The 288,358-nt window shown below is 42.2% G+C and overlaps 1 protein-coding gene across 1 annotated transcript; it reads right to left on the reverse strand.

The window, feature by feature from the left end:
* Positions 1-6,722: 6,722 nt before the first annotated feature.
* On the reverse strand, positions 6,723-216,825 carry NR3C2 (nuclear receptor subfamily 3 group C member 2). The gene is made up of 9 exons (XM_059826712.1): positions 216,794-216,825; positions 210,064-211,825; positions 98,584-98,723; positions 62,342-62,458; positions 41,351-41,689; positions 40,785-40,929; positions 21,800-21,930; positions 17,330-17,487; positions 6,723-6,908 (listed from the first exon to the last, which is right to left on the reverse strand). Exons 2-9 carry the CDS (start codon positions 211,821-211,823, stop codon positions 6,753-6,755), a joined length of 2,946 nt encoding a protein of 981 aa, XP_059682695.1. The 5' UTR covers positions 211,824-211,825; positions 216,794-216,825; the 3' UTR covers positions 6,723-6,752.
* Between the last annotated feature and the right edge of the window lie 71,533 nt (positions 216,826-288,358).

A 288,358-nucleotide genomic window follows, 5' to 3' on the forward strand; every position in this document is an offset into this window, starting at 1 on the left:
AAGATGACTTTTGGACTTCTGTGAAGGAGATCAAGTTCTTTAATTTGTGTTGAGGAAATGGTTGCAGCAGTACATACACCACCAGATTGCAGGTTGCCTTACTCAGATTTGTTCCCGTGGAAAAGCACCGTTCTGGGTGGATATCGTGTGGCCTGGGCCCCCGGCTCTATCGCCTCATTTGTGGCCTTAAGGAGTTCTTCTGGAGGCAGGATGGTGTTTGTGTGGCCAGATTCAGTTTTCATGGCTACCGGTTGGTGGAAAAAGTTGAAAGAAGAGGCAGAATGTAAATGTTTGGCAGTAGGTGTGGCAGCTAGGTACGCTGGCTGGCTGTGATAACTTGAAGATTACAAGCTTTTTAAGTCAATTCCATTTGTTTGGTGGTTGTTTTAAATGTGCACTGCATGTTTGCTCTTGTTCTGGCTGCTCTCTTCCAAAATTCTCAATGTGTCTCAGCTCTAGCTCTTTGGTTGGGTTTGGATTTTTGTGTCCCCCCCCGCCCCTTTTAACTGAGGTGGTTTAAAAAGGCAGATATATAGAGAAGGAATAAAAGACTTAGTGTCTCTTCCATCCAGTTCTGTGACCCTATTTGCCTTTAGGCGAGATGTTTTGAGACTCCTGTTACTTCTGGAACCATGCAGAACCCAAACAAGAAGAAAACTTTTCTACTGAGAAATGACACACTAAGCAGAGGTAACACTAACCCAAACTTTCTCACGTCCTAGAGGTTGTTTAAAGGCAGTGCTGTGAGCTGAGCCAGATCAGCTCTGGCTTTCAGGCTAACCCTGCTGCCTCTTACGAATTTAGCTGTGGTAGCTGCTACCCACCATATGGGTTTCCACATCAGCCCGGTCATACTAAGGCCATGTACAGACTTGTACAGCCGCGTAGCCATGGCACATCTCGTTCTTCATCCTCGCTGCTGAACAGCGCTGTAAATGATGCCCTAGTACTGACTGTTTGGAAGTAGAGCTTAAAGGGTGCTAAAATGCCTCGTCTGTTTTTTCCAGAGCGTGGTAGACTTGGGAAGAGCAGAGTAACACACTGGTCATGTGCAGCAGGAAGGAGGACAGGGAATCTGCTATGGAGACAGCCAGTGGAAGGGCTCTTCTCTTTCGGCCTGGCACCAGGAGCGGTCGTTCTCTGTGGGTCTGGCCTGACTCGGTCCTCTCACGGGCAAGAGCTCTCGTGCCACAGCTGTGGGTACAGGTTCAGCTTAATCCTCGGGCTGGCTTCCCCCTCCCTAGCTATGTGCTGGTTACGGTGCGCCAGGGTACGTACTTGTCAATTTTCAAAAGCTGAGGCTCCTGGTAGTGAATGTGTGACACAAACTGAAAATTAGAGAGGGTGAATTAAGAACACCCCATTTTGTGTTTTTTAGGCAAAATGATGTTTGCCTTGCCCATCACTGTGGGGCCAGAGCTTGAGTCCCTCAGCCTCCGGATTAAGGTTGAATGTGTGTTTGCTGAATAATTAATGGCAAAGCTGAGACTCCTGATTAGCTGGGTGGGATCAGTAGGAACTTACAGTCTGTGTTAGTCACTGGACAGGGTGCAGCTCTGTGCCTTGGCCGGGCAGCACTTTCACTCTGCTGGGTGAAAAACCCCGCCGTTTTTGGACCACTGAATGTTGTGAATCGTTGTCCCAGCTGATCTTCACAGCAGGTTTCCTTCTGATGCCCAGTCTTTCATCAGGAGCAAAAGAAAAATCTCATGGGCTAATTTATCTGCTCTGTGATGAAAAGTAAGTGTTTCTGCTACATTGCTTACAGCTTAACTTGCTGTGCCTCTGTAATTGTATCACAGAAAAGACTCGGGGAGAAGCTTGCCTTTCTCAATGCTCTGTTCCTTGTTCTCTTTCTCTTAAACCATTTTGCAATTCTTACCTGGTTTGCAATTTAAAGAGAGAAGTTGCTGACGGAGGGCTTGTGTGGGCTGTAAATGTACCACTGCTAAACAGGGTTTGACTGGAAGTCTTCACTGGCGTTTCACCTTTTAAGCTGAATGTGCCTTGGACATCGTTTTCTACATCAGAGTTCAGCAGCGTGCCCTCATCTGTGCTTGCAGTAACCACAGGTAAGCACCAAATAAACTTCATCCTATTGACATCTACAATTAAAGTGTTCTTTTAAAAGCCTTCTGGCATGGCATGTTTTACCTAGCATAATTTTTGAAATGAAAGAGCGTTTTTTTCACTCCTTTCTCTCTTAGTAATATTGTACTCATCAGAAACTCCGAGTCTCTGTAGATACCTGAAAGCAAGCAGTGTCCCAGCTCCGTGTCCCAGCTTGAGGTCAGATTAAAAGTTTTGTTATGTTTTTAAGTGGTGATAGCATTTTCTTATTTCTAGAACAGCATATGATAGATACATCTGCTTGTAAACATACAGGAAATTTTCCTTAACACTGCTGATCCTCTACTCTTCTTCCCTTCTGACAACTCAGCAAACAGAAGGCAGGTGCAAGGGTTTTTGGTAGGAAAAGGTTTGTGTAACTTGGTGTTATTAAAAACCCAAAATGCAATTAAATGGTGGTCTCACACCACAGACCTAGCTTCGTGCAGGAGTTGGTGGTGAATTTTTGAGAGAGTGTGCACAGAACAAACCAGGATAGCAAATTTTATTTCCATTTGTAACTATCTCTCTCTTATAATCGGCAAAGACCTGACCCTGAGAAGGCAGTTTGATTTAGTCACTGGGGAAACCTTGTGTATATAAAATAGTGAATCCTGATTTCCCTGAGAGAAATTCTAACTTTGGTCAGTAGGTACAGCGGCTCTAGGGTAAGTGAGACTGGCACCCAGAGAAGGTTGCTGGCCTGGATTCTTCGCGTGGGAGGCAGCTTGTGTGTGTAACAGCGTCAGCGCGCTGTTCGGCAGGCACGGTTACCTGGGTTAAGTGAACCACCTTCCTCACAGTCAGGCACTCCTTATTCTACAGCGTGAGTAGCTGCTCTCTGGCCGATGCCATCATATGTGCTGCGTCATCCGAATTAATAGCGCTGGGTGAAACCAAACTTCTAGATGTGTGAAGACAGATGTTCTATTACAGTGGTAGTTGCTTTACATTACTTAATAGCGTTTCTAGATGAGCAGAAGCTTGTCTCTAAGGATATCACTGCACCAGCACCTATCTGAGATTAAAATGCAAGAAATACTTGCAATCAAACCAGTTTAATTCATGTATATTTGTACAATTTGTATAAAAAAAGAAAAAAAAAATAGGTACTTGCAGACATTAACATAAAGACCAAACAATATTTTCTATTTATTTAAAAAGCTTTAAACATACAGAAGCAAACCCCTAATTATAAATGCATCATTATGCATAGATTTTACTGTTTACACCATACTGCTGGCTGCTTTGATTTTTCATCCAGGAATCTATTTAAACTCCAAGAATTCTTAAACATTCCTCTGAGCTTCCTGGCCTCAGAACTGCTGTCTATCTTATCAAGTCCTTGACCTCCAGCTGAAAACATTGCTCTAAAAAAAGAAAAAGTCAAATCTTTAATAAACAATTAAAAGTGCATTAACTGTAGAATTGTTTAATTTCATAAATGTTTAAACAAGTCAGTGAAAAACACCACCCTGTGAATTAGCTTTTTGCATTATTGATTGTAAAGTATCTCTTTTTAATAAGATTTTGATATTGCAAACTTCAGTCTTTTCTATTTTATCTTGCGCAACTGTTCAGTCGCACGATGTGTAGTATTCCTGAAATACCCACTGCAGTACATTAACACTATTTTACATTTTTAACTGTGTATACAATGCTCTTGCTGTATATCCCCGTTCCTTCTTATGACAAAATAATTTAGCTCAGTGAACAGAAGCCCACTTCTAAAAGGTGTTTTAGTTTGTCTTGTATTTTGCAGGAGACAAATGCCTATTTCATTCTAAACAAAGTCAAAAGAATGTAACTTCCCGGTAGCTAAAAACTAGGGTTGTTTGTTTTTTTTTCTTTGCTGTACACAGGTTTAGATAAAAAAAGTGATGGCTATTCTGCTTAAGTGTCCTCGATAAGAGAATACTGCCTCTTACAACATCTATATCCAATTGTATCTATTACTTCAATGATCTCTAGCAAAAAAAAAATAATCAATGAATGGTTTCATAAACAACAGGTGATTAAAGTAAAGGATTTATTATAATCTGCTTACAGTTGTTTGCAAAGACAGACATACGTTTTTGCATAAAGATATAAATTGCTTTTTAAAACTAATTTAGTGTGTTTAATTATATGAAGTTTCTGTGAATTATGAATTGTACCAAACCAAGATTAAAAGTAATAAGGTACAAAAATAGGAGCAAACAGACAACAATTTGGACTGGGACAGGCATTTAACAGTGAAGTGTAGAATATGGCTTTGCTATTTTAGTCAAGCAAAGTTACTCTGAGACAGAAAAGGAGGCAGTAACTTTGTTAATATAAAAAGCTGCTGCAGACTGTATTACCCAGAACCTGGCTTTGAAATTTTCTATTTTAGACTTTAAAAAAAATGTAAATGAGAAGATGGATGTATGACTGTGTCTTTACTGTAAACAACCAGTCTGCATGCTGTGTGTCTCACCTTGGAAGTTTGGCTTTCATATTGCTGTGCAGGTCAGTAGTTAAAGATCTGCCTATGAATTAGACTTCCAAAATGCAAGTAATATATGTATGTATATATTTATATATAAAAAAACCTCTCTGAGTACAGTCTTTACAGATTACCCATTGCGTAAGGCAGGTGTCATTTAAAAAGACAAGTAGCACTGACTGTCTTCAGTGCACCTCAAAATTTGGACTCGGAAAGGGTGTAGAATTCTTAATTCGACCACCATTTAAAAGAAATGCTACATTCTGACCGGCCAAGGGAGAAGCTAGAGCTCAGAAATACCAGTGGCACCCAGAGAGAACACTATAGATTAGAACTCTGAAAAACTACTCTATTTAAACATGAGCATATATGGTAGCAACAGTTGAGCCTCAGAAAAGTTCACCTGTCCTCTATTCTACTCCAAAATTTTGTATTTGCTTATAAATTGTGAAATAGTGAAAATCACCTCAAAATTTTTTTTTCTTTGCAGTCTTATTCTAGAGAAGACATTTTTGAGACAAAATCAGACCGAGTTGAACTTGTAGCGTGACCGTTAGTCTTCTCAGATGTATTCCGATTATTACAAAAATGCTTACAAAATTACATATGGTTTTAGTTTATCACTAAAAATTCTACTCAGCTATTCTGCCCTTATCAGTACCTCGCCCTCCCTCTCACCAGTACAAATCTGTTCAGCGTACTTACTGTAATGATCTGCATGTTCCCCTCATCATAATCAGAAATTGCTCTCCCCCATCTGAAATAATCATCTGACCTTTTAAGATGTTTTATGTATCCAGTATTCAAAGGAAAAACAAACAATCTGGGAAACCTTAATCAAAAAAGAAAAAATCATGCACCATCTTACTCACCCCCGTTCCCCTGAGAGAGAGGGGGAACAGAGGGCAAGAACTCGCTAGATCATTAAGCTGGCAAAAACTTTGGAGAGACTGTAATTTGTCTTGTTAAATGAAACCTCCGTAAAGTGGCAAACACAACACGGTGTAGTTTCCGACAGAAATATGAAGCGGGATTTCTAAGATGTGCTCAAGTCACATATGCTTGCAAGCGAGACAAAAGGGAGAGAAATACAGAGGAAAACGGAGAGGCTTAAATACAACTGAAAAGGTTAGGTGTGGTTATTTACAACAGATACTGTAGGATGGTAAATTAGATATGATGCTAAAAAAGGCACAGCTTTCCCTTTCTTAAATACACTGTAAACGGTTCATTATGCATGCAGAACATTTCACTTTACAAAAAAATTACCTTGTTTGTTTAGACAAAGATAGTACTTAAATAGTCTCCAGCAAAATAGAGTTCTTTCAAAAATACTTTCCCATTCATCCTATTAACCATTAAAGATTTTTTTTTTGTCTCATTTACAAAAGTTCCTTACACCTTATTTCAGGTCCTTCACAATTTATACATACAGCAATGTACAGTACAGCAAAAGACTGCAAAAAATTATTTGTAAAGCCAGCACAATAGATACTATAAATTGATACCAGGGCATTTGTTTTCACATCTTATCCTTTTTAATTAAATAGTAAATGGACACTTAACACAGTGTATATCATCTATGAGGGGATAACATGGGATAACAAATGCCACAGGTGGGGATAACAGAGTATTCCACACCAAATGTTCTGTTATTACTTTACACGTTAGGGTTTGTGTGTCTGTGTGTATATATGTGTGTGTATATATATAGTTTTCGTTTGTTTTTTTTTTTACAAGAAAAGAATATTAATGCCCCATATTGACTTTACGTTTTATGTGCAAACCAAGGGTAAGCTTTAAAAAGTTCTCATTAGTTCTCGAACCCTTTTAAAACAAGCAAACAATACCAGAAACTACATGGCATATTTAAAACTCCATCTGTTAAAATATCAAAATCAAAGAGTTATTGACTAGATATGGCTTTTCATCCAGAGGAACAGGAACATTTTCTAAGTGGTTTAGGGTTATGGGGTAATTCCCAAACATCTAGGTCTTGCCAAATCCGAGTCAACTGCTTTCCATTCCCCAAACCCTTCATATGATTTTAGACTATTCCGAGACTGCTGAACAAGTGTAAATAGCATGTTTAAAATATGGTTTCTTGGGTCCTTCATGGGTGTGGAATAACACAGGGAAACTTAAGGCAAAGTTCTTCCGTTTAAGACATTTTCTATCACTTCCTGTGAAAGTACAGGGGCTTGGCATTCCCAGATTCCACCTTTGGTAGCTGGTCACTGATGATTTCCACCAGCATGGCTGGAAACTCTACTTTCAGTGCCTGAGACTCTCGGAAGGTGTAGAAACAGAATTCCAATAAGTCACTAACAAGCTGAAATACAGAAAGAAACACTTCTTAGGAAAAACACAGAGAATTTCACATGCAACAACAGCTTATTGATAACGTGTTATTGCCAAGAAATGGCATCTTACTCTGACTTAGCAGTCCATTTGCAGGGGTTAAAAAGCAAACAAAAGAACTCAAATTCCAAAGTGCTACTTAACTCGTTAAAAATCAGCTAACTAGGAAAACCCAAAATACCACAGATCTGACTTTTCAGCATAACGGCACTTTTCATTTCACCAACAGGCAACTGCCCACCATGAAAACTATCGGTACTCAACATCTAAGAAAATAAAGCCGCCTGCCCAGAGGGAAGAGATCAGCCATGAACTATTGTATCTCTACGGTTCAGCTGGACACACGGTCATTAAATCAGATTATTTGGTTAACTTCAGTGCACTCTCCAGGGGCCGCAACCTGCAACTGCCAGAGCAGCTGATGTTTTTTAGCTCAACAACACAAATGCTGTGTCACACTGTAGCATTTCAGGTTTTATAGCATCACAGTCCATATGAAATTGTTCATCTGGTAAAGCATTTCTATTTATAGATAAAAGCATTTTTTAATACACATCCCACACACCCCCGCCCCCCCCAGCTTTTTTTCTGCTTACTACTCATTGAACACTAGAGAGGCAATATTTAGGGAAGTATTTCTTTTTGGAACAAAACCCCTAAGTTCTCTATTTGTGTAGTGGTGGCTAACAGCACGCTTCTGCTTTCTCTCAGTGGATTAAGCATAACACTGACAATTTTAAAGACAAAAATTGCCAGTTAGCTCTTCAATGACAGGGAAGGAAGCTTTCTTCTGCAACACCACAAGTACCGAGTTACCTGTTAGGGCAGAACAAAACCGCACCTTACGCTGTGCCACGGCACCGAACCCTGCCACAGCTCTCCCAGCTGACAGCCATTTTGTAACCCCAGTAAAGGCACTCTCCAGCTGTAGCAGGAGTGCGAGCTGAAGGACTAAATGGCGTATGGGTACCATGAACTTTTTGGCGCGTGGGAAATACCGTGGGTCTTCAAAGCACCAATAAATTTAGTCTGACCACTTCTACCTTGTCTCAAGTTGTGCTGTTCTCATTTGTCAGTCACAGAGCTTCATTTTGCTCTACATGTTATGGGAAACTTAATCACACTACAAGAACGAACATTAATTTTGGCTTTTCAGCATTTTAATTTGTTTTGTCTCTTGTTTTCTGCTATTTTCTCCACACAAAATTGCAAACTGCAACTTATCTTTACTATAAAACAAGACACTGTTAGAGCGAGAGAACTGCAAAGACAAGACCACCTCTTCCAGCATCACTGCTTGGAAAATTACTTCTATTTTAATGATAAAAACACAGCAAAGCAATCTCACGGCCCAACCTACATGCATGCGGGCTTCTGCTGGGTTAGTTTTACATAGCACTTTGATACAACTGAGGAATACTTGTTCGTGACCTTTAGTAGCAAGAGAATGTTATTTCAAAACTAGTTTTTTTGATTGCTGTGATCTAAATGAATCTCCTAAAGCCTTACAGTATGTTGGACCCCCTGCAATCCTGAAGAAAACACAACGCAAGTCAGTCAAGAGGCAGAGGCAGGTCAGCTTCCGAGGCACCCGTGAGTGAAGTGCACCTAGGTTTCAGTTAGCATATTAAGTGCCATTGCAGTTCACCAAATCACCGCCTTGTACGACTGAAGAAAAAATAGAGCCTTGGCTGTTTAAAAGTTCAAAAGTTATGCACAGCTTAATTTTGGTGCCTTCTGTCCTTGCAAAGGACTTCTTAAAACTACACAAGCAGAAGTGCTTTATCAAACATAAGTTTGTCATTTCAATTCTTAACATCTAGAGTGGCACCCTGCAGTAAAGCCCCTGTTAAAGATAGCGTAAATAAAAGCAAACTTCTGGAAGGCAGAAAATGAAATTAAAATAAATACAGGCAGTAACAGACTACTGTCCTGTAGCACCATACCTTATTACTTATTTTCAGGACTTTCACAGCTGTTCTTGCAAACATATAAGCAATTTATGAACAACACAGGGAAGTGCTGAGATCACTCGAACACATGACTTTCTGCTATTGAGCACTACCCGAGTCTGTCTGCTGTTGCTTAGTTCGTTCCCGATGATCTGGCATGTCATGAGGCAATGCTAATTAATTAAACAGATGCATGCTAAATAAGTAGCATAGACATAATTTGGTTTTCAAGGGGGAGAAAATGCTGATGTTAAAAGTTTACTTTACCCATTAGGAGGAGGCTGTTTTTGCATACACCGTGTGCCAAAAATATTCCAAACACAACACAAAACCAAACAAAGTGAAGGAAACCGTCTCTTGGTATAATCACTGTTACCTCCTCCCTGCCTGTGTCATCGAACACCAGCACCTACGCAAACTCAGCCTTGCACCCCAACACCTCCTTGATAACGAACCGCTTTTCCTAAACTTGAACACGAGTAGTTCCACATCACCCAGTGGAAGTGAGGGGGTTGGGGTCATCTCTGTCACCCTGCCAACCATCCTCGCTGAGCTGACAGCTCACCTTCTGCGCCACTCAAGCTAATTCCCGCCTCACCACACTCCTGTGAAGCCTCTGAGATAGGTATCACAGAAAAGCCTATGTGGAAACTATTCATTCTGCCTTCTTAGCAAGCTTGTAGTAGTATCAAGTACATCCGTATGGCTGGTGAATAGGCGGACAAAAGGGGAAATGAAAAATAGTAACGTTCACGAAGAGAGCATAATCTATTCTATACAATAAATCACTTAGCAGTCTGGGGGGTTGGAAACAGGACGAGATCATGGATACTATGATAACATAACGCATTGAGTCTCACCACAGAGGAGAAAGATTAAGTTTACACAGCGATTTAAAAGAAAATACCTAGAATCCCCTATCACGCAATACTTTGGTTTGGAGCCTTACACATAATATATATTCTATACCTATTCAGTCTACTAAAACTTTTGTTCCTCTCTTTCTTAAGCAAAGTTATCAACTTTAACATACTTGACAAGAATCAATCACTTTAAGAAAACGGGAGTATTAGGAAGCACGCCACGTGTGTCACAAGGAACACGGGACTGCGGTCCGGATCTTTTTAACCGCAACCTTAAAAGCGGTGTGGCTTTTGGGGCTGGGGCAGTGTTCCTAGCCCTAATTTAAACCAAAGAGGAATGGATGTGGGAGAATCGAAGGCCAACTCAGAGGTACTGAAATGTAAACAATACGGTAAGGTCAGCTAGAGAGAAAGCTACAAGACCGAGCACTGAGCCGTGAGCAGTGCTCTCTTCTGCAGCGTGCTCGCATACATTTTCAAAGGTACCAGCCCCCCGCCAGCCCAGCAGCCTTGGCATGAAGACGCACTGAAGGGATGAAAAATTCAGGTTCTGCAGGCAATGTTAATTCTGAAATTTGAGTACCTGCCTCTGCATCCCAAGCAACATTTGTCTGATATAGTTTTGATTTATAGCAGGTAAATAATTTAGCTGGTCTTTTGCTTTAAAAGAGAAGTTCCCTCTTCAGTAAGGAAATGATAAAGTTTCCTTTCTTCTGCAACAGACAAGCTCTGTCATTGCAGTGACAGTGACCGATACACCACAGGTTACCAGTGAGGTAACGCAAGCTATCCAGCACCTCTACATTTGGCTTACGAATTTTCTAGATCAAATACACTTCTGATTGTTCCTCAAAGGCTTGTAAAACCCCTGTGGTCTAAGAACTCCCGACTACACTTTACCTGACCGCTTTTACCCTCTGCTTCTGGTAGCTTATACTGGAAACACTGCCACCTCCTCCAGTACAGCAGCGTGAAAGGCAACTAATTAAACAGTGGGAATGAAAGCACCGCTGTTTTCACACGCAGCGCAACAGTGACAAGAAACGTATTTACTTTTACAATCTCCAATTATTTCATCTACTGAAGCTTGCTTCTGAGGAGTTACAGCTTAGCAGAGCGCAGACAGTGCAGTTAAGGCCACAACTAAAATAACTCCCATTTCCTTGGGATGCAAGCAGGACATCATTCTCACCTCTTTAGTAGGTAGTTGTTCAACTCTCTTCGGAGCTGGCAATAAAACATGGCTCAGCAGCCTTGACGGCATTGCAAGCCTCCTCCTGCACGCGGGGGAATTGGGCCAGCGCCAGGGGACGGGTGCTCGGGTACCTGCTCCCGGCAGGTAGTGCCGGGCTTTGCCCGGCTGGGTCCTGCGTATCTCCCAGGATGGAGACTGCAGCCTCTCCAGGCAGGCAAATACCACAAAATAAATTAATATGAGCTGGGTTGCGGCGATGCAGACAGACAGGTCAGAATTATCACGTCCACGTCACCCAGACCGCTGTAAGACATGACGGCTCTTCCGCCGGCAAGTGCATCAGCTGTTAGCTATACCCCTTCACCACTTCAGTCATGAATTACGAAGGTTTCTCTCATCGCTACCCTACAGAGAGTGTGCTACGTTTAAACATTGTCACGGCTACAGCAGTCTTAGTAATTCTGAGATTTTTACTTCATCAATCTTCACATTTGTGTGCTGTATTAAGCACCTCTGAGAAATAGGAGTATTAATCAAACATCATTTTCTGTTATCAGGGTGGGGTTTCCATAAAATGGACTTTTTCACCCATACTGTTCTTCATAATTAAAAAAGTGAATCCTTTAATGAAGTCCCTGAAGTTAATACAGTTACAGTGACCTTCGAGGACCTGCAGAATTTTTACAGCAAAAAGAATTGATTTTAATTTGGCAATCTCACCATGCCCTTGTATTTCCAGAAACGGCAAGAACTGTCTGATTTGCACGGGTGCACATTTTTGTGCTCCGTTAGTTTTCTGACTTCAAAATCCCTCCCCACCTCCCAGTGTGGTACGAAAGCCCACAGTCGCTTCTCTATCAGGAGCACCTTCGCAATTAAGCCTACTGATACAGCAATTAAGACAGCAGTAGGGTAACAACACAATGCTGAGTAATTTCTTCCTATTATTAGCTACAGCTATTACTGTCAGAAACCTCAGTGTTCTCACATAAAAACGACACTCCAAAAACTCCCTGTCCCTTTCAGGAATGGGTCTCTGCCCGTTTCCTATGGAGCGGGGGGGTGTCGGGAGGAGGCAACCTTACAGCTCTACACGATGCAACTGCGCAGTGCAGCCTCGGTGACTACCTGCACGGAGCCAGGCTCCCCGAAAGGATAAGCTGCTGCCCATCAGCTGAGCAGCAGGATCTTCCTTCTTGCTTTCAAAACCTGTGTGTTCCAAACTGTGCCGGAGTCCCGAGCCTGCTGCCCCGCTCAGATGAGAGGCAGCGGCGGAGGCCAGCCAGGCTCCTCGCCCCGGGGCAGCGAAGAGCCCGGGGTGAGTCTGGGACTATTGCAGCCTCCTGCTTTTCCCCCTCACGCAGTGGATACAAAGCTCCTGCTTCACAACTGGTTAGGTTAAGGAAAACCATTGCCAGCCAGGTCTTGATTATTCCATTACCACTATATTCCCTCTTGCTCCCAGTCCTATGAAAATCCCATGATGTAAATTAATTATTACTCTGATGGCTCAGAAAGTAAATTATTCCCCCCAGGATGGCTCGCAGGCTGATTCTCAGAGATACAGATGTCCTTCGGTGCCACAGTAACTAATTCCTAGCTGCTTATGGAATCTTGAACTCTAACCCGAAGAGTAAAACCTCCCACAAACACAGGGAAAATGAGGTAAGACCAAGGGATGAAGCCTATGCAGTGTATTCACCTCACACTAGCAAGGAGTAAAAGGTGGATAAAACACATATGGATTAGGCACTAACAGTATCTGACAAGAGCAAATGCGGAACCTAATTCTGCCTGGCCAGGTGCATTTATCTGATTTAGGAACTGCACTCATCTCTTCGTGTTTTCTTCATAAACACATGCACACCAAAACCACAGCTCCTGACATCTGGACATGACATGGAGGAACCTGAGCTGAACTCCTTTTGCATGCTAGGAGGATGCATGCAGCCCCACAGTATCACACACCAATGAAGCATCCTCAGCCCCTGGCCAGGGCAAATTCTGAGCCAAGTCTCCTTCGCTCTGCTGTCGACAGTAGGGGGGTTCTGCCCTCCTCCAACAAACACCTATTAACATGAAGGAGAAGAAAGCCAACCATCACAAACTGAGCAAGACGACCCTCAAAGTAGCCCCTGTCTACATTAGGGAGCTGGGAATCAATTTCTCACTTGACAGAGGCGTATTAACTGCTGCAACACACAGCCATGCATGCTCTTACATGGCTGCTGCTTTTGTAGGGGCCACACCGGGAGCAGGGACTGGATCTAGCCCCTGAGCAGACAGAGAAAACGCCTACTCCGAGAATTCAGGCACTGGGACTAAAACAAGGCTCCAAACAGCTCATCAGCTGCGGGACACAACTTTGGCAGATCAGCAGCAGGAGTCAGTGCACCCAAAGGTGTTGGCAGCAGCTGAGGGGGTCATCTGCGGATTTGTATTTGTGGGATGCAGCACCTGCAGAGGCACATTCGCATCCACCGCAGCGTGCCTTGCAAACCTGCCCCTCGAGGATCTTTGCCCTTCTTCCCACTGTCAGCTTTTTCAGCAAGCGTAATCCTGGCGCTCTCAGCCTATGGAAAGATCCACCTCAGCTATAAAGTATTCCCTTCAGGAACCATAAAAAATTAATTATTCAGCAGCATGAGCCTTAAAGAATTTATTTTTGTTTGGCAGAAAATATCAACAAGCAAATGACAGTGCAGCGCTCTGCCTTGCCAAGACAAGGGGAAGGTTCACATTAGGGTTTAATGTCATGGCATCGAAACAAAAGCCCTCTTAACTCAAAGTCTGTTTAGTATCAGCCAGATTGAAACCAAATTCAGCTTTTGTTCTGCAAACCTCCTAACCATACACTACACTCTCTATATGAAATGAGGCTTGCCATGCAAGATACAACCCTTCCTGCCAAAGCCAACAGGAGACCTTGAGGAGGATCCAAATGAAGTTTTTGATACCATGTGTAGTACATCTGTTTCTAATGTTCCTGCATGCCATTTGTCTGATCGCATAACGCAGTTCACCTACGTCCAAGCACTGCATACGCATCTCTCCCTGAAATGCCCATGGCCATTCGTGGGCACAGGACCGAAACCTTTACGTCCTGGGTAGAGAGGTCGGTTGTCCTTGCTATGCTACGGTTCTCAACACATAACGCTGCTTCGTGAAATGATGCACGCAGGCCAGCCGCAACAGTAGAAATACAATCCCAACAAGAAGGAAACACGGTGATTACGTTGCTGCCCTCAACGCTCCCAGAAGATACCCACTCCTGGGTCCATCTGCACAAGCAAGGCTGAGCCACAGCACAACAGCAAATAAACGGCAACAACCCACTCCTCTCTATTGTCTTGTGCCGAGGGAGAGGAAGGGCGCACTGTGTAACCAGACTGACGCTGTCAGCCAGCGCCTGCTCTACCAACAACCACCGCGTCCACACCGCGTCACGCAAATGAAGGCGCTTCGGCGCACGGCAGCAGTGACACAAACTGCACGGCAGCCTGCAGGCACGCTCCTAAGGCCGAGCGCAGGCGTGCGCACGCACGTGCACAGAACCGCGTTTATCTTGTCTGCTCGGGATAGGTTTCGATCGCTTATTTTTCGGTTGTGCTTTTGGTGCTTTGAGGCTTTACGGATCATTAAATAAAGTTGCTGATTTTTTCAAACACTTAAGTGCCTACCTGGCCTTCTTGAAAATTTCTTTTTTCCTCACCTCGGCACTTTTCTACCTGCACATATGTTCACTGTGTGGATGAATGATTTAGTACATTGAGCAATGTAAAACCACCTTGTTTGGGTTTTTTTTCTTCCTCATATTATATAAGCCAAGCAGACTGTAATTTGATATTCCCATGTGCTTTATTTCACATAGTCCTCAGAAAGACTACTTAAAAACGAGGTCGATGAAAGCAAGTGTGAAGGTGCAAAGGAGCAGTATTTTTTTTATCGTTTATCGCTACACTCAGGTAAAGCAAACTCCACGAATGACAAGACGCTGCTTTGCTCTGATGGAAAAGCTGGAGGCAGCAGGAGGGCTGAATAAGCATGAATTCTGCACCAGTCCCTTCGGGCTTGCGCTGCAAATGCCAATGCTGTGGCTACAGCAGCATGTAAACATGGGGCCTCGGCTCCAGTTAGACTGCTCAACACCAAATATATTCTGAGCTTCTAAAATTATAATGGAGTAAGTTAAAAATACATACATGACAGCTGAAAAAGTGTCCTCCTATACTAAGGAATCGAGCAGAAAATTTGCATTTACATTGATAGAACGGAGAAATTCTGCACTAACAGGCAGTGGGGGGGAAGAGTAATTCGCACTTCTCATTAATATTATCACCACTCTAAATTTATTCTGATGGATTTCAAAAACCAAACAGCAAAACCTCAATTTTAAAGAGAAAAAATAAACAAGTGCCTTTGTTGAACAAGTCTCCAATATCACCTCTGAAAGGAAGCACTGTTGTGCGGACAACTGTCCTTTTTAACGGAGAATGCTGACAATGGGACTTTCTTTAAAAAGTCCTTTGTAAGAAAGCGCTCTATTAAAACAAAAGTAATGTAAAAATAGCTTAATTAAAAATTAAATAAAATGCAAGAGCAATCTGCTTCCTCTGGTTAGTTCAGCTCCCAATGGTTAATGCTGTGTTTTGGAAAATGTCTGTAGGACACGGTAGTGTTCTCAGTAAGCGCGAGTCTGTCATCCAGTCACCTTAACCACACAAACACACCCACTTCAGTAACAAATCATCAACACTGCCTATTCTGAAGATTAAAAAACTCCATAAATGCAGGGGTTTGTCATGGTGCCCTGAGGTTCAGATGTGAGTATCCTGCAAATGATTTTATCACCCATCCCCTTTTCTTTCCCCTAAAACACTACAACTTCCTTTGCTGGCAGGGAGCAAGTGAAACCCGATCTCTGAAGAATGAGCTATTACTGCAGTACTAATAATACTCTCCCTGCCTCCCACTAAGATTTGCAATGTTTTAATGAACAACAGAACAATATTTGAAAAATAATTCCATATGTACATTCTGTAAACAGACCTCAGGCTCTTATGCAGATTTGACCTGAAGTGCACTGTACTGTACTGTCTCTACAAAAATGAAATTTAAGTCGAGTACAAAGAAGTACATTCATATGCAGGCTCTGAAAGCAAGTGCTGTAGGTTCTTCATGCAGCAAAGTTGCTTCCCTGCCCACCCAGGATGGAGTAGGACAGTTTTCTCCTTTGCTGCAGTTTACCAGTTTTTACTGGGAGGTGATCAGCACGTACTGCTGGACTCCAGCCTCTGCTCACGGGACCCCTCCTCTCTTGCACCCAAACGCGACTAAAGGTCGCTCTCGCTGGCCCCACGCAGCTTCAGAGAGGAGGGGCGCCAGCCCCCCGCTCTCAGGGAGCACTGGGGAAAACCCCTCGGCTTGAGGAGACCAGTACCGCTGGGTCACTGGCTTCCTCCGTGGGGACTCCAGGCTCCGTTACGGAGAGCACGGACGGAGATACACCCCTGCTGCTGCTCAAGGCATCTGGAGAGGTCAATCTTCACACTTACCATTTCTCTGGCTAGAACCAGGCTGCTCCCAGCTCAACAGCTCAACGTTACGGATACCCCTTCTGAAACCGTGAGCTGTCCCGTGCACCCAGGCACCTACCACAACCCTTCAGAGTACCCCTGGGCTGAGGCACCAACAGCCTGGGTGTTTTGGGACTAAACTTTTAGTTTCCCCTGTCATTCATCACATCTCACACCTGACGCATGTAAAACACCACCTTGCACTGGAATGAGACAGGACGGTAGAAATAACCTAACAATAGAGTGGATCTTATACTCGAAAAGCTCAAATAAGGCTTCAAATACCCAAGATGGTTCCAAGGTCTTAATACATCTTTCAAAGTCATCATTATTACAATCCCAACTGTAAAAGATCACCACATTAATTCAACATTTATTAGCATACCAGGCGTGTTAGATGTGCGACACACTAATCCAGCACCTTTCACTGAGAACCGACTCGCGGGATACACTGCGTGCCACACTCGCACTGTGTCTAACTTAGGGTCACAGCTAACATCACTTCTCCTGCTGAAGAGCCTCTGACCCCACTAAGAGCTCTACTGACCTTAAGTGAATCACAGGAGGAACACACTACCATTTAACACAGGGGAAGGCAGCAGGACCCAGCCCTTAATGACTTGTATTTTCTTATTCTACTTGGCAGTTGTCCTTAAATTCATCCAACAATTTCTCTCAGACGTTCCTTTAAAAAGAATTTCTTTTTTTTTTCTCCCTGTTAGTCAACACAATTAAAGACTACTGATTTACCTTAATGGAGAGATTTTTGCTTAACTTGTCTGCACTCCCTGAGGAGTTATACTTACATCATGCATGGAGTCAAGAAGTTTAGTCAGTTGGTAGAATCTCTGCCAGCTTTGCCCAGAGTTACTTGGACACTTAGTTACCATCTTCTTTAGTTCTTTAATGTAATTTGCCCTCATTTCTTCAAATGCAGCTTGGCTTTTGAGACCATCCTTGGGAACTGTCATTGAAAAGACAGTCTTATATTAATATTAACTGTATTACTTATTCTTTTGATGTGCATACTTAAAAAGTTACACACTAGTTAATGGATGAAAGAATTAAACCTTTAAGCAAAGCCCATAATTTTACAGACATTGGTAAGGAATCAACAACACCATACAGATTTTCAAGTGATTCAAGCACCCTCTCCAGATCTGTGATTGCAGAAGCTGTGGCAGAGGACAAGATAACATCTCAGAAATATCACACATGCTAACCTCATGCTGAAACCGTTTCTAATACAACCCAACCACAAAAAAAAAAAAAAAAAAAGAGGCAGATGGATCAGGGATATTTTTTAGAAGTTGAAGACGCAATTTATCATTCTTGAACGATTCCCCACACTTGGCAGAGGAGGGGAAGGTACAGAATTACAGCTGTTACGTGCAGAAATGCTAGACCAAGTGACACGTTTTTATGCCATCAAGTAACATCTAAAATGTCTTTGAATGTTAGTAAGCATCTGCATAACACCTAGAACAAACAGAGCCATTATTCTGCATGAAACAGAAGACTATTTTCCAAACAGGCATCCTGACCCAGTGTTTGACCATGACATACAGTTGCAACCATTTCTAGCGTCCTATCAAAGTTCCCGTCTGCCAGAGGGATCATTTCACAAATGGGCTAAAAGTAGACTTTTCTGGTATTTTTTTACTGTGACTGATATCAGCAAGGCTAATTACAAAATACAATTACAAAAGCAAATACACTGTTTCTTTACAGACTGAAAATACCCTTGCACTCCAGCAGGTTCTGCCCCAAACAGGAATGGCTTATAGGATCAGATCTCTAGGAGAACCCCAAAGGGGTTCTTAACAACATGACACAAAATGTTCTGGTGTTTTAATACCTGGATTGGTTGAATACTGCTTAACCATCAAATATTTTTCTGCTCTGCATCTCTTAATACTAGTCCACAGAAAGAAAATAAAATACTACACTGTACAGGAGTGAGTTTATTTTCTAAGCGAGCCAGAAAAGCTATGTCAGAGTAAGCTAAATAGGAAGTTAGTTACTAAAAAAGGACAGAAAAAAAAAGGTGATCTTCCAGTTTAGCTTACCCTGACTTAACATCTTGACAGAAATTGTCTTGTTCATCCATTCCCTTCTCTTTGAAATCCTGTGAACTGCCTTCTATCCCACTGCAATCAGATTGTAAGCATGTAACAACCAACCAAATGGCTCCAGAGTAGAAGCTTTAAGAAAAAGCACCAGTATCTTCTATCACCAGTATCTACCAGAGCAATTTAGCAATGGAAAACAAGGAGGAGCTCTACCACCACATGAGCAGCAAGGACTTGCGACCATCACGTGCTGGAAGGGGGCACAAGGAGGAATCTTTAGAAAAAGCCTAGGAGGTAACACAGCAACCTGCCTACCACTCGGTAAATATTATATAAATATATTATATAAACATCATATTTAATTTTTAAATTCCAGATGCCAAATCTCTCGGTCAGTCAGCTGACAGATAGAAGAAACTGTCTGGAACAGATGTGCAAATTCAGTTCAAGCTGAATGAATAGAGAGACACCAATCAAGACGAGTAAAGCCATCAGAGCACACTGTGGCCCTTAACAAAATGCATGGGCTTTACAGTTCCTTTAATATTTACAGGCCTGTATTCCTACATGCTGCTTAAAGACTGTTAGAGCCACTCTTTCTTTGTCTACTACTATGTATTTTACTGTTCTGTCTGAAAATTATTATACCATCACCCCAGCCAGATTATTTAGAAAGAACGAAAGACCACAAATAAAGAGAACTCAAGCAAAACATGAAATTCTGGAGGTTTGCCCAGTGTTTCTGATTTTACTTATTAAATGCAGCAATGCTTTTGGCAAGCTCCCAAAATCTATGGTCTGTGGAAAGCAAGAAAACAATTGAGTTGTAATGTGTGGTTTCTTCCACATGTAAATGGAGTGAAACGTCCTTGATGTGGTCATCATGAAAGTTTCAGAATAACTTGTACTCTGCTCATCACACGATTCAATAAAAAATTTTAACTGAAAATAAACCTGGTGTTTTCTGTCATAAGGTTGTATCAAGGTGCAATCATTCGAAACCAGGTTTGCTGCCCTTCACATGACACTGTCTGGGTTTTATCACGGTTTTCATTTCCATTTCGCTCTCCTCTCTCTCTCTCTCTAACGTAAATATCCTGATTCTCCCCAAACAAACTATTTTTAGTAGGTTTTCCAGTGACCGTGGTGTGCGTTTCAAAGGGACCCAGCTAGCTGAAGTTAATTGGCCAGGCTGATCTCACCTAACAGATTCTTGCAGTAACTCAAGTCATTAGTTAACACTCTCAAGAGGGTAGAATAATAAATACCTAGCTTAAAAGAAATTTTGCTACATTTTTATAACGCCTTTAGGCTCTTTTTCTAAAGATTCCCTCCCTTTAGGGCTGATTAAAAAGTAGCAGAGCCATATCTCCAATCCAGACATTCTCTCAAGAACACTTCGGGAGCTAGACCCCCCCTGAGCACATCGACGTCAAGCACTGCTAGTTGCTTCTGGCAAGACCTCCAGCGACAACCTTCAAAAAAGCCCATTTATCCCCAGGGCTACCCTGGAGCATGTCAGCTCCCCACAGTCCCAGTTTCAACAGCAGACCATCTCCTCAAACCCTTGGTGGAGCGGGACCTGGGGGTCAGACCCCGCAGGCCGGGACTCGAAGCGCTCCCCAACTGACGGCGTCTCTACCCATCCCAGGGAGCTGGAACAGCTTCAGCGGGAGGGAGACAGCCGAGCCCAAAAAACTTACAGCCCCAGGAGGTTTCTGCTAGCGGATCCAAATCCCCTCCAGCCAGGACGCAAACTGCAGCTTCACATCCTCCTTCAAAGGCAAGTACTTTAACCACAGAGCTACCGGCTGGGTGGGACGGGCGAGGTCTGAACGAAAGGCACCGCAGACAGGGAGAAAGTGCCCGTCCCAGCACCTCGCCTGAAGGGCTTGCCACTTGGCTTTGCTGGATGCTGCAAATCCCTTTGTAGGCACCTAACTCTGCCTGCAGCCAACATACCCACGCCATGGCTGGGGACTCGGGAGACTCCTGGGTGTCTAAATCTGCCGCTGCATCAGCCCGCTCTGGCGTCCTTTAGTGGTTTCGGCGATAAGTGCCTTCCAGGGCTGCACAACTAACGCCTGCTGCTTGCCATTCGTTTCTTCTCTCAGCTTGCTGGGGCAGAAGATGGGGCGATGGGAGAAGACAGCAAGATCTCAAAGGGCGTGCTCGTCACCGAACAGGGAGACGCTTTGTGTGGCACGAGCCCGGGCAGCCCCTGACCCCGGCAGGCTCGGGTGTGTGTCCTGCTGCCGACAGCTTGCAAGTGAAAGCCGGAATAAGTGCAGCAGCCCCTCTGATCTCCCGCTCCTCCTCTCCCCGGGCAATGCCCCCACATCCAGCCTCCTTCTGCCAGGGGAATTCTTGCCCGGTGAGTTCACTGAAGTGACATCACGAGCGCCCACCAATCAGGCTGATGCGTTATCTCACCATGATGTCACTGAGTGGATCCCACAAAATGGAGCGTGATTATACAGAAGAAAGTTTGTTTACAGGTAATTGGCTTTTTCATCAAGACTGATGGAAAAGTAACGTACAAACTGCCTATGCGTTTATACAATTGTACTGGGACTGGAGTTTTTCAATATTTTCAGTAAGATAAGATCAAGAGATCTGCTAATTGCTACAAAGTGCTGTAACAAACACCAAGATGTAATTTTGTACCTTAAGAAAACTCAAAGCATGACACTCAAGAGAAAAATAAAGCGTGCACTGTCATTTATTAAACTTTCAGAGACCTGTAAAAGGGCTTACCGTTCTCAATTCACTTGGCATTGGAAAATTACCCATTTTACAGTACAGGCAATGTACGTCTTTTGATCTGAAGGTGATGTTAAGTCACCCAAACCAGTGGCTTTGTGTGTCAAGTGGGGATTTCTCCCCAGTCCCCACAGCTGTTGCACTTTCTCAGCACGCCTGGCCAGGTTTACGAGCTGTTCCTGTACAGAGGGGGGGGGCAAAGCCCCTTGCCCGGTCACTCCTGTCCTTCCAATGCACATGACACATTCAAACTGCAAAGACACTTCCCATACTAATGGAGAGTGAGATCTGCAGATAAACCCTACGACATAAAACCAGGCTTATTCCCGAGGCCCTGCTGGAAACACTTTGGCTCTTTTGTCACATTAGTTAAAATCACTGCACCTCTTTCTGAATTGGAATATTTTCAAGTATTCCCAAGTAACCACGAATCTAACTTACCTGTGCTTAACAGCAGCAAAACTTTCATTATAGTGTACTCCTCAAAGCTAAGCTGCAAGCGAACAAACTGCAGACTGATCTGGTGCATCCCCTGGCACAGTTCAAACATAGCAGACTGGCGCATCCGTTCCCTGCAAAGAGAAAGAAACAAAATCCAGAGGATAAATACGGGAGAATGCAACGTGCACGGGGCAGCCCACGCACGAGGAAAGCGAGATGCAACCTGGAAAGCAAGCACCGATGGCGCAGAGGTCAGTAAGACACACCGCAGCTGCTAAGTTCAGGTTAGGTAAGGGAGCTGGGGACTACGGAGATGAAGCTGGAGGGCTGCCTGGTCCCCGTGCTCCCAGGCTGGCAGAAAAAACCCACTGCCTGCGAGCTTTGGGGGACCCGGGCATTGCCTTGCTCAACTCCTACGTTACCCGCGATGGATGGCTGAGTTCACTTTGCTACCCAGCAGAACACAGGGCAGCATTAACATCCACCCCCCTAAGAGGAACAGAAACAAACGTAATTTGAGTTTTATACGCTGACAATGTTAATGAAGTGGCAAAAATGTTTTAAAAAGTGTTTGAATTGTCAGTGTTTGTTCAGCTCTGCCCTGGCTGACGGAAATGAGCCTGCTGAAGGAGTCAGAACTGGTGCAACAGGGGAACCTACACCCATTGCACGCAGTTTTAAATGATACATCCCCCGTCAGTTTGACGACCAGGTGGAAACATGTTTCAGAAGCATCTGGTGCAGAAATGAGCTGGGGGAAAGGATGGCCGAGGAGGATTGACAGCCTCGTGCCTGCAGCCCGCACCACTCGGGACGGTCAGCCCTGGCCCCAGCCCAACAGCCACGGACAAGAGGAAAGCCCACGGCAAAGAGCTCGGCTGCCCACCACGCACACTTGTGTCCACAAGCCAGCAGGGCCCTGGGATCAGGGATTTCCACCGTGCCAGTGGACATCTCGACTCTTCTCATCCTGAATGGCACAGTCCCCGAAAAATACGGCTGGAAAATGGGGAAGTGGTTTAACAAAAACAAAATAAACAAAATAAAATGCATGACTTTGTGTTACTGCCTTTATGTCTACTGAGGAGTCTGCAGTTAAGAAACAACTGGGATGACCACTGCCTCAAGCCAGCAGCACTTACGTATCCTTCCCAAGTAACCTCCATTTCAAAATCTCCGATTACTACTTTTCCTGAAAATGCAACAGGTCTGGCTCCAAGGACAAAAGTGTAGGAAGAACAAGGAGAAATGATCTCCCAGTCACTGAAGTTCTTTCGTGTTAATATACTACACTGGACATCCTACGGGGAATTCTTAATCAAATTGTTGCAACAGTCTCTTATTAAAACACTGAAATATTTAAAAATTCTGTATGTCTTTTCCCAAAATAATAATCTAAGATAGTCTGGAATAAAGGAGTATATAATAAGACGATCTCCTTCATTAATACAATTTTTGCCTGTTAAATCGTAAAATAATAAGGATACATGACTTCTATCCAGTTTACTCTCAAAACACACTTCAATATTTAACTTCAGACCCTACCTCTCTTCTCTGAAGCAACCCCAGGCTAACCTATCCTGCACAAGTTTCAGGCAGAATTCGTTTGGATTTTGCTATCCCAAACCACAACAGCTACAGCAAAGAGTCACTGAGAATTGCCTGTCTCATTCTGAAACTACAATATATATATGGGTATTTAGACAAGGCACTATAATTGTTCAGTGACCACTACTTTTTTTTTTTAATTGCTCAACAACAATCGTCTATATTTCTTCAAACATTTTTTCATGTAATTGGGGAACTGGATGAAGTTCAGCTAATTATTTTAACCAAGCAACTGCCTTTTCAAATATACAAATTGGCTGGTGAAAGAGAAGAATCATACTGTGTGCAAACAAAGACTGATGTAATCTTCCTGGTGTTTTATTTCACTACTGCCAGAGCAGATTTTATTTTCCTCCTTAATACTAATAAAGCGGACTCCCCATTGTTATATGGGCTCTGCACTTTTCCCCTGCTCCACCCTCTTCTTGAGACTAAGAACTTCCAGCTTCTCTTTTTTTTTTTTGGGGGGTTTAATTTAATAGTAGTAGTAATGCCATGTTTATTTATTTTTATTATGCATCATGGACTGCAGGGAAGAAAATGAATAGAAGAAAATAGTCTTTGAATGGTGACTGAAATACCACTTGGCCCTCTGTTTGAGAAGAGCAGCCTCCGCTGCTGGATGCACACAAGCCCCGTCGTGCTGCAGAGGACTTACAGACACCACTTGCACACCCAACGGCGCTCGCGTGCTATGAATGCACACAGAGTGACCCTGAGTAACTGGGATCAGGTGAAACAGGAAAGGATTTGCAGAATTAAAAGACGTCAGATGCACACAAAGGGGCATTTCTGAAGCTGCTGCGTCCGGGGTCCCGCTCTGGGTCTGCCCGAGGCTGGTGGCCGCCGTCCAAGGCTTGTGGCCAGCCCTGCACAGTAGCACCTGGATCTCTCCCGGTGTTTGGATGTGCCCTTAGCATGGATGACCGAGCATGCCAGGGATGGGGTCTCCTTCACATTTGGCCACTGCATGACTCAGCCTACCCCATTCTGGGGACATCACCCTAAACCAGCCTGAGGTCCTCCTGCCTGACGGGTTGTTACTGCCCAGAGACCAAAAGGCTGCACACACCTCTGAGCTGATCCAGAGACAGCTGGGGAAAAAGACACCCGAGAGTGATCTCCCTCCTGCTGCTCCTGCTCCCCTCCCCTCTTCCCAAAATTACCAAATCCAGGTCTAGAACACAGATACTGGCGGCTCCAAATTGACCTCTCCCAGGAGGCTCAGAGGGACACATACTGAAGTTGAAAGGCAAATGATTAATAAGGGACATTCGTATTTAAAAAAAAAAAAACCCACATTTTAAGGTATATCTCAGCCTGCTGAAGACTAGCAGGATTCAAAACAAGAACAGTCCATTATATCCATTATTACTTTTGCAGGACACCAAAGTTAGTTTCTCCAGCCTCGGAACATAAAGCAGCTGCCACCATCCCTGCCTGCATTTGACCTCCACAGACATGAGAAGTGCCAGACCTTTCATCCGATACCACAAGCCACACAGCAAATAAAACGAAACATTTTGAGGTTTTGTCTCAGGTTTCTTGTGCTTTCACTAAACAGCGTGGCAAAACACTCTCTGTGACAGCTAACCTCAAAGTACTTCAACTCAAACCCTTTTTTTTCTGATGTTGCATTGCACTTTTTGTGACATTTTACTTTTTCCTTTACATTTTTCTTTGTATTTGTTTTGCTTTTATATGATTGCCTAAACAGAAGAATTTTAGTAAAAGTCAAGGGGTTTTTGGTTGTTTTATTTTGTCTGTCTTTTCAATATTTAGTCTTTTATCTACTTACAAATATTGATCTCTAGTTTACCCTCAAAGAAAACCTGATGGCATTGTTTGTAGTGAGATGAAATTCTACACAGAACTAGTTACTAAGTAGTTTACTTAACACACAGCAAACCTGTAATTTCAAATCAATTTCCCTCCTGAAAAATCAATTCCGTTGATTTATTACTTATTTACAAATTATTGCTAACTACAAATTACGTTAGTTAATTCATGACTGTTTAATGTAAGATAAGCATTTTGTGGGAGTTCACAGTATTCAACTTTGCATTTGATTTTTAACCTACAAAGCGTAAAATAAGAGGGTTCAGAGCTTTTGGAAAATTCAGATGCTGACATCGCAGATATCCCAATACCATGAGAGTAACAACAAAATAAAGCAATAGATACGTCTCATATATTAAAAGAGATGGGGCACATGGAAATTAGGGCATGTCAACATACATGAGCAAAGTTACTTCTTCCTTACCAAACACCTCATCTAAGAATAAATACCATCAAGTCATCACAAATGCCATTATCACCATAGGGAAAAATTAAAACAAACTTCTGTGTTGCCTTCCCCCCACCTTTGTTTTTTTCACTTAAGGAAATTTAAAAAAAAAAGGCAAAAACCAGCCAACCAAAACCAGTTCTGCCTCTGACACAGCATATAAACTTCTTGACGTGGAAAATGGAGAATGTGAAGATCCGGAATGTACAGACATGTATCTTTATGGGGACATATAAGAAGGTAAGCACATTTAAGTAATAAAAGGCGTGGAGCCAAAGCTCTGAATCCACTGTGCGGATACGCATTCAAAAGTGGTGTCATTAGCTCAGTTTAGCTTAATCCTCCTTCATAATAATACGCTTTAAACTTTACACCTTAAGTTAATCCATCTTAAGTTCCCCGAGTGTCTCCTTACAGGCTTAATTTAATGCCCGGCTCACATTCTGCCTGACCTTTCCCGCAGCACGGCGGGCAGGCAGAGTGGCCACAACCAGCCCGTTCTCCCCAGCTACTCCTCTGTCCAATTTCTATCTGCTCCTGCAGAGCCTCTTTGGCCACCGGTACCTTGTGTTAACTGGTCACCAAGTTGCTCACCACATCCCCACTGGAAATGAACTGCCGCTGCTTTTCCCCCGGGAGGAAGACGAGGTGGATCCCTCCACTGGCAAAGCCCTCCAAGGCATCTCAACCTCCTCGGTGGGAAGAGGGGTTTTGTTCCTGCTGTTGGGTTTCTCTCAACGAACTGCAGCAAACACATTCCTAGTTGGGAGACTCCCCTCGTACTTTCCCCGAGTTTGTCTTCTTTTTCTCCCCACTTCATCTGGGATCTTCCCCTAACCTCATGCAATCTCTATGTCCTTGCCTCTCTCATCTCTGCCACACTTATTCCCCAAATTAACTCCAGATCTCCTAGCTTCCTTCCGCGGGCAGGCTGCATGGAGACCAGCTCTGCGGTACCGGCCCAACGCCTCAGCCTGTTTCATCCTCAACATTTACCCATGGAGAGCTGAATACGTGGATGAGAAAGTAGCAAACCAACCCAGCTCCTCCTGTTCCCCTGCTCCATGGAAGTAGCCATCCTTTTACACAGGGGCAAGTGACGAGGCAAACGACTTGAGCACCCAGCCAAAACAGGACTGATGCCCCAAATCACCAAGGGATGAGCCACCCAACTACAATGGAGGTGTAGGATTTGAGCAGTCACACCGGGGCAGGAGGGATGGTTTAACGAAACTGCTTAAGACAAGGTGTCCTAAATACCAAACCAGTCATAGATCTTAATACCCTTATGTGACCTCCACAGAAACCAAACAGCCACATCAAAAATTGTGAAACTACAGGCACGCTGTAGAGAAACAACTTGTTATGAATAAGTAACTTATAATTTATGAAGTCATCATAAAGTCTAGTATCGTAAATCTCCTTGTTGAAGATGGAAACTGCAACTCAATTGACCATAACCAAGGAAAATTCACTCATAGGCAAAACTCAGCCCCAAAACCAAACCCGATACCATGCTTTATTTACTTTCTCATGGGTACTATTCAAAGCCGCAGCACAAGGCACCTTCCTAAATTAGTCAGGGAAGCGAAGAAAGGGAAAGCTGTGGTGGGTGTTTTGAAGTTTCATCAGTACTCAAGTGGCTCGCTAATAACCCCAAGAAAAACTGGGCAAAGGCATCCCCTTTCACAGCACCTCAGACGAACAGATGTGCAGCTGACTTAGTCCCTTGGCCTCTGCAGCTCAGAAAAGACTTGGGAAAAGACCAAACAACACTTGTAGCAAAGGTTTGATGTCAAAGATATCCTTTGTGTTTCCTGATTTTACATTTTTTCCCCCCTATAAGAACTGTTTCCAGTTTTATAATCAAGAGCCTTTCCTTTGTTAGACTAAAACCTGTATCCATTTGAAGCCTGTCCATCATTTAAAATGATTTCAGGGAAATTCAGAAAGCACACTGCACTGTAACAAAACTAAAACAAATAAACAAACGCACGCATGCAACCCAACAAGAAAACCTGCCAAAGGCCTGAAGGTCAAAACCAGTCTGGAAACCTCAGAAAGCAAGGTATGCTTTCCACCACGTCAGAAGGGGTCAGTTTGAACTTGGCAGAGAGAGGAGTGAAACATCACTGGGCACCTTTAAGGCAAGGCAGGCAAGCTGTGGATAAAGAGGGAAAAAGACCAGGGACATGGGATCACAGAGCCCCTTGTTCAGCTGCTCAAACCATCTAATCAGAAAAGCCCTTGGCCTGAATTATCTTACCTGCCTTAGGAGGGGTTCACTTGCCTGGAAAAAGTTTTGATGTTCTTGGGGAAAGAAAAAACTAAACATATTTTTGTAACAACAATTTACTCCTTCTTGAGGGAGTATTCTCCTTCAACAGCTCCATCATGAAGAACGGTGGGAACAGAATGACACTACCTAGCACAAAACTGACCCTATTCTTCCGTGCAAAGGGGCAATCGCCGCACTGCTTCGTGTGCGGCGGCACTAGGAAACGCTGAGCATCATTCTGCTCAATGGACTGTACCCAGACACCTGTTTCCCATCGTGAAGCCATTATAAACGCAACCAAAGTCAGCAGTACTGGAGCAGCATCATTAAGCTACTGCAGTGATCAAAATTCAAGCCAAAATACATGCAGAATTCAGGCAAAATTCAATTATGACTTTTCATTCAGCACTTTTTTCTTCTTCAGCACTTTCTGATCTCTGCTCACTTTGCAAGCCACAGCAGAAAGAGACAAAAACATACTCCCTTCAACACACTGCCTTCAACTCTTAAAGCTTTACAGGCATCTCCTTCTAGGAAGGAAAAAATACCTGTAACCTTGCATCAATGGCAAATGCAGGTACTCAATCCTGTCGAAATTAATGGCAGTTTTGTCATCAGTTTCTACTGGAGGGAAATTTGGGTCACGCCCATTTCTCCTTCAACTTGTCAGTAAGCCAACAGACATAAATACCCCATCTTCGGCACCACCAGTGAGCTCCTCCTCCTACTGATAAGGCAGCAGATGCTCTCCCTAAGCAGTAAGGGATAGAGAATTCAACTATTACCCTGCAGTTGGTTAAACTACCATGGATAAACAGGCTGGGAATTAGGTGGTTTATCCAGGAAAGTGTTAGCCTAGAGGTAGCATAAAGGTGACAGCCTCAGATGACCACCTTGTTGCCTACACAAGCAATGGTGGATCTCAGCCAGGTTACAACATCACAGCCCCTGCCTGCCCACTCTGCTGTGCCGCTGGAAAACACTGTCCTTATACCAGGGCCAGAGAAAAAACCAACCCAAAACAAAGTGCCATTGCCTCAGCCCCCAGTGCCAGTCTGGGTTTTCAGCATATTCCTACGTTGCCAGGCCATTTTGGCTGAGAGCGCTGAACCGCCTGATGCAGCTATTGCCCAGGTACACGCTCCTTCATACAGAAGCAGGCAGGTGCCAGCAGTCATGTCTTAAAGCAAAGCTGCAAGACCTGCCATCAGATGTCACCTCAGCTCCTCCTGCTGCCCCCAAATCCCTCTGCCCTGTCCTACCTGACTTCAGCCACTACTGACAGCCAGCGTTTCTTCTCTCTACCTAGAAGGTGGGGAGAAAAAACCCCCGTGCCCTATTAGAGCAGCAGCAAGGCCTTGGCACTACCTTCTACTTTGAAAATAAGGAGGTTTTATGGCAAGATCCTCCTGCAGCAGCAGGGGACTGGCTCGAGGGTCCGGGTGATGCCTCCTGCTGCTGCGTTCCTGCAGGAATCTGACATGCAACAGGAGAAAGCTGCTCCCTGCAAGGAAGCACAGTATGCAAAAAAGACAGATTTCCTGCTCTGGAAGTTGCTGAAAGAGAAGTACTTCAGTAATGATCTCTCCCCACCAACCCTGCCACAAGAACGTGCAAACCCACCGTTACCAAAGTAAAACATTTAACCCCACAAGCTTCCTGGGATGCTGCAGACTGAGGGGTGTGTAGCTGGGAGCACTGGCACTACAGCAGTGACCTTGGCAGAAGAAGCTGCCGAACCCACGACACAACAGGTATCAGACTGAGGACCACCAATGCTGAACACTGATAATCAGACAAGGAAGGTCATTTCACATTAAAACACATCTACAGACATAGCTGGTATTTTGTGGGCTTTAGCCACCCAGGCATACAAACTTGGCAATTTTTACACTGAATTTAAAGGAGTCAGTTCTGAAAATTAGTTTTCTCCCAAGAAAGTCCTCCTGGTGATCCTAGAGGATATAATCCCAGGTAACTGAAACGAAGAAATTTAGAGCTGCTTTAAAGTTTCAGCTAAGTGTTCTCCTGTTACACGCCTATCAACAAAGAAACTGGCAAAAGCTCGTGGATAATGATTGCCAAAGGAGAGTTTTAGCTCCCAATCAGTAACAGAGAACTTGCGCTAAAATCCAACTTAATAATCACCCAGTTACGCAACCCTAAAATTCCAAGCACATCAGTAGCAAAAAACCTCAAGTATCTGCTGGAATTAGCAGTTAATTATGCAGTTCGCAGAATGCTGATACCAAATACCCTCTTTTGGTTTGCATTTGCATTCCAAAAGAGACAAATCACAGTTTAAATGAGAAAATACATAATTATGCCTTTACCAAAATGCTTTTTCAATACCACGTTCAACAATAAGTGATGATAATATACACATGACAATAAATACTCTTTTAAAGTTCATCAGAGAAAGGTATCACCAGCCAGAAAAGGTGCCCATTAGGTATCATTTTACACATCCATTATGCCAGGGCTCACTGTCACTTGCACTGGTTCATCAGCAAAATTACTGCTATATTCCACATGCAGCAGCAATTCTCCTTTTGTGCCAACAATGCCTCAGAAATCAAGACTTCGCTCACGCTGTCATGCAAAGCCTGGCATTTTCTGGAAGTCAACCGAGGCATGCCTTCCTCTCGTACCAGTTTAGAGAAGCTACTTCCTAATTTTTCTTTTAATCTGGAAGATTAATATTAAACTTTACAGGGAAGTAGTGAAAGGAAGCACTATGCATGTGAAAGGCATTTGGAGATAGCACCAAACAGCTCACTGATGTGCAGAAAGATTAAAGCAGCACCACGTTCACAGAGACACTTGAAAGGAACAAACCTCTTCTCTATCCTAACCCTGCCTGCCAAGGACCTCGAGAGAAGCTAAAAGACACCCTCCCAAAAGGCTTGTGGATGTCCCAAAGTCATACTGAGACAATACTAAGAGAGCATAATTATGCCAAGTTAAATGTAAAATCACTGGGCAAGTCTCCATGCTAAAGTCATAAAAAGTGACAGTCAAACCCCTTCAAACACATCACAAGCTGGAAACCCGCCAGAACATCCACTGGGCCAACAGATGATCAAGATGAAAAAGAAGCTTTTGAGAAAGATGAGGCCATAGCAGAGAAGTTAGATAAAATCTTTCCATCAGAGCTCTCTGTAAAGGAGTCCAGGAAGGCTCTGCACCGGAGTCTCCCTTTTCAGTAAGCAAGTGTGAGAACTAGTTTCAGATTAAAGAGTGAGTAGAAGGGGGTTTAGAAAGAAAAAAACCAACAAACCAGTAAAATGAATAGTAATAAATCACCAAGACCAGATGGCATCCATCCACGAGCTGTAAAGTAACTTAAATACGGAATTGCTGAACTACTAACTCTGCTGTGCAGCTTATTGCTTAAATTGCCCTTATAAAAGGCGTGGAAGGTGACAAACGTGACTGATTTCTTAAAATGGGTCTGGGAGTGGGGAGGAAGCACTCAAGAGACCAGAGGCTAGTAAGTCTCGCTTCTGTATCTAGCAAAACAATTGAAAAAGGAACATTAATAGATAAATAAATGCGCTATAAGGGAAGAAAGTCAGGGCAAAGAGAGGTCACGTCTCACGAATCTGTAAGAGTGCTCTGATGATAGCACAAGGATGTTCTGGTCGATACAGGCAACATCCGTACGACGGAAATGCTTTGCACACACCAGGTCTAGCTGCATCCCACAGCCATATGGGGTGAGACCTAAGCAAACACCAACCCTCTCCTCCTCCTCTCCTCTGCCCTGGTTTCCACACAAAGGAAACTGGGGCACGCAGCTTGGGCATGGGCTGAAATAACGTCTGTTGGCGTGCCAGCACGGGTAATTACTGGTCTAGGACCTCCTGCACAGTGCGCTTTGCATCAGGGGGTATGTGGGGATGCAACCACGGCAAAGCTGGATTTTAAAGCTATTAAAAAGATCTCCTGAAAGCTCTTAAAGAGAGCTTAAGGATAAGGAGGAGGGCTCTTCATGGATTATTAGCCGCTTAAAAATAGGAGACCAAGGGTAGGAATAAATGGACATCTCTCACAAGTAATGGAGGTTACCAGGGAAGTCTCACAGAGCTCTGCACTGGAGCCTGGGCTGAAAACTGTACTCATACATCATCTGAAAAAAATCAGACCTATGGAAGTGACAGACCTTGCTGATGACTCCAGATGATGAAATCAAGAGCTGCCTGTAAAAAACTGCTGAAAAATCTTGCAAAACTGTGTGGCTGGCTGACAAAATGGAAGGTGAAAATCACTAATTGCTAGACAATGTAGACAGTATAATCCTCTTCCACCACACATACAAAATAACTGGCTCTAAATTAACAAACATCACACAATAAAAAGACCTAAGTGTAACTTGGAACAGGTTTTTGGGGCTTCTGTCTTTTGAAAATGCTTGCTCAGTGTTTACTAATAGTCAAAAAAAGCAAAGGGTGAGAGAAGAAGAGTCGAGAGCAAGACAGAAATCATAACTTCGCTACTGCATAAATCCACTGCGCTCTGCACGCAGCATGTCAGTCTGGTCTCCTCCCAAAATTAATACAACAGGCTAGCAAAAGCACTGAGGGAGGAGATGAGGACGGCCAGGGGTAGCAAACAGCTCATAGACAAGGGGAGATTAAATTGACTGGCTGGTTCTTCAGCTCATAGAAAAAATGATGGGACTTGACAGAGATCTGTAAGTGATAAATGGTATACACAGGATGAAAAGGAATATATCCACTACTATTACAAACAAGAATGAAGTGGCACTCCATTAAATTATCAGCTACCTGCTTTAGAAACATCTCCAGCAAACAAATACGCATAATTAAATTGCAGAAGCAACTGCCACAGAACATTTTAGATGTCAAGATTATAAATGTATTCAAAAAGGTATTAGGCAAATTTACAGAAGAAATATACAGAAGGGTTATTAAGTACAATTGCCCGAATGCAATCCCCCGTTCAGAAAGTACCTGTATCACTGACTGCTGGAAAGGGCAAATGAAGAAGTGTCATTTTACCCTTGTCCTGATTGCAGGCTTTCTTTGCAACTGGCCGGTTTAAAGGATGAGAAACTGTGCTAGATGGACCTTTCTTCTGACAGCTTGCACATTCTTACGGATCTCCTTAGAACTACTTTATCTCCTTTTTACCTTTACAGTCTTCACAGTTTGAACTAAAACACCCTAGAAATTTAAGAATTGTTTAGAGATAAAGGCATTAAAAAGGCAGAGGCTTTAGAAATTTCTGCGAAGAAGTTGAATCTATTGCTTTGCCCAACCATTGACCTGTTTTACAAAGAAAAAGCAAAGTAAGACTTGGAAAATCTAGCTGGAGCATATTACATCTATTATGTACAGGTATGACAGTAGTTCTTCAAAATTTCCTTCTGTGTCTGCACTATTTTGCGGTGGGTATGTAACAAAATCCTTTCATGTACTTCTCTGGATGGGAACTGAGCTGCACTTTATGAAAAAGTAGAGAATAGTAACAACATATATAAAAACTACTGATAAAGCTATCCACTTCTCACTGCACTGGCAGTTTAGATTGTATGAATGCAGTACTGCTCTTCAAAATAATATATGCAAGCAAAAATCATGCAGGGAGGCACATCAAGGAGTGCTTGCTGACCTTTTAACAAGATCAGCGATCACACACGTAATTTATTAGCAAAGAATGAACACTGACAACCCTTATCAACAATCTTTGCCGCAATGCTAATTAAAAATGAGGGATTTGGAGACTGCCAGATGAAAGCGATTACAAAAATGTACCTAAATTTAGACACTACAGGATTAACAGATTGCAAAAGAAACCAAAAGGGTTAACAGCCATCATCCTGCAAAATGTAAACAGGGAAAAAGTAATCTTTTAAACAATAAAAGAACAAACTTACTGGCTTTATCACCACTCACAGATGATCTAAGTAATTGTCTTCTCCCCCCTGAGGTATGTAAGGTTAAAAAAAAATCTGCTGTTCTTAAATATTCAGCTTATTTTATTACGTTGATCGTCCTGCTGTTACTATAGAAATCAGAATACCAAAAAGACTTACAGGCTTCGGCACTGAAAGGGCACAGAGAGGCAGCTGCATCCTTGCACTGCCTCACGCAACACCAAATCCTAACAGTCCCAGCTTCCGCAAGTATATTATGAGAGGATATTAGGAACGTAATGAGAAGACAATGAACATGCTATTTACTAATAAAATAATAAAATACACATAATTAATAAATGCAGATTTAAAATAAAATCTTAGCTATTCAGCCGAGCTACATCTTAATTCTTAATTTAATTTTACGACTTTCCTCAGTGTTACAAAATCCTCTGCCCATTCCCATCCCATGACAACATTAGCACAGAAACTTCACAGAAATCCCCATGTACTAAAGCTGGTTTTCCGCCTCTATCTACCTCATTTGCTCTACGTCAACTTTCTCATTTGAAAAATGTAGTCTCTGTTTTTCCTCTATTGCTAGCATCAACCTCTGAGTGCTTTTAAATTTTAAAACTTCACACTTGGGGCAATTACCAAAGGCATAGCATGAAAAATCCTTGCAATATTATATTTTTATTTTACTGGAAGTTAAATCTTGCACTTTAAAGGAAGGATTTGTATTAATTTGTAGTAACCTTTGTTAAACTATATTACGTACATAGTATCACTGGGTTATTTAAAAATATCTGGAGTAGATGATTGAATTTTATCACGAAAAAAGCCATCCATACCGCGATGGATGACATCCAATTGTCACAATTGCCCAAAATGGCAATAATGAAAGGACAGCCACTTCTTAGTTCAAAATCTATAGCCTGAAGCTTCACCTTATCAGTCAAAAGCACCAACCAATACGTCAATCAGTATACTGCGCTCTTAATGTTTTGTACATAATAGTCAATAAACTGCAGCCTCTATTGAAACCTTTTTACTGTAAGGCTTGAGCTGCATATGATGTAATACAGTAATTTCAGAGATGGAAAAAAGACATCACTGATCCAAATGCTTGTGAAAACTAGCCCCAGTTTTTATACTCAGTTTTTCAAGTTCACTTTAATAATTTTGGGTACCTCATGCAATGCCTAGTGTTGTTTTTATCAGGCAAACCCTCAAGTCCTTGACTAAGGTAAAAATCTCTGTAAAAATCCAGTGACAGAAGAAAGTACAACAGCCAGGAAATTCAGAACCTGCACACTTATGCACCCATGATTTATTCTTTATGCTGCAGATGACAAACCAAGAAAAATCAAAGAAGCAAGAAAACACACAGCACATTAGTCATTCGGTGCATTTGCAAAATACTGTTGAAATATTGATGTTGTACTTTAATGTACTAAAGTGTCTCAACACAGTATCTCAGCATTACTGAACTCTTTCAGGATCCCACATCATTGCTATTTTACAGCTAGATAAGGCTGGAATGGTAAGTAAGATAATTTGGGTAAATTTCCTAAAAATAGCAAACTATTTTGGAATTTGAGTCTCTTCTTTCGTAAGTCCCCAAGGATTCAGAAGTCTACAAAGAGGCGACGTAAAACCTAAAATCAAAAGAAAAATCGGGACCCACAGGGGAACTCCAGCATTGGGCTGGCCCTTTCATTTCTTTATGCCAGAAGAAACCAATGCCTGCCAAAGAGGACGCATGGCTTAATTTTTAATATTTGTCAGCAATGCCATCAGCTGGGTTTTTGCCCTATGGAGAGATGAAAAGCCACCATCCTAGGGGAAGGGATGGATAAGCAGGGCCGCTTGCCATGAGGGATGCAGTTTCTGGCCTCCAGCTGGGAGGGGGATACGTGCTGGGAGCAGAAGCCGTGGCCCCAAAGCCAGCCCATGTCCCATCACTGCCGCTGGTTTCCCATGTCGGGGGAGCGAGGATCCCCGCTGCGCCATGTCTTGGCTCCTGCCAGGTTTCTGTTGGCAGTGCTGCCGTCGTAAATGCTTTTTATCCCTTCCTGAGCCTCTGAAAGGTTGCCAGCTGATGCCCTGACTTAATGTATGGGCGGAAGCAGATACCTGGGAAGTTGCCACCACTAGCCGGTGGGACAGCCACTGCCCGAGCCTGTCACAAAAACGTGAGCGAGAAGGAGCATCCCTCGCCTTCCTCTGGGATTTAGGTATCTGATTTCTGCACTGCAAACACATGAACTCCTACTACTGAAAGATTCAGATCATCAGATTTCTTCTAGGACCTAAACTGTCACGCCATCTCTTTTCAAAAATGTCAGGGACTTTTCCTTTAAACGGACACAGCCAGAGAAAGTCATTTTAGCTATTAGTTCACTGATTAATTCATCCAGTAAGGGAGAGACCAAAGGAATTTGAAACTAACTTCCCTACCTTGCAGGACCACATCTTAAAAATCAAATTTTAGCCTGTTCCCTGCAGCAAAGAGTTCATTTTGCATAGCTTCAGACAGAATGCCTGAAAATAAGCTAGCGTTCAAAAACACTGTATTTTGCTACATCCCTTGCTTTGTTCTTGCACCCATTCCAAGCAGCACCACTTACTTACCTGCTTTCATTTGTGTGTAATTTTACCAATTTAATGCTCTGGACTTAAATTGTCCATGTATATGCCTGCCTCAGGTTGAATTAGATTAGAAAATTTCAGCTAGAGTCTTTGGTTAAGTCTTAAGAGAAATTTTCTCCCTCCCTCGACTTAAATAAACAACAGACTTTTTTTTTTTGTCGGATTTCTGTTACTTTGCAGTAGGAACCTGAAATGTCTCGGAGCTTAGGTCTTAAATCAAGGATAGTCTTTTGCCATGTCTTACGAAAATCTTCCCCATGAATACCTCTCTGTTCTCCCAAATCCCTAGACCCATTCAAGGTAAGGCTTCCTCGCCGGCAACAAATGAAGAAAAAATCCGACAGTCTTTCACTACATAATCCTGTATCATCCCTACAACTCATCCAACCTGATCAATACAAAAAGGAAGGAGTCACACGGGAAAAAAAATTAGGGGATAACATAACTTAAAGGTTTGGTTATGGATACAGTCTTCAAAGCACGTACCCAAAGGGCTGAAACTACTACTTCACAGACCACCTTAATTTTAGAATTTTGCAACTTCTCGGATTTGAGCTTGCAGCCTTAATAACATTATTGCAACATCTTTTGAGTGTTACTACATATGCAACAGTCATCCTTGAAGAGTGTTTACCTGCAAGAGGAATTATGTGGTGTCACATATATGATGGTCTTGTAAAGATTTACTGTGGATTAGAACTAAAGCTACACATATAGAATATTTGCTTTGATTACAACTACTATGCTACTAAAGAAATGGATTAAAAAAAACCCCACATACTGTAACTTACACACAGACAACATAAAATACACTGGTCTATTTTATGCCCTTTTTCAGGCTGTTTTTAGCCATTTCCGTAACAGGCTGAGCAGCCATTTTCTTATCCCTCAGTTCACATCTTCGCGGTTACTTAAGCCCAATTAAAACAATGGAATATACGCATGATCCATAAAGACAAACAGTACACTTAATTAGATGTAACATGACTAAATGAAGGCGGACATTTATTTCCAGCCTTCCATAAGCCTAACAGGAGATCAAACCACGTATTAGTAGGGAGGCATTTTGCACTGTATTTATACAATCAAAGGTACATTTAACAGCTATTAATAACAGAGATCCTCGTTTGTTATTCGCCTTGTTTACAGGCCTTCAGAATAAGAAAGAAAACAAGATCATCTATCATGGCCTTCCAGAAACATTACGACTTCCTTTTATTCACAGTAGTTAAGAGTAAAGGGAAAATTCACTTAATGTAAAACAAAGCAACATAATTCTGCTAATGCCAACCTCCACTTTCACTCTTTTTTAACTGTTCATTGAAGAAAATGCTGAACCCTCTGGGGCACCGAGTCCATACTACTGCCCAGGGACCTTCCTAATTACTTCTTGCATAGATATGGGAAGTGAAGTCTCCAGACACAATATGAAGAAATACCAAGAAAATCTTGGCCAGGTGATAACAGGAACATAACTCTCTCAAGCCGGCAGAAGGAAAAGTCATTTTAAAGCATCTCCCTTTCATTCTGCATCAACTAATACATGTCCCAAAATGCCAAGCGCAGTGAAACACTCAAAAAGTTGCACCAAGTGAACCTTAGGGAGGTCAGATAAACTTTGTGGCACAGAAATGAAGGCCTGTGTTTATAACTACACACTGCATTTCCAAGTTCATGGTACTCAAAAAGTAAAAGACCAGCCTTCAGCAATTCCAGAGCAAAGCTTCAAAGCAGTGTATTTTCACAAACAGGAACATATACCATGTTCTGTGCTTATCTGAATGCTTTCTACACTGAACTGTATTAGCTGACTTGTACAATTCCAGTAATACACCTCTGACCTGTTGTCAAAATTGGGAAAAGCACTGCATCTCTTGAACTTGGAATCACAAAACAATTTAGCTTGGGAGGGACCTCTGGAGGTCTCAAGTCCAATCTGCTGCTCGCAGCAGGGCTAATATCAAAGTTGGAGAGGGCTGTTTGGGGCTTTGCCCAGTCAAGGCTTGGACATCTTCAAACACAGAGACCCCAGGGTCTCTCTGGGCACCTGCTCTCCTATTTCACTATCTCATTATTAAATTTCTTCTCCTGCTGCCCAGGAGGCAGTTTGTTGTCCTAGACTTGCGACTGCAGCCTCTCATCCTTCCACTTGCACCTCCATAAAGAGTCTGACTCCATCTTTCCTACAACTCATCAGGAAGCCAAAGGCTGCAATTAAATCCCCACTGCACCCAGCACGGTCTTCTCCTGGCTGCACGAGCCCAGCTCCCTCGCTGTCCCAGCCAGCCCCCGACCACCACGGCCAACTTCCACGGGGCTCTCTGTAGTTTCTCAACAACCTTCCTGTGCCGGGGAGCCCAAAACTCAGACTCCAAATGCAGTCTCACAACTACTATCCTGTGCGGCAATGTGAGAAACTTGGAACAAATGTCTCCCACGATTCCCACCGAGTATGAAACATGAGCAAAGTGAGAAAAATCCTCTCGTTCCAGAAATGTCTCCATTACCGTTCTGGAGTAAGCACTGAACTCCTACCCTTCTACCTCCAAGGAAATTTTTTGCCCTGATTAGCTACTTCAAAAGCCCCTGTCCCACATCTCACAGCTCACCACAGCTCCTGGTAATTTATTTTTCTTCTCTTTAGAAACACCTGCCTTCTGCTACCTTTGGTAGCTCTGCAGTGAGTACATTGTTAAATATGTAGAAGACCAGACCACTACCTTACATACCTATCTGGTTTTGGATGTTTTTACTTTGTACTCCATAACATTGCACTCCCTCTCTCGACTGCATCCCAACCTCAACCTCAGTATAATACCTTCAAGGCTTGCAGCATACAACTCACAATTGATCTCGACTTCTGGAAGCTGCTTCTAGCTGCACTATCAAGAATGCTAGCAATGCACATTCACTTTTATTTGCAAGTGGGATTGATTTCCCTGGCCAATAAATTTTGACCCCCTGACTGACTTTCCTCAGACGAGGGAAAGCTGCTTCTGTGTTTGAACTTTTAGTCTGCATTTCCCCAGGAGAACAAAACTCTTCAAAGTTCACATTTTCACTTAGCTTTAGCTACAGATACTTTTTCTGTGATGATTGTCTAATGTCCAAGTCACAGTGGAGGTGCTTTGAACAAGGAAAATGGCTCACACTACAGTTTCAACCACCTGCAGTGAATCACAAGTTCCTCCTCTTAAAAAAAAAAAAAAACCACCAAAAAAAACCCCAAACCAACAAAACAGAAAACCACCAAAACCCCAAACCAAACGATTCTCTTTTGATATTGCTGACTGCTTTGGGGCCAGTCTCATACACGTTAACTATTCAGGAATTCCTAAATCAAAGAAAGACTATTAAGATGGACAGCGACAAAGCATCTTCTCCAAGAAAAACATTTCAGAATGCTTCAGGAGACTGAGCAGTAATTTATTTTTTGGGTCATGCTTTTCCTTGTTTTTTTTGTGTTTTTTTTTTTTTTTTTTTTTTTCCTCCCCCAAGAGCACCCATATCCTATTGATTATGTCTCATTTTTACCTCTAGGAAAAAAAACAACCAAAACCCTTCTGGGTTAAGCATATGATGTGACCCCAGTTTGACTGCCTGTGTATTTGCTTAAATTTTGACTTTAATGTCTTGGAATAAACACTAGGCGAATGGAACAGAAATTAAATTATACTCATCAAAAGCAAAGCACTAAAACACAAACTTAAAATATGAAGGAACACACATACTCAGAAGGAATCGTTCCTTGGTTGATCCTTCTTTTTGTCTGCATCATAAAAGAAGTTATGTTTCATTACTGAAAAAACACTTCGGCTTCTTTCATGGTTGCAAAGAATGGTAATTAAGACTGTCAAGAAAACACATTGAACAGCTGTATATTGTTAACAAAAGCACCATTATATGACTGCTCTGAAAAAACCTGGCAATTTAAACATTCACATTTCCTAGAAGTTAGATATTTTTCCAAGCTCCAGTAGATACCAAAAAATGTTTGGGTTTGTTTTTTTTTTTAAATCTTGGGTCATGTATCAGTCATATTTCAAGCCAGCAGGATAGTCCTAGTTTGAGAACACGTCCACTTGCATAAGGAGAAGCGGATGGCAGTATCAAAGCTTAGCCAATTGAAAACTGAGTCACTGAAAAAAAATTTTAAGCTACTTTGTAAGCTGGAATAGGCTGAAATTTTCTTAGACTGCAGGTATGCCTGAAAACCAAATAAAGACAGAGTAATCCTTCCAGCCTGCACTGAAAAGGACCATTAAGGAATACTTACTCATCGAAGATCAGGTCTGGAGCAAAATAGAGGAACTGGCTGTTTGTATGTTTGTACGATCTCCAACTCAAGGCAAACGATGACAGACACATCCATGAATACTGAATTAAAGTAATTTGGTCCTCGAGAGGCAAGTTTCTAAATCCTAGAGATCAAACGAGAAAATACACATGAACGACACTGCGCTCTACAAGGGTTGGCCAAACCAGCACTGAATACATTGTTCATTAATACTAGACAAATAATGAGCAAGTGCAACACTCCCACAAAGTATACTTCTGAAAAAAACAAAACTGTAATTTTTCATTCCAGTGACAAAACATGTTTTCTTCTTAGGAGGCTATTATTCAAAATGAAAGCTTTTTAAATATCGATCACAGAGACATGAAACAAACATTACATAAATCAAAAAAAACAACAATCTTCTCTCAGATGTTCATCTCACACCCCCCCATGAACGTTTTCAACACAGCCCACAGATTAAAGATGCAAATTGTCAAGCAAATAGTTCATTAAGCTAAAAGAAACAGTGAAAAGAAATTTCACCAAATGCCTCATGGTCCTACCTGGAAGTATCTTTGCCCACTTCACCACCTGAATCATCTGCTTGCCGGCCAGGCGGTTTAAGGTGGAAAGCAGGTACTCTGCTGTGTCTGGCTTTGAGCTGTCGTATCCTGCATACACAATCTCCGGTTCAATGCTTTCAAGGATCTTAACAGGAGAGGGAGTAAGTGCTGGTGAGATAGCAGACATGTGGGGGACAAGTGCTGTGTTTACAGAGGGCTCAGTCACGGGCGCGATGTACGTCGTCCCTTCCTCGGGGCTCTGGGGTGGCGGCTGCTGCCGCTGCTGTGGCTGCTCCTCATGCATCCCTTTCAATTTCCCCAACTTTTTGGACTTCCGGGCTGTGAAGATGAGCAGCACAAGAACCAAGTCAGTACAGAAAGCCAGCATAACCCAGGCTTTATAGAAAATGGAAGCAGAAGTAGCATCTCAAAGTTCTCAAGTGAAACAGGTGCAGGACCTTAAGAAATACCTCACTGCCTGCAGCATCGTTACACGGGAAAAAGGACCAAAAGACACATAAGCTCATTTTCATTGCTTTACTGGATGGTTTTTTAAGTGCACAATGACCAGTATCTGTTTCCATACAGACATGCATAAAACATCCTAGTTACTGTGATCAGTGCCAATTAAACATTTCAGAAGTTTTTTTGTTTTGTAGCTTAAATGAATCACTTATCACCTACAAGTCTGCAATTCGTGTTCTCCATTGCATTTGGTCATCAAAAGAAATCTCCCTGGCAATGCCTAAAATTAGCAGACCCAAAGCCCTCCTAAGCTTTTGAGTCCTAGCGCCCATCCTGGGCTGCACCTCAACTTGAAATGCAGTCAATCCATTTTGAACAGCCAAAGCTAGTCAAATCCCTTTGCTTTTGCTGCTGGGGTACTTCCGTAAGAGCTTCCTCCCCTTCTCTTGAGTAGTTCTGAAATAATGCTGTATTTACCCAGTTAAAGAAAAAACACTGAGCCTCATGTAACACCTTTCTCACTGCTATCAACATTTCTCTAATGATATGCCTTCCCCCCTTTTTTTTCTTAATGCTACCCTCCCTACTTTTCTTTACTAAGTGTTCTTAGAAGACAGCAACGCTAGTGTGCTTCCACCCTTTGCAGAGATGCCAGCCATTCTCTGTGGGTTGCCTTCCCAACTTTGCCATGTGAAGCACAGATACGTAAGCAGGCAGAAAGCCCTGCTCCCGCCCCAGAAAATGATCTTGTAGCGTGATGAGAGAATGACAAATAAAAAGCAAGACAATTAAGGTAAAAAAAACTACACAAAAAAACAAACCAAAAGCCCATCACCCCCCTTTTCGCAATAAGAAAACTTAACTACAACAATCTTTAAAATCAATAAATCACGAACTAAATTTAAAAGTTCGAAGCTCTTTCAGAGTAACTTCTCTCAAATATAGTCTTTCTTATCTGTCTGTACACAGCTAAAACCCTTGTCTGGACTTTTATCTTCGTGCCTCTTGGGTATTGCAACATCCCTTTTACTGGCATCAGTAAATAAAAGTCTATCTCATTCCTACTTAGAATACACCCTGCAAACACCCTTCTTAGTCCATGCCCTGTCCCAAGTCTATCTCCTCGAGTTTTTTCCCCTGTCATCAATTCCTCTCCCTATCTTTCCTTAAATACAGTGCCTTTTCTGCAGTTTCAGGATCCTTTCTGGCCAACCTCCATCTCACCTCTCCTCTCTTCTCTATTACCGAAACGTTCACCTCCAGTCCAGCTCAGCATGCCATGCCACTGCCTCCTGGGAAGTTTTCAAAGCTTGCTCTACGTGCTTCTTCCTACTCCTCTTATTACAGTGCAGAAAACTCCCCACAAAGACCCACAGAACCTCGTCATGACTCTTCTACAAACTCCTTAAAACCCAAAGTTTTAAGAAAACCCTCTTCAACGGCAGAGCTGCTGTTGCCCTGAGACCATTGCTGGTGACAGGAGCCATTAGCATTTTACTGTTTCCTTGAAATCGGGGCTGCCTGCCCAGAGCCAGCGGCTGGGACTGAGCTTGTAGCGCTTGCGAGGCAGGATACAGACGCCCAGGGTCCAGGACAATGCACACCCAAGTGCAACAATAGCCTGTTGTTTTCAACACTTCCTTGCTGGGACAGTACCTTGAACTCTGAGGAGCTGGCCTATCCCAAGATCCAAAAGAAAAGCTTGTTTGTTAGGGTAAACATGGGACATTGCTATAGAAAGCAGTGATGTTACCACTCATACGCAAGATCTTGAAGGCCCAGTCAAACAGCCGCTCCTTGACTGTCGTCTTCAAAACCTGAATACAATTCATTACTACTGCAGCACGTATTGCACCGAGCAGTAAGGGCGAAATCTGAACATCAGTTTGGTGTCGTTTCCATCACACGATGAAAGAAGGATCTTCCCAGCTAATTTCAGCATCAGCGTCGCTCAGGAGAGCTACAGAGAACTTCAGAGATCTTTGTGTAACTTTCACCACTTTTCCTTCAGAGAGCTGGACACCATTTCATTAATTCACCTACAGCATGTATGTCTGCTTTCAACAATTTCTTAATTTCTCTATGCCTGCAAACATCCAGACCAAGCCTAGGTGAGTTGAATGTTTTAACAGAAGGATTAAATACGTAAATAAAAATGTGCCAGTCCTAATAAAATTTATTTTAAAATTCTGTTGTTCAACTATCCACATACATTTAACAAAAACTTCCTAATTACCTGAAGCATTAGCACAGATTACATAGAGAAACACAGGAATCATCGTCATTTCAGGTTATAAGGAGGAGGTCAGACAAGAATCTGTCAGGAAAGGTTTCACTGCAGGTAATTCTGTCTCAGGGACAGATGAGAAGACCCTTATAGAAGTCCCCTCCAATCCTATTTCTTACTTTTCTATTACAAAACTCTTAAAAAAGCTCATTCAAACAATGAAGCACAACTGAAGGATTTTTCATCCTCCGGTGCATCAAGTTACACGGATGCTGACATCCATCCTTCAAGATGCAGTTTCCATTCCTAGTACCCAAAAAGCCATTTTACAAAGCAGCAGCTGATCAGACATTTTGTTAAACAAGCTTTTTCCTCACTCTGCAAAATAAAACGGAGGGAGCTACAGGCAAATCAGACAACTCTGAAAAATTTAATTCTGAAAAGTAAGTGAAAATGGTGTTGTCCCCCATTTGGTGCAGTCACACCTACATGACAACGTCCTGGTGAAGTCACTGTGAGCATTATATATAGTTTGCATTTGTCTTAGAAAGGCAAAGCTGAACTTACACATTTTTCAACAAAAGAAATCCCAAAAGCAAAGCAAGGATGGCCAAGTTCAGCAGAATACCTGATAATGAGTTAACAGAGCTACTGGCCACTGAGAAGAGAGTTTAAAAATAAGCCTAAAGGAGTGGACAGAGATTAGTGTTTGCTGTTATTATTCATTAAGTTTTATCAGGCACTATTTTTTTTCTGTTATCAAAACAGGACTAAAAATAAAGAACTTTACATATCTTTCATGTTTGCAGAGGCAAAAAAAAAGCATTCTCACCATAACTACACCAGAATAAGCAATGTATTGGTTTACCAACTCAATCAAGTATCTAGCAACACAGATAACTGATTACATATTTATTGACATAATTTTCTATGTTCTATTCTCTAAGAGTTTTTCATTAAAAACAAAAAGAAATAACATTCCTCCATGTATAAAACTGGCATAAAAACGTGTTTTAGTTTTTCTTCCATTATAATGCCTTTAAAATGAAGCTGAGAAAAACATTACTGCTTGACAGTCATGTTTACAGTGAAGAAAACTGTATTTTTCATTTGGCTTCATGCCAGCGCTGTAGCTCAACTGGTTTGGTAACTCCCACAGAAACCAGCAACTAAAGATTAAATACAAACTCTGAGCAGTACGTACTCCGAGTCGGTCTTTGGAAGCTGTTTTTCACATTTGCTCTCTAACTACAATACCAACAAAGCCACCTCCGAATCTGTGGGTAAAAGCCACGCTCATCAGGACTGCCGTGTGGAAACGTTCCAAGAAGTCACAGGCTCTTCACACAGACCAGGGGATGGGGAGTGCATGGGGCATTTCACGGGGCAAAGCTGAAGTCTGAAGCCTATTGAGGTTAGGACAAGACTTTCATCCAAATGGCCGCACAGCTTGTGACTGCATATTATCTCTAATTGCAGGATTTTTTGCCCCTCCTGTTCAGCATTATTGCAGCCAGGATATCCTATTATATTTTAAAATCATCTGATATAAAGTAATATTCGAAGAAAAACAAACAATTGTGAAAGACACACCGCAGATATTCCTGAGGTTAACACCTCAAGCATCTGACACGACTTTTCTTGAATATGTATTTTAGAAGGTTTTGTACGTTGCAATAAAAATAATGAAAAATAAGGTGAAGCATCTGAAAAGTCACGTGAAGTCGGACTTAAAAAAGGCAAGTCCAACAGACCTCCTCTGTAGCTCTAACAATAAATTACAGTATAACAAGAATAAATACGGTACAAGTCTGACCACAAATAGCAGTCCCTGTTCCTCCAGAAGCAATAGGCGAAGTTTTACCTGGATTTAATATGAGCAGACCCGTGTCCAACATATTCAAAGAAAAGCCTGCAAATTCTGCAAAACCACACATTGTTCCACGTGCCTGGAAGACCTCAACGAGAGCAGCCCACGAACACCAGCTTGCTTGTTTATCACCCTCAATGCCAGCCCCACCTGCTAGAAAGGGACAACGGTATTGCTGTGGAGGCACTGAGGAAGGCTAAGATGCCATATTAAAACCAGTTTAACACAGTCTTGAGCGCTGTTAAGACTATAAAGGCAAATTAATATCTTTCACCTCTTCCTACAGCCTCAGCCTTATGATCTAGCAAAAAGACGGGACTTAATCATTTGAAAACAGCTGTTGGCAGGAGACTGGGGTGAATTCAGATTTAGACAACTGGTTCCTTAGTATTCACCCTTCCTCTGTAAGACTCCTGTCACAAAGCCGGAACAGGGAGGCCTGCGATTTCAGGATCGGGAGTTTTCGTGCCATCTGTCAAACACTGAATAGGCTTCTGGTCATCTGCAACAGTGAATGCTACTCTAGGTCAAACAACAGGACATCAACTGGATGTGACCCTATTGTAAATTGTTTTCTGAATACAAATTAATGTGAACATCAGCTACAAATCTATGGCATTCCCAATTTCTGAAGATTAAGTTTGAGGTTTTAGGGTAGTTACAAGACAGGTAAGCTACTATAAGCTCTTTTTAAAAATACCATAGTAAACTTACACATGCTATGCAAGCTGGGTCTACAGGGAGCTAATCTATTCTCCCTTTGTCCCCACGGAATATACACAAATTAAGTTATGGACTCTACACAGCCACACATCTGATAACTATTTTTCATAGGCTCAAAATTAGTAATTTTCATCTGCATTATTGTTAAAAAAATGGGATCCAAAAATGCCAAAGAACAAAATGCTATCAATAGCAGATAAAACAACCCATAAATATTATGATTTAACTCAGCAGTTTTATAACAGAGTAATATCTTGTTTGCAGAATTGTATCAGTGTTCAAATTTAGCAAATGAACAATCTAAAATGCTCTGCAAATCCATGCTGGCATCATCCAGTGCTCTAAAGCAAAATCTGAAGTTTAGAAAACTATCCATAGTTGTACATAGAGTGAATTGCAAGACTTGCAATGATAATCCCCTGGAGTCACATTTTTTAAAAAAAGATGCTATCCAGAGTTTTCCTTGCTGTCTATCAAAACCCAATTATTATTTGCATAGCTAAAGACATGATACAGACGACTAAGAGCTTTATTTATAACAGATGTAAAGCTCTGCCAGAGCCAGGACCAAACTGATCCCGACCCAACAGATCTTTATTCTCTCCATGTTGCAGAACACATTTGAATCAGTAAGCGGTATCAAAAGCACATTACAAGAACATATGCTACCTCTAGTATAAAGCAGAGAATATCAGAGGAAGGAAAGGGGAAACAGAAATGGACACAGCACAGATCAGAGAAAGCGATGGAGGTTTAAAAAAAGAGGTAAAGGAGAAGAAGGGAAAGTGGCAATTTGAGTAACTACATGTAAAAGACAAAGGGAAAAAAACCCCAACATGATACGCACTTCAAACAAGGTGTAATTTGGGATTATTTCAAAGTATGTACAGCGCTACCAGTGATCCAGGCAGTCTGAGGGTAGACAATATGCTGCGGAACAAACACACTCTGACCACTTTTAACTGTGACAGCACTGCACACCACGTCAGCATACACCTGCATTTCAAATACTCGACTCCTCCATGCAGGTCCCGACCTCACTGCTCGAGCTCTGCCCCCGAGCCACAACCACCAGCTCCTTCCCAACCTCAACAGCTGTCAGCTTTCTCCCTTCCGCCCCACGCCAAATATTTGAGGGCGTTCCCGTGCGCCCATCCACTGCCGCCTGCCTCTCCTCTCCAAAAGCAACCTACGGCACCTTGCTGCACCAGAGCCACCAAAGGATCAAGGTGCCCATTCTCCCCTTGAGGCAGCTGTAACAGCCTTTGGGTAGACTCTCCTCCGAGCCCTCACCAAGCATACACACTTTGTTGCTTACTTCCACCTTTGTGTAGATAAATGCTCCATGAAAATGCCACTTTTTCCTCCTCTGAATCTTGTCATCATGTTTGCCTGGTGCCTCTGCCTCACTTACTTCAGTGAGCTGACATCTGTTCTCATTAGCTATTTTACTGCTACCACAAATAGTGTTTCCCTTCCCCCAAATCTGTTGTATCTTGACATATATGAAAATTTTGAGCTATCTTGGTACAGACATTTTTTCACTTAAGTGTCTCGCACAATGGTTATGAGATTTTGCTGAGAAATTTCTAGATAATAATACAGACTTTTTTATATATATACACACATATGCATGCAAATGCATGGAATAAAGTGAAAAACAGTAATGCAAACAAGATCTTACAGTATCATACCATTGGCTCTACCAAGTGCATTCAGGCATGCACCCTTTATTCTTCAGAAAACAAAGGGAATAACCAAGACAGGACCTTAAAGCTTCCATAAACCAACTACCCACTTTGGGAAGCAAACCACTGCTTTTCAGGTAGAGCTGCGGTAGATGAAGAACCTCCAAATTTGACCCTACGCGTTGTCCCATGCGCAAAAGAAAGGGCCAGGTACAAATCTGGGAGACACACGGACAAGCGGATGGGTCACTGGTTTGACTGGACAGACCAAGGGGAGGAAGCAAATGAAAAGCAACTACTGAAGCAGGGGACAAGTTGTACAGGGACTTCAAAGGAGAACAGAAGATTACTTTATCACGTTAGACACACTACCAAAAGAACTTGGCTCTTGCAAAGCAGCAGCCTTTCAAGGGTGATTTCTGCAGTGGCATTTGGAGTATGCTGATGAGACCAAGTAGTTTGTCTAAATACACAAGGAAAGGAAGACTGCAGCTGGTGAGGAAGAAAATAAAGGTCCTGCCTCCACATAGAAAAATACATTTTAAAATCTGTTTCTGACAGCTGTGACCCAGAGGAGACAGAAAGTGATAGAAAATGGTATCACTTGCCATGAGCCTGAGGAATCAGTATAGTTTAATTAACAAAGCAATGAAAATTTCCTAATTTCTTATCCTTCACCAGCAGAAGCAAGCTTTTACTGGAGAATAAGCTCAAAGCCAATGATTGAATTCAGTAGAATGAAATGGTAGGCATAACTGAAATAACGATATAGTTTGGCATTGCCAACATCATTCACAACTGCTTACTAATTAGTAAGTAACACTTTAATCTGACAGGATGGGACAGCTTAAAGACAAGGAATAAATGTGCATGAAGTCTGATCTATGGGTATATCACATTTTATTTGTCTTCGGTCAGACCCAAAGGGGTGTGTAAATGCACATCCATAAATGTAATTCTTGTTCTTAGTTCACATTCAGTACACCAAAAAGGGAGGTACAGCACAGATGAAAGAAAGAGCTTCTAATGCACATTTTAATCTACATAATTGTACATTATTTTCATTGTGTTCATTTAAACATATTTTGGTTCTTTATCCCAGCTGGATTTAAACTACTAATAAAACTGACTGTAACTAGGTAAATATTTCCTGCTTACTACTTTGCTTACTTATATGAGAATTTCAGAAATGTTTGCATTTCGTTTTGTTTGGAACAGATTCTAATACACAATGCAGTGCAATGCTGCTCCAGTACAGCATTGTAAAGCACAGAAACAATATACATGAAGCAGTTTATCCTCTTGCAGTTGATCCTCAGGATCAACTATATTTTGCCCAACTCAGTATGCTATTAATCTCCAATAAAGGGAATTTTGCAATATCCCCCGTCTTCCTCTAATGTCTAACCATTCAGTTATCCTCCAACATCTCCTATGTCGCATCATTTTTTCTGCAGTAAAGTTGATTTCTCTCCATCATTCCCCCAGTGGCCATAAAGAAAAACTTATCATTCCTGTCCCCTCTTTTACACCACTTTTTGTATTGAAAGACTGGTATCATGGCCTTCTTAATATGTTTCTCTCTTCTACACTAAAATAAATTGAGTTTCTTCAACTCTTCCTTACAGATTTATGTTTTTTTCTAAGCTTCTTATTATCCTTGTTTTTCCTTGGGCAGTCTCTAGTCCGTATACACATTTCTTAAGGCACACGATATGAAATTTCAGGAAGGAAGATTCATAAGGAAACCTTCTGAAATGTGAAGGTCTGTGAAAAACTGGAATAGGTTATCAAGGGACACAGCAGAGACTCCCACACTGGAGATCTTCAAGAAGAGATGAGAGCCGTGTCCATCAGGAAGGACACAGGCACCGCTAATCCTACCAACCGACACAGGAATGTAGGTGACAATTTCATAAGGTTCCCCCATCCCCACCACCCTGACCAGCAGTGCTGAAAACCAGACACGCTCACCAGGCCCACACTTACCAGCTCTGACAAGAACAGAATGATGCCTTAGTATCAAATGAGACTTGCCCACAATTTTACATCGCTGACTCTAAATTTAACATACAATCATCATGCAACTGTGCTGCTTTCTTCACTGCAGTCTCTAAACAGCTGCTCTCAGGTATTTCATTCTTGCACTCCTCAACTTGCACTTCTCAACATAACCCTCTGCACTCTACTGAAAACGCCACTGTGTTAGTTTCAGATGCTAGAACTGAAGATGCTTTTGAATTCTGAGTCTGGCCACAGAGGAGAATTTCCAAATCTGTAGATTTACATATTTACTCTCTATTTTGTTACACAAGTAATTAGTAAAATTGTAGACCCAGAACTGACCCTCAACAGGACCCTACTTCAGATGCCCTTCCAGTATGACAGCAAACCACTCACAGCTACTTTTGACGAATGCTGTTTCAAGTAATTACGTGCCCACTTAATGAGAAATCTTATCGTATTTTAATGAGAACTCTGCATTTCCTTCTGATTACACTTATGGCTAGAGATATCGAGCGGTGAAATACAAACACCTACAGGGAGGTGGCACCTCACGACAGCACTTGCACACATCTCATGGAACAGACACAGCTCCTCTGCAGTGTGCTGGCTTTTGCACGCAGGATTCCCGACTGTGGATCCATAGCCACGGAGATCTGCTTCCAGGGATAGCCTTTGTAGCACGGATAAACGAAGCAGCCTTGCAAAGACTGCACAGAAACCATCACAGTTGCCTCACAAAAACTAAGGTGAAAGCCCAGATCAAACCTTGCGTATTTTGAGGTCTGACTCAATGGTGAAGCTCAGCTTACCTACTTGTCTGATGAGTGGGACAGTGATGTCCACAGCAATCAAGAAGGAAAGGCACTGGGGAGGGTTTGGGCAAGAGACAGGAGGGAATTAATCCCTTTTTTAGGTGTGCCGACCTTCAGGCTACGCATTCATGAAGAGATAGCGGACAAAAGTGACAAGAGAAAGCTAAGTTCCAAAGTGCATTTTACAGGAATACTTAGGTTGTCAGGGAAAATGTCTAACACATTTGCTTGTTTCTCAGCAATCCTCAAAGTGATAATTAATTGAAAAATAACAGTTTCATAGGGGTACTCCTCCCCGTGTGGGAACAACTTTTACCAAATGCCAATTAGTGGTTTCCTGTTAAAATCAAATCAAGCTGTTTTTGATAAAGCTTTTTAATGAGAAATGGCTAAAGTATGAAAATTTCCCCTGCATATATTTCATATAAAATCCCAAACTGACATAATACATTCTCGCAGCTAACATTTTTGGTATATAAAACTCCCTCTTGTACTTCTTCATTAATTTCAAAAGAAATGTATTTACTAAATATTTAAATCATCTAATAAACAAAGCCTTAAAAAAAGCTTACAAAAGAAAATTATAATGTTGGTGAAAGCCAATCTTAATCAGTCCTTTTCAGATGCTCCCAAAACTGATTATTTATTCATTCTTCAAACGTATGGCAAATTCAACGATTTTTGAGCTAAGCGTTGTCTACTAAATGCATCAGTAGTTTTGACTATTCATCAAATAGATTTAAAGACTAGCAGTAAAATACCAACAACGAACACAAAGAGTAGGTCACCTACAATTCCAATATTTGTTGCCTACAACTCTAAGACACCTGCAGCAATGAAACATCAGCAGCTTGAACTGCTAGCATTGGTAATAATTTGGTTAAAAACAAAGTTAGGGAAACTTTGGAGAACAGATTTTTAAATCTTCCACTGTACCAGACTGAATGCTCTTGGCTATGATCACTGGTTTCTGCCTTGTGCCAAATGACAACCTTCCTCCCAAGACACCCATTCCCGCCCAACCTTCTGCAGGCATTCCTCATCCAAGTCTTCTCTTTTGCTTTTATTTGGGTTGATACCCATTGCTAAGTCTGTTCCATGATTTCTGTGCCCTTCATCCTGATCATAACACTAAGCCACCTCAATTGCCCCTGATACAGTCCTGTAGACATTTACTGTGTGTGTGAAACTTCCTCTTCGTATTTACACTGGAGACACAGGTACTCAACAAACTTTTCAGAGTTTTTCAAAAGCATTGATAAGCAAACTCTGCCGCAGCACCTCTCATCATGTATCTTGAGCGCTCACGCTTCCACTCCATGCTAAAGAGTCTGCCATGCTTTAAATGCTTCATTTTTGTTCTTGCACTACTATTACTAGACCTCAGCAAGTGCTGCACTTCCCTCTGCAGTCTTTCTGGTTCCATTGTAACACACCACATACCCGCTTGTGTTTTTCCCAAGTAACGAAAATTTTGAGATACTTTGTCTCCTCACCTGTACAATTTCCATATCCCCAGTTTTTATCAACTCAGATTTCTCTCAAATGACCTTATTTCTAATACATTCAATGCTGCTGGTCTGTCCTTCATCTTCTAGAAATCATCCACCCCGCTTCCCGGAACAGCAACGCTATCTGTGAAATACAAGCTGGCCGTTTATCTTCTGCAGTCATCTCAGCCATATTTTTCACCATCCAGTTTATGATTAGTCATTAAAAAAAAGAAGAATATAACCACGTTAATCTCCTGCTTTAATAAATCACCCTGAACATTAGTGAAACACCACCTACGTGATATTAACCACCTTTCCAAGGAAAATGCAATTCTGCAATATTACCCATATGTATGATCTGAATCATGAAACTGAGCATCCCTTTGCGACTGACAGCGTGGCACATTTCTAAATTCTCCTGAAGTAGTTGTGTATTAAATGCCAGTAATGACTAAAATTGACACATGCCTCTCTAAAAGAATGCCTGAATGACATGCCTGAATGTGCTTGGCCCATGTGCAGACAGACCCAGAAGCCACACACGAGTTTCCTCAGCTCTTTCTTTCCAGTATGACAACCGCATGGTTTTGAGGGCAGGAGAGTTGCCCCACTGCAGTGTCTTCTCTACTCCCTACCGACAAATCTCCTTACTGTCCATTCAGGATAGACTGGTCTTGTGAGCTCAGGTTCTACAGTACTCCTCCTCTTGCACCTTCTGCAGGGATATTATGCAGGGAAGATGATGTCCATTCCTAAAATGTTACAGCATTGGAGGAAATGGGAAAACTGATGGCAGAGAACCACAAAAGCACACAAACCACCAGCACCAATTTGCAGGAAGATGTGTGGTACTGGGTGGCTCAGGAACACTCCAGCTGGTGCTTTCACCTTGCCTTCCTCTTCGTTAACCACCACCTTCTTGCCTGTTGTGTATTTCTAAGGCTTAAACGTGCTCAACACTTCCTTCATAACCTGCTGTGGATTGTTCTTCCTACTAACACCAAACTCCAAAGTCTGCTTTTTGAGCCAGGGATCCTTGCCACTCCTCACAGTTATTTTAGCAAAACACAGGTACTAAAAATGGAAAGGCACGTACTTGGGAATCGGTGGGGAAAAAAGCAGGAAACAAGATTCAAAACAAAATACAAATTACTAAGGTAATTCTGAAGCACTATGAGAGGATGAGGGGAAAGAACAACAGATTCACATGCTAAGGCACAATCTGTGATTGAATAAATTTTCCTTGTGACATTACTGGAGTAAACCACAGCTCTAGAGTCAATTTAAAACCTGTGAAGTGCCGAAGTAGCAGACAATCAAAAAAGCAACACAATGTCAGAAGAAAGAGCACGTGACTTGCATAGTCTTAGCATCATTGCTTCTTCAAAACATACTGTCACACAGAGAAGAGAGATACAGAATAGCTCATTCAATGAAGAACAGTGATGTCAAAATCTAAGAAGTCTTTTTGTACATGGAAACAACATTTTCACATTTTTTTGATGTGTACACAAATTATCTAGCTTAACTCCACTTACCTAATATTAATCGTAGTCTGGAAAAGACCTGGGACAGTCGCACGATCCATCCTCTTGCTCAGACCGGAGCCAACTGTACCCTTATCCCTTCTGACAAATGTTTGTCTTATCTGATCTTTAAGACGCCCAATGACAGACTGCACATCCTCCCCAGGCCATCTATTTGAGTGCCTCCCTGGCCTTATGGTAACAGGTACTTTTCCACTTCCTCACTTGTATCTTCCTTAGTGCTCATTGCTTCTTGTCCTGCTTTTCACAGACATGGAAAGCAGATCACCTCCTTTTTCTCTTTACCAACGCTTGCTCCTAAAGCAACACTTGTTGCCCCTCTCTTCAGCTTTCCCTCCAGCCTTTTTTTGGACTAAACAATACAAAGTAATTCAATCTGTCCCCACCAGTCAAGTTTTAAAAACTGCTCATCACTCTCATTGCTCTACTCCAGGCTCTTCCAGTTTGGTCCACAACTAAGGAGGGTTTTAACCAAAAACACTCTTCAGCACAGTGAGCCCACCATACTTTGGCCAAGGTTGTGACAGGCACGGCAAGTTAAATCTTCACGCCCTCTTACTCAGGTGGAAACTCTCTGAAGCAATGGCTGGGCGGAAGCTAAAAGGCCAAGTTCCTCCTGCTCCTACAGCTTTTCGCAGTGATGGGGAAGTGAGTAATGGAAACACACCACCACAGACCACAGCGGGAGGTTTCAGAAGGGCTCTGGCAATAACCAGCAGCTCTGGAAAGAGGAACGGGAGACATAGGCATGCTTTCATAGCAGGGACTACACTTTTACTATGGGGAAGAGTAAAAAGGATATGGACTTAACAGCACTATGGAAGGAAGCATGATAATTTGGTGATTCAGGAAAAAACAAAACATCACCAAGAGCTCTGTGTGACGAATTTCGGAAATGCTGAAGCACTCTGGTCTGCTTTAGCACGATGAGACAAAGCAATGAACAGAGCCGTTATGGGCTTGCTTGCTTTTATGCATCTGTATGAGCAACGAAGATAAACAGGAATTCATTTCAGGAGCCTCAGGAAAACAGGTTGTTAAATTTAAATGCCCTACAAAATAGACAAGGGGCGTACCAGGGCATAGGGGGAAAAGGAGGCTCAGCCTTGGTCCTGGGGAGTCAAGAGGCCACAAACGTCATCTACCCTGGGAGCATCCTGGAGGTGAAAGCTGGAGCCCTGACAACAGACAGAAAAGCTTAAAAGCTCATGGGCGCAGCACAGGAGGGCATCCACGCAAGCCAGCCAGCCAATGCCTGGCAGAAGGCATCCAAGCAAGAGCCACTGCTGTGCTTCAGTTGTGTCGCCTAACAAGAGCACAATGGTGGGAGATTTTCTTGCAACTCTTTTGGGAGGACCTAAACCCTCCTTTCAGAAGGCTGTGATCACCCCTCTCCATTTTGTGTTTTGAACCAAAGCAAGACACCACATATAGATTATGAACTGCTCAGGAAAGAGCAACCTCTGAGCCTGTACAGCAAGTGCTGTACACTGCTGAAATTGGATAAAACCCCACAGAGCCTGCATGCACAGTGCCTCCACGTGACACGAGGCAGGCTGGGACACGTACTCCCAGCAGGAGCCCAGAAAAGTTGCAGCTCCTTTGCGAGGCTGGCAACCAAGGGTGTTATGCCATGAATGGTACAATGGAGCGTCCAGCAGATAAAACAGGGAAGTCTGGAGTTCAGCAGACCCATGCCAAAAGCCTGAAAGGCTGTTCCTGGAGGAAAGACAAACATTGCTGGCAGCTGGGCGCTCGTCAGAAGGCAGAGCTGAAACCAGCAAAACTTGAAAAAACAAAGGAGGACTGAGAACATGAACCTGATTAGGAGTTGGATCAAGGATTGCTGGATGCGAGCTGTGTGCTTTCGGACTACTGCAGTGCGTCTTCTTCAGCTGCCTTCACATATGAAATAGAATCATCAGCAAAATGCAAAGTACAAGGACATGCTTTCAACACCGTTTTTCAATCAATGCCTGAGAGATTACTCTGACATTACCAGCCCTCTTCAAAATTCTGCATTTTTAATCATCAATCCCAAATAGTTTCTTAATAGTTGTGGCAAGTGACTGTTCTGATAGTTATCTACAATATTCTGGAGGATGGTTCAAGTTGAAAAGTTAGAGGGTCACATCGAGAGCAGGGCAAGGGCAGTATCTTGTAACAGGGAGGAAAATGACACAAGAGTAGGAAAAGTTCATTGCTGAACAAACTGGTTCCTACAAGATCCAAAACAGCAGGACTGACCTTTTTTTTTTCCTTTTTTAAAAAAATATATATTCACAAGGTGTGGGGTGGTTGTGCAGCAACAGCACCGCCTTAAGAAGAACTGACCCTTACTCAGGCAGAAGGATGTCCTCTTCTGGAGTCACCAACACGGACTCCATGCAACAACACAAATTACCCTGCTGATCCCTCTTATGAGTACACCCACAAGACAATTTGGGAGACCTAACAAAATCACAGCACAAGGTAGATGGTTGCAGGCTATGTCTTAAGCCTACATTACTCACTTGAGCTCAATACACTGTACATGCAAATAAAAGTAGGCAAATCAGTGTTTCACTTCTCTGCTAAGAGAAAGCACAGATTTTAACACAATCTCATAACTTGATGGATTTCTACCTAAAACAAATATTTTCTGAAATTGTCACACCTAAAAAAATATGAATGTTCTTTGAAACAATAGTAATGATAACCTAGACATTGGTAGGTACCAAAACTTAAGTTGTCCAGCTAAAATGCGAGAAAAATTGACAACATGAGGTTTCGCTTCACAAATAACTTTAATATACTGCTGTATATTGGTAGAAGTCCCTTGAAAGAACTGACACAAACCCAGCTGGATGTTCAAGTTAAAAAAAAAATTGACTAGATTCCCTCAGATGAAAATGCTGCATAATAAACGCAAATAAAAATGCAGTTAAAGTTAATGGGCATTTCAAAATACTTTGCAGTTAAAGTTTAAATGAAAAATAAAAGTTAACCATACACGTGCCCAAAATTGCTTTAGTTTCTTACACACAGCGGGTTTTTTCCTGTCAAATTTATGAAACCTTGGTTAGTAGAAAGTTGGTAGAAATTTTTAAAGAAAACCAAGAGAGTACATTTTTGCTCTATTTAAGTTCTTCTTAGTTTTCAGTTTTCGAATACTTGTGGGTTTTTTCTCTTCCTTTTCTCCCTATTGCTTTCTTTTTCTCAAAAAGATATGAACAATAATATAAACCACATAAGCTGCAGTAACTGAAAATAATACTGCAGTTTTAAATCCCTACTAGAAAATGGAAAGCTGGGCAGAAAGGTGAAGTACTGTATCTTATTACTGATTCTCTCATTTAATCTATTTTTCAGATTATTGAAATATTTTAATGTATAAAAAATAAGGAATCTGCAAGTGAAGACTACAAATCACAGACAGCATCTTGTGCATGAAGTGTCTTACATATGTAAATGTATGCAAACCTAAGACTCAAATTTCACAGGCAGTCTCTGCAGACAGAGCGATGAACTATGTAATTTGCAAGGTGAAATCTATTTTATTTCCCTTCGATATCCAAAGGGTACTTCAGCAAGCTGCTTCTCACTGTTGTGGGAGACCAGTAGCGGTAAGTCTCAGCAGTGTTTTAGAGGGGAGCCGAGGCAGGAAAGGATTGCAGTCCTACACGGTACAGACCTCTCGACACTTTTTTGTCCACTAAGCACGTATGGCACATCATATGGCAGAAGAGGGGTGGGATGCCTGGTCACTAGGTCACATCAGGGGGGCAACGAAAGGGGGTGGTGGTGGGTGGGTGTCTCCTCAAGTCACACCATATAAAACATTTCCCTTCTCCAGGCTTCAGCAGGGAGCGCGGCACACAGCAGGAGTGAAACCAGGAGGCTCTGCGCCACCCTGGTTGCAATGCAGCATCTCAGGCGCTGCTGCGAGTCGCAAGCTGCCTTGCTGGATGCAGCTGGTCGTGGCATAAGAAACCGTTCTGAGCACCAATGGGGCCTGGGGGGGTCTCACCGCAACACCAGCCCCCCGCAGTGCTGCCGTGGGGACAGACACGACTAAGGAACAGCAGTATGAGGTGGGAGTCATATGAAAATGTCTCGTGCGGAAGTGAGAGACTCGACAAATCTGATCACGGCGTATGCTGGAAGAAACTTCACAATTCATGAAGTCATTCTGGTCCATAATTAACTGAAAATTAATTACAGAATCTTGAAAAGAGCATAAACCAGAAATGGGCCAGCATACCTTCATAGTGCAGTTGCTCACTCTGAATCTCTTCCAATAATTAAGTCTAGCATATGGCAATGGAGTTAAAAAAAACCCAACACCAAAACAACAAACAAACTATGATTCCCAAAAAAGTTTTGGAGTCCTACTTGCTGAAGGGATACGTCTGCAGTGCACACACATACTTTCTAGAAATGAGGAGGATGAATTAACATGATATTTGGCAACTTCAGCTTTGCAGAAATTACAGGTTGCAGATGCTTCTTATAAAATCAAAACAAAAATTGAGAAAAGAACATAATTAGGTAAATTATTTGCTGACTTGATGAATAATTTTATAAAGATTATTAGAGGATATAAGAGCTTGGAAAACACTCCAATTTTTCAACAAACAAAAGGAGGAGGTAAACAATGAAACTGCCAAATTAATTTGGTTGAGCATTCATGAAAAGGTGTATTTTGTATCACTGAATTACACATATTTTTTCAAAGCTGCTTAAAGCATGCCATGCTGCCACACATCAAAATACTATTTTTTTTAGAAAAAAAATGTTAGCATGCTGAGAAGTAGAAGATATGCCATCAAAACAAACCTGTAACACTTTGATACGGTAAACAAAAGAAAGAACATTTTAAAAATATTGAGAAAGAATATAACAAAAAAAATAAAACCACAAAGAAGAAAGATCAGTAGATTAATTGAAGATTGTACAAAAATGTGCTGCAGGAAACATGGCAACTCTCTTTCTGATTTCCAGTTTTCCACTACAGAGATTAAGTATCTTCAGTAACAGCAGGAAGACAATCACAAACTTTCAAATTACTAAATTTGCTTTCTAAACCCTCTATTGCAGTAACCAGGAGGAGCTGGGTGGCAGCCTGGCATCTTTCAATCCCATCTGTAGACCAGGAGAGCTGCAAAGGAGAGTCAAGTTCTTTGCCAGCCCATGGGAGACAGGACCTTGCTCCCTAAGGCAATATTTCTTCTAGATCAACTGGAGGTTGTGGTTTGTTTTTTTTTAAAATGAGGGGATAAAACATTATAATTATGTACAAGTGGAAAAGAAATGTCCACAGCTTCAGCAACTTGCACACATTTCAGCCCTGAGCTATACTTCTGACCCTTTTGCGTATCATCTTACTCTATTTCTCATGAACCAAACACATAGGCATCTCTGATACAGTTTGTTTTTTGTGTTTACCTTCGCTTCCATTTGGAGGGTGAGAACTTAAATTAGATCTACTGCACAAAGAGCACAGAATTGTGCAGTGTGACTCCGCTACAGAGAGTACTATGCTGCAAACAGGACTTAAACTAAATTGCATTTATAAATTCATTTTCCTCCGGCTTCTTACTGATCACACTGCCTAACAAAATACTTGCACATTTTGCCTCTAAGTCCAAATCAGAAACAAGTAAAAGTCCATTTTTATTGGAGTAATGTATGTTCTTGGCAGAACTAGGCTGACCACATGAAACTATAAGCTACGATGTATCTTCATAATAATGTGAACATACTCAGTCTATTCAAGCTAATTATGAAAGAATGTTATTTCATACCAAACCTTAGAAATTTATATGAAGAGAAAATTACTGTTTGCAAATACACATTAATATCTCTTCTTGCCACTTTCACCTCCTTTTTTGTGATCTCCACCATATCAGAAACCCCCTGCAAAAGCACACAGAAGGTCCCAAAACTATGTCTGAGATGCTGTGTTGCTCCTCCATAGATGATGCCCAATGCAAAGCTCACCACCGGGGAAGAAGGATGGCCAAAGAAGCAAAGCCTTAAGCTACCCACATTTCCTGACAGACCTGCGCTGGCTCAAAGGCTGAAAGGTCTGTTAGCATAATTTGGCAGCCCTTGGGGCCCCTCTACCCAGTAAAACTGTCTCTGGGCTGCAGAGACTTTACGTCTCTCTGGCAGCCCTCCCCTCTGCCTCCGACCTGGCCTCTCTCTCCCGTACCACACTCAAGGCAGAGTACTGAATTGACATACAGAGCCACTCACCCACTCTCTCATTCACGGCAGTGATGGAAGGACCTTTTTATGCCATTTTAGCTCCTTTATGTGGCATAAAGGGAGCAAATCAGGAACAAGAATTTCACCTTAGTTTCTCTATGTGAAGAAAATCACCAAAACAGCTAAACTGCAAAGCTCAACTGCATGCCAGCTGTACGCTGCAGAGGCGGACTTGGCCTTCTAGGTCACTAAATGCAGGTCACTAATTACAATTTCCAGCAGACTACCAAGCTCCAACACAAGGGAATATTTTTCAATGCATTCCTCATTTACAGCATTCCAGCCAATATTAAAAAAAAAAAAGGCAACCCCCTCAAGCAAAGTTTACCCCCTCCCTTGTTTTTCTGGGGACAACACCGTCTGAACATGTCCTTTGAAGCACACCAGGAAATCGCAGTGATGAAGTCATGACATTGCAGACAAAGCGTCACGTGCTGCTGTTTCAAAAGGTTATCAAGTCGGATGGCAGCCCTGTATTTTGCCGGGGGTGCTAAGCACACATGCCTGCCCGGGAAGGCAGGCTTGCAGGAGCTCTGCTGGCACCGCACAACAGAGGATGCCCTGCACCAGCTGCTGGTGGGCTGCAGCAAAATTTCCAGCACTCCAGGGAGCTGGGCTTCCTGCTCCACACATGTTCTCAGCACCTTTTTTTTGGGAAGAAGCAGCTACTACCATGGACCTCCCGTTTCATCAAACCAAGGCGCTGTTCTGCTTCCCTTGCTAGATTCAATAGCGCAGCTCAAAACCAAGGTAAAACCATCAGCCCCCAATCTGGCCCCATTTTCCTTTGGGAAGCAGAAACAAGGGGCCTGGGGGCAACACAGCATCTCAAAATTGGGAAAAGGGGTTGAAGGAGGTCTTAACAGGGCTGTTCTCCCCAAAAAAGTAAGGAGCGGCTTCTCTGAGTGTTTCTGCCAGGAGACAAGACAGAAGAAGTAGTCTGGGAGGTAGAAAAAGGTACCAGGCAGCAGGCAGGAACAAGGATTTTGCATAAAACCTGTGAAAGACAAGCAGCTAAATCTGTCTGTAGAACTAAACTAAGCTACTAAGAGAACAGAAAGGAGGATAAAAAGCAAATTGTGAGATTGGAAATTATTTGGAGGACCATGTTATAATGACCATGTTATAATTTTCTGGAATGGTGAAAACAGTCTAAGGAAAGGGTCACTCTGTGCGTCAGGGAAAGGACCTGCGGCGGTATCCAAACCCCAACATAATGAACCCAAGACTGGTGGGAAAAAGTGATTTGTAATACAATTTGCTCAGGTGATGAATTGAAACAAGACGCTCACTGAAGCACAGCCAGAATTGTGTAGACATTGCAATTGAAGAATTAAAACAACGGAAAAAAACTATTCTAAGTTTTGCTATCATACTGTTTTCAAAATACTTTTGATAATTATTAAGGAAAGGTTTTGCATTTTTGTTGTTAGTATACGAATGATGGAGTAACATCATCAAAATTATTGCATATCCAAACAGTCGCAGAAATAGATCAATATAAATGTTGAATAAGCAACAAAAAAAGTTGGGAGGTTTCACTATGTGTGAATTTGCTTTCATGATTGTGTAAAATGTTTTTTTGGTATTTGAAAGAATGCTGATCACAAAAAAAAAAAAAAGCACACCAATACTTGAAACCTTAACACTTTTAGCTATATGAGACTCCACTAAAATTACTGTCATCATAAACCACCCACTTTTCTTTTTTCTGAGCCATAAAATTCGTATCTCCAAAACCTGATTTAGAATGACAATAGAGTTTATTAGCTATTAAGCACTTCTTCAGGGTAATTCCACCTTAAACTTTGGAGATTATGCAGCTGCCAGAACTATAAAAAGGCTGCACATTTCCAATGGTTTTGCCTAATCAAATTAAGAGACTAAACTATTAATATTCTGCTTACCTCCTAAATTCATTCCAGCTTGCAGACATTTCTGTAATCGACAGGCTGGGCAGTTCTTCCTCCGAATCTTATCAATTATGCAGTCATTCCTTCCCGCACACAGGTAATTGTGCTGTCCTGAATGAACCAAAACAAAAATGCATTATTAGAGGCTGTATTTACATAATTCCCATTTGTTCTTCTCTGTAGTTTTGCAGTCATTTTGAGCTTCTTGTTAATGCGGACATTCCCAATCCCATTCCTTAGCCTTCCCAATAATCTTGGTGACTTGTCATGGGCCTTACTAGAAGCATCTCTTCTGTTTAATTTGGGAAAGAGTTTCGGTGTGTCACTCGCAAGAGAGATCTCATCACTTTTTTCTAAGCAGGACTGGAATTCTTCTTTTTGCAAAAAACAGGTTTGAGCTTTTCCAAATGTTCTTACATGTGCCGTATCACAGAGCAGCCTGACAACTCTTAGTTTTGGTACAAAACCAGAGACTATTCTCATGCTAAAGAAGTTCACAATCTAAAGCAGAAATGCAAAGTAGAGGTTAACTTTCCTAATATAGTCCACTCTCTTCAACCAGTTCACCAAGTGCTTGATTTCTGATTTAATCAATTACCTTTCATACAGCAGAAGGTTTCTGAAGGGTTTACCAAAACAAGCTTAAATCACAACCGTATTATTTCCGTTCTGTAAAGCCCCACAGAAGCACTCCTGAGGAGACAGCAGGTATTTAACACACAACATTTAGCAGAAGGGAAATACATGGCAACCAGGGAAGTACGCTGGCATTTAACAACTTAGAGACTCAAAAGGCATTTTGCTTCGTGGGAGGAACACAGGTAGAGCAAACTGATGCAGTGTATCAGACGAGGGCACTACCATGTGCATTTCTTCAAAGTAAGGTGCTTGAATTTGATGTGGAAGAATAAAGGAAGCTAGGAGGGGTTGGTGCAGCGCAACAGGAGAAGTGAGAGGAGAAGATTATTTTAGCTGCCTCAATCCAGAGGTGCACACAGGGATCTGGGGCGGCCAGAACAAGCGGTTTGCAGCAGATGCAACAAAAAGCAATGGAGAGGGTTTGCAGAGGAAGGATGAAAGCAGAGGGCACAGCACATAGCAAGTACAACTGTAAGGAAAGCTGCAGGATTTGCCAGCATGCAAAGTTCAAGAAAACAGTTCTGCGTAAAATACAACAGCGTGTTGCAGGCTTACGTAGTGGGTGCTGTAAGAACTAACTGAGTCTCAGGGACAGGCATTTTAGACGTAAGCTAAGAAACTCATTACTCCATAAACTAAACACAAGTTCGTAACAAAGATGTCTGAAACACAAGGTAGAGAAAAAAAATATCTGATTGCAAATGCAGTAACACCAACCAACAACTAAGGAGAGAGACTCCTAAGCAGGTCACGAATGAAGCAGGCAAGATGTGCAGAAACCCTAGAGTTGTACAAATAACGTTGAAGTTGACGCCAATGACCAAAGCGAGCACCAGCTGTGGGTGGGGAGGGCAAGCCCAGGCAGGGCTCAGAAGCAGAGCTGCACTGAAATGCAGGCAGGCAGACATGCGCCGGGAGTGGGAGCAAAGACGCAGGTTTGATAAGGAGACAGAGCTGCTGTAGGACAAGAGGTATAAAATATGTTTGCTGAGATGTTTTCCACAATATGCACATGCTTCCTCGGGGAAAGACAAAGAGAATATTCATGGGACACAGGAGACCCGGCTTCTGTGTTGGGCTCTTATCTGAAGTTTTAAGGCAAATTCCTATAAGTCATTGTCTATCTCTGCATCTGACTCAGAATCACAGAATCACTAAGGTTGGAAAAGACCTGTAAGATCATCAAGTCCAACCTTAAAAAAAAAAACCAACAAAAAAAAACCCAACAAAAAACAACAAACCACAACACACCAAAAACCAACCCACCCAACACCACACAGCACCATGCCCATCAAGCTACATCCCACAATGCCACATCCACACGCTCCTTGAATACCTCCAGGGAGGGTGACTCTACCACCTCCCTGGGCAGCCTATTCCAATGTTTCACTACTCTCTCAGTAAAGAACTTTTTCCTAATATCTAGCCTGAACCTCCCCTGGCGCAACTTGAGGCCATTTCCTCTAGTCCTGTCACTTGTCACTTGGGAGAAGAGACCAGCACCCACCTCTCTGCAACCCCCTTCACCCTTACCCAATATTATCTATTTAGACAGTGAACTGAAGTTTGGGCTGTTTCTTGCATCTCTTCACTGAGCACCTAACACAAAGGGAGCCCATCTTATTTGAGTAAGCAAAGTGCTACTGTACTATCACAAAGGTATCATCATTTAGATAATGCTTTACATGTTTAAACAACAAGCAGATGGGCAAATAAGAGTTTTTATTAAGGGACCTTACCTAGCACTGCGACACAGATGAAAAACAATAAAACTTAGGCAAAATAATTCATGAATATGAGCTCAGGAAATTACGTCAGGCATAAAATCAAGTTGTACAATATAGTGGCGGCACCAGTACCTGTCAGCTGGTCTTTAAGTAGGCCTGCTAAACAATAAAAAGATAAAATTCTCAGCTAATCACAAAATTAAAAACTGGTTATCACACAATGTTTATTTTATGATGTGATCTATACAAAAAACAGATACACAAGAAAAAAGACAACTTAATTCCTAGTTACATTTTTGCTCTGTACTGACTTGAGCACAACTCCTAAAGAAATACCACACAGACAGCAGGAAAGTAAAATTAAAGTAGAAACCAAAAGCGTTTAAAATAATGATATACGGTATAAAGATGGTTTATATGCCCTTACAAACACTGGTATATTATCTCTACATGGGGAGAGGGGAAAAAATGGTTATTTTCTGCTAGGGATGCAAGTACGATTGCTCAGTGCTCGTACAATGTCCTTTGTACATCACAGAGTACTGCAATACCATTTTTAGGTTTCCACAGGCGGGTGCAGGCTATTAATATGACAAGTCAGCTCTAATGCTGCAAAATGAACCCCACTGCAGAATTACCCTGAAGGCAGTTTGCTCTACGAAATTGTACACTTGTTAAGTCAACATTTTTCACTACTGCTTTCAAAAGCTAATGGGTTTTATAAAAAGAGGTTAACATTTATGCACTCCAGGATAATTACTTGGATCACATTCTTAAATATTGTGGAAGTGTTTATTTGATTCAATCACTGTCACACTGTGACTTCATAAGAAATATTCCCACAGTGGCAGAATACTTCCGTAAGTCACCCTTCAAATGCTTTAGGCAGACTGCAATTATTGCTTTCTGGCCTATCTACTCTAGACCAAATGATTTCAGAAAACATAACCTAGTAAAGGTTCACCAATTTTTGAAGCGTGCATCTCTGAATAGTAATGTATGGTACAAAATCTGTAAGTAGTTTTTCTAGTAAGCAAGGCAAAAGTCTTTCCAAAAAGCAAATGTCTTCTTGTTAATTTTTTTAATTTCTAAAAAAAGTAATTAAATAATGACAGTCATCTTAAAGTTAACGAAAGTAACTTGAAAACCCTTAAAAAACAGAATGGATCAGCATTCAGGCAAACCCTCTATGTAGAGTGCAGCTATGAAATAATAATGAGCAGTTTTTCAGTTAAAAGGTTTATCATCTATGATGAAAAAAATGGCTTCAGATTTCCATGCAATCAAATATGGTACGTTTCAAATAAAACCAATTTTGTAAAATAAGTTGGTAAAGCAAAGACAGGCATAATGAATCAGTATCTTCCATTTGTGTAGCACAAGCCTCAGTCAAGCCCCTCAACTTCAGAATCAAAACAACAACCTACACATCTGAAATGGATGCAGCTCTCTCCAGACCCCCAGGGCTCTTCAGGATCTCAATGAGGTGATGGAGACTGTCCTGCAAAAAGGCTGATGGTTTTGTGGTGCTAGTTCTCCAACTCTTTCAAGACATGTATCGATCTGGTTGTATAGTTTGTGTTTAGCTTAATCCAGTTCCTTTTATCCAGTTTAATCACCCACAAGTGAGCTGGAAAGTGACAGAGTAGATATCGAATTCTCATCTCCCATGTGCTAAATGCATTAAGATGAAAGTAATTTTTACATATGCCACCATTAAGTGCACTTATACGAGCTAATTCCTGGTTCCCTCTAAAATACAGTTACAAAAGATGCCAGGAAAATTTCCTGTTCAAAATAAATAATTAATAGGTACTACACAGTTACACACTAAGAAGAAATAGAACTCTGTCCTATTCACAGTAGAGCTACAGGAATATTTGAGTTGGCATTTTCCAGGTTATTGTGTCACTCCATACCATAGAATGACACATCCAAATGTATGCACAAAAATACTTTAATGTTCCCAACTCTCTCACCTGCAAGACTCTTTAATTCCCTGGTTTTATAGGCTTACAAAAGAAAACAAAAAGGAAGTATTCATGAAATGCAGTCTTCCCTCTTACTACATCTTCCTGAACAAGCAAAATTCAGCAGTAAAGGAGGGGAGAAAAAAAAGCTGTTCTTATTTGGCCTATGAATTTCTGCCAAAATGAGGCTGCAGCAGAAGTTATGCCTTTCCTCATTTTAAAACTCCAGCACAATGACTGAGCCGCTGATCCCAAAAACTGACTTGCTGAGATGAGCTCATGTGCCTGTGCAGAGCGCTGCTGCACTCTGCAAGGGGCCGCCATACTTCCAGACATGTCAGGCTGCAACAGGAATGGGGTATAGGTATTTCTTGGCAGTAATATTTCTGTTACAGTCTAAGGCAAAATTAGAAAATTACAGAAATTTCTGAAATATTCCACATGTTTTATCTTCCTCCTAAACATTCCCCCCCCCCCCCCCCCAAGTTTTTTGAAGTCAAGTCAGGAACTGCAAATCATTAATGAGTCTTCTACATTTCTGCTCTCTTGTTAAAATAGCAACTACTATAATCAAATGTTAAATTTTGTAAGGGAAAAAAAAAAAAGTGTAGTGCTGGAAAAGGATCCAAAGACTGTTTAATTCAAGCCCACTCATGGAAGCATGATAAGACTAGCTTAACAGTTCAGGCAGGGTTTTTTTTTTTTTTCTCCCTTTCTCTAAATTTGTCTTAAAACCTTCTGAGGAAAGGTATTCTGCAACTTCCCTACAAGCCATGTGATTAGGCCAGCAATTAGCTAGCCTTAAAGCTGTGTTTTTTCCCTTTGCGTTTAACCCAAACGGGAATATTTTACAACTGAAAGAGATGTTAGCACTCCCTCCAAGACATGCAGAGTAATAGATCGCCACCTTCTTACAACAATCTCATGCCTATCAAAAGATTTATGTCCCCCATCTCTTTGCTAGACTGAACAAATCCAGTTCTCTTAATCTTTCCGCACAGGTCACGTTTCCTAAATCTGCCATCATTCCTCTTCTCCTCCAGGTTCTTTCATAAAACAGAGTGCCCAAAACCAGGTGCGTTTTTCTTGCTGAGTTTCACCATCCCTAAGCCCAACAGAACAGTTACGTCCTGCACCTTGCACACAACAGCCCTGCTAATGCGGTCCTAGGCCAGATCTGGCTTTTGGCAAAGGCATTTGGTTGTTGACTCAGGCTCACTTGTGTGCCACTAACGCCCAGCTCCTCTCCTGCGGCACCGCTGCCTTCCACGTGTTCTTTCCCGCTTTTACCTGGGCAGCTAAGGCTCTTTTTTCCTCTGCTAGAGCTACACACCCACTGCAACATCCCCGGGAAAGGTAAGGGTAAAGTCCAAAAGCCACTCCGGGTACGACGTCTGAAACCGGAGCGTGCTTTGGGTCCCAAGACAAAGACGTGATTGAGGAAGCCTCGCAAAAGGTCAGGAAAGTGAGAAAACAGGAGTGGCAGCTAAGGACCAAACAAAGCAGAAGTTGTTAGAAAAAACCCTCAACTTTTAAAATAGCGTCTCACTGAAGCACATCGAAATGCATGTAGAATGCCCAAACCTTCCTTCTTCCTCCACAATGAGTATTAATACTTTGACTCATAAAATTGCAGGCAAAGTTGTCTTCTCCCTGCAAGCTGCCAGAACAGCCAAGCCTTCTTCCAGGTTTTGAGGAGAGAGAGGAGCTGGAAGCCACCTCCAGCCCTGCCTTGCAGATCTGCACATCAGAGCTAGGATCCCTTTTGCAGCTTCTGGGCTGGAATAAGGGCTTAGATTTCTCCGTCTTTCCCAAGGAGGAAGATTATCTCCACGATAACAATGTGGAGATAATCCTTACAGCTTGGAGTACCTACCGGCACCTGCTCCAGCGGGTGTGTATAGGTGTTAAACACTATTACCTGGGCATCCTTAGTGCAGGGAACTCCTCTAAAGATCCTCCTGCTGCTCCTATCAGTATTTACTAGCATAAGCACCCATTTTACTGAAGTTACTCCCGATAACACTAGTGAATGAGGGGGCGAAAAAAACCTAGGTTGAATGGCTGTAATTCTACACTGAGTTTCCCTCAATTCCATAATGTTATTTACCATTCAAGTCTGACCCTTTCCTTTGCCCACCAGCCCGTCAGATCACACGAGCCCAGCCCCTGCAACCCTTCTGACCTGGCCTACAGACCTTCCCTGCTGAAGGAAAGACAAAGAAAATGCACTGCAGAAACTCATCAGGATTTTCTAAGGGAGGCCTCTCACCTCAAGAATATCTGGCCACCAAACAGAACTTAACAGCAGGTTTTTTCTGCTTTCTGGTATAGCCCTAATGAAGGGCTTTGCCTCCTACAGCAAGAAATCACATAATCTGCACATCTTAACCTCTCGTTTGTGCTCACTGAGCTATGTGACGTGTTCCTTTCAGCCAGCTCCAAAACCTTCACAGATTTTGTGAAATGGCTGTTATCTCTGTAATCCATATAAGCCCTTCTAATTAATAAAAACAAACGATTTCTACCTTTTAATGGCCAGTATATAAATAAAATTGCTGCTAAGACTTGTCACAATGATTTTCCACATACAGAAAAGGATTTTCTGTTTGACAGGAGTTGTATCACACTATCAAGAAACAAACTGCATATACCTGAGGTTTTTATTTCACCATCTGCAGTAGGTAGATACTCTCAAATAAATCAGCAAGTACGATGATGAATCTCTTTCCAAATTTCAGTTTTCACAGAGCCTCTATTTCTTGCAATTAAAAAAAAAAGGAAAATGCCTGCTATTCAGTGGAAATCAGAACTGCATTTTCATTTAAAAGGTCCATTTGTTACACAGTTGAGGGCTTTTTTTTTTTTTTTTTAGCAGTTGACAACTGCCCAGCAACAGCAGCCTATGTTTGCAGTCACTATTTTAGGCTACATCACATGTCAATTACATAACCTTGTTTTACTGCTCTTGAACTGGTTCGAACAACCTGGGAAAGAGATTAGGGCAGTCCCTCCCAGCCGGCCATCCGCATGCAATGATAGGACCCGTCCCCCAGCTCCAAAGGCTGCAGCCACAGCAAGTCCCTCTCTCCATAACTAGTTACTTATTGCTAGACCCACCTGAGATTGGATAATTAACTTCCTCAGCTCTGTTTAAACCAGTCCAGTCTAACCATGGTAAACTAATAAGCTCGATTCCCCACACTAAGATTTATGTGCAATGCAGAATAAGCTTATAAATGCCACAGACAAGGTACAGAACTTAGATACGAATATTGACCCTTCATTTTACACAGTGAACATTCGGGGTTTGTCCTTTCAGTATTGAATCTCAGGGTTTCCCAAAATTCAGTCTGACTTCAGGGGCTATCTCCCTTATTACTCCACAGCTTTACTCATCTGACCCTCTCATTCCCAGACAATACGCTTTTCGGCCGCAGACAAAGGCTGTATCTGCCGATCACTCAAGACGACAGTATCGATCTATTATTAGCATTATCACAGAGTGTGCTTATAGCATAGGTACAGTCTAAATCCTTCTCTGAAGCAAGAATTCAGAGCTTTGCTTCCTTTATGATAGAGACTTAATTAAAATTTGGTTTAATTGTGGCAAAATATTCACCACATCTGGGATATTTCCTGCTTGCTTCTTATTCTCAATCACCTTCTGCTACTACTAGATCCCAAGACATCTTTCAGTTTCTTTACCCTTTTATATTACTGGATTAATTTATCTACCATTTTTATTACATTTTTGTAAGTCTCCTTACTTTCTACTTCGCCCTCTTTTTTCTTTCCTTCAATAAAAGTTATTTTATAACCTTCTCCTTTACCTATTTTCATCTTCAGCCTTTTACCCCTCTCCTGCTCCACAACTCTTTCTTCCGTCTTCTAGTTTACCTTCTAAATGTATTATTTCTTCCATTCAGCCACTAACTGGTGATTTCATAGAGCACATTTACACATACAAAGGTATGGCTACGGCTCATTTCAAATACCCAAGCAAAGTATATTAGAACTACCTGGGACGCGGATAAAAACATAGTCTCAAGAGCATCATTTTCTGCAGGGTCTACGAAACACAGCGAGGGCTCTTTAAAAAGCACAGGTGCATCAGTTAGTGCTCAAACAGTGAGGATAGTCTATGAACTTCTGCAACACAGTGTTTTTCTAAATCTTCTGTGTGCTTTAAACCTTGTGGTTAACTGCTGTTTAATTATAACGTGTTGCAATTAAACAGTGTTGACAAAAACATTCTCAAATCCAGCGTGTTGGTCCATGATCACCCAGTCTTCTTCCTTTGTCCAATCTGAAATACGCTACCGATTCTTACTCAGTATCCTGGAGAAAGAGCTGCAGGTTGTCCTTAGGTGGTGATTATGTCATGAACAATGACTTAATGCTCTGTGCATTAACTACAAACTATGCCAAAGTTTGAAAGCACAGATGAACTACCATTGCTTCCTCCAACAGTGACCACATATATAAAGCTGATTCCCCTTTCTTCTGGAAGTGGAGCAGGGAGGGCTGTGTCCCCTCATGCTTTATATGTGAAAGTTGTCAAATTGCCATACCGTTATGCACTCCCTATGCAGATCTAAGAGCACAGACTCCAGTGCTCTGCCAATTTCGACACGGAGGCTGTCTCCTGCTCCTTCACCTTCCCAAGAAACTTGCTTTCACACTGGGTTGAGACCAGGTTAACAAAAACAATTGGTACGGTCTGGTGACCCTGGCAAAGGAGACGAGAAGTTATAGAAATGGTTCTCACTCACTATTTTAAGCAGACTGAAAGGGCACTGATGAGAGGGATCAAGGAGAGAGAGGAAATTTGGCAAGGGAGCACGGGACGTAGCCCAAAGGAGACTACTATTTTCTGCAGGAGAAACCATCCAGCAGGGATGGAACCTGTTAACAACAGCGAGACAAGCAAGCAAGAAAATATACTTAAATATCTCATATTTGAGGTACGTGTGCCCCGTCTTCTTCTGACATGCTTAAAACACGCTGCAGAATTTTGAAAGTCTCTCCAAGTCCGCGCCTGGTGCTCCAGCCATGCCGTTACCCAGAGGGACTGAGCCACCAACACAAGATATGCCCCAAACTGGTACTGAAACCATCCCCAGAGCTCCCGCTGTCATCTCCACAAAAGGGGCAGAGTTCGTACCAACCAGCCACGTCAACAGTCGGGCATGGAGGACAGCTGGGGCCTCCTGAAATCCAGAGAAGCTAAGAAAGCTTTCGGTTCAGCGTGTTGGAAATTTAAATGCGGCCACATGACTGACTATGCAGTAATTCCCTTTTCATGTGGTCAAAGAAATGCTGAATGATACCAGATAGCACAGAAAAGGAATAGAAAAAGTGTCAGGTCTTTGCAAAGCATTTCAGATTCAGTGGAAAAATCTGTTTAGGAGGAAAACCAAGGAAAAATATCTACAAGCACCAAAATAATCCTGTTATCGAGCTAAATAATTTTGTTTCTGTTTTGAAAGTAGTTTTCAGTTCAATTGCTTTTTATTTTAGATTATAATGGATACAGTAATACAAGGAGTGAGAACTAGAGCTTTAGAGGATGCTGTTTTGACAAAAATCACACATCTAATATTTTACAGCATTTTCTTTCACAGCAAGTTTCCAAATTTTCATTTTGGTTTAAATTTTAACTGAAGACTAATTTTGAAGTCTCTAGATGCTGTTATCTGCAGAGCGGTATATGTGATAGATATGTAAGAGATCATGTTGCATGCATGATGCCTACTTCTGCTTTCCCATGCTAAAAATCTGATAAGGCATTCTTGACATACTACAAATTTCAGTGCACTTTAGTGGAAAATTTCAATGTACAAGAAATGGTCTAGAAGGACTGGAAAGACTTTTTAAGTAAGTGTCATGCAAAAATCTTAAACTGCAATTGAAATGGCCTTCCATTTTTGCCAACAGAAGTGGTCAACTGCTCTCCTACATTTACATACACGATGTAGTCTCTTGCTCTACAATTAGCTCACTGTAAAAACTGGATTTCAGGAAGTACACAGTGTAAAATAAGATTCATGTGAAATATCAAGTTCATTTAATGGAATGTTTGAGAGGGTGTGGGGGGGTGTATTCTGGAATATAGAGCACTAATTGGTAATGAAAGGATTTCTAGCTGACGGTATGGCTCACTAAGCCATGCTCCTTCAGTGAATACTCTACTGAAAATATTCACCTCCATAAAAATATGAATATTTATAAGTGTATGTGGGGCTGAAGACTGTTACACTCCATTCACTATTTCAAACTGCTTAGTCTGCCCCACTATCCTACTGATACATTCAGACATGTATCAAACTGTCTTTGTAGTGATCATATGGAACAGGCACACTAAGAGAAAACTTCTGTTCTCATAGGACAGACAGAAAAATCAAGGTATACAGCATTAATTCTGTCTTCCATTTTATAATTTGCAATTCCTGGCCGACTCCTTCAATGAGATGCATGCTATTTATGTAAGATATCACTAGAAAAATAAGCAGTTTGTTTCACAAAGTAAAACTTTTCCCAGCTCTTCATTTCAGTGAAAATGTTCTGTTAACTCTTTTTTTTTTTTTTTAAAAGTAGCTACCCTTTGGTTCTTGCAAACATTTTGAAGTTCAAGTCTGCTGTGTTCTTGCATTTAGCATGCTCAGCAGATCATAAATTTTATTCTGTGTGAATGACACATTATCTTCAAAGCATATTTTTCTCCTGCATTTTTCATGTACAGTTTACTACAGCTCAGACTGGAAATATGCTAAATTCATAATAATGAATATTATTATGAATAATAGCGACAATTTAAAATATTGTCAGCACATATGTTGACAAATCTTCTCCTCCGGAACCCTGGTCAGTAATAATTTTCCTTTAAAGGCTGCAAGCAATACCATCACAATGGAGCCTTTCAGCAGTCTCTCTTGAGATCCCAAACACAGAAATGCTGACCAAAGTAATATTAGATGCTCACCAAAGTGAACTTAAGTTTTCTGCATTTGTTTGCTGGCTTTTAAAAAAGGAGTCTGTTCTACCCTTTGTAATATGTACATGTCTGCCTATTTATTTTCTTAATTTTTCTCTCCATTTATTTATTTTTATCAGGAACCTCAGCTCTCTGTTATTCCAGGTAAATCTGAAGAAAACAGTCAGAAGAAAGATGAGGCAATAGCAGAAGATTTGATGATCGTAACGAAATTTCACAGTACGTTTACTGTTAAAATACTGTAACAATCTAAAACAAGAAGTTCGGTGAAGTAGCAGAAAGGGTATTACACCAATTATGATTGCTATTTTCCTCCTTAAAGGGATGAGTGGGTCTTTCTGAGCACCCCCCCCCCCGAAGTGAGTGCTGAATTTCCAGGCTGCAGAGCCCCGGGTCCCAGCCCTCTCCACCCTCCAAATTCAGGCCAGGCTAAAGTCCTTGTTCACAAAGCCCTGAACAGGACAGGGCAACCCTCCCACACCCCTGAAAACAGCTACTTCACCCTTCGCTTACTCAAGAGTAACTCAAGAGGCTGAGCAAAGTATTCCATAGCAGCAAACACACCAATAAATCAAAGCTTTGTCTAATTATCCCAAATTTTATTGGAGATCATCTCACAAGTGACACCCCCGTGTAGTCTCCTTCAGCCAAGCGTGCTGGACCCGATGCCTCCGGCTGTGGCACCAGGATGACCTCAAAGCGAGAGCAAAGCTTGCCTTTCGGTGACAGCCGTCGCGCTGGGTGCAGGACCTGTGCCTTCATTACCGCACTTTTTCACTAGGAATTGCAATTTGCTTTGCCACAGAAATAAATCAAGCAGTCATCTTTCACAATGGAATTATCCTAGGTCTTGAACAACTAAAGCCACAGATGATTTGATCTGCATCCAGCATCTTCAACACTTATAAAGATACCACTGGGAGGTTTTTTTTTTTTAAAGTAATCTTTTGAAGCATACCAAATTTTTCAGACACATAATTCATATGCCAGAGTGAGATCTTGAAGGGATCAGGCCTCCCCTTCACTATTAAGGGAATGGATATTTAGGTAAAAACAAATACGTCAAATTTCGGCCCAAGTGATGGTGGCCAGTGAAAACAAAATTGAAAAAAGAGACAGAAAAAAAGTAATCTCAGGGCATAAATACAACATCAAGGCATAAATCAAATTATTCCATTCTACTTTCAATGATCATTCTGCCTAACTGATGTAACTGCTGTTCCAAAATTTGTTTTGCTCAGTGAAAACTGAAGACCAATTACTATATAATTTGTATCCAGAATTCACCGCTGGATTAGGGTAGCTGCTCCTTCATGGTATGTATCCTCACCCCTTACATTCAATGCACTTAAAAACCAAATAATAAACTCCTCAGTCTATTCGCATTTAACTTCACAAGGGGCACGTTTGAACACAGATTTTTTACAGTTCTAATTCAATTTTCGTAATTAAAATTCCGGTAGTACTAAGCAGATTGAATTAATTTTAGTTTCCTGCAAGTAGCTATTTAATACAAACTCACGTGAATTGAAATGTCATTGCTTACAAGTAATGTATGAACAGCACAAAAATCCTGTGGGTTAACCTTCATAAAATACAGCCATTTTCTCATTAAAGTGACAGAAGTTAGCCATTGCTAAAGCCCAATCTCTTCAGCAATAACTATCAGATCTAAAGCTTGCAAGAGAGGTCAGCAAAGCAAACGGATGATTCAGGGTGGGGGCCCTCGTACGAGCTTAACCTCCGTTTCACACGGCTGACAATGTATTTCTGTATTCTCTAAATGGTGGGTTTCACTACTGGCATCAAAAGCAATTGTTTTATCTTTGAGAAATAACAGTGACACTAAAGGCAAAATTTCACTCATCTGAATAATGTTTTGTAAGTAAAAGTGATAAAATTTGAATTAAGAAACCAGAAATTTTAAAAAGGTCACTAACATCAAAAACCTGATCTGCCTTCTACTTACGCCAGATTTCAGTGTGATGTAGTGCACCCCAATTTATAATTAGAGAGGATAATCCCATCCTATGCTTTTCCCAATACATCCCAAATTTCCTAGCTCTGTTTTGCCATCTTCAGAAGTAACTTTGAAACTGCCAGACACCAGCATTAAAAGCCTCCTCAAAAAGGTACACTCGTGTCTGAAAACACACAAAGAAAAGATCAAAATGAAAATTAAAAGCAGATGCACTTCATGTACTAAAAGGTTTTTCCACTTTGATAAGTGGATTATAATGAAGTGTGGCACCATGTTTCATACAATTTATTAATCCAGTCCCACTTATTTACACTCTGAAGCAGCATAATGATTTCAAAGTTGGAGCACAGCCAAAACTCACATGCAGAAAATAATTAAGAAGTTATGTGGAAAGATCGGTTGTTGTTGGGTTTCAGGGGGGGTTTCCAATGAGACGGACTGACTTTTAGTTAACCAGAAGACCAAAGTTAAAGTAGTTCTAACACAACACAAAGTGCAGAAGTGAACTAATTTTTGAAAGGGAATAGATGCTCCAAAAAGATAACCAGAGCCTGACTTCGCCTGGCATTATGGCCCCTCTAAGCCTAGAGAAGCTGGTACAGAAGACCTCTGCTACACTAGTGCTCATGCAACTGGGGAAACTTTGTTTTTCCAGATGGCACCTATGCCCTGGTCTTGAGTTTACCCATCAGCTATATAACTCAGCAAAAAATGCTAAGAGAATAAAAACTCAAACTATTGTAGAAACACGGAAGGCATGAGTTTCGGGAGGACAAAGAAAAGCTGGAAAGCAGAGTGCGTAGGTCATGGTGGGGAGAGCGTATGACCAGATGATGTCTTTACAAAGCTCGCTGGCCTCTGAAAGAAGTACACCATCGTCCCCACAGGTTTTCTTGGACTGCTTGAAGTTTCACACTTTCTCCTGCAGTAGTGTTTTTGGCAAGGCAGAGCTGAAACTAGTCCAAGAGTACAAAGCCATTTATACCTGTACAAAGCAAGCAGAAGATTCTGCAGGATAGGAATGACAGTGCTTTATCTCTATTTTACCCATGTTTAGATGTCAACACCAAGTAAAAGGGGAAATCGGGCTGCGAGTTTAAAAAAAAAATCCACTATTTCTTTGCAGAAAAAAAATTAAAAAAATCATGCTGGTCAGCAGTTCCCTCCTGGGCACAGCATACTGCTTCTGCCTCTAGGAGAGTCCTTACCCCTCATATTTGCCAGGTAATGGTCCCTGAAGATGTTGAGCCACCCATGAGATCAGGAATACTTACTTTAAAGGGTGAAGTGCACAGATATGGAAATACTGTTGGAGAGGCACTCATGCAGGAAACTTATTTATTCACTGATGCACAATGTCCAGTTCATTTTATCCACTACCCTCTCCCTCCTTCTATTCCTCACCTGAAAAAACTCTTTATACAGTAAGCAAGAAATCTAGAATCCAGTTGACTGTTATTATTTGGCAAGATTTACTTGATGAGAAGACCCTATACCAATTCTGCCATTAAGAATTTCTACAGCAAATTCCTACCGAGGATAAGCCACAGCCAAATGCAGACAGTTTATCACTCCACAGGATACATTTCCAGTGTATCAGAGGGACTACTGCTTATTTTGATCTTTTCATTGGAAGTAGGAAGAAAGGAGGAGGAGTTGTCAGCCTAAGCGTGGATAGAAAAATAATACAAAAGGGCGTAGAGAAATTAGAAGCAAAGACAGGAAACAAGCAATAAAACTGCAGTTGGAAAAATGCTACTGCATGTACCAAGGGAGTAATCCAAAATAGTTAACAAGAAGGCAAAAATTTGGAAAGTATTAACATCGAGAGACACCTAGGAATAAGAGGATAATCTGGATGTAAGAAGCAACGCAGCAGAGGAGATCGAAGTGCCACTAACATCTCTGGCTCCTTCTGTAGGAGCATCACACAGCGGAGCAGGCTGGCATGGCAGTGCTCTCTTTATGCATTTCTTTTGCAGCCACACCTGGAATATTGTATGCAGTTCAGGCACTTCATTACTGGAAGATATAAACAAACTGGAGGAAGTCCAGAGAAGTGGAACGGAAATGATTAGAAGCCGGAGGGAGTGATTTACCAAGAAAATTTAAAGTAGCCCTTTACCCGCCTGCAACTTCTCTGATAATTAGAGACGGGAAATGATAACAGCCTAGTTCACGTCTCCAGTCACGTGCCTTAAGCCCTTTCGCCTCGGGCGCTTAAGCGTGTGCCTAGTTTTAAGAATAAAGAGTACACAGAGACTTTGACCTGATGAAGAGAATAAGATTAAGTAAGGAAAAAAATTTAGGCTACATACCAGTGAAATCCTCCCAGGAATGAATTATGACTAACTGATCTACCATAAAAGATGGAGATTGCATTGCTTGGAATTTCACATTTTATTACCGATAATGGATAAAGTTTTTCACATCTAAAGTTTATTTTCCATGAGACAGCAGAACTATTCAAAATAAACAGTGTTACCCATGCACACAAGTCTTTGTAGTCTTTGCCACAAATGTATAGCACCGAGTTATCCTGCCCAGGCAAGGAGACCTGACTAAGCAAACATTTTTACCCCGGACTGCGTAAGCCAGGTGGAACAGTTCTGAAAAATGACAAATTACATCCCAGCAGGAAAGTAACTGGATTCTCCTAGCTCCTCACGCACTGACATTGCTGGGAAGTGATTTTTAGGAAGGCAGCATTTTATATAACTGTTGAGCTCTCAGCAGGGCTCTACTAAAAGACACTTTAAAAGTCATGTAGACACTACCAGAGTCTGATCTAGGGAACAGGTGATTACCATTCACACAAGTTTTGCATGCAAACAGCGGGGGGGACACAACACCAAAAAAACCCCCCCAAAAAAACCCCAACCAAAAAAAAAAAGTGAAGCCCAGCTGCAGGCAGCCTGCAAACAAGCCTGCTGGGATGCAGCTTGCTGTATAATCCCCAAACAACATTGCAGGACAATAGCCGTGTTTGGGCACGTAGGATTCCCGAGCCCCTCCACTGGATAGGCAAGACCTCCCAGAAATATGTTATCTTAAAGGTAACCATGTGCCCCCACACCAACACTCTTCACCTAGCCTGTGCTTAAAAATCACTTCCTGATGCTCCAAATAAGCAAAGTTCATAGTTCTACTCTGGAGAAATAACCTGGACAGATTTTTAGCTCATAAATGGGAGGGAAAAAAAAAACCCGCACTACAGGAGGGGAAGACGTGGAACAAGACAAAGTTCTGCTGTGTTTACTGGAAAGTCGGCATTTATTACTAAAATTGTGTTGGATACGCTTATCTGAATGGCACACTAGCCTAGGCTTTTGTTTATGCAAGTAATGCAAGCTTTATGTTACAATTTCTGCAATATTTCTGTAATTCAACATTTACCTGCAACCTACATTTAGCTTTATGAGAATGAGATAAGAACTGGCATAAAGTCAACAGGTCTCAGCTTCAGTGCATCAGAGCCTTGATTTTATACTGATTTTTTTTATGGATTTTCTGCACTACAGTTTTAATGGTTTGGCAGGAGGCAAAATGCCTGCATGGTTGATCACTGCTTTCACTACTTACAAGGTGGTATCTATAAGCCCGAGAGTCCTACTCCAGAGACTTTTTTCCCTTATCTTTGTATAGTATATGTCAAAATGAATCTGCAAATTGGATAAAATCTGTCAAAAACCAGATTATCATCAGTTGGTCTTGTAGGACTACATATAGTTAAGGTTGCCTGACACTTCTCATTTTAATACCTCATTTTCTATTGCTTATAACTTTACCACACATTAGCAGTTAGGGCTGAAATTTTCCATGCTGGATGTCTGCCTCAGGCTGAATTTTATTTTGTGAGTGTAAGAATGCATCAGCTAGAAGTACTAAGCTTAGTGCAAAAGTAAGTTTGTGAATAGGGGTAGGGAGAAACATGTTGGTTTTTTCCTGTGTTACATTTTTCACAGACATATTTGAGAAGCTCAAGAGCCTTCACACTTTAAGACAGACCCTTTGAAGCATCACTGCTCTGATACCACAGATGTGCCTTTTGCCATCTCATACATTATCACTTAAAATTATAACGGATCACAGTATAAAACATTGAAAAGTTGCAGTTTGTACGTGATATGATTTGCAAAGGTTTTGGTGGAGGTTGGCTGCCAACCTGTAAAGTTTCCTTCTGCAAAGAGCGTGGACCAGGGCAGAGGGTCTCAGCTGAGCTTGCACTCCAGCTATCTCTTCCACACATCAGGCGATGCTTTGTCACGGGGACTCCACGCAGAAAATCTCTATCACGCTCTTGGGACACAGCAAGGGAAGGGGAATGAGGCACAGGTTGCAAGAGCAAAGGAAACTGCCAGGAGCTTAATGAGGAGAGAGGACAAGAGTTTGGGGAGGTAGTAGACTTGAAAGGAAAAAGGCCCCCCAAAAAGCAAAGCCAGTGGTAGGAGGAAGGAGATGTAGGCAGCAGGAATTGGAGAAGCTGGGGAAGAAGGGAAATAGTCAGGAGAGTCTGGAAGTGTGGAAGCTGATAACTGAAGGAGAAAAGAAAAGGTTCAGAGGTGAGTGCTGGCCAGAAGCAGAAGGGGCATGGGATACGGATGGGTGGGTAACTGGATAAACAGAAGCAGCTGAGAGTAAAATTACTTGGGGGCAGAAAGTAAAGAAAATATCTCTCTCTCTACACCATTAGAGCTGAATGCAGGAAACCTGAGACTCAATTCTTCTAGAAGATAGCACAACCATCTCTACTTTACAGTTTGGAAACTGAATGCAAAAGAGAGTAAGGCCAAAAATATTAAAAGTGTCTACTAACTAATGCACTGAGCCTGACCTGTCACTCCCACAACTTGATTTTTCTGAGTGTTTAGCATTAGAGAGAGACTGCTTTCCAAGGAGGCTGACAAGCCCCTGGTTGGGGTACCAGTCTCCATGCAAGACAGTGGCTGCTTGTAAGGCAGCTGGAGCCAGGTGCCACTGCTCCCAGCTCTGCTGCACCCAACTCCAGCTCTGCCCACAAGCTTTCACAGCCCCTGGGACCTCAACTGTCGAACCAATCTCAGAGGGTGAGCTCAGAACAGGCCTGGTGCCACCTCTGCTGCTCTCTGTAGGCATGGGGAAAAGAGCTGGTGGCAGCCACAGAGACTTACGGAAGCAAGAATGAGCCCAATAAACAGTTTGGCCCCCAGGTTACTTGTACCAGACAGCTGCACCACCTGACAGCAGCCTGTCAAGCGCTGCTGTAGCAGACAAGTGCTGCACCAAGGGGTGTATGTCCCACATGAATCCTCTTTCACCTCTCCCCCTTTGGCCCGCATGCTCCTAAGAAGAAGAGCAGAAGACATTACAGCAGCTCCCACAGCACCTGATATGCCGTGCTAGTACAGGAGACTGCAAAATCTCCCTCATAACCTGGAGTTCAGCTTTAGGAGTTCAAATAAATATTTACCTTAAAAATGTTGACAACATTGGCCTTTAATTTATGTTCTTTGCTTTTCTAAAACTTTGTAGGAAGAGGAAATGGAGCTTTCAGGTCCTAACCACTGAGCAGAGCGGCTCTGGAGGAGCAGGCTCTGCGCTCCCACACCCCCGGTGCGGGCCAGCCTCCCCCCACACCTCTGGCTGGTGGGCAGAGCCAAGCACACCCTATAGCTGGCAGGGGGCAGGTGAATGATGGCTGTCCCCCCCCAGTGCACGCTGCCTGCCCAGCCTGTTCAGGTAGGGGGGCAACTTCTGCCCATCTCGGCAGGGGTGCCCACTGGCCAGCGAGGCCACCCATCACAGCAGCTAGCATGAAGTCCCACGTATGTGAAGCTTGCACAAACCAAAAACAGTAGTAAAACTAGAAACTCGAGAAAAAAAAATTTGAAAGTATCCTTCAACATGATTTTGTGAACCAGTATCATCAAAACCTGCAAATAAGGTGAACTACGGCAGTTTCTGTATCCGCACGCAGAAATTAAACTACAACGCTTGGAAGGGACATGGATTACTGAACCATCATAAAGATGTTTGGGCTGGGGAGCTCCAGTGCCACATCCACACGTTACATTGCGGCTGTAACTACACACTCCTGAAACAGACTTTGCTAAATTGAACAATGTTTTCCCACACATATGATTACATCGACTTTAATTAGGTAACTGGCTCAGTGGTTTTGATTGTTTCGATTGGGTAAACACGTGACATGGATTGATCTATAATTAAGATGAACTTTAAAGATAAGCGTTCATGCTGAAGTGGTGGAGCAGACACATTTGTCGCTGCCCGAGGATGAAGGAGTAAAAGTACAAGTCGGAAGAGATCCTCTCTTTGCTCAGTCAGTGATTGCTGACCTCTGTTTTTCATTATTACTAGGAAGTGGTCAGTTAACCCTCATCATTAAGCAATAAAGCGTGACAGAGAGTGCTGATTAATGCGCTGCTCACAAATACGGTCAGGCACGAGGAGAAACCCATGGCGGGCTTCTGGCAGTTTTAAATGGCCATTAGTTATAGTTGTGCAAAATGAAATTAACACAGCTAATCAAGTACCGAGAAGCCACGGTTCTGCTGAGGGTCAAGGGTTCCCAGCAAACAAAAGGTACAGTATGCTTACATACCATGGAAAAAAACCAAAAACAAGCCAACCCTGACCGGCTGATTAATGAAAATGAATACATACGATAAATTTGACCAAATGGTGAATAAACATAACACCTCCACTGCACGTATGAACTGAGAAAAGTCCACGTCTTAAAGAAAGAAAGAAAGGGAAGCAACAGATTGACTTCAGCCATCACCAAGTTCATAAGCAGTCTACTAAAAGGCGCTATAGAATAGCTGTTGCACTGCTGCAGATGACCCTGTTCAGACCCCTGTCCCCAAAATCCTTTTCAACTGCCCTCCTCTGCAGGCAGGTTTGCTATTTAACCCCTTTACAGACTCAGCCACATGGCCCCCTGTGTCCCTTAGGCTGAATTTTGGTAGCCCCTGGATTATCACCCGTATTCCTTACATTCTCAGATGCCTTTGCTGTTTGTAAACCCTTCTCCTATCAGACCCAGAGAGCTGAAGCAGCATGCAGAGCAAGTGGTAAAAGCACAGGAGAAATACACAAGCTAAACACACACACAAGCACGTGCCAGCTTATTCTGTGACAAAGACAGGATGGGCCTGAGCAGCAGGAGTTTTTTCTGAACAAGTATTCTTCTCTCACTTTAATCTTCCTTTATTAGTCTTGGCAACTCCCACGTTAAAATGTTACCTCCATGTCTGGAACGGGAGAAGTGTTTTTACCGTGGCCTGCTCTGTGCCCCTTTCTGGATGCCAGAAGCCTTTCTCCCCTCTCCTTCTAAACCTTTGTTTGACTCCAGCTGAAATCTTAATTTGTCCCACATCTGGATGGAAATAGTTTAATTCTAAGGATTTCCCTCACTTCAGTTGACAATCTTCATTTCAAGTGAAGCCTCCAAGAAATTCACATGCATACTGATTTTGGATTATGGATTGCATAGTTCACATAATGCACATGGCATATGGATTTTGGATTACGCCCACCTGCATTATACAGCAATACTTTAGATCTGCCTTTGCCTGCTGAATTGAAGTGAGCACCTTTGCTTGCAGAAGCACACATAGCATTTCCCACTTTTTTTTCTTGGTGGCTTATTGTTCTTACGCCGTGAACTTGTTATTGAAGGCTCAAAGGACACAAAGAATGGTGACAGTAACAAGGACTTTCTCCCATTCTTAGTGGAATGGTAACAGAAAAAATATTAAGTGTGAAAATGGCATTAGGAAGGGCTGAAACAAAAGCCAGAAAGATGATACCGTCCTTCAGTTCTCTATTTCTGGAACGTTTTCTAACTCTATGGAAAAAGGGATGCTCAAGTAAGCAAATTTACCCAAATACTGTTCAAAAAACCTCTGCTGTTCCACCCTGTTCTGTCTTACCACAGAACTCTTTGAGCACGTATTAATATATTAAGTTTTGCTTGTGCTTTTATGCCCTTCGCTTTTTCGTAAGCTTTCCATGAATGATCTTTTATTATTAAACAGTCAGTGAAAGACCTCATCCTTGTCATATTTCCTCTTTCTACTTTAAAATGAATAATTAACATGGAAGAATTGGTATTCTTTCTAAACTTCTTACATGGAAGTGGATTCCCTCACAAAATAGAAGTGAAACAAGAAAAGATGCAGCTTAGTGTGACCACTGTCTCCAAGTGCTTGCGCTATTTTCTGACATCATAATTTATTTTATAAAGCTGTATGCAATGTTGCTGTATTAAAATATACACATATCTACTGTCCTTGACAGACTGCCTGCTGCCCTACATTCAGCACAGAGTACCTGCATGATGACGCTGCAGAAGTACGAGAATATGAAATATCACTTCTAGTTCTCAGGGCTCTATAAAACACTTAAATATCTAGAATTCAACTGCCTGGCAGTGTGCACCTTGCATATGAAGTCATTAACAACTGCCCTCCCCGCAAACAAATGAAAGTACAACCTCATAGTTTCATTCACAAACATAGTGCTATCACTGTAGGATTACTGTCTTCATGTTATTACTAAAAAGACTGCAAATAAGAGACATCATTTTTAAATAGGTTAGTGTCCCTTCATTCCCTTTTTTTAATTTTATGAAGTTTAGTATGCCACTGCATAGAATCTAAGTACTTATTATTTTTTCCCCAATAGTCCATCATTATCATTCTGTTGTATCAGAGAAAATTAGCACCTATCACTTACATAATTTCAAGCAGTATTGTTAAAAGTGGAATTTGCATGCATGATACGGTGTATAGGCTAACACAAGTCCATTTGCTAAGTCCACGTGGTAAAATGGATGAATAAATAACTGAATGCTTAGCTCCAAATATATAATTATTCTTAGAAAAAAAAATTAGAGCACAAGTCTGTGAAAATACATATAATAATACTCATCACAGCTAAATACCCTAGACAAAAAATGCCCTTTCAGAAATGGAAGAATATAGTTAGATTCCTAAAATGTTTATAGAAAACTTGCATAAATGCCCAAGTTTAAGTAGTACAGGACTATTGCACTTCTTTCCCACAGGCATTAGCTTTAAATTAAAAATGTTGTCCCAGCGTAATGAAGAAAAGGCTTAGCAGAGTACTTGTGCAGAGCATGCAAAAGGTTTGTAAACCTTCAAACTGCAGTTTAAATTGTTCCTGTTAGAAAAAGTTACAGCTCAGTTGTTCTGATCTGTTCCCACACACAGTAGCATACAGTCTCTCCGTAAGAAAGTAACATTACCTTTTTTAATATCATCCATCACCCTGCTCTGGAATAAGCATCGCTGTTCTGACATTGCAAGAACTGTTAGCCATATGTCTACTTCCAATACATGAGTTGCATTAGTTATTTGTTACATGGAAAGAAATGAGGGAGCAGGCTTTGCAACAGCAAGCACGAAACATCAAGTCCAGTCCCTTCCTGTATCACAGCATGCTGCAAACCAATTTCCAGATGAAATAAAATAAATAGGCAGGTATAAATGAGAAAAATATGCTCTAGTTCTTATGCCTAGTAGTAGCCTGAATGAATGCAAATATGCCATGAACAGGAAATGAGTGGAGAAAATGCCACTGTTCTGCATACGGTTTTCAGCAAGAATCAAGAATTATTAAAGGCAAATGAGACAAGATGCAGAAATCTCATACAACTGCATTCATACTGATAGTAATGACACCTTTTCTGGAAAAGGTGTGAAACATTAAGTTACAAGAATTCAAAATATTCTGTTTATCAGAATGGTCAGTAACACTCAAATGGCAATGCCTTTTGTTGGCATCTTGCAAGAACAGTACCAAAAGTTTCAAAGAAACCCAACTGTCTCCTAAACTAATGTTATACTGTTTTTCTGTTTTATGGACATCATATTGTGTTTTAACATAATGCATCTGTCTTTCTATTGCAGAGGCTATTTCCACTTTGGTATTTTTCTCACCCTTGTGACTTGAAAAATCAGCCTATGTTCTAAATCTCTAAATTTCTAGAACATAACCTTTCCACATTTATTTTCTGAGGCATTTACTCTTTTTGAATTTCTTCAGATATTCTTTTCCAGGCAAGAGTCATTGAGTAGTTTCAATGAACATAAAAACCTACTGCCTAAACCAGTAATTCCATTACAGTTTTTTGCTATTACTGGTCATCTGGTGTACCACTGAAGAAAATCTGTAGATGGACCTTTTTTAAAATTATTATTTAATAAATAAAAAAAAAATAATCTGTTAGGAAGCATGAGAGTCAATCTTGAGAAGCGGAATATCATTCAGACTTGACAGAGCTTTTAAGTCTGTCTTTCCCATTTGCAACCACGTATTAACTAGCAGCGTGAGTCAGCAGGAGATCTTCACTAGGTCCAGGCAGAAGCCTGAGCTCCTCTAGCAGTCAGCTAGGCTCTGAGAGGGTAACCCTTGGCTGTTCTTCTCCTGCACTCACTTCCTTTGGTCCGGGTTATTTACTTTTCAACTAATAGAGTGCAAAGCCCATCAATGTAAAGCAAAGCAATTTGATAGAGCAAAGAATGTCAGGGACACTTTCTAGATGAGAATCAACTAAATCCAAAGCAGATCCTTTTGCTTTGAAAAGCAACAGTGGAGGGAAAGTCTGGAGCAAAGAAGACTTACCTTGGGAGAAGGAGGATCAGCCTAGGGAGCATGTAACAAATGGGACATCATGGGCTGCACCCATGAGTGCTGAGGAAGCTGGCTCATGTCACTGAGAGACCACCCTTCATTATCTTTGAAAGGTCAGGGCAACCAACTGAGGCTCCCAAGGACTAGAAGGATAGAGGTTGTCACTTTTGTCTTCAAGAAGAGCAAGAATACTTTTTTTTTCTTTTTTATGATGAGGATGGTCAAACAGGTTGTCCTGAGGGGCTGTGGAGTCTCTGCCCTCTGAGTACCCCTCCGAGATACTCAAAACCCACCTGGACACAACACTAAGCAACCTACTTCTGAGCAGGAGGGTTGGACTAGATAATCTCCAGAGGTCTCTTCCCACCTCAGCAATTCTGTGATTATATGATAATGCTCTCTCATCTCGACAAAGTTAATCCACACAAATCGGTGCTCTTTTCATAAACCAATGCACATTAGCACAGCCTTTGATAGTCCTAAAGGCACAAAGTGATTAAGCCATATCTTCCATATCAAAGAAATGCTATAACCAGTATTAGATGAAGTTCCACACAAGGAAGCTTGACACAAAACAACAGGAAGAAAAGTATAGCTTCTAAAAAGAAAAAATATACTGTGAAACATCTGCAGCATTTTCAGAAAAGATGGTAAATTAATCACGTCATAATAATGTGTTTCAGTAACCTGGGCAGAAAACTTATACAGTGTAAAGGTTCGAACTGGAATACTAAACATGTTGGGAGGCACTGTGTGAACAAAGGTAAGGAAAGATTAACCTGAGGAACCATAACATAAACTCCCTCTAATGCAAGTGTCAGTATGTACTAGAGATGCTGGATTACAGTCTTCCCAAATTCACTTCGGTCAATTGGTTTGGGCAGAGCTCCTAAGACCTTGAGGCACTTTGTCGCTATTTAGCTGCAAGTAGCTTTCCTAGGACGCACCACCATCATCAATGTTTCCTGCACACGACCACCACCTAGGAACCTTGCTCCGGCTGCTGTCGCTGAACAGGCGAGAAGTCTCAGGCTTCCCAACACCTCAAAACCTGAATTCTGATCCTCACAACAGATTAACAGAAGTCTCTAACTACATTATGGCTTACTTCCACACCCTCAGTCCCACCTTGCCAGACCTCTGGCTTATCCTGGGGACAATGTGGATGGTGATTTAGGATGAATCAGGATCACAAAGTCAAAAGGACTCTTGTCCTCAGAGTCCACATTCGCATACTACTGAAAACAAAGTACATAAAGGATTACAGAGATTTAAAGAAGAAAGAGAAAGAGAGAGAGGAGAAAGTCAGTGCCTGAGACAGCTGAATGGTGCCCTGGAGAACTGGACTGCATCTCCTTTGCCACGGACTTACTCTATAATAGTAAGAAAAAACACTAATTATCCTCATTTCCTGAATATCCAACTTAAAATCCAGAGTCTGATTTGCAGTAGTTTAAGCAATCATCGTTGCAAGTAAAATCAATGGGAATTGCACTTTGGATATATTAAGTGCTACAAAATGTCAAGTACTTCTGCCCCCGATGTCCTAAATATCATAAAAATCATGAACCCCAAATCACTGGGTATGTCTGAGCTTAATCTGTGTCTTAACTCCTCGACTGTAAAACAAGGGTAATAACCACTCATCGTGTATTGCAAGGATAAATTAAACAATGTTTGTGAAGCACTTAGATACTACAGTGATGAGCACCACAGAAAAGCTCTGTAAGAAATGAGTAATTATGTCTTCTGAGCAAGGGATGAATAGTAATCAGCAGTGAAGGCACAGGACCATACATTGAGCAATGAGAAGAATACAAGATATTGAATAGCTGCTCATTAATTGAACGTTATCCAATCTGTTCAATGAACGAGGAAGAGGTCTAATGAAAAAGTTGTATGTGATTGTGTAATTAAAGCTGAATTAGAAATCATTAGATGCGGTGCAGATGAACAAAGACCACACAGGCCACTAGCATTCGTTATTTTCTTATTTAGTTATGATTTTGCAAACTTGATTTTTTTTTTTTCTCCCCAACATATTTTTTAAATAGGAAACTGAAAAAACTCCAAGCAGCTCAAAACCCCTGAAACCCACCATTGCACCCAATATAAGAACCCACACAGAGGAGCAGAAAGGGGTGGGAGAAGACACAACCACCTCAGGCAGCCCTGCCACTCCAAAGTCTGAAACAGGAGGAGAAAGGCTCTGCCACACTGCCAGTGAAGAGGAGCAGGACATCCACGAGTTTTACTGTGCAGGAACCACAGCACACAAAAATCCCAAGCACATGCTCTTATCTGCTGCATGCAGAGCCTAAACACAGACTTTAGGCTTCAGCTACACCTACATCACACAACGGCAGGTGACGGACACACTACAGAGAAAGCTCACGTACCGGCCACTCGATCAGCTAGCTGCCCAAGCCGCTGCAATCAGTTCTGGAGCAAGTGTGGAACTCCCCATTACAGTATCACCAGCTCCTGGCAGCCCTTCACCTGACACCTGAGGAGACTGAACAGAAGCCTGCTTGCTCTTAGTGTGGACAAGGTGCACGCAAAAGCCCCACATCATCACCACTCTTGAAATAGGTGGGAATGGACTGACTGACCCACGCTCCCTTTCCTAGGGCCCTGGCTTTGGCAACTCGGCCGTGAGAGATGGAACCAAACAATTTTATAGGTTAAAAACAGGTAACAATTCTGTCTTACAGAATTTCCTCTCCTTAAATATTCAAGAGCTTGGGCTTCAAAATTGACAACAGGCCATTATTGTTTCTAAAAAACTTGACAAAACTGCCTCAGTCTAAGTCTAGACTTCAAACCTAACAGAGGCACTCCCAACCTTCAACAACCTAAAAAACTCTGCTGCAAAAAAAGGCTGAAATCCTGGCTTCTTTTAAGGCAATGGGAGATTTGCCATTACCTTTTCCCACTCTATTTATATCTGAGATGCTAGCAGATGCCTTGTTCCCTCTGTCTATAACAGACAGATCTGTATGTACATTTTAGCTCATTTTTTTCGTCTGGAGACTGTTTTCCCACCCTCTTACTTAAAATGGGATTAGGAGGTACAAAAAGATGTTTTGTTTCCAGCTTTATGTATTTATGTATGTATTTTGAGGTTTTATCTATTTAGAATTTCTTTCAGCCACAACAGCGCAAAATTCCGTATCTCTAACTTTGTTTCGCTGAAGGCATCTTGCAGAATTATCCCCTTTTGGCTCTTAACTACTTAATCTGAGACTGGAAGGGCCTTTTCAGGCTCTAAAAATTTTCTGAGCCTTGAGGGTTTTAGAAGAGAAGTGCTATTTGCTACTAAAAGTGAAAATTATAACATTGCTTCAATAGGCTGCCAAGGCAGGTAGATAACAGCATTTTATAGAGTAGTATCTCTTAAGCAGCAGTACCATAGGTGGTACTGCTAAGGAGCTAAAGCATCTGACTAAGGATGTTTTATGATATTTGATATGCTTTACGCTGTTTGATACAGGAGATCTTGCACATATATTTATGTCCAATTGCAAACTCCAATTTGAATGTTTGTTCGTGCTTTAGTTATCCATTTACAGTTGTACTGTACTAGACATTACAAAAAAGGCCTTGGCACCCCAAGAAGCCAGACCAATTATGCTTCAATGGCAGAGGATTTCTCAGTAGCCAGGCTCTCACTTGAGGGGATTATCAGCAAACATAACCAAGCACAAGGTCACCTGATGGGGTCTGGGGGTACCTGCAGAGGCTTAGCTGGATAGGATGGAGTTATTTCGAAAGGACTTCCCCCTCTCCTGAGCTTTTTTCCCCCCAAACTCAAAATGAGAAAAGTCATCGCAGGAGACAGACATTCACCTGCTAGTACAAATACAAAGCAATTCTGCCTTAATGCAGGATCTGAGCACGTTACATCAATTTTTAAAAATTGGAGTCCTGTATCCCTGTGAAGATCTGGGCATGCACCATCATTACAAGTGGAATATTCAACGAATGTATTAGTTGGTTCATCCTCTCTTTTATTACTCCTACTTCCTTCATTTTTGGAGTCAGACGAACTCTCCAAGCCTTACCAGGACACAGTATTAACCAAAGGAGACCTCTTTGGCTTATCCTTTACTGTCACAAATAACCAAATCATATTATACATCAGTTACTTCTCTTACACTCCATTTCAAAGCAGGTACTTAAATCCTTCTCACCCCTTTCAGGGAAGTGCCCCTAAAAGTCCCTCTTTTTGGTCGTTTGCAGCCTTCTCAAAATATTAAACTAATGTAATTTTTACCCATTTGCTCTTGTTTCAGTACAGTTCTTGGTTCAAAATAAATTCTCCTCCCTCTCAGTTGTCTATTCCTCAACTGTGAAATATTTATAGACAGCAATCATGTCCCAACTCAGACTCCTTTTGGGTAAGCTAAAAAAAGCTAAAAGCATTTAGTCACCTGACATAAGATAAATTTTTATTCCCTGGATCATTTCAGAAGCTCTCCTAATGTGTTTACTTGACTCTGAATCAAAACTGTCTTTAACACGCTGGTGGCCAGGAGGATACACGATACTCCACGTAAGCATTCCCAGCATCATTTGTACCACAATAGTGTGAATAGTTCCCTGTTTGCTTGAAACACTTGGTGCATCTGAACATACGGATTTTGCATAACTACATTACACAAGTGGCTCAATCATCTTGGAACTATTACCCAAAAGATTAATTTCCCAGGAAGCACCCTCCCTATGCAGCATACAGAAAAAATCCATTCCTTTTTAAAGAAAAGGCAGTTGAAGTATTCAAGAAAACACTAAACTAATGGCTGTGACATTTGAACTTCTGTTAGCCAAAATGTTTGTGGCTACCTTAAATCAGCATGCATTCACAGGGCTATCCTACCACTATGAAGACTCTGATCTACCGGAATGTTACCCTGTGATGTGTTAAAAAAGAAAACAACTGAAAAAAATAAATTACTGCAATTCATTTCCCTGTCACATCATAAGAAAGCCAATATTTCCCCTCTCTTATAAGAATGTAGAAGCTAAGCACATGGAAGTCTGTGTGATGCTTGAATTTGTGGCGATGGAAGGCCGTTACCCAAGACAAACCAACCTTACCACTGCATATATGTTCTGTTTACTGCATATTGTGTTTGTGCAGGCTGGCTATCACCTACTGAATATATTATTTTATAGATGAAGCAGTCTAGAAATTAGTATTCATAAAACAAAGACCAAAAGACAAGCAAAAGAGCGCAGGAGAAAAATAGTTGCACGCAGACCTCCTAACATCATGGGAGCATTTTTCAAGGCTAGACAGCAGCCCATATTTAAATTCTTGTCCTTGTACTCATCTCTCCCTCTCTACAGCAACACCCACTTACACAGTAAATAACAGTTACAATCAAAAAAATTGCAAATGTTGGAAAGTCTTGGGGGAGGGAAGAAATTATTAATGCTTTTGGAAAGGAATGAATGCAGATTTTTAGCTTCCTTGATATAAAATATTTTTTCAAATCATTTTCCTGGCCATTAACCAACTTGTGGTTCTTTGTGGCACTGCAGCTGCTAAACTCACTCATGCTTTGCTTGTTTTAAAACCAAGACACTATCGCCTAGGTGGCTCCCAAATCTACACCCTCCTTTCTGAAACACTACCACAATATGCTTGCTCTATTAGCGCTGCACTCCATGTTTAACACGCATCCAGCATTTCTTCTTGAGCATCAGTCAGGGTTTCTCATGCAAGCTACATATTCCAAGAGTCACAAGGAAAGCTCTCCCATTCCACTTCTCCCCAGCTTTAAAATATTCAATTGTAATACATGCTCCATCCTTTAGTAATCTTTCCTTTTTTTCTGTCACACTTCTTGCCGCTTGCTTTTTCTGCCCTTTTTGGGGTCCCAGTGCAAACCCTTCTAGCTCCTTCCTCCTAACAGCTTCCTGAACTCTGAGCTCCTAGTAACTAAAGCCAACCAGGAGCAGGAACAAAGACTTCATTTCACTGAGCTATACTGCCTGCCAGAGCGAAACCCAGGAGAAGTCCTTTTTATATCTATGAAAGCACGGAAGGCTGGTGGCAGCTTCAAACCTATGATGACTTAATTATTTAAATTTTATTTTACACCTATTAACCATAGCATATCAAGTAAGAGTAGCAGCTGCTACATGAATTTGACCAGCTCGCTTGCCCTCAGCAGATCACCCATCTGCCTGCTCTCCACCTAGTATTTCTGTTTGATAGGCTGCAAAACAGATTCTTGCAACAGGTCAGGAAGAGTCAGCTTCAAATCCCACATAGAAATTTCTATGAAAACATATGGACATCTATACTGAGTGCTGTCGAATTTAGAGAGGCTACTGACCTTATGAAAGTGGATAAAAGGAAAATTGCAGCCTGTGATGGCAAAACGCTGATTCCATTACAGTGAATGAACAGAAGAGTGGAGAGTGAAGAACTGTATGTATAATTAATTCTAGTAATACAGACCTACAAAGTTCATGGGTGCACACACTGCAGAACGGTGTGGAAAACACCTTTCTATAGTGTCTCAATTTCAGCTTCTACAGCATATAAAAAAATATTGCTTCTTTAAATGATCAATAAGGTAAACTTTCCTGTTCACCAGTAGGATTTTATAAAAATTTCAGTTATGCTAATTAAGGAGATAATTCAAGAGCTATATATTCCAGCATTTAAATTCTCGTACCTTGATGTTTTTTTCCACCTCAATTCAAATGAAAAAATTTAGGAGGCACGCACAGAGGCTTTAGTTTCTCTTTATTTTCTCTTTATTTTCTGCTGGGGGTTGTAGAGCCTTGGGAAGTTCTTTCAGTTGCAGTGCATGGGAAAACCATAAGAAGATTACCTGTTTCTGAGAAAACATGTTACGCATAAGGTATCACTTTCCCTCTTGTGCAGCCTTCTGAAAGTAGAGACTACAGAGTACTTCCAAAAAGAGTATCCCCGGGATATTACGCACCCGGCCCGTTGCTAAATGTTTGCACAGTGCCTTTGCTTGCTAAAGAACTAAATTTATCTACCACTGAGTTTTCAAGCTGGCAATAGCTTGCAAACCTTCATGCGAAGATGAGTCTCTAGAAGGCTGTTGCATCCCTTTGGTAGAGGCAAAGGGATCAGCCTCGATGCCTGGCAAGGCAGACTGGGAGTTACCCCAGGTGGCTGGTGGGTTGGATCTTCGATGTCGCAGCCCAGGCTGCTTTGGTTTTGTGTTTTCAGAGCAGCCTGGCACAAAGGGAGATGAAGAACGGCACTTCTTTTCCGTAACCCTATCTTTGAGGCAACCTCAGTTCCCACAGATGTGCCAAGTCCCTGCAGATTGCTACACAAGACCTTTCATCCCTTCCACTATTGAAGCGAAGACTTGGATAACCTGCTGTTCAAACATGCAGTGGAGGTAGGATTTCTTTGTTACTAGGCTGCTTGCTGAGGTGCACAGCACATTTACTATATCCAGGAGACCGTTTAAATAAGACGGCATCAGATTAGATTTTGAAAAATTTCCTTCAGCCAAATTTCCCCCTACTTTAAACAGACAAATAGCAAATGTTCAGGTGGAAAAGAAATGCAACCCTAGAACCTTCTGTTGCTGTGACTGTGTTTCACATCGCATCTTTGTATTTAAAAAAGGACAAGCTTCCGTACAACTAATTCGATATAATTTGTTAATTCTTCCACTTTAAGCAGCCAAAAATCTCCCAGCAAACATGCAAAATAACTGGAAGATGGTCATTTTTGCTGTAGTCTTTAGCACCATCTGGACATGAAAAAATGCCTTCCTTTTTTCTTACCTTCAAGCCAAAGGAGAAAAAAAGATTAACTTTAGCAACTTAAGAAGCGATATAAATATTGATTTAGGACAGATTACCTCATACTTGTCTGGAACTTGAACAAATGAAGACAAAAAATGCAAAGCATAAGCAAGAACAGCTGTGGCTTCTGACTTCAAGCCTGTTAACTCTCCTTAGAGAAAGCTAGTTCAGTGGAAAAACAGAAGACAAGACTGGCCAGGTGCTTTAGGTTCCCTCACGGTATAGCATATTTTCAGCATATGACTCTATTTATGATCATAAATTAAAGTTTAAATAACTTTGTGATTGGCCATGTCTGTAATTTAGAAAATCATACAACATAGTTATCCTAGGTAAAAATGTATTATAGATATAAATGTCTTAACTTTTGCAGTGACACCATTTATCAACACTTTTATGGTTAAAGGATTTTAGCATTTGCAAGGCAGATCAAATTTGTATTAATGACACAATCACATTTCTTCTTACCAGACTGCTGTTCATCAAGTCAGTCAGCAAAAAGTTCATGCTTACTTGATACCAAAATTTTGCACTTCGGTAATTTACATCCTTGTAATGAATTCCATCTGAAATTACTTTTGAAATTTCACCAATAAACCCATTTTAATACTTTTTTGGTCTACAGCTCTCCTCCTCATAAATTCATTAGACATTTCCGGCAAGTCCCCAAAGAAAGATTCACCAGGAATACAATTACCAGATTTATAATTGGAAATGCAAGCTTTAGTCTCTTTATTGTGTACTTCCTTGTTTTTAAATTTCAAGGCAGTTGTTCTTTTCTGTTATAATCCTTCTATTTTATAATATTTCAGAGAAGTGCAAAGGAATTGGCACTCAAAAGCTGTTCAAGGTGGGCTGACAATGTTTGCAGTTCTAGCCGAGACCCAAAGAGCTGGGTGATGTGCAGTGGTCCCTCTCTCCAAATCCCCCTTCTCTCTGTTTCTGTGCTTTTTGACGCAATTTATCTCCCCACTTCATAGAATGGTTTGGGTTGGAAGGGACCTTTAGAAGTCATTAGTCCAACCCCCCTGCAATGAGCAGGGACATCTTCAACTGGATAACTTGTTCTTGTCCTTCCACCTGAACACCAGTTGCTCTCTCCCACAACTTCCATCCCACTGTATCTTTTGAAGGACTATGAGTATGTAACTTTTAAAATTAAACTAAATAAAACTTTCATTTAATCAGTAGAAACTAATGACCAAAAGCCTCTTCCTCTTCAAGGAGAAGAGTTGCTCCGTTCAAAGAGGGCACAGTCTGAAACAGGAGGGTCGGAGCATCAGGAAGCATGTTTTTACTGTGAGGGTGACCAATCACTGGCAGACGTTGCCCAGAGAGGCTGTGGAGTCTCCATCCTTGGAGATGTTCAAAAGCCACCTGGACATGGGCCTGAGCAACTGGCTTTAAGTGGCCCTGCCTGAGCAGGCGGGGTTGGACCAGATGCCCTCCAGAAGTTCCTTCCAACCTCAGCCATTCTGTGGTTCTGTGAAAATGGCACCAGCTGTAGCTACCGTATTAATAACAATTGGAAGAGGAGGCCATTTTTGAAAGAATGGAATTTCTCATGCCACTTTCTACTGAAGAATGTTTAGTGGATCAAGTAAGAAATATATGTGTGTGCACACACACACATAAAGGGTGTGATATATAACTAGAAAAATATTCATATATCTTTAAAAAGTCTATACACATGATTTCAGGGAAATGGTGAATGAAACTTGGGGAATCTCTTCCATTCTTTTACTACAATCTTTTAGAGAGGGAACAATTCATTTTTACTCAACTAAAGTAGCCACTGTATTTATAAACTCCCCAGAAAGTTGTTTCTGTGTTCACAGAGGGGGTTTTACTGTTTTCTTTGTAATAGACAAGAATGCAAGCACTTAAATAAAGAACACAGCTTTAGCTCAGAGCCGAGACAGGTATGCCCAGAATCTACATTTAAGGCAGTTCTTCAACTTTGATTTATTTTTTATTTATACCATGCACTGAACTACCATAGTTTTAAAGACATCCTCATGAACGTATGATACAGAGTAATTACTACAAATACTTCATTTAAAATAGGAAACCTCAGGATGGTGTGTTTTATTGGTCACGTACCCGACTGAACAATTTATTATGACTCTACAAAAAATTTTTGTTGTTACAAAACTACCTACACAAATTTTTATTCACATTGATAGTTTCAGGATGTCTGGAGCCAAAATGTGTATTATGTTTTTGCTATGTCCTTTTGTGGCTGATACTCTACGATGTACTTTTATGCATATATATACAAACACAGAAAAATATGTAAAAATATATATATATAAAAACAGAAAAGTGCAAGACAAGTTTTCAGTGTTTGCATAACAACAATGCTACTGGTAGCATCAAGAGCTCACAGTCACATGCATAAGAAGCAGAAGTCAAGACAGTGTTCCCATACCAGTGGTAGGAACATGTATGTTAATATAATAATTCTAAAAAATGTATTTTAAGCTAATGCCTGTCTTCAATTTTTAGCATTGACAGGGTTGTTTTGTCTTTCATTTTTTGAGGTTTTTTTGCTTAACTCAAATTTTCAGTAATTACTGATAACTTGTAACTACATTTTAAAAACATATTTCTAATCCTGATTACAGAGTAATCCTTTCCTAATAATTTTGGCTTCTGAGGCTTGGAAATGTAATCTTGCTACTTTGTTAACTCCTAAAGGGAATCCTTGGTAATTTTTCATAAATTCCTGTAAAGTTGGATAGGGATATCCATCAGATTATGTCAGAAAGGACATCAAAAGAGTGGGGCGTGATAAACATAGATACACAGTACCTTGAACTTACAGGGATTCAAGACTGGGAAGGAAGCTTTCCTGGAAGGCAGGAGAGGAGGAAGGAAGGTAACAAAAGGTGCTGCCACTGCACACAGTATGTGCAGGTGTGTGCAAAACCTCACCACCACAACCAAAAAACATCCTCATGATTCAGAGGCCAGCTTAGACGTGGATGTGTGAAGACCCATCCATGATGTGGCTTGGAAGCACATGGAGGAAATCACTCAGTGAAAATAAGTAAGGTTTTCCAGTTCGTGCACTACATTAAGCTACTAAAAACTCAAGGAAGAAGTTAAGGAATGAAGGCATCAAGGTCAGCTATTGCACAACAGTAAGAAAAAATGCTTTCAGAAGGGGGAAACCACCTCTGTGTCCTTATACCTTTAGGAAGTTCATTTCAATTAGATTGACACTTTTGATGGTAGATAGATAAATAGATTGAGAGAGAGATACTACAGGAGGTCTTGACTTCAATGACGCACAAGCCCTCCAGGTCTATTTAACAGAGCGCTAAATCCTTATTGCCATCAGCAGCAGATTTAATGATCACAGAAGAAATTAAGCACATCACATACTGCCTCACTCTTCTCACTCCACAAGCTGGACACCGTATTAAGAGCCTATTTTCTTCCTTTTATTTTTTTCTTCATGAAAATAAATCAGTCATTAGATACCGCCTGCTTCATAAGTGGTTGTAAGAACATCTACTCATCAACAAAGACTTCAAAAAACCTACACAGTATTTATGTCCTTTGCATGCCAGGAACTCTCATTCTTTATCAGGTATTAAAAACTTAATTTTTATCACTTGAAGAAGTTGCTTACAAAGTCTGTAAAGGTCAAACATTTTCTTTTACCCTAACAACCCAAGCCATGGAGAGGCAACATCTACCAGAGGTCCTGTAGCACTCTGAGTGATGCTAACTTCTTTCTGTTGAGATGCCCATGAAAGACTAGCTATACCTTAATTAACATAAAATAGGGAGATGTCAGCAAAACACTCCTGTGATGATAAAGCTATCAAAATATAGTCCTCATGAAAGTCCTAGTCCTTAATGAAGAAAACCATCTCTAAGAAAATTGATCGATTCCTGTTTTCTCACCAATCTACCACTGTACTGTAAAGCCACTTCTCTTCAGCTGAAAGATGAAGCAGGTGCCCTACCGAGTCGAAAGCCCTGGAGGCACCCACAGGGAGATAACTGACCTGAGTGAATTGTCCTGTCATACAAGGCTGCCAAAGCATGACGAGACAACCATATTCCTCCTCCAGTACAGGAGAAGCAGGACTACGTTTACATCAATTGTATCTGTGTCCATTAAAAATTACAGAAATCCACTTGGAGGGGTGGAGAAGAAGCGTGGTTCAGCAGCGGCATGAAGTAAAACAACGCATACTTTAGAAGGTATATATTGCAAAACACCCTGGCATGTTCTACATAAATTGTACAACATGTAATTGGAGCTCATTCAACTTTTGTTTTTTTCCCAGATGAACAACACAGAACTTTATCAACGGAAGAAAACACACAGGAAAACATGTGCGCGTGTGCATATATATTTCTATTAAAAAAACCCCAAACCCGCATGTATTTTGTCTTTTCTTTTTTGTTGATGTTTTATGTTTTCTTACCTTCTACTGCTCTCTTGAAGAAAACTTTACAGCTGCCACATGTAACCACCCCATAATGACATCCAGACGCCTCATCTCCGCACACCAAACACACTTTGGAAGGTCTTGAAGATCCACTTGATACACTTCTCAATGAAGAGCTGGAGTAAAAAAACCAAAACAAAACCACTATGAATATTTCGAATCACACTGGCCATAATGCAAAGTTCAATTAAGAGTTTATAACAGGTATATTGCTCAAGGCACCAAATAATTAGGAAATCACAACTCTTTCTGGCAGTGCCCAGTTGAATACATGAACTGCTTTAATTAGTAAGTGCAATATTTTTATTGTCTGTTTTAAAACACCCATAATCTAATCAATGTTAATGTGAGAAGTTACCACAAGGGCAGTGGAACTTATTGGTAGCAGATGATTAAAACTGAAAATAAACAACAAACAAACCACTCTGGCAGTGACCTGACAGCTGTAAATTTTCTTTGTTTGTTTATTTGCGTCAAGCCTTTACAGCTAAGGAATACCTGTAATAAAACCGCTAAGACCATTTTATGAAATAGTGCAAAGTGGTATGCACTCTCCTGTCCGCATTCCTGCTTATCACTACAGTGCTCCTTGAGCTTGCATCTAGTATTTCTGTAATTTAACAGCTTACTTCTGAAGCAGTGTGAAGCCTTTTTACATTCTGCAGCTCCAGAAGACCCTTCTATATGAGTGTAGGTGCCAGAAAAACAGCACCAGAGGTTCAGAAACCATCCTGAAGTTTTGCAGATTGACGTATCTTGCAAACCCAGCTTCAACCATCTACCGTGTTCTTAAAAGACAGGGCATTTCTGTTGTTGTTTTTTTAAACCATGACTCTCCAAAGGTATCTTTAGGAAGTATTTTCCATTGGCAACTCTAAATGACAGCCCTCTGCAAAAAACTAGTCACATTCCATGATGCAGTGAGTCTCCCTCCCTCCCTTCTTCCCCCTGGGAACTGGAAATGCCACCCTAATGTAATCGGCACGCTTGGAGAAACGTGCCAGATACTGAAGGAGTTGAAAGCTTTGGATCCCTCCCACGCCTCCGGAGCGCTGGGGAGAGTCTTTCCTTCCACACAGCCTCTCTTCTCCAGGTAAACGTGACCGCTTGTATTTCTTCACACGTTATCTCTCTGAATCCTGTCAAACAACTACAAAAGCAACCCTAAAAGACTTTATACTGGTGGTGAAATAATTCGATAGTTCAAATTGCAGGTCACAGGGCTATTTGTCAGTCAGTCATTGAGAAACAAAGTTCACAGGTAGTCTTAATTCAAACATAAGTTAACCAGCTTGCTTAAGAAATTTCAAGTATGCACCCTTTGCCTTTTTCCAATTTTCTATCTTCCTTTAAAGAAGTATACAGAGGCCAAGTGATTTATCCAGGGGCACAGCACAAATGTCACTCCAGATCAAGGACTGCAACTCTCCTGGCCTGCATCAAATCTAAATGTCTTTAAATGACAGCCTTCAGGTGCTAATCAAAATGTTCCAAATAGTATTCCTGCTCTTGTCTGCTCGCTAGTCTGTTAGCTTTACTAGTTTTAGTCCTTGTGCTATTTATACTTTCATTACATAACATCACACTACTTGATAATTGCTAGGTGATGGCATTAGCTCATCTGTTAAAGAGACAAAGGAAAGCCTCACCAAATCTGTATTAAAGTAAGTTCTGTCTGCTCAAGTCACAGTCATACCTATGCACACTGCATTAATCCACCCTTAAGGAAAGGCACCTTCTTCAGGATTTGCCAAGACTGTGCTGATATTCAGCTCTGTACTTGGATTTGTTTAGGCAACAAACAGGACTTTCTCCCTCTAGCATGCTCCATGCTGCATGAAAAACATTAAGCCTCTCAATTAAATGAAATTCTTCAAAAGGTGTCTGCTTTCTAGAGAAAATCTCAGTAACCTCAAAAACTAACTCCTTGAAAATTCTTTTTTTTTTTCTTCTTCATTGCAAATGGCGGTATTGTGTCTGAGACGGGAAACATTTCCATTCTGACATACCACCAAAATGTCTTGGGGCATTTGTAATTTTGATGCTGCATGTTCCCATTTCTTCATAAGACTGGCAAACTTCTTCCTAGTCTTTCTACCCCGAAAAAGGTCAGTGTATTTTTTTTTTTTTTTAATATCTAAAAAAAGGTAATTCTGTTAGAGAGCTCTTCCTGTGGAGAAATGGAGGTTTCCAGGGTATCACAGCAGTGTGAGTCCTTTTTTATTTTTATACATACATACACACACTCTCTCTCTATATATAAACATACTGTATAAGTATGTATTATTTTTAATTGAAAATAAATTGTCATGTAGGATTTGCAGAAGGTGGGAGAGCCTTTTTTTAGATACAAGCTACCCTATAAAATTTCACTTACACAGGGTAAAAAAAGCCAGTAAAGACACCAGTTGATCCATGACTATTATTAGACGCCTACCTAAGACATAATCTATAGCATATTTTATACAGTGCTTCTCTAAATGAAGGGCTTGAATATAGCTGAAAGGTGAAGGTACAGCTTGAATACAAAGCATGTATTCAGCTACTCAGCCACCGCATCACAGGTGGAAATTTAACATTCTGGAGTAAAAGTCAATTAACTCCCATACATCCTTTCAATCAGTTTTAAAGCGGAATAGGTTAAGACACAAATGAGGTATTTTCATTCTTAATAGGAGTATCCAACATGGAGCAATTCTCAAATTATTGCAAAGAAACATTGATACTAGCTATTGGTATTTAATCTCCTCCAACTTGTGCCAGCTCTAGCTATGATTGTCTTCAAATGAACAATGTTTGGCTTGTTTTTAAAATCTCTTATGTTCTCTTTCACCCATGCTACAGCAAAGTATTTGCCAATTCAAAATGCTGTTATATTACCTCATACAAAGGTAAAGTGGAGTTTGTACATACTTGCAAATAATAAAAGTCTGAGTCCAAAAAATATGCTCAAATCATACTGCTAAACCTCAGATTAAGTCATTCTTTTCATGGAAGCTTCTCCCTCTCAACAAGGCATGCACGGATGGTTACACCTTTTCCTCCTGAATCTCTCTTACATTCAGGCTGAAATCCCTTTCTTAGCGACTTGACCATGGTGAACAAGATCTGCATCAAGATTTGACTGGTGAGCAAACTACCTCTCCACCCTCATTTCAAGGCCAGATATCCAGTGTTCATGACACAGACACACACTTTATTATTCGCTTTTATTAAACCAATTATTTAATTAATCAGTATAGCTCTATATCCTATAGTATGTATAGGGAGAAATGCTACACTAAAAACACCTCACTTTGAAAGTGCTTTTCATACATGCTCCAAGTTAATTATTTCCCTTCTCATTAATTTTCCACAGAAACATCCCATAAATTTCTATCAAGTATTCCTAATACAAACTGGTATGTGTGAAAAGTTACAGGCAGGTAACACTTAATAGTTAAAAACTAAGTGTTACATTCAGTTGATTTTAACAGATACATACATTAATTTAATTTCAGTTCTTTTTTTGGAGCTCAGTTCGTTTTTTTTCTGCAGATGAGAAGTTTAGTTAAAATAATCCAGATTATTTAGGTACTACATAATTCTTTCTTGAAAAATACAAGAGTTGGTCCAAATAAGAACAGATACCATAAAAAAAAAGATCAGGAACTTTACAACTGACTTCCTGACAGCAATTAGCCTACTGCCAAATATCTATTTGAATGACACACTAAACCTAATGACGTCTGTGGGCCACAGCAGGACTGAGTCTTAAACTTTAGACCAAGTGAAAACACTGTGTTTACATGTTTGCCCAAATCCAAATTAGAGCCTAACAACTATTGCTCTGATATTTAACAAGGTTTTTTTTAAACTTTCACACAATGGACTATTGTTGGCCCTGAAAATTTCTTGTGGGCAGCAACCTATTGTCAATATAAACTTCTAACTAAAAACACAAGAAATATGAAATAGTGCCACAGAGCTGGCTACTCATCACTGCTTTCAGAAGCCAGTGGTTTCCATGGGTTGATTAGGTGTTATTACTTTCACGCCTCTCTCATTATTTCCAATACAAAGGGAAAAAAAAGTAAACACACACACCCCATACACACCCTCTGCAGGACTCAAATACAGGAGATTTAACAGAGCATACATATTTTATCACAACGCTTTTACAGCCAAGGGCAGCATGGAGCAGTTTAACAATGCCAAATGTATCTTCTAAATGATTTGTAAAATGGTTGCTTAGATGGCTCCACTAACATTTGTCACGTTGTAGGGTATGTGATTAGAAATAAGCCTGATTTATTATCCTCAGCAGTGCAAATGCTGGCAGTTAAATGCTGACCTTGACTAGCCATTGCCATCAAGCTCATTTGTGTCTCTGCAAGTTGGCTTTAGTAATAGTTATATGGAGAATTAATTGGAAATAACAGATTTTGTAAAGAAGAGTCAATAAACCCACAGATAATCCTGCATTTTAAAAGCTGATTATACAGGTTATTATGCTTTTCAAACCAGATGTCATACAGAAGCACAGTTTAAACAAACGATGCCTCTCTGATGATAAAATGAAGCACTCTAAAGAAGCATAAGCCACAATATGAATCCCAAACTCATTTGTTCCAAGCGCTTTTATTATTATGAGATCTAGATGAGTCCTTTTTAATTCCACATCATTGACTTTTCTTTTTCATACAGAAATTTTCTGGTAGTAAAACAAACAGAAGGAACCTGGGTACACCTCAATAAATAAAGTTATGCAAAAACAAAGGTAAAAAGAAGTTGAGATCAGCATCGTATTTTCACTAAAAGAAAAAAAACCTTTAAGAGAAAGAATAATCAGGAGATTCAAGATGCAGAGACTGCCAGCATCTTCCTTCTACCCTCTCATCTCGTTTCTGAAGGGGCCTAACCTGCAGCAAGAGTCATCTTCTACTGGGGACTGGCACATGAAAACATGATGGTTAACTTCGCACACACAGATACCGAAACTAACCTTCCTGGGGCCCAAGCCAAGAACCATGTATTCCAATTGTATTTCACAACTGTGACATGGACAGTCTGGCTGAGCACGGAGACCAGAGCTTGGCCCACCTTTCACACCCAAGGAAGCTCAGACAGTCAGAAGGTGGCCAAGAGTTGACCAAGAGCCACCCAAGAGCCCCCGGTGCTGCCAAGCCGGTTGTGCAGCGGCACACCCCCACGCTTGGCCCTTGCCAACCTCAAGGCAGCAGGCCAGCCGATGCCACCCAAGGCAGACAAAGTCCCGTACTGAATGACAATAAAACTCCTCACAACCTGGCACTAAAAATCAAGAGACTGATTACCAAGTTTATGCTACCCTGGAAATATACTCATTTCCCCCTCCAAATAGTCCCCTGAATTCTTCCTGGTTTCCACAGCTAACCTTACATCCCTCTAAGTGCTTCCTTTGACTTGTCACTTCTCTAGCAGCTCTCCTAGTATGTTCCTTTAACTCATCGTTCACTCAGCCATCACCATAGATAGCATAACCATCTCCTCTTCACATTACCTCCATTATTTTTGTGCGTGTTCACACAGAAACAATAATTTCACTGCCCAAGATAACTCTACTAGTTATTCAGAAGTGTTATACCGGTCAAAAGTTGTCCAATAGATGATTTGACCCCTACACAATGATGTTGGTTTTGACCTCCACCAGCGGCATGTATCACCTCCCAGATTTTGCTCCATGCTGCTGGTTTTAATTGTCAGTACTAAGGTTTGACCAGTATCAGTTTCACCTTGTGTAGGCCGAATTTTTTTGAAAAGTTTCACTGCAGGAAGGCACCCTGGCTCTCTCCTGGAACTACTTGCATAAAGCAGATTAGCAGACTGGAAAATGGTATTTCTTAAATGTCAGGCTATATAAACCAATCTTCTTGTCAGCAGACCAAGAAAGCATAGAGAAGTGAAAAGGTGCAGAGATGAAACGATCAGATTTTCAGAGAAGGCAGTCACATGGGACCTCATGAATGCTGAGCTAAGGAAGCAACCCCTGCAACCAACCCACCCCCAAGCCTCAGCAACACTCCTGCACGCAGGCAGAACAACATTTACTCTCCGATGTTTGGCAGAGAGGCATACAAATTGCTAAATAACCTAGCTGCAAGTTCTGCTGGCTGAGTTTCTTGGGGCATTATCCTGCTTCTACGGAGATGAAGACTGACATTACAGAAATAGTTATGTTTCCTTGGATGAAGCAACAGGACTCATATGGCCACTACCAACCCTTATACCTGCAGCCTTAAAAAAAAAAGCCAAGACTTTTTTTTTCCCTCCCACAACTAAACCTTAAAAAAAACAACCAAACCCCAAAACTTTAAGACTCAGAAATGTTGATCAAAGTCTAAATATTTTAGGAAAGCTAACTGTGTACTTTAGTTCGTATTATCGATGACAGACACCAAGCGTAACATCTGAAGCAGTACGTGCTTACTCTTGACATCTGGAGTATTTTACCAGTCCATAAGTAATATAAGTGGTTAGGGAAAGAATTAATTTTTTTCTTTAATGTCTTCTCTGTACTAGAATAACGAAGATAACAAAAACATCCACTGAAAACACATTTTCAATGTGTAATATTCAGCAAATTAAATTAAGGAAGAAAAACGACCTAGAAAATAGTATCTTCCTGTGCTGTAAATCAATTATTGTTGAAACGTCCCAAACTTCAGGATCCTGAAGCTCTTATTTGTGTTACCATTTATTCACTTTTGTTTGTTATGTTTCACCTAATGATAAAGAACTCATGTAATCCACTATTACTGGCTGTAATTTAAAAAAAATGGACCAGGTTCTCACCAAAATAGACTTATTTTGCCACCCACGACTTTGAAGGTGTATTTTTAAGAAATTAAAAAAAAAGATAAATTCAGTCGCTATGATAGTACATTTAATTTAGTGGTTAGTCTCAATTATGGGTTTTTTTAAGCACAGAGCTATTCTATTCCAAGATGGAAAACTTTCAATTGTTTGAACTTCAAATACTACAATCCTAATACAAATGTATAGATTACAAAATTAATCCAGTATTTATACCTTCTTTTTTTCCCCTCTTAAGAAATGCATAGTACGATGAAACATGTAGGAATCAGAGGGGAAAGCACATTTAGTTAAGAGAAAGCAAACTGAGAAATCAGATGGTTTCTTTCCTCAGCAACTGCAGCTTCCACATTAAATTACTTTATTTAGCAATGCCTAAGGGTCATGTATCACACTTTCACACCTGGATCTTAATTATGGTAACAAGCAAACTCTGACACACACTGATAGCAGAAAAGGCTCCACCCTTTCTCCCAAGCCCCCCCAAATCTAAAAAGATTCACTGAGGATTTTAAAAATGCATTTAAATTGCAATGTTTGTTCTGCAAATAGAAGCTGATGGGTTCTCCTGTGCTGTAGTCACCAGCAAACAGGTTCCTGTATTTAGTTTAACCTTAAGGCATATGTTGGTTTTACAAAACGAAGCAAGTGTACTAAGCTCCTTCAGCTTCCATTCACCTTAGGGGATGCTGACAGGACGCAGCACTTTCCTCAATCCAGCTGTAAGCTTTGCCTTTTCCTTGACCTTCTCTACCGAAATCTTTTGGTAGCAACAATAGCTGGCTATCCAAATTTTACCTCAAAAAAATAATCTGTCGACTACAGAAAAATATAAACGCAAGCATAAACAAACACGTGTTCTGGTGGACTGAAACTGAGGAGCACTTATCTCATAGGGAAATAAATCTACTTTTTACCCACCGATTTAGTGATCAGAAGTATACTGTCCTCCTAATGTTCTTCCGCAATGCACTTTTCTCCTCTAACTACTGTCATAATGTACCAAGATCCAACTGCCCCAGGGAAATAAGATTTACTTGTTCTGCAGTTTTTTTCAGTACATAAATATAGTTCTTTATTTAAATGGAATGGTTAACCTAGACAGGGAGTTTCCTATCAGGAGCAAACCTCCAACTTTGGAAGCCAGAGAACAACAGTAAGCCTCGCAGCACATTTGCCCTAACTTTTCATATTTGGTCCACTTATAGAATTAGTGCAGTTTAAATGCATGCAATGTTGGTATTTGTGTTGCTGATTATAAATTGCTATGTATTGTATAGCAAGATAAGGCAGGCACAGTTTATCTGGAAAATGATCTAGTTAATTATTGAAAGTCTATTGGGGGGGCAGGGAGTTCGTTTGACTCTTTCTTTTCCTGCACCTCCTCACCTGCCAGGACTAAAACGAAAGAGCCACAGCTTTGAAAATCCCTTTTTTCATAGCACCATCTCATCTTCCACCACTGAAAAATATGCAAACTAATTATGCATCCTGATGGCTCTCATACGAGCGCATAGTAGTGTTTACTCGGTGAGGCTCTGCTGCCTTCTTGGTCAGCAATATTTTAAAACTGCATAAAATGCAGTGATTCAAGCGAGGTTCACCTGCTGATGGGGGCACCAGTGGGAAATCATTACCATGAGGAATCGCAGGCAAGACAAGACTGCATGACTATTTTGCTCTGCTACTGAGGACTTCTAAGATGAAGAAAAATTGAACAAGCAAGGAAGAAAAAAATATATACACAGAAGCCAAATGCAGGGAGATGCTACTAGTTATAAGAACATCTCTAAAAAGCCTCCTCTTTTCAAAATAAAGCTCATTACTTTTTTCAAGTTCTTCCCTCAGAGTCTAAATAAGCAACTCCTAAAAATACCTGCCTTTGCTTGAAAGCTTTATTTTGCAAAACCCTTATTACAGCAACCTGAAATGACATTGATGACAAGAGTATTGACCATTTTCAACCTTAAGAAAAGTCATTCTGTTGCAGAGACAAAAATCCACCTGGTATGACTGGTAAGAGCTTGGCCCCGTAAGTCCTAAAAGAATACCTGTACCAAAAATAGTAGCTTATAACAGAAGCAGCTTGGTCCAGTTGTACGTAGTTGCCTATTTGCTTTATCTTCTGAGCGCATGACATGCTTACAGAGAAAGCCACCACACCATTAATGCCCTAACCACACAAAATAAAAAGTTTACAAGAGTTCTGTAATCAAATAAAAAAATAAAATTAAAATATTTCATAATAGCAAAAAGTAAACTGAACTGCCATCCCCAGCCTACTGGGGATTAAAATACCACAATAGAAAAACCTCCAGAGCAACCATGAAACCATAGGGAAAAAATGCTCCAAAGCACAAAAAAGGTTACCATGGGAACAAAGGCTATTTTCCAACTTGTCAAATAAAAGCCCCAGTATGGCAGACCTTTCCTCATAAGAGCAATCCCACAGGCTTCGAGAGGCAACATGTATAATTATTGCTTGAGCCGAAAGACTCTAATGGGGGGAAAGAGGCGGGGGGGGGGGGGTGTGTGTGCCCTTTCAACTCCCTTGTGCCCCCCACATCCAACAAGACAAAATTAGTATGGATGTTGAAAGCGTATTAGCATTACGGTACCAGTGTATGCTATATTGTAATTCCACACAGGAACAGAAAATAGAAGTAGGAAAGTCTGCACACTGATCTAAACTTCATAAACATGGCATAGCGAAAAAATGAAAGGCAACAGACAGCTCAATATTATTTAGTATGAGTTACCAATGCCGAACTGAGTAATAAGACTCAAGCCCATAAGCGTATCAGAGAAATTCCTGACATGAACAGACTTAAATACCTTGCAACGCACAGCGAGTTCTGTGTGCATTTGTAAAAAGGAGGTTGGAAAAAGAAATAATCCGCCAAAAGATGATCTTACTAATCAAAAGGTAATCATCCTTAATAAGGTTAGGCACAGTGCTTTACGTTTTACTGGAAGTTTCCAGCTTGGCACTTATTTCAGATGATACAGTAGAAGCTGAACTTTACCACCGTTTCTGATTAACAGATATTTTAAAAGGCAAATAGTCACATTATTTTGAAATATCTTCTGTGACTGCTAAAAACACTATTTGAAATAATGAAGGTTTCATTTTAACTAATATTTTTCCATTTTAAGAAATTCAAGCTGTTCATGGTGTTTTAATGCGTACAATTATTACTTGATACAAGAAATAAGACAACTCTTACAGCTCTACGTTGGGAACCACACGGACACTGGGATAGTTTGTAAATTGTCTTTTCCACCTTCCTGGTTCCATGGCCCCAATAAAACACCTTCCTAAAACTAGAAGGTTGAAAAGTCAGAGTGATTTCCAGTTCTGTCTCCTTTACTCCTCTTGTCGCCTCCATGGGCTTTTGCTGCCTTTTGACAGTGTAATAAAAGGACAGTTGTGATGTTTGAGGAACAGGCAAGGGTTACGGTGAGCAGAATATGCACTGAGTAGGCGATACAGGGCAAATGGATGCAGGATTCACACCTGTCAGCTTCTGGGAGAAGGACAAAAAGCAAGGAAGAAAAACCGGGATAGGAACAGGTATTCAGGCAGACCTTCACGTGGCCTATTTCTATGAGTGGTGAAGCTGACCCTTGTGCAACAATCCCTCATTTTTCTGACCGTGGCTTTTTTGCTTGGCCAATTACCTCTCCAGCAGCCTTTGCCCCTGCCTATCCGCAACCATCATCTAGCCTAGGACTCACTTCCCCGTCTCTCTGACTCTCAGGATCCTTACCAAAAATTTGCAATTGGAGCTCCTCGATTATCTTAGCAAGTTCTCTTGCCATCATTTCTTCAAATAATGTATCTAATATAAGGGTGCCACTCTAAGGCTGGGGATGAAGAGTTGACGCTTTGGAAATGCAAAACAAAACCCAAACTCATCACAAACTAGTTTTAAGTTCTAGGTGTGCATTCCAGCTTCACGTATAACCTGGTTCTAGTTCAACATATAACCTGGTTTTCAAATATAACCCATACGTTATATTTTTTCATCAGCACACTGTGAAGTTCCTCTGTTAAACTGTTCCCTATAGGCCAGCCTTCCATAGAGGATTCTCTCACGTTTTCAGAGTGTTCACCAACCAGGGTGAAACAAGAAAAACACTCCCATTCTCTCTCCAGTGCAAACAAGTAGCTATGCAACCCTCCTCCTGCCTTACCTTCAGGAGGCAAATATCCACCCTGCACAGCTCTAGCAAGTATGTGAGTAACTCCTTGGTCTAACACAACTAGCTGCTGGTAAAGGGATCTACGGTACCTTCTCAGAAAACACACTGATAGAAAATCAGAAGTTTTAGAAGTATTCTGATCCCAGTCCAACCTGTGAATTTTGTCACACGTGAAACAGCCTTCTCAGGCCTCGTATCTACTTGTAAAAATTGTGATTAGCAGGGGATACGGCAAGTAGCAGCTCCAGTTCAGACAGGGACCTCACTTCCCACTTGTCCCACCTCTGCTACACGAAGTGACAATTTGCAGGATCCTTAGTTTTGTATTTACACCAAGGTAAAGTACAGTCACTCCTGTTGGTCATAAAACAAAACAGTATCAGATCCGAAATGCAGTTGTTCAGAGCTCGCCACAAAAGTGAAGACTTTTGAGCACAAGTACTATTGAACCTTGGAAGATATGGGTTTTAGAAACTAGATGTACAGTTACCATTCAAAAATCCCTTTTAAAGTCAACAATAATTACATAATAGGAAATCTCTGCTCCCATTAACTAAATAAAAATTCTATTGATAGCCTGTAGAAGGTAAAATCAATTGCATGGGTATTTTTAAAATATTCCAAACCCCAAGTCCTTTCAACTCCCCTTTCCCTATTTTCACAGCAAGTGTAACCGCTGACATGTAATAGTTATACTGTATTAAATAACTATAGATTTTAACTTTTAAATCAATTAAAATACCCCTCCATTATATGTCAGAGTGACAAGTAATAGCCTGCTGAGTGCCATGGAAAATTTTGGTCAAATAGCAGATGAGGGCTGCAATCACTGACTGATACCTAGAGCAAAGGCTTTTGGTAATCCTCCCACAAGCAATCACAATTGCTGACAAAGTTCAAATTTGTCTTGACAGGATTGTCAAGGCAAACTAGAAACGTTCACAATTGCAAGTCAAAGAATTCATTTTTATTCAGCTGAAATTCACTCTACTGCTCACATACTAATGATACACAGTACTGCACCTACCACTCTCTCTGGCTGAATAGGTGAAACCTATATAGCAAAGACTACAAGAAAATGGGAGTATTAAGCAAAACACAGACCAGAGAAGTTCTGCTGCGCAACAAATACAGTCCCAGTTCCTCTCCTAAATCCTCTGCTGCATACTGTCAAAACTCTCTTGCAATATGTAGCAGGCTTTGACTTTGGAAGGCAGCTTGCATTTAACTTCAGTGGGAATGAGACCCGGTACAATAATTAAAAATATCACCATCCCTCCCATTTCAGGAGAAGGATGTTTAACTGTTTATGCACAAAAGCATGTTACTGCAGAGGCAAACTGACAGTTGAGTGTGCATAATTATGGGCTTATGCATAAATTTACACAATTTACATAGCAATCAAGGTGTATAGCAGAGTGAGCAAACATTAATAGTCACTAAGTCATCACCCCCCAGATCTCATTTATGCAGCCTGTCTGTGGCACAGACTTTCAATTTTTTTTATAGCAAGGACTGATATTTACATTCATTGTTAAATCACAATATCACTCACTGACATAACAGGTCCCACACAGAGTGCAATTAAAACAAAACAGAAAGAACCTGACAACACACATTCTTTGCTCCATTAAGCAATTTCTGCCTATTCTAAAACAATCTGCCTTTTTTCCGCCCCCCCTGTAGCCACCAAAATTATTTCTGCTATAAACAGGTGTGCAACATGCAGAATAAGCACTTGGGGAAGAAAGAACATGACTCAATAAAGAGTAAGTTTTGAGGACCCATGGTTTCGAACACTGCAGCAATCACAGCGTAACTTAACTTTATTCCATGGCCGGAGGATCCAAGAAGCCCCTGCTGTGCCCACTTGCACCCCTTCAGGATTCAGACCACTTCACTCCACGCAGCTCCTGGCGTGGGAGCCCACCACAGTCCCAAAGCGGCAAGGGACCTACAACTTCTTACTTCCACATCTGCTTTCCGTATTCCCAATTACCATACCCAAAATAAAGTGAGTGCTGAGTTCCAAAAATGGTGTTACTCTTTTTTTTTTAAATTATTAATTTGTCATTCAGGAGCAGGAATAATGAAACTTTGTTTCCTAAGGCTTCCTCCTTCCTGCTTGCAATGTTTAGAACGGTCACCTTTCCTCTAGTGGGGGCACTAATTAGGTGCCTCCCTTCCATCCAGTCACTTATTTTAATGGAACTGGTAAGAGATAACAGCTAAAATTGAAAGAGGTAATAGCTACCCACTGTCAAATTTAGTTGAAGTTGGCTGACATGCAAAACTTACCAGGCAGGAACACATAGACAGCTCAGTTACATAAAACTTAGTTTCCTTAGGCTCTCTCTAGGGTTCTGCTGGACTTGCTACTGTAACCAAAAACTTGATAGGAAGAAGTGCTCAAAAAGCTATCATCACTTTAAAGCTTTGGACCCTCACACATACTCGCATATTTAAAAAGCATCATCTGCTTAACTAAAGCACACAACCTCCTCAGAAGAGCCTGCCCTCCGTCCAGCCAAGTGTCTCCAAACGCACCCCGTGAGCCAACACAAACCCTTCTGACCCTCCTCCTCGTCCCTCCAGGTTGCCACCTTTCTCCCTTCCGTAGCCCACAGCCTCCGGCACCACCTCGCTGGCACAGGAGCTCGAGGAGCACGGGGCTGGGAGAGCAGCCTGCCGAGGCCGAGGGGAGCCCGCTGCCTCCTCCCTCGTACCCCCCAGGTCTCTTCAGGGAAAGTGGTGGGGAGTCCCACTCTGTGACAGGAGTGAATACTTGATTTAGTTCATTCAAAACTAATTTATCACCAGTGAAATCAGCAATTACCAATCTTGTTAGCAGCCCTTGCCCCAGCTCATCGGAATTAAGCTCACAGGTAGCCGTGCTGCCGTACTGCAGCCCACGACTCCTCTCTTCACCCCCGCTGTGAACACTGCCCACAGGGGAAACCCTGCTCCTTGGTTCAAAGCAAGTAGAAGACTTAGGCCCAAATGGATCAGATACTGCTTTGTTTCATACTTTTTTTTGTAATTTAAAATGACTGAAGCCAAGTATCCACTTCCTCTAAAAACGGCACACACAAGACAGCACGTCTGTCACGCTGCACATTAGATGTGGTGCTAACCATTGCATCTATGCATCCCTGAAGGTCTTCTGCCTGCTTCTGGAAAGAAGTATCCATTACTATGATGAATTAAATCCTACTATTCTATGAAGGAAGAGTTTGCTTTTTTTGACTTAAGCTGGCAAGAAATTAACCCCATTTTTGCATGTTAACAGCTACAGATACTCATCTGATCCATGTATTTTTGTTTTGCTTGTTTTCCCCGAGTAATGCATTCTAGTTTTGCATATACCTATAGAAGTCTAGTTATTGAATCTACAAAAGCTTGACCACAGGGGATAGTGTCGTCATCTTCTTGTGGTTTTGGGCTCCAAATGTGGACTTCGCTTAAGCATGTCCTTGCAATATTTTCTGGACCTGCCTGCCTCAGAGACATTCTGATTTTATTAAGTCCATAGAAAGCAGCTTCAGGCAGCACACCATCCATCCTTCTCTTTGAAAAATCTACATCCATGCTCCTGTATCTACAAAAACAGTGTTTCTAAGCTGAGTATTTGAAAACACTTGCAAGAACTTGACATCTGAAACCTTTTCCAGGCCTTTTACACCAGCAAGGACTCAAAAGACCATCCAAGAGGAACTGGTTAATGCTTGGAAGAAACAAGGCTGTTATCCAAATTTCACAGTCATACAGAGGAATGTTAATAAAAGTAAATGCATACCAAGCACTTGTTTGAAGTTCAGCGCTTCTTTCATTCCAGAAACACTGCTTTAATCTCGCAAATGCTGCTCTGCCTTTTGTTATCCTATTTCGTGACTCTGTTGTCAAGCGCAGCGCTCAGACAACTTGCTGCAGAAGTAGCAGAAATTGCCTGCAAATGTTAAGCCTGCGCTGTTAACGTGCACGTTTTCAAGCGGAGCAAGGCTGAAGCAGGACCTCAGTCTTCCTCACAAAAACGCTCAGGCCAAGCTGTTTAGCAGAATGATCTGGAGAATTAGTGCCTCCTGGCTCTCAAGCATTTGGGAATCAACTGCAGTCACTGGCAGAGAGCAGGCTGCAGGTTATCAGCTGCGTGACCTTGGATTTGATGCAAAAAAAATCGCTGAGATTTGAAAATTCCCCCAACCCCATAAGATGGCATGCAGTTTCCCCTATCGCAGTCTCCAAACATGTCAGGAAGCAGCTCTGCCTACAAGATACCAAGGCAGATCAGGGTGGGGACAAAGCCTTGCTTCGTGCCCTTCCGACAGCGAAAAGCTGCGATGTTCTGCCTTGATTGAAAACACTCGCCAGAGTTGCCAATTCTAGAGCTTGCCCAAATAGCTGAATTTTGCTGAAGCCTGAAGAAACCCTTGAGATTAATGCTATTACAGGCTTTGGTTTACTTGACAAAGACGATATACAGGCCTTTATTCTCAGCTTTTCTGAGACTTCCTCAGCTACAAAATTACGTTAACTGTTCCTCAACCAAACCAAACCTCCAGGTCAGCTGACCGTTATTCCAGCAAAGGCAGAAGTTTCTTTTTCCTGCAAGAAGGGAACGGTTACACCAGTTTCCAAAGCATGAGATCTATTCTTTTTGTAGAATGGAACCTCTGCATCCTTGAAATTCTGAGGAATTGCCTTCTTGTCCTTGATGGCTGTAAATGGCTGTGCCCTTGTCAGGCCAGGCAATGCCCTCTGACCAACCACTCCAGCAGAAGCACCACGTGTGCCTGCTGCGCTTCTCTGCGGTATTTACAGAACAGATAGGAGAGCTTGTGCTCTTTTGCTGCCAGGTGCTCTTGGGTGGGTAGGCTGGAAAACTTCATTTAATGCTTCATCAGAGATGCCAGACGGACATTTTAATAAACTGGTAAAGCGTTTGTGCCACTGATTTGGGATTTCCTTGTTGCTGGCTCGCAGTGTTTGACCATCTTGACTACGAACTGATGCAACACCACTCAATTTAGAGCCACAGGCTAGTTTTAAGCACCCACAGAAATTCACGGAAGTTCTCATGCCTTTTCTGCCATTATAGTTACAGTTTAAACAACGGCAGTCCCCCCAGGTTTTTGCAGGAACCACTTACGCAGCCACAACAAATTCTTGGTGGCCAGAGTCAAAGCATAGCTGATAAGCTTTCACCAGGCAGCCACCAACGCAGGCCCCAAGGGGCTGCCTGGGGTCGCTGTGCTAGCTCCTAAAACACGCTAGTCCCAACAGAAGGTATAACAACTAAATAAAAATACAGGAATAGAAGAGAATAAAAAGGGCTTTCATAAATACTGTAGATACTGGTTAGAACCCCCCCTCAAAAAATAATAAATAACGCTTCTTAAGGCGTTTACTAGTTATCTTAAAGTCACTATGGTTGCAAGAAAAGAAAAAAAAAACATCCATGATATGAAGAGAGTCTAAGAAGTCTATGAATGAATATTGATAAATTGCTGATCGCGATGTGCCATAATTATTCTTAGAGCATGAGGTCACAATCCTAAATTATGAAACTGCTGAAATAATATTTTTAAAGTTTCATCTTTCCCTTCTGCATAAAAATCTCTGCTAAGCCTGCAAAATCTTGACCTCAAATTTAAGGACATTATGCTACTTTAATAAATTATATAGAAGGCTTGACTTGTGATCAAGAAAATATTAAGACTTGGGTTATTATATTTTACATTATTTCTTTACTCATTAAACCTGAAGAGCTTTCATTAAAAATACAGTCATTCAATTTGCTACCATATTATTAACAAAACATGATATACATATTTAAATTCCAATGCTGTGAAAGAGATGACAAGGATGAACTATAAACTTAACAGCTGAAACACAGACGATGTAGAAGAAACACACAATCTTTTACATAAAGCAAAAGACTAACATTTTAACTTAGTCCAAACTTATTCTAATGGGTATCATGTCCTAAAAAAACATTTACAGAAAAAAAACCTGGATTGCTTTGGATACCGTTGTCTTAAGCAAATACACTTCAGCTTTACCCTTAATTAGAATTAGATGGGAAAGTTTGTCAGTGACTCCCATTCCCCTTAAAAATTTGACATATTGTTGCTGTTCCTGATAAGGCTGCAGCTGCCTGCTTGCATGACTGAGAAGTTACCCCCAAGACTGTTACTCAAGTGCACAAATATGGCTATCGCTCCAATTAACTATTTATGAGCTGTTCCACTGCTCTAGAAAAAGTGCACCGCCATCAGAAAAGGACTGCTCATTAGAAACCAGCCTGTTAAGGTATTTTTAAATATAACAATGCAATTTCAGTAGACATACGTGCATTATTTTTTAAGGAGAAAAGGAACAGAAGCATTTCACTCTGGAGCTGAGTGGTTTAAAATTTTAATGAAGAAAGGATTTAAGATTGTATTATAGGAAACAACGTCTCATTGACAGAAATGTAGTTAAGATAGTCTTGCAGATCTTTTCCACCTCTTATTTCTGTGACCTTTTACCCTAGGCATGTATATACCTCCACTCTCTCTCTCCGCAGAGAACCAGGTGGGCACAGTCTGAAGACTGGCAGGGAAGCAGGGACTGGGTGCTGCTCCCAGGGAAGGGAGAATCTCCGCTACAGCCTCCCTTTACGTCCAAAATGCTACGGGGAATAACTCTGCATTCTAAATTGGAAATTCCTCCCTTCTCAAATGGAGGGAACATTGAATTATTTGAGTGAAGAAGTGGCAAAATTACTCTCTTCTGATTATGCTAAGCAGATGGGGGGGAAGGGGGGGTGGCAAAACTCTCCTTGCCTAACTTTATCAACCACTGAGTTGCTAAACTCAAGAGTGCTCTGAGGTGCTCTGGTTATTACTGATAGCACTGAAAGATTATATACATCACTTTTGTATTACTGCAGTCTTCAAGTGTTTCAAGAAATTCACATACGTAGAACAATCACTACTACTTGAAGTCGTGCCCTTCATTCCCAATTTTCTGCAATTTCCTTATTAAAACTACCCAAGAAGCCATCTCATCTGATGCTCTGCTAGGCAGAGATATTTTGGACAATTTGCAAAAATATTTCATAACTAAATTATCAGATTGATGAGCGCCACTAAAGCACTACCTGTCAAATTGTTACTGAACTTCACATTCTAAATTACTGTCTACCCAGTTGTTTCAAGCGCATGTAGTTATGTTAGTCCAAATGAGCTTGTTGCTTAAAATACTACTGCATCCCACACATTTGTTCCTGGAAGATAACGTGATGGAGCCCATCTGAAATACCGTCTGGCACGTTTACCTGTCTCAAGCCCTCACTTTATTTTGCAGCAGCTTCCCCTGCTGTGAGTTCATCAGAACAACATTTTAATGCAACAAAGCATGCGATTAATCATCATCTACATGAGGATACATTACCTGAAAAAGTAATAAATGCAAAACCTTGTTATAAATTGCTAACACTCCAACATTAACTTACTGCTCACACTTGATCTTAACATTTACCCACCCAAATGTCCAGATCTCTGAAGATGACTCTAGTGATCCAACTCTTACTACCAGCTTACTTCTGCATATCAAGGTTGTTAGTCCAACAACCTTTCTTTCCCTCTTTGTCTGCCACCCCTCTTCTCTATGTCCTCATAAAACAATGCCACCCAAAAATAAAATGTTATGCAAGAAGAACAAAGGGCAATATTAAGACTTAGCCCAGCAACAGAGCCAAAGTACTGCAGTTTCAGCTGCTGTACACTGCTAACTCCAATCCTGTTGGGGCCAATGCAATCCACTTCAAAACCGTCTCAGATTAGGTAGAGAAATGCAATTCTGAGCTACTCCAGAGTTTTGTTACAGTTCCCTATCAGCCTGCAGAGGAGAGCTAACAGAGCAGAGGACAACTGACAGGCGTAAAGAATCATCCTCCCCCACCACAAACCTCCTTAATTCACTACAAGGAGTGTATATGAAACACAGAATAAGTCATACAGGTACCCACTAAAAGAAAAATGTCTCTCTCCTGGTTTTCCCAGTAAGACAAAATTAGTGTTGAGATGTGTGATCAACTCCTTAAAGTACTACCATATCGTTTATTTATATAGTTATTCTCTCCCTGTATTTTCCAATAACCTTCTAGCTTTTTGCCTTTCAGCTGAAGGCAATCTCTTCACATTTTATGCACCACAGAGCCAGAATGAGTATCAATGTTTAAGAATGATTCCCTGAAATCTCTTGGGAGAAGGGAGGGGAAAAGATAGGAGTTAATATACTCCTTAATTCCTTTCTTCCCTATCTCCTGTCATTTTATGGTAACATGGAGGGGAGGGGAGAAAGGAGAAAGTCTAATTTAGTGGTCTGAATGATATATTGGAAGCTCTATGTGCTTCCAAGGCTCCTTCTAAAGAAAGTTTTATGCATACGCAAGTCTGTTCATGGAAAGGTACCATATGCTTAGAATGATTTATCCTTTATACAATGCATACTTCATGAAATTTGTATGGTCATGGTTTTTTTTCTTCCCGCCCCCCCAACAGCGAGATTCACAGATCTGAAAGGATGTTAAATACTAAATCTGTAAAAGTTCATGACAGTCTATGGCAAAACTCCCACTCAGTTTGGATTAAATAGATTTGGTGAAATTCCAAACAAGCCCATCAATACATGCACAAACGGGACTGCCTGGTTCCCTAGGAGAGAGAGATATCACTTGTTTGCTCTATGAAGACCTTTGTGTATAAATCCACAAGGATGCTGTCTTGATACGCAGAATACTTCTGCAAGTGCTAGAACTTGAATGTGTCTGCTCAACTGAGAAAGAGACCCAACGTCCCATGAAAAAAAGTTACAAGCACTAACTAATGCTGTACAACTTCCGCTGTAAATTTATGTATGAATTGAAACATGTTAGAAAGCCATTCTCTTCACTGGGTATTTACTCCTTTTATAGCTAATTTTCAAATTATTTGAGGAGTTCACAGATTGCAAACAATTCCTCGCTCTCTTTCCATCTCCCTATTACAGGATGAATACACAAAATCTTTTAAACCTTTCCCCTCCCCAGTCTTTAAGTCAATATTTGTTAATTACTTTATATTGAACTATCCCTTCTGCAGTGTTATACCATAATTCAAGCATTAAACTTCAGTATGTTAAGGAGACTAGAAGAGTTACATCTACTTTTCACTCTAAGCTTTCACTTCAAGAGCTTTTCCCTTGTGACTGCCTTAGTTTGTATTCCCTTCCTTATTTCCTCAAGCTTTTCTCTTAAGATTCAGATGTTTTCTTCCACTCTTCTGCATGCTAAACGCATCTTTGGGTAGGATTTAAAAGGGCTCAGATGTCAGGTATGTAAACTATTTTTCCTTTAATAACAGAATTGGCATATTAGGCTATTCCAAAGATAAGTGTATTTAAGGCAGAAACTTGCCTTCGAGTTTTATTCTCTTCTATCAGCAATGCCATCTTGATAACCTTGGCTATGGTGAAGTAAGAAATGTTGTATTCACTGGCTAAATAAATTTTTTTTTGCTTGTGTGTCATCATGAAGTTTGAATATACTGCACTATATGTTCATATATTTTTCTGTACAATTCCCCAGGTTTCTTCTAGAGTACTTCATCAAAATACAAAACTTGGAGCTAGTTTTTCTTCTTCCCATCTCAGTCAGAAATCGTATCTGCAATGCCTGCACTGAAGTAAACCACAAATGCCAAAGACAGTGTTTTATCTGCTGAAGCTTAATTCTGTGAATAAGCCAAAGCATTTTATCCCAACCTTTATTCAAACTGAAGTGACTGTGTAACCATCCATAATTCAGAAGCAGCACCTGTTGGGTTTGCATTAACAACTGTATAGTTAAGTAAAGAAAACTCTTTGGAGCTGGAGCTGGCAAAAATATCCTGCTCTAGCAAATCCTACACTGACCAAGCTGAGACTGTTTTCAGTAAATTATGCCAATATTTTCACTTTCAAAGAAAAGGATAACAAATAGGACGATCTCCAGGCAAGATGGTAAAAGCTACAAGAAATCAAATATTTAAAGATATGCTTAGAAAGTTAAGACACCAGTTTTGTGAAAAAAGACAGACAACTCCCACCCCGCCACCATTTTTTCCTCTTTCTAAACATTTCCTCAATTCCCCATAGAGTACATCTAAAAATAAGCTGATCACCATGGTGGGCATCACTTTTCAGGCAGTCACACAGAAAGCAGCTATGTAGTATTTCTATCAATATACAATACTCAACATAGTGTCAGTTCTTCACAATTCACATTTTTAAATTATAAATGCAAATACACTACTTGTATCGATGTATGTGTATCTCAAAAATCTAGCTTGGATAGTCAGACACACTTTTGTTTGGGAGTGAGAACTGGCAGCTCAGTTCTCTGACACAAATCAAGGTTGAAATTCTGCATGCTCACTTACTGAAAAGTAGTAATTAAAGACTCTGAAACCTAGAAAAATCAGTTTTGATGCCGTCACAACTTTGTAGTTAGCCATGCTAACAGACAGCTTATTAGCTACACGGCTCTTAGATTACCCCATAACACAGTGAAGTCAGAACACGTAGAAGAATCGTTAGCCAAATTTTCCAAGTCACTTCTATATACAATGCAGGAGGCAAGGTAATTTTTAACATAATCTCTAATCACAAATTAAAGTAATCTCAAGCCTGCTGTGACTTATAGCAACTTCAAAGGCCAGTCCAGAGTATAAGGAGCCCAGGTTGGATGAAGGATCATCAGGATGTCTTGGTGCCAATGGTGATATGGACTTTTGAAATGATTCTACATGACCAAGTTATCATATGCACACTGAAGGCTGCTTTGCCTTAGTGTCACAGGTTCAATGATCATGCCCAGACTTAATATATACGTATTTATGTAACTAAAATTATTATCATAACAACATATATATAAATATATACATAGTAGGAAAAATGTCTTTGCTGAGAGAGTGGTGAAGCATTGGAAGAGGCTGCCCAGGGAGGTGGTGGAGTCCCCATCCCTGGAGGTGTTCAAGGAACGTGTGGATGTGGCACTGCAGGACATGGTTTAGTGGGCATGGTGGGGTTGGGTTGGTGGTTGGACTTGATGATCTTACAGGTCTTTTCCAACCCTAATGATTCTGTCATTCCATGATAAATATATACATATATAAAAGATACAGTCATACAGTTGGGTGGTTTTTTTACTGTACAGTACCATTTTACTTCCAGGTCTCAGAGTTAGGAAAATATAATACAAAAAAGTAATTATGGAGACAGCTGGGACACAGCAATATTTCCTTTCTAGTATTGGTTTCCTTGAAGATTAACAGTGCACACAAGAACTTAAATCAACTTGGTTCTACACTACTTATAAATTTAATGCTGCCATTTTACTGTATAAATAATCATCAAATTAAGTGGCTATGAAATATGGAGTCTGTTTTCTTATTTTTTTTTTTAACCTCCCTCTTGAGATAGACCACCAAGACATCAAATACAGAGGTAACAATGAAATGTCACAGGGAAATTCTACTGACACAAAACCAATCACGCCCAGAAGAACCCATCTTCCCAAGGCAGGAGATAGCTACCAGATAACCTGGTAGTGAGGTTCTCCCACCTCACCAGATATGAAATAAATAATAAATTTTTAAAAAAACCAATGTCTAAATATACTGGAAAGGGTCCCATGCTGGCCATTTAAAGGAAGATGGCATAACAAGAAAAATCAACAAGACAGAACGCTGCAGAGATTTCCTGTTTAGAAGGAGACACTACAGTATCAGTCCTCGACTCTCAGGATTGACCCAAACCCCAAAAAAAGAAAAAATAATTCCGAAAACATACGCTTATTCCTTCATCACTTATTATTCTGTCTCCAAGTATTTCTTGAATAAAACAAAAGATGGCATTCAATGACAAACGCAGCCCAGATGCTGTAGAAAGCCATTTCATTCACCACTCCCTACCAACACGTTCCTGGAGAGAAACTAAGACCAGAAAGCCAAATAAACTGTAGGTCAGGGAACAGTTTTCCCTTGTGAAGCACTTGAATTCAGAGGGAACGATACTCCTCCGTGCCAAATGGACATGATCTCTATTACTGGCCCTTTGAGATGGGATAAGCCATCGCTTTAGTTAAGAATAGAAACAGAATCCCAAGTCATCCATTCTACAGCCATATTAGAAATTTTATGCAAGGATTCTTATTTCTATTCAGCAGCTAAAGAAGTTGACAGATAGGTCTTGAGCTCTTTTTATTAAAATCTCCAGGGACATTCCATTTCTGGTTTATGGTGATGTGAATTTGCCCTATCTCTACTCAGGGCACTCACTGGTTTTTGAGCCTCAGAATTAAAAAGTTACTGATTCTAACCAAATTGAATATTCAATTTAAACACTGAAGATTTTACTTCTACCGGGACTGTTAGCACAAGCAAACCCAGGGCTCTGCCTCTGCAGCCACTCTCAGCTGTGGGATCAACCACTGCTCTCAGCAGAGCGGTCCTGCCATGGCATCAGAGGTGAGCAGGATAACTGCATGTGTACGATCTCAGATATATAATCCAATAGCTAGATGGGTAGGATAATCTGAGCCCAGACTGAGGCCCAGATTCCTATTATTAGTTGAATATCCAAACCCCGAAGATCACAAGAGGAAAACCTCTTCAGCAGAGTTATATTGCATCCAGCCAGAATGCAAGACCAATTTAACTACCATCAACTGAAAGGAACAAGAAGCAGGGCAGGGTGAAAAACAAAATAAAGCATGCAAGCACTTAAATTCAGAGGCTTACACAACAGTATTTATAGAGCACTATATCCACCCAAATCCAGAAAGCACACTTAACCTATCAGGAGTCACAAACCATGAAGTTAAGAGTACAACAAAAAAGCAAAAAATTATACAAAAAAACCTTCTGATACAAGAAGAAAAAATACAACCTAAATACGAAGAATCAATTTCACTGAATTCAGCAAGCTGTGAGTACTTATTTCAGTCTTGGTTTCATAGTCTTAAGTAAGATCTGAGTCTCACTGAGATCCACGATAAAATTGATACCGGATTTAACATGGGCCAGAAATTCACTTCATGATTGATGTAGTACGCCAGACCAGCTACTGAGCTGCATTACAAAGAAGTCCTTTCCTTAAACCAACCCACAGAAAGTTTTAGCCACAAAGCTAGAACAAGAACCTGAGCAACGTTCAAGCAAGCAGCCAGGAGGCACACACACCCCTGACAGAAATTTTATCCTCACAAAAGAGCACTTTTTTGCAGTTAAGGAGAGACCAGTAAAATTAAGCTTAAACATATTAAGTACTAGCGAACTACACTACTTTTTTTTTTTCCCCAAAAAAACCTTCAAGATCAAGGGAGTAGAAAAAAAGATTAGCTTGTTTTTTTTTTTTTAATGAAATTTCAGTTATATTCCCTCTTTCATGCTGCAATCTCTTCTGGTTTAGATTTGGAGAATTAAAAAAAAAAAAACCAACCCAAAAAACCCCTGAAACCTGAAATTGCTTCAGGATGCAGGTTTCTTTAAAATACACATTTCAGTGGAACTCGAAGCTAGGGAATAGTTAAGCAGCGATTATAATTTACAATATGCAGAGAGGAACTGTAATAACTGTACATCTGGGCAGTGGACTGAAGTGGCAGAGAATAAATAAAGGCCAAGGGATGTTTTATTCTCTCTCTTCCACACTCTTCAAGGACACGGCAGCTTGCATTAGAGGACAGCAGCAAGGCAAGCACTTGCAGCATGACAAAGCTTGCACATGAACTGCATCTAAGCCTTTTTGAAAATGGTATGTATGTATATACACACACGCATCTATAGATACGTCACCAAATAAATTGTCTGCAGAGTTTATTCCTCCAGCAAAGGTGCAGGCTGTCATTGCTGGGAGCCGGAAGCTAAATGCCATCAGGGTGTAGACTCTGATCACAACTCGCCAAGACGCAGGAGCTGCACCGGGGCCCTGCTGCACCCGAACTGTGTAACGCTGGTATGTAAACTCTCCATAAGGTTATCACGTTACAGAGTTACCCTTACTGAATCGACAATCCCCACCATCACCCCTATGCAGTTGCTTGGCATCCTGTGGCTAGTGTATGATAAACTAGGGTCAGCTGAAAGAATTTGAAAGAAAAAACCCCACACAAATCCTCATGAAAACTAACATTTGGTATGTGTGCAGGACGACTACAGGTTCTACTGCTACAACTGCAAAATACCGTAAGATGTTAAGGATAATATATTAATTACTCCTGCAACCCGTTTTGCATTTTTTAATTTTGTGGCAAAGTTAAGTAACACCAGTGGAACAGCAGCTACAATTAAAATTGCCAAATATGCCTCTTTCTAGGCTAGGGCAAGTGGAGAAAGTTTTTGTTTATTTGTTTGTTTAAAACTAAGCATTAAGATTTTCCAGCCTGGGTGTGCTTCAGGCTGAAAGAATCTATGTTTCAGGAAAAATACTATAGCTGTTTCTGAAAAAAAGAAAAGAAAAAAACACCTGAGGGGAAAACACTGTTTTGACACAGTTTTCAAATTTCCTACAGTTGACCCTTTGGAAACCGGTATTTCCATGTTTTAGTCAGAGGCAGTGCTTTTTCCAGCTGGGGGAAAATCCACTCAAATCCACCCCCTAAAAGCAGTGTTTGCATGCACTCGATTGTGGTTCACAGTATTTGGCAGCAGTATTCCCTCCACGATGCCCTCCACACTGAGCAAGCTGTAGATGAGGGCTGAACAAAGTTCATTCTTCTCCCTTCCTCCCTCTGTACAGATGCTCCTTCTTGCTGTTGTGAACTGCTGCACCTCAACTGACATGAAGGACACTGAATCTTACCTCATCTCAGCAAACGCATTGCTGCTATGCAGACTGGAAAGGAAGGGAAGGTCCCAACCCGAACACAAAGGGACCATGACCAGTAATGATATTTACTCGAGGCTGCCAAGATGCAACAAGTGGATGTAAATGCAGTACTACAAGGAGAAGGGCAAGGTGAGAACGTGCCAGCCAAGACAGAAGACAGCAGCAGAAGAAAGGAGGGGACAGACTATTGGGAAGAGTGGCAAAAAGCTCTGCAGCAATGTGGGTGGAAATACAGGATTATTCAGATCAAAGTCTGGGATTAGGCAGAGAGGTGAAGACTCCAGGACATCATGGACGTCTCCCTGCGCCTTACTACTTACGGCCTCTTTCTACAGCGAGTCTGTTAGCAAAAGCAGCAAGGTCCGTTTTTAAGGTTCAACGAGCCGCATGGATGCCAACACTGTTCCATGAAATGGAATTTATTTCCATCAACTTTCTTAAGAGGTCCCAGAAGTACTTGTGACTGTACGCAACCTTATCTACTATGACTCTGGTTTTGCACAGGATGAATGAACCATTATCCAGACAGCAAATTTGAAAGAGCAAATTCAAGTATGTTCTGTAACTGAAGAATTCATCACTGGGAAGGAGACTGTGCCTCCTTCCTTTCAGGAACCTGAACAAGGCTGGGAAGTTTTGACTTTCTAGAAAAAGACTGATCTGAGTTAAGGAAGTACAATGTCACCACAAAGAACTGAATTTATCATAACTTTTCCACGTGCTATATAGTAGATACTTTTCATACAAACACATGCTCTTGCCAAAGACTTCTCTCACTTTTACCTTTGAACCGTGAAAAGACTCCAAAAAGCTAAGCTAGCCAATAGCCCACATTTAAGGTAATCCGCAAACTGTGCACCAAGTTCATTAATACCGACAATTTAATGAACAACGTAGCCTTTGAATAGCCACATTGATTACATTTTTTCTGCAATTAAAGTCCATTTACATACTGTGAAAATGCTTACAGAAAGCAGCGTTTACACCTTTACGCATGTGGAGTAAATTGGAAATACACGCAGTCCAGAAGAATTTATGGCTTGCTTACGGCACCCCAAACTGTTTGAATTATTTTGGACTGCATTTTCTCCAGCTCTTACATGTATGTAAAATGAGAGGCAAGAAGAGAGCAGGCCAGAACAAACACGCCATCTACCACGAAGGCGGCGCTGGGAAGGGGAAGCGCGCAGCTCCTGAACATCAGAGCGCACGAACAGTTCCTGCTGTGCATCCACATGACCCACTGTCAGATGGTAACAATTACGAGGTCCTTGCTTCATTTCCACAGATGTGGCAATGCTTGCAAGGAAGAAATGAATGGGGAGGGTGATGGGAGTCAGAGGAGAAAGACCGCTGCCTCCTTCCAAAGAAAATTCAGCTTGCTCATTTCCCTTCTCCCCTTGAAAGTTTGAAAAGGCTGCCTTGTCCTTACAAGGCATGATCTGGTAAATCCATCAATAAAGATCTCAGGAAAAAGGATTCAAACCTGTTAATGCTTAGATTTACATGTAGAATTTTAAATATCTTCTAAACTTTTAGTAATACGAGACTCTCCATTGGACTTCTGTGTCTGTACATCAAGTATTATGAAATACAAAATTAAGTTCACAATCTAGTATTTTTGTCATGGGAATGGTTCTCAAGTTCCTAGGCTTAGCAGATGGTCGATAACAGATTTCACTATTTCCTGTTTTTCCCCCATTTTCTTGGATTTCAGCAACAGAATAGATCTTTTCCTGAGCAATCTGTTCAGTTTGATTGCGTGTCTTTTCTGAATTATATCCAGTACTTATTTTTCTTTTGTAGTTTTTTTCCCCCCCCATGTCCCTTCTCTGAACACTGAAAGTTTTCTCTTTGGTTTGTAGTTGCTGGACAAGAATAAAAGCAAATCTTAGATGAAGCAGACAAAATGTCTGTTAACTTCTATGCTGCATTTCTCAAGTTGTTTTTATTATGCAAATTATTTCCAACAAGTCACACACACACACTTCCTAACCTGTAATTTTGTTTTTTGCAGAATCATAATTCACTTCTCTCCATCTCAGCTCCACCACATTTTCCAACTGTCAGGATTCCTCCGCAGAGTTACTCCTAATTATCTCCATACACACATTACAGATAAGTGTCCTGTTCCTATGTAACCAATTTCAAAATTCTCTACTTCGGAACAAATCTACCTACTGCCTTGAAACCACCTCTGCCCACAGAGAGAGGACTGAGATGCTTTCCCTGTCTTTCAAGATGCTCCCTCAACGCCAAGGTACGTCTCCTATCCAAGGTTCCCTTTGACGCAGCGGCTGTTCCCCGCTACTCAATCTAGACATGATGGAGAGGAACATGTTCAGCAGATTTATAAAAAGTTTGAATTGCTCTTGAGAACAGAGTCAATAAGCTGGCCTCCCTGCTGCCATAAAGGGAAATGCTTACAGCAAAGTGACAAGAGAGGAAAATACCAGGTTTGCTAGCTCTTTAAGCCAATGCAATAAATCAAGAGTTACGTAACTTCTTTTTTTTCCCCTCCTAAATATACATTCTTAGTTTGAAATATAATTATTAAGACTGAAAAATTAAAATGATGTTTCCATGGTTTTTACTAGCTCCTAGGCTGGAACATGGAGGCCTTTGCAAGAAAGCTGCTCTCGGGAAGCAGGAAGGTAACACAGGCGGCAGCATGCCACCAGGATGGAGGAAGATGTGCAGTACCAAGAGCTGACAACAGTGCAAACCAGAGCTCTGGCCTTTATCCAAAGCGCTGTGAGAACAGAAGTGGAATTACTGTTCAGCTACAGTCTTGGGGACCTGCCTCCCTCACTGTGAATAAGGTCTATTCACCTGCGAACGTTAATAAGGTCTGTTTGATGGCCGTTTGGGTTTCAGAGGAGCCGATCCACTCTGGACCACATAGTCACCCTGGTAAGGGGCAGAAGCTGTGGCCCAGAGGAGGTGCAGGCTCCTTGGGGTGGGTGCTGCACCCACGGGAGACATGCCCCTCCTGTCCCTGTACACCTTGCACAACCCCGGTAGGGCTTGTGGGTCTCCACAGATACGTGCGAGCGGCACACAAATGTCATCTCCAGCAACTCCCGCTTGCCGAGCACAGATGGAGGCACTCCAAGAGCAGAAGGCTATTTCTGGCCAGCCGGTTTGGGCTGCTGTTGCCCGTCTCAGCTGAGATGGGCCATGGCCCTTTGCTGCCAACCCCAGGAATGCGTGCTGCTCCTAAGGAGAACCAGTGGCAACCCTCGCTGCCGGGACCAAGGGGCTTTGTGCCCCGTTACTGTCAAGGACGGTGCAACGCTAGACCTCCTTCATCTAGGGAACATCAGAAACCTTGAGGGTCTGCTTCTTGGATCAGAGGAGCTGTAATCTTTTTATAACTAGTTAAATGATGTCATACGCTCATTAGCTTTCCAGACTCTATTTGGAAGGCAATTTTTTTTTTATTCTCTTGTTCTCTTTTTTTTCTTGACTACTTAGTTTTTATTCAGCACGAGTGCTCTGCTCTGAAAATACTGCCAAAGGTTTTCCACATTCTCTGCACAGCCCTCTAACTGCATTGCAGAAAAATAAGACTCATATATACACATTCAACCTTGCTCCTCAAATGTCTTTAAAAGTTTCCTCTTTATAATTCAAGTTCCTACTAGAAAAAAAAAAGTTGATAATCTACCCAGAAATACAATTCTGCATGTTCCTGCACCGAGCCAAAACCACAGAATTTACTGCCACAGAAAACAGAGAAGTAAAATGAATGAAAAGAATCTATCTTTTTTTTTTTTTCTGCAATCTCTGCTGGGTCACTGCAGTAATCCAGGAAAAGAAATCTTCTGAAATCAAAACTAAAGCACTAGATTCAGCTACACTGCTTCAATGAGTAAGTGCCTACTCACACACAGCCTTTGTAAAATTAAAGCTAATTATGAAATGATACAGATGTTACCTTGTTCAGTCTGGGATGGAAAATATTAATCTTAGGTAGAATGTTAGAAAAAAAATAGAACAATTACTAACCTATTCTGAAATTCTATTTAAATTCATTTGAGAGGGCTGTAGGGTTGTCCAGTATGACTGTCTGAACTTACTCGTTATACTGTTTGGAAGCTGTATTTAAACAAATTAGAATACAAACACACCCTAACATTTTTGACCATAACCGAGTTGTCCAAACTGTGCTAGAGTAGCTTTTTTCTGAGGCATTTTCTTAATAAGTTAAACAGGTACCTCTCTCACTGAATTTTAACGAATGACAAGTCCGAACTTCATCTTTTCCCTATTTGTACCAGAATGAAAGAAGCCAGCAGACAGGTTATCTTTCTGTTATATCACTGAAGTTCTTCCATGCTCAGCAGAACTGGTTATGAAACTGGATGAGACTCCACGGTTGGCACAGTCCTCCACCTTATAAGGTAATCCCTTTCATAAATTTACAAGCCCTATTTTAAAACAAATCAAATATTTTGATCTTATTACTCCCGTTCAAAGAGTTGTTTCTGAACGTTGTCTCTCTGATGACTAGAAGCCTTTTAATCTCCAGGTTAAATTCACACAACCCAAGCTATATGCGCTCATCCTTGCCCCAGCATTATTATTCTTCACCTTAAAAAATAATTTTAAAAAACCCCAAAACTTTTTAGAACAGTTCTTACTCCCTCTAAAAGCCTTATTTAAAAACAAAACAACACCCCCCCACACATAACCATACATTCTCTCAGTCTTCCTTTCCCTCAAATAGATATTACCTGCTTTACTAGTCTCAAGTCATAAGAGGGCTGCTCTTCTCCTGAGCTTGCACGTAGGATGGGCTCTCTGGAGCGCTGAACACTGTTATTAAACATCGTACAAACCCTACCGTATGGATGATCTTAGTTATTTTCAGAACGTTAACTTGTATGTGGTCTAATGGTGTCCCAAGTCTTTCTTCTTCTCATCCTCATAAAAATAGTACTGCTCTACTAAAATGTGCTCCCTTAGCACGGTGTTGAGGATTATCACCACGACACAAAAGGATCAGAGTCATGCACAGGCACTGAATACCTAATTATAGAAGTGGGACAAGGCTCAAACATAGGAAATGCAAGGTCATGCATTTAGTTGTTCTCAACTTGTAGTTGTTGCCATAAGCTTGGGCAGAAGAAAGTGACGGAAGACAAAGACCTGTTCTTATCTACTAATAAGCATTCTCTGGCACAACCAATTTGTGTCTCCCTGTGAGACAGTCTTAATCCAACACATCTTTTTTTTTATTCCTCTCTAGTTTAAAGTCCTATATTTTCAGCTTGCCACTCTACCAAAGGCTCCGCTGAAATTTCATCTTAGTCTGGTACGATTAGTTCTGGTAAAACATTTTATTTCAATTAATTTGCATCTACCTACTTTTCTGACAAATAGTATTCTAGTGCTTTGCATACTACGGATCTCAGGTTTGTACGCTTGCAGTTACGTAGGTCAATGTATTCCATTCCTCAGTTTAATACCTCATGGTATGGTAAAGGTTTCCCGTATTTGCTAATGAAATAAGCCTCTAGAGGAATTTGAAACCCCTGCCTCCAATTCAGGGCTGAACCAGAAAAGGAGCAGGTCCACTGATTTTAGTGCAACATGAAAGTCTCTGCCAACAAAGATTCCTAAAACTTTGTCAGGACACAAATGGCAGAGTAGTCTTAGGAATTACCACAACTATATTTTATTACTTCTTCAAAGACAAATTTCATCCCCTGAAACTTTTGTTACTGAACTCCCTTGGAAGCAAAGACCTTCTTTGGAGGTTACCTAAATGCATACACATGCAACTGTTTCACTTGCAACTGCTACTGACCTGAGCAAGAAACAACATTTTATTAATTCTGTTCTCTAGTGGAAGAAGATGCGTGAATCACACAGGAATTACTTCCCCAGTTAGACACACTTTTTTCCCCCTCTGTCTCCCCCCCATAGATGCAAATATACCAGGGTCTGAAATCAGAATGAAAAACCATTGCAGGAAACAAGTTTTCAGACAGTGAATTCTGAACAGATGGTTTTCTAGTTCATACAAATAGCTGTGCTCATACTTCTCTTAGGAGATCTGCAGCAATATACATTATGCTCAGGAAAAGATGCAGTAAAAAGATCCTACCACTTGACTGACTCAATTAACTCATGCCTGAGATTTTTTTTTTTTTTTTTTTTTTTTTTTTTTACAAGCACTCTTAAACACTATTAACAATTGAAGTTTAACAATGGAAGTACACAAGGTGCAGTATACGAATGGCAAAATGACCACTTTTTAGCTTCCCCGTGCAGGATGGAAACCTGATCAGTGGAAACACCTTTTTGCTTCATACAAGAAGTATTCTCACTTCCTCTTTGGCACAGGATTTTATTCTTCATGTGATAAAATGTTTATGTTAAAAATATACTTGAAATTAGATAAAACCACTGCAAAAAAAAAAAATCAGACTAGGAAGAAAGATACTGTTGAAGAATTAATATGCTGCAAAACTTCCCCGAAGTCATCGATTTCTCTATCAAAACAACGAAGACTCATAGATTCAGTGTGCATAAAAAGCTACATTACCTCACTCAGAAGCAATGAAAGCAAGAATAAATTTGAGAGAAAGCAACTTTCTCAGCGTAGCAAACTTTGTGAACTTCAGCCTTGGATTGTCATCATTTGTTGCAAGGACAGAAACCAGCCAGGTCTGGCTGTGCAACATGCAGTCCAAACAGAACACGATCCAGACTGCTCGATCTTTATGGCTGGTTTTAAATAAGCGACATTAAGGATGTTCCTTTCTAAGAAAGGGAAAGGACAATGGCAAGTGGTAAATTTCAAGGCAAACAAAAAACCCACACAGCAGAGACTGATTTTATATACATGCCCTCTGTACCTTGAAAGCATTGGGGTTTTTATTACAGTCAGACAAGCCAGAAAATGTTATGACCCACTTTCTACAAACCAGTAGCTACTTTCTGAACTATTCAAAGCAAATATTTATGTTTCCTTGGGAAAATTTCTGCAATATTCAGGAAAGAAAAAAGAAGCAAATCAAAACTGAATTAATGAATACAAAACAATTCCTGGAGAGGCATGTTCCCCCTCCCTCAACTATTGCTTTTTTACAACTGGATTTATAATAGGGCTATTTGGCATTTTTTAGTATGAATTATTATAATCAGCTCCTACTCTCTGTCGCACACCACTACCACCCTGATGTATTTTTCACACAGAACCATCGCTTTTGGGACTACTCTATCATAAGAGCCACCACATTACATTTGACAATCTGTACTAGATAAAATGAAGGGCATCCAAACAAGGACAAGGTCATTTAGACTTCTGAATCTTTATGGAGAGCATATGAATTGCACGTGAAGTCCAAAAAAATGGACTGAAAAAAAAAAATCAAGATTGCATGAAAAGTGCTTTAAGTTGGTATGATTTGGGATAAAATTAGCAAGAATAGTATCTCTGCCAAGTGCTATAAAATGATGATGCAATAATTTTACCCTTTCAAGTTAGCCCATGTATGGAAGTGATTAAAATGTTTCCTTTTTAAAATTAAAAAATAAAACTGCAACAGAGGATATGAAATAACTTCTTGAAGTTTAGGCATGGAAAGAAGCAGGACAAATGCAACCACTTACATTTCACAGACTAAGGAAAGGGGTAAGGTCGGTTATTTTTTATTCACCGAAATCCACAGTCAACTGTTTTGCACCGAAATCAGTATGGCATGCATTTTCTGGTTGCATCTCCAGTACCACTAAATTCTCCAGCTGAGGATTAAGTTGACTAGCCAGAAGGACACTGTGCTGAAGGTAACAGCTATGGTACAACAAACTACTGCTGTGACACACAAAGCAATGCTGCTGAAAATATTCTCCCCACCCTTTCCCCAGTTTCTTATACACCAATGCCAGGAGTTTGGCTAAAAGGGAAAATGAAACGAGAATTCTTGCTTTAGAGAAGAAGTTTTGATAGAAACAGCACTACTGGAAAAGGGTGAGATAATTCACATCCTCCAAATATTAAAGCTACAGGTTCTACCCTTCCTAAACAGGTTATGAGACACATACAACATTTTACATGAAACCTCATTTTCTGTGTTACACATACAGATGACTCAGTTGCTTACTTGATCTTGCACTTGGATAGATCTGCAGGCTAACTCTTTGAAGCACAGGGGGCACCGAGAGGAGCCTGTGATCAAATTATGTTAGAGAATGGATGCCATCAACTAAGCGGCTATCAAATAAATGAAAAGAATTATGCTATAGAAACAGAAGTCTTCAGATCTAAAGATACATGTGCTAGACCTCCCACAGAGACAACCACCACCACTGTCTGGTCACACACGCAAGAGACAACACTCAGCTAAACTGCCATCTTTGTTGCTGCTGTCTAAAATAAAATACTAAGAGGACAGTTAATGGGCTTTACAGGTGCCAGTAAGCCCATTAGCCAGACAGGGACTCCAATCCACAGCTCTGCTTTGCTAAATAATGCCCCAGACTTTGGGTAAAAGCCCATCCTAGTTTGGTAACAAATGAGAGGCCACACTGAAAAATAAAGAATACCAAGTGACAAATGACAGAACAAACAAAAAAGTATAGGAAACTCATTAGGAAAAATAAAGACATTGGGCAATTTTCCCCAAATGACATGGTTTATGAACAATACTGACAACAAGAACAGAAAGCCCATGAAAACCCAAAAAGAACAGACGCATTGCTAGGTAACTTTGTTAATGATCACACACAGAGGACAGACATGCTGAACAGAAAGCAGCAGACTACTTAGATCCAGAATGAGAGGCTTGCATCATGGGAAGGTAATTAATAATTTCCAGCCCATTGGTTGTTTAAGCATCCTCCTAATTTATGTCTATTAGGGATATGCATATTTAGATTAGCAAGCCTGAGTAGGCTGTAACAAGTCTGTATTCAGGAGTTTGACTGAACAAGCTATCTGCCCCAAAGAATGTAGTTTTTAAAGAAGTTTTGGGAAAAGCCAATAAAAAGAAAGAAACACAATGAGAAGTTTTCAGGCTGTTGGAAGACAAGCCTCAAAATGCACACACAATCCATTACTGGTATAGGCTGAGTTTAACTGACAAAAGTTCATGCGTAAATATGGACTCAAGATTTCTGCAAAATGTATTCTCTTATTCTTCAAAACATTTTAACTTAGATTATCGGTGTACAAACCGGAGAAGGCATGCATTAGAAAACAGACTAATAATAGGCTGCCATCTCCACAAGCAGTTGCAGGTGAAGGAGCATCACTGCATGTCGCTGCATCTGGCTCTGCAGGATTCGGGTCTAGGCCTGGCACCGCACTGTACTTAAAAGGCTAATTTTTTTCTGGGTATTTGATTAGCAATGAATTTAAAGACTGACAGAGGATACAGCATTAATATGGCAGTGCTCTGGACTGGTAAGCCCATTCAACAAACACTTTTTAATTTCTGCCTTTTGATACCCATCTAGAACGGAGTGCCACCCATGGGACAACCTCCCTCTCTCTCTCTCCTTTTTGCTGCTGTCTTTTTTTTAGGGTGACTAAAATGGGCTAGAGCAATCCAACAGGAGCTCACCATGAACTGCTAGAGTAAACCAGACCATGGCAATCTTTAGATTAATTTGTCTGGAGTACTCAATTATGAAATGAGTGAAAGCAAACTAACATGCAATACACACAACACAAACATTCACAAGCGAACACATTTGTGAGAGGTGCGGAAAAGAACGATTTGAGGGCTGAAGATAACAGAAAATTTAAAAATAGGTCACTTCACTTTTCTTAAGAGAGACTGTGCATACTAAAAGGACTTTTAAAGAGCTTTTAAACAAGCATCTGTGACTGAATCAGGAGAAAAGCTTTTAACAGGCAGGGTAATAAACCACAGAAACAAGCTAGGAATGGAAGCTGTAGATCCTCCGTTTTTTAATTATACACTAAAAAAGACGTACGGTCTCATTTGGAAGATACCTCAGCTAAAGAAGTTGTGCTGTTGTTAAGCATGTGGTGTTGAGTTCAGTGCTGCACAACCGTGGGGTCAGCGGGCTGAAATTCAGCCACCGGGATGGGAACGCCTTTCGTCAGGCTCCCGAACGCCTTCTGCCAGCAGCTCGGGCTTTGAGCTCACCATCTCCCTTCAGAAGGTTGACTTCTGGGCTAACAGCCTTGTTTAAATGTCAGAATACCATCTCAGTTACTTCAATTCAATTTGCTAACACTGTGGAGGTAACAGCTCTTTCTGGCTTAAGCTGTATTCATTGACTGATTTTCTTTTATTGGAAAACCCCACCAAACAAACAAAAAACCCCACCCAACAACAATAAAAAAAAGGACTCCTAATTTATTATTTGCTTCATTTCTATCCACAAGATGAATAAAGCCAAATAAATGCTATTTCCACAGCCCTGACACTTGCAGAAAGCTTATTACAGGACCATATTTAATGTTAATTTAATATTCATAAAACTGATCCTATGTAAATTACAGAACATATTTATGCAGAGAAAAAAAGTTTGCTCAATTTTCATTATTACTCAGTTTTTCAAAGACAGCATTAAGAAACATGCTAGAAATGAGCTTATTTCACAATGCTAAGAAATAGAAGCGTATACCAATCCCCTTTCTGAGTACAGTGGAATCCCCATTATTGGCAATGCTGTGGTGAATCCTCCACTCAAAACAACATAGTTTTATATCACCAGCAGCAGAAACAGTTCTTGTAATCATTCATTTAAATGGACACTATTATTTTTCTATCCAGCTAAGTCGGAAATTATGCTTGGCTATCTCAAACACAATTTACAACAGAAAGGTCCTATAAAAGCTTCAAGTTAGATTTCCTCAACAAAGGCCTTCTTGTTGGACTTGCAAACAACTTCGCAAAGTCTCACCATGTCTCCTCTAAGATCTAAAATACGAGCTATACTAAATATCCATACATAAATATTTTAAAATTTACACTGTACTATCTCCTTCTAATTTTCTCCTGGTTCCCCAAGATGTCACAACGATGTTTCAGAGAAGTGAGGCACTGTCTCACAGAGGAAGTTGTTTCAATGAAAAATGCTTCATGTGTGCGCTACAGCTCTTGACGCTGAACAACCGACATTTTGTACAGCCTTGCTCAAAGCAATCATCAGCTTGCAGTCACGTCTATCACACCTATATGCAGATCCTTGGTTCGTAAACATCTTTTCAATAAATAGGAACAATATACAAATATTAACCCATTAGTGACAGATCTCTAAGTAAGAGTCCACAAGCTTTTTACAAAAACCGATGTCCCACCAACCACCAGCAACCTTTTTTCCTCAGCCTGCCAGCAGCTCCTGCCAAGCTACAGCAGGTTAAAATCCTCCACTGCATGGCTGAGATTGGTTGGTGTTAGAGCATCAGCAAGTAAAACTCACAGCTAGTGCGTATTTGCTGCTGTAGAAGGGATATTTAACTGCTAATCTTTAATTTAAAACTAACACTTCCTCAAAATAAAGCACATTATATGCATTAATTAAGCACATATACATCAACTGTAGTACAGTCTCAAAAATCTCATTTAGGAAAAAACATCTTGAACCCAACAACTCAGCTTCCTGTGGGCACCACAAATAACATCACTCACCAGCAGATTAAAAAAAACAACCCCAGAACCATCTTATCTTTTACTCTTGCAGGCCAACGCCACTCTGGGACAAATGAAATACTGTTTTTCACATCAAGAAACCCATTAATCTGGTCCGAGATACCTGCTCAAATGCATCTACATTGAAGTCAACAGGGTTGCACAGTAAGCCTCGGTCAGCATGATTTGAAGACCAGAGGGCTGCCCAGATGTGACTTGGGACAAGGCTCATCTAAAGAATTTGCATTCCTGATGATGAAGCACCACCAACTGCAGGAAGGAAACTTGAGTTTCTGACCTCAGAATCAGACTGCAGCAAGATAAAACATCTCCCAACTAGCTGAAGTGAGAGAAAGTCAAATGAAAGAAACAACTAACATAATGTCATGTTTACGGACATTTTTAAAGACGAATTGTATTAAATTTTCACAGTATTTACATGTATTTGTAAACTAAGAACGAGTCTGAAAAAATTAACATTAAGTATTAAAGTTAGCCTAGAACCTAACGTCAAAGCATTTTGAGCACACAGAGCGTGATCTACAGCTTGAGCTTGCGTCACCTCCTTCACCAGAGCCATACCCATCACAGACCCCTTAATACCAAGATCTCCCCATTGCTTGTTGGTTTTCGCAAACTTCAATTCCATATGGCAGAGGTGGAAATCTGGGAAGCGTTTCTTGAAATTAGGAAAGAAGAGGCGCTCGTGCATGCCTGCCTGCTGCAACGCACTCCTTCCACTCAGTAGAGGAGAACACGTCCCAGCCCCATAGGCTCTGCCACCGGTGCACGTGGCCAACGCCACCGAGAAGCACCTCACCGTGGCATCGTGGGCTGAGTGGGGAAACAGCCTCACCTTCAGCTCTCTGCAGTGCAGGAAAGAACAGCCCTGTGAATTTAAAATGCAAAAGCTCTGGTTTGAAAGAGCAAGAATCCTTACTCTTCACATTGTATTACATCTTTCCTCAAAAATCTGCAAGTTGCATCCTCATTGAGCTCAGAGTCACAATGCTGACAGGTCACCTTAGGTGACGGCAGCAACAGAAAAAATAAGTCTGAATGTGTGCTTTTTGTTTTCTTAAAATAAAATACATAAGGCTTTGCAAGATGGTTTTAGTTTGGAGATATCATTTGAGCACGGTATTCCATACAGTAAGCATTCCAGTATTCAGCTTTTTATTTATTTAAAAAAAAAACAAACACAAAACCAAACTAACAAACCACAAAACACCACATTAAAGAAAAATGACAGATTGCTTTTTTTTAATGGCTTTCTTCAGCCATTAAATTTGGGAATGGAGAGAAATATAGGTCACTTCCACATACTTCAATGGCTTAAGGAGAACTTAGTGTAGAAAAGATCAGAATGATGAGAAAGAGTGTCTCAAAAAGTGTAAGAGCATTTAAGGAGATGAAGCATTGAGAGAGAATTATTATTTTGGAATATACTGTAAATAACAGTCTAATCCTCCTGTTGTGACCTACACGTTCAAGGAACATCTGGACAAGGCATTGTGGGACATGGTTTAATGGCATGGTGGTGTTAGTTGATGGTTGGACTTGATGATCTTACAGGTCTTTTCCAACCTTAGTGATTCTGGGATACACAAAAATTCCTACTGCTTCAATGTAAATTATTCCCTACTGCACAATACGAGCAGCCTTGAACATTTACTGTGGATATTCATTTACGTATTTATAAGAAATACAATTGACAGGTATTTTGTCTATTGACTGACATCAGTCAGTCACACCCAGAAAAACAAAGTAAGAGGGGAGCAGTGGTCACGTGAGATATATTTCTACAAAAGCCTAGGGAAGTTGAGAAGGCACAGGACAGCAGCGATGCTCTCTTCAGAGCTGTAAAAATCTTCAAGCAACACAAGGTTAAGTGTCGCTGTGCCAGCAAGTATGCTTCAAAGACACATGTTTAGCAGATCCAGGCATATCCTAAAGCATTACCCTGAAATGGCAGGGGTAATAGCTGCCTGCTATGTATTTTCTGCACACACTGGGGCTTGGCAGGGTGGTTACACAGCTCCAATACCGGTCAGGTACAGGAAACAAGTCCACACTATCAACAGTGTTAATATATTCTCTACCACTCCGATACACTTAAGATTAGAATAAACCAAAGTTGCAACAGGCATTTCCAAAGTCTTAGAGCACCAGTCACTTAGCTTTCCTCAGTGCTCCAACCCTATCCCCAAAACAGCCGGTCCTTGAAAAGCCCTTCAACTCCAGTGGTAAAGCACCAACTACTGTCTTTTAAGCCAAGCAGGTATTTTATACGTAAAAAACAGTTTCAGATTTCAGAAGGGAGACCTTGCAAATAATGGATGAGGAAGCAGGACGTTGTACAAATGTCAGCTTTTGCTTTGTGGCATCCTCTTAGGTTTCTGTTACCGTTCTAGCAGCAGAATTGCAGCAGCTTGCGAGGGTTTGTCAAAATTTGGACCACAGTCTCACTCTGCTAAGAATGGTACCCAACACATACAGGAAAAACGTTTCTATACCTCTGTGGAATTAACTCCTCCATTAGGTAAACCTCACCAAAAAAATAAAATTAAAATGAAGTCAATACATTTTTGGCCTATTTCCAAAGTTTTGCTTTGCTTGCCATATAAAGCTTTTAACATGTTGAGCACTATATAGATTAAGTGTCTCTTTCCACACACAGATAAACAATAATCTCTGTAAAAATATTTTCCATGGATTCACTGCTCGTCATAAATAAAGAAAACTACCTATAAGCTCATGAAAAAGCCAAAACCACCAGAAATATTTTTTCTATGGAAAATGCACCCAAACACACCTTGTAGAAAAAAGCAAGAAGAAACAACCGGAAGTCCTTCTTGGCCAGGAGATCAGGGCAGCTCCCATCACCCTGGGCCTGAATCCCATCCTTCCTTCAGTATTGTCTCCTTGCTCTCAACCCAAAGGCCTAATTCTTAACATGGAAAAGGGCACAGTTAAAGCTCCTGGGAAGTCCTTATATATTGTAAAGAGCCAAGCCAATGCTTGCTTTTTTTTTTTTTTTTTTAACACCGTAACTTGTTAATTGGAATTTAAGTGCTATGAGCAATAGCACTACTTGACATACCTGTATATTTGGGCACCCGTTTTCTAACTCAATAAATACAATGCTCAAGATGCAGAAAATTTATTGCAGGCCCCACCCTGGTTAAGATACCAATTCTCACAGTATAATAATTCATGGTCACGCATGAGCAAGCAAAATCAAGTCCAACCCTGTAATCCATACACAGTGCTTTACCAGATGCAATTCTGTAAAACTCCGAACAGTTCTGAGACAAAACTACTGAAGAAATAATTAGAGATGCAAATGGTAACTCGGAACCTTTAAGAATACCATACATTGCATGGCAAAATTAGCAAGACAAACAACTTAGTTAAGTGTAGCAGGAAAAGCAGCTCCCAACCACACTTCTCACCCCCATATATATGTGAAAAAATGGAAGCCAACAGAAAGTTTTATTAACTAGAAGTGTTAAAAGATAAGAAAGACAAAGTACAAATCATCATTACCACAAATAAAACAAAAAGGCTCGTTTAACTTTACTGGAACAAGCAAAAATAGATACCAATAGCCATATTAAAATTGTGGGACTGCTGCTAATAGTGGGAAAAAAGGCAAAAAAAAAAGACACACAACAGATATTTTTGTTCTGTATCTGAAGAGTTAAACAATGGTAGACAACAGGTATTAACATTTAACTCTTTGAGATCACTAGGCCCAAATAACTTGTATCCAAAGTAACAAAAAACACCTAAGAGATATCCAAGTTATTAACACTCCTTTTCAGAAAGTCCTAGAGCACCAGGGAAGTTCCAAAAGCCTGGAAGAAAAACAGGGTTGCTGCAATACTTAAAATGAGTAATTGGGGAGATTAACTTTATGATAGCCTGTCATCTGGATACTGAGCCCATCCAAAATAATGAGAAGTTTGATTCAGGATTTTATTAATAAAGACTTTAATTAATAAGCATCAAGTAATTAAAGCAATTAATATCCAACAAGCTCATAGAAAGTTAAGTCCTGTCAAACTAATTAATTTTTTTGACAGAACTTTAGTTTTTGACTTGTTTTTAGCTGCGAAGACAAGCATTGATGAGATATGCTACTTCTGCACGGAACTTGACTCAGTTCTGCGCAACATCTTGATTAAGAAACTATGAAGATAAAAAAAGAATTAGCAAACACTAAAGCAGACTGGGAGGCAGACTGCAAGGTGACAGGCAAGCCTGCAAATGCAGCTGTAATGGAGACCAGCTCCAAGGTGGTCTGCTTCAACAGGGTCCCTATGGAGCTGGTTACTGACACCCTGGGAGGGAGACTCATGGTGCTCGGTCTGTCTGGCTCAGCTCAGAGCAGCTTCACCAGCCTCTAAGCACCCATGCGAGGAGCAAAAATTTGATTACAGGAATGTCATCTTTTAGAACTGTAGTAAAAATCCAGCATCTGGAAGGTGGAAAGAAATCCAGAGTAAAATTAAAGCACGTTTTGCTTTCCCTTCAACAAGCTTACAACAAGTTGCTTGCGACGCACTGGCATACATCGTAACCCACTGGAGCATGGACGGCTTCAGCAGCCTTCTCTTTGCTTTTGTGGGTTTTCTGTATATCTCTCTAATATTTTGAGGCACTGGGCAGTAGCTAAGTATTTGTCTAGAAAACTCAATTCACAAAAAAAGCTGAAAACAAAACAAAAGACGAGAACAATTCCCTTTTGCTTCTGCAACTGCATGTAATTACCATTCTCATTTTCACAATATCCTCTAAACATACCTCAAAAGAAAGTATTGACTGAATGAAATATTAAATACCCAATCAACTCATCAGAATAAGAAAACCCAGCAGCTTCCATCTTTGTGCATCTTGTCTTGCACTGTTTCCACATCTACTTAATTGAGAAGCTAAGTAACTTCCCTGAAAGATGAAGGTTGCTTACCGTTTAGTGTTCAATACAGTGACAGGCACCATCCTCAAGTCTTGCTTTTGCAATGATTTGCAAGACCACCCTCCCTTCCCTACTTTGTTTGGAAGCAGAGACACAATTTCTTCATCTAGCTGTAAACCTTTCCTGCTCTCCTCCTCAATTAAAAAAAATCCCAAACCTAACAGCTTGGAAGAGAGAGGGTTTGGAGACTAAACAAAGCCCCAAATGGACTTCTGGATTCCAACTAACTTATGATTTTCAAGTGGCAAAGGAGTGACTTTCAAGCAAGAAGATGAAATGCTCAGAACCAAAACTGACAGGAGAGAAGCCAAGACAAACTGAAAAACCAAACAGTCAGAAATAAGGCAGAAATTGCACTGCAAAATTCCAAAGAAGCTTGAGGAACCTGTACACCAAATTACTGCACGAGCATTAAAACAAAGTAAATGAGAGCCTCTGCAACTTGAGTATTCTGGTTTTCCAACTCCATGCTTGTTACCTGGTGCACAAGCATATATCTTTCTCCTGCATTTTTTGAGTTCCAAAAGTGTAACTAAATACCAACATAAATAGTAGCAAATTATACACTGTCAGAGTGTCTAAGCAGTATAATAGAACCCCCGCTAAAACACAACCTCCTCAGACTTTTATTTTATTATGCTTCCTCATTACGCATTTTTTTTAAATTAACTATCTCTGGAAATAACAGAATTGTTCTTAATACATATAAAACATGCATTCTAGGTATACCAGTAACAGTTAAAGCAATACTGTCTGTAACATTTTTCCAACACTAAAAGATATCTTGGAAAACGAGTTCTAAGTACTCTTAAGTCATCTTGAAAACTACCGCCAGAGGTAAAAGGTATCAGCTTAATTATTCTTTTCCTACACAGTGAACAGTATACAGTGAAGCCTACTCAACCTTTTCACAGTTTTATTTCAAGGTGGAAGTGAAACTAAATTAGAATGCCAAAAATAATTACAATTTCACAGACTTTCACCGAACACACAGGTGCTATAGAAACCTATTGACATTACTATTTCAACAGAACAGTTTTCTGATATACTCTCAGAGTATAACTAAAACACTAAGGACGCATATGGGAAATTCCACATACCAGAGAAGAAAAACAAATTTTGGATCTACTCAACTTCAAACTATAGCAGTTGCTCTATCAAGTAAATTACCAACTCCTGCAGACCTTATATAAAAAAACCCCTTTCTGTTTCTCAAAGTAACCAGACAGAAAGAGTTCTGCAGTCAACCTGCTGGATACCTATAATCTTGATCCAAATCACCAGAGTTGAAAAAGTTCAAGTGATGTTTAGGCATAGGTTTCAACAACAGCAAAAAAAAATCCACTTTACTGCAGTTCTAGAAAGGGGAAAAACCCAAATGACGAGATACCGTTGACCAGTTACCAAAAGGATGCCATTCTACTTGCAAAGTTTAACGCAAAACAACAGCAGATGGATCTAGAAGGACATCCATGCAAGAGTATTTCACAAAAACATCATGAGAACAGAATGGATAAGAACAAAATTACTTAAATATGCAGCTCTAGCTACTCTGGGCATACAAACCCTATGAGAAACTGTATCAGTTTAAAAAAAAAGAATTACAACTCAAGTATGACCCAAACTCGCTGTATTCAGGCCTTACAACTCCCTCTGTAAACATCCTTTAGCCAGAGGTTGGCTGCAAACTAGCCACTACAAATTAGGACATAGCCAGAAGGACACATTCTGCTACCAAATATTATTTTACTAACACAAAATGAACAGATGTCTTATTTAGACTGAGAAGGGAGACAAGAAAACACAATTAAATTCAAGTAATTGCAGCAACAGAATCCCTCCTTCTGACCAGGTAACAGCTTCTAACATGGAATACCCCTTAACAAAAAAACCCCAACAAGCCAATACTGTCCAAAGGCAGGTGTCTCCACATCCCTCTTTTTATCGCAGTAATCCTGCTGGTCCCATTGCCAGATGGCATTTCTTGACTTGGTCCCTTCTGATGAGCTGTTTCTACAATGTAGATGAAGACAGTATATATACACAATAAAACCAATAAATACTTCTGTAGTATTTGTACTACCTGTATCATGTATTGCCACACAGTTTTCCAGATTCACTTGGGTCAGGGATTAGTTCCCAAATGACTGGCACAAAAAACTGGAAGCGTTGGTTTTTGACCTTTTTTCCTTGCCTCATGTCATGCCTAGGCAATTATTTTTGAGGGAGAGTAAGTCAAGAAATTAATGGTGACTGATGAAGACCACTTTGTAGTACTTTTTTAAAAAAAAAAAAAAAAAAAATCTTACAAACTCCGCTCTTCCATGGGCTGTTGGGCCTTTTAAGATCCCTTTATCTGTGCCTTCCATTAATTTGCAAAGCGGAACAGCTAAATGGACTGGGATATGCAAAGGCAAGACCTCAGAAACAGAATCAAACTAATTTAAATATGTAACGAGAACATGGGCATCAATAACTGAAAGAGAATAAATACAGGAGTACGAAGTCCAAAGAGTAAAAATTCTCTAAAGATACAAAAATTAACAGCGATATTAATAAATAAATGACCCAGCACAGATTTGAGATAAACTGTAGAGTAAATGTTTGTAAAGATCCCCTTTTTAATTTGGGATTAATAAGGAACTCTCTTCTCTCAGACAAAAAAAAAACAAACCACCCAATAAAAACTGAAAACCAAACCAAAACCCCACACCCAGCTGCCCCTGCAGGAGGAAAACCTGGAAGGTTTGTGCTTCAGTACAAGGAAGGAAAAAGCAGTTGACAGCCACCCCTGTCCATAACCTTTTGCTGATAGTGCTCACCTCTACAGAAGGCAAAACCTTGAGAAAAACGTGGCCCCAACTACTCAAGAGCACCCAAGCATGCAAAGGGACGGAGGGCTGCTTGCCAGGACTCCTTCCCAGACGAGAGGCTGCAAAGCAAGTTCACCGTTTCGGTGGTAAGTTGTCAGACCAAGTGGTAGCCACATGGAGGACACCGAGTATTTTTATTTATTATTATTTATTGTTACACTTCAAGAAGCTTGCTTAGATCACTTATGAAGTTAGTCATGTTCATTACATAGGTAACAAATACTGACCCAAATACAAACTGCTTTTAGCATGGTATCATTATAGTATTTCTAATAAACCAATCTATTCCTCTAGCAAATCCTCTTTTATAGCCTTCCATCCAACCAAAGCAAGCTGCTATGAAATACCAATGCTTTCAGAGATGTCACAACAAAACAACTTTCAACAGAGAAAGAAATGCAATTACATAATATTTTCTTTTATTTTTAATCCTCCTCTTTGTTTTGGCTTTGATGAAGACTGCTGATGGCCTGTCAAGTAAAACAAAAAATTCAATGCTGAATTTTCAACTAAAAATTTCAATTTATGGGTTAACTACATTGGTGATGCCGGAACAAATGCAGAAGGTCTCCAACTCCAGCTGGCACTGGGTGCTAACCCTTACCGGCGTTTGACTGCCCTTCCAGCTGTGAGGCAGAGCCGAGCACAGCTCCTGCGGCGAGGAAGCTGTGCTCAGACTCACCGTCCTTAGTGACGTCCCTCCTACACAGCCCAAAAGCATAATGCAACACCCAGCTCTTGACCCGAGCACTATATAAATACCCCTATGCAACATGTTTCTACACCCTATATGCATAATTATGCATTTTTACTACACAACTGCGGTAACATACCTTCGTCCCTTATGCCAGATTTCCTGCCTATACCTTCCACTGAAGTCCCCCTAAGGATGGTAGAAAAAACTCAGACAAGGACTTTGCATGTTACTCAAACTTTCACACAATTTTTTTGAGTTTAATGAATCAGAACAGAATTAAATACCCTCAGCAGAAAGACAGGCTCTCTCGGAGATTTCAGCCACCCCATGCCAAGGGGACTGCGGTGCAGGGAAGCTGGACAAGGAAGCAAAAAGGGTAATGCTGCTTGCCCTGCAAGTTTCTCTCTGGGCAGAAAAAACACTGAGGCAGCGCAGGGTGACTGCTCAAGGGACCCTGAGAGCTCTCAGCTATAGGACAGATCTAGCAGGACAGTCGAGAGACACAGAAAATGCTGGGTTCAGCATTGCCAAACGGAGGCAGACCTGCACGGCTTTGCACAGGGATAGCCACTGGTATCCACCGACTCTCACCGCCCAGGCCCCTCTGCAGCAGCCCCAGGTCCCCACACTGAACCAGGTCCAGCGGCAGACCTGGACCCCGCACAGCTCCACACCAGAGTAACAACAACCACAAAGCCCTCAGGCCCTGTCTTTGGCACTGTAACATCCACTTAAAGCAATGACCCAAATCGAAATTAAAAAAAAAAAAGTCTTAGTACTGCAAATAAAGTTTAACTTACTTTCACTGTAGCTGCTTTTCCCCACTGTTTTTGAAGTCGTGTTTAAAACACCATGTATAAAACAGAAAGTGACCCAAACCCTCCGGATTAGACATCCTGAACCATTCAGAGATATTTCTTCAGACATGAACGGCTCCTCAATTTTCCAAAAGAAAACGATAAAGGAGGTTTTTAATCCAGAAACACACACACAAAAAAGAAAGCTGGCCTCATCCCAGACAGTTTTCCAGTGTGAAGCAGACCACGTCCTGCTCTCCCACCCCTCCAACAGACACAGATCCCACCCACAGAACCGCTCAAAGTCACAAGCGAACATTTCGATGTCTGAGTGCCATTTGCAATAGTCCAAAAACAGACGCAGTAATCAAATCTGGTTTAGTGGAAGTTTTCACTTTGTTTGCAGCGTTACGGACTTTTCTGCTAGAAATAATTGTGGTAGGACAGAGGTGGTGCCCGGCACGGCGGACACAGCTGCAGCTCCCAGCCCAGGAGGCTGCCCATCCCCGCAGAGGGGAAGCCAGCCAGTGAGGCACTCACTTTGGGCCAAGTTTTCAAAGGCTTACAGGTGTCTAGAGATGCAGAGCCTGTAATTTTAAAATACCACCGCCCCTGCTGAAAGTTGGGAAAGACCAAAAAAAACCCAATAAAATACCGTGTGATAACAACTTACTGTAAATCAGCTGATGAACATGGTAATTGCACATGCACACTCTTTAACTCAAGTGACCCTGCTTTTGCCAGGGGCTAATAATGCACATACAATTACCATAAATAGCTGATGAACTGTAACTTGTTTGTGCATCTGAAACAGTGGGTGTTTCTGGAAATCCTATCATATGCAAAATTACATACTCTGGCACCTTAATTACTTTTTCAACCCTGTCTAGTGATACCTGCTTGTTTTTTCCCCACTCTTGGACAGTGGTGATGTCCTGTGACCTATACTATCTATTTCCACATGCTCTATCACTCAGAGAAAAGCCCAAAAGCACTACCAAGGAGCCGCAGCTGACGTGGCTTGCTCTCACCCCACCACACAAGTCAAGTGGCCCAAAACTGCACTTGTCCCAGCGAAGCTGCCCAAACAAGGGATGTAATTCCGGCAGTAGAGGCTGAAGCAATAAGACACTACAAGTTATATATGCCAATAGTCCCCAAAGTACTCCTGTGCATTTACACATGATTTTTCCACTACTAATTCTAAAAATACTGCAGCGAGAGAAAAAAACGTTTGCCGTTTTAAGAACTGACCTCCAGCCAGGAGGACAGGACTAAACGCTCACCCAGACATAAGGGACGTCACGTGTAGGAACAGCGGCTGTAGTCAACTTGCCTTTAGAAGTGTTTGCAGTGATTTTAAACTCCGAATAGGTGTCACGCACGTTTAAGCCCATTATAATAAACTGTGTCAAGAGGCAAACGTTACTTCACGATTCCAGCTCAAGACCGTCTACAGCAAGACTCAGCAGTAACCACGCCAGCACGTCAGCCTTCGCAAGATGGCCTCGGAGAGAGCACTCCGATGGGCTGACTCACCCGCTCTGCTGCCTGTTATGAGCCAGCCGCAATTTATTGGATGGATCACAAGTTGCAGGGAAACAAACAGATCATGAATTTACACCCATGAGAAATAGTACCATTCTTCAGACAACAAAGAAAAGCCCGTTAATTAACTTCCCAACGTCGTATTTTACACTAGCAGCAGAGCAAGTTTACCAGCATTTCATACACGTGAAACCATTAACACATAATATTCCAAACTGTGAGTATTATTAAGTGCAGTGATGAGCCCAAAAACTGCAGATGCCAACGGTTTGTTCATTTCTGGCTTAGGGAGGACTTTTCAGATCCTTTGCAATATAATAGAAATCATATTTACAAACTGAGACATGCATAGTCTCGTATGTCAAGCCACAGCGATTTACAGACACTTACATATTCTCACTTTTCAAAGTATGCCATCAGGTGCCTCACCACTGAGTTAGAAATACAAAGAGAGGAAGATAACATCCCAAAGAGCTTATTTCTATTTGCTTCCATTTTAAGTGCTGGACATATAGAGTAGACATTTCCATTCATCTCCACTTTAGCAGCTTTTTCTGGGTTTTCAATCTCCCTTCTTTCAGCATGTTAGGGCACAGAAAAATAATTAACAGATATAAGTTACAGCTGCCTCTGTGATAGAAGAAGTGATACTGTAGAAGAGTTGCTAAATAGAGATGATACAAGCAGACTGAGCAATGTGAGCAATGTACTGAGATGCATTTCCATGTGTTTTTTGATTCACGTCTTCTTCGCACGAGGACGCGTGCAAAGAGCACGTGAATCAAAAAAACACAAGATGCAATCAAATAGCATCTCCAAACTGGCATCACTGAAAGAAGTGATGCTTCCTGAAAGAAGGGAAGAGACGTAAAGGTTGTTTTGCAAACCGGCAATACAATAGTGGCTTCAGGAAAAACTGTGACTTGAAAAAGAATGTGCAGTCACTAGAGGTATTGCCCTGAGGCTGCCTGCACTCCCCAGGCAGTTCAGTTTGCAGCCACCTACTCTAAACGAAACCAGGCCCAGACTCTTTGCTCTAGCACTACAGCCTTGCAGTAGATTCAGCCATAGCACAGGCTCTTAGCAGAAGGCACACACAATAATCGAGCTGAATGCCATGACCACACGAAGTAGCCTAAGCAAAGAAATTCAGAAAGAAAAAGAGAGGCCCAGTTGATGAGTAGAGATCACTATTTTGGCACCAATGGGTGTATTTAATCAAAATGTAAAAGGAGTGTCATCACAGGTGTGGGGAAGGAGGGCAGAGGCTTGTTGGTGGCCGTACACAGGTGCAAAGGAGTGAAAAGAAAATGGAGGCAAAACCACAGAGACAAGCAAGGAGAGTGGTCACATCTACACAAGGGGAAGGAGTGGCAGAGGCTTATCCTGGTTTTAAAGGAGTGCCAGACCAACGCTTGCAGCATGTTTATGTAGTGACATGAGAGCTAGAACAACTCTGCAGGATTGCCAGCAGTGGCAAGGATGCAGCAGGCAGGGCTGGCAGCCGGGACGCGTCAGGCTCAGGAACCTGCGTCCCAGATGCCAGCCTGATACTCCCATGTCCCTACATATTTGCTACTTCTGTTATGCGCAGTGGCTAAACTGAGCTAGCACAGGGATGCACCCACGTGCTATAAACCATACCACCCTTTTGCTGCTTAAATATATACCTTAAGGCAGCAGAAATAAAATGAGAAATCAGACAGCAACAACGGCACATCACTTTAAAAGGCTGCAAGTAACCTGGTATTAACCAAATCACCCACAGAAAAAAAGGCAACAGAACAGCAACGGGGCGCAGGGCTGCCCAGCACTGCAGAGGGTGAGGGCACCCCACTCCTGGGAGGGAACATGGAGAACCGACCACAGGAGCTGCAGATATCCAGGTGTGAGGGAAAAAGCATTTTCACAGACATCCAGGAGAGACCCCAGCATAGCAATTGAAAAAAAACCAAAACACAACACACCAAAAACCAACCCACTTCTTCCATAAGGTCAGCAACAATGATCTTCTCATAGTCCTCTCACAGGACATGGCCCCTCACCCGATTTCCCTCCATTTTGACGCTCTGCCCTCACGCAGCTGGGAGGTGAAGCAGCAGCGGGATTACAACAGAAGGGGATAAATAGCGAGGTAAAAAGTAACAACCTCACCCACCAAAGACAAGATGTAACTTCTGTAGTTGTGCTGCTTATTTAATAAGGGCCCAAAAAACCTGATTTGGGAAAGTTTGAAACAGACAGATGGAAGTATCTTTGTCACCTGAAGAGCAGGCCCGCTGCAAATAATGGAGTGCACTTCTCTCTTAGCAGTTTCGGTTTTCAGCAGGTTAACGGAAAACCTCTAAACCAAAACCACAAGTTAAAAATTCTGTCAGTGGAAAGGCTGGCACAGAATAATCAAGTTTTTTGTCAGGCTATCAGAATACACCAACTTCCAAGTATTATTTGTAATACAGTAGAGCCTGAGGCCCCCAGCGAGCCCAGTGCTATATTATGTCACACTCAATGTTGTTTTTCTATCTAGGACCTTACAAAAAAGAAATCCCACACATTCTCTATCTTAAGCTTCCAACCAAAATACCATGTTCACATAAGAGAGAGCAGAGAATTACAACACAGCTCGGCATGGCTGCACAGCAAGACCAAAAGCAATCCCCATACCATGCTGCAGTCCCAGGTGTCATTTCTTACCACCTTTTGTTTAGCTTCCCAGCAGCATTCGCTGAGTTGATCAATATGTCAATACACTCATTTTTAATTGCTCAAAAAAACTGGCAATGCAGTGCTGAAGTTTCATTCTGACCCTGCCCGCACGGGATCTGCTGCCCTACTGGGAGGGGAGCCGTGGCGGCAGCCCAGCCGCCTCAGGGAAGGCACCGCTCCCCGGCTGCTCCCCCAGCCCAGGAGCTGCTCTCCCATACAGAGACACCGCACCGCACTTACCGAACGCGCCGCCAGCTAACAAAAACCCCCACCATCCTCCTGACCTTCTGTATTACTTGCCAGACTGAGGGGAGAGGTGGTGGGAACAGACCATCGGGGGTTGGAGGCTCACAGGTAGCACGCACCGACCGCTCGCAAGAGATGCAAGCACGTCTGCAGGCTCAGTTCAAAGAAAAGTGGTAATTCCCAAGCCCCCAAAATCTAGGGCATTGGCTGTAGCAGGCAGTTGCCTGAAGGAGGCTAGCCCCTCACCATGGTGCATTCGCCGCTTCCTCAAGTGAGTGCTCTGTGGACACCTGCCGCAGCCCAGGGACAGCCAGTACGCTGCCAAAACCCATTTCCAAGCCTCCCCACAGAGCGCAGATTACTAACCTGACCTCCGCAGCTCGGGAACACCACCGGCACCACTCCTGCTCCCGATCCCGCAGCCTACGTGGGGAGGAGGCTGCAGGAGATCTCCCTTCTTCCTCAACGGCGGTTCTGGGTCCCACAGCTGCTGCAACTGATATCGCTCAACCTCCTGCCTCCCAACAGCGCGGGTCACCAGCAGAGCCGGCCCACCCCTCGCCAGGCCACTTCTCTCCGCTACAAAGCAGCCTCACAGCTGCTGGGGATTTAGAAAATTGTCTGCAGTACCACCCGTTAAAAGGAAAAGTTTTTTAAAAAACCCATGCCAGCTGCAGAGAGCAAGCAGAGAACTGTAAGACACCTGTGAATTTGGTCCAGGAAAAAAAAAAACAACACAAAAGTGATTTGAAGGAGAACGCAGGCTGTAATTACAAAATATTAGAGAAAAGTGATTTCATTACTCGCACAATTTTCTCTGTGGATGAAAAAGTCAGTAACCTGGGTAAGGGCCTAAACTAGGTTTAAATTTAATTATAAGTACATTTTTACCACCTGAAAACTAGATTGGTACATTTTTCAACCAGGAGTAAGCTGCCATTTCAACACTTTTTTTTTTCTTCAGCCAATAAATACAAGACGATGATTGTCCAAGATCTGAAATGTAGTTTGTCCTAATAAACCCATCTAAGGATTTAAAACACATTCACGTCACAGAATCTGAATGACAGTTTTTTAAAATTAATTAATGGACTTTGAGATAATGCATTGAAGTTAGCAGATATGTTGTAAACACATTCGTGAGTATGAAGATCTAAAAAACCACCTACCAACAAAATACAATGTCTTCAGTTTTATCTTTAAAAAAACCTTGAAAATTTATTTTGGATTTTTTCCAAATTACTCTAAATTTAAAACTAACTAAATAAATAGAGCTGGATTTATTTACTTAACTCATTAGCAACCTGCTCTACATCACCACTCATCATTTTGTCATTCCTTCCCTCCATTCATACTACTTATTTCTTTTAACTTTGTCCCTCAGTCCCTGTAACCTAAAACCTTAAGGACTGAGGTTGTGTCCTTCCAGACTAAAACCATAATTATGTCACTGTGACCCAGTTAATGTCTGAATCCTGTTTATATTTAGCATCCAGGTTTTTTTCAAAACCTCTTCTTGGCCCCCCTCCACCCTGCCTCTCCAATCTTGTGTCCATCATCCCATTACTGCCCACTCATGCATTCCTCCCCATCCCATCCTCATGACCACGCAGCTGGGGTTGCCCTTCAGCGCCTGCTGCCTCATCCGTCTGGAATTCCCTTTCTCCAGCCCGATTCCTCTTCTCTGTTCTCACCTTCATGCGTGTATGTACGCATTCATTTATGGTCACCACAGACCTTTTCTATCTCCATGACGGTGGTTTTTATCCTGCCCTCACTGACATCATCACAGACAACAAAAATACTTGGGCCTTTTCCACTTTTGCATTTCATTTCTGTTTTCTTTTATTCCATTGATAACGTATTTCATTCCCTTTTTGCCTGCAAGGCAGCTGTCGCACAACTCTTTGTAGCTTTACAGTTACATTCTACCTACGTCCACATTATGCCAGTATACATAAACGTGTGCCTACATCTTGCAAGGATGTATACTACACCAAATACAGTAATTTGAACCATATTCCCTTAACACTGAGTCATACACCAACACTGTATCATGCTACCAAGATAGGACAGTAATACCTTTAATAATGCCACTGTATTGCTCCAGCCTCCCTCTCATTCTTCTGCAGCTGAGCTGAAATCAGGAACATACTGAACGTTGCCAAGTTTCTCCTTGCTACTTAAACAGCTCTCTGCTTTTACAGAAAATAGAAAGGATTTGTAGAAATCACCTTCACACTTTTTCTTCCCCAAGCAGAATTACGTTCTGTAAAGTACCAAGATGCCACGCTGAGCAGAAGGGGACAGTTAGACATGAAGCCGAAGGGAGAAAAGCTCGTAGTCAGTCCCAGTGGCACAGGTAACAAATTTTGAACCAGGGCAGAAAGGAAGAGGTATTTTTGTTAAACCTTTCTTCTTCATGCTAAACTTGCTTAGACTATAAGGTTTAAAACCTTTTCCAGAGTGCTTGTGCTAAGAGGTGAACCTTCCCTGCCAACTTTTATGCTTATTATGAATTCTTTTTACATACAGCTTGTTGGACAGCACATACAAAAGAAGGAATAGCTCTGGAAAACTTTGCATTTTAGCTGCTTTGCCTTCCGTTTCATAAAACCAAGTCTGACGCACATTAAGTGTCCTCTCTCTAATATTGGTAGAATATAGCTGGATTTGGTATTTACCTTTTAAAATCAAGCAGCTTTTCATCAGCATATATTTAATTGGCACTTTAGAGTATAAAATTGAAAAATCTTGCTCTTGCAAAGATGGGTATGTGCTTTTTTGGTCACTTTCCTCTCTTTTTATTCTAGGTGACTCATGTAGCTGTGAGTTTAATTGGCATCGCTTAAAGTAGTCTGGGAAATTTCATACTGCTGAATGTGAATGTGTTACTACTGTAGCTGAGATCTAAATAAATTCCACATTTGGCACAACGAAGTAAGACACGCGAGACTTCATCCTGTTCTCGCAGAGTAAGAAAAACAGCATTCTAGATTTTAGTAAAGTAAAACCAGATTCCCTTCCCTGTGACCCCTTGCTATATCTCAAAAACACCGACACAAGAGTAATTTTTGCCTAATTAGCTACCAGATAACGAAAGCCTGCTTCTCCATGGAATATTCTATTCATTAAGAAGATGTATAAGAGAAACAGAATTACGTGGCACGCCAATATTGAAGGAGAATAGCATGGCTGTGAATTAAAATCAGCGATATGTCTTTATACTTTTTTTCATTAGCGTTTTCCGTCAGGGCAGCATTTGCCTTTGGCAGGAACTCACAATGTAAAGAAAACAAGAGAAAAACATTCATTAATGGCCTTCCTCAAATGAAAACATTGCTACAGGGATATATGGAAAGTGTCTTCGTGATTTCACAGAAAACCTTCTTCCAAATACGCACTCTTACAAACTGGGACATGATCCTGGGAGTCTGCTGGGTGCTTCTTCACGTCCTGCGTACTGCTTTGCCTGTGCTAAAGTCACGATGAGAGAAAGCGTTCAGATCCTTCAAAAGCCATCTGATACAATTTGGGGCAAATATACAAAACCATCAGCTTGCAAGCCGCATCAAGGCTAGAAGGGTGGGACGTTCAGGTACTGATGGCACACTTCACAAGCCAGCCTCTGCTCAGCTGGAGGACCGTAAACTTGACAAAGAAAGCACAGAAAACAAACGACCAGCCTCCATCTCTAAGGTGTAATCACTGTTATTTTAATCAAAACCGGTAACATTAACCTTTCAAGCACCGCATATCATTTTCATTACTGCATTATTACCAATGGCAAGGAAGCCACAAAATTATAGAATGAGTTATCATGAATCTGAAACACTAAATAAGTGCACTGTTAGTTAAGACCTAAAAAGTGTGATTTAAATACAAACATACTGTTTCCAGCAACAGCTACGTCTTAATACTAAAACCAAAGATGTTTCATCCATCTAGAATATCCTTAACTTTGTTATTTGTTCCTTTTATTACGAGAAATAACACTTGCACACAGAAAACCCAGCACTGTCTATTTATCAAAGTTCCCCAAGAGTTCAAGCCAATCTCCATTTATAGTCATCATTTTTAACCTGTAACATGCAAGCAAATTAGAACCCGCCTAGGAATAACCCCATCGACGTAATTTTCATGGGCACTCTCTTTTGCTGGTGGGAAATTGTACAGAAGACCTTGATCACTCTCATTTGCATTCAAGTAACCGGCCAAGTTTTGAAAACATGCTTCTATATATTTAAAATTCTTGAATGCAGACGGAGCTTGTGCAGGAAGAACGTAAACCGTAACGGGCAAGAGGAAAAAAATATGACCTAACACCTTGCAAAACAGTTTAAATGGTTTGGATTCCTCATTGCGTAATAGCTAAAGGAGTGAGCAGAAATGTTATTTTTCATTATGCTCTACTACTTACTGCACTCCTTCTCCCTCTCTCAGCCACACATTCAGAATTACATCAAAGATGGTACCTCCAGGAGGGACTGACTGGTCCAGTGCCAGGGAAGGATGACATGGTCTAGAGGAACAGGCAGGAGCTGGGAACACAAGTCACGCCTCCTCAACTCCAGCCCTCCCTGCAACTTGGAGCATCACTTCTCCCTTCCCACTGCCTCACTTTCTCCAAGGATAGCATTCCTTTACAATACATTGTAAAATATTCTCTATTCTGATGCTAATTATTGTATTGCTAGACCACTTAAGTCATCCTTACTTTTACTAAGTTACTTCCTTTTCAGCTGCATTCAAGTGGACTGGAAGCACCCACTTTGGTTTTGCGAATGTGTACCCGCAGTGCATAACAGGAGTTCACAGGATCTAGTGAGGCTGCGTGGGCTCATGTAAGGATAGAGCTGGTCCAAAATGTTTAAACTGGCTCCTATTAGGTATTATTAAAATTTGCATTTACTTTTCTACAGTATGGCATTTAAACTGGGCTGCAAAGTTGTGGAAGCGTGATTAATCTACTAATCTAGCCAGTCCTCCTTAAATCCTTTATTCAATACCCCTGATGTTAGCAATTCTTTACATGTACTTGATCTCCAACAATCAGATGAGAAATCTTAGATTAGGGACACTGCTAAGGAAAAGCCATTAAACAGGCCTTTGTTTTAAGACAGAGAAGGTAAAAGCATTCCTTGATGCAATAAATAGTGAGTATTTACATACTATGCCCTAATTAAGATTTTTTTTTCCCTGTAATTCTGCTGGCTGTCCTGGAAGAGCCGTAAACATTTAGTAAAATAATCTCAATTTATACTGCTTTGTTCTATGCCTTCAAGTACCGTGCATGGCTGTACTCCAGATCAAGTAGTTGTCCTCAAATGCCTTCCAATGAGCCCTGCCAGATTCTGTGGTTCAGAAGTAATTTAAAGGCAGAAAACTGTAGCAAATGAGACCTAATGGAAAACAGAGAATGCTTTAGTTCATCCTAACTGTTTGCAGAAGAGAAATGGAAAACCACAAAGAAAGAAAGGAAAAAGAAAAGGAAGTGCCAAAATGTTGTATTTCTCTCTGCAGATGAAGCTAATGATTCACCAGCATCATGACATAGCATGTGCAAGTGCCTTTTAACCATTTGAGAAATTTATGATAAAAAAATTGAAATAGAAAAATACTGTCCTTGTGGAACCATAACTTTGTTTTTAAGCAGCTTTTTTCCTCTTTTTTCCCTTCCTTAACTCTGGCATGTTATTCTTCACTTTCAATCACCTGTGTTGAATAAACTAATTCCTCCTGGTTAGAGCAGAGACCATCAACCACTGGCTGTTAAATGCAGCCAACTGTTCATAACTCCAGCAGATGGTTCTCTTCTGCTGGCCAACAGAAACTTTATGGTCCTTTTCCTAATTTCTCTCAAGAGATACAGAAATTCTTAATTTAGAAAGCAATCACTCCTGCAATATAGTGTCTCCCCTTAGCCACACTTCTTTCGCCCCCTCTTCAAAGTATGCTGAAAGTATCAAATAGAAATAAATAGACTGACAGCAGACCTGACCCAAAGCCATCAGATGTCACAAGGAGTCCTTCCATGGGTGTATTTACCATGGGCTTTTCTGCTTACGCCTAATTAACACCACAGCCACCTAATTAACACTGTGCTGTGTATTCCTATGCTGTCTGGTACTCATGGCACCAATGGGGTGCAGCGATGCCCAGGGGTGCTGTGAAGGACATCAGCTTTGAGAGGAACCTTCAGGGGCGAGGTGCATGAATCCCATGGATATTAACATCACCTCTCCTGACTGCAGAGGGTCTTAAAAGAGGGCCCTTAAAATGTGTCCCAAAAAAAAAAAAAAGAAAAAAAAAAGAAAACAAGAAAAAAAATTAGGAAACCCAAAGGTCGTTCAGAAAGCTACAAGATTAGTTATTCATGACCACTGAATTACTAGGTTTTCCTTGAAGTCTTCAAGGTTTTTCCTACATCCTTGCAGGGCTGCACACAAAACAAGAAATCCTTGTGGTGAGGGGGTCTCTCCTCACAACTCTCAGCCCAGAAGAAGGCGGGATAAGTTCACTTTAAGTCCATGCTAAGCAAAATGCTATTCCCAATCCTGGCCTGTTCCGAGGACTGGAAATCAAGATCGTGGTGGTGTGGGACTATCCTACAACAGCGTCCAGAGAGCTTCCCTTAGCTGCAACGAAGCTCTGCCATATGCATAGCTGTGCTTCATCCTGTGTCCTCCCACCCCAGGAGGGACAGAGACTTTGTTCTTTTTTTCCTCGGAACTTTCAATTACAACCATTAAGAACTCAAATTGATTATTTTTTTTTCACAGGATGCTTAAACACGTTTTACTCAACCTTCCCAAAATAATTCCTTTCTTGGGATGAATGCAAGCATAACAGTTTTCAAACTGAAAAGAATTCATCTGGCGAAGTAGAGAGAAAAACAGTTACGTGGCTATTAAAAATACAGTTGAACTACAGCATATGCTACAAACACACAAGCATACATATACATTTTAGTAACAACTTAGAAACAAATTTCATGTAGCTGAGCTATTTCTGCTTGCCAAATGAAACTTTTCTAGGATACTTTTTTATGACTTTTTATGACACAGTTTTTGAGGATGGATGTGAATTACGGCTTAGTGAAAGTTCTGGTGTAACGTGCCCAATTTGGGAGAATGTACTGGTTTTAATAGAAAACAGTTTTACATATTGCAATTTAAATTATAGGCATAAACTCTTCGAAACAGCAACTTTATGCTCAAATAAAACAGGTGCACCAAAGTGTAATGTTTCCAGTTATTTATTTTGCTGTTGAATTTTTGGTAGTTTATTAAACCTTCTGTAAGCTTTTAGGCAACTAAGTATCTTGTTACGTTATTTTTTTCTGCTCAACCATGGAAAAAGCATGCAATCTCTCTGACGAGAGCAATCAAATGCTTACAGAATAATTTTCCACAGTACAACAAAGATATTGGATCTAATGATCTAAAAGGTACCAGCAGGCAAGACTAGTAGGCTGATGAACTCCTACAGCTAAAAATTCTAGGACACAAACTAATTTTTAAAGGGGGTACTGGCTATTTCAGTAATTCTCAATACTGAACTCAGAGCTGGATTTAATTACGCTGCTCCTTCACTTACACAAAGGCTTCTGTCCAGAAGCAAGGTACGCCCTCCTTTCAAGATGCTCAATCTTCAAGAAGATAACTACCATAGCTATACAGTCGGTTAGCACAGATCTAAGAGAAGTTGAGAGGTTAAAAAAAATGTGTTTTTAAGAAAACAAGGAAAGAAAAGTTTAGATTACCAAGCTCCTTCTCAACCTTATTGTGAGCCCAGTTCTCAGATCTGCTGGGGGTAAGGGAGAAACGGCCAGGCTCCCCGTGTTTCTCCAGAAATTGGGGCTCTTCTGTTCCAGCTTCTGCCTGCAAGACTCTTAAGAGCATGGGAAGCAAAAACACTTGCACAACAGTCAATTATTTAGTAGCCTGAAACACAAGGGTGTGTGGAAGGAGGAAGGATCTATAGCTTTATTGGGTTGAAAAGGCGCATGTGAGAGCAGTAAGTTACTGAAATGTTCAACAGTGCGTAAAAGGAGAAAAACTAAAATACCTAAGAACACATCTCAAAACTTCCCTAGGAATTACACAATCATGTATTTCCAAAAGTAAGCGCCAAAGAAGCATTTTATTTAACTAGGATTCTTTTCCGTATTACCATATGAAAGCAATTGGTACTTCTAAATGACGTGACAGAGATCATAACATAACAACAGAAGACCACAGGAAATACAGTATAGACAGCAAACACGATTACTCTGTAGATATTCTCACCGAGACCAAACACCACTGTTACAACATTTTATTTCTGTATTCCAATGTGATGCAGACAGCCCTCTCACAATGCCACAATGAAGACTTCTGAGAAAAGGCACAGGCGTGTGCTCATCCTGATAAAAAAATACGCACAAATATATTCATTTCTCGATGAAAAAATAAAATAAAATAAACCAGTCCTACTGCAAAAACCGCATTTCTTGGCTGGATAGCTCTTGTTAGAATACATCTGTCAAAGGGAGGAGTCAGCTGAAATCAGAAGGCTGAGCTTATATCACAGTACAAGTCTTCAGTGTTTTAATCTTGCCATGGTAATTTTCTCTTTAAAGAGCTTATTTTGTAAATATGTATCAATTGCTAGACTTTTAGTAATAGAAAAAAAAACATTAAAAATGCAGAAACACTGCTGTAACTGTTAGAACTGTTTATGAAACCCATCTAGATTTTGGATCACTTGCTGTTGTGTTACAGGCAATCATTTCTGGCCAGCGCAGCTCTATTGGCAGGGAGGCTGATGGGGGGGTGCAGGTCCCCTTGCCTTCACAGGGATGGTGGCAGCCGCACAGCACCCTCCTGGGGTCCCCCCTCTTGGGGTCCCCTCACCCTGGCCAGCAATACAAATGAATCTCAAGGTCTTAAGGATTTTGGTAAATGTAACCTTTTGAAAGAGACACCCTTTTCTATATAAAGCTCAAGTAGCATAAATCAGCATTTTCTCCACTGGCTGGATACTTTTGCTTTATTTAAAAATGTCAGTAAGGTAGGTCTTTGAGACAGTCAAAAGTGGTGGAGAAAGACGGGAAAATATTTGGTCTCAGTGGAAAGAACAGCTTTGACAGCTTTTACAATTAATTTCATTCAGTTAAGCACTTTTTTAATGCACTGGAAATGTTGTGAACCCAATGCTGTATCTGCAAAACAACAGTGTTGAAATTCTGCATTCCACCCAGTGTGTGTGATTTTCAATACTGTGTCATTTCTAAAGAAACTCAAGGACTCCATATACTTGTCGTTAAAACACCCACAGTCACTTGAAATGTTTACAAAGTTAATCACTTTAAGCCTAACTTACTTGGTCAGGTAACACTGCTAACAAGAAGCATCAGGATGACATTTAAACAACCTCTATTAAGAGTGACAGTAGAGTTATATTTGCATACTACAAATACACACAGACAACAGTCACCTTATTCATCAGCTACCATGAACACAAAAATACCAACCCCAAAACAACAACAACCACAAAAAAAGGCCGCTTTTTTACACTGTGGCTTATCAAAAAAAAGCAAATAGAGCAAGTATTGTTTCGGTGGAGTGAGATCTTGCACACTGACACCATGCGTAGGGAAATTCCATTAAAACAGTTTGCCACAAGCTCCCTAATACACCAGGAAAACTGTACGAGCAGCAAAGATACAGCCTTCATACATGTCAATAGCAAATTCATGCAGCTGGTTGAAATGGAGGAAGGTCACGATCAGCTAATTAATTTACAATGTACTCTTCCTTGCTCTTTACAAATACGATTATCATTTAATAAATGCAGAAGCTCTAGCTGAACAACATGGTGATATTTATCTGGAATATTATCTTAATAATAATAATTAGCACTAATATAATCTTCTCACATGTAATATTATTTTACTTTTATTAATAGCTTAACTGCTCAATTCTGTACATTCCAAAATGTATTTATCCAATTCATTTACACAAATGTAAATAATACTTGTCTCAAGGGCCTCTAAGTCTTCCGATCACTCAGTACAGATGTTAACAATAAAATCTGAATGGATTAGCACATCGGTACAAAACTCTACAAGGCTTTTCGCAAATGCCGTTTCTACTTTTATTTTTGTTGTGTGATTGATAAAACATTGCCATATGTACAGCACATCTCCTTTGAAATCCAACAAAAATAACCCTACAGTTTTTGTAAGCTACTTTTGAAGTTCACTCAGATTAATAATATTAAAAGTTAACACCGTATGTTTATTTATATTTCTATGCTGCCAGGGAAGTGCATTTAAATATTGACTCAGAAAAAGTTTACAATATGCAGTGTCTACTGCAAACCAAATTCATTTGGAAAACATCGATGTGGCAGACTTGAAACCACAAAAATACATTCGTTACTACTCGTCAGTGCTGTCTTCCTAACCCTTTGTACAAACAAATAGGTAAAAGTCTTCAGAAAAGCTAGCACAAACTGGCATTAATCTTTTTCTATAGCAGGAATACGTATCGATTCTAAGATGTTACCATAGGCTAATGTCCCCAGGAAGAACAGGGATGAACTCTGGCATTCTGCGAAGCACAATCTTTAAATTAAGGTCCTAATCCTATAGTCCATTTCAGGCAAGCAAAATCACACAACTGCACTGAGACCCATTAATTTAATTAGAACTATTCATATGCTTGAAGTTATAAATGTGTTTAATTACATGCTGAATTAAGCCCAGACCGGGGTAAACTATGCCTCAAATTCAATAGCGACTTGCGCTTTCCCAAGTAAATTCCCGTTGCTATTAAAACATCCGTTTCATATGGGAAGAGATTAATCTAGCCCATCTCCCAAAACAAGGCCAAATAGTTTGGGAGGTACAAAGACTGATGCTGCTCCTTATGGAAATTGAAGTATGTAACAAATATCGGTTAGAAAGTTTAATGTGCTTCTATGAGGCCTCTGGGGCTGGATTTTCAAGTTTTTTCAATACCTCAAAATCTATACATAGGGAATAAAAAAAGTCTAAGTGGGCTAGATGCCTAACCACTGATGAGCCCATCTACTCTGCTTATATATTTTTAAAAATACTTATATACTTTTAAAAAAAATTTGACCAGGAGACTGCTGTCATCTGCAGGTGTCTGGCTATCTTGAAAATCTAGATCCTACAAATTCACCCTTGGAGACAACGCTGATGAAGGCTGCTGCTGAATCAACACAAAGGTGAAGACAGTCACCTGCCTGAGGTGGGCAAATACAGAACAACATAATCCTAAAAAAGTTAACCAACTTGGGATAGCATTAAGTTCCTCCTCCTTTTTTTATTAATTCTGATAGACACTTAAGTGAAGAATGATTTGTTTAATCAGACTTTAATAGAAATAACGTTAGCAGAGGCCCATGAAAATTTATTTTCTAATCAATACTTTAAAAGTATCTAATCGATACTTTCTAATGCCTGGTACAGAAGAGGGAACTGTCCTACCCGAGATGAACTCATCAGACAGGCCCAGTAAAATAAATCTGTGAACACAACTAATCTTCTGCTCTTTCCATGAACACTGGGTTCCTGCTGCATCTTGGGCTCTCGGCACAGGAACATGCTGAGACAAAGAGACCCTTCCTGTGTGTAGGTAGGGCACCTCTGGTTTTGGCTTGCAGAATTAGGAATGGAGTAGCTACTCATTCCCTCTTCCTGGTGCTGAGGAGCTGCTCCATCCGGGACTAGTCGACTTCTGCAACCAGCACATACTAGGGGATTATTCAAGTTCTTCCTTTTGTACAGCTCTCTGTATTTTATTATGTATGTATTATCTTTGCTGGCCCCAGAAAAAGCCAGGGAAGAATTCTGGCTCTCAGGTGAGTCAGATCACAACATCTTTGGGAGCTCCTCCTCCGGTACAGCACCTTCCCGATGGCTGCTGCCAGACCCAAACTCCAGCCCTTCATTTCCAAGTCAGGGGGCTCCTACTGAATGCAGCACAGCAGCAGCTTACACATTAAATGCAGGAAAACTCCTCCTTTTGGTGCCTTGCCATTTTGTGTTCCCTATGGCTGCTATGCTAGAGACGCAGAACGTAACAGATTACAACGTCCAGAAATTAAATACAAAGAAATAAAGAAAAAATAATCCTTGTTTCAAGATATAGGGTTAGTATCAGGGCTTCAAGAGGACTGCTCTGAACACACATATTCCAGTATTTGTAATGATGCTGCTTTTTTGTCTAAATAGAAAAGAACTAATCTGAAAGTCAACAACTTGACCTACTGTAACAAGTCCTCCTTCTCGTTATTATTAATCTAATATATTACTTTGTAATTCAAAATTAAGATACTTCAAACAATCTTTCATAGAATTACTTTATTAATCAACCATTTGTTCTATCACCTCCCTTAAGCACTGAAAATAAATTTAGGAATGTGATTTTCATATTCAAAACCAGGTCTTTATCCCTGAGGTCTGTGCTTTACAGAGTTACTAGAAATTTTTTTTGTGCATTCTCCCGTATCTGCTATTAAAGGCAGTGGTATTACGTTCTGCCACTAAACCACAACCGTAATTATGAGGTGGAATTTCTTGGCCCACTTTCAACATTTAAACACATAGTTAACAATGCCTAAGGAAATACAACTAACCCCCACCTACCCCCCCAGCCTACAAAAACAAACAAACTTACTAGCGGTTCTACATCGTATCCCATGGGATTAGACAGAGGAAACAGCATGAAAAATGAAAATATTCCAGAAGTATTTAAATTACATTTTGAAAAGCAAGTTAGAAATATTAGCCAGAAAAACAGCAGTATCTGTATGCCTAACATACATATGGAGACCAAATAACATGAAAATGTTATGCTGGTTGGTATTTTATCTCCATGATTTTCTTCGCAAGTTAAGTATATAATACAGAAATAAACCAAAACGTGCTAAGTGTCTTCCTACATTCTTTCTATTGCTGAATAAGTTTTAAGAGCAGATCCTAAGAAGCCAATCCTTCCAAAAATGCGTGCCTACTTCAAAAGATTAAAAGACAAGTAACTAACAAGCTAACGTATGGGTTCCTCGTATTTTGATGACTGACCTCCAGTTTTTTCCTCTGATGAGTTTAAATATGACTTAACAGCTGGGACTCAGACTTCGGCCAAAGACCGCTATTATTTTGCCAGCAAGTTCTCATGTGGAAGTACACCGAACTTTTATGGCTTTCATCACAGCTAGTAAGTAAGAGCAAACATGATTTAGAAGAGACAAGACTCAACTACACAGCAAAACCTGAACTACAAGTAAACCGATGTACCCTGAAATAACTCGTACATAACCCAAGAATGGTGCTTAGTCCTTTATTTTTCAAAATATTTATTTCAACTTTAGCTTTTGCCATGAAAAATTAATCAGTCTCCAAGTATATCCTAAGAGCCCTCTGCTATGTGAAGAAAAAAAGAAAGTTAGATTCTGTTAAAAAGCTTTTACTGAAGTGCTAAGGAGCAAAAGCTGTATTTTTATTCAGCTGAAGTTCAAGATTGGCTTTTAGTTATTTTTTTCTCATATCAAAGGATATCTGAGATCATATTATATAAAGAGCACTATGAACTAACATCTTATCTATAATCTCATTAACCATTATGTGATGTTCCTTTTCTTGGTAAAAACTTTAAAAGTTTTTAGATTCACCGTTATGCATTTGTATTTTAATCGAAAATGTTAAATTAGCAACTAAAGTACAATGACTCAGATAACACGTTTTCATCCTTTTTGGTGAAAGGGTGATGGTTGGCAACTGGAGAACGCAAGTATTTTCTTAGTTTACCCAGAATATCAGTATTTCCTACTATTTTGACTGTGCACTGTATTTATGCATTTGTATTTTATACTTTTAAATACATAATATTCAGTGGGGTAACAAACGGATATTACAAATTACACCAATGCCTTTCATTATTAAGATCAACATTTTGGTAAATACTATGGAATTTTTCTTTTAAAACTCATTTGACCTTCCACTGAGATCAGAAAAGTGCAAATACCGCTTAGAAGTTTTACAGTATCTTTTATATACATGGCAGCATCACATCATACATTCCTCCCTTTACGTGATGAACACAGACTTTTTATTCATTACTCTTAAATGCATTAATGTCTTATATAATTTGAAATGTGTGGGTTTATGTTTTATTGCAGAAATTATCAAAATTATTATAAAATATGTATGAATATATAAGGATCCATATAATAAAAAAAACCCCACAAAACCAAAGTGTCACCTAGAGCACTGAAAATATATTTTTTTTTTAATTTCAAGACAAAATTCAGCTCCTAACTGGTCCCTGTAAACAAAATGAAAAATTAATGTGTGAAGAATAGTAAGCGAATGAATCAAATCAAAGCCCCTTAAGGTCACTAACAAAACTTCCATTTGTGGGGAATACCACTACTTTAGTGGAAGCAACATTTTTCCCATTGAGATTTTCATCTGAATAAAGTATAGCCAACCTAACAATAACACTTCTAATGAACTTTCAAAGTTCATCACATCTTTCACTGACCTATAGGAAAATAAAATCCAGGAGCAAATACAGAACCGTGGAAAATAAATATGATAGAAAAATGTATTTTAAAAGCTCCAAACTCTTAGTTATGCAATGTAAGGCGCAGTTAAGCTTTATTTCTACTGGCTGTTTCCTGGTTCAGATTTCTTTCAGCACTTTAGTGCTCCTTCTCTGCATTGGCAAATCTTTCTCAACTGGATATTTACCGTGACTGAGTTACAAATGAATATAGGCAGGATATTTGGATAATTGAATGGAAAATGGCCTTCATGCATATTTGGAAAAATAATTTTTCCCCAGAAAATCATGAAAATTATTTTACTTATATCAAGTGTACATTAATATGGAGCAGATAGGGATTTGTGGAAAAACTTCTGTTTTTCTCCCCAAAGAAAAGCCCTCCTCTCATGGGCTCTCCCCAATTATACAACTCTTTGTTGACAACAGGAACCTCCTTCACACAGACAGGTCGTCTTTCTCCTCTAGCCAGAAACCTAAAAAGAGTGGCTGGGACCTTTCAGGTCATCAAACCCAGCTCTCTCCTACTAGAGGTAAACCTGTCCTGTCATCCCTTTTATAAAAACTGAAGAAACTCCACCTTCAAAATTATAAAGCTTTCTGCCCCTCTGCCTATCAAAGGGCTACTTTAAAATCTCATCAGTTACAAGCCAACAGGCAAATTTTCGCACCTTCATTACGCGATAATCATTCCCACCCCGGCATTGGGAACTAGAAAGTCTTCCGAGAAACCACAGTTCTCCGTCCAACAGCTGAACAATTTGCCTTACGGCAGGTTCCTTTGTCCAATGGACTGACTCTATTACCTGAGACTAGCCCTCTCTCACTGTTTCATTTTCATAAAGCTATAAATAATTACAGAAACTCAGTCAGATAGAAACCTGGATATCAAGGTGGTTTGCTATCATAAATAGCACAGGCAGCATAAGGAGACCATTACTCTACACTTGCATTTCTCGATTAAGTCAAAGTATGTCTAGGTGGTGGGTGACTACTAAGGGTAGTCTAAATTCACCTGCTGATTTAGCTAAAACAAACATAAATAGCGTATGTGTAAGGAGCAAAAAAGGGGCAATCTGCCATATCCAAAAAGATCAGCACTAGGTTTCCAATGAAGTATTGAAGCAGCATCAGTGATGTAGCCCCTGAAATGGATCTTCAGCTGCCCAACTCTCAAAAATCTTCCTATGCTCAGCAGCCCAACTCTTCTAACAATATTCAGCCAAAACACCGACCTTAAACCATGTCATCCCCTCCACAGCTAGTTCTAAAAGCATCATGGACTGCTACCGGACTTCTCACTTGATAACAGCAAAGCTATCTGCAGACTCCTTTCATGTGTTTTCAGAGTTCATTTTTAGAAAGAGCAGCAAAATTGCAGAAGTTCAGTCACGTTACAAATGTCATATGGCCAGGTTAGTAAAGCACACTGCAAACAAAGCGATCCGTAACATACAATTAGTAGAGGCATCGCTCCCGAAAATTACTGTTTCTAAACTAATATTAAGTGCAAAATTATTTGGAAGTTAACATCCCTCTTTATATTGGCATCTTTCTGAAGTCTGTATTATATTAGTGTTTAAGTTTCCAAGTACCATACCCTACTGAGAATATTTACTGGTGATAAAGAGCCACCCTATTGCTCTTATAAACCTCTGTATGGAGGAAGACTGCACAGCCAGAAAGTGGCTTGCAATCAAATCTTTCCATCAGTAGCCAGAAAGCAGCGAAAGACAAGCTTTACGAAGTGTATATGCTAGCACATCTGAATCTACTTCACATCTTGAGTGAAGGAGCTTTGTGTGGAAACAAATTTGGCACTTAGTTTTCAAGGAGCAACAGCAGAATTGAAGACTCAGTTCATTAGTACATGACAGGGATGCAAAAATGAAGCTCTGCTGGTTGTAGATACAAAACAGAGCGAGATGCCAACCTGACAGTCGCACTATCGAAGCTCTAACAAGAAAAAACAACAGTATGAGAACAGCATCCTACACAGACTAGGCTGTGACTGAGCAAACCTCTCGGAGGTAGGATGCCAAACCCCACTGCTGAAAAGATGACAGTACTATAGAATTAAAAAAGAAGGGAAGGGATCTGCTCACTTCTTCATTAACTGTGCATTGAAAACAGAAACAGAGGCACCTGCAAATTACCCTCGGGCAGTACCTCTCTGCTGCTGTGGATTACAGATAGAGACTACACCAACTGCACTGCTAACTTGGATGTCTTGGTTTAGTCCAAAAAATCCACCCGTGGGATGAATGCAGACTTTAATATACCTACCAAAACATCTACATGTTATATGCAGAGTTAAATCAATTCAATTCAGTCAACTCTGGAAAAATAACCAAGAACAAAAAAACCCCACAAGTACCTGAAAACTCTGAGTTTATAAACATTCATTCCACAAATCTGTGCACTGTGGCTCACGCCCAAAGAGAAGCATCACTGTTTCTCAACAATGATGAAAAGCAATGTCACACGAGATCCTCCTTTACTAAAATATTACTTTTATGAAACATGCCATACAACAGTTTTAGTGCACTGAGAGGCTCTGCATAATCAGATGTAAATTCTGCTCATAAACAAACTTTTTTTTTCATCAAACACTATGCCTGATCGTCAGTGCTCTGAAGTTACGAACAAGGGAGGTATCTGTACAGGGAAAATTAGAGAATTCATTTATCTTAAGAAGGTACAAGCAAATTCTTTCAAATAATAAAGTCCCATTTGATTCATTATTAAATTCACCCCGTGCTTGATATGAAAAATTTTGAAGTACCAAGAAATATTCTAGGTAAGTGAGTATTCATGTATGAGCAGTGACTAGCTAAAAATTTCAGACAGGCTGGTGGGCTGAAAGATGAGATCATCAACTTGAGTCCTTTAGCTCATTACCTTAGCCACTATCCAAACCATTAAATCACAACTGGAAATATATACCATTCATATTATAAAGGACTCACACTTGAGATTACTTGAAAATGACAGAAGACAGAAAAAGAATCGTTCTATGGACCATTTACTCACTGCTGAGTTACAAATATGGGACAACTTTAAAAAAAAAATAATCCCATGGTGATTTGAATATCCCAGCCACAATACAACCTCATACAATATTAACAATACATTAAGACAGAAGAGGACAAAGGTAGCATGGAGTTGGTCAGAGTCATTCATAGCCCAGGACTCTCGTGTGCTTTGGCTTCATTTAATGTCTCATTTTTTTCATGAGCAATATTGACTTCTGCACAGCATGATAGCCAGCACCAACCAGACCACGCCAAGGACCATGAGGCGCAGCCTCATTTTGCTTTCCTGATGAAATGTACAAGTAATTAACCATCAACATTGATACAGTGCAGAAATTACAAGTACCTATTAACTAAACAAAAATTAAAATGTTCAATTAGTCTCTGAGACTTCAAACAGCTATGCAGACCTGCAAGCATTTCCTGAAGGACCAGCACTTCTCTTGTCAAGGCTCGTGAGAACATTCACGCCCATAGCATAAATACCCTCCTTGCAAGTATCCGCGAGCCCCCCGGTCCGCAACCTGTAACTTCAGTTTCTCAAATTGTTGCTTCTTGTGTCCAGTCCTGACAAATTCTAGAGGTTTTGCTGAAGTTAACCCTAGTACTTGCATAGGCCCTGAACTTGAAGATTTCAGCCTCGAAACCCGTCTTCGATTGATCCTCTGACACACTCTTCAGCCCTAGGTTTGTCACAAATCTCCCCATTTTCAGGTTCTTGTGCCCTGCCACCTGTGTTAGTGAAGAGCAATACAACTCAAATTTCCATCATGCAGAGATGCCCGATAAGTCTCTACTACCTGAGTTAACTGAAAACAAAACCAAAACTGTGCTTCAAACCCATTTATTTCCCCCCGCTTTTTGTTCATGCCTATTGCTTTAGCATACAGGGCACATTAAAGGGTTTCATATACTGCTTTCCTGTAGTATATGATCTCTAACTTATTAGCATGGTTTGAAATGACCTTGTGCATACAATGGCAACTCATTTTACCTGGTCCCCTTGATAAACAAAGCTCCACAGAGATACCTGTAAGTCACCTGCGGCCTCCCTACAGACAGCTTCAGCCTCTCTCAGGACATGCCCACACCCTTGTCTGCCAAGGAGTTCACAGTATCCCCCCTTCCACCAACCTCTAGGTCTCCTCCTTGGAGAGTCGTTCATGATCCAAACACCTTTATTCTCCTCTTCACTCTCCACTGCTTACAGCGAGGTCTCTTACCAAGAATCTCAGCAAAGTTACTAATATTACGGGAAACAAAACCAAGTATGTTAACCTTGGGGTAGGATTCAGAAAGGCTGCATTCATTTCCAAGCTCTGTAAGCTTCATACACAAAATAGACCAAATAACTTAAAACTTCTTGTGCCTGAATTCTTTTCCTAAAGATTGATCTTCCACACACACACAGTTCCCAGGAACACCTTTGGATAAAAATCATCACGTTTTGCCAGTTGCTCAGCTATTAATGTAGGTCACAAAGTACGTAAATAAGAATTGATTATAAAAAGCAGGAAGTGAAAACAGTCCATATGTAGCTAATATTGCTACTGAAACCTAAACTTCTGCATTTCCTGCCATTGTGACTTTAATTATGAAATCCTAATGTTGCACTAAGATAACTGCCATGTTTAGTTTCCTAGCTGTCTTTAAAGGAAATATTAAAGAGAATTAAAAACAAAAAAAACCTCCAAACAACAAAGCAAAAAAACCCACACCAAACACCCTACCAAACACAACCACCCCGAAAAACCCACTCAAAACAAACAGCATTGAACAACAAAAAAAGCCCACACAACTCCGAAGTTTTTCCAAGTTCCTCCAACCCATCAGTGCATTCTCGAAAGAGATTCACTCACAGACTTCACCTGGAGCTCTGCTCTGGTCCCTTCTCGCTGCCTGGGGTTACAGGGAACAGAAAGCTGATGGACTGTATGGACTGTCCCAAAGAAGCAAAGCCTACCTGTTCTGTCTCCGGATAATCTAATCTATCTCTGTCTGAAAAGAAACCCTGGCACAGATCAGCCTATGAATTTGTACAGAGCAGAAAAGGTTGAAGCAGAAACAGAGCTAAACCAAACCAAAAAACCCCAAACAACAACAACAAAGCAAAATTATTTTTTTGCTTCTGTGCTGACTATGGAGGAGGTCAGGTAGATGATCCCCTGACTGGAATATTTTCTTTTTTTTTTTTTTTTTTTTTGTGGGTTGAGAACCAGTCTGAAATTTAAGCATCAGTGATAAAGGTCAGAGGAGAAATATGGGCAAAACGAACGGTAACAGATCACAAGGGTGAGATGGTGTTCCCTCAACTTCTGCAGGAACTCACGTACGCATAGCTGAGCTATTGCTGCTCATGTTAATCTTATTTAAACCCATCTCCGTACCAGAAAGATGTGAGATAGCAAACACAGTGCCAATCTCCTATAGGGCTCTCAGGGGAATCCGGAAAACTACAAAACAATTAATTTGATGTACACATTGAGCAAATTGATAGCAACTGTTACAAAGAACAGAAGTCTTTGAACACAGAGCTAGATACAGCATGCTGGGGAAGAGTCAACACGGCATTTGCACAATTGCCTCATAAATCTACTAGCATTGCTACAGAATCGATGTATGTGAGGACAAACATCATCAGATCAATCAACTAGTTTGATCTCCAAACAAACAAATAACTTGTTAGAAGATGGGAAATAAAAGATGGTATTAAACATTCAGTTTCTGTATGAAAATAGGCCAGTCAGTATCAGTGTTCCGCAGGAGTTTTGTAGGATGCAGCTGAATAAATGGGTTGGAAAAGGGGGAAGAACGGTGTGCAGGAGTACCCTACTGATACTACCTCAGTCACAGCAATACAAACGAAGGCTGACTGAGAGAACTGCAAATGATCTCACACAGCAAAGGACTAGATAGTAAAATGGAAGACAAGACTCAGTGTTGACAGGTATAAAGAATTGTAGGGAGTGGTGGTGAGGATGGGTGGGGAGGAAAACCACCCCAAACCTATGTATACAATACGGGCTCTGGGTGAGCTGTCACCACTACAGAAAAAGATCTTGCGCTCATTAGGGACGTATCGAAGAAAACACCAGTTTAGTTTCAGCAGCAGTCAAAAAAATTAAATATTGTTAAAAATTATCAGGAACGTAGACCACCACAGAACACACCATTAAGCCAGCATTTAAACGACAGGCACTGCTCACTGAATGTGTCATCTAGCTGGCATGCAGTCCTCTAGTCTCAAAAAAGACAGAACAGAACTAGGAAAGGCAGAGAGAAGAACAAGGATGATCAAAGGTATGAAATGGGTTCTGCTCAAGGAACTAAACAGATGTGGATTTTCCAGCCTGGAAGACAAACGATCAAGCTGGTATCAAAGAGATCTGTGATAAATGGAGCAGCATAAAGGCAGTGGATAAGGAATCATTTGTCTCTTACAGGGTAAGAACAAAAGGAGCATCAAATGAAATTATCAGGTAGCAAATTCAAAACAAACAAAAGAAGGTACTTCTTAACACATACATTGTTCTACTGTAGAACTCACTGCACAGGATATCGTGGATGATAAAAATGCACATGGTTTTAAAAACAACCAGCCAAACTAATGGAAGAAAAATCTATCAAGGGCTATTAAACCCAAGATACCATCTCTGTTTCAGGAAGTTTGCGAGATGCAGATTGCTGAAAGCTGGGAAAATATACTGGGAAAGCGCTACTACGTGCTTGCTTTTTACCGTCTTCCCTACGCATCTGCTGTCACTCACTGGCCGAGACAGGACAGGCTATGGAAAGAGCCACTAGCGCACCTCCATGGGAGTCAATCCAGAGGGCAAAACATACAATACCGAAGACCCAGTGTCCACACTTCATTTGGATGGTTTCACTTCCAGCTAGAGCCAGCCTGGAACCACTGACTGAATGGGTATTACCAAGTTGAAAGCATCTTTTGGTTTTGTGGTGCCCGAAAAGAAACCTGTCCGCGCGCCCTGAGCCCGTTTGGCAACGCGCGCACGTCTGCAGGAAGCAGGGACAATGAGCGGACTTGCTTCAGAAGCGCGCTCCTGACCCACCCCAAACCGTTCACACAGATACACCTGTGCCCAATGAAAACGCTTGCCCTGAGAGTTTGGCCACTCTCCTGAATCAGTGACCCCCCTGAACCTGGCAGACACCCTCCAGAATGTGCCATGACCCAAAGGGAGACCAAGGCTCAACTGGGTCTTGCTACAGGATCGGTCCTAAAGCATCTTCCTGGTTACATTCCACTCTGCTTAATGCTTTCTGGGTACAACTATAGAATTAGGCCTTTAAGCATAAAGCTATAGACATGAGGAAACTTTCTGCTGCACATTTTTTTAAGCAGTTTTTAAACTTTAATATCTTTAATGCAGCAAACCGCTACTTTTCACTGCACAAATATACATATACGCTGATCTGTAATGATTAATATACTGATACCAGCTTTTAAGCATCTATACACTAAAAAAATACAACTGGTACCTTTCTTTTAATAAGAAACTTATAATTCTATTCCTATTTTGAAAATTATTAAAGACATCCATGCCTCCTTCCAAGAAAACAACCAGTATATAATTCCAAGTGACAGATGTTGAAGAAGGTTATAGACTTGCAAAATATATTTTTATATTAGAAACTTTATTGACATTTTCTGATCACAACAGCCTGACTCTTACAAAGTGGTTAAATATAGCATTACATTGCATTTCTCTTCATGGCAAGCAGTATTTTAATGATATTATATTGCCTTTAATATGAAGGCACCTTTTAAGTAAGATGACAAGCCGACTTTGCAGTTTACAGCCAGACCTGGTATTTACCCAAAGCATATTCTCCTAGAAAGAACCATACGGTTTAAAAACAAAGAGAAAAACCCTCAAAATGCATCTGATCCTGACTTCTGTTACTTAATTTTGCATTTGTCTAACCATGCAGTGTGGAAAACCTCAGCTGAGTATTAAACGGAACTTCTTCACATGTATAAAAAGCCTTTTGATTTACCTTGCATTCCTGATTCTACCCATTTAATCTTTTGTGTAAGTCTCTTCCAATGCAGACTACTACTTCCTTAAACAAAAGGTTATGTGTTTATTTTGAAAGAACAGTGATACTTTTGACCTTGACAGAGAATATATAATTGATGGGAAAAGTCACTGCAGAAACTTCCAACAGATTAACGTGACAGAGCTGAACCTTTGCTTTATCTGCAACCTAATTAAAAAGAAAGGTTCCCACCCCAAAAAGTGTTGTGCAAGGTGCTTGTCATGAACTACTCTAAAGTTCTGCGTAAGGGGGCTCAAGGGCATTCAAAACTACTGCACAAAATCCTATTTTCTTCTGCAGATGTAACTAACAATACAGGACCAGAATCTTCTCTTCAGAAAGCCAAATAAAAACCGTTAAGGTATTTTAAAGATCTGTAAGTACATATCAGTCTTGTTTCATTTACACTGGATGTGGAAAAGTGAGAGAGAGAAATACGATATCTTATTTTTTTTTTTCTTATCTTGGTCTGTCTCGTACAGGCTAAAATAAAATCAATTGCCCTGTGGAAAAGCCTTGTAAAGAAAACTCATAAATCCTATTTATTTATCTATTTTTTCATCATCCTAGAGGAACACAAGATAGGGTATTTTTGTCACAGTGCCAGATGGTAAAAGAACCATAATAATCACTGTTCTTCAACCCCAGGGACCATATTCACTGTACCAATGATGAAACGATACCCAGCAACTCACAAAACTATTTGACACTTTTATCATAATTAAACAACATTAAATTCCATCAACGATCACCCACAGCCAAAAATTATGTGCTTATTCTTCCTAAGCAATGCATGAGAAGAACGAAAACTTCAGAGTAAGATCCCCCAAAATTATCAGGCTAAGTGGAAAGCTTTTTACATTTGCTAGCAGAAAAAAACGCTGGAAACGGGTCTTAAATCCTTCCTGCATCTGGCAATAGAAGTTCATCTTAGCGGTACATGCTTCCACTTAGGGTCTACATTCTACCCCATAGCTAATACATGCCAAGTCTCTGAAAGGTCTTTGGAACAGCAGCTGGAATGCGTGAGTACCCTTCTTCATAGCGTGGCCAGAGCAAGTCTCCATCTCTGCCTGAGATAAATAAAGATTCACGGGGTCAAAATGAATTACTTTCAGTCAGGTGGAGTGTGTGTGCACTTGCTCTGGGTCTGACCCTAGCCCATGGATACTCGCCTGTGAAAAAATGTTTGAACACCCTAAAGCAAAGACAGTAACTGGACCTCAGACCCCAAATACTGGGCAGCAGGTCTTACCGTGGTGTATCCATCTAACAGAGACACTGATATCCCTTCTTCCAATGATTTTTCCAAAGAAACTAGAAACCTCTCCTGTACATTTGTGTGGAATCCAATCCCCTGGGCATGATGACTGAGCAATTCCCAGAAAAAAGACTCTGCAGTCATAGAGGAAACAGGGATTTACACACCAGAAGACCCAGACCAAGTCACTTCTAGTCACTGTGTCATCTGGAATTTGGCAGGCGGCTAACCTGCTGGTTTAGATCTCATTTTTGTACCTGCGCAGTCAAGTCGTACCTGCATCCCACCTAAAAATCCTGTTTCATTTACTTTTTTGCCAAGCTAGGCTCGGACTCTTTTCCAATGATATTTCAGCAGAGCTCCGTTTAGGATCTGAAGGGTGGTGGAACATTTTCTGTTCATTACGAGCACGCCCCGTCTGAAGGCAGCTCGCAAACAACAGATCCATGTGCTCAAGCAGCATCAGTGTGCCACAGAAGAGAGACTTTTGCAGATATTTAAAAAAGGCCACACCTGTAATAAACGTAGTAATTAACTAACATCCCTGTCACCAAGGTGTTCTTTGCACATCAAAGAAAAGAGCCCTTAAATTATTTAAAGATTTCAAGGTGTTGTAACGAGATGCTGCTCGTTCATGTAGGGAAAGAACCAGTTTGCACTGTAGACAAACATCAACAAACTTTGATAGATTTCTTTTGTCTATGTATCTGGCTACACTTTTTTTTTTTTTTAATAGATTTTGTGGTTGTCCTCCAAAAGTTGAAATGTTACTTTACACCATGTACAGCAAAACATCTGTTACAAACATTATTACCACAAACATAAAATTTCTGTTTCTGTGTAAAAGTTTGTTAGAAAAGATTTCACCACCATATGATTTAAGGAAACTCAATTAATTGTATTTTTAAATTTCCCATTGCCAGATGGGATGTTACTCAAGACTGGCGTAATGATCCGAATACAACCAGCAGGTCCAGTCACCCAAAATTAAGACGATGGCACTGTGGGTAGAGAAAACAGTTTCCCCCAAGATGGCTCTAACACTTTTAAGACAAATTTGCTCAAACGAAAACAAATTCTTCACAGCCACGAAAGGATTTGCTGAGACACCGGGTCACAGGATGCTAACGGCACTGCGACGCACCTAGTAAATCTTCTCTCGCAAGCTTAATGCAATAAAGAAAATCCCTTTGTGGCTGATACCACCGCGGCGGAGAGGAGGCAGCCAGGGAGGCGAGGGAGGTCCCGCGGCCGCGAGCGTCACCCTGCCTGGCAGCCCCCTCTCTGGAAAGGGAGCGCGGAGCTGGCCGGGACTGTGGTTGGTCTAAGCCCTGTTCGAGAGGAGAAAAGCAGACATGACCTGGCAAAGGAAGGGAAAGAGTGAATGCAGCGAGTGGTAGGTGGCCTTGCCAGGGGCATAAAACAGAGAGCAGCTTATGCCGTGACCTGCTGTGAGAGACGATCAGTGGGACATCTCTCCTCTGGTTTAAGGAGCTGGGCAACAAAAGTGGAAGACCTACTGGTGAGGACAAACATGAACTTACTGAAGGGAAAGAGGAAGACACACCTCTTCCTCCTCCTCCAACGTATTTTCTTGGTTGTATTTGGACAAATCACAAATAACCCTTGTTAGGATGACAGAAAGAGCGAGATGCAAGCAGCTCATTTTTGTCCAGGAGGGGCAGACATTTAAATTGCCGGTTTTGCTACCGATTTTGGACACTAGCCATGGCTGGGGATTTTACCCGTAATTCTCACTGACATTAATTCACAGACTGGCTCCCTGACCAGAAAAGGTCTTGCTCCGGCCTGACCCATAACAAGGAACCTGGGGTGGAGGGGTCATCTGACTCATGATAATTGCCTTACGGTATATCGGATAAAAGACGGTTTCTGAGGTATCAGGTCTACGTACAGACACAGGATCTGCCATCTCCTGGCACACGCTGCAACAGCCAAGGAAAATTGTTACTCTAAGAACTGAGGATGTCAGCAGGAAGCAAGTGATAAAACTGTTTTCTGCTTCTTCCAAATATATAGCTAACAGAGCCCAAAAACCTAGCTTTTGAGATCCACGGGAGAACTACCTGAACGTGGCAAGGGTCATTCTGAAACGCTACTGCAATACACTGTTCTTCGTTAAATAAAGTCACTGTAATATTTATATCGAGCATTCATTCCTTCGTTTTAAAAATATATACTGAAATCTGCTAGCTATTCAAGATAATCTGCTCACAGTATCAAAGGAGAAACACGTATTAGTAGACTCCTCTTAAGTCACACAGCCACATTATAACTCAGACTCTGTGCAGATATTTATTTTCCCCTAATGTGGGTGATAAAATAGGGATGAAACACATGTCACTTACACTTAAAATAAACAACCTCATTTACCAAAAATAAAGACTGTAAAACACCAGTGAAAACAGACTTGTTACCTACTTATTTCTCCCTTTAACCTCGGGGATCCTTGGAAGAATGAATTTGAGTTTTCCCTCTAGCGTACTACACTGAAAAGGCAGCAAAACCGAAACTGTATTCAAGATAATTATGCATCTTATCCAACACCCTTAAAATGGGAACAAGTTTGTGATAGTTCTACCTGTCATTTTTCAAGAAATCTTCCCTACGTATCTTGAATGAGCTCGAGATACAGTTCCAAGACAAAAGAAAAGGGAAAATGAGGGGAAGATTTCTGACGGCTATCATTGAGACTGGGGATATTTTCTGATCCATGCTTTTGCGAGAGAGGGGGTTTTTTTAAATTATTGCTTAGAAAAGTCGCTCTCAATTCTTTGGATCATCTCTCAAATTTAATCATCTTCAAGTAGCTTATTTACTCACTAATTTTTGTTCCAAGTCACCTACATAAATGTCCACAAAAATGTGCCTATTCTTTTCATATTTGAAAAATAATTTACTTCAGAAATCCAGACTCGTCCAGCAGAGTCTGAAAAAAAGATTTCTTTCTAACTAAAGGAAGGAAGGAACCAAAGGAAGGAAACTTGTAAACTACTAAATTTCCTGCATAAATATTTCTTGTGTCCCTCGTTTGGGCACTGCAGATTGGAAACTAAGCCTCAGACATTCTCTGTTTTCGAGTTAATGCAGTTTTTCAATCATTCTTTAACATGAATCATTAATGTCAATACTTATGTTGAACCCATTAAGTACTACTGCACTGTCGCACAAACATTCATGAACTTACCTATACCATTCCACCGTCTGGTAAGGGAACAGGCTTATCTCCATTTTACAGATGAAGAACTCAGAGAAAAAAAAAAAAAAAGAAAAAAAATACCCAAACAAAAAAACAACCAATGACTTGACGGAGTTATTTGAAGAAATCTGGCAGATCAAGTCCAGATTTCTTCAGTCACACTCCACTGCTTTAAGAACAAAAATATTTCTTATCATTTCCAGAAACCTTAACTTCCAATTAGCCAAGAAGTATAAAAGAAACGAAACATGAATCCATGTTTTCTTTCAACAATGCCTTTAATAGAGCCGTACAGACATGACCTATATGGTCGGTTCATCAAGTCAGCCACAGATATACATTGATATTACTAAATGTTTGGTATGTTTTAAGTAAGATAGACAGACCTCTGAATGAACCACAATACGTTTTGGGATTTAAAACAATCTGTTGTGGGCTAATTTTTCACATTAAGTCTGTATCTAACAGCAACAGTAATTTTTAAATTGAATTTGACCTCCTGTATCATTCATGTAGAAATGTATTTCTCTCCATATAAACCACTAAAATGTGCACAGTATCAATATCAACATAATTATTTTCCCTGGGGGTAATTTTGCCAATAATTTAGCAATACAATCGTCAGAAAAGCAGTTAACGCCAATTCCCTTTCTAGCGCGAAGGCAAAGTAGCTTGCAAGGCATGCCTTGGATTTGAGAAGCAGCAGAAGGAACTCCACACCCCTCTACCACTTTTATATATAACAGCAAAACAAAAAACTCAGCAGCTATTTCAGGAAGCTTAGTTGTACAAATAAGAAAATACTTACAAGCAGAGGCTGGGGGTACACTTTACAAAAAAGTCTTTTCTAGAGACAGAGTACTCATTATTAACCCAAGTTTGGAAGAAAACCGGGAGGAAGCACATCTAAGGATCAAATCAGAAGCAGTCTTGCAGATTATTTTAAACTATGCATGATGGATGCATTCTGCTCTGTCCTCATTTCAAACTCTGCACAGACTTCTCCCTGTGATAATCTATTCCAGATGAAGCAACTGATATTTCCAGTTTCAACCAAAAAGAAATGGAAAAAAGGGGGCAAAAAAACCCCCAACCCAGTAACTCTGTTATTCAATGATCAATCAGTACAAAACCTTCACTCAACATTTAACTTTCTCTTATTTACTGAGCTCTTTAATACAGAAGGGAAAGTAAATAAAAGGAAGAACAGCAATTCTTGATTTCTTGCCAGTTTACAGTATTAAAAAAAGAATCTGCGCCACGAGTTGGCAGCCAGCCACACTTACAGTAAGCTATCTACTGTTTCACCCCGCAGGAAGGACAAAGGATCCAGTGTGGGGCTGCTGGGTTTCTCCCTGTCAAATGTACCCTTCAAAACAGAGCCCAGGAATATTAAAAACTGCGTGCAATTAAGAGTGCGTTTTTCCTGATCCTTCCTTCTTTCGGTGGATGTTTTTAAAAACCCTGCAGTACCGTCGTAAAGAAAGCAGAGAAGGGAAATGGAAGTGTTAGAGTCACAGCACTGACATTTTAACTTACTAAATCAAGTTACTCCAGCAGAAATAGAAGGTGCTGGGTTAAGTAGTTTGGTTCATATTTCTATTTCCCCATGACATGAGTGCACATACTCTACTGCTCCATGCCCTCTGGAGCTGTAGAGATGCTGGCACCCACTTCTACAGGAGGGCTTTAACAGGACGATGCCACAGGGAACCCCGTCTTCTGAGGGCTTCTTCCTAGTCTATAAAGGTAGCTGTGTGCCAGCAATGAGGAAATCTGAAATTAGTACTGGCTTCTGAGGATGAATTTCTCAGTGCACTGTTCTATTCCATGATTCCACATGCGTCATGCAAAATTCCGGTATCTTGGTTGCTCAAAACCGTCTGACCTGGTGGTAGGAGGCAGGAAGGAAGGAGGAACAGAAAGATGGGAGGAACTGAGGGCCAGGGAGAAAAGGAAAGACAGGGTAAAAAGCAGCAACAAGAGGGAATTAGAATAGGCTAGAGTTAATAGAAAGAGCCAAACGGAAGTGAAGGAAAGCATGACTGAAGAGGAAAGAAGTTGTTAAAGGACAAAGAAAATAGCTATGCTGCATAATGAGAGAGAACACATGTGTAAATACAGAGTATGGATGAGCGTTAAGGATCAACGATTATAAGTAAGTACAGCCTGAGTGCTCCTTCCACTGTTAAAACAAAAAATAAAAGGAACACTGATCCCACCTACATGAAGTGAACATCTGTGTTATGTGCCTTTGTTTTATTCTGTAGCCATGAACTTCGTGTGAATTTCCTACTATTTCACTCCTACCCTGTTCGTTTTATGTCTGGAGACATTCGAAATATCCCCAGAAGCTTCATGACATTTTCCAAAAAAATCCTACTTTCAGAAAAGGGTTATTTACTTTCATCCAAACTGCAGCATCGTTATCTGATTCTTTAACTTCCGCGCCCAAATTCCAAAACTTAAATGCTTTTTTTTAACTCTGCATTTAATAGCATTCAATCTGTGAATTTTGATACCTTGCAGTCTCTCTAGTCTAAAAATGAATTTTCAACTTACATAGAAGGGAACGGAGGGATTCCTAGTTTCCAGCAAACAGACAGCTTTGCTTCCAGTCCCGGAAGGGCTGGAAACACTGATTTTCAAGTTCTTGACAGTCCTTTTTTTCTCTCCCCCCCGCCGCTCCGCTGAGGAAGTAAAATTGCCCAGAGTAATACTGCAAGTCAACAACAGCCTTACTTAAATGACCTTTGCATCTTACTAAATGTCTCATGTTAGCTCCCAATTTTGAAAGATACCAGGGTTGTAAAGATATGAAAATCACTGCTTGACATGCATCTTGCTTTACCAAGTATTTGATTTTGGCAAGTCTAATGCACAGGATAAGTACACTTTCTTTTCACACCAAAAATCTAAGACGCTAACAGTAAAACTGCTTTGCTAGAGAGCAGAAACTCTGCGCATCACGTGGCCAATTCCCTCCCAGGCCGCACAAGCTGACAACAAAAATACAGAAATACTCCAGAACAACCAACCCCTAACAGGGATAAAGAAGTCTGAGCACCACTTTCTCCCAAACAGGATTTCTGAACAGATGACCAAACCTATTTGCTCCCCGGGGGCCTGACTGCTCTGCACCCTCCTGGGATGGGCGCGGAGCAGAGTGGGATGCAACGGCACCTTTCCCATTCCCAGGGCAGGTGGGAATGGGAAACGGAACTGGGAAGATTTCCTTTTGTTCAAGAGCTCTCATGGACTTTTAATGCAGACTGTATAGGAATCAGGCATTACTGTTTTGTTTCTAGGGCTGACATCGCTCTCGTAGACACAGCATCTACTACACGTATATTATAACTGCTGCAGCTTCTCAGCAGGAAGGGAACAGACAAGCCCCAGATACAGCGTCAACCGAAGGGCAAATTTGGTTAGCATGAAAACAAAATTAAACCAGTTTCCATAGGAGCAAAAATACTTCCTCTTGCACCAAATTCAGGGAAATAATTTTTGCTGGAAGTAGAATGCAAACAAAATATTTTGGGCATGTTTTTCAGAAGTTTCGCAATGGTTGTGAAGCACAACTTCCACAGCAGGTCAGTTTTTACCTTTCTAATCTTTATCTATGCCGTAACCTACAGCAAAAGTTTTTGATGTGTTTACACACTCTTTTTATCTTTGGAAGAATTCAGGAAAGTTACGGCATTAAAGAATGACTTATTCTCCCAAATGAAGTTATTGATATCAATACAGTAGCTTTACACATATAAAATTTTAGTTTAAAGGTAGTAATTGGCAAAAAAAGCATTTTCACTAAAACTGCTTACATAAAGCTGAGAATTGGCAAATACTAGCTCCAATTCTGCAAAACCCCAAAACTCCCACCGACATCAAGGAATGCAGACTTATAATCACTATTTGCAAAAATATATTAACTTCAGCATTGGAAATATTTATCCCCCCTAATCTGGTCCCCCTTCCCAACAATTATAAAGCAATTACATGAGATAAGAACACATTTCTAGGCACCATTTTTACATATTTTGATAACCGTGTCCGATTATAAATTTCTCTCACTGCTTAAATAAAAAATAAAATAAACCTTGTAAAGACTTTTTTTTTTTTTTAAATTATTCTGACACAATGCTGAAGTGTCACCTACGAGGAAGAACGGAATTCACTGGAGCTCTGATCCAAAAACGTATTCAAAGGTAACAGCCCACTCCCAATTAATTTCAGCACGCTTCCCCCATCAGGCTGCCAGAGAACTGACCTGGGTAGCTTTGAGAAAGGAAGGGTACGTTAATCCACGGAAATGCCCAAAATCATGATTTGTTTTACTCTTGTTGGTCTTTTCAGCTTTTAAGATTCTTTATGAGGCCATCAGCTATAACAACATATTCTTGTTTATACAAACAAATGACCTATGAAATACACTTAATCTTGCCAGGTGCAATTTTCATTATCCTGCACCAGGTTGAGCACCTGAGCCTTTTGCCAATTAAATAAAAGTGAAACATTATTTTAAACTACGAAATGCCAGAATGGTTTTGTTCTGTCAAATTTCCAGTACTCAGTGTCCCCTATGAAAGCAGGCTTTTACTTCTTAAAAACTTTCCACCTATACTGTATCTGAAACATGAAATACTTTATTTGTACTCGTTTGTGTTTGCAAAATTTCATGGAAAAAAAAAAGTTGCTCCAATCTGGTAATCTTTGTTTGCAGAATTACATAAAGCTAGAAATGCTAGAGTTTATTTATATTTTTCCAGCTCCTATATTTTAAAATTATGATGCATCTTCCACATTATAATAGTATAATTGTGTGATAGAATACAATATATATTGTACAATTATATGCATTTTGCTATTACACAATGATTGTAGTTTTATTCTATATACACCATTACAAAACAATGAGAATAGTCTTTAAGAACATTGAAGCTTCTAACTACGCTACTAATTATTTCAGTTCATAACTTATGATGAAATGCCATTGATTTCACCCTAGGCAAGGAATTGCTATAAGCAAAAATGTCCCCATTTTTAGTTAAATATACTCACTAGGTTCTCTACCTAATTTGTTGTATCACATGCACAACTATGTTGCACAGTACCTGCAGCAACTATTCTGAAACATTTAAAAATCAGTAAGTCATCAACATTTTAATGCAACAGCTGATTAATACCCAGACTGACCCACATCTTTTTGCCATTAAAACCATAAATTAAACTGTCTGTCCCTTCACAACTGAAAGGTGAAACTCAGGTAGTAATTAAGGGCTGGATGATCACGCCCCTGTCAGCAAGCAACAAGTACAGAGGCAGGCAGCTGCAAGAACCTCTGGATTTGCTGCAGACCAGGACGCTACTGCGTTCCCAGGCGCCCGCTGCAGCCCTTCGCTCTCTTGGAAGGATGGCTCAAGGAGCAATCCTTCTGCAAGGCTTTTCTGCTCTCACCTGAAGCTCACTGCCTGCCAGCATCTGTATGCAGAACTAGAAAAATAAAAAAAAAAAATAAAAAAAAAAAAGAAAGAACAAAAAAAAAGGAAAGCAGCAATGGGAAGCATCAGCTTCCACCAAGATTTCCATGGCTTGGAGAGGAAGGGTACCAAGCACACAGGCCAGACACTCAGCTCTACTGCTCGGGGTGGCGGGGGGGAAAAATCATAGAAAAATGTTTGCAGCCACTTACTGACACTAATCCTTGCTGCTTCTTTCTGCCTCACCAAAATTTTCAGAGAAGCATCTTCCTGGGCCTGACACAGCTCCCCACAGCTGCACAGCTCACACGGGCTGCACGGCTCCCCTGGGCCAGCGGCCATATGTTGCATTTCTCTGGAAGGCCCCTAAGAAAATACTGACCCGAACCATATTCCTCACTGATTGTCTCTGGCACAGAAAGCAAAACATGTTAGAAATGCATTCCCGACCGAGCAGAGCGGACACTCGTCCTAAGGAGGGGTGAGACACTCCCGACAGCTGCTGCCTGTCACTGACACCGAAACACCCGAGCTGGCCGGGCACAGGGCTTGGCGGTGCCCGACGGGGACACGGGCAAGAGACAGCGTGGTGGCACAGGGGGACATCTTCCTCCGGGATGCTGACTGTGGCAGGCACCCCAAATTCAGCTGGCACCATTTCTAGTCGGCACGCCAAACAAGGCGGGGAGCAAGAGGGGGTTTTGCCCTGTCCTTCACTGGCACACGGCTTCGCTGGGCCAAGCGTTGGCTGGCTCCTCCTGGGGTACGCGGGCGATCTCCTCACCAAACGACGGACATGACATCAGACACGCCAAGAGCGTCGCTCCTGCATGTGCCTCCTCTTCTCCTGCCCTCGCACGAGGAGGGACATGAGAGGCCCCGGCGGCTGAGCACAGGCCTGCGCCCTGCCCAACAAAGGAGGTCAGCTGAGGTAGGGATGAGCCTCACCGATTAAAAAAATAAGTTATCCAGTATCACAGGGCTGTCTCAAGCACCCCTGCTGCCAAGAGAGATGTATTTCATCTTGGCCTTAAGCCAGCCTTCAGACATCCCGTTTCAGTTCCTGATACTTCAGGCATTTGCTCTCCCTACACCCACTTTACAGATATAAACACACGCGGGGGGAAAAAAAAAAAAAAACAAACCAAAAAACATTCATCTTGTGCAAACACCCAAGGCTCAAAATAAGGGGAATGCAAGAAATCGCTTCAGCTGGGAACCGGGGACGTTGTGAAGACTCTGCTGTACGGGCTACTCCGATGCTGAAGGAATTCAAGCACGTGCACTACGCACTCAAGAGGCAGCAGTTCCCTCCCTTGTCATGCAGCATTTTGTCTGTGATTTATTAGAAGAAAGAGCTATTGGATTACACAAACAGGGAATAAATACATGCAATTCTAGCTATTGAAAAAAATTCTAAATGCTAAAGTACATATATACATATACACACAGAGACAGGGGATAGATGTGTATAGATATGTACGTAAGTAAACACTAAGGTAGTTAATTTCACTTTATAAGCACAAATAATGAACTGTTCGCAAAAACTGGTAAAAGGGAATCATTGTTACATCCTCTAACACATATCTAGTCTCTCCTTAAGACTACAGTTACAAATTGAGTTGGTCCATCATTAAAAGAACATGGGGGACAGGGAGGCAGCAAGGTCACAAGACACATACAGGCAGAGAAAATTGTATTTAGTAAACCAGATACTGTTTAACAGGCCCAGTAAATACACCATTAGCAAATTTCTTCCCTTTATATGAATACCATAATGCACATTAATTGTAGTGTGCCAAATCACAGTTCTGATTTAGCAATGCTCTTTGCAGTGTTTGAGAAATAAATGCGAAAAAAGCAGGGAACGTCAACGGGATAACTGAACAATTTCGCGAGTAAAGGGGCTATTTTAGATGTCAATGGGACACTTTTACAACTGCTGACTATTTTCTGAAGGTGTCTCAGATCTCATGTGTCATTCATGGTATTTGGGGTTTGATTTTTTTAAAGTGCTTTTTAGTTTCACCTCTGAATAAATTCAGCAACAACATGGTATTTCATCGCTATGAAGTGTGCTTCAAGTTAAGCAACAGAGGCATCTAAACTCTCTACCACGTAAGAATCCATAACAAATCATTGCCTTTATGCCTCTGGATTTTTACAGTAGTGTATTTCCTGCAAGTAATAAAACAAAGTATCTGCCAGTGTTTTTGAATTCCCTGTTCTAGTACAAGTCGATTAACAGTGCTTCCTCTTAAGGAGTTAATACTATTTTTAATCCAATGACAGCTCTGATAATAATTATCATTACTTCTAACCTACTGACTTGCAGGGTGTATAACATGGTTAGACAATGCTTAATTTTGCTCGTGTTCTGAGACCGCATTCCCGATAGCTCCTTTGGTTCATCACCATTATGCATGCTGCACCATGCAGTAACTTCCCTAGTTGACTTGGGAAAGTATGTTTCCAGAATATGTTATTCAAATACTTGATTAATTTGGGTTCAAAATCACAAGTTTCTTTAAAGTCAGCATTTGGCTTCTTTTGAGGTGAATGTTCCAAAAAGAACATTTTCTGATGGACTCAGACATTGCTGTTTGAATTTAACCATACATGTCACTTTTACATCATGGAGGCAAACCTGCTGAAGACAAACACCACCACCACCCTTGGATGGTATGACAAGTAACATACACAGACAAACAGCAATGGAAGTCTTCAGAGGGAGCTTGTTACGTCCCAGGTCTTACTCTTGTCCTCTGCTGTAGCCACTTGCTAAGTCAAAAAAGCACAAGGGCAGACGGACGGTCTGCTGAACGCCCCGCAGCCCCAAGCCAAAGCCAGCTATTAACGCTACTTCATCACCGCTTTGCACCTCTGCTTTTTTCACTGATTCCACGGTGCTAATGGCACAAGAAAAGGTCTGGTGGACCGGCCAGTACTTGCCAACCGAACCCTTTGGGTTGCTTTCCTTTCCACCCAACCTAGAGGGAGAGGGTCTGGACTCCAGAGGCAGCTCCCTCGCCCAGCTTGTCCTACCTCCAGCCCCTGGGGAGATGGGACATCTTCAGACGAGCAGGGAGACTGTATGGCCTCCACTATACATAATGTAGTTCCATGACTCAACTGCCTTCCTTTCTCAACAAATACAACATACTGATATTGTTGCAAGTGTTAATCCCTCCTTTGCCAAAGAGCTCTGTAATTAACTGGGCTCATTTTGATCAGCACTACCTCCTCTTCTAATGCTGTCAGTAACTTTGACAATCCTACAGATTCTAGTCTTCCTTCTGATCATAAAGAAGTTAGATAAATATATATTTAACTTTTCTGAGATACACGTAAGCAGGAAATCATTGAAAGTAAGCTGAAAGTAACTAAACAACACAATTTACATGTTCAAAACAACTTACTCCAGCGCTGTACACCTCTGAGCACTGGAAAACTCCACGTTCATTTCGTGTGCTTCAGATCCTCTACATCCACCAACACACCTTTCGCTCCGAGGATATGGCAAGAAGGGCAGGACCAGGAGTTGCTACTTCAAACCTCAGGTGAGCCAAAAAGGTCCCCCAACGCCAGGAAAATCACCAGCCAGTTTGGGTGCTTCACTTCTCTGCGTTCAGGGGCACGCACACATTTGTGCCCGTCACAGCCACACCAACAACTGCCCCAGAGACCACCACAACATCACAGCTCCATCACTCCCTCAGATGCTTTGGTTAGCTCATTATCTTTGGAACAATAATGCTAAAACATATTCGATGGCTACCATCAAAAGGCTTCCGTTTCCACTTCCATTAATTGAAATACTCTCCTGAATTAGTATTTGGGGAAAAACATTCCAACCTTATTGATTTGGGAACAGGGAGCTCCCCACAGAGCGCGGGGCTTACTCATGAGCATGAGTGACAGATCTGATTCTGGTATCTCTTCGCAAGGAGACAGAAAATGACATGCTGGATTTTCAATCATACAAGAGTAGAGGAAAAATATTTTTATGTGAAAATTATTGGGTCTGCAGATTAGCAAAGGACAAATGAATATAATTCACTGCAATGATTTTTTTTTTTTTTAGTCTACAGGATGCAGCAGGTTTAAAAAACCCAAATCATTTCCACAAAAGAGCTATTCACGCAGCTCAATAAGGGGGCACACCAGAAAACACAGAAGTTGGGATGAGCTGGGGCAGTCCACTGTGCTCCCTGCTGGGGCTCCTCTCTGACTGACACAGCAAAACCCCCGTGCAGCCTCAGGAGAAGGCCTGCCAAGACTAACCCCCTCAAAACCCGGCGGTGCGCTTTCTGCAGGAAAACCCGAGGACCTTATGCCCGAGGTTGGAATAACATGGGGGTGCAACTGCAGGATGCTCAGCTTCCACCCGAGCACGCAGCCCGTACCCCTCTTCCCCCCGTTTCTGGCGGAGAGGAACGCTAAGCCAGCCACGCCACCCTCTTCCCAGGGAGCCCCTGGAACAGGGAGGGTGCGGGGACGGGGCAGAGCGGGCTCCGTTTCTGCCCTCTACCCCTCTCTCTGCCCCGCTCCCCTGGGCGGGGACCTCTCTGCGAGGCCAGGCTGGGCCCGGGGCAGCTCAGACCCTGCCCCGCTGCTCCCGGCCATCGCCTCCCAGGCCTGCCGCCCGCTCCCGCTCCCCGGCCGGCGCTGGTCGCCCTTATCTATCCATCGAAGTACGTGCTCTGCTAGCGGCCCTTCCTCCTCTCCTTCCACCCCTTCCTTAGGAACAGGCAGGCCAGACCGGAGCGTCATCTCTGCGGGCTGCTGGTAGACGGGCGAGCCGAAGCTCTCTGCCCCAACCCCGTGCATCGGCAGGCTCTTCTCTTTAGATTACAAGCCGTAGCAAGGTAAATGGTACCCCGAGAATTATTTACAGGCTTCCTGCAAGCGACTGCCCATAGCACAGATGAACACAAGACAATAGCTCTGTTCATCTTCCGTCAGCGACCGTGCGAGCAATAAACGTTTCTATCAAGAAACATTCGAGCAAACAACTGATTCAGTCTGCTCCAAGCACCTTAGGCTAGAAAAATAATAATGGCAAGTAAACGCAAAGAAAAGAGGTGATACGCTGGCTTGCTCCTCCCCACCACCATCTCTCTGGGCAGGCATCTCTGCTCTCTGACAGAAAAAGTTGAATACTAAAACATTTACTTGTAGAGAACTTAAACTAAGACTTGTAAACACAAATCCTGAGAGCATGTGCTGTTTACCCAATACGTATTTTTAGTGCCTACCTAGGCAAACAGTAAAATAGTAAAAACAGAGTTACAGTATAAAACTAGCAAAATTTAGTAACACTTAATTCCTTGCGTACAGGCCCCGGAGCCTCAGACACCACAGAGGTTCGCTTCAGCGTGGGGAAAACCTGCAGGCTCCTATGTAGATGCTTTCATGAACCAAGCAAAGGAGAAGAGTCATTATTTGTTCTTGGTGCATATATACAAATATTACTAGGAGCTAAAAAATCATGCCGAGACTTTACACTAATACCTTTTTTATTACAATTCAAAACCTGTCACAAAAATCTCACAGCAGAAAACGCTGACGTTTGCTACTGTACTACCTACAACCACTGTCCTTCAGGATTACAGTAGAATTGCTCTTTTAAGATATGATCCGAAAAAAATCACTAAATATGGAGAACAAATTCCTAAGAAAACAAACCCTTACCACATCAGCATTCTATAATATTAGGAAACTATTTGCATCATGCGGCTTGTGCTAAAATACTTAATGATCTCATCCTTACCATAACAAATTATCTGCCAGAAAAAGACCTTGAAGGTCAACACTGGCAACAATTAAAAAGTAATGAAAAACATTCATCCCTTAGGCAGAGTTACAATTTCTAAGTTTGAAGCAATGTGCTGTATATTTTATTAGCTATCACTTGTTTAATTATTCATTGGAGCTCCTCTTATGCTCCGTAGAGCAACCTCACATGGCTAAGATTTCCATTTGAATGCTATTACCAACTCAAGGACAAATCTCGTTTAAACTTTAGCTTTTGTTTTTATTTTCCAAAACATAAATTATGTTCACAAACTAATGGGTCTGTCATACTCGCTATTTTTAATTCTGTTCATGCTAGCTTCAACCTGGGACCCTACACACCATCACTCCGACGACGGTATTTTGAGTGTCCGCATTCATCTGCTCCAGTATTCCTAAAAAACCACACAAGTTTTCAACCAACTGCATCCCTTCCTTGGCCAGCCGGAGTAATTTTTATTCCTGTCTCATTTGCAGTAGCAGTTCACTCAAGCACAGTATTTTCTTAAAGAAACTCCCTGAGTTCAACCAAGGCGATAGCGCCGTGAAACAACTTCTGTGCTTTAACTGCCATTTAATTACACTTTCTGAATTTCCTAGCAAGTAAATAAAATCTTTCTCAAGGTTTACTGAAGAAATAAGGAGCTGTAAGAAGAGGGCAGGCTTAGATTGGTATTATCTGCGGTTCTTAATTTATCCTTCAATGTGGTTGTACACATTTATGCCCTGCTGGGGATTCACAACAAACACAAGGGAAATTAGCTAGACTAGTTTTCTGAGGTAAGAGGAAAAGCCCGTTCACTGCTTTGTGGTCAACAACTTGAGACAGGTTCCACATTTAAAATTTCATTAGTGGAAATATGTATGCATATTGTACTGAAACGGTGAAAGAGGAAATAAAGGGAATAAAATAGAACAGAACAACAGATCTGAAATGGTTTAGTATGTGCTTTATATAAAATCAATTGGGTAGAATAAAAAAAAAAAGGAAAACGTCATGAAAATTGATGTTAACCTTTTTTTTTTTTGCCTTTCTCCTTCTTCTTGCAAAAATATACCCACTTCCTGAACTTCACATACAAATGAAAATGTGTCATCTATGACACCAAGGTTTATAAAAACTGAGAAAGGGCTGCCTTTATGGGGGAGAAGGAACAGCAAGACAATAAAGCAAAGCCTATGTATTAAAAATACGTATTAATTTTAAGGTACTTTGAATTTCATGACACATACGGTAACCTGCAGAAAAATCAAAACGAGCATGTATTTCCATATAATGAATAGTCAAACTCTATCTAAGGCTCTCAAAAAGTATTGATTTGGTTTAATTAAACCCAGCAGCTCCTCAAAGAAAAAGGTAACTCCGCTCTCTCACACTCCTTGGTAAGAGTGAAAATACACTTCGAGCAGCAAGGAGAATTGAAATTTATTGTGCAAGAGAAACCTTCTTCTACCACTCAGGCTTGGCTTCGTGACACTGTCAGTATCTCCAGGAAAGTGAGTTGTTTACATAATGAGGAAAATTATTTACAAGCATCACATTAGTTTTAGATAAATAAAGGTGGCAGCAAAACCAGCCTTAACCCATTCGAAATCAAAACTAATTCCCAAGATCAGATCCATTTTGATTTTATGATACCACAAAATTTGTTCTAGGTGGAAAACAGAAGTTGTATAGTAGCTGCCTTAAAACTTTGTCTGCCAAGCTTGGGAAAGCAAAGTTGCAGAAAGGAGGTGCACGGCCCCGGAGCTCTTGTGCCGAACGGGCCACAGAGGGGCTGCTCCTCCCTCCCACCCCTGCCAAGAAGACAGATAGGACTATCTTTTAAATATATACGCACACCTCAGCGTAGAATCTCTCTGTAAATAATCACATTTTTGTATCCAAAATTTCCTGTTGACTAAAAAGACAAAGAAACTTCAGACCTACGACTAGCGGGAGACTTCTGAGCACGTATTTTGCTTTACCGGTGGAGAACACACTTCTGCAGTGTGTTTCAGACCCAGCGCATGTGGCAATTACTGTTAGCTAGATCACGCCAAAACTACTTCATTGCTTCTCACCCTCCTTCCTGAAGGCTGACAGTAGATAGGACACCTTGAAAATGCAGAAGAGACTGAAAATCCAGCAGATGACCAGAGGAGACTGTACAGATGGATCAGCGTGCTCTGCCCTCGCTGCTGCTGAGGCGAGTAAGCGCACATATGTTTGCTTTTGCTGCAGAGAAAGTCTTTTAAAGCCTTCCTGATGAGACCAGAAAATCTGGACAGACCTGTTCCTTGTTGGTCTAATTAAAAGGCCATCAGGACGTTGATCGAGTAGTGAAACCTGAAGGAACACATGTGGGAACATACACAGCCTTAACTGAAAACAACGATAAAGGGACACTATTCACAAAGGTCATATTTGGCCAAGAGTCCCCTTATATTCCTCCTTCATGTGGTGGAGGATATAAGCTCCTCCTAAGGGCAACTCTCAGCCACCAGTGAATAGGGAGAGGGAGAAAGTGAAATCCACACACACAGACAGGACCGAAAGGTAAATTTCTGGGATACTGATCACAGAATAAATACGGACTCCATTTCGGCACCCTTTATCCCGAGTTACCTGCAGTCATTAGCAACCCCCTGTATCTGCTTTGCCCACTTCAGTCAAAACACGCTCGAGTCCATCATCAAAAAGAAACACAGGGCTTTTGCCCAGGTGTAAACATCTTGCATGCCAAACTGTGTCCCACCTCCCAGACATGCTTTTTGTCTTCAATACTTCTGCCTCACCCTGAAGGGAGCACCAAGAACACATCCAGCCTTTCTAGAAGTTTCTAAGCAGCTCCAAAGGATGGAGCAGACCCCTTCTCACACATTTCCAGAAGTCAGGAGCGCCCAACGGCAAAATCTGCTCCATTAGCCCAAGCCCGTCAGCAGGTCTCATGTCCTCATGGACGCCGAGGATGAGGAGGGCTGGTCGCAATTGCTGCACAGATACCTTCAGCGCATCTCTGGGAATGCCCGGCATGAACTTTCTAGTAAGGGAAAACAATTTACTTCTAGATTTTCCCGCAACGGTGTTAAGCAGTAGCCAGACGAAAATGGAGGCAGAAAACTGCCATCCGTTACAATATGTCTTTAAGACATCTGCCTACTTCCTCCAAACGGATCCATTTCACTTCTTTGTTTGAAGTAAACCTTAATCCTTTCTACCAACAGTCAGTCTTAACACTGTCTCTTAGTCCCCCTCCTGCAACTCGTTTTGTCCCAAACCACGTGTAAGCAGTATGTTAGCTGTTTGGGACACGTGCTAAGGATGCTATCCCAAGCTCCTGGGATAAACCATCACCTGACAGCAACACAAACTTCCTTTTTAACTCAATCTGCCAAACTTTTCTAACACATTGGTGTCAGCCATTTAGCACTCCAAGGTTAGTCATCAAAACCAGGAAAATACTTCCCAGGTACACAGGAACAGTAATGCCAAGAAGGCTACTGACAGTAAACATGTTTCTGCTGTTAAACACTTACAACCAATACATTTTCAATTTCTTGTCAGGCTTAGCTGCTGAAGTCTTAGATATATGAGACCAGTTCCTTCAATATTTGCATCCCAGGCAACAGGATTTTGTGAGAAACAGGCATGTTCTGTGTATCTGTACATTAATTAAGTTGGACAGTTTTAAACGAATAAACTCTGAAAAATGACAGACTAGATATATAAAATATGTCCATCTTAAAACTGCTTTAAAACTTATCATGGGGATTTCATAAAACTGTATAAATACGGTCAAAACCTGCTGTTACCTACATAAGCCAGTAGTAAGAGCTTTTCATAATATGACTTTCACGAATGAAGTGACAAGTTGATTTTATCTGGTACACCACAGTAATTTGCTGTGCAGCTTCATGAAACTGCTACAAATAGCATTACAGCCAAAACCCAATTGTTGCTGAAATGCATTCAGTAAAATGGAAAATACAGAGAAATAAAACACAGTCATTGTCTCTCAACCCGCATTATATATTGAGTTTCTAAATTATATAGCGTTGTATTTTCTAGTTTTTAATATAGTTTCCCATTGAGGAATTGGTAACACAGGAGACATTCTTTGACCTTTTCCCTCTGAATATCTAAATAATATACCACACGGTTTATAAACCAGATAACGCTCTAGCCTTTTATTAGATCCCAAGGGATAAAACCTGTTTTAAAAAAACACATGTAGTAACACATAAAAGAGCTAATGCAAAGTGCTTTCCTTGCCATCCTATTTCTGACCTGCATCACAGTTTTCTCCTATATAGCTACAATTGTAGTTTATGAGTTTACACGTATCTGAAAGACAAAAATTGGACTTCTGACACTTGAAAATCTGCACCAAACACCCTAAAACAATAACTGACGATACAAACCATGATCCTGCACACCCACTGATTCGTACTTAATGGATTCAACACTCAGCGCTACCGTCTCTTGAAAGGCTTGACCCAAGCAATGGACAAAATAACTTATCAAGCTTTTCTATTCCCCAGATAGTGCAGAAAGTATTTCATGGACCTGTTCCAAATTTAGCAGGATGTTAAAAAACCACACAGCCACCAGATAAGTAATTTGTGGGGCAGCTAAATCAAAAAGCTAGGCAGATCCTTTAAAAGAGGCCTTTCGGGGATTTTGATTTGATAATGTTTGTATCTCTACAATTAATCACAAAATAATGAAGGATTCAAGCCATCACAGTCAGGGATTGGGAGTGTGAAAAGATGCATGCTGTGCATGACAAGAATCAAAGCGCCAGAACAACTCCGGGAAAAAAGCAGAATATGAAACAGTTGATATAAGTCAGAAACATCGGAAACTTTCAACCTGCAGCAGCTTAAGCAAAGCCTTTGTATACAGCCAGTCCCACTGATTTTAATGGGGCCACTAGTGCAAATAAAAAGCTCCAGGCAGGAGCCTCGCTGCCAGACCATGCATCAAGCAACGTGTCGGGAGAAGCCATCAGGACTCTAACTGATGTGAGATCAAATCCTCCATCTAAAGACACAGTTCTGTCTGATTCTAAAACTTGGAGCAGATGCTATTTCAGAAAACGGGGATTATAAGCCACTGTTAAATCCAGAGCTGATTTGAGTTTTTTGGGGGGGTTTGGTTTGGGGTTTTTTTTGGGTATGTGACGTACATCTTAAATGTACTGCTCTGGAAAGAAGTAAAACATCCGCTGTCATCAGACCTTTTTACAAGCATTGTTTTAGAACTCTATTCCTATCTCATTCAAGATCAGTTTATCACATTGGTTTCCATCATCTAAATTAACAAGCGGCACAATGAATAGTTAACATGAATTTTGAGCTGTTTCCTCAAACAAGACCGATATTTCAGTAAAGCTTCCAAATACATGACAGAAAATTACCTGAAAAAGAAATAAAATATTAACACTTTGTTTATCTTCTGTTTCCAATTTCTCAGTTTTTGACAAATGGAATTGTAAGCTGAAATATTCGTGGAGCCTTTCCAACACAGATAGCTGATACCGGTAAGTTTTTTCAAACTTAGTGCATTATTCCAAGTTAAATCTACCTTGGCCATGCGTAGGTTGATTTTCCCCTCCTTCCTCCACCAATGAGCTGTTCCTCAGCATTTCTTCAAGGCAATACACACGGTCACAATGAATTAGAGTTTTCATTCCCACAGCCATCCTCTGGTGAAATGCCAAGTGAAATACTAGCCCCATGGAAAGCAAGTGGGAACGGTCATCGATTCTCATGAGGGCAGATTTCAACCCCCTGACAGATTTTCCTCCTTGTTAATTCGACCGGTAACAAGTTTGGTTTTTTTAAGGAACTGGTTTCCCACATCTTAACGAGATGAAATATTAGTTCTTTACCATTTCACCCCATTTTCTTCAAGAACTGTCAATAACAAAGTATTTATTGACATCATTTCCTCAAAACCAAAATGCTTGCCTTTTGCTGAGCGTCCGAAGAAAATTTTACCTACACTTAACCATTTAAAATTACTCAAGAAATGTCTAGAATGGTTCTACTGTTATTAATATTTAAATAATCAAAAAAAGCTTAGTAAGGCAGCCAAGGATATCAGTTAGTGCAAGATTTTATTCCAACTAATACAGAGAAACTGAAGTACCTGCTGATGCAATAGAGTTAAAAATGCCTTATAAGTTTTGTGGTTTATTACAAACACAAAGATGAACAAAAGTTACTAAATTTATCAAAAAAAAAAAAAAAAGGGCAAAAAAACCCCAAACAAAACAAAGTTAAACAATGGTGTGACCTTTTTATCTAATGTTTATGGAAATCTAGAAGCAGCAAGTAAGCATCTCACTGGTACATGACACTGATGGACATCAAAAGGCAGCACAGACCTCTGAGAAGCACTGACACTGCTCTATCCCTTCTCCTTCTGCCGTAAACATTAAGTATAACCACTTTTCCCAAAATCTGAAAAATGACAAACTAAAAAATGAGTTGCCAGCAAAGCCTAAGCAGCAAAACCATTGTCATGAACACTTTTATTTTCAACGTGAGCACAGATTTTTCTGGGATTAGTTCAGCGCTGAAAAAGCTCATTTACTGTTCAGATAATTTCAGCTCCTACGAACTCTGACATGTGAATAAATGCTCATCTGAGTAGTCTGGTTGAGCTTACATGCATGAAGCTACCCACTTGACCAAAGCTACTTTTTCCACTTACAGTATGAAGGATCATCCCTCTGTGGTTACATGGAGGGGAGGGAGTTTTGCTGAAAGGTTATCTTATACCATTACTATAAGGACCTTCTAAAAATACTGTAATTTTTAAACTTACTAGCTATTCATACTCTAGTTGTACATTGTGTTTAAGTCTCAATTCAGAATATTTTTCAAGTATATAAATTACATTTCCTAGAAAGCATTGTAACTGTTTGCAAAGCTCATCATGACTCCCTCAAATGTCTATTTCTGGTATCATAATATACTTCAAGAAGTTTGCACATTAAATTCTTAGCAAGACTTTTCTCTTTTTATTTAAAAAAAGTCACAGCTTACATGACAGCTTAACTTTATTAGCTCAAAATTCAGCTTCTGTTTTCATTTCTCCGTTTCCCTTTATATAATACATCTAACCCAGAGAGAGGGCAGGCTGTCCAGGCTAGGCACTGCGGCATGAAACGAGGATAATATGCCGCTTCCTTCTACTTCCATACTCGTTTTTGGGATCAGGCTTTAGTCCTGGCTTCTGAACTATGAACGCTGCCGGGTGCTGTGTTTGGACCTCCCTCTTGTGCCCGGTTAATTTGGAAGCTCATACTAGGATACAGAGGGAGTCCCTCTGCAGAATATCCAGCACTGACGCAGGCCGCAGAAAAATAAACTGAAGCCCAAATACAGGATCTTCCAATTTCTTGACTTCGCTGGTGTCAGTTGGTAGGTTTTCAATAGGCCTCCTATCATACTTTTTTTTTTTTTCCCTTCCCCTCCTCATTCTGGGAGCACAGCCAATCCCCAGCACAGCAGCTGACTTTCCCCAGAACTAACTAGAAATATTCTGATAGACTCTATTTATAGACTCAAAAACTTAGGACTGGAAGCAGCCAACCAAATTTTTCCATTCCTTGCTCCCCTCCGCTATCTATCTATCTGTCCTGGGCTAACCTAAAGTCCAGCCTTCTGTGTGTCTCAACAGGGAACTATCTTACGCAGGATAGGTATATCAGAGGCACACACACCTCTTACACATCCGAAGCACCTGCAGAGACCCTTGCTTGCAATTTACTGAACAGGCTAAAAGAACATGAATCCTCTACTTTATGCCACTGTAGAAAGTATTCACGCTGATCTTCTCTCCTGTCATTACAAATGGAAGTTGAAAAAAAAAAATAAAAAAAAAAATACACATTTCTGTAAGAGATTCTACCACCTGCACCTCAGACCTCTGCTAACTCTAGAGACCAGTTTGGACATGCACATCACTTCTTTGTTTACTTTGACAAAACCAATAGTAAGAACGAACTTCTTTTAGCAGGCTTAAACAGTGGAACATACCTACTGGCTTTATTTTTGTTGTATTTTTTATATATACGTATACACACATACATATATATAGCTAATACTCGCAGAAATCAAATAAGGTTAGTCCCCATTAGTTTAGGCACAGTACAAATACACAGTAAAAGAAAAAACGCGTCCCAAAGAACGAACAGTATTTCAGCTGACTTGTGCTCAGACATACGAGTCTCTAAGTTTATTTATTTACAACACTATCAGATTCTGTGGAGCATTTCATACTGCAGATAATCAAAATTGTAAATTTTGAAATAGAAAGACTAGTGTGCTCTGGAAGCAATACCCGGCAGATCTGATTTTTACTTAACCTTACAAATGTTGCTAGGAAACCCTACTCAATATTTACTTCAAGCCTTTAAAGAAACAGACTAATTCATACTAAGCTACCGGTGGGAGCTTTGAGGACTTGGCGGAGAAGCCCCAACCTAAATTTACTCTTGACACCTCACTTTCCTAATCCACAGACCTGACGTAATATAGAAATACAATTAAGAGTTGGATATGTAGTTACCTTACATTTGCAGGACCTGTACAGATGTTGCAGGCAGCGTAGACAAAGTAACTGAGACAAACAAAAAGTTCTGCTCTTTTGCTTGGTTTTGTGTATACTTAATTAAAAAAAAATTATTTGCATTAATGCAAAGTCTTCTACAAATGGCAGATGATTTTTATTTTAGTGGATAATTTAACAAATTCCATCATCAACTCTCATGCCTAGTGGAGAGGTACATGGTACCTCATCTGCCTGTGTGAAAAATAGGACGAAGGCTAGATTATACCAAAACAGTAAATGGGAAACATCTGTGCATTTACTGCTGTCTTTCAAACTGATTCTATGAAATACATCTATAAAAATCAGTCAAAGCTATTTCTTGTAAACCTAACTGATGGGATGTTGAATATTCTCAATTTTTAGTCATGTCAGACAAAACCACAAGTTTTCCTAGGATCTGCCGCACTATATTGAACTTACATCCTCTTGTGCCACTACCTGCTATTTTCCTTGCTCCTATAAACCTTCTCTTCTTTTTCATTAAATTATATTTCTTATTCTTCTGAATTCCTTATTTCAAGCTCATTCCTATTTGGTCCTGAATATTTTTTCTGCTCAGCATGAAAACTGCATTCATTTCTATTGACTTACTGATTTAAGTCATGCCAACATCAATATCGCCTCTGAGTTTGGGGTACGCCGCATGATGGAAAAAAGCCAATATACATCCCAATCAGCAGTAACGCTTCCTATGGAGTTAGGTCCACTGCGAGCTCAAAGCCTCAGGTGTCTTGAGCAGAATTTGGGAAGAACTATCAACATCCACGCTGCCAGCACTGGTGTAGAGAAGTCCCCAGGAACACCAACTGACCCCCACCACTGCTTGCGCCCAAAAGCCCGGCGGGGGCTGCCATCTCCTCATGCTTTAAAGCACGCCGGCTTTGAACGTGAGCTTGGCAGATGGAAGACCTGGCTTCTGCGCTGCACCAGAGTCGGCTTCGTGGACCTTGCTGTAAAGACTTTCTTTTAGTAAGCACAGTATCAGCTTTTTGTGCTGAAGCAAGCAGAACCTGAAGCATCTTGAGATCACAGAAAGGGCTAATACAGGCGGAAGGACATGGAACAATGGTAGAGGACTTGGAGTATCTTGTTCATCGCGGTATGGAGGGTATGAAAAGAAGAAAAACATGAAGCTCCTCTTAAATCAGTGAATGAGCTCAAAACTCACCTGGATCCTGGTATTAATTTGTAACAAGTCAGCACTGTAAGATCGGTTTGCGACTCTTTTTCCTGTATCTATCTTATAAATAGACTTAATGGCTGTAAGTCAATTACAAGCCACTAATACATCACCTATTCAACTCAGTTAGCCTCATATTAAAATTAATTTATCAGACATCTGCGATATGTAATTAGCTGCAAATCAATAGGTTTACTTTACAAAAATTTATTGATACACACGGTAGGTTTTTTCCCTGAAACAACAATTCTAAGTCATTAAATTAGTTTGCCTAAGTTACAGCTGCTTGTAAATACTTAACACAGCTGCCTATAATCATAACAATTCCGGTTTCCTTTACAGATTAGTATTATAATAAATATGGGAGTATCTGCAAACCGTATCTAGACCTTTCAAATAGTTGAAAAGAAGTGAAATCCACTAATGAAAAAACAGGATACAGCCTATTTGTCACTTCAGTTTCATTTCCTATTTCCAGGATTTAATTCAGTTGTTTTTAAGATTTCTAGAGTGCTGTGAAGAAAGAGTAAATAGGTACTCTGCTCATTCTGGACACAACTTAAGAACAAACACATCTGCTGCAAACAGTGCCTCCAGTTTTTCTGTGGAATAGTTTCCCCTGCCTGTAACCCTGAATCTTTTTTCAATTACAGATGCCTGAGTTAACAGGTGAAAATGCAATTAGCACACAGGCAGTATCTACATTACAGGCAGTGTGGTGCAATAGGAGGAGATCTATCGAGAGGAGCGGTTGGTCCCGAGGATCCACTACCCACTTTGTAGGTGTCGCAAGGGTTATGCTTCAGGCCAGCTCCAGCCAGGTCCCACGGACAGAAGCCATTCGGGTCTGGAGTGCCTTCAGCAGTTCCTGGAGCGCTTTTTTCATTCACTGCTGGCTAAGAAGTATCTGACTTTTCACTCCTCGGCTGCCCCATGATGCAAACCACAGCACAGAAGATGGGGGCAAATGGAAGATTCACTTCAAAAGCACATTTCTGATCCAAATAAAAATGCTAAGAAACACTTACCAAGTCTGTTAGCAGCCTTCTGCACACAGTTAACTCTTGTTTATGTTAGGAAAGCAATGCAGGACAATTTGCAGACCCACAATAGCTGCAGTTTTGGTTCCAGAAAAAAGAAGAGTAAATCGGCAACTCACTCTTCACTCGTATTTCTATATAAATTAGCACCTCTGTTTTTTTTTTTCCTTTTTAAAATAACATGTCTATCCAAAACACTCATCCTCCTTGCTTCTTCCACCAAATGGGTTTAATATGAAATGAGTAACAGTCCTTTATCTCATTATCTGCATGTGCAGTTTGAAGTTGTCATTACCGCATATTTAATCAAATTTTCAATGCCTCATCTCCTTTTTACTGTCAAATCTCCAAAAACATAAATTCCAAGCAGTCTCGAGAATCCGAAAGGTTAGTTGGGAAACAAGCGCAAATCAAGTGCATTGTTTCATTGCAACATTATCTTATGTCATTAGTTGGCAGCAGCCATAAAGCTCTGGACCACTTCCAATATTTACTTCCATACACTGAGTAGAAGCTGACACGTCAAACCCCCCCACTTTGTTCATCTTCTAGCTAGTTTACACAGATTCAGATTAAAGTAAGGATTCGAAAATCCTAATCAAATCAATTGGAATTATTCTGTTTTGTCATCATGTATCTGAAGAAAAGAGTACAGTAAAGCTGTACAGAGTTTATAGAGCTGATCCTGCAGCACTGTGGTTTTACTTGATGCATTTTACAGCGGGGCAGTCTGCAACAAAGGTTCAGTGCAGGGTTTTGACAAGCCAGTCACATTCAGTAACTTTTTCTAATCCTTAAGGAATGTTTATTGGCCAATATTTGTTTTTAATTATTAACTTAAGAAAGCCTTAGTGCTCAAAAACAACAAACAAATTTAAAACGAAAACAACAAAACCAAAACATGGCGCACCCCAAACCCAAACGAACAGGCTTCCGGCTGGGGGGGCAATCCCCAGGGAACCAGGGAAGAGGACCTCCACCGCGGCATCCCACCAGGGCATCCCGTCCTTGGGAGTGCCCGGAGAGCTGCAGGAGCTCACACAGCTTCAGAGAGCAGTTTTACTGCCCAAACGGATGGACACAGACACGCATGTAACAAAGGACTGTGCCCAACTCTGGGACAAGACCTCTTGCCTGTTGTGGAAGGTGACACCTGCAATGGTCCAGAAGCACGCATCCCTTGACCAATGGGCCAGAACTGATGACGTGTGTTTATTTTCTACTAAACAATAATAAAAAAATAATGGACCTTGATCCGTAGACACAGCAAACATAATACTATATTGTCTTCAGATGAGACTCTCTAATTTTCCGGAAAGTTTTCACGTATCCCAGGATCGACACCTGTGCAAGGTTTTTGTTGTTTTAATTTTTTTTTAATTTATCCAAATGAGTTTGAATGTTAATGAAGTTAGATCTAGCAAAGCAGATCTGAAGCTACCGTTAGAGGAAGAGCTCCCTAACTGCTCTAACATGCTGCACACTCTGGCACAAATTTAATTTAGTTTAAAATAATGAAGCTGACAGCTCAGATAGTCTGCCTGGAAACAGCGCAAATTTCCCACCCACCTTCATTTGCAAGGTCCCTGGCACTCCAGGCTTCAAGAACGCTGAAGTGCATGACAGGTTTCTAGAGACAAGCCTTCAGCAATGCTAAAAGCGAGATCTCCGACCTTTCGGAGCAGCTCATACTTAAACTCAAGCCTCCTGCGGGAAAATAAATATTGCTGTCTTGAAGCCCCAACCTTAAGGTGCGCTTCCAGAAGCAATCCCTTCCCTGCTCCTAGTCTGAGGGCAGTGACATGAAACTTGACTAGGAGACCAGGTCCCACCTCCAGCCTTCCTTCGGTCAGACAAGAGGCCGTGTTTGAATGGGGAACATGACGAACCGCCTGCAGAAGAGCCCCCTCCTCACTCTCTTACCTGCAGCAGCACTAACGAAGAGCTAAAGATACAAACGCGATTGATTTTTTCAAGGTGAGACGTTGCCAGAGCAAACCGGGGCTCGCCGGTTGTGAAACCAGGTTTCCAAAGGGCTCGGAGAGCACAGGTCTCAGTAAGGACGCACCGGGTGACGCATTCACACGGGTACACGTCCGCGGCCGCCTTGCGCAAGCTCGCAGGGATGCACGGGTGCAGGCAGCTGCCTGCCACAGCAGGGCAACGCGCCTCCGACAGCACAGGCGCTTCAGTCCGTTCTCATACCAACGAAACTCAGTGGCTGCCCCTCTTCCTATACAACCTGAATCTGCCATCAAGCAGCACAGCACAACTTAAAAATTAATGGAGCACAACGCTGCTTTGCCTAGAGAGCTGCTCCAATCTCCTTGGGGCACTCCCAAGCCAAGACCAGGACAGTTTCTGCGCACCCTCCATCCCAACCCTTCCAGGCAGGTGCAGAAGAAGAGCTGGCAAAAAGCCATGAAGTACTGTAGCGACGGGTTTCGCAGGACTGCACTATCATCTTAGCACAACACGGTATTCAGAAAACCATTGCCAAAAATGCTAGCAAGACCCTATAGCTCAGCAGCTGGGACAGCCAAAATCCCAGTCAGGACAAATGTAGCTACTTATTTCCCAATTCTGACCGGTGATTAAAAACTCCCAGACCACTGATAGATTATACTGCCCCAAATAAACCTCTATATACATAAATACATACTTACTTTGTAGACTTAAGCCTGAATATGAACCTGAAATGGTCATACACACACACATAAATGGAAGTAAGATATTCTCCCAAATCCAAAAGAATCAAAAAACATTATTAAAGATGGCAGATTTTTTTAACCTCTTTTTCAGAAACCTAATTGCTAGAGAATTGCTTTATAAAGCCACCACTTTTAGAAACTTGGCACAGCACCTCTCAAAAGCAGACAAGGAAAGAAAAGCAAAACAGAAAAGATTCATGTGTCCAGTCCAAATTTTAGCCTAAAAGCCCATTCAAAAAGTTATTTCACCTCCAGACGCAAGTAGAAAGTATTGTTTAGAAGACAGAATGGAAATGAGTGAAGCGATATAAAAATTGTCAGAAACATTCAGCAATTAGTCTGAAATTTGCTTTTTAACCTCAGGGCTGTAACTCTTTGATCTATTATTAATTATCACTAACCACAATCAGCAGCGTACCCATGCATCTTAGGAGAGTGTACAAATTCCTATAAGCCATTTTACATATTATCCACAAATACTGGATTCCATTTCTGCTCAGATGTTCCAACCAAAGCTTACTTTTTTCTTTTCAAAGAAATACCTTAATATATATTCACCCTACGCTACCCCACCTCCAAATATGAAATTTAAATTATCATTTTTTTCCACGAAGCAAATACAGATTGCAAATTTATAGAAATTTAAGTCAGCAACCAGCTAACAACACATTCTAATGTAATTGCAGGAGCTTAATTCACAGTTTAAGATGAAGAAATAAAATTCAACTTCAAGTTATTCTCTTGCGACCTACCAACAATCCGGGAACTTCTGTTATAATACAATTCAGTAGACACAGTGTCTTGCAAAATACTTGTTCACATACTGAATAGATACAACCAATGTTCCTGATCCTTTTAAGAATCCAGAATCATCAACAGCATGGTTTGGGTTTTGTTTTTTTTTTTGGAATGGTGGTGGTGTTGTTTGTTTTGGGGGGTTTTCTAGGGGTTTGGGGGGGGGGGGGGGGGGTTGTTTTGTTTTTTTTTTTTGTTTTAAATCCTTCAGCACTGATTTCAGTAAAGCAGAGAAAGACAACCACCCAGATCACATCCTTTCAGAAAACACACTGTTAAGCTCTGGTAAACCATGTTAATAAACTTCAGTTGCAAAAAAACCCAAAAACCCAAAAATAAAAACCACCAAGGTCAAAGCTTCCCATTTAAAGAGACAGTTTATTTGAAAACTTTGTCCTGAAAGTAAATCAACTCTCAAGGTTTTGTAAAACTCCGGGGTTCCTGAACAGAAGGACACATATCACGAAGGATGCGCAGGCACCCTCCTTCCAAGGGCAAGAAGGGAGTGCCTCCTCCCGAGCACGTGCACAGCCCGGCACAGAGCCAAGAGCCGCCACTGCTGCTCTTGCCAGCAGCGGGACCGGAGCAGGCTACGTTGGGAACTGCTGGCATGGATAAACAGGGCCTTCCCGACCTATGATCCCTTCCCCCGTAGCGTCAACTCAAAAAAATATGCCTTCCTCCAAGGTCAGCCCGTCTCCTCCAGCAGCAAAACCAACATGATTCCAGGAGCAGAGGGCTTTGCTGAGGACCCAATAGTGACCTTCCACCACAGTTTGCACTAGCAGGGCAGCAAGCCGTCAAATCATGCCAGCGTCTATTTAGGGTGCATTCGAACGCGCCCAATGATGCTGCAAGGACTTGGTCAATTGCACACAACGGAAATACTCCTCATTTCTTCTCCACACATCTCTCTCACTCAGAGGAGACTGCAGCTGAAGTCATTCATATGCTGAGCACCAAGCACTGGGTAGCAACCAGCTGCATGTGAAAACTGATAAAAGTACTAAACTTAGACATATTTAGTACCTGTTTTTCACATACTCTTTTTAGTTCCCTCGTCGGACCACTTTTATCACTCTTGTACAGCCATATTGTAAGACACATTTGCCAGAGAACAAGTTATGGTACTATACTCATCCTAAACTGTGGTATTTTCTGACCCCTGAGAGCTTAAATCTGGAATCACAGCACTCCCCTGTTCTCCAAGAAGTTTTGCTTGAAATCAGTCCACTATTAATTCCAGCTCCTACAACTCTGTTCAAAGACGCAATACATACAGTTAAAAAACAGAAACTGCCTCTTAAAAACACACCCTGAAAATACCAATGCCGAGATTATGGCTCGACAGCACATTATCTTTTAGCAGAAACATGCGCTTAGGGTATTTCATAGACTCCGTTCCCTTTCCCTCCCTTCAGTTTGTTCTCATGCCCACGTCGCACCACGCTGCTCACCAAGTTGCACTGACCTGTTGGTTTTTAGAGCTTCCGAGTAAACTGGATCAGGAACCCGACCTGGCTCTCACATACAACTCGCCCAAACAAAGGGCAAAACCAGAGTCAGACCAGACGAGGCATGGCCCAACAGTATATTTTGCCACGGCAAACAATGTATCATTGAGCTACAAATGACACCCAACAGCAACTGCTACTCCAGCCTGTGTTCAGCAAAGCACAACACATATCCAGAAATCTCATTCAGCTGGGCAGAGCGCTTCACAGCAGGTTTAAGTTCTACTGATGCTAAGTGTTGGTTGAGTAAGGACAGGTTATTGAATCACAACTTAACAATTTACTCCCTCTGCAGACAATAAGAGTACTGCACAAGTATTGATACCGCTGCAGCAACCCCTATGCATGCTTACCTGTGTAACTGCAACGCATATCCCATACAATAGGATGGGAACATTTTTATACAGTACGTATTTCAGACAACAGTGTTTTCCAGTCCTCATTAAAATGGACTGACCCATATTGTCAGAATATGCATAATCAAAATTTCTTCTGCTTGCTAAAACCTGTGTGCGAAGGCGATCCCACCGTCCCCTTTTCCAGTCAAAAGAAGATATCATAGTGAGATTCTCTATCACCAAAAGGGATATAAAAGCTAGGAAACAATCATTAACTATTATCAGAATAAACTATGGCAAACATATTTCCAACAGCCAAGTATCCCGAAGTTCAGCACTACCAACTGGTAATAGAAATGTTTTAGTAATACACAACATTACTTATCCCCACACACAAAGAAAGAAACAACCCCTAGATACTGGCATACAAATTGAGAGCGGAGCTCTTATTTCCCCATATTTGGAAGATCCACTCATTTATGGAGCACAATTTTCCAGCAACATGGACTTCTCCCTGCCACAGCACAGGAGTCAATTGATGTGTAAAATTCTAAGGGAAAATAAGGCATCATTAGCTGCCACGTTTTCAAAAGATACTTTATACAGATTTTGAACTCCTCAATAGAAAGAGCAAAACAAAAAAAGAGCACCCTCAACAAAATAACAACAACAAAAGTTGTAGAAAGTACGAGGCTGTTAAGCGCATGCTGGTATGCTAAGGAGACCCTTCAGACCTCCTGGCCTGACATATTAATACAGACTCCTAACTTCTTTAGTGAGAAGTAAAGACACATACGTAGAGGTCCCTGTTGTATCAAGATTATACCCAGAGCTGTTGAAAATTACACAAAATTAAACAAGAACCTACAAAAACAAGTATAAATTTTCAAATTGGGAAAAAAAAAAAAGTACAGATTTAAGGCTACAGTCTACAATATTAGAGAATCATGGGTGAAAAAAGTTTGCACAGTAGATTTGTGGGAAGCTAAAGGGGAAAACAGTCCTGCCAAGCATGGAGAATATTTTAAGAGCTCAGTCTTTTTCCCATAAAGTCTGTCAGAAAACAAAACAGAGGTCAAGGCCATTCATAAATTCTAAAAATAATATTTACCAGACCTTTATCTCTCTGGCAGGTATAATTCTGATAAGTGACCATTCTAGATAATATTTAACATAAAAGTTTATTTACAAAAATACTTGCCAGAGCCTGAAATCAGATTTTAACCAGAATCACCCACTCAAGTCACTGAAGGTTACACGTAAATGAAGATCATGGTTTTGGGTTAGTTTTTGGTTTGGGTTAGGTTTTTGGGAGGGCTGCTACAAGTAGGGTCTATGAAGAAAATGCTGATCCATGTGAATGGCTCAGGAACAGACAGGTATGAGAAGTCCTTAAAATATTGTCAATGTTTGATCAAAGATTTGACCATAAACCCTAAGAAGTCAATGACAGTCTTTCAACTCCTTTTAATAGGCATAAATTAGACTCTAAACATGAAACACTGTTTTGAAGAGGAATCTCCTTGTCTGGATGACAACAATTGAAACATAATTCTCGATAAACATATGCAATTTATGTTAAAACAGTGAACTTTTTAAATAATAACACATCAAACTTTGTGAATTCGTCCCACACTGAATTACACCAGTGGAACCGCCAGGAAGAAATGACAGTAGGAGTATCAGCCCTTTGTTTCCACCACAACTGCTGAGAAAAGCGAGTATGTATGCATACATACATGAGTTAATATGGAAATTAGAGGGAAAAGGCACATTTGCGGAAGAAGCTTTAGGTAAGAGCTAACGCAGCAGAAAGGTCATCCTTCTCAATTTTTACTGTTGTTTCAAGCAACCATGACATTTTCCCAGGCCATTTTGAAAATTGCATCATTGGCACGATCAGGAGGCTTAGGCTGGTACCCTGACTCAGATGAGCAATCACCTTAAAGTGAAATCTTATCTGGATTCTTAGTGTAGGTTTTCATCAAGACATCGCACAATCACACATACCTTCTTTTTCCAGCCCGCTTTGCTATTACTTAGTTCAGAAACCATTATTTCTTAGAATTCATGGAGCGGGGATCTATACACACAGACAGACAGGTATGATTCATCCTCTATTAAAAATTAAACATGTACAAATCTTTCAAAGACAAAGACATGTTCTGCATGCGTATCAGCAGAAGAAAAACATTTAAAAGGCAATAAGGGAACTTGGTTTTGCTTAAGAGGCTCTCGCTCCCCAAACACCACAAGATGCAATGTTACCACCAACTAACTTAGAAAGAACTGTAACTGTGGACATCAAATAATGAGAAAAAGAGAAATGTTCTAGTTGACAGTGGCATAGTCAATAAGGTAGCAAGGCATTTTAAATGCCTAAACTATGTTTACTAGACACTATCAGCAAGTGTAACTGACTCAAGAAAGGTGACATTCTAATAGGGAGAAAAAGATCTGATTTTTCACAGTAATATTCTAAAGATTCATTCTCAATGTGAAAAGTCTTCTTCATTCCTGGTCACCCACTCCTTTTCACCATGTAAGCTGCAAGTCAGAAGCAGTCCAAAAAGAGTATGTCGAAGTTCAGAAAAGAATGCTGCCAAAACAAGATCTATTCAACGCTGGTCATATATTGGCTTTAGAGAACCATGTAGCCTATTTTTTCCCTTCACTTTAGTCTTTGCTTATGGCAATTTATATTGCAGGATAAGTAGACCTGAAAAAAGATGAAGACTTTGAATACCAGAAACTTTAAAATACTGCAGGCTTTGAAGGGTTAATCACATCCTGTAGAAGTTTGCAAAATATATGATGCTGATATGGTTGACACACGAGGAAAAAACCCTGACTGGAAGGAACTAGGATCTGGTTTGGATATAAAGTGCAGAGGTGCGATGGCTGCTGTTCTGACGACGTGAAGGAGGAGAGGCTTTGCAATCCCCATACCATGCTGACACGGGACAGCTGAAACCCGCCTTGGGAGGTTGGGTCTGACATGGTTTTCAACTATGCATGTTTTATTACAACTCTTTGGAGCATGAACAAACTTGCACGTGATTTCCTCTGTTTTAGCTGGAACACGGCACAGAAATGAAAAGTAAAGATCAACTTGAGGTTCATTAGCAAAAGCGAGCTTTACATGTGTGACATCCTGTCTTAAGTCTTTATGACTTGCCTCGTCAGCAGGCAAATATCTAGGCAGGCACCTACGCATTCAAATCCTGCTAAAATGACCTCTACGTGAATTTACCTTGAAACTTGTAAGGGCTTTGCACTGGTCCCCAGCTGCACCTGTTAGCATAAAGCCACTGCCAAGCAGATTAAGAGCAACATTTAGTTAAATAATGGGACCGAGTTAAGAGATTTGAAATGATGACACACGTCCTAATCTGAACTACGGATCAGGATGCCTGAAGTGTCACAACCCTGCAGGTCTCCATCACCTGAAGAGAATTCCACACGTGCAGTACTAGCTCTGAGCGCTAGAAATTTCAGGATTTTACTCCTGCAAAGTAACAGCTACACTCACCTGCACCTCTTACTGAGATACCAGCTTAGAGAACAAAGACAGACAAGCGTATCAAGCCTATGTCGTCATCAAGCCTGATGACACAGATGATCCATTTACTGGTCTAGAGGTAAACGGATGAGAAGAGCTACCGTGGACTAATGTCAGATCGGAAGACTCCTTCAAAAGCCTTATGAGAAACCGTCATTCAAAACGCAACTTTTGATGACAACCACGCTCCTACCAGCGTTTCCCTGTTTATTGCGCCTCGCCCTGCAACGGATGACAACCTTGACTCAGCGCAAGCAGCACTTACTCACTCAAGAGCTGTCACGGCTGGCAGGAGCTACTTGCCCAAGTAAGAGTGCTCAACCACATAGGCAGTAAAATATTGGGTCTTTATTTTCAGGCATCCCATCAGTCTTCTGGTAAACTTTTCTCTCTATATAAATAATGCAATTTACGAAAATTTCATCAAGTAAAATAACTAGAAAACAGTAACTTCATCTTCCTTGATCCAAGAAAGCACATTTAAGCCAAGCCTGGATGATAACATATACCGAGCTACAGGCAAAGTTCAGCATGAAGGTGGGATACAGCCCTTGCAAGTTGAGAAAGGGATATTAAAAAGTGCACTCTCTAGAGACCATATTTGAAATGGCCAAAGAAAAAGTGAAGTATGGCTGGCAAAATAAGGAGATTGTAGAGGTATTGGACAGATCTAAGAATAAAATGGAAATTTCTAAAGTCTTTTCTTTCCTCCCAGGTAGACAGGCTGGTTTTCCTCCTCAAAAGCACCATTATTTTATGTTTTTCACTGCAACACTAATTTTTCAGAAATATTTAGCATCATACAAATATGGAAAACACTGTGCACCCTCTTCATCCCACCCCAAGAATAAGGCAGACGTTTCATTCACTGAGGGCAGTTGCGTATCTCACGATGAGAAAAAAAGACTTGAGAAAGGTAAATGCAAATTCTGTTAGCGGCTATTTCACTGAGCTTTAGCACAAACCTTTGGTGAGCCTGTTTGACACACGAAGAGGCTATGTAACTATTCTAGCTCAGTCCTGCTGTCAGATGTGCTTAATAACTTGTAATATTGACTATGAAACTAGACAGTTTATGAAAGTAAGCATCCTTCGTGAGATACATGAACACCTGTTTGCTGAAGAAGTACGTGCTTCCACGAATCAGCCAAGAAACACAAATTGAAATGACACTTGCATACTTCTCTTCCACCAAAAGTGAGGGGATCAGTTTAATCCATTTATCCCTTTCAAATGCGTCAAGTTTTAACAGCCCTCCTCCTTCTGGAGGCATTTTTCTATATATACAAACCAAATGTTCCTACAGTTAAAACACAGAAATAATATGTTGCCACAGGCTTGTAAGGTTTAGTTTTTAAACTTAACCAGTTAAAGTCAGGTGCAAACTTATAACCACGCATCTTTACAAAAACGGATTCCCGACACTATCGTTTTCTTATCCTCATCTCAACATTTCATCTGAGGTACAACACATTCAAGCACCAGCTAAGAAAGAATAACCATTATAGGACACACGAGAGCAATTTTACTAAGCTCTCATTATGGGAAAAACAACATTTATAGTAGTAAGAGCTCATAAACATACTAAAGCTACACTTTCAAATCTAATAACAATGGAATATAATATGTTCTTTTTAAATATTAAAGCCGGCACTTTGTTTTTATTAAAGGCAGAGTAAAATACAGCAAGAAACCAGCAAATCTAATGATAAGAATTGAAACGCAAACAAAGAATTATGCATCAACTTGAGAAATACCACCCCGATCCCCATTTTAATTCACGCCTTGTTTGTTTAATGCAGGGAAAGAAGAAAAAAAGAAGAAAGAAAGAAAGAAAGAAAAAAAAAAAGTAGTGATTTGCCTGCTTACCTGGACACGTTTTCTGGAATGTACTCTAGAACTGGATACCCATCGTTTCTTCTGGATGCCAACTCCGAATGCGACTTCCAGGTCTCCACTAGTGTGCTGACGGGAGGGAACGAGCTCAAGTGCTGAAACGCCTGCTCTCGAGCAACCGGCCGCGACAAAGATATCGTGCCTTGGGCACCGATCCTGTAGTGAAACGATTGTCCACCTGAATTTACACCCACAATGGCAGAGGATGGTATACTGTTTTCTTGGTAATAGCTGCCATCGTCAGGCTCCTGCTTAATTCCCACAGGTAGGCCTGGATTTGGAAAACCGCTACCTTCACAACTTCCATCAAACGAAGAAACAGGTGGTCCTAAAATCCCAGAAAGAGAGTAATAGTCTTTGTCATCCATAAAAGAAAAATACGAGCCATCTGTAAATGGGAAAGGATTTACTGTTTGATTCCCTTTGAAAGAGGCACCAGAACAAGGATGCTTGGCCGACTCTTGCTTCACTGGTACTGGAAAGGGGGAATCAGAGTTTATTTTGCCGCTGTCGCCAATGCACGCGCTGCCAAACGAACCGTCTGGCTCGGGTTTTATGAACTGAACAAGGCTCATCTGACTGTTGTTGGAGATGGCATTCTCCATTTCCTCCATCTTAGGAAACGTGAGTTCTTGAGCACCCTTGTCTTTTGTTTCCGGACTGGGAACGGTATCTTGGCTTCTGCTAGGTCCCGCCGGCGTGCCAGAAGCCAGGAATCCTAGGGAGTTGTTTACGGGGCTACAGATGGACGATCCCACAGTGCTAACCGCTGGACTAGAACGAGTGGACCTATTGTTGGCATTGGAAGGGCTGGCGATGGAGCTCCTCGAGTTCAAGTTCGCGGGACTGGACACAGAAGATCGCATAGTGATATTACTGGGACTCGAGACGGGAGATTTCACGCTGCAATGACTGGGAGGACTAGAAATCGGTGATTTCATGCTACTTATAGGGCTAGAAAGCGGAGACCCGACGTTGCTAACGTGCGCAGGACTGTGCAACATAGAGCCCCGGTTCTCAACGTTCGGTGAGCGCGACAAAGGGGTTCCCTGGCCGATGGGGCTGTGCACAGCAAAGTTCCCGAAGTTAGCAGTAGTTGAGGACACAGAGTTAACTCCAGCAGGACTACACACCGAGGAAGCCATGTTCTGAGGGCTGCAGCCCGAAGGGCTTTTCTCTTGACACACGATAGGGCTTTTGACAATAGCGTGCATGGCACCACCGTTCACAGCGCTCCCAGAGTCCGACATCAAAGACCTCAAGGGCCTGCTGGCGCTGTGGAGGGGAGAAGAGCAATGGCCGTTCTCCTTGTAGAGCTTCACCAGCTGCTCCACATTCTGGTAGATCTTTCCCGGGCTCCCCTGGTTCTGCTGATCGTAGGGATAATCGGCGTCTCGTATCGAATCCATATATAAACCCATGGATTCGGCCACCGTCGCTGACAGCTCCTTTGACTCCGTTTCGGTTTTGATGTCAGAGGGCAAAAGACCAGGCTGGCTGCTGTCTTGCTGCAGGCAGGAGAGTAGCTCAGGTTTTTCTTTGTTGTTTCCTTGAGCACTGCTGTTGGCAAAAGCACCGGCAGCACAGCTTACGTTTACAATCTCCATATAGTTACTGGCATCAGTCTGCTCTCCAGCACCTACAGAAGAATACTCCACAGACTGAGAAACTTGACCCCACCGTCTCTCCATATCTAAGCCTTCTGGGTAGCTGTGGTATCCTTTTGTCTCCATAACTAGCAAAGACACATACAAAAAAGTAAAATTAATAAATGACAGTGCAACTTCCTAAGGAAATTTCCTAATTTCCTAAGGAAACAAGGCGCATCCGCTCACTCTGTCTATCCTCCTGCCAGTCCCGCTTCCCTGCCTCATCCGTCATCTCTCAACCATTTGTCCAATTTCAATCAAACCGAGGGAAAAGGTCTCACGGATATGACAGCCCTACGGGTTCTGAGAGAAAACCTATCAGGAGCAAGAAAAGACCCAAATTATTGCTCCCGGCCCTGCCCCGAAAGGAACGGCTCGGCAACGTCAGCACAACGACCGCTCACCCTCCCTGGCCACAGCGCCGTGGCCGGTGCCGGCAGCACCGTGGGCTGCCCCCCAGCCAGGGGCCTGCAAGGAAAAAAGGGAAGGGGACAGCAAGGAAGGAGGGGAACCAGAGAGGTCCTGAAAGGAGGACACAGTGGTGGTGGCAGGCAGGACATAAACCCCATGGGAATTGCTCATCGCAGCTCTGCTCCTCCAGAAACAGCTCCGCTCCTCCAAAGACCTTCCACCACCATGCTAGAGGGACAGCAAAGCAAGAGAGGCTGGTGCGCCAAGAGGGTCTCTCCTCATCATCCAGCGGAACACAGGATGCTTTAGAAGGAAGCGGCAGTTCCAAGGGGCCGGGCGCTGACTTGCCCCTTCACAGCTCTACAAACTGCTTGTGCAGCCACCGGAGGAGACACGAAGGATGGGACTGAGCGGGGAGAGAAGCAGCGCGGAAGTTGAATGGGAAACGTTTCTGCTGCAGAGGAAGGGGATCAGATCAGGCGGGGATGCGTGGCTAGCAAATGGATCCGTAGTTCTGCAAACCTCCATGGCAGCCAGCAAGAGGAATATACAAAGAAAAGTAAACATTGTTCTAAAATAGACCCTAAAAACACCCCTCCCACCCCACATGCCACTCTCTTGAGGTGGGGAGCAGGATGCATGACCTAGCCTCCATTATTCTGAAAATCACATCTAAGTAACAACAATTATTTTTCTTTTAAGGAATTGGTTCACAGTATCATTACAACTGTGGAAACTCAGGTGCCAATAGTTACAATGTCAATACTATGCAAATACTTCTTGCTTCCAGAATCTATTAGTTTTCCAAAATTTAATTTAGTGTTTAATACCTTTACTTAACACTACTTAAAAATGCTATTTTAAGCAAAATTACAAAACCAAACCAAACCAAAAAAAAACTTAACGTGAATGACTCAAATACTGCTTTGCCCTTACTTAGAACTATGGCCCTATGCCTACATTCCCCTCAGGCACAAATTTTATTAGAACATCATCACGTGTATCAAATCACATTCCTATAGTCTAAAATTTTCAGACAGAAGCGCCTGCTTCCACATAAAGTCACTCCCAGATAATCACCTACCCCTGATTTAAGTGCTGAGCAAGCCTAATTCCTAGAGAAATCAATTGCAGCTGTGAGCGACCAGCATTTCTGAAAACCAAGGAACTTAGTTAAGGCTTAAAATTAGGATGTAAGTGAACGTTAACCCTCAGAACCACCAGCAGAACCACTGCGTACCAGGAAATCTCACTTATAGGCCTAATGTTACACTGGCGCAGGAGCTTTGTAGCGACCTCTCTCCCACAGCAGTACATTTCAAACTTCATACATAAGCAATAGGCGAGCACACTTTAAAACTTCAGCAACTAAAAATCTGGGTCACAGAAAGGGGAAAAAAAAAAAAAAATTAAACGAAAGCGCCCTGGTCCCGCACGTCCAGAGAGAGAGGCACTGTCTGGTAAATATATCCGAGAGGATCAAAAACCAGCAGAGAGATTATTTGTGGCCTGATAGAAGTTCGGTTTAAAATGACAGATACAAATTAGTGAGACTGCAGCAGCAAAGAGATTTTTTGGGAGCGCTGGTTTCTGTCAGCGCCGCGCGCCTGGGCGGATAGAAGAACGGAGCGATCGCCTCAGGGGCTGCTGTCGGCGGAAGGGTTCGGTTCTGCTCTCCTAGACGGAACTTACTACAACTTGACCGGCGTGTTTATCCACGGTACCCGCACTTCACCTACCGTGCCTTTTTACTAACTTTCACTAAGTGGATTTGGCTAAAACATCCACCGACCACAGCACGAGCTGAGTCGTGCTACGTATCGCAACCGAGACCGTCTACGTCCCGTAATTTGCAGGAGGCAGCTTGTTTTACGAGCAGAGCAGTTTCTCCAGGCACAGCCCCCCACCCCAAGAAGTACTCGGACACTGCGAGTTCTGTATGTCACCCCCAAACACATCACCACGCACAGAGCCCTCTGCGGTACGAGTCGCCGATCAATCAGGCATGAAACCAGTTTCGCAGCGACAGCCAGATGGAAATAAACCGGAATGGTACCTGGTATCCCTGCAACCGAAAGGTCACCTAGAGACGGGAAAATCTGAGGTAAATCCCCTTTCACAAAGACTGAACCGCGGGCTGAAGCGACCACCCGCTCATTTCTCGGTGTTTGTAAACCGATTTTTCCTCCCGGTTTCCCTGCCCGCCAGCGGCTCGCCGGGCGGAACACCGCCCCGGGGCCGGGGTCTGCCCCTCAGGGGCGGGCTGGCGTTCGCCCCCTCGCCCCAGGGCAGCGCGGGCAGGTGGGGCGGCAGCGCTGCCCCCCCGCCACCGCCACCCGCGGACCCCCGCGGCGGGGGCCCGCCCCTCCCTCCTCGCCCACACACGCGTGTTAGCAACCACGCAGGCAGCGCGCGCGCCCTTATTTCCCCACCTGCCCTACGCGGAGTGGAGCATCGCCGCAGCGCCCGGGCGGAAAGCGCCGCTCCGCGCCCCCAACCGCACACCCACCCCCCCCGGTCCCGTCCGCTTTCCCGCAGGTACAATCCGGACTGTCACGCGTGGGGGGGAACCCAGCAGTGCCCGGGAGCTCCCTCCCTCCCTCCCTCCCTCTCGCAGGCGTCCGCCGGGGGGTCGGCCCGGGGCGGGGGGGGGGAACCCAAGAGCCCAAACGCGCTTTCGGCCGAGCCCGCCTCGCCCGCCCCCTCACGCCCCCCGAGCGGCGCAGGAAACCGCTTTTTTCCGCGCGAACGCCGCTCCCCACCCCCCACAGCGGAGAGGGTCTGGGGTATCACCCTGACACACCCCCCGAGGGCACGGGCGGGGGGGGCGCCCCCCCCCGCCGCCCCCCGAAGTGCCCCCCCCCCCGCCGCCGCCGCCGCCTCCCGCCCCGCCACACCCCGCCAGCCCCACCTCCCGCTGCGGGTCGGGGAGCCGAGCGGCGCCCCCCGCCCCGCGGTACCTGTTGCGGCGGGGCGCGTCCCCGAGCCCCCGGCGGCGCGGAGGGCGGCGCTCCCCCCCCCTCCCCCGCCTCCCGCCCGCGGCGCGCCGCGCCGCCCGGTGACACGGAGCGGCACCCGGGAGGGGACGGGAAAAGGTGCCAAGTCCTTTAAAAACATGTCACATGCCCAGATAAAGTTCAAGTTTACGTCCCGCCCGCCGCCCGCCCTCATTGGCGGGCGGGACGCGGAGCGCCGCGCGGCTGGGGCCAGGCCGCCGCCCCATTGGCTGGGGCGCCCCGTCAGTCACCCGCCGGGCGACATGACTGATACAAAGTTGCTGCGACACAGGCTGGAAAACGCATCTCCTTAAAGCCGCAGGGGCCGCCGCGGCCGCGCAGCCCCGCGCAGCCGCCGGGCGTCAGCCCCGCCGGGGAGCCGGGGCCCCCGCCTGCCGCCCCGCCCGGGGGCGCCCCCGGGGGCAGGGTCGCGGGGCGGCGGACCGGGGCCCCCCGCGGGCAGGTGAGGTGCGCGGGGCGCGGCCGCCCCCGCCCGGTGCCCGCGCCGCGCCGGCGGCAGGGCCGGGCATCGCCTCTCCGCCGGCCCGGGATTTCCGCCTTGCAGCGGCGGATGAACGTGCACGGTACTGATGCGGCGGTGATTTAACCGAAAAATAATAAAAAGGAAAGAATAAAAGCGGAGCGGCGGCGGCGCGCGGGAGGGTTCAAGGACTCGTCCTCCGCTCCCCCCCGGGCTGGCTCCGCTCCGCGGCACCCGCGCATCCCGCCGGGCGCCCCCGCCCGCTGCCCCCCCCCCCCCCCCCCTCCGCGCAGGGGCAGCGAGAGGGGCCGCCGGGACGGCCCCCGGCCCCGGGGTGCTGCCGCCCGCTCCCCCTCCTCCCGGGGTCTCCCCCCGCCGGTGCCCGCGTCCCGGCTGCAGGAATACCCTTTTCCCAGGGAAGCGGAGAAAAAAAAAAACCAAAACCCCAAAAAACCGACGCCGAGCAAACTTTTAGGCGATGCGCTCCCAACTCGCCCGGCGAATACCGCCCCCAGCCCCCGGCCGGCAGCCGCGGAGGCACGCTGCCCAGCGGCCCCGGCCCCCGCCGAGCCCCGCTCCCGCTCCCGGCCCCGACCCGACCCCCAGGTGCGGCCCGGGCCCGGCGGGGACAGCTCCGCGGCCCCGCAGGGTGACGGAGGTGCCCCCGGGAGCGGGGCGGGTGCTGAGCCCGTCGGGGAGCGGCAGCGCCGCGCACCTTCGCCCGAAATCGCCCCCTGCGCGCACGCACGCACGCACAGAAACGCGCAGAGCCGCGTACGCTCCGGGGAGCGGGGCTTGTACTCCACCGCCCCAGCGAGAGAGCGCACAGCCCCGGGATTTGGGGCGTCACGTGCCCCCCCCTCGGCTGCACGGTCTGCCAAATAGCGACCCGCACCCGCGGCCCCGGCGGGCACGGGCCGAGGCGGCGGCGGCCGTTCTCCGACCCGCGGAGCAGCCACCGCCGCCGCGCTCCCCCGCGGCGCTGGCGCGGGCGCTGCCGAGCCACGGACGTGTCCTTCCCGCGAAGTTTTCACTGATGGGGACGGGACCGGCCGTGACCTGGATACGCCCGCTGGGGTGGCGGACACCCGCCCGGCCCCCGCCGCCCGCCCCTCGGCCCCCCGCGCCGCTCCGCGCCCCGCGCAAGGGTCCGCGCTTGCACTCACCTCCCCTACGACATGGTGGCGCGGCGGGAGGAGGCACGGCCCCCGGCTACTGCCAGCAAACCATCCGAGAGCCCGCACCGCCACCAAAAAAAAAAGGGGGAAAAAAAAAAAGGAGGAAAAAAAAAAAAAAGTACGCGGAGGAAGCGCCGGGAGCGGGGCCGGGCAGCGGGCAGGGCGCTGCCGGCGGGGTGGGCGCGGAGGGGGCCGCGGCGGCGGGGTGCCCGCGGCTCGGCGCGGCGCGGCTCGGCGCGGCTGGGCGGACAGCTCCCACCATGGACGCCTAGGTGGGTGGGTGTTCCCGCGGGTCACACCCTCGCCCGCCGGCGGAGGGGAGCGGGGGGTGGATCCAGCACCGGCGGGGGGATTTGGGGGGGGGGGGGGAGAAAAGGGGGGAGCGGGGAGGGAGGGGGGAGGGAGACACCCTCCCCCAAAAAATAAGCAAACCCGAAAAAAAAAAAACTTATGTCATTCCAGGTAAAACTCCCATCTGCGCCACCAAGGAAGAGGCGGGAGGAGAGTGGCGAGGGTGTAAACTTTTTCCTCCCCCCCCGCCCCTCCCGGTGCCGCCCGGCCCCTCGCAGCGCCCGGCGGCCGCGCCGCCCCCGCCGCCCCCTCCCGCGCCGCCCGCCCCGGCGGCTCCCGGCGGCGCGGCGCCGCGGGGTTTCTCACGCACGGAGCCCGCCGCCGCCGCGGTTCCTGGTTCGCGGAGCCGCCGGAGGAAGGGAAGGAGGGCGGGCGGCGGGGAGGCAGGGCGGGCGGCGGGGGAGGAGTGTCTCCCTTCCCCAGGCGGAGCGTCTCTCCCGGCCCTGGCGGCGGCGGCGGAGCCCCCCCCCCCCCCGCCCGCCCCGCTCGGCCCCCGGGCGGGCAGCGCCGCGCGGGGCTCCCGGGGACGGCACTGCCGGAGGAGGCTGCGCCCCCCGCGCTGGGCCTGCGCCCTCCTTCGCCCCCCGCCCCGCTCCGCTCCTGCCAGGCCGGGCCCCCCCCCCCCCCCCCCCCCGCCGTCCCGGGGTAACGCGGCGGGGGGGGCGCGGTGCGGCGGAGCGAACCCGGCCCGATTTCAGACGTAAAATAAAAGAAGTCGGCGCTAACGTCGGTACTGGTTTTAAAAGAGCGTTTGGCGTGCGGCGAAGGTCTTTCAGCGCTGCCCGTCTCGGAGCTCGGGGCGTTAAACGTCTCTCCATTTAAACATCTTCAGGAAAATAAGTTGGGCGTTGGAGGGAGGAAAAAGTTGGCCCCATTTTAATACCCTCCGTGAAGTCTTTAAAGACGTAGAAGGACAGCGCTCAGAGAGGGAGTTCTACCTGTGCCCAAGCCTCCCTAGGATGGAGGCCTTGGAAAAGGCGAGGATTTTATCCGCTCCTGTTTGCACCCGTCAAAGTTTGTGGGTCACTCGGTAAACGTTAAACAGGGGAGCATGAAGTGCTGGTGAGGGCAGACTTGGAGGTAACGGCGCGTTCAATACCTTAATTTCACAATTAGTTTGCTGTATTATTGGAAGCAAATCATATCTCGCTGTGCCTACACGAGAGCTCTATTTTTAGCCCTAACGTGGCTAAAAAGGAACCTACTGAGATGTATTATAACACCGAATGCGAACAATTCTCTTCTTTCTTTACTCATTTCGTGTCATACATCTGGTTTGGAATACAGCTAATTTATTAATCGAGCAGAGCTCCCGCGGATGGCTTGGAGGCGGCGATGGCAAGGCAGAGGAAAGTTCCACGCGACTCCGCGAGTACCCGGCAAGTCACAGCCGTGCAAGAAGCACCCAGGCACGGTGGGTGGCTGCTCTATCGGTACCTGCCGGACCCAGCACAACTGTTCTCGGTTAATTTATAGTAAGGGTGCGTTTGGCTGATGGGTTGCACTTCTTTTGTCTTACTCTTCCTGCTATTCTTTTTTTTTTTTGCAGGGCAAAGGTGTAAATGAAAAAGGCATCTGAAACGCCTGGAGGTAGCCTCAGTCTTTGTGTTGGATCATCTTTATTTTTTTCAAAGAACGAAAAGCAGAGAGAAGATAAAATTGAGGGGATATATCTATCCTCTGGCTTCATACCAAATGTTTGATTCCCCCCCTGCGCCATTGCATTACATACAGAGAGGGCTGCTGGAAGAATAAAGCACCTTTCCCAGTACGTGCAAGATGCTCACAGATTTTCCACAAATTCAGTAGAAACCTCATTTGTTTTCTGCTTGTGGTTCACAGGAGCACTTAGCTTTTTAGTGGTTGACACTATATCTATTTTTAGCAGCATTTTAACAGCTGTCACTAACAACTCAGATCTCATCTTGAACGGGGAAGGGAGATTATCTGTTTTATTTAAAAAATCGAACTACATAATTGTCAGATTATAAAACTCAATTTGGATCTTTATCTGTGAAGAGAAAAGGCTATCTTTTCTCTTTGTGCCAATCCCGTGGGGAAAAAAAAAAGGGGACCTGTGGTGGGCTTGATAAAATAGCGAAGGGGCTTTGCAAGGTTTGGAAATAAGGCTGCTCGAAGGCACACAAATGTATATATAGCGCATTTCAAATTCCGCTCAAAGCGGTCCCGTTCCTGCCTTCTGCAGCTGTGTCGCGACGGGGGAAGCCGCGGAGAGGCGAGTCGTAGTTTTCCAAGTAGGTCAAGAGGAGCGGCGCGGACCCCTCCGAGGAGCGATTCTCTTCCCTCGCGTCAGGTTTGAGGAGAGGTTAACTCATGTCAGACGCGTGACGCTGAAAGCAGCAGACAGACAAGTGTAAGCCACTCTGTAGCAGATGTCACCTCTGTTCCTAAAGATAGTGGTAAATTTGCTAGGGATAATGTGTTACAAAACAAGATCCCACTGAAAACTCAGCGAGCGTCACGTTTTACCTCCTCCCATGCTCGGTAAAGCGAGGGAATTGGTTTTAGGGGCTGCAGGAGCAGCGATGTAGTGTAAAAGCAGCCTACTGTACGGTCTTACTTAGAGGTCATGTGCCCTATTTTGAGAACTGAACCAAAGCGGATGAAGTTTTGAGTCGCTTCCAACTAAGGCAGCTGGGCATTTCCCACTTCTCTCCAGCTCCAGCCCAGGAAAGCAGGCGATCACATGGTCACATATATTATTCCTTTACCCAACGTTATTGACCGTAGATTTAAATTTTGTGCCGCCTGGCTCGTGTGGTTTTGATTAGTCAAGATTTATAGCTGATCGGGAGGAGTTGCGTTTCGGGAAGGCGCTGGAAAAGGCATTGGGGATGACAGGCGAGAGGTCACTTTCCCTGCCCGGCAGGTGGGAGTCTGCCGAGAGAGGAGTCCACCGTCTTCTCCCACTCGCCGGTTAATTGTGTTAAAGCCAATTTCCTGAGCCGTGCTGAAAGTCCTTAGAATTCCTTACGAGCCCTGGGAAAACGTAAGTAAGCGTGTTGCCTATATGGTGTGGGTCTCCGAGATAGCAATATTTTATCTATTTAGTCTAATTTTGAACAATTTTGTTTTCTCATCACAGAGAAATCTTTTAGCTGAGCAACAGAACACATTCCCTTTTAACCTGGATTCTTTCTTTTCTGTCCTTTTTTTTTTCTCCTCTTTTTAATGCTCCTTAATGGCCCATGTTATAACCGTGGTTGAACCACATCTAAGTATAGTACAATTGCATTTCTAATGTGCATTGGCATTAGCAACCACTTGCTTGCGTGAAGGGCCAAGACATGCATTTGGAAACGCAGGTTTCCAATACGTTTAAAATCACAGTTTTTATTGACGATTAGCACCGATAGTTTCATCCGGTTCAAAATGAAAACGTCTCACAAAGAATTACTTGCTGTGAGTAATAGGTCTTGTTGATGGTGGTAGGGCAAACGAAGCATAAGGAATAACACATAGGCAGTACTTTGTATTTTTTGTAGCTTTAATACTGCCGTATCTATTTACATTGTTTATAGTCATCTTCTCTCTTGTTTACTACTTGGACTATTTATTACTTGTAAGAAAATGTAATTGGTAAGAATACGAACATTAAAAAAATTGTCATGGCCACAGAACGCAGACTTACCTCGATATTAATGAATTCCAAACAGTAAAAGGTAGTGGCAGCTAATTGTATCTTATCTGCTACCTACGGCATTTTTACAGTATCAAATGGTAACTCATACCGTAATCTGATTAAAATTTTCTAGTAACCATAATAGTACTGCACCTATGCCAAAAATGCAGACATAGCGTTTAACAGCAGTAAAAATAAGAGAGCGAAGAACACCCTCCAGCGCTTAATAAACATATCAAATGCAAATTGGAGGAAATTATTTAATCACTCGATAGGCTAGTTAATTTTGATGATTATTCACAGTTTTAGTAGCAATACTTAGTGTGGAACAAGTTAGTACCAAAATTGTCATGACACCAAGGTCGTAAGTAGAATTTGAAACTTGCTTTATGGAGGAAATTACCTTCCTGATTGAATGAAGGTGCAGCTTTAACGCTCCTACCGCACAAGGAGAATCCTTATGTAATTTTCCGGATTCTTCTATAATCCTGAAATTACCTGCTCTCAGGTACTATGCAGTGAGAGATGGTTTGGTATTAACCTGCATGATCACATTCATTTTGAGACTTGAAAGACCTTTGTTTTCTAAATTTTTAAAAATCTTTATTTCCTGCAAAAGACAGATTTCGGATGGGCTCTCCCCGAAGCCTGCAGTGAAGAAGAGGCTGAAGAGAGCGATGCTATGAAGCTGAGTTAAGAGACTGCTCAAGAAAAGTGTTAATTTAACATGTGCCAAGACAGAAAAGGAAAAAAAAAATCTATTGATTTTGCTGGAAGTTGCACTGCTTTCCTAAATAGATGTAGTCTGTTGATTTTTTTCATGTACTAAATACTCGCTTCCTACGTAGGCTATGGTCCAGCTGGAGGAGCTCGTTCGATGTCCCACCGGGGCCCAAGCTGGGCAGTTGATCTTGCACGACATGGCGAGTTGGTCCTTGTTGGATGCACGTTGCTTTACACAGATTTGGTTAAGAAAGGAATACATTTGCCACAAGGAGCCGTAAGTCGGTGTTTTGAGAAAGCGTCCTGGCTTTGAAGGTGAAGGTCGCACCAGCCTTTGTCTGGCCTAGACTAAATCTCTGGTAACCAAGGGTCATGCATTCCAAAATTTTCCCCCTGTGCTCGCCAATACTTGGCCCGCAAGCCGGGAGCGACAGAAATTTTGACACGTTGGATGGGTTTGTTCCTAATGGCCCCAAACGTGCAAATAAACAGAGTGATTCACAGGGGAGAGTAGATATCCTCACCAAGCCAGTTGCCTGGCTATGGTTTATTCTCTTCTGGTGCGAGCGTAAGTGACAGTCGCTCAGCTCGGCTTCCAAAAACGATGCTGTCAGTGTATCAGTGCTTGTACAATCCTGGCGCCTGCAGCATCCAAGTACCACGCAGACATACTTCTTCCGAGCTCTGGAAAGAAGAGAAGCATTATCTCCGTTTTATAGGCCGGGAGTGGAGGAACAAAGAGATCGCAGGATTTATCTCAGGTCCTGTAAGAAAGCTGTGACAACACTCGGTACTTCCCACATCCCAGCTCGCTGCCTTTCATCACAGGACCAGATTTCCTTTTCAGCCGTTGCCTTCCCAAGATTGCTGCGTGAGCATGAATGACGTATAGTTAAAACACATTTGGTTGTTGTCTGGGGAAGGAAAACGTGCCGTCGTCTGTTTGAATGTATTCATTATTGAAAAGAATTTAGAAAACCCATATTGTCGGGGCGTTTTACCGTATGGATTAGCAGCAGCCGCTAAAGATTGACATTACCTTGCCTGCTCGAGCCTGGTCAGAAGAGTCACATTCCATGAATGTGCAAGAATTTCTGGCATGAATTCTTGTACATGCACATTTACATTTTGGCTTCTGTGCATGCTGTTCATGCGCTCACCACTTTGAACTCTGCTTTTCATGAGGAATTCCGACAACAAAATTCATTTCTTCATATATACATGGAAAGCAAACACAAAAGAGGCAGGAACATGGGCAAATCAAAGTAATTTCAAATGTTTTTTCTTTATTTATTTATTTTGCATTCCATTCTCAGCTCGGGCTAGACGGTCACAGAGTAGAAATTACGTACCTCTCTCAAGATTTTCAAAGGAACATCAGCCAGGACTCAAAGGAAATCTTGTTTGTTTAAGAGTCAAAGTTGGTCCAGGGCAGGAATGATAGAGGGTTTAGCAAACAAGAATTCCTCCAACGTGGTTCAGTTATGACATCCCCTATGCATGACTTAAAATTGGAAAAAATGAGCCTATTGGAAATCTTTTGCGTTCGACAGCTGCACGGAAGACATGACTACTCCTAAATGTAAGATGAGGGACTGATCTTTTTAATCCGGTTCCTTTGGTTCTGTTCTAGGGAGAAGACACCTGTCAGCGCGATGCTAGTCTTGCAGATGAGCTTCACTTCTCAAGTCCTGAGCATTATGCTCTTCCCTAAGAGGAATGCATAAGGATAGTGAAAGGAAGCACAGGATTGTTTAAGGAACGAGAGATGCTGAGCTGGATTTGCAGTATTTATACTACTTTGATATAATTGTAACAATAGCGACTGTAACATGATTTACACTGTCAGGAGAGAAAGAATTAGACCTTCTTTTACTGGGAATCGTAAACAAACGAATAAATAAGCTAGGCAGTACACTTCGTGTGTGCATTTTTATTTCAGAGCTTATACTGAAGGGTGTCTAGTTCTAAGCAGGTGCTTCCTTGTAAACCCGTTGTAGAGAGCAAATGAGTCCCAGGGACTGTCGCTCCTTGTTGGTCGTCAGTGGGCGTAGATGCAGTAGATGTAAAGGTCTATGACTCACTGAGCTTGATAAGGTGAAACCAGAAGAGAGTAGATAATTGCACCATTATAAAAAGAATTATCACAGTTTGATTACAGGGGGAAAAAAAAAAAATCTTCTAATGGTGCCGTGACTCTTGGGAACTAAAATAGGGGATGGGACCAAAAGTGGGGAGTTTATGTCAAGCAATGGCAAAGTGTGCCCTTTAATTGATCCATTTTAATCAAACGTGTCAAAAAGATGATTTCTAGGACCGAAGGTATAATGGGTCAAAACAGCCTAAGGTACTTCCCCATGCCATTTCTGATTAAAATAAAAAAGAAGACTAATCAAAGAGACAAATTGACACGGGCAAGAAATTTCTGAATCCAGAGATTACTGGAATACTTCATAGCAGAGATGATGCAATCTCCTGCCTCATGTACGAAAAAGATACCGAGTTCAAAATTGCCCCATCTAGTTTGATAATCTGTGAATTGAAGAGTGAGAGGGAGGGATTGCAGGTAATCCAGATTGATAGGAGTACTTCAAACACTCAGGGTGATATGAAGAAGGCATTTCCTTTTGACGGACAGTGAAGAATAATTTGGTGTCATATAACCCAGAAAACACGTATATAAAATGCGGGAAGTACTTGGGCAATTAAGAACAAAAAGCAAATGTGGTATAAATTAATGGGTATCTATGACCTTTATAGAGTACATGAAACTTGGCAGGATGGTTTTCATACCAGTAATGACATTATGAGATGACTACAATTTAGGCTGCAAAGGCAAAATGAAGAAGACAATGAATCTGGGCATGGAGGACAGTGGTATCTCCTCATTAATGGTGGTGCGGCACAGAAGGGACACCCATCCATCCCAGCTGTATCGAAGACTTGAAGCACACCAACAAAACCTGTCATTTTCTCTTTTCGTTTGGGTCTTTGTGGAGGTTTTAGTAGTGGTATCTACTAAGGTGAGTAACAGTACGTGGGGAGGTACCACAAGTCTTTGGGAAAGCTGGCCAACAAAATGGGGGGCTTGGAGCACTCCTTCGGGGGGGAGAGGCTCTGGTTTTACAGGGCCCTAAGCTGAAAGAGGGCCAGGGTCAGTGTTGATGTGGGGGGCTCAGCATCCTGGCCGGGAGAGCAGGTCCAGCTGGTCCCTCTCCCTGTGAGACCCCATCACCTGCGGCAGGTAGAGAGTCGGTGGTGAGACAGAGCTCTAAGTACAGGGTGGGTGAGATTTCCGTAGCATGTGGCCCAGGACCACTGCCCTAGAGAGATGGAGAGTTGAGAACACTAGTGGTCAAAATAGAAGTGGAACTGGAGAAAGGAGGCAGCAGAAATGTCCTTCGTTTGAAGCATCCCTTTGATAATTTGCTGTTAGCTCAGTCTGGGTCTGGGGCTTCAGGGGTATGGTTTGGTGGGAATAGACTGGCAGGAGTTTTTGAGTATCGCCTTAGGGATTGTAACAGAGGGGCAATCATTCACAACTCTCTTACTGAAAGTGTATTTCCATGAAGGTGGGAAAGGATTGGCGAAGATATATCGATCCTCAGGTGGAAAGGTAACGTTAGATGGTTCATGTAAAGTGAGAAAGGCGTTTCCTATAAGGTGCCTTCACAGCCAACATTTGAGGCTCTCCAATACTATGTCCCAGTGACCTTGGTAAGAAATAAGACATGACACTCCACTCTTGTTATGGACCAGTAGGGAGAGCAGTTCAAAGAAACCTTTGTTGGAGGTGACAGATAAGAGAGTCTGTCAAAACCAGAGAAATGGCTCTCCCTCATCCTCAAAGAAATGCCTCTCCCTCATCCTCCTCCTCTGCCTCTGCTTCCCCAGCTCCCTGCACCTCTGTAATAGCTGAAATGGAGAGGGAGGCTGCAGACTTATGCGGTACAAATCTTATCCAAAGAGCATCTGTAAATGACAGCATATGCCTTCAAGTGTGTTCAGTGGTTATTCCTTCTTTGATGCAGCAGTGGCCGCATAATTATGTTGCTTTGGGGCTTGCTAGAATGTAATACTAAATATGATTCCAGTTATTGCTGTGCATCCCTGCTATTTTTACTTGTTGAATTTAAAGTTGTTAATATTCTGGCATAGCCCTGGTTCAGGTGAATGGGTATCTTCTTTTCAAGGACAATGGGTTTTCCATGAGAAAAGACAGGAGATTTGTCCCACAACTGGTGCCTACTGATTGAAATGAGCGCTGTTCAAAATGTTGCTTATCACAGGAAAAGCTTGCTGCGACAAAGGCGTGGATAAAGGCAATCGAAGGCACGGCAGGAGTTACTGTAAAGCAACAACGCATACTCCCAGGGCGACGAAGTTTGTGCATTCATCCAATTAGGGACACATCTGGAAAGAAGAAGTTTGACTTTATTAGGATGATGAAAAAACAAAGGAGCGTTTTGGGAGTGTGATACGGAGCAGACTGATAGCATTTCAGTTAGACTGGAAGTTTTAAGGTAAATCCCACCGCTCTGGTGGATTAGGTTTTGGGGGGCATTATGAGGACAGGCAGTGACCGGACAAATGTGTGGCCCAGGGAATTAGGAGACACCACTTCTCTGGATTTTCCCCTCAGTATCAGTGTGACTCAGTTGGCACCGTCTCCTGTGAGGGTTCATTTCCGAGCGGCACACGGACAGCGGTATTGTTGATACTCGGCTTTGATTTGGGGATGATGTATTTCAGGGTCTCTTACCCTTTACCTGCAGAGACCAACGACTGGTTTACCGATCAGTAGCGTGACTGGGAAGTCCCGCCAGCTAGAGCGGTCCAGCCAAAAGCCGTAGCCCCAGGAAGGGGGCTGCAGTGGTTTTAGCCTTTCCCCAAGTACCATGGGGTAAGACAGCGTCTCCGGCATGGCGTGCAGTGATTTCACTCACGCCTTCAGGTTGCTAACAGTTCTAGGCGTTTTGTTGCAGGCTGGCAGGATTTCCTGAGCGGTGCAGGGGATTTCTGGTTAGGAAAATCTTTGACTGATGATGTGTTTGTGTCTTCTTTGGGAATGTCCCCTCACGTGAGCTTCTCAAGCCCGAGAGGCTGTAACTTTTACCCTGTCTCGGTGCTTGGCAGACTTTCTTTGTGGTTTTCTGCCTTGTCTTTAACAATACGGTCAACTGAAGCAGCGTGGCCCTTGGAAGCTGTGTGCAAATATATATATTCTTTGTGCACAGCTGGACTATAGCCACTCCAAAAGCAAGTAAAACAAGTTAGAGTACATACATTACAGAAATGCGTCTGAATTTATTTCACAGGGTACGTTAACTCAGGAGGTACCATACTTTTGGTCCCTCACCTGGTTTCTGGAGACAGGTTGGCTGTCGCTGCACTGCTCTGTATCATGCAATGCGCACATGCCAAGTTTGTCATCTTTCTTGTAAAGATATTCTGTTAAGAGCAAGAAGAGAAAAAAAATTGGGAAGACTGCTGTTGTTTGCAGTGTAGGGAAGGGAATGTTTTTAAGCCAAGCGGTAACACAGATGGAATAGCTGACCTGAGGCTGGGAAATGCGCACTGTTCCTAAAACAAAGCCCAAAGTTCCCCAAAAGAAGCCAAAGAACTGTGCAGAAATCACCTGGGTTTTCCCACAGCTCTAAGTCTTGAAGCTGCGATAGGTGAATGGTGGAAATCAGTTGGTTTAGGAGATAAATAATGACTTGTTAAGAGCTTCAGATTGCAAGAAAGAGGAATCTCACAAAATTCAAACCCCAAGATCCTGAGGATATATATTGACTGAAAGATAGGGACCCTAGTTTTGCTATCGGTTGTATGTCTGATCAGTAAGCTCACAACCACACCTATGTAGCTAAGCAGAAGATACACATGCAGACATGACTAGATGCTTACTTCACTGTATATATGTATAAATTCTGATATGTTTAGGTAATACCATGCATACATGCAACAAAACATGGACATAAATGTGGGGACAGAATATCAGACCCAATGTATGTATTTTAGATAAACAAAATTTTTTACTTTGGGTTCGGTATGCCATCAGGCGTGGTAGTGCTTTGGCATGTCATAGCATAGATTAGCAATAGAAAAAATAGTTATTTTGATTATTATTAGAGTTTTGCTTTTCGGCTACTGATTTTAGCTTTTATTTTGTTGCACATCTTTCCATGTTTGGTAAAGGCTTAGTATATCTTCATAAATACAATGCTAAATAGTATTTTTTAATACTTTGAGCAATACATGTCCTCAATGTGCCCTCATTAAAAGAGGTATTTGTTTCTTTGAGAGACAGTTTCAATAGCATTTGGCAGATTATTTTAATAAAACAAAGTGAGATCAATATCATGAAAGCAGGTTTAAATATCTTTAAGAAGATGCTCACATCCTAACCCTTTGTGTGTGATTTTATATTTTGAAGTGGAGAGATAAATAAATGAGAATCGCAGAATATGATTGCCTGATTCACTTGTATTCAGGAAGGTAAAGATTGCTTGAAATATGTATGACGAAGCTGGATTCTTCATAAGATAAGGTAGAAGAGATTATTCAGTGAGCCCAAGAAAGCAGTCTTTTTGAAGGAGACAACCAAGAGGCTGCAGGTGATGTAAACAGATTATATTTCTTGGGGATTAAAGTGAGCTTTTTGACATTTGAGACACACTATTAAAAATTGGGCTGTGCTCACTATCATCAGTGGACAATGTTGATTGCTGAGCTGTTTGCTTGTAAAAGGAATTCTTTCCAGTCAAATGATGCAGTTTTAGGAAAGGGAATGACCTCTGCAGGAGGAGGGGGCATGCAATTATAAATCATACCAAATGTGATTGAAACTCTCCCACAGGCAAGAAAGAAAATCAAATTAAAGCAAATATTGTATTAAAAGAGTTTCAGTGGATGCCTTGGAGAGCTCTGATTCTCATGTAAATGCTCATTTAGACTGAGGTTTACTGCCTCCTCAGAATAATGGAGAAGAAAAGAAAAGCATATTTAATTGGAAGAGGAGGGAATGCCAAGGAAATAGATGAATTGCAATTCGCTTTCTAGATTTTTGCCTCCAGATCTAGTGGCTATGATAGCTCACTGTCTTAAATCGCACAAAGGAAAACAGTAATTCAGTCCATATAATTTGGGAAATCTTGCTTTTTTCCTTTGTCACGTCTTCTAGATGATTGCAGCTTTAGATAATTTCCACGTCAGGTCCTTTTGCATGTCCTTGTGGGAATTGCCTGGTGATTGACAGCTTTGATCTGGAAATTGTTGCAGCTAAACTGCTACAATTCATATGTAGAGAACTGCCAAATAATTTGACAGATAGATGCCAAGAAATGACGTATGTGGATCTGTCAGACAAACTTTTTTAGAGGAACCAGCCTTTGAGTTTTGCTACGTGGGTATGGCGAATACTGGGCACGGCTTGTTTCATGAGCCTGCTTCTGGTGGGCTACAAAGAGCTGGCAGCACCCGTGCTCTGCAAAAGCGGGGTGCCGGGATGGGCGATGGCTGCTGTCAGTCAATCCCAACAAAATGATCATCAGAAATCAGAAATTAAGGATTCTGCCGTCATGGCACCAGCTCACAGGCAAATAGTTTCATGCCTGAAAGAGTGTGAAATCAATGTAAAATGTTTCCTGAAACGAGATTCTTAATAAGAAACCCAAGAGTAAATAAGATCATTTTAACTGAGCTCAGGATGAACCTAAGAGAACTCAAACATGTTGTACTTTTGCATCTTTTTTTCTTTTTTTTGACATTCGCACACAAAAAATATCTCAAAAATTATAGTATTAAGATTTAACCCGACAGTAAGAATCAACACAATTATAAATGTCACGGTATCATGTAGGCTATCAGGCAACTGAGGCAACACATGTTCAAACCTAACCAAGTAAACATATTTTATTTGCGTTCAAGCTAATGGCTCGAAACTGGAGTTAACCTCCCAGTGCTAAAATCAGGGCAGGTGCAAGACCATTTCCCTAATCTAACAAATTGAGATGCCGGCTGTGTAGCCTGAACTATTTCATTCTTAAACCTCTTGTTGCATTTGCCTATGTACGTGGAGATTTAATGCAGCGGGGTGTTGAAAATCTCATCCAGTTCAACAGAATAAACCTTAAAAAGAGCTTTCATCGTTAAATGTTTTCATACTCTATAACATGCAAAATTACGTGACTGTATTTTAAGGAGGCTTTAAGTAGGAGAAAGTGTCCTGACGCCTAAAGCTGGCAATGTGCTAATTAAGATACACAGAAGAAAAGTTAAGCGAGTAACTTTAAGGAGGGAGGGAAGGAAGGATGCCATCCCGTCCAGAAATACGTGACGCTTCAGCCGCTGAGCCCAATCACTGGGGAGGAGGAATGCATAAACAGGAAGAGGCAGTAAAGAAGAAGTCATTTAATTGTGGGCTAGAGAAGAAAAACACCTCCCAGGAGATTTATTCTGGACGGCTGAATGTCTGTGCTTATGGGAGCAGGGAAGATGTTACTAAGAGCTCTCCGGGTCGTGCCTGTCCTGGAGTACGTTAGAGGCACCAGTCAGCCCAAATGGTGAGATGATGTAGCAGTGGGGGAAACCATCAACATTTTAATAATATTTCCTACCGTTTTATTGTTCTCATAACTTTCTAAATTATCCTTCTGTCTTGAAAAATTCCTTCTTCTAAACCAGCCCATGATAGATTTTTCTAGGCTGTCCAACTGAAAGCGAAGGCATACTAGAAAGTCTGGAGCACAGGGAGCCTCAGCTGAGCGTTGCACTGCAGGAGCTGGTTCTTATTCTGGCTTTGCCAAAAAGTCCCATTAGGATGTTGGGTAGTTGCATAAACCAATTTTTTCACAGGTTATTTTTAATTCAGTGTTCCTTATTTTATGGACACTTGACCATGGCTTCTGGTTTTCAGACGTATGAGCAGCTACATCTCTACTGAACTTTGAATGCCTGAAACTTTATGTAGTGGTAAATGCTCTGAGAAAAGCAAATACATGACTCAGAATAGACACCAAGAATAGTAGAAACTTTGGACCTACATCTCCCCAGGTTTTAGATTGCCATTTTAAAGTGTTGTTAATAGTATGTTGTTAATAGTGCTGTGAAAATGAAGTCACTGACATTTGTAAAGCACTCAGGACAGGTAGCGATGAGCACCATGTGGAAGCTTATGAGCAAATTACTCTGCCTTCCTTGTCTTTTCTAACTCGTTCCTGTCTTCATGCTCCCTTTCTCAGTGTTGGCCCCTTGTGCTCTCCACACTTGGCTGGTCCAAGGCTTGATACCAAGGTCCCGGCCCCCGGCACGGGCTCCTTGCTCAGTACCTCCTATCTCCCCTTTCCAGCCTCCCCACCCATGCCTTGCTCATTCTGGTTCCTCCAGCCGCAGTCCCTGGGCTCCTGTCCCAGATTCCATCCTTCCTGTGCCACAGCCACTTCCCACCCCCTTTCCATCCCTGACACATGGCGTCATCCTCCACTCGGTGTCCATGTCCTGCAGCAGACACGGTGCATGTGACAGCGACCTCCCAGCTGCTCCCTGTGACCCGACTTTCGTCCTCTTGGTAGCAGGGACTGGTGCGCAGGTCGGCACGTGCCTGGCTTGTGCCCGAGTCCCGCCCTGGCACACAGCTGGAGTCTGCTCTCCAAAAAAGCGGAGAGAGGTTCAGACATGCTCCATGGGGCTGGCATCCTCGCGGACAGTGGCTGTTAAAGGCTAGCAAGTCTGCACTGGGTGGATTCAATCACAATTTTTATAAGGCTCGTCCTTTAACCAAATGTGGGGGGACCTGCACAGAAACTGCACAGAGAAGCTGTTCTTTGACACAGCTCCTTGTCCTTGCTCCTAAGTTACGGGAGGGCACTAGGTTTTTCAGCAGCAAGCTTGTTCCTGAGTCTGCTCCTTACAAACACCTGAGCTAATTCAGCTGAAATTTGTCTTTTAAAACAAAAGCAAAGAAAAGAATCCACTCCGTATGGAAACTTTTTGTAGTGTCTGGAAATGTTATGCACAGTTGGAAGTGGGCTCTTCAAGGCGGTTGGCAGCCTTACTAATATGTAAAACTGCTGCCTGTGCTGATGCTAGCAGTGCAGGTAGGAGTCACGAATCTAAATGCACCCAAACTGGGGGAGTTCTGGGTGTAAGCTGAACAAAGAGCTGCATTTTGTCATTTGGAGCTTTGGAAAGTTTGGGAAATACGCAAAATTTGCTTACGTGATATCCTGAGGTGCCTGACAAAACATTAAAGTTAGTCCTGCTGCGAGAAGGAGGTTGGGCCAAATCAGCTCCCAAGGTCCCTTCCAACCAAAATTTTTCTATCATTCAGATTTTCATCATATAAGCTTCCAAGTGTTTTATATTCTAGTTTTCAGGACTGTTATATTTCCTAATAATGGACCACTACTGTCTATTTAGAAAGTTGTTTCTGAAGACCAGCTATGACACACATTGTTAATCGATTGACCTTGGCTAAGAGGGTTGAGAAATTTAAGGAAAGAAAAACATTCTCCTGTCACCTGTAAAACCGTACTGCACATAAGTTGTGGTTATTTGTGGACCACGTTTGCCACCAAATTGTTTAACCGTGCTGTGAATTCTTCCCATGATTTAAACTGCTCTGTATGAAGAGTGAATACCATCATGATTCTAGCAAGAAGAGCGATCACAATAGTAATATTCTGCCATTTCTAAGAACTACAGAGCGAACCCTAATAAATAACAGGCTCGGTCTCAAAGCAATAAACATGCCAGGGTATGAAAATCATCCTTTTTCATAGATATAAAAGTAAAGTGTGATTTAGTGTTTCATACCTTCATTGTATCAGTGACATCCTACCAGCAATCATCCACAATAAACTATTACAGTATTTCAAACTGCATATAATACTTAGTCTTGAGGAAGCAACGTATTTGAGAATAGTCAGGCTGAAAATCTGTTCATGACAAAGATTTTTCAAGTATCTCTATTCCTCATATATATTTATATATTGATTTTTGTTTCATATTTAGAATCACTTAGCTGCTAAAGAAGTCAAGTACTAAGACGCTCTCAGCTCTGCCAGTAAAATACTATCAAAATGGAGGCTGTAGGTATGTTTTGACTCCCGCATAAGGCGTGTGTGCTAAAAGCAAGAGAATGCAGACTGTAACTGCCTGCTGCAAATCTCTGAATACACCCTGAAAAACTAAAGCACGCAAGAAATGTCTGGTTGCTAGTACAACTGGTTGCACAACATTGACTCCCCTTTGGTCTAGCAGACCTCAGATCTGTTGACCTCCACAATCTCTTTTAGTCTGAGTGGAGAAGTTACGAAAAGTACTTTCCAGTAAAAGCCTGAGAATAAGGAGAGATTTGCTTAACGCATTTCTGTATGGTTTTATAAGTATGTGTCTGTGCTGTCAGAAAATCCTGCAAAAAAAAAAAGTTATGCTGAATAGTCTCTTGGGAATGTACGACTATCTGAGCAAAGTATCTTGTCCAAAGCATTCAAAGCTGATCCCAAGAGTCTGGACCCGAACCAGCCAGGTGTTACAAGCTTTTCTGATTTGCCCAGCGACAAACATATTCCCTTTCTTCCCCCTTGCATCTGCACATTTCAGGCAGGGGGATAGGGTGCAATAGACCTTGTACCGCAGAATTAGCACTTCCAGAGCAGAATAAGCGACAACAAAACGTTCGTGGCATTTCAACGCCATAATGAGGCTCCTTAGTGAGCAACAATTAGGTCTGATTGTGTTGGGAACCAGAGCAGATAAGTTATTAGCAAAACAGTTATATTAGGAGAATGAAATGATCTTTTTTTAATCACACTACTGTTTCTCCAGGCAGGATTCTTCTTTCTCTTCGTAGGCAGTGGATAAAGATGCAACATGGTTTCCTGCGTGCTCAAAAAGATATACTATGGGGTAATAAACCTGCATAATACTCATTTCCATTTGTTATAAAGATTGTAATAAATCTACAAGGCATAGATGAAAGCATTTGTACTAGCCTTACATCTCGCAGAAGATAAAAAAGCTTCTAAAAAGGACAGAATGGAGTGTTTATTATGCCTTCTTAACTTTAAGTACATTTAAAAGAATTGCCATTTCCTTCTGTTGCCTCATTTACAAGCACCAAGTTAGGTGGTAATTATAAGATAATTCAGTAACACTCTAAAATAATGATTCAGCTAATTAATGCTGAATTACAGAGGCAGTCCTACACAGATACTTATAACACCCCCATTAACACTGACAGAGTTCATCATGATTATTCCAGCAAGCACTGAAGGAACTGAATGTGATTAGACCCTTTCTTGAAAATGCTTACCGTTTTTTTTTTTCTTTCTTTTTTTTGCAGAGAACTGTGGCCTTTTATAGAGTTCTCCGTAGCGCAGGTGTCTTAGGAAAGAAATGGGGCACAGGAACCCTCCTACATGCAGCAGTCACCATGCGCGATTGTCACGCGGTCTCTAGAGCCCCGGTTGAGATATCGTGCTGGCCGCTGAAATGGTGACCGCAAAAGGGTGTAGTCTTTTGGTGATGAGCTGTGGTCAAGGGGCGTGTTACCATCTGGGGTATCTTTGAATTTGGCTCATGCTAATGTAGGGCAGAGGACGGGAAAGACTTCTCGCTCAAGGTCAGCGGAGGGGTTCCGTTGCTTCTCGCTCACGGTCAGCGGAGAGGTTTTGTTGCCTCAGCATCCCAGGGCCCAGCATCCTCCTTTTTTATTTCTCCCGTCTGCTCTGGAGAGTCGAAGTTATTCTAGATTACAGTCTTGCGTTTGCTGGAGCTCTGTACGTTGTAAATGCTGCCACATTTGTGTGTGCTGCGTTTGTGCCTCATTGTGGAAAATGGAAAGGGTGGCTGCGTGGAGGCTCTTAAAATAGACTCAGCTATTTTTTGTTTTAAAATGGGGAAGAAGATTATTAAAAAGTAAATTTAGTTGTTTTATTTACAAGGAGAAAAGCGCAGGTCAGGGTAACACAACATATCTTAAGGATTTCAAGACAGCATGTTCAGACATCCCAAGCAAACTTTGTTGTCTTCACTGCCTGGGAGCTGATGTCACCGTTCTGAATGAAGTGTAACTCGTTGCTGACAGAGATGACTCTGGCAATGACATTAATTTACCCATTAGTGCCAGCTGCCTGGACATCACCATCCTGTGCGCTGTCTTACACAGCCAATATTTACAAGACTTGTATAAAATCACAGCACTTTTCTTCCATCAGGATCCGCACGCCCAAATATTAAATACGTGCTTGAGAGGAAAAAAGTTAGAAATTGTATATAAACATACGACACAGCCGCTGGGAAATTGAATACAAACTCATCCAATTAAGGGGTCTTGGCAAATACTTTTTTGCCCCAGAGCTGCGATTTTTATTTCTAAGTGGGAGTTCTGCAGAGGCTAATGTGTGAAAATTCCCACGGCGAAGCACACGGGGCCCCGTGCATCACTGCCGCGCTCAGCCCCGGCTTCCGCTGCCGGTGATGCAGAGCAGGCTCTCGACGGAGGCAGGCCAGAAGCAGCACAGCATGAGACGGCAGCAGAGCTGCTTCAGCCCCACGGGTCTGGCTGCAAGATGGGAATAGTCTGGCGATGGTCCTTGCATCCCCGCGGGGGGGCAATGGGTGATGGATCTGCGTGCTGGCATCGCGTCCGCAGCCCAACGATCTCCAGCTGTCATAGATGGCAGCCGGCTGTGTCATAGCCAGTTCGGAGCTGGGCTTTACGGTTTCTTTGGGTTACCAAAACCCCTTTCATTCTGGCCAGAAGAACTTAAAAAATGCAATGCTATGGATACAGAGGCAAATTCCGACTTGGCAAAACAGAGTTGCTTTCACTTATGTAAGGGCTGAATCTGCCTCCCGGTGTTTTAGTGGCCAGTTGCTTCCCCTCTCTTCAGTATAAAAGCATTGTTTTTGCTGTCCCGGGCAGCTAGAGGTACCGCTAAACCACATTCATCCAGCCCTTCGGAATCAGTAAGAGCTGGAATGGGTTCAAGCGGAAAATGATGGGATTACGATTGGGGTACCGAACTCGAGGGACTGAGGCTCCGCTTGTGACTGTGCTGCAGACTGTGAAGGAATAACCTAATTTTTCCACTCTCTCTCTTGTCTATCTGTAAAAAGGGATGGTAATCTTTTATTCATCTATCTTCCCTATTCAGAGTAGAATATATACGGAAATGCAAGCAACGAAAACAGAACATTAAGCAAATGGGCCTGGGAGTATAGAAGCGACAGAGGTGGATAGACAGAATCAAAACAAATATCACGAGAAAGAGGGTAGAAATCACAAATGCAGTTGGCGCAGCAAAAATCCCCACTTAGAAACACAGCTGAGGGCAGGTTTTGGGTAGCTCTTTTTTTCCCTTGCCTGCCAAAGTCGGGGGGAGTGGGGAGGAGCTGACTCCTCTCCAAGAGCTGGGGGTACAGCGCTTTCACGGGCTGTTGGTGGGAGATGCTTTGCTAAAAGGGGAAAAGCCTGGGCGCACATAGGGTTGTGCTCCTGTGACACCTGGAAACCCAAGGTGGCTGAGGTCTTAGAGATGCCTTTGGAAATTCACTGAGTGCTTACTAATTGCCCGACAAAGGGATAAATTTATTCCCTGATGAATGAACCGTGGTCAGCCAAGGAAGAATTTCAGAGATCATGTATCTGTTGTAGAGGCTAGTGAAAAAGTGGAAGAAATGGGCCAATCTGGCCCATGAAAAGATAAACAGTGATTAGAGAAAGGAAACAATCCAAGGAACAAGCTGAATTTGGCAAGAATACATCAACACTATTTTTTCCAACCCTGCAAGTGTACAGCCCCGCGGCAAGACCAACTCCAGTGGAAAGCTTCAGCCAGCAAACTGCAAACACTTTAAAAAACTGATGATAGGCTCTTTGGGAGGCTCTCTGGGAGGAAGATTCTTGTCTGGCAAAGTGACTTGCATACTTCTGGCACTAAACAAACCATGTCTAACTATGGTGCTTCTGTGGTCACCCATTACCACGCTATTTTTGTGCCTCTCTGCCTTAACCCGCTCTACGTGCCCAGTCCCTGCGGCAGCAGAGGCAGCTCTCCCCAGCTTGCCGACAGAAGGCAGAGGCTTAAATTTGGACTTGAGGAAGGACTCCTGATGAAATCCAGAATCATAAACCAAAGCCCTCTCTTGGCATTAGTCATACAAGCCAGGACCGACCAGCGTCGCTGCTGCGGCAAGGGCTGAGCGTGATTCCGGGTCTCCCGCAGCAACCCCAGCCACAGGAGCAGCACCCCATCTCCCCCGTGCCCCCAGACTCAGCAGCCACCGCTTCCCCCACTCACGCTTGGCCATCCCCACCGAGCGCTGCGGGCAGCAGCCACCCTTGCTTATCTCGCGGCACAGCTCTGCCAGCAGCCACGTTGGCCGAGCGGCCACCCCCTGCCCCCCGGCAGCCTTTGGCACCCAGCGCCGTGCAGGCAGAACTCCCACCTCCTGCTCCCCACCTGCAGGTCAGCTCTTTCCTTTTGGCTGGGGAAGAAAGCCAGCCGCTTTGGGTGTCCCTCCTCCTCAATGAGGAAGGCTTGGGCTCAGAGCGTATCGTGCTCTATGGGGCTGGGATCTCCAGCCTTGGCCGGCCGGCCGGCTGTGGGGCTGTGGCAGGCTCTGGGGGAAGTTGTATTCCCCACGGCCTTTGCCAAAGCAGCGTAGTGCAGAGACAAAGATGTCCAATGTCCGTGAGGTCGGCTCTGAAGCCTGGTGCTTATGGCATCGCCGGGTGGGAAGGCAATCCTCATTTTGCTTGATCTCTCTTCTCAGAGAACTTTTAAAATGTGAAATGTATCTAATTGGGCTGTCAGGGGAGCCGAAGAAAAGCTTGTGTGAGGTTTAGGAGTGAGATATCAGCACTACCGAAAGAGTCTGGGATTGTGCGGAAATAGCACTTAAAGGACAGCGAGGCAGGGATTTTGGGATACAGGCATGTGAGAGAGTCCTGCTCCGTGGTCCTGTGGGGCAGGTGAGCAATCTGCCTGAGATCTCACAGGCAGTCTGTGATTGATGAGGTACCTTGGCAGGTTTGAGGCTGCTTCACTGCTACCTCCCAGATGATAATATTTGTGTCATGGTACCAGCCATACACCGCTTACGTTTGCTGTGAATGTAATGTGATTTCTACCTTTGGATATACGCACGCTAAATAATTGAAATCCAACAAAATCCATGAGTCCTCTTCCCAGTGCGGGAAGGAGACGTGACCTCCTGGGGACCGCACGTGCCAGCAGACAGAGCCGGAGGCAAGGGAAGGGTGGGGTGGGAGCGGTGCGTGCCGTCATCTCTATGAAATAAGACCTCCCCTTCAAGCACCTCTGTATCTTCCCATTGTGGAGTGAGTTTTTTCCCCTTCTGTGTTCGATTCCCATTGTAGACCAACCTTTTCACTGAACAGCTCATGCTGCTGTTCAGCCAGGGCTGGGCCCTCACCGTGTGCGTTTGAAAATCATTAAATGTGTGACCATCTTACCAAATTGACCCTTGTATGGATCCCGAACACCTCCTTAGACCAACACGCGGGCCCAACCGGCACTGCCTGCTTTTGTCGTGTTTAAAGATTTTGTGCCTCTACACATGCTTTTTATAGATTCGCTGGAAACTCTAAAGTGGTGACTTGTAGCTCGGTGTGATTTACCCTGTTGTTTTCTGCTGTGCAAAACTGTTTGTCAGCGGAGCCGCGATTTCAGGAGGATGTTTGCACAGAAATATAATGAGGCTTGGCTGGTGCTCGGGAGTGGGAGCGATTTTGAATGGCTGCTGACCTCGCGGGGAATCTGGGCTGCGCTCGGGCAGAAACCACTGAGCTGGAAACAAAAACCTGGAGAAACTAAAGCTGGCTCTCCATCTTCTGCTCTGAGTTAGTAAAGAGGTAGGTTATCCAAAAGTCTGCGGCAAACGCTAGAAGATACATTCATAGCTTTTTTAAAAATTATTTTAAACAGTAATACAACTTTTTTAAACAGGTCTGTGCTTTTTGGTGTGTTTATGTAAACTGTTGACTTGCAAATGAGCTGGCCCTCTCTTTGGTGCTGTCCTGATGAGTAGCTTCGAGCTTGCTCGTTCTCCTGGATGTGGGACCTGGGGGTTAGGCCCTTGCACAGGGTCTGCAAAGTAGAGGGATGCTTTTACACTCTTGGAACTACAGAGAGAAAGACTTACTTCTTTTATAGTCAGGTTTATTAGCTCCCCTTCCCTAAACAGCTGTATAGCGGGTACGTTCTGATTTCCACTGTTGCACAGTACATGCAACTACAGGAAAAATATATGCAGGAGTTGTGTTTGAATGAGAAGCGGGACAAAACCAGTATTTTTGTCCAATAGCACTTTTTCTGGCCTTTTTTAGCAATTAACTATCTCGCGGTAATAAGTCACATTTTGCAGTACAAGGATGCAAAGGCTCGAACAAAAAGGCTGTGTGTTACAGAACTGTTCCTCACAGGATTGCTTTGCCCTCTTTCCAACATCTTCTCTGCTCTCAAAAATGGAGGGTTTGCTCATACTTAAAAGAAAAAAATAAGAAAAGAAGAGTTGTCTTTGGCCAGAGATCAATCGTGGAACATTTCAGCCCCATCAGAGAATGTTTTGGAAACATGAGTCTATAAGCAGATGATCTGATCCTGATCCCACTTAGCTCACAGCTCTTTCACTCCTGCCGTAACGGCAGTGACTGCCGTGGATTTACTCGTGATTTGCCACCGTAAGCTGAGATCGGGGTCGGGCTGCGGGTTATAATGGCATCTGCTCAGCGGCCTTGGCCCTAGCAGTCGCTAATGGTGAAAGGGACAGTGAAAGATGCTGTTACAGTCCTCGTTCTCCTGAGTAGTGATAGTGAATGGGACTGTTCACATGCTTCAGGCTGCAAGACCGGGACCCACCTAGCTGTGCTATAAATAGTGAGACACAAACCTCAAAAGGTCAAGTGCTTTAATTCACGTGGAAATCCTAACTTCCATGTGCTTATCTTGACCGGGTGTACTTGGCCCGCCACATGCATTTTGTTTTGCTATTTTAGCTCTTCAGGCACTGGGCGGAATCGCTATGAAGGGCAAACACCAATCAATATTAAGCTGTTCCGCCTAAATCATCTGTCCCTTCTGATAAGCGTAAGATTTTTATAAAGATTGAAGGCTTTTGCAGAAGTTGGTATTTGGGGTACACTGACCATTGGGACAAACGTGTTCAAATTACCAATGCTCCCGAGAGCGCCTTTGTTTTGGGCTGTCCGGTGGCTTTGCGTGGCTGAGCCGGCCGCTGGCACGGCAGGTAGCAGCACCTCGCACCTCTCCGCTGGTGGCTGCAGTTTCCTCTCCTGCCCAAAAGAGCTCGGAGAGTCGTTTGTGCCAGGAGAGAGGCGCAATTGCCGGTCTCTTGCCAGAGAGATCACACGGTCATGATCTTATTCTCTGGAAGCGAAGAAAATAAGATAAATGGTTTGGTGAAGCTGATTTTTTTTTGATAATCACGTATCCTCTTCCACCTCTAACAATAGAGCTGTACTTACTTCAAATTACTTGGACTACAGCATTGAAAATGACATCTCTGCTTGTATATCTACTTCTTGTCAATGTTTCTGAGGAAAAAAATGTCCTTAAAGTTGCTGCTCCAATATGTACTTTGAAGTACAGAAATTCAGGAGCTGGTCTTTTAAGCCAAGCTAGCACGTCTTTATACTTGAGCTGTTGCTTGTCTCACTCTTCCCTGGGCACTTGCTAGAGCAGCTATTGGAGGCAGGACGTTGGGTGAGACGTAGCTTCGGTCTCACCTGCTAAAGCTGTTTGTATGCCTAAATTTTTATAGGTGCAGTACCTAGCAGAGATATCCACCATAATCTGGTCCTCTTCTTCGTCAACTTGTGCTGTACAGTACTTCCATGTTATTTGAACTACAAAATTAAATTCTAGTCTGGTATCTGATGTACTCTGAGACGAACTCCCTGTCAACACCTCTGGTGCACTTGTGCTGCAATTTGGGCAGATGCTTGCTCCACCTGTAGTTGCATTTCCCCCATTAGTTATCTAGATGCCAGCAGTCTTTGAGGCACCTCCTTCTGTTATAAACACAACTTGAGATGACAGACTATTGTGCAACTGTTGAACATATTCAATTTATACCACGCCAGGTCTTGGGGAGCCAAATTGGACAGCTTCACGGGTGACTTCCAACCTGTTGGAGACGTTACTTTTATCACGCAATTAGATGTGGCTGAATACGTTTGTTAAAAACATGGCAAAAAATGTTGCCGGTAGCTAAAGAACCAGGACTACTTATCTATTGTCCCTAGTCACAAGTTATACTCAGTACTTCTTCAAAAACCATCCACCTGACAGGAGATATTTGTTTATTTTATTATTAATTTTACCAATGTGCTACTCAAAGCAGGTGTCAGCTCTGATTTTCAGTCATCAAAATAAACACCAAAGTCAATGGAAAAATGCAGGCCATGATGGAAATGAAAATGTAGAACTTCTTAAGATTTTGTAGCTCATAAATGTTGTCTAAAAGTATTGATCATCTTAAATTCTTCAATCATTAGCAAGGAAGCCCCTAGCTCTAGCAGAGTTGTCAGTACTCTACTGGTTGTGAAAAACTGCATGTCACTAGTTGTTGTTGGTGAATTAAATCTTCACAATTGCTGTACAGATGTCATATGTAGCAAACATTTAGTGACATGTCAAAGGAGGCATTTTTTCTGGTCCTTTTCCTATAAAATCCCTTCAAAGAGTCATCCCTGGATCTTGCAGACTGTTGATCCTGGGAAGTCCCAGGGATATGACTGCATTTCCAAGGCCAGGTTCAGAGGGTGTGCAGATCCCTGCAGATTGGAGTCAAGGAGTAGCATTTCTTTTCAATGACATCCTCGGGCCAGGACTTCCATCCATTTATTATGTGAAAGAGGACCTCCTTTAGTCAAAGCTGCCAATTTTTAATGTAATTGAATGTCACCTTATCATCATATGACTAGGGAAGAAAAGCAGAAGCTCTTGCTCAACATCTATTTGTTTTATGCCCTTACATATTTTTGTGTCACGCACGGCTTTGTGTGTCCGATAAAAGCAGGGAAGGCCATATTTACCAAAATTTGAGTTAGAGGTACCAGGAACTAAATATTTCTTCTGCTTTTTTGGTCAATGGAAAACCTCAAAGCTGAATGGTTGCAACAGGTAAAGGATGGGGTCTTGTGTGTAAGGAGGTGCCGTGGCCCTCTGGGGTCTGGCTGCTGGTGATCATCGAGCAAGAGACCCCTTGTCCTGCAGGGTATTACAGCTTTTTGTGTGCTAGTCAGACTTAACCCCACAGATCAGTGAATCAGGACCATCCTTGTTAATAATATTCAGTATATAACTTCCCTACTGTGAGGATTTAAAAAAAACCTTTATAAAAATAAGAAAACATGGCCTGAGAAATCTTGCTGTTGTTGTGTGATGTTTGAAGTGGTTTTTTCTTCATTCCTTTGGGAAATAAAATGAGTGAAAATAAATATTAGGAAGTATGCAAAATAAGCTTACATTTGTAAGTAAACATGAAGTAAACATGTGCTGCTTTAGGCCAGTTTTATAAAGCTGAATCCAACAGCTTCAATTCAGTAAATATTGATAAGCAGACAGAAAAATCCTTTCTTTCAAGGTTTGGGCACTGAATCCAGGTGTCACCTTTTTGATGGTAGCTGGCCAATTAAATATATCTCAACATAATCTCATAGAGGAAGTTGACTGCAAATAGGATGAGTAAAACTCATCAAGTTGCCTTATGAATTCTGCTTTTTTGTTTTTAGAATAACTCTGTCTTACAAGATGATGAACTGACAGTCACACAGGAAAAAAAATCAGACAGACACTTCTTTTCTGGATAGATTAAACTCTCCAGAGGCTGGTAAAAATGAAGCAAATCAAGTACATCATCTTTCATATTCACATCAACCAATCTATTGTGGAAAACACCAGAAGTCAGCGTGTTCTCATTCAGCTGAAATATTATTTCTGTGCTATTTCTAGACCGAAGAGACAAATATCAGAGAAGCGAACACACTTAATAATCACCCAAAGGGAAGATAAAAACACCAAAAAAGCCAGAGCACAAAGTCCCACTGTATGTCAGCCATCGCTGCTCTGAAGAGAGGGCCACCGGCAAGAGCAAATGCCGGTTCCCGGGAGTCAGGGAGCTAGGATGTTTCACCAGTAGCTGTCTCCTTGTCTCTCTCTCTCAAGCCATTTTGTTTGTTTGGGGTTTTTTCTGCTTCTTTTGTGAGAATATGAGTGTGGAGAAGGACTAGACAGAGGACTCCAGGAACTGGGTGCAAGGAGGTCAACTTGCGTTGCTCCCGTGCCATTTAACGGAGAGCGGACCGACTGCCAGATAAACACAGGTGACAGAGGGGGTAAGTGACAGATTGCCTGTGCTGACAAGCAGGTGGTGACTGCCAGCATGTGATCCCGTGGCCTGAAGGCTTTCCCAGAACAAGCTTTTCTTTGGTGGGCCATGAGCCCTTTTCTGCAGTTGGGCACTAGCAGAGTAGAGCACGCTCCGTGACTAGAGTACCTGTTCAAAGCAGCGTGCACGGTTGAAATGAGGTGCAAAATGCTTTTGCTTAGTCATTAGATCTTCACCAGTACCCAGCGATGATTTAACAGCTCCTGGGTAAACACTGGTACTTCAAAGAATGTTTGTGCTAATTTGGCTTTGGAAATGAGAAGACAGGTAAGATGCATGACCTCTGCTGAGGCATATTTTTATGTCCTATATTAATACTAGGTTTGATGATTGTTCGTTTTTCTGTCTCAAAGGGAATCCTCAGTAATGTCTTACTCTGCCTGCCTGAGGGCTCGGTTTCTCACTTGGACTGGTGGTTGCAGAGCGGCATACATCAGCGAGCAAAGCTGAGCCACTTTTTGTAATGCCATAAATGGGACAGAGTAAGATGTAGAAAAGAAATCAGTTGTGTATTCACAGGTATCAGATGTGCTTGAAATGCAAGCATATCTTTCAAGAAGTTTAAGTTAATATTCCCAAGATGACCCTCCTACATCTTTTCTTTGCACATCTACATTTGTCAATGGTATAGTGGTGTATGTGCTTATAGTGCAAAGTACCTATGTATAAGGATCCATGAGTCTCAGACTTGTGGGTCATCTGTAGTCATCAATGATGGTATCTCAATAAGCTTTCTAGCCTTTTATGTCATTGACGTGGAGTGAAATACTGGTTGGAAAGTATGCAAAGATTTTTCTTTGTGGCATGACAGCTGGTTACAAGGCACAACATAGCCACTGCAATGCACCCATCTCATGCATGTATGGTGAATCATTGTCTATTTTTCCTGTTAATGACTCAGCAACTCAAGAAGTAGGAGTGACACTTGTTGCGGTTTTGATCTGCTAAATGGCATCTGGCAAAAGCCATTCTTGTGCAACGTATTTGGCTAAAGTGGGCTTGCCGATATCAGGAAGTCAGAGGTGCAGTTGGGTGGCCCACAGACATGCCTCGTCAGCGTGGCCACATGCGAAGTGTTGCTATTTGCATACTGATGAGAGCGTGATGCGGCCTTACAACAAAGACAACTGCAAACCCGGTGATTATATCCTGCTGCAAGAGCCTGTGCAGGTGGTCGATTACGGCTCTTGTGTTTGTTTGACACCTTTTTGTAGCCATTTTTCTGTACGAAGCACAGAACGATGTAGGCTGTGCCAGTCATCCTGTTTGATACAGCTTGCTGCAGTCGACACTGAGGTACCATGGGAAACTGGGGTGTATTTTTCTCCTCAGAACTGTTCATCCTTCAGCTTTCCAGTTTCTGCAACTGCCTGCCTGAATAAGCGGCTCTTCTACCCATGCAAGCTCTGTCCCTTTTTCCGTTGCAGGTAAATGGCTGTGTGGGTGAGCTGTTGATTGATCATTTAATGCTCTCTCAGCCAGAATTAAGTGGGCAGATCTTTGTGCAGCATTGCGCACCAAGAGCTGCATTTCCAAGAACACCTCAACTTTCCATCTATTCACGTTCATGCACTTGCTTAATCATGCCTATCCTCACACTGACTTGTCAGTAGTTGATAAAGAATATGTTTTTTCCATGTACTTTTGTACTGAAACTTGGTCCCTGCTGCAAATCAAACAGCTTGGATCAATCAAAAAATTGTCAGGAAATTTACGGCTTGGGTGACTGTTAAATAAATGTGAAGCATGTTAGGTACAAGCATGTTAAATAAAATGTTATTTACTATGCTTACAGCCGCAGCAATCTTTGGTGGTGTACCTTTGATCAGGCATAGTGGTATGTATGCCCATATCTAGATGACAGTAGGTTATAAAGATTGTTTTCCTTCTGGAGTTTCAAAATTCAGATTAACTAACTGTTACCCATGGAAAGATTTTAAAGAAAGGAGTAGCTACGTAAGCAAAACAAGAGAGCTGTTCAATAAGATGTGTGTTGAAGATGCATGTCAGAACAGAAAAAGGACTTTAGAAATGGAAAATCTTTCATTAGGTCCATTATTGGTATAATTCCACCAAGCTTTGCATTAAAGAGATTGCAGATGTAACTCTAGAAATCAAAACCAAGGAAAACTGTTGGTAAACATGGCATGTATAAAGTACTTTCTGTTCTGATAAGAGGATGTCTAATTTTATTTTGTAGCCAGTAAAGGTCATAGTTGACATCTCAGCGTGCCCATGCTTGGGAATCCCCCACAGGACTTCAGCGATCTGGATTCCGTGAAACATTTCCATTCTTTGCTTTGCTTAAGGCATCCTACCTGGCCTCAGGGAAGTCATTTAGCTTCTCTGGACCTCAGTTCCTCTTCTGTTAAATGGAGATAGCATTTCTACTCTTCAAGAGGACATGATAAAAAAACCCCATACCCTAAAGCCTGAGACATGCAGGCAGCCCAGTGTTAGGACCTCAGATAAAGTGCGTTGTTTGCTTGAATCTTGTTCTGCATTATAGAAATCTGCAGAAAACTTGCAAAGATGTAAAAATGTATTCTCACAAATACAAAACCGGTCCGTTTTAGAAATAAGAACCAGTCACACTGACATTATTAAAATTGTGATTATGATGATTCAGAGCATTATACTGACACCAACACTGCCTCATCAGGGTCAGGAGAAAGCCCCAGTCTCTGTGCAAAGAGTAAGAATATGCCAGCCAAATATGAAGGTGTTATCATATACATGTCTTGCAATTTTTCCCTCCCTTTCCAGACTGCGCCTTGCCACGTTTCCCACCTCTCTCCCTGCAGGGGAGCTCTGCCCTTCCTCTCCCCCACCTCCCCCACTGCCTCCCCGCCGTGTGCTCGGCGGGGGCCGCGGTGCCTGCTGGAGAGCGGCTGCCCGCCGCCCTGCCGCGGCTCTTTGGCGGAGAACCTGCACTGCAAGTTTCAGCTCAAAACAAACATTCATGGCTGAGTTATGAACCCCCAGAGGGATAGATGGTGAAGTGGATTAAAGCACTAACTCTTTGCCTTTGGCTCAAAGCCACGTTAGGACAAAAGTTAGAGTGAGTTTCGGAGTTCTGTTTGTCGGTATGGCTTGGGTTTGGACATGGCAAAAACCCCCAGGAATGAAAGGACACTGGTTAAGACATGTTGGCGAGGTTTCAGGAGGAGCCTACGCAGCGCTCCAGCCAGTCTGACCTATTTAGTGATGACAAGTTTTGACAGCATTTCAGGAAACGTTTCAACGTCGGAAGGAAGAACCAACACCCGTGGACAGCCCTCCGGAGCAAGGGCCTGTGGGAAGAGGAGACACCCAGCATGGCGCAGCTGAGGCGGCTGTCCTGCTGGGGGAAGGCTCTCCCAAGGGAAACGCTTGCAGTCCTCCTACACCACGCCAGCTGTAGCAGCAGCACGAGGATGTCTGGGGACAACCCGTGCCTTTGCAATGGCCGGGCTGCGTCCTTCATGAGTGGCTCTTCGCTGTCTGTGTCTGCAGGATGGTGTCTCCTCAGGGATCTTGGCACCTCCGTGCGCTGCTTTGCAGTCATCCTCTGGCGCTGAGCTAGGTCTCTCGCACCTCATGGGCCCTACGGGAAATGTCTAGAAAAATCTGGGTTCTGTTAATAATTTTTTAGGCTTTGCCACTGTGTGCTTGAGTCAGAGAAGATGAACAAAACCTTAGCTGTGGGTCTAGGGCTGCATGGAAGGCGCCTGCTCTCCTCATGTTCTCCCTAGGGAAGAAGGAGCAGGGCATCGCTCAAAAACTTTCATTTAAATCATCAAGACTTACTAAGGCTGAATAACAGAAGGTTGTTTTTGGTAAAGTAAGAGGCAGATCCTTAAGAAGTGTGTATGTACAAGTCAGTGTTTGCTCTTCCTCTCCCACATCGACAGTTGTCTGAGAGTTTAATGCCATTTGCTGTTTGTAAGGTGGGAAACAGAGGAATAAAAGCATTAAGGCAGGCTTACCTGAATAATAATAAATATTTTCCTTGGGATAAAGAAAGCTGTTTTCAGTGTATGGGAGCCACCACATCTGAGAATGTTTCACAGTCATTCGCTCACGCAAGGGGCCCCAAGGCTCCTGTGGAGGCTCTTGGGACACCAGGACCAGCCCAGGACCTGTGCTGGGGGCTGAGGCGCTCTCCTAGCTGGCATCCAGGCAGCCCTCGCCCGCTTCGAACCCTTGGCTTGCAGTGTGGGAGGGGATGGGAAGGGTTGTATCCTGGCAGGGAGGAGGAGTGGCTGGAAAGGGGATGAGGCAATGAGCTGGAGAGAGACCCAGGGAGGGAGGGTCTCTCTAAATAACAGCTTATCTTGAGAGATTTTTTATTTTTCTAATATTATACGCCACAGGACAGGATGCACAGGTATCCATGCTGGACGGGAGGGAGGGAGGGCTGCTGGAATTGTCCTGCACTGGACCGATGTTTACTGTCCTTCGGCAGCACCCCAGGTCCTGCAGGCTCGGTGGCAGCTCTGGGGCTGAAACGCTCCTGCTCCGGAAGCAATGATGTGGGATGAGTATTTGGTACCACTTTCTGGTGCCGAAGTAGTTTCTTCCAAATGAAAAAAGCCTCCTGCTGTATAAAAAGATGCTACACCTTTGAAGGGAGCTGTTCAAATGGAGGCTTGTGACTCAGAATACTTCCAAAGGGGTTTTCCCGCTCTGGTCAGGAATGCTCTCAAGTGCAGGTTGTGAAGGAAATAGGAGGATGGTGGCTGTTTTCACTGAGCTCCTCTGTCAGAGCATTGAGGCTCCTAATGGATAAACAGCCGGTCGATGACTTGAAGAGCTTTGAATAAAGCGCCGTGACCTCTTTCTTGATTCTTAAACTGAAAAGAAAGCCAGTGAGGAGGAAAGGGAACTGGGATGGAAACCATTTTCCATCCATTCCCTTCCTCATACACTCAGGTGTGTTCTGCACTCTCCAAATTTCTTCCTTCTCTCTTCTTCCAATGCTTCTCTTGCTCCTTTAGGCCAACGTTATGGGCACTATTTCTCACTGATGGTGTATTATAATATTTGATCTACCAGAGAGGAGAAAACAGAAAAGAAAGGACACATCTCACACTTAATACCGGTTCTTGTAAAACATTAACTAGTCTTGCAGGCGTATTTGGAATTGCAAGAAATGCTCTGCCAGATGCCACACAGCTAACCTTAATCCTACCTACACCCATCGTCATGCGTACATGCCCTGAGAGATTACTGCTGGTAGGCATTTCTCCAGGGTGAATTTCTAACTGAACTGGACACCTGAAAACATGCTAGGTAGAGTTTATGCCAGCCACCCAAATTAATACACAAATTGGGTAAGAACTATTCACCGTGATGATAAATACCAAGCAAGTAGAGCAAGTATGTTGCAGTACGTACATGTTGCAAGTAGAAGGATAAAGAGAAGTGAACCAAAAAGTTATTATTTAAATTTTGGTTATATAGGCTCTCTTGATTTTTGAGAACTGGCAAAAAGCAGACTGTGTAGTACATCAGTATAATAAGCAGTTGCTATATGCTTCAGGACCATTGAAAGGAAAGCTAGTGAGCGGCATTGCATTTGTGCTTTAAGCTCTTAAAATGCGTCATGAATTGATGTGTCTGCAGGTTCGTCTGGATTTATATCAATGTATTTTCATGTGGTAGCCTCTGCAGCAAATTGGGACTGTAGAAAAGAGAAAAATAGGTATAGTTATTTTTAACAGTTCATAAACACCATGAAATTAATTGTTTCCTAATGCGAAAAAAACCCCACAACCCATGGAAATCTGTGGATTTATATCAGAAACTATTTTGGCTCCATCAATGAGCAAAACCTAATAATGATAGAGTATACCGCGTGAAAGGCAGCGACACTTTTTTATTGTTACTGTATTATTTTGTGACAGGGGTGTATTTTGCAGTAATAGCTCACACGCGTGCTTTCGAAACGTGGCGGAAGAAGAACGAACACCTGATCCTGCACAGCTTGGCACGCACGGGTACAAAGCGGTTGCCTGGCACACCATCGATGTTAAAGACGTGTTTGTCACAAGCCTTGCCACCTGTATTGCTTTGTTGTAGAAAACAACCTCTGGAAGGAAATAGCCGTAACTCCTGATTACAGCCGGCTGGGAATTTTACAAGAAAACAGCTTTCCACTGGAAATGGATTGTCAAAACGGAGCTGTGCTGGGAAGCAGACAGGTTAAACCCTCGCCGGACCCTAGGCTGAGCTCCAGCGGATGGACGCACGCCGTGACGGCCCCGCGGCCCCGGGTCCCACCGAGGGATGGCCGTGCTGCTGATGGCAGCTGCTGGGGGACCCCCTGGGCACCCCCCTCCTCCCGCAGGATGGGGGGTCATGGCACACCCCAATGCCTGGCCAGGAGGGTCTGCTCCGGGGCAGCCCTGTCACCCCCGGGCACTGGTGGCACCTCCGGCCACCAGCGAGGCTCTGCGTGTTTCTGGCTCTGGAGGCAGAGTTGATGGCTACTCTATCTCACTTCCAAAGTTATCTGATTTTCCTGAAAGAATTTTTTTTTCCCCCCAGGATTTTCTTTTTAAAAACATCATCTTCAGAATATGTATTTTTCCTACTGTTGGGAAAAACATCTTTGCCAAACTACCCCAGATTTCTCAGAGTGTGTATTCCATGTGTTTCATGGCTATATGTATATATATCATTATTGTGAAAATCTTCTCTATCTCAGATAGAAATATAATGTTACTTTATGCGTAGAAGTGATGTACACACTTTCATTTAGTAAAATAACTCAGAATATGACTTACTTATTTCCAGAAATCGACAGCTCTGTGCGCTGTGAGTTCATTATTTACACACACAGCCCACCGATCACCCTACCACCCGTGAATTTCTAACAAAATATAACCATTTGTAGTAGCAGAACACTGACCATATCTTTCAGTGATACAAATATCGAAATTATTTCACATGCCACAGCAACACACTAAGCTATGATTCTTTCAGCAGAAAATAACGTAGTAAAAGCTGTGACCATCCCAGTGTTTTTAGAAAGTTTCTTTGAAGTAGCTGTTACGAGCAAGCATCGCTTAGAAAGAAACAGCATGGATTTAATAATTCCGAATTATTTTTGCATTGTGTATTGAAAATCTATTTTCAACTTCATGTATTTTGAGCATTATCTATTTTCAACTTTATATATTTTGAGCATATATTTATTTTCAACTTTAAATATTTTGAGCATATGCAGCACTCAAAATGCCTAACTTCCTTTTCTGATACTATGTGTGTATGTTTGTTACCCCATAGGATACTGTGTTTTAAGTGCTTGTACGTCCCTGTCTGGCATACTTACAATAATTTTTTGCGCTTGAGTATTTTTTTTCTGCTGTAATCCCTCAAACTTGTTCTTTTATAATCTTTCTCAAGCTACGTTATTCTTTTTTTAAATGGGTTGCACAGTGATACCTGCATAATTCTGCAAACAGCTGGTTCATAATAGAAAGAACTATTCACACCAAACTCTTTTTATTGTGGGTGTTTCTAGGGAATCACCTAGTTTGTAACCCAGTACACTTTTAAAGGCGCTGTACAAATACGTTTCTCACAGCTTTATTATATTTGGCTCTTTGCACTCAGCATTATTTCTTTGTGGAGTTGCTTAAGTGATGCTGTTATTAAGAGGATATTTAGAGGAAAATAAAACACCACCTAAATCCGCGTGTTGAACATCCATTAATTTTTGATATATAGCCAGCCTGAAATCACTTTCACTGTGCCAAATGCTGTGCTGATATTTTGTGTGTGAATATCAGTATTTGTGCATTAACAGAGAAGTCTTGCACAGCACAACTCTTCCCTATTGCTAGATAAAACCAATAGATAGCCATGTGCAATGCTCAGAGTGCGCTGAGAAGTTGTTTCAGGATGCGATCAGAAAAGACGAGGTTAGTGGCAGCAGACACGGCGAAGGAAACGGGAAGAACAAGAAGAAGAACTCAAAATATCCCTAGAAAGGCACAGTTGCAAAGGTTAAGATTCTCATGTGACTGAAATAATTCCCATTTATGTATTACTCGCTGACAAAAGCTGTTGAATTCTTTTCCTCCACATATTCCAAGATTTTCGAATTTGCCTCTGTCAAAACCCTGAAACGAAATGTTCTGAAGACATTTAATGTTCAGCTTTTAAAAAAACAGTTTGGTTTGGTTTGCTTGTTTTGATTTGTTCTCTTTCTATTTTCTCATCTGTGGAGTTCAACCATTAGAAATTCTGAAGCTAGTATGAGGGCTTAAAAAATCAAGATATGGGTGGTTTCATGCCTCAGATGCAGCAAGATGTGATAAAGCCAATTATTACTGAGTGATACGAACTAGGGATTTTAATTAAAACTACAAGGAGATCTTTATAGTACCATTACTTTACTATTTAATTACTTTTGTCTCGGGAAGTTTTTCTCAACACTTTCCCTTCAGGTATTGTAGGTTTCTAGATGCTGCTCTTCGGTTTTCTCATTTGATCTCTGATCCGGTGCTGACACGACCAGAGTAAGATCTAATAGGCAGGCAAAGAAAGCATAATCTTTCAATTTTTTGTTTTACTGAAACAAAAATTTCTTAAGAAAATTATGAAGAAGACTTTTCCATTTCCATTCCCCTGCGCTGTGTTATACAGCTAATTACCACCACAACCATAACTGGCTAAAAAAGCACTGAAGCTCTTTTTACCTTTGTCGCATTTCTCTGCGTACCGCCGGTGCAGGAGGGTGTCTGGCAATATTGATAGCCTTTCGCTTCACTAGTTCTTTTCTGTAGGGACATTAAAATTGATTTTCTGCATCTTGGCATATGAAGACTCAAAAGTGTGTTACATGCCCTATTGCCCAAAAATGTGCAGTCACAGAGCAAAGGTTCCAATGACAGAGACTTTTATGGAACCAGGAGGCCTGAGCTGCCGAACTGGAGGAGCAGAGACAGGCTCATTTATAGCGCTGCTGAAGAATTAGCCTGCCGTTGAACGGGCGGCCCAGATACTCTGATCGAAAAATCTGGCTTCCTGACAGGAAGGGGAGGCAAGGGTAGAAAGGAGAGGCAAACTTTCAAGACACACCTAGTGATAAAGTGAAAAAGGCATCGTGCCTTCCAGCAGCGCCATGCCACGGGGGCTGCTGGAGGCGTATTTACAGCTCTGAGGTAATAAAAGTGCGAGTTAATGTTGGAAATAGAACTGTCAAGAGAAAGCATGCAAGGTGAAATTCAGAAATAACGCATCATCAGAAACTGAAAGAAGAATTCTGAGCATGAAGCAGCCGAGCTACTGCCACGGCTTCCCAGTCCCCAATTAAATCAGCTTCCTTTTCTAATAAAGGTCCCGTAGGTCACTCTAGACGTAGGTGTCTAGAGTAAGCGTGACTTTAGGCAAAAGAAGGGTGGATGGAACAAAGATGTAAGAAAATATTTTAAAAGACCGAGAGGAAGATTATACAGTAGAGACAATCTGTCGTAATCGCCTCAAAGAAAAAATCCTCTCATCCTACCTAGCAAAAGTCTTTGAGTGTCACAACAAAATGATCGATCTGGTCGCAGCTAATCTGTCAGTGAAATTAAAATATTCTCTTTTTCTTTACAGGGATGGAGAATACGGCCAGTTACCTGGGGACTGAGGCAACCAGGGTGCTCTCTTGGGTTCAGCATTGTGCTTTTGCAGCACTGGATGGCTCTGCTGGCTCCTAGAGAGAAATAAAGACCTGGAGGGAGAGCCTGTCCATACTGAAATCAATGGCATGGTTCTTGTTAACGTCATAAAATCCAGGTTTGGATGTTTGTTAGATTTATGGATTGGGCTTTATCTGGCGTTAATAATGAGCTTTACACAGAATAGAGTGACTGTGATACCACATTCAATCAACTGGATCATCGCAAGAATGTGTTTTGGCACTCCTGTTCCATCTTCGGGCAGTAGGAAAGCCAACACCTGATTCAATTCAAAGTTAATGACAATCTTTTTCTTGAGCAAAAGGTGATTTGGATAAGGTCTTTAATGAGCACAGTTACCTTAGAGTTAATAGGAAAGGAACAGAGAAGTTGGAGAGGGGAGGGGAGGGGAGGGGAGGAGAGGAGAGGAGAGGAGAGGAGAGGAGAGGAGAGGAGAGGAGAGGAGAGGAGAGGAGAGGAGAGGAGAGGAGAGGAGAGGAGAGGAGAGGAGAGGAGAGGAGAGGAGAGGAGAGGAGAGGAGAGGAGAGGAGAGGAATGTCTGTCACTGTCTAAATTCATGATCTTGCTACCGTATGCAGTTCTGATCCTTCTCTCAAAAAAGATAAAGCAGAACTAGAAAAGAAACAGAGAACAACAGTGGTCAAAAGAAAGCATGGGATAGGTCCTCTAAGAAATAACTCAGTAGAGTAAGACCTAAAGAAAAATATGGTAGAGATCTGTGAAATTAATAGTGGCAATGGAGAAAGTGAATCAGGAACAATCGGTCATTGTTCTGCATATGATAAGAATTAGGGTAGGCCAGATAAGGTTGTCATCCAGGAAGTTCAAAAGAAACAAGAGGAAGTACCTTGTCACGCAAAATACAGCTGAAATATGCTTGTCATAGGATGCTACTGCTGCTAAAGGTTTCAATGTGCTCAAGAAGTGATTTGACAAATTCATGGAAGAAAAGACCTACCACGTGCAAGAATGTTCTATATGGCTTAGAATGGGTGGACATACCTGGAGCAGAGGAGATTGCATGGGAAAGTACCATCATAGGTTCACTCTGCTCCTCTGCTCTTATCTGTTTTCCTTACTTTCCTTGTCAGCTAGTGTTGGAAACACAGGACCTTTGGTCCAGCACAGCCAAAGTGTTAAGGTGTTAAAACAACATTCAATTTCTCTCTCAGCCTCACTCAATCCAGACAATTTTCCTTGGACACAATCGGGATATAATCAAGAGCAGTCAGGCTTCTGGAGAGGAGGAGGTGGTGGTAGGAATGGCTATTACAAATCAATTCATAGAGGTTCTGTTTCCAACATATGCGACAAAGCGCACAGATTTGGAGGTCTAGTGAGGTTTTCAGTTAAATAGATATGTTACCAAAGATATTTATTACTGCCCTTGCCTATAGCTAGAGAAATAACATTTTATACAGACTCAGCTTAACCATTCAGTGGTTGCACCATCTGAGCAACAGACCTGGCTAAACACAGAAACGACAGAAGGATTTTTTGTTATAAGTGAGGAGGCTTAATGCAGATGAAGTGGCCATATGGAGTGAAAAACCACAACCATTAAGAAGATGGAAAGATACTATTAGAACAAGGATTCCCGAAGTTTGTTTATGGAAAGCTGGCACAACAAGCAGGGCATCAAGCAGCAGGACCTGAAATAATTAACCTGTAATTCACAGGCCCTCTTCCTTCTCAGCTCACCAAAACTTTTAGTGTCCCCTTTCCTACCACTCTTGAAAGCAGAAGGATGAGCCACAGTTTCTTGCTGCCTTTCAGAGTAAAGGGGGCTATGGAGGGGTGCAGTTAGGGTGTGACACATCAGCTGTCCAGACTCTCAGGGTCCCCACTTGGCAAACACTTTGCATGTGTGGAGGAGGCTTTGCAGCTTCATCAGCCTCAGACAACACCTGAATTCATTGAGGATGGCTGCAGCTAATGTCACCTTGAGAGTCTTACCCAAAGGTGTCTCAGGCTGCCCTTTGGGAACTTTGCAACAGAAGAGGCGTATGGCAAAAGGCATCAAGGCAAGTCTTGGCACGGGAATGTAATAATGTCCAGAAGTAAAAAAGTGGCTGAAATTCTGGCTGGGTAAAGAAGAGCTGGGTAACATAACAAGAATGATACCTTCAGAAAAACCTAGGATGTAGAATAGCTTACATGAGAAAATTAGGACTTCATTCACTGGTAAGACTCCTCCACTGATCGCAAGAGGTGTTGTATAACACTCCTACAGCAGGTATGCTCTTATGCAAAAGATATTCCTAGCCTGATAAGAGACATTTTATTCATGAATCACAGTAATAATCACAGCAGATAGAGCATTGTAGGCAGTTAAAACGGACCGATCAGTAGCTGTCAAAAGTATTTTTTGGGACCAAAAAAGAGAGAAGCTTGAATGGCACCTGCAAACTATTCATAGGCACTCCAATAACTGTGTGGACAAACAGTCGTACATTCACAGCATGGATAACAGTCCTCAGAGCCAGAAACTCACAAACAAATGAACCTTTTGGCATAAGCTTGTAATATGAAATCACTTTAAATAAAAACTCAAAAAAAAGCATTAAGCCTTCTGGTCATTTATTTTGCACTATGCAGTGGTACTGTCTCTGCAGCCTGGAGGTGCTTAACACAAAATACCACTAAATCTCTACCTGTTACAGAGAAAACCCTTAAAAATCCTCTTAATTATCTCTCTGTGCCAGAAAACACAGTCAAGTTTTTCTACATTTTTAATCAGTGTTGTTACTGTTGAGTCTTCTCATGTTTATTTTTCATGATTTAAATATAAAGATTTTGTTGAAATAATGCTCTTTGATACAAATAATTTAGAGTAAAGAATATGTGCCAGCAAAGCTAAGTTAATTATTTTGTCTGAATGCTTGGCAGATGAAAATGATGATAGACCTGGGACATGTCTACACTGGGCAGGAAGGTGTGGTGCAGAAATCCCCAGATGAAGACTGAACGAGCTAGCTCCAGACCTTGAACCAGAACAGCCACGTTTGCATGGAGCTACTGACAGGCAGCTTCAATAAGCTTGGGACCAACCCTGGGAAAATGCTGCTGGATCACCAGCTTCCCAGCTGGCTGCCGTGCGATGCTGCGCTGGTTGGGTGATGCTGGAACTCCAAGTCAGCCTGAGTCTAACTTGAAGCACAGATCAAATTAAATTCATCGAATCATCGTAGAATGGTTTGGGTTGGAAGGGACCTTAAAGATCATCTAGTTCCAACCCCCTGCCACGGGCAGGAACACCTTCCACTAGACCAGGTTGCTCAAAGCCCCATCCAACCTGGCCTTCAACACTGCCAGGGCTGGGGCAGCCACAACTTCTCTGGGCATCCTGTTCCAGTGCCTCACCACCCTCATGGTGAAGAGTTTCTTCCTAATATCTAATCTAAATCCACCCTCTTTCAGCTTAAAGCCATCATCCCTTGTCCTATCTCTGATCACCTTCATGAAGATTGATGAAGAGAAGCCGTGGAGAAGAAGGTGCTCCTCCCCTAGTGGCAGCTGACTCTGGCTGGATATCAAAAATTGTCTGACTGGTTTGCTTCCTTAATTTTTTTCCCTCATTGTTCGTATTTTCAGCCTATGTGAGGAAGAAGATCAAAGCATGGCTGAGTCGCTTTAATGACCACTACACATCCTTGCTATTCCACAGTAAAAGGCATGGGAAAGCTGGTTGGACTTCATTCCTTGAATCAAATGTCAGAAATGTTGTTAAATGGAAGGTTAGTTAATCATTTCAGATTCCATTTATCTTATCACATGCATTTACATAAAGGTAATTATTTATATGGTACACTAATTTGTTTGTATTCCCTATGGGAAAAATCCTAGTTTAATAGGGAGGAAACCGGCAGTCACCTAAAAGGTGTAAAAATACTCCAGTGCCACCTTGTGCTACAGCCTCTACCGGGATGTGAAGATGCCCCCAGCGTGGTCCCTGCCTCCTAGGAGGAGTCAGATTGACAGGGGACAGGCAGGGAAAAAAAGAAAGAGAATGGGGGAGAGAGGGTGCATTCACAAACATCCTCAATATAGACTTGTTCCCTAAAAGTGGAGTTCGACCTCCTTGTAAAGTCTTTGCTGCAGAGACCACAACTGAGCTGCTTTCTGTTTTTCCCATTTTTGATGGAAGACCTAATTCTCCTAAGTTGCATTACAAACTGACCTGTCCAGCTGGAGAAGAACCAATGTCGATTGTTGTAAGGCTATTAGTAGCTAATTAGTAAGTAATGGGAAAAAAAAAAAAAAGGATCAACCATGAACTTCCTTGAGGCCATGCTGGGGAAATAGAATGGTCTTCACTGGGCAGGCAGGTCAGGTGAATAGCTGCATGGCAGAGCAGACCTGCCGAGGGTGTGATCGCTAAGAAGTGAGATCTCACTCCAATGGAATCAGATCATGCTCTCATGGGTGTGGCGAGGAGACTTTTATAGCTTGATAAATATTTGAACTATTGTTATTAGTAGTTATTTATATAACAATACAGGCTGCAAGGCACCACTAGTGATTTGGTTACCAATGTTTTAGGTGGCTTGTAAAATGAAAAGACAGCCCCTGCCTACATCTCTGAAGGGCATACCTGCTGCGCCTCTGATGAGGAGCCATGGGCAGGTGCAACCAACACGTCCAGGAAGCATCAAGGATATGATTAATCTTATCAATTTAGGCATCTAAGGCTGCTTAGTCATCCACGTGTTTGGCAGGAATTTATCTCCATGACTTCTCTCTCTTCCATAGTCACCACAGGCCCTAGGCTAGATGTCTAAATATATGTCGAGCATACATCTGCAGCAGAGCAGCACCCCAATATTCAAACATACGGAGAAGCCTAGGTGCCTCTCTCACAGTGTCGAACAGCCAAGGCTGCTTGATCACCTAATCAGCAGCCAGGTCCTAAGGCAATCCACCTCCTCTGAAATCCCCGTTTGCAATCCACTTGTAGTTACGCGTGCGAGGTCTGGGGTGAGCCCAGCTGGGCACTTCTGGCATGGGGCTCTGGAGGAGTCCCTCTGGGTCGCGGCTGTAGGATTGTCTTTCCTTTTCTTCCCGGCAAGACCACGTGAATCTTGTGTTTCAGGGGGCATTTGAGGTATGCTTGTGCCTACCTGCAGCACCGGAGGTGATGAACGCGGGCCCGTGAGCCGGCTTGTCGCCAGGGCTGTAGCCACCTGAGCAGACGCTCAGGTGTTTGACTCGGTTTCAGCTGTAGCTTCATGACATGCTGGGCTGTGAGGCCAAACGCTGCAGCAGGCTCTCTTTCCACTCAGCCTCTGAGACGGACCAGCCAGCACATTTCCCTAGGGATGAGGCAGAAGCAGGGTTTTTCCTAAAGAACTATCTCTACTACAAGGAGCTTGACACATCTGAGCCCTGCACCTGATTGCCAAGATTGCCGTGTCTTAAATGTCTTGATGTTTTATAAGTATTACTACACAACTTTTGTCCTGGTTCTCTGGTCAAATCCAAAATACCGAGAAAGACCCAGACCCAGCTTTGGGAGAAGACCGTGGTGGCTACACCTGGTCAAGCCAGCACAGGGCAGCAAGACTGCACCAAACTTGTCCCGTGTAAGCTGTGCAACAGAGTCATTTGGCTTTGAAAACCCTTTTTAAGCTGCAAGTATTCCTGCTCAGGCAGTACTGTGTCACCCAAAGCAGTAGCTGAAGTGTCCTGAGGTACTTCAGAGCCACCGCTGATGCTGCCACACAGTGCCTGCTGAAAGCAGGTCAAGGCAAGGGTTACGTACTGCTGAAGTTTCTTTTAATCTTAACCAAATCACATTCCTTGTAGCAATGCCTGAGAATTTCAATGGGCAGCAGAGCAGCCAAGGTGTCCCGGTAGGAAGCAGGACAGAAGATAGCTCACACGGCAAAATGGAAACCCAATTGCTTTCGCTCCCGATTACTTCTTTTCTACAGAGGAGCAAATCCCGACTTGCCTCTGCCACCCGGAACTCCTTAGACCAGTCTTGCCACACTGCTGGAAAGCTGGTTCAAATCCTAGGGATGTGTCCTCCTTCCTAAGGGTTCCACTGGGCACGTGACAGCCTGCCGGAGCCCGCGCCAGCCTGGAGGAGCACTGGCAAGGAGTGGGTGTGAAACTGGCCCCGGAGGAGCTGTCAGCTCAGAAGCATTTCTGGCTCCTGTTCAGAGCTGAAAAACAGTTGTCAGGTGGGAAGGATGGGTCCAAAGTCCTCCTGGTTCTAGCAGCGCGGAGAAGGGAAGGCAGACCATACCTTCACACCCAGGTGAGGAGGCCCTCATCATGCAAAGTTCGCGATGTGGCCAGCATCTCTGCTGGGGAACAGGCTGGCGTTAGCAAAAGATACCCAAAGGGTGGGGGCAAGGACAGAGCTCAGCCACCCTTGCTCAGTCACGAACTTGGGTGGGAGACAGAAGTCTCTTCTCTAATGTCTTTTCCTTGACATGCAGTTCTCAGAAGAGGTGTAAGCATGTGTGCCCGCATAGCCAAATACAACTAGGAGCCAAATAACAAAAAAACAAAAAACCAAAAAAATAACAAATAACAAAACAAATAACAACTAGTTAAGATAACTATTAAATTTCTGCTGTATGCTTCCAGGAGCACTCAGGTGGAAATGCAGCTCAGCTGCTAGAGAACATCACGAACAGCCTCACAACTGGCCCAAAAACCAAGCGAGGGTGCTGGCCCCCTTTATCGAACCGCTGCGAGGATGGCTCAGAATACAGCTCACGTGGGGAAGCACAGGTAGCTTTAGCACCCGTGTCCTTCCTGCCCCTGGCCTCCCCTCCTCTCCCCTCCCCGGCACCGCGGAAACAGGCTATCGGCTAATTGGGGACAGACTTGAATACAATCTCTGCAGGCAGAGGCTGGAGAAGGCTGTAACGTACTAGTCTTAATGAGGTACTTTGATCTTACCCCTCCCTTTTTTATTTGTTTTACAGTCCTTTGCCTCACTTTCATCCGCAGCAGCCAGCTGTTGCACTTCGGAGATCCTCCCTTCACAAATAAGTTTACAAGGCAAGAACCCGTGAAATCAGGCTGCATTTCACAGAACTTAAACCTGTGTAAGAAAATATATGTGAAACATTATCTACAAACTAACAGTTCATAGGAATCCTGGGAAACTGTTCGGTCATGAAAGTGCTGTGAATAGTATTAAAATAATCCAACTAACTAAAGGGAAAAAAAAGGTTTTTTTACCTGGTTTTCCAAGTTAAGTGAAGTATGTGATCATAATTGAATGTAGTCAACAGTTTCCAATTTCAGTGGTAGTTTTACCATGCGCTAAGGGCTGAATATAGCCCATTACCTTCTCTATGTATCATTGAATATATAGACATTCAATACCAATATCATGAAGAGCTTGATTGTCCTTTAGCAATTTCCATTAAAATAAATGTCTCTCATGGGAGCCATAGATACTGGAAATTTATGTGTCTTAATATCCTTTCTCTACACATACATATATATGTACTTATTTACACCTTTATGCTCAAAAGATAATTTTATGAGCAGGACTAAGACATCTTCTTGGATATCAGCAAGTCTCCAATAGGAGCATTTGCACTCGCCATATTGCTGGAACAGATTCTATATCTTCAGAAATTGTTAAAAAAAATAAATCTAAATAATTAATTAAATAAAAGACAGATCTTGTGAAAAAGACCTCATCAGCTACTTAACAGCTCTAGCAGATGCAAAGGCATTGGGCAGTTGCCTATAGCAATTTCATACACGTAGAAGTTTGGGAAAATTAAAATGAGACAGGAATGCTAACTTATTGACTTTTCAGGAGGGGGGGACTGTGACTCTGCATATCGCTTCTCTTCCCAGACATCTCAAAATCACGGTTATATAAAAGATGCAATTTAGTGCCCGTGTGCCTTCCTCTAAATATTGATGATGCATACAGGTGTCTGACACCAGCACCAATAAACACCCACTTCTCTGTCAGCATCGGGGCACACGTGCATGCCGTTTACATGATTCTGGGTTTGTCTTTTAGTCATACCTAACTGAGCAGCCACATGAGAGCCGCGGCCCGTGAGTCACCGTCAGACATCAGCTATCACATGTGGGAGAATCGCAAAGTATGACAGATACTGTTACCATTATGTAAACTTCCTGTCATAATCGTTCTTCGATGTTCACGTTCATCAGTTACCCTCCGCACGCTTTGAGCCGGAGGTTTGCTTTCTATGTAGGCACAGGCGAACGCGGTTGTTGCTGATTATGAGATAGAGCCTGTTTTGTTCTATTCTTTGGAGTCTCACTTTGGTTTTTTACCAAGCTAGGAACGCGATACACACTTTGCTACTGCTGTATGTTAAGTTTCTAGTGCTAGGGTTGTCAAAAGGCTCAATTATTACTTTGCACCTGCTAATATGGAGACTACATATGCAGACCGCATATTCAAACTTAAAATCAATTTGACAAGTAAAGAGCTGGGGGGGGGGTGTCCTTAATTTCCTGGTATTTCTCTGACCTTATCATATCGCACAAATTTTTTTTACCCTACTGAATGAACAGATCCATAATGCCCCTTGGCACTATTATTTTCTCACATTAATAAGGAGAGCATCTGCGTGTCTCAATTCGGAAGATAGTCTGTACACATGCAGCCTGGTAAACAGAAAAGGAAAGTGAGAAACCTGTGTTTATCTCAAAGGCTGTGTTTTATAAGCAACGTACACTCAAGAGCCCAAAACGATATACTGGGGCAGCTGATGGTTGAACTGTGCCATGCGCTGAAGGGGCCCAGGATGAGCAGAATGTCCTGCCTGGATGACCGGCCACCCTTCGCAGGTATCTACCCAGCCTCTGGGCTGCCGCACATTACACACCGACCTCAACATTCAGAGCAGGTAACTTGGAGCAAGTTTTACAACCTGGCAGCTGATGGTTTCACCGTCTTTTCAAAGGCGTTTGTATTCCTTAAAATTAAAGCGAAAGGTGTTATCCAATGCCTTGAAATGGCACAAAGAATGGCAAAAGCAGCTTTGTTCCCGCAGACTGTCTGAACAATGTGTTAATCCTTACCTTGAGAGATCACCTCTAGAAAACAGAGGAGGGTTCCAACCTCTCCGTCAGCATGAGCCAGTTTTTCTACTGTTGCAGCCAAAAACGGTGCCAAGTGACGGCAAACTAGGTGTAGTTTTGTGATGAATAGGTCTGAGCAAACCTTGGCTTTGTGCATCTCCACAAAACCAGGGAGGTGGAAAAGAAGCAGAGCTGCTCAAGTGAAGGTGGAAGAAAAATGCATATGGAAAAAAGTATTAATATTTTTATTACCAAGCACCTGCTAAAGGAGGGTGCCCCTGGCAGCTCTACCTGGGCTGATGGTGCAGAAGAGGACAGCCCAGTCTTGGCTCTGTACCAGCACCCGTTTTGGTGCAGGCAAGCCAGAGCCACCTTGGAAAGCCCCCCAGAAGCGGGGAGGCTGGGCCCCGGGGGTTGGCAAGGCTGAGGAGGGTAAGCTCTTCACCCAAAAGGGACGGTAGTGGGTTAGGGATCACCTCAACACGCTGCCCACACTCCTGTCAAGAAAAGTGGAAACCTGGACTGCTGGAGTGTTCTCTCAGTTTTGTTCAAAAGTTCAGTTCCCTAAGGAGGTTGTTGGAGGAGAATGGTCTTTTTTTTACATCTGAATGTTTTGCAACAGAAAAAAAAATCTTTTTGAAATGTTTCTGTCCCACTTAAATATAAGTGTTAAAGAGTCTGCTGTTAATTATCCATCCAGGATGATGGCATCTGTTATTTCTTTTTAAATGCTCCATTTACTTTAACTTTATAATGAAGTGCGGTAAATGTATTTGCAGTGGTTGTTAACTCTTTGAATTACTGTTTCAAGTGTTTTTTTTTTAATACAGAGGGGTTTTTAGAATTTTGCCACAAATTGTCCTGTTGAAGGACTGAAGAGAAAGCTAATATATAGCATTTTAGGGAGGTTTAATTCTGACCTGTTATGAAATCTCTCCTGTCGCTTCATAAAAAAATAAGAACTTTAGAAATTTTGAAGGAAACAAACTATGTCATTCCTCTCGACATTTTATTTTTTGAATTGCCAACATTTCATACAAATTTGCACTCCCAAATCTTTCTGTTGGAAGCTATTTACATCAGAAAGGAAAAATTGTGAAGCTGGGGGCTGAAAAACAGAATTTACACTTTTTTCCATAGCATTTCACATATATTTAATGTTTCCTTTTTTTTCCCAGGTCTTTGTAACACACTGTGTTCCAGATCTCAAGCTGGATAGATTAAGTGGCATGTACTCTATTTGACATGTCAAATTTCTGTTACTGCTGCCTGCAATACATGGGAGCAAATGTCGCTTGTATTTTTTGAACATATGCAACAAATTTCAACCTAGAAGTCAGCTCATGGGCATCTGTTTTTTTTTTTTTCTTTCTTTTTTTCTTCATTCTAGTAATGCCAAAGGCCTTAGAGCCAATCTAAATGTAGCTGACATCAGCTCTGTTGTTCCTTACCCAGAGTACTTGCAAGGGGGACTTCAGTAAAAATGAGAATTTTTCCCTCTAGGATGATTCTCCCAGGATCTGCAGCCCTGGAGAGCTAAGAAGCTTGGAGCACTCCGTATTTTCTGTTTTCTTTGAAGCAGACAGTCAAAAATTGAAAATCTTACCCTTTGCCCTAAGAACGCCTATTAAATCACAGCTCTGCAAACCAGGCAAAATCTGGCAAAGCTGGTGGAAGAAGTAGGACTGCCTTTGCCCTCGCCCATACCCCTTACCGCAAGGGCCTGTCCCCTGTGCCCGCTGACGTGTGGGGCCATGCGGTGAGGAGTGGGGTTGGGGGGGTTAATCTGCAATGACCCCCTCCCTGGAGGCAGAGCAAGGCTGCACCAAGGCTTGCGCCAGTGCCAGCTTAAAGCGTTCATGAAACCATGAGCTTGCACTTAATGATGGTTGACCCCTGAGTAAGTACCTGTCTTGGTCACTTCTCTTGACCTAACTTTTTTTGTTCCCCTCTTGCAATAGCTTATGTTTTATTTTAATTTAACAGGGCTGTTTGAAAATATCTCTCTAAGACATGATCCCTATTGCAAAACCTTGCCATCCCTTTAAATTGCTCCCGTAAGTTATTTCCTTCTCAAAGCCTGTTGTTATATGTAAGCTGCCATTAATCAAGGAAATGGGTTATCCTTTCTAATTCCAAACTGGTTTAAAAATCCTTCTCATGAGTTTGAAAAAGGATATTACATAAAATATCAGTATGCTGTAAAAGGCAACAGTGCAGCAATACTTCTACTTCTGACCGTGATGTACTGATAACGTTGTTATGATGATCTGTAGAAGTTCAAAACACACAGAAGTGAAAAGTTATTCTATACAGGAAGGAAAGAAAACCCAAATAATCTTTAAGGGAATTTTTCATAAAAATATTTAAATTGACAGTAAATAACTTGTTGAAATACAAAAACTGTCTGACAGCTATTACAAAGTGGAGCATTTTTGTAGTACTGTGTAAATTTGCCAAAAAAAAATAATCAATCCACACCAAAGATGATCTTGTGTAAGTCGAAACAATATTGATGTATGGTTTCATAAATACTTTGGAGACTGCTTCTTCACTATTCTCTCTGGAAAGACTTAGTGGGCTAGAGATACTTATGAATGTCTTCTCTCCTCCAAGAACAAACTGAACTTACATTTCTTGCAACTGGCTGACCAGTTCCTCTGAAATTTCCTCCAGGGCTGTGGAAGACCTTTGAGATATTCTCCCAACGTTGCTGCTTAGCTTCCCGATCTGGTGGAGGACGGAGGCTCCATTTTTTTCCCATTATTACCAGTTTTCTCCTCCCCAGACTCCTCTCACCCAAAAACTGCAAAGCCATAGAGATTAGTTATTGAAATATTAAAGCTAATCCTACTCAAAGTGGAATTAACTGCTGTGAAAGCCCCTGATTAGCAGCCTGGTGTCTGTGCAAGGGTAGGAAAATCTCTGATAATTAAAAAAAAATCTTTATTTCCATAAGTTCATCTCTCTTAGCTTGAAGTAATAGAATTTCTTTTTCTCTTTTAGCATGTTGAACTGTCCTTTAAGGCTTTCCCTTTTTAATTCTCTCTCCCTCTTCCACCCCTCCCTAGACAAAAAAAAAAAAGGAAGGAAGGAAAAAAAGCGCCTACTTTAGCAGATATAAAAATTGCATTGCCTATAATTCGAACCATGCTTTTCAGCTGAGGAACTCTTTACCTCCTCAGCCCCCCTTGTGAGCTGCCTGCCTGTGCTTCTACTACCCTTGGCCTTCTGCCCAAAGTTAAAGTACATGTTTAGTATCTTTTTAATATTTCATGTGTCTCCCATCTGGTGGACTATGTTCTAGTGTCACAGGAAATGGGCTTAATGATCTGAAGTTAGGTGGCCATTTCTCACTACATATGGGTATTAGAAGTCAGCCCGATAATATACTGAAGGATTATTCGTTGATCACTACCTGGCTTTTTTCTTTTTCAGCGTACTGTAAGATAACGCCACAAAATGCTACAACCCACGTTTGGATTATTTTTCTTACAATCATTATTCTATATTTATCTGCACTGAAGTATATTTTTAGCCCATATCTTTCATCAGGTAGAGGATCTGTGTCCCTTTAGACCTATTTCACTCTTCCCTGCCATTTGCCATATTTAGATAACTGGCATCTCCATGCTACTACTTATTCTTTCAGGGATTGTTACACTAGTGCTAAGGCTTTGCTGATGAACTATGGCATAAATTTTCTTGCCTGTTAATTAATATCGAGCATAATATTTTACAGCCAGTTCAGGATGAAATAGGATTTCCGCTTCCTACAAGATACGTCAAGGATATATGGATTTTAGAAATTAGAGACAGGCATGCATGCGCTCTGCATAAAATATATATTCCCAGGAACCAATTTCCTGGTGGCAAATTATTGGCTGAATATATCAGTACAGATGGCTGTCTAAAATGCAATAATGCTAGGCATGTGTCACCATGATGTGGGAACTCATTCAGAAATGGAATACTGCAGCATTGGAATAAATAGATATGTAGCTGAAATTACAGATTGTGGAATACAGGATGGGCGCAGGCTGCTGCTGCTGCTTGGTACTGAGGCTGTAAGTTTCCTTCCTAAGAAACATAGCTCTCCGTAGGCATTTTGTCACGTACTTGGTGCAATTTCAGCTCTTAATTACCTATTACAGAATGGAGAGAAAAGAAAACTAAAAAAAAAAGTTGGAGTTTGGCATAGCCAGGAGCTAATGCTTGAGGCCCATCGTCATCATTATGAGCAAAAAGGAACCAAGCCAGACGGCTTCATCTGCCTGTGGTCAGAAGCTAAACTTGCACCGGGGTGTAGCGTAATGCCTGGCTGGGTGCTGGCAGCTAGCGGCACGTGTCAAGCAGTCGCTGGCTACGGCAGGCACAGCAACCGCGAAGGCGTGCCTTGTGACCAGAAAGAAATGGTCTCCCCTGGTACAGGGGCACGGGTCCAGCGTGAGGCAGCAGGAGTTTCTGTCAGTGGAACCAGTGGTCTTGAGACCGATTTGATCCAAATAGCCTAAAAACTGAGATGAAGTGGGATGATGTGGTAGATGGTTATACAAGATGAAAGGATTACAAAAAGATCCTGAAAAATTATTGCAATGGGGCATGCAGATGCGCTTGCACCAGGAGTAAAGTAAGGAAAACTATCAGGGGGTGAGAAAGTGTTCAAAGATGTTACCTACCCCATAAACGGGGTCTGGAACAGGGACACTTTTACCGATCTCTCCGCCTGTGCAGTATTCATTTTTGTGCCAGCAAATTTAAAATTCAAACTAAACCTATCAGTCTATTGAGGAATATGGGATGTGTTAACACAGGTCAATGTCTTCCCAAGCAATCGGCATTCAGTAACTCTGAAGTCCACTTTGGTAACTGCTTTATTTTTCATTTGCATCTTTCACTTCAGAGAACAATAAACTGCAAAGTATTGTGGATATCCCAGGCTTTGAAGAAATTCCTTTCAGGATTGAAAGAAAGAAGAAATGACTTTCAGTCATTAGATTGAGAGTTTTTGGTTTAAAAATATAATCCTTGCAACAGCTAGAAGTGAAGACACAAAATCACTGAAGCACTTTAAATGGAAGAGGGAAAGCCATCCTTTCCTCCATCTCCATACGTTTATATTTGGAACACTGGTTTTAGTTTTATGTTGGTAGCCAAAGAGATCCAGTTTTCACTTTGTATTTTTGCTTCTTAACACAGGACTTCGGGCACCTATAAATGCTGTGAACCCCATAAACACAGAAATAACTCACAGTTCTGAAGGTCAGTAGTGAAGCAACTGCTTGAAGTCTTGAAAGGCTTACTTTAAGGGCCATATGACAAATTTTGAGTTTACAAGAAGCCCTCTTAGATTTTCAGTAAAAATGAATAATGGAGCACTTATAGCTTTTAGACTTTACTGCACTTCATGCTTTTTAGTGACACCACACAATTGGTCATGATTTGCTATAAGAAATGTAATGATTTTACTTTAATTCTTTTCTATTGAATTTTTGTACTCTTCCTGTGCTACAATAGAATTAAAACAGGGAAGAGAGATCAGACCTTGACAGCTGTGCCATTCTAGTACCTGCATAAAATGTCTTAACTTTTTCACCCTTTCAAGATGTGTAAAAGCCTATTTGCCTAAAAAGGGGGAACAATTCCAATAAACAGTAATGATTTTTCTGATTGTCTTTATCATATGTCCTAAAAGCACAAAGCAAAAGAAGCAAAGAAGGCACATGCCATGTACATTGCCGTAATGATGCTGTGCACGGTAAAGGACCTAGCTTGTCTACAAAATGGGTAGTAAGCCTAAAAACACCTGAGGACTCTGGATTTGCTTTGATTTCATTTGAATAGTGATCAAAGAGGAAATCAGTGGTGTTTCCTTTGTATGTCTGTATAAAATCCTCTAATATCCTTATGACAAATTGTCTTCCTTAACGCTGTTTAAATACAAAAGCTGCCTAAGGTACAAAGATCAGACTATTCTCTCTGTAGCAGACTAGTTAGATATGTTATTTGTAGGCCTGTCAATAGACACTGAAAATACAGATATTTGGCATCGAATTCAACTTCCAGTGACAGATTCATGCAATTCGTGGGCATTGAAAGTGTTGTACCGAGAGCAGAATTTTGCCATCCAACTTTGTCTAGAATAAAATTTGCTTTTTGCATTAATATATTTTTTTGAAAGATCACAAAAGGATTGCAGTTCACTAAAGATGTTTTAAATTCTTTTTAACATTTAACCAAGCAAAAAAGTCCTGCCAGAAACTGAAACTTCTCTTATCCTCTCCCCACCACCCTAAGACCTGTGAAGGTTTGTTCCTGGAATGTAAAAGCATAATATGAAAATCTGAGAATTCATGATGTATTTGGGGAATAGCAATTATAATTGCTTTTCTCACTATCTCTTCTTGTATGGGCATACTTGTACATGCATCTGCTAAATATGGTACATATATTTCACTCAGATTAGAAACCAGGCTGACCTTCGTAACCATGTGTACTTATGTTCTGCCTAAGGATAAATACATTTTCCTTAGTGCTCTTGGAAGCGCCTTCTATTTAGTTAGGTAAAGACAATTCATGCTGTAAGAAATATGCAATTTTGTTTTCATGTGGAAGTCTTTTTCATGAGAAAGGAAGGGAGATTAATCAGATCCAGAAATTTACAGTTATTCTTTCGTCTTTAATATAGGAGTTACTCTGTCCTACGGATCTTTTTCTCAATTTTTCACATTAATAGTACTTTCAAGTGCTGAACAACAGAAGATGAACTACCACTCTCATTTCCTATGTCATCAAAAAGATGTTATGTTAGATTTTATTTTCTAATTCAGATTTTAACTCTAAGAGTGGGATTTATATTGAGTTGAGAAAGGCTCCAATAGATTGGAAATGGGTCAAAAAACATTTACTACTACTACTAAACCACCACTACTACTACTCATCTAAATATGTTCCTGATTAATAAGAGCTGCTCCCAGAACACTTTCTTGGTCTCCTAGTTGGATTAAATCTTGTTAGATGATTGACTATACGTTAACTAAGTGGTCAAAGCTCCTTTACGGGACACGGTCATTTTAAAGGTTATTTTCAAAACTCTCAAACGTCTCTCAAAAAGGGTAGGACTTTTAAAGAGAGCTTTGAAAGAGCTTGCACTTTAAACGGTGGCTGAACCGAGAAATCGCTAAAAATAAAGAAATGGAGAAAACTGCTAATCTGTGCTTGCGCACGCGCTTTTCTCCTCAGCGCGCACACATGCCCCCACCCAAGCACAAACCGCAGGCTGCATCCTCACCTGCTATAAACTTAGACCGTTTTCAAAGGCGCCGGTGCTACGTTGATACATCTATGGTGGTCGTTTGAAAAAGCTTAATAACGCCCTCTCTATACAACAGCAGAAGACATACTGAAGGAAGAGAGGAAGGAATTTAAAGTTGCTGCGTCTGGTCCGAAGAAGACTTCCTCTGCTTCTTTAATTCCAGAATTGAAAGATTATCACTCAGATGTAACCCCATATTTCCATTAAAAGTGGCCATTTCTAATTGGAAGTGTGTGAATCCACCGAAAGACAAATTTGTAGGAAGAAGGAAACATCTTGCCTGCATTATTCCGAGCTTGGCCGAGATATTTGCAGAGTTATTAAAAAACCAAACTGCATTTTCCTCCTTACACTAAAGAGCTCTATGCTTTCCTCTTGGCTTTCATGGGCATTTTGCCCAACTGCAGGATAGGACTCTGAGGTATTTAGTGCAGAATGAGGGCTAATTAAATTGTTGCATGTTGACATACTATAGACTCCAGTCCAAAACCATTCTGAAACGTTTACTCCATTACTGATTTATCTTCCATGTGGGCACAGCTCTCTAACTGCTTTGGAAGCTCACAGCTGCACCGAGTGACTGGTGACTGCATTGCTTACGGGGCATTCTGCTACATTCCTCCCCACCGCTCTGGTGACTTACTGCACGTCAGGGTCTGTCACATCCATGTTTATTTTTGACAAATTATTGCAGCCATTCAGGTTGGTGGGTTCTCCTAAAATTGTTTGTCTGGCATATTTTGGGACAAAGAAAGAAATCCTTAGTTCGTATATTATTGGTGCCTCCAGCGCTCTTGACCCAGGAACCAAAACAGGGTACAGTTAATGACAAAAAGAATTTCCTTGTCCCAAAACATGTCATCTGAAAATGGTAATAATCATTGAAGAGACACCTTTTTGTGCTCATTTGATACCAATTACATGTTTTATACTGTAGCCTACCCACAATGTTTTTGTTTTCATAGGTGAAGACAGTGTGCACTTACCATGTCTCTCAGTAACTTTGCAGTGATTATTTCTGTAGGAATCTTAATGCCACACACCAGTGACTAGTCCAATCACTTGTCTCCACTGATATTCATAGGTATTCCAGCAGAAGGTAAAATCACTCTACAGTGCCTTTTTTGATATAACTTTGCAAACCTTTCATCCCCAGGGAATTTTTTTCCGACCTTATTTTAATTCATGCCACAGTGCAACTTTTCCCTGAAAATGCTTTTTATGTCAGTAGTGTGCTTTGTTTGGTTATCCAATGTGGTAGGGAAACCTTTCTCAGATTTACTTTTTTTTTTGCCTTTTAATCTCTACAGTTTTAAAAGCAGTGGGACACAGCTGAGGCAGATCAGACTGGTTGGTCTTCAGTTTAGTTTAGGCTCTGATTTGGCCAGCTGACCTCAGTAGTCCTTAGATTGTGCTTTAGAGGTGGTCTCCCATCTGCAGAAGCCCAGAGGCTGGGTATGCACGCCATGAGAATCCGTCCCTGTGAAATCCAAGAGGAGTGGCTCCTTGCTTGTAGGGACCACTGGAGGAGGAAAAGGCCACCTTACAACTTTCGCATAATATACGTATGGTCCTCTGCTCAGGGCCAGCAAATGGAAAACCATAGTTTAATCCATTCTCAGTTCCCAGGCATTCAAACATGTGACTCCCGTCTCTAAACAGAGCACCCCAAAGCAGTAAGCAATAAGCAACTTCAAGTCAAGAAGTACGGCTCTCTTCACATTATTTCTTGAAATCCTTTCGTGATGGCGAGGAGTGCAAGATTCACTCATCTTCACTAGCTATAGGTCCCAGATACATTTAATTCGTGTTAGATTTACAAATGTCATTGTAGCCAGTTATATGTGCTTGATTTATGAGCAGATCATCTATATAACTTTGGAGAAGATGAGGTTACCATGAAATTTTGGGGGCATTGCATTAACTAGCACGGGCCAGAAATCAATGGGAGAGTGACTGCGGCTCATGATGCCAGTTCAATTTAATGGACAAGAGAAGAATAAAAATGGTTGAGCAGACCTGACGTGAATTTCCAAAATAGCTATTAAGCAATGGTGTATTACTGTAGCAGCGTAACAACATTCACAGTGTTTTCCAGAATGTGAAAACAAGAGCATTTCTTCCAGAAGACAGCAATAGCTAGTGCGAAACAGAAATCCAGATGACGTAAATCCCTGAAATTGAGGTGTATCTGACGGTGCAAGACTTGTTGAGGCCCAATCTGAATCAGAAACTGCAATTTGCCAATTTATATGCTCTCGGAGAATGAGTCTGTCGTACAAGCCAGCGCACCAGCAGCGTTTTGGCTCGTGACTCCCTGTTGCCAGCGGGAGCTGCGGTGTGAGGTGCGGGACCTTCCCAGTGCTGGAATGTGCTTCCGGCCTTGGTTCGTGTCATGATCGACCTTGCAGTGCTACGTCTGCTGGCGCGCGGCTGCAGGAACGCAGGCTGAAGTAAATTGAATGGAAAAATTGGGCAAACCTCCATAAAGGAAAAAGAAAGGAAATGGATTTTTGGTTTCTTTAGAATAGGATAGGATAGGATAGGATAGGATAGGATAGGATAGGATAGAATAGAATAGAACAGAACAGAATGTTTCAGTTGGAAGGGACCTACAGTGCTCATCTAGTCCAACTGCCTGACCGCTTCAGGGCTGACCAAAAATTAAAGCAGGTTATATCAAAGGTGTTTTTTTGGGGAAGCTTGGGCTAGGACAATCTAAGCTCTCTGATGTGGGAGGCAAATAAGACTGTTGGCAAAGGCAGTGCATGTGAAGTTCCCTCTCTAGACTTCACTGAGGCTTTTAGCACAGTGCTACATACATGTTTTGTTTTAGAGTTACTGGATGGTATACAGAGACGAGGCAGGTGTACAGCATTTATTTTTAGATAGCTTCTTAGAAAAGAAGAGGAAATCTGCATGCAACAAAATTTTACTCTGGCAGCACAACATAAAAATAATTTGCTTTCTGTATGCAAACAAATTTAAATCCTTATTTTGCAGTATTAAAAACAATGTAAAATGAACAGTTAGCACAAATAAGACTCCTTATTGCTCAGTGGACTCTCAGCTACATGTGATAAAGAATGTAGATGCCCATATGTTTAGATGCTGCAAAGTGAATATTTAGCCAACTGGTCCCCAGAATAGAAGCAAAAATCTAAAGTTAAGCGCTTGGGCCCTTCGAACAGCACACAGGCACGTCGAAAGGGCTTGCTAAAAACCCCCTCACAGCTAAGCAGAGACCTGTCTAGAGCTAGCTAGTTGGAAACACCAAGTGCAGGGCATGGCTTTAAATTTGTCCATCTCACGTGATTCAGCACCCATGGAGGTAGCCCTGTTGCCCCGGCGTCTGAAGCCAGGGCTGGTCCCATTGCTGAGGTAGAGGGTGGTGAGAGGAAGGCTGATGCAGACGGCAGGCATCGCTGCCAGCGGTGCAACGGGAGGGGAGAGCGCTCCGCTCGCTGCGTGAGGAGTGAGTCACAAGCTCAACGCTAACATGTTGCAGCAGAAGTGAGAGCAGAAATCTCCCATGGGAAAACGCGCTCCGCGCTGCTGGTAGCTGCAGGAGGCAGCGGGAGAAGCAGATCAGGTGCTTTGGCAATCGTGCGGGCTAGCCTTCCCAGGGACCCTGCACCTCCAGCCTCCCGGTACACCCGTCTGCTGCTGGTTTACTGCCTTGATGCTTCCTCTGCTTTTCAGACTTTTGGGTGCTGTGCGAGATGCCGTAGTGCTTCGCTGGTGCCTGCTGACAATCACCGAAGGATGCGGCCATAGCGGCAATTTCTTAATTGCCTTTCTCCTGTGGTCACAGCTTGCTAAACTACTCCTCCAACTTATGGGAGCAGTGGTAGTCAGATTTGGAAAGGAAGTCTGTGTGGTTTTGCAGGAACTTGCAGCTAATAAAATGATAATAAGGAAACCAAGAGAGAAAGATGACTAGGGATCTGACTATTTGATGACTAATCTGGTCAATGTGGTAAGGCAGACATGATTTGTGGATTAAGATCAATGGTAATCCCTGGTTACGATAATGGAAAAATAAAGCTAAATTGACTGTAGTTTCAGAATGAGAAAGAGAAGACTTTGATGGTGGCATTCAAGAGTCACAAAATATTCCTCTAGCATAGAAGTATATTAATAATGTGCTGGCAGTACTGCAACTGCCAGCTTCAGGTTATGCACACGTGGCTCTTGGAGAAGGGAGTGTTTGAGCCCCAGGTCTCAACACAATTGTTGAGAACCCCAGACAACAGGTATTTACTGTGTAAACAGCGGCATCCATACCTATTCAACATCTTGACTCCAGTGAATGTTCTCAACAACGATCGCTTGTCTTGCTGAATTACCTGTTTCGGGCAAATATGGAACAAATTGTGTTTGGAATCAAAACATGATTGAACAGGCAGTTCTATGAGTTCAAAATATAAGTCCTTCAGTGAAAAACTGGAATATTTTATGTTTACTGAAAGAAGTCCTTGGAACACTAAGATATCTATGAAAAGCCAAGCCGGTCTCAAGAAATCTCCAAGATATAATCAATTCACATTGAATTTCCAAGCCACATCAGGCATTGCACTGCTTGCTTCCAATCGGAGGTTATTCTAAAGAGCATAGAGGCTAGATTTTTGAAGTTTCTTAGATGTCTACTTCCCACTGATTTCATAAGAAACATCTGTAAGTCTTGATTTCAAAGTGAGATCAGCACCTACCTGCTTCAACCAGTGTGATTCTAAAATTCCTGCACATAAAAGCTGGCAGGATCGAGAAACAAACCCAAACTCCAACCGCTCTGCAAAATCCTTTTGAAACATTCATTTTAGGTCTTCTAATAAATAATTGCAGAGAAGTAGCATGCCAGAACCTGATAACCTGCAGATGTGACAGTATCAGAAGTGATCTGCTGAATCTCCAGGGTTTTGCCACATATCTGAACAGCATAAACCCCACCAACTGCTACTTATTTTCCTATAATTCATGTTACATTGTCCTCAGATTGAGAAGGGGAAGGTTTCTTAAGAGAAAATACTTTATTACAATTGTAATACAAGTAATTAGAAGTATTGAGAATTTCATGGCATTACTGTAGTTTTTATGAAGGCACAACATATCTTTTGGCAACCCATCTGTTAATGGTTATTGGATTATGCAGTAAAAAACCCCAAAGGCCAGACTTTTGGGGGGAATTTGAAGTGGAAACGTGCACTCACCTTATACATTTGCCCTTCTGATGAGGCAAATATTGCTAAACCTCGTTTCTGCTTCTCCCTTCAGTTAGACTAGTTTTTAATACTAAGGAAGTTGAACTGATTTCAATCAAACCTACAGAAGCAATTTCCATCACGTATGTCCATGCATTGGGAAGAAAATCTTTAGCTACTGCATATTCAAGACTTTGTAAGCTGAGATAAGTTAGGGCAAGAGAGAAATTTGCAGGAATCACAAAACTATTCCAGGCACTCGGTAATTAGATTTATACCCTCAGACATGGGGGGAACGATAAGCTCTAGGCATTTTGAAGTCATTCTGTAGGGGTCAACATCCTACTACTTAGATGCATATGCATGCATGAAACAGACTAGCAGTACAGTGACACACCAAAGAAAAATGTTATGCTAGATCTTTTCTTTTTAATTACATACAGAGAAATAGTTAAGTGAGTCTCTGCAGGGATTTTTTTTTTTTTTTTTAAATATTGAGAAATCAGTTTGTTTAAATGTTAAGCTGTTCATAGGAAAGTAAGACCCTGGAGGTTAGAGAAAGTGTTGTCACTCAAATCTGTTCTCCCAAAGAGCAATTACTGTAGTCATTAATGTGCCTTGCTCCAAAATCTAGTCTGACATTAAATACTGCTTGAAATGTTCGGAAGACAGTTAAAAGGTAGGGATGGATCCTTTTCTCATGTAACATGTGCTGAAAAGCTTCCCTGTGCATTCAATCATCTGGCTTCACAAATCCTAGTGGTACTCTTCTGAAGCTGTTATGGAACATATTGGTTGCATATTTCATTTGTTTCTGGCAAGAATAATTAGATGAATGTTTAATTAGGAGTGATTTTCTTTCATGAATCGTGGCCAGCTGACTGAAGGGTTGATGACAGTCCATAATAACCAATAATACATATATCAGAATAACTCTGACTCGCTACTATAACAAAATTATAGGTACTTTAGAAATACCTCAGCAGAAGGATAAATCCCCAGTCAGTATAAATCAAAGATTCACTGAAGTTGACAGGACTATTTTATTAGAAATCTCTTAAGAATCTGGGAAAATTTATTGAAACATACTTCCAAAAGCTTTCTGCTTCATCGCGCTCTCCGGCTTGGATTCAAACCCGTGTGAGGTGAAATGCATTGTTCCCCCTCATGTCCCCAGCCTCTCCCTGCACCCAGCTCGCTTTGTCCACCCATTCCCGTTCCTTCGGTCCTGCGCACCTCTCCCACCCTGGGATGCGTTTCCTCCATCCACCTGGGGTGAGGTGTATCAGGACCCCTCACGTCAGGGAGGAAACACCAGCTCCTTTCTCCCCTGTAGCTAAATATGCCTCTGGGGCAGCATGGCCAGGACAAACTCGCCCTCTCCACTCCCACTGTACACTTACTGTCACCGTGCAATAGCATCATGTGGCTGGTGCGACATGGGCCAGCCGTCTGTGAAATGACACAGAAGATCTTCAGAAGAAGGACTACGATGAGGGCAAGCGGGATCTGCGGGCAGCTGAACCTCTTCGGTCCCTGTGCGGGGGTGCTCATACACTTTCCATTGCGCTTGTGTGCTGAAAATGGCCAACATCTTGTCAAAACTGGTTTTGCCTGCATTTGATGCGTTTGGCGACTCACAGGTTACATGTCTATGTCATTTAGGGATCTTTCATAGCCTGTTTTTCACAGAAGCACCAAGTAAAACATGTATATGTTTTCTGTAAGCTGGAAGATTTATGTTCTTTTATGAAGAAAATTTAGTTATTTTACAGTCCACCCTTTTTCCAGTTTTTCCAATTAATCTTATTAGTTAGTAGGACCAATACGTACACATTCATTCCCAGTCATTACCAATTACTTTGGACTGTGGAACGTTTGCTTGCTCTGGGGTACCGGCAAGGAAACAGTAATTAACTGAGATAGTTGCTGCTTTCCCTTGAAAGCTGAAGAATAGGATTATGCTCGTTTGATAAACTAATAGGCTTCAATCAATTTAATGTATTTAATAGGAACCCTTGACAACAGGAAGACACCTCAAAGCCTGCACTGTGAACTTTTCCCATTACTTCAAAACTGCAGACAATGAAGATAAATGAAATAACAATTCAACAGTTGTAATAGAAAGGGTAGAGGATGAAATCTGCCTAGAATCAAAGACTAAGTTGAATGATCATTTTCTAATTAATGATCATTACAATTCTTCTGACATCTGCAGAACGCTTTGCAAACCTTAGCTCTCCTGTGAGTTAGGCAAGTGGTATTATCCCCATTTTACAGACCTTAAATACAACCCACGTTAAACTTGAACCTGCTCGTTGCTTCAGAGGCTCTTTGCCTTTTTCCATCTGACACGTTTAATATCAAAGCTAATGAAAGCAGTAAGGGTGGCAAAGGCAAGGCATTGCTCTCCTTTGCAGAACCTGTTGAAGAAATGCAGCCATCGTTCGTGATGCAACTTCATGGGCTTTTGTAGGCTTGAAGCAGTGACACATTTGGCTCAATAAAATCAGTTGTCAGAGATATATCTTGACGAAGAGCTTGGTGCCTACAGCAGGATTTAAGTGGTTGTGAATCATTCTGTCAAAAAAAAAAATTTTTTTTCAATGTTCACCTGGAATTTGACACTTTCTCAGGGAGTGCCTCAAATGCTGAAGGGTTGGGCACCTCACAAAGAAACCAGCTGTAGCTGCTGTGTTTTAAATTGCTGCTGGTGCTCTCTCTATCCTCTTTAAACAGTCACCTGGCTAGTGAGACCTGTGGGTTCAGCTCCTTTCAGCAGGGGTCCATGCTTCAGTTTGTCTCAAGCAGGCAGGACCACAGGAGATTTTGGGCGACTCACCGGCACATCCCCTCTTGTAAAGCAATGATTTCCAGTGTAATCCAGCTGAATAGCACAAAGGCAGGCAGGAATCGATACTACATGACTAAGGCATTAGTGGCGAAGACCTGAGATCTAATCCATGATTTAAAAATTGTATATAGTCCTTCAAACAACGTGAAATGTAGAAAAAAGTTACCTGTAGGTACCAGAGTCCACTTGTCTGCTGCCCTGTGGATTTCAGGTGAATAGAAGTGACTCCTTAAAGACTCACCTGCGATGACTGACACCTTGGGAAAGGGTGGCCCTCCTCTCACATCTCAGTTTCTTTTCTGTCACTACCCAAAGTGACGCCTGTTTTGGATCCTACTTGGAGCATCTCAAGGGCCCAAGCACCTAACGTGGGGCTACGTTTCATTTGGTCCCTTCTTTTTGTATTTATTTGGTAACTATGAACCTGTTACAGGACCTTTAGGCTCCTGTAGGAGCCTGAAGTTGAACTCACACCTCTAACATCCAGGATGAGTAGCCTGATAGTCAGAAATACCGGCTGTTCACGTTACTCTGCAATACTCTATACAATTGTTCTAGTTTATTTGTACATCTGTTTATCACCACGTCTACTTTTACGGAAACAATTTTCCCCTCCTTCCTTTGATGTTTCTGTTTCAGTCTTTCTAACAGTTGGCCAAATACTGTCTGCTTGTACAAAGTCCTTTTATTCGGTACCCAATTCCGGCAGAATCAGGAAATTTAACCAATACTTTTTAACACTAAATACAGTGTCTTGTTCCTCGTATGTTAAATTGGACTAGGAGCAGTTTGCTACTTCACAGAAGTTTTGTGAAGGTTAATCAATGAGTATTCTGAAAAACTCAAAGTTAATCAGTTAATACTAAATAAGAAACACTGAAATGGATAAAAACCTAATGCACCAATCTGAAGGCTGGAACAAATCCAGGGAGAGAAGCGCTGTGGCAAGGCTTCAGCTTGGAGCAGAAGGGTGATAGGGAGGAATACAGAGCCGTACCTAAACATTTTTGGAAGGGTATCTCGTCCCATGAATTGACAAAACTGTTGCCATGTGAAAATGGGCAGGAACTATATTTATTGGGTTTTTCTTCTCATCAGCTGCAAAAGGGATGAGTTAAGTAAGCTCCATACAGTGATTTACAGCTTCTGCTTAATTTTGTTTTTCGTAGATGATGGGGAGGGAGGAGGGAGGGCTGAAAGGGAGGGCAGTGATCTAAAATACAAACAACCAGAACAATTACATAGCTTTATAAGGTTAACCTAGTTCTGCCTTCAGACAGGAAGGAGGCAAAAGAACTTATTTATTGCCTTAGATTGCCACTGTCTACAAATCTCAGGCACACTTAACTCCACCCTGTCTTCTGGGCAAAAAGTAACTGGCATTAAGTACGTGAATTTAAAGCTTAAGTAATTCTTACGTTAAGGTAAGCCCAGAAACCACCCACTGGTGGGGGTTAATTGCTACTGGGCCATTCATTAGTAGGAAGAGGACTTGCTCCTGTAAAACCGTAAAGCCTTGCTTTTCAAGGGGTGGGGGGGCGTGTTTTGGGGTGTTTTTTCCGCTTTTTACAGTAAGTACTTTTGGCACACTCTAATCTGGGAAGAAGCATGTCTAAATAGTGAGCTTAATCAGGTACACCTGCCATGCCAACAAACAAGGCACTGGTGTTTCTTCCAGCTGCTGATGAAATATTGTTTTAAATTCTCTGAAAGAAGATGCTTCAGCTTACTGTGTCCATGTAAATTAATATTTTTACGGCCGCCTTTCTCCCACGTCAGTAGAAATACAAATATATATAAATAAAGCTGGCTTGAGTCGAAAGGCATGGTTGCTAGGTAGCCACTGTCATGATAGTGAAGGTACCAGTGCAGCAGAGAGGTGAGTCCCTCATAATTGCAGAGATCCATTTTTCATTCCCCTTGAAAATGGGTCTTTTTTTCTATACAGATGACAAGATCACCAGCTCAGCAGGAAAAAGTCTGCAGAAAAACACAAGCACAAGGCTTTATTGTGTCTCCCCGTAGAGACACAAAGATTTTCAGATGCTTCCTAGAAGTGGGTGGGGAAATGGGGGAAGGAGCCCCTGCACTTTAATTATGGGAGGATGGTTAGATGTAATAACAACGGGTGGCAAACAAGCACTGCTTCTAACTGTCAGTGTTGCATGATTACCAGTATTAACTGATAGAGCAAGAATAAAAAATCACCGAAGCACAAATCTGATTGCTCTTGTTTCAAGAGCTATGGGAGCAGCCACGGGCTGTGGCCCTCTAGTAAATCCTGGCTTTTGAGGTTCTCCTTTGCTCCTCTGGACAGCGGTGGTGTTAAAAGACAGCGAGGTACCTGACTGTGAAAAGAAATGCTGCTAACCACATCAGACTATGTCTTGAGCCCTTTCTGGGCTCTTTGGTGTAAATGGGTAACAATCAAACCACAAGTTGGCTGGAAATCCTCTTTTTAAAAATCACGTTAAGCCCATGGGGCTGGCAATATGTGAAATCACTGCAAGCTATTTACTTCGGCCCTGCTAAAGTCCTCCTTGGGGCGAGGGGTAAGTATGCTGGGGCTCTGTCAGGCTACAGAACTCATCCTCTGGGCAGGGGAAGTATTCTGCTCATTGCACTGAAAGGGAAATGAGATACAGGGAAGATTAATTGGTTTGCTCATAGGTGGACAGAAAGTTTGCAACTATACCAGGAACTGAAACCGACCCCAGACTGGATCTTCTAGTACAAGCAATTATTTCTATTTATTTACAGTTTGTGTGCAAGTCACATTTTATGATATGTTCTTCAGAGACGGCTGTTTTTTTAAACATTTACTGACTGAAACAATAAACCATAATTGCTCTGGTAAGGAACTCCTTACTTTGCAATTTGCTTCAAAGAAATCCTGCCCTATCTCCTGGGGTGTGAAAAATTCAGTCAGATTTCATCTGTAGGGAAGATAAAACCAATATACGGATAGCAAATACAAGGAGTCAGGGATCCCCTCGCAGAGTATGTTTTGCAGAGGCATGTTGCAAATGTTATGATGTAGCCCAAGTGCAAGATGTTGATTATTCAACAGGATGGAGCTATTAAATACTTTCTCTTTGCAATTGATGACTTACTACAGATCCAAGACTGTTATAATATATACAAGGTGGTTTCTCAGGCTCTTAATTCTGTGGGGAAAAAAAGTGCCGTATTTTAAGCAGCAGAAGCTGTACACCATCGGTTTGGGGCCCTGGGTGGAACTCTGGACGAGCAGTCTGAGAAACTGAAACTTGCTATTCATCATCCTCCAAACTCCAGCAGATTTCACAGCAAAGACTGAAGGTTTTGCAGGAGGGAGACTTGAATCTTGAGATTCAACAGGACTTTCAAAGCTTTCCCCTGTAGCACATCTTTTTTTTTTTATGTTATCCTGGCAACGTGCCTCAGTCCTGACCTGAAAAGACAACTCCTGTGGCAGGGAAGCTGTTAAGTCCACTCAGCCCGTGGTTTTCCAAGAATACAGCAAAGAAGCTTGACAGTCACGTCTGGGTTAGCTGGAAGGCCGCAAACCTCCCAGTCCCAAAGGTTTAGCTGAAGTGCCGTTGGGCAGCTGGCGAGGCGGCGGGTGAGGAGGGGCGCGGGGGGGCTGGCAGGGCAGGGCACGGCAGGGGAACCGGGGCTCCGGCCGCCCCGGGAGGTGCGGGTAACAAAACCACCTCTGCGGAGAGCTGCTGGGGGAAAGCGGACACAGGCTGAAAGTCAACGGGAGGATAGCCAGAAGCAGAGCTGGATTTGGGTCTCGAAAGCAAACGAGTTTTGACGAGACTCTTGCAGGCTTTGTAGGCAGCGGTGTCTCCATCCCACCAGTGTTGCAGCAAGCAGGCTGCTGGGCGAGAACCTGGAGCGGGGAAAAAGCAAAGGCACCGCGTTTTTGTTTTGGACACAGCGAGAGGAATCTCGAGGACTTGCACAACTCCGCCACGCAGGGATAACCGTGTCATGGCACTCCATCCATGTTGTGATTGATCTGTGGTTTTCTTGCTGTAAAGGAGAAAAGAGGAGACAAGAGATGCGATAAGAAAGCGTGTTCGCGTGGAGCAGAGGACAGGGCCTCTTCTGAAGGCCGGGGGCCTGGGGAGCCTGAAGGGCTTCACCAGTCATGGTGAAGGTTTGGTTGCAGATGTTTACAAAGGTAGTTGAAACAGGCGAGTGTAAGGCTCCACGGCTGGCACAGTGTGCAAACCAACAGTGGGAGATTTACTCAGCAAACACTCAGGGACAGCTGGAGAGGCCTGCATCGCATTTCAGGTGGCCCTAGTCGCTGGTCAGCTTGTAAAACTCCCTGGTTGATTGGCATGTAGGGAGTTAATGAAGTTACCGCTCAGTTAGCTTAGTGGCTTTATCAGCTTCGTGTCAATCTTTAGTTAAGACAATGGTTAACCGCTTATCTCACTAGAAGTGTGAGGTGTGGCCCCATGAGCAGTTATTTTCACTGGAAATAGTATCTAGAGCAAATACATTGATTATGCAGCTCCAGCAGATGATTCAGCAAGCACGGGGAAGGCTCTTGCTCTGGTGACGGCATGAACAAGAGGAGAGCTCCAAGTTGTGTGCTGAGTGGTGTGCTGGTCAAATGTATGATTTAACGACAAGGCAACCCGGTTTATCAATGTCGTTGATCTCTAGCACAGCATTAAAACAGTAATTCAGAGAATACTTGAGTTTTCAAAGCACTGTAGCACACTCATAAAACAATGCTCACAACATGACTAAGAGCTAAATAGGCCCTATCCATATTTTATGGCAGGGGAACATAAGCAGGAGAGGAAGACAGACATGCAGTGCAACACCTCGGGGGCAGAGCCGGAACCAGGGAAGAAGAGGTCTTCGGTCCCCATGGGACTGCCCTCTGCTATTTGCCTCGTGGTGATAGGCCTCAGATAAAAGAAATAAGATGCAAATGGCACTGACAGTGTCAATGACCCTTTGGCATGACGCCCGGCGTGGGTGCCAGGCTGTCTCTCTCCTTTCCTCTCTGAACCAAGGACGCTGCCTTCATGCAGGGGCTTGTTTCTAATATGGTGGTACCCCCGTGTCCTGACGGTGGTACGTGTGGAAATTCACACTTCTGATGTTGCAAAAGCTGACTGAAACATGTTGCAGCGGGAGCCCAGGTTTTTCCTTTGTTCTGACATTCCCAGTAGATTAATCTGATTTCCAGAGCTCTGTGAAGTATAATATCAGCATCTGAGGAAAATGCAAGCAGATGCTGATAACCGAGGATCGTACATGTGGTGACTTTGCGGTCTTCTCATGGGTGGGAAAAGACGTGATTTCCTATGGGATCACCTCCTGCACATCAGCGCTGAGCGCTTCCAGACGGAGATGCCCCAGCTGGAGAAGCGCAGCCATCATCTGCACTCTGCCAGAGCCGCTGGTTGTCTCATGTACCACCTCCATGGGAAGCAATTGATTGCGCCGTGACATCTGGTAAAGTCTTTCCATCTAAACGTGCATTTTGAAGAAAGTATCTTTCTGATCAAACAGTGCCTCCTCAGATTACTGTCGATCTGAATGAGTTTTCTCTGAATGAGCCTGACACAGAACGATCAAATTTTTCTCAAACTGCTTGGGCGAAGTGGAAAAGCATCGTGCAATTTGACAGCCGCCTCAGCGACAAACAGCACATTTTACAGGGACTTGTTAACCATGCCGAGTCTTTGCTGAGTAGATTCACAAGTGACCCATGCTTGCCAGGCTCCCAGCAGAGTCATTTTTGCTGAGGTATGGAGATTTCTACTTAGGAAACAACATATATTATAGATATTTTGTATGTTTAAACTTCAGACACAATTATAAAATGTAACAGCAACATTTGTCTGGGCTTCCTAATGGATGGCTAAATAAAATTGAATAAATTTGGTGAGTCTGGATAGGAAAGACTATAGGAAAAAAGTGCTGCTAGTTAAGATTAAAAAATCAGTCCACAGTCATCAAGACATTAATGATTACTAAGGCTAAAATCTGAAATCAATGCACAAGGCTCTTTTAGGAGTGTCTCTATCTACTTGAATATTTATTTTTTATTTACCTGCTTCCATCACAGCCTTTCACAATGCTGGGAAATGCACTAACATAGCAAAACTTTCAACCAAAATAGGTCTGTGAACGCCAGGGATGGACCTTTCCCAGTAGCAAGATGCAGGGCATGAAACTCCTCACAACAGGTAACAGTGATTATTAACCTCACCGTACTTAGAACTGATAAATATATCTTCTTGCTTTGATTCAGCTTTTAATAGAATTAGTCACTCACATGCAAAAATAAGAGCAACAAAAGACAGCTAGTAATTATTACCAAAACAAGAAATGTTTGTATTTAGTTAGGAAGAGATGAAGAGATTCTCATAGATATTTGTATATACTTCTGGCAATTAGACACTGTGTCACTAATTATCTACCTTTATAAGATTTTGGAATAATTTTCTAATCTGTCCCCCATCCCACATCTTAATTAGCTCCTACTTCCTTGTCATTGACTCCAACTCTAAGAATCAACTTCAGCTAGGATAGCCAAATTTCAGACTGCTTCCTCCAACAGCTTCTCATAAAGACCTGTAATGATGTCACATTTTACTGTCTCTGTCAACATTATGCAGATGTTAGCCATCAGGTACTAGCCATCCCTCCACACTGCCAAGTATCTTGCCACTAGTTCTAGGCAACATTTATAAAATACATTTTCTTCTGCTATCACAGCATAATAAAGGCTTATGAGGGCAGACTTTCAAAATGAAATCCTTCCAACATGAAACTTCTCAATAGACAATCCTGGCTGCTAAAAATTCATGAACTTTGAGATTAACAAACCTTCCAAAAATGGTGAGCAAGGATGGTCATAATCCTGCAGTAATAAAGCTTGTTGATTTTCTTGTAGAAAACACGCATGCCTCACTTTTAAAATGAGGCAGCCAGTAGTGACTACAATGAATAATAAAAAAAAAAGCCTGAGCTGCTGAAGGGCAGGGGAATTGCCTGCCCCCAGAATACCGATTTAGCATTATTACGAGTGAACTGTGAAGGTGCAACTCCACTGAGCGAGTGGAGCAGGCAAGTTTTGCCTCCCAGTTATAAGGAAACCCAAATCAGTCAGTAAGCGATTATGAAAGTGTTTTGTACGCTCTAGAATCTGAACACATAATAAACCAAATGTGCAAGAACGGCTTCTGTACTTTCGGTATTAGTTGTGTACTCTTAGATATGAATGCGAAAATGAGTCATCATACTTGAACATGTTTCCCCTTCTTAAAGCAATTTACATACATTGATAGAAGATGCCTATTTTTAATAACAGAAATGCATATAAATTCATTTTTCTATAGGTGGCAATTCCACCGTGTGAGCTGACGGTGCAGGTGGCTGTGCCGGGCCCTCCCAGGGGGCTGTGGCTGCCGGGAGCTTCGCCCCGACTTCTCCATGCCCTTCCTTGCAGCATCTCCCCGATGCAGCAGCACGGTGATGATGTTTATTCTTAGACTTGCTTAAGCTGTCTTAGCTTCACGCTGTGCGATTTAGTGATATGGTCCTCTTTGCAAAGGTGCTCGACAGTAGCTCAGCTAAGTAATAGCATTTTCCCTCTGCAGTAACTTCAGCAGAAAGGAGGTGCCTTAAGTGCAAATGCTGCATGGTGCGCAACTCAAACGACGATGCTCTTCCTGAAGTTAGCTGTCATTACAAGCTCCCTTTTTAACTTGAAGCTTTGTAAGGAGACAGATGGAGGTTGCCTGGGAGGTTCTGTCACATTTTGGACAATATGTACATGCATATAGAAAGCCAGTTCCCAGTCACACTTAGCTTCCCGTGACTTTGAGAGTAGTTCCAGTACTGTACTGCTGCGACCAAGATCAGATCCTGGCACATAATGTGCATTGCACCAGTGTTTGGAAGCCTGCCTTTGGTTTCAGTGTGGCTTTTACCATTTTACCCATTTCTTTGACTTTCCTGATATCCTAGAGAGACTGATGCACAGCACGGGGTATAGCAGGCCATCGCTGAATGCCCTTAGGGGGGCAAGGGAATCCCTTCGGCTGTACCAAGGCCACTGGCAAACCCTCGGGAGAAGGTGCATGGGGCATCCTGTGCCTGTGGGGCTCAGGTACGTGTGAGAAGCTGGATTTCCCCAAGTGTTCAGTACTGACAGCCAGGGCCAGATTTTCAAACAAGTTCATCTGCTTGCAACTTTTCTTTTGCAACCAAAACAAAAAAAAATCTGACTAAAACCACAATGGAAACTACATGTTGAGGGCTTTACAGAGAATTGCCCACTTAGTGCCTCAGCGAGAGGTGAGCTCATCTGAAAATTCAACTCCAGATGTGGGGCTGAATACTTGAAAATTTAACCCGGATTTCCTTTGAAAATCTGGTTCTGTGTTAGAACATCTGTCACTGAAATGGTAATCAGACTATTATCCACGTACAATTTTACCATTTACATATTTTAATGACTCTTGACTCTTTCAAGCAACTTCGAGAACGTGTTTTCTTCAAGTGCGATGGATAGGTTTTCAAAAGCAAACCCAGCTCAAATGTGAAAGCCTCCACCTGTCCCGTAGACCACCGCAAACCGACCAGGTGCTGTTACCCGGGGCCCCTCTTCGTTCGTGGATGGGGATCAGGGAGGCAGGGAGGAACCGTGAGGGATGTCTTTGGCTGTGTCCGTCGGGGAAACCCTTCGGCTCCTGGGCTCCCAGCCAGCCAACTTGCCCACCCCATGGGGACAAGGGGCAGGGTTGCTGCCAGAGCCCCCAGGGACCATCCCTGATTTCTCCAGGCTCCCTCACGGGAAGATGCTGATGCCCGCTTGGGACAGGGAGGACGCTACCTACCTCTTGAGTGACTGCTGAAGGAGCGGGGGAGATTAGCCTCACTGACTTGTCAGGTTTTCGTGAATCCCTCCCTTCCCCACGTGCGTCATCTGGCAGAATATCAAGCAACAAAGAGAAAAACTAGTTCCTGGAAACTCCTCCCTGTACGTTTTCTCTGGATGGGGCCTTATATGCTAGGGGCAGGCTGAGCCTTGCGCTGGTAATAGGTGAGGGAAGTCATCACTTTGCCTTCCTGAGATATTTGCTGCAAACAACAGGCAGGATTGTCTTTTTTGTTGTATCCTGCAGACTGCTGACAAATCCAAAGGCATTTTGCTGCATGAGGAGGATTTGCATACACGTGTTTATTTGTATAGTTGGCGGTCTCCTTTGTTTGCACAAAACAAAATTTGCATATATTGGTCATTCATTGAATGCACACCTTTACCCAAAACTGGTATGCAAATTGTAGCATAGCAGGGTTAGGGATACAGAACATAACTTTTATTACTGGCCAGAAAAGACATGGGGATGTCCGATTCTCAGAGGCCAGCTTGTGCTTGCTGAGCTGACAGTTCAGAAAGAGAGTTTTTATTTATGAACTGAAAAGAATATTATACCTGCAAGTAAACGAAATACAAACATTAGGCAGTCTAATGCCATTTTTACAGTCACTTTTAACCACACTTTAGAAGAAATAATGCGTCTTGCTTCTGCTTAGCTATAAAATAAAAACAAAATGTGAACACATGCCAATTCTATAAGCTTCCTATTACCCTACTTAGTTGCTGTATTAACACTTCTTTAAGCATGCCATTTCATTTATTTTATGGCTTCTTTCACAGTTTATGTCCAAACTAACACCAAAATTCACATAAACGTTACTTTGCCTCCTGTGTTCACATACCCTTACCTGCATTTAACGCTGACCAAATCTCCACCCTAGCGCTCGTGCGAAGCCCCATTGCCTCCAGTGGTGCGCTGTGCCAAGGCGTCAATATCTCCTTGTGCAAATGGGTCTCCAGGTTGAGGGGCAGAGCATATGTGAGAGGTGGCATCTCTTATTGTCAGTCCCGCTGTTGTCTGCTGTTGCTCTGACCTAGCCATGGCACCAGCCCTTGCTCCAGCTTCGGTTTCCTTGGTTTAGAAGAAGACTTTGCCATGGGTGTCTCCTGAGCAGTGAGCCCTCCTCAATCCCACGTTCCCAGAAAACTTCTGTTTTCTCCAGTCAGCAGCTGCGTAACCACCCTGGAGAGGTGCAGGGCTGCAGCCCGTGTCCCCCATGGCGTGGTGCACCCCTTGACTCCAGCTCGGCACTGTCTTCAAGTGCTTGCTGCAACTTCTGCCGCAGCATTGCCTTTTACCCGCTTGCCCAGAACTTAGCCCCTGCCTGCTGACGTACTCTGAAAATTACCCCGAGAGAGCAGGAGTATTTAAATATGACCTGTCTCTTCAGCATTTTCCGGTGACTAAATGAGCAACAACACCCATCCTGATCTGGCTTCTGTACATCACATTTGTAGGCACCATGGCTTTGGTGCCTTACTTAGGCGTTTGGGATTGTGGTAGATGTCAAGCGACCTAACATCAGCGTTGCATTAGAGCACCAAATCTCCTCTATGACTTTAGCCTGAAACCTTTGTTTACTCCTGTGTGCCACAGCATATTTAAAACTGACTTGTGAATGTGCTAGAACTGCTATGAACAGGTTTATCAGTGTGCTTATTCCGCTTTCAATTGAAGAAAATAAGATAAAAATAACAGTATACTTGTGTAGTACAACGGAAGACAATGGAAGATGATAATTGAAACACAGCTCTATATAGGGAGTAAAAAAGCAAAAGGCATTTATAGACTGTCTTCAAAATGTATTAATAGCGAGCAGCTCATTAATTTCAAGTTATCACAGGTCCAAATAGCTTAAAGCTAATATTCGGATTTGTACTGCTTTCTCTGAAGTGGCGTTATTACTCAACGATGGCTATTATTAGCAAACAAACCAACCCTGATATTAGTCACAGAATCAGTGCAAGGCTACTTTAGAAACAGAAGTCTGCCAGGCATACTGCCTGCAATAATAAGGACTTGTGCCATTTTTCCTTTGAGGGAGGGAGTCCTACCATTCACACTTTGTTTTGGTGTGACACAACGTGCCACTTTGCCTGTCGTTTCCACCCGAGCAGCACTTACCACGTGGTTTGAGTAATGCAACTTCCTCAGTTATGCTGACAGTATGTCAGAAAATATTGGAAAAACTGATGCCTTTTGATAGCATTTTATAGAGAGACCTGGCCAACACAGATAGAGAGGCTGAAGCAATATTTTGAAGTTAATGAGACAGCACAAGAGAAAAGAGTTACAGTTCAATTGCATTTTACAGGAGGAAACACACAGTTTGCTGGGTGGTTTGAAGGTTCCCCAGGGCCCTGCTAATACAAGATTTGCACAAATTATAACATT

Source organism: Gavia stellata, chromosome 19 (genome assembly GCF_030936135.1).
Source record: "Gavia stellata isolate bGavSte3 chromosome 19, bGavSte3.hap2, whole genome shotgun sequence".
Taxonomy (NCBI): Eukaryota; Metazoa; Chordata; class Aves; order Gaviiformes; family Gaviidae; genus Gavia; species Gavia stellata.

Bases quoted from the DNA above. Each gene is read 5' to 3' on its own strand.
- NR3C2 (XM_059826712.1), bottom strand. From the start codon at position 211,823: ATGGAGACAAAAGGATACCACAGCTACCCAGAAGGCTTAGATATGGAG. The intron at 41,690-62,341 runs GTAAGCAGAATA...TCATCTTCACAG, and splicing joins AGCTGGAATGAATTTAGGAG to CCCGGAAGTCCAAAAAGTTG. The intron at 21,931-40,784 runs GTAAGTATTCCT...TTCTCTTTGCAG, and splicing joins CCAGACCTGATCTTCGATGA to GGAACGGATGCGCCAGTCTG.